The sequence below is a fragment of the Sphaeramia orbicularis genome, chromosome 19 (assembly GCF_902148855.1).
Source record: "Sphaeramia orbicularis chromosome 19, fSphaOr1.1, whole genome shotgun sequence".
Taxonomy (NCBI): domain Eukaryota; kingdom Metazoa; phylum Chordata; class Actinopteri; order Kurtiformes; family Apogonidae; genus Sphaeramia; species Sphaeramia orbicularis.
Window position 1 is genome coordinate 24,974,662 of NC_043975.1, and position 254,467 is coordinate 25,229,128.

General features: G+C 36.9%; 9 protein-coding genes across 41 annotated transcripts; 5 read left to right on the forward strand and 4 right to left on the reverse strand.

The window, feature by feature from the left end:
- Nucleotides 1–8,487: 8,487 nt before the first annotated feature.
- LOC115439715 (ankyrin-3-like) lies at nucleotides 8,488–165,884 on the forward strand. Of its 31 annotated transcripts, XM_030163659.1 has the most exons (51): nucleotides 45,482–46,318; nucleotides 81,842–81,943; nucleotides 83,120–83,218; nucleotides 84,359–84,457; nucleotides 85,847–85,945; nucleotides 92,714–92,899; nucleotides 93,332–93,355; nucleotides 95,621–95,719; nucleotides 96,545–96,643; nucleotides 98,130–98,228; nucleotides 98,373–98,570; nucleotides 102,429–102,527; nucleotides 102,733–102,831; nucleotides 103,500–103,598; nucleotides 104,639–104,836; nucleotides 105,834–105,932; nucleotides 106,267–106,365; nucleotides 108,554–108,751; nucleotides 109,296–109,394; nucleotides 109,933–110,031; nucleotides 110,233–110,331; nucleotides 110,669–110,764; nucleotides 112,563–112,635; nucleotides 113,122–113,181; nucleotides 116,288–116,323; nucleotides 122,600–122,723; nucleotides 124,996–125,007; nucleotides 126,945–127,032; nucleotides 127,849–127,893; nucleotides 128,280–128,386; nucleotides 129,492–129,524; nucleotides 131,039–131,263; nucleotides 133,958–134,112; nucleotides 134,283–134,494; nucleotides 134,664–134,871; nucleotides 135,030–135,126; nucleotides 135,237–135,465; nucleotides 135,778–135,903; nucleotides 137,362–137,484; nucleotides 137,983–138,009; nucleotides 138,633–138,714; nucleotides 139,954–146,130; nucleotides 149,298–149,372; nucleotides 150,636–150,767; nucleotides 151,156–151,299; nucleotides 156,596–157,295; nucleotides 157,676–157,874; nucleotides 160,623–160,706; nucleotides 162,167–162,403; nucleotides 162,811–162,877; nucleotides 164,351–165,884. In XM_030163659.1, the coding sequence occupies exons 1-50, from the start codon at nucleotides 46,205–46,207 to the stop codon at nucleotides 162,856–162,858; spliced, it is 12,360 nt and encodes a 4,119-aa protein (XP_030019519.1). In that variant the 5' UTR covers nucleotides 45,482–46,204; the 3' UTR covers nucleotides 162,859–162,877; nucleotides 164,351–165,884. The 31 variants fall into 31 exon arrangements, with proteins under 31 accessions (XP_030019526.1, XP_029977229.1, XP_029977230.1 ...); XM_030163666.1 differs by lacking the exons at nucleotides 45,482–46,318; nucleotides 124,996–125,007 and adding an exon at nucleotides 8,488–8,681 and having other exon boundaries at nucleotides 126,930–127,032; XM_030121369.1 differs by lacking the exon at nucleotides 124,996–125,007 and having other exon boundaries at nucleotides 45,479–46,318; nucleotides 126,930–127,032; nucleotides 157,214–157,295.
- On the reverse strand, nucleotides 62,134–66,964 carry LOC115439658 (microfibril-associated glycoprotein 4-like). Its single transcript, XM_030163526.1, has 5 exons — nucleotides 66,938–66,964; nucleotides 64,455–64,652; nucleotides 63,581–63,677; nucleotides 62,510–62,677; nucleotides 62,134–62,384 (listed from the first exon to the last, which is right to left on the reverse strand). The coding sequence occupies exons 1-5, from the start codon at nucleotides 66,962–66,964 to the stop codon at nucleotides 62,134–62,136; spliced, it is 741 nt and encodes a 246-aa protein (XP_030019386.1).
- Nucleotides 165,885–167,457: 1,573 nt separating the features above from the next.
- Nucleotides 167,458–172,939, reverse strand: LOC115409993 (zinc finger protein 345-like). 2 transcript variants are annotated; one of them, XM_030121377.1, is made up of 3 exons: nucleotides 172,706–172,939; nucleotides 169,737–169,913; nucleotides 167,458–169,566 (listed from the first exon to the last, which is right to left on the reverse strand). In XM_030121377.1, exons 1-3 carry the CDS (start codon nucleotides 172,854–172,856, stop codon nucleotides 167,975–167,977), a joined length of 1,920 nt encoding a protein of 639 aa, XP_029977237.1. In that variant the 5' UTR covers nucleotides 172,857–172,939; the 3' UTR covers nucleotides 167,458–167,974. The 2 variants fall into 2 exon arrangements, with proteins under 2 accessions (XP_029977237.1, XP_029977236.1); XM_030121376.1 differs by having other exon boundaries at nucleotides 167,458–169,569.
- A 6,174-nt stretch (nucleotides 172,940–179,113) lies between these two features.
- Nucleotides 179,114–181,289, reverse strand: g6pc1a.2 (glucose-6-phosphatase catalytic subunit 1a, tandem duplicate 2). Its single transcript, XM_030121838.1, has 5 exons — nucleotides 181,057–181,289; nucleotides 180,841–180,950; nucleotides 180,605–180,725; nucleotides 180,093–180,208; nucleotides 179,114–179,616 (listed from the first exon to the last, which is right to left on the reverse strand). Exons 1-5 carry the CDS (start codon nucleotides 181,287–181,289, stop codon nucleotides 179,114–179,116), a joined length of 1,083 nt encoding a protein of 360 aa, XP_029977698.1.
- Nucleotides 181,290–182,806: 1,517 nt separating this feature from the next.
- LOC115439396 (glucose-6-phosphatase-like) lies at nucleotides 182,807–187,645 on the forward strand. Its single transcript, XM_030163239.1, has 6 exons — nucleotides 182,807–183,024; nucleotides 183,123–183,232; nucleotides 183,591–183,690; nucleotides 183,771–183,886; nucleotides 184,735–185,145; nucleotides 187,641–187,645. Exons 1-6 carry the CDS (start codon nucleotides 182,807–182,809, stop codon nucleotides 187,643–187,645), a joined length of 960 nt encoding a protein of 319 aa, XP_030019099.1.
- A 421-nt stretch (nucleotides 187,646–188,066) lies between these two features.
- On the reverse strand, nucleotides 188,067–192,374 carry psme3 (proteasome activator subunit 3). Its single transcript, XM_030163135.1, has 10 exons — nucleotides 192,219–192,374; nucleotides 191,651–191,683; nucleotides 191,271–191,333; nucleotides 191,061–191,165; nucleotides 190,097–190,145; nucleotides 189,743–189,861; nucleotides 189,278–189,414; nucleotides 189,130–189,184; nucleotides 188,908–188,994; nucleotides 188,067–188,797 (listed from the first exon to the last, which is right to left on the reverse strand). The coding sequence occupies exons 1-10, from the start codon at nucleotides 192,258–192,260 to the stop codon at nucleotides 188,717–188,719; spliced, it is 771 nt and encodes a 256-aa protein (XP_030018995.1). The 5' UTR covers nucleotides 192,261–192,374; the 3' UTR covers nucleotides 188,067–188,716.
- Nucleotides 192,375–192,419: 45 nt separating this feature from the next.
- Nucleotides 192,420–204,460, forward strand: nbr1a (NBR1 autophagy cargo receptor a). The gene is made up of 23 exons (XM_030163240.1): nucleotides 192,420–192,639; nucleotides 192,985–193,047; nucleotides 193,145–193,163; nucleotides 193,508–193,530; nucleotides 193,674–193,856; nucleotides 193,970–194,047; nucleotides 194,139–194,362; nucleotides 194,621–194,740; nucleotides 195,016–195,315; nucleotides 195,654–195,813; nucleotides 196,202–196,450; nucleotides 196,901–197,020; nucleotides 197,252–197,327; nucleotides 197,565–197,675; nucleotides 197,797–197,982; nucleotides 198,093–198,241; nucleotides 198,351–198,381; nucleotides 198,468–198,622; nucleotides 199,112–199,530; nucleotides 199,806–199,891; nucleotides 200,552–200,639; nucleotides 200,963–201,062; nucleotides 202,765–204,460. The coding sequence occupies exons 1-23, from the start codon at nucleotides 192,538–192,540 to the stop codon at nucleotides 202,951–202,953; spliced, it is 3,231 nt and encodes a 1,076-aa protein (XP_030019100.1). The 5' UTR covers nucleotides 192,420–192,537; the 3' UTR covers nucleotides 202,954–204,460.
- A 2,148-nt stretch (nucleotides 204,461–206,608) lies between these two features.
- On the forward strand, nucleotides 206,609–217,818 carry tmem106a (transmembrane protein 106A). 2 transcript variants are annotated; one of them, XM_030163136.1, is made up of 8 exons: nucleotides 206,609–206,785; nucleotides 210,818–210,964; nucleotides 211,159–211,222; nucleotides 212,883–213,036; nucleotides 213,289–213,429; nucleotides 213,518–213,561; nucleotides 213,684–213,737; nucleotides 217,232–217,818. In XM_030163136.1, the coding sequence occupies exons 1-8, from the start codon at nucleotides 206,740–206,742 to the stop codon at nucleotides 217,338–217,340; spliced, it is 759 nt and encodes a 252-aa protein (XP_030018996.1). In that variant the 5' UTR covers nucleotides 206,609–206,739; the 3' UTR covers nucleotides 217,341–217,818. The 2 variants fall into 2 exon arrangements, with proteins under 2 accessions (XP_030018996.1, XP_030018998.1); XM_030163138.1 differs by having other exon boundaries at nucleotides 206,647–206,932.
- A 3,242-nt stretch (nucleotides 217,819–221,060) lies between these two features.
- On the forward strand, nucleotides 221,061–224,204 carry arl4d (ADP-ribosylation factor-like 4D). Its single transcript, XM_030121656.1, has 2 exons — nucleotides 221,061–221,192; nucleotides 222,759–224,204. The coding sequence occupies exon 2, from the start codon at nucleotides 222,897–222,899 to the stop codon at nucleotides 223,503–223,505; it is 609 nt and encodes a 202-aa protein (XP_029977516.1). The 5' UTR covers nucleotides 221,061–221,192; nucleotides 222,759–222,896; the 3' UTR covers nucleotides 223,506–224,204.
- The last annotated feature ends 30,263 nt before the right edge of the window (nucleotides 224,205–254,467 follow it).

Consider the following 254,467-nt stretch of genomic DNA (forward strand, 5'->3'; position numbering starts at 1 on the left):
GTTGTAAAGGAAGGCAAAGATGGGGCAAGACTGAATGAGCGAGGTGAATGTGGGGAAAACTAAAATGGAAAGAGTGATGAAAGGATTACAAGAAAGGTATGTGAGCAAAGAGAAAAAATGGAGAAGTGTTTCTGCTGGCATAGCATTGAAGCATTGATCTTATCAAGCAGGTATTTGAAAGAATAATGAGGACAAATAACAGACAACATAAATCTAGTTTTACAAATACTTTTTTACTTTCTTTTTCATAAAGTTTTAATTTCTTATGACTAAATAAGCCTAACTTATAAAATTGTTACTTATGATTCAAGTTCCCACAGAGTTCACTTAACACCACAGATGCTTATTTGTAACAGTATGAACAGTGTAAAAGTAAGACATGTTTGTTTCTTCTAAATTCAGTTTAGTCCGTTTCATGTGTGCTCTGTGGACAGTAGCTCATTAGCTCACATCAGCATCTATGTCACTACAAACCCATGGATAGTTAGGGCTTCTTTTTCTTTCTTGACACTGCAGCTTGTATCTCTGGCCTCAGTGCAGAACAGCAATTGACATGTTTCGTCACTCACACACATACCGCAATCCAATTTTTGGTTCAGCATTCAACATGTTTGCCTGGCAATATATGAGGTCAGACTAGTCTTTACTAATTAAATGTCTATAAAGCTTTGTTGTATTCACAGTAAAGGTGGCAAAAGTTCCAAAATCAACACAGATGTGAGCATATCCAAGCGCTCTTACCTTCAATCAAGGCTCATTACTCTTAGCTTCATACTATTCTGAAAGTATTTGTGTATTTGTTGTAGCGTCACAGTTGTTTGCAGTTAATTCTATGAGCTGTGACAAGGTTCGTGACTTTGCTTCAGGCTCCTCCTAACAAGTCTAACAGAACCACGGCATGACGCTAAAGCACAGAGACAGAGATTTTGAAACTGCGAAGGGAGGGTGTTGTTTTTGGAATTTACTTATTAAATGATCCAGTTCTGTGAATCAAACCGAAGTCATTGCCAGTTGCTTTGGCATCATTTACACTCAACCCATCTCTATAAAGGCCCTTTATCCTCTATCAAAGTTTGCCTTTTTACGAGCACTGATAATGGAGTGTTTGGTTTTGATAACACCAGCTCAGACAAGCAGACACAAGCCCATTGGTTGCATATACGATAAAGGCTTTTTGGTGTCACACAATTTGGTTACAACACAAACTTGCCTTGAGAGATAAGATAATTCATTTCTGGAGAATGGAACATTTATAAAACTTAGACAAGTGGGACGTAAATGTCATGCTCTTCTATGAGTCGGCATTAACCCATAAAGACCCAAACATTCACCGCTGACCAAAACCATTACTGATCTAATCTGTTTAATACCTGTTGATCCACTAAACATTTACATGATCAGTAAATTGAATATAAGAAAATACATGATTTTCCCTGAAAAAAAAGCAAAATACAGAGGATAACATTATGATAAATGGTGCTAAATCACTCAAAGATGGTTAAATAGAGAGAAATATTCATTCAGAAACTGGCACAAAAGTAGCACTGGGTCTTTATGGGTTAATGAAAGTATTATTTCAAGTAAGTGGCTCATATTATTAGCAGTATGCAGCCTTGAATGATTAATATACTAGCAAATTTGCAGAAAAAAGAAAAATGTAAATTGGTATAAGTTACCATATGTTACATACATAATTAATGGCTGCAATGTTATAACATTAGAAGACCTATATTATAATTTCAAAGCAACTTTAAATCTGTTGATATATGTTTTTGTTAAAAGTCCTATGAATATTTGAGCTTCTGGCAGACTGGATGTATTTTTGATGGTGTAATCATGCGTATGGCACTGCCAGTGAAAGTGGAAACAGGTCTGATATTGTGCAAGTCTCTGCTCTACTTGTCTATTGTGTGCTTTTGTGCATAAATTAAAATATGCATGGAATATTGTGACAGTGCAATAATTAGATTTTATAGCTTTAGTAAAAGGTTTGTATTCTCCTCACCAGAGGAGCTAAAGCCACTAACTGTACTTGCATATATCAGTTCATGTACACAAACCCGTCATTTATTTGTCAGATGTTTCTGAGGTCACAGTTCACACACCCCCGACAAGAACCAATCAGCAGTTACTGAATACTACTGTTTTGTCGGGTGAAAGTGTACACCTGAAAGTCTCATTCCAGTGAGGAATGTAACATGCAAATCTCATAGCACATGTCGCTCTTCTCTCTGATCCATCTCATCTTTCTTCACACACTGTATGAAATGCCACAAATCATATCGGGAATAATAAAAACACATCTCCTCTGCCCTAAGGCTCTCTCTAAATCCATCCCATATTTTCATAAAATTTCCATAATCATTTAAATACCTAGCTGATAGTTTGGTTCCATTAGCCACCCACTGGCACTTACTAAACCATATCTCTTGCTACCACCAGTTTTCTCTGTCCAATATAATTCAGGCTTATGGAGCACTTACAGTTATAAAGCCACTCCCATTCTCCAGTGGGCCAGTAATGGCTGCCTGAAAGGGAATAGTAGCTATAAAAGTATTGTGTTACCTCTGGGTGTGTGGATGTAATGTTTGGAGGCACTTTACCGTGTGTGTGTGTGTTTGTGTGTGTGTGTGGGGCTGTCGTATTGAATTTATGGTGTAAGAAGAGGAGACACATCAGAGAGACAGGGCTAGAGAAACAGAGGACAACAACACAGGGTTGATACGCACACACAAATTCAAGAAATGCTACAAAAAAGCAGGTATTAGCTAAACCAAATGTTGTATAAATATGTAGCTGAAAAGCTCAAATTAACCATCCATGTTTTACACTAATTTCTTAAGATTCACATATATGTTTTATCAGAATATTTTGAATGTTATGTTTATTATTAAAAACATACATAAAAGCAGTAGCAATTGGAAAAGTTACAAAAATGTATATGCCCTTAAGTATTCCATTGTAAGGATATTGTTTTATTCTTTCTTTCATTTGATTTCAAACAATTTTGATGAAAAACTAAAAAGGTAAAAAAAAACAAAAGAACAAATAGGTCAAACAAAAATCCAAAACAAACATAGTCATCAGCATTACATATATATCATTATATATGCATTTAGGGTAACGCTGAGTGATATGGTGAAAAAAAAATAATCCTGATTTTTGTCAGTATTATGGATGATTTTATAATTTTATCAAATGTTTTCTGGCTTCATGAACTGAAGATAACTTGATTCAGAAATACTCTATTATTATTATTAAACCTATAAACCATACTTGACTGAAGAAATTTATTCATAATTAATAGATTACAGGAAGTAAACAGGTTGATTTTTTTTTTTTTCCAGCATGAAAGGTCTCCACAGGAATAACCTCAATTTTGTGATTAAGGCATTTTTCAAAGATTTCAGAAAGCAAAACCTTGATTAATTGAATTAAGTTCATTATATTGAACTGGGCCTAAATATTCAAACATAGAAATTTAGAATTTGTAGTATGTCTATACATATTTTACATGCCAACATGCAACACATACTGAAATTGACTATATTGACTTAGCTGAAAATGCAGGAACACGCCACGTACTGCACACTAGGAGAAATGCCTTGCTCAAGGGCATTATCATCAACCAACAATTTCTCTACCAATCTGGGGAATCCAACCTGTGACTCTTTGGTCATAATCTTCTTTGGGCTTCTAAGCCATGCAGCCTCTATGTTTGAAAAAAGGTGTTAGAAGACATTATTGTTTTACCAACATTATCTATTTTTTTTTTCAAATTTATCTATCCATTTTCTTAAAAAAGAGCACTCAACTGTGTCAAACAAAAGCAACTGCGAACAAAAGCCAATCTGTAGGATTTTAGCAAATAAAAAGTCTCAAATCATATTATTTCAATATAGAACCTTTATGATCAACATCTTTTTATTGAAGTTTTCTGAATATAATACAAGTGCAGTGCTGAATGGTCCTTACAGAAATCTGAAGTAAGCTTGGGTTGTATATCAGTCGCAGCTAGCACCATAGGAAGAACAGAACAAAACAAAGCAAAACAGAGCAGAAAAACAAGCAAAACAGACTGTACATAAAATAATCCCTCCTCAGTCATTGCCAGTGCACTAGACATAATAAAGGATCACTATCACAACAGAAAACTGCACTAGGAGTAAGTACAAAGTGAGCAGCGTTGTTAAACTGCACTTAAACGTCAAGGATTTACAGGGTCTGGAATGTTTTTAGGAAGGGACCCCACACTTTCTGGAATTTCCCATTTGATTACTAAAGTGAGTATCTAATTATAAACAGCCATCAGACTGTACAACAGTTCACCGTGACCCTCCACCACCTCCATATCACATCATGTATATGTGCAATCACTATGTAAATATGTAAATATCTTTAAATTTTATACTTAAATTTTTATACTTTAAGAATATTTATTTCCTACCTGCCTTTCACTGGTGTGTGAAATATTGCTGCTGTATATTGTTAAATTTCCCCATGGTGGGATCAATAAAGTGTCATGTCATGTCATGTCATGTCATGTCATGTCATGTCATGTCATGTCATGTCATGTCATGTCATGTCATGTCATGTTATGTTATGTTATGTTATGTTATGTTATGTTATGTTATGTTATGTTATGTTATGTTATGTTATCTTATCTTATCTTATCTTATCTTATCTTATCTTATCTTATCTTATCTTATCTTATCTTATCTTATCTTATCTTATCTTATCTTATCTTATCTTATCTTTTATCCAGTCATTAGCAGGACATAATATCTTCCAACCATTGTGCATGAGTGGGAGGGAAACAATATAGATCCTTTTAAATATGATATTAAGGAGAATATAGGGAATTAGGGCAGTGTTTCTTATTCCACTAAAATGGTCACAAGATTCATGGTAGAAATTTAAATCCAATACTTTAGGACTGAATGAAGTAGGTGGTTGCTGTTGTTGTTGTCTTAATGTACTGTGGCCACCAGGTGTCAGTCTAGAGCTGTTAGATTAAGGAGGAAAGACCACAGAACTGGAAAAGTGGAAAGCTTGTCTCACCATTTAGAGTAAAATGAAACCTACATTTTGCAGCGATTAACTCCGCAAAGCCCAGGTGAATACAGTAGAGGATGCTTTTCCACACATCACTTTTCTTTCACAGGTAAGTATTAGATATACCTGTCAAACCCGAAGACAAAAGTCTGTGTATTTGTTTACCTAACTTCACAATGAGTGTGCGATAATGAAAAGCTCTCAAATCCTGCTGCTTCTCAATGGATGATACAGTTATAATTGTTTTGGGGGAACTGGCTCACACTGGCATAATCCACACATAATACACTCACACAGACACACTTTCACACATACAAAGACCTATAATCCACCGTGATCTCCCATCAGGGGGTTTTCTGTCTTTGTTAATTATTGATATAGATGAGGCAAAGGGAGGTGGGATGTTAGGGACTGTTGGGGGGGGAGCAGTGGGAATTTGATCATGTTTGGCTAATAGGAACATATCAACCCTTCAGTCCTTCTGCTGTCTTTGTCTGGTTCGTCTTTCTCCTCTTGTGTCGCCCACAAACTGGAACTTCTAGACTCATCTCTTGCTGTCATTCCTCTTTTACTTCATCTGAGAAAAAAACGGGAAGAGATCTGCATGATTGACAGGTCAGGCAGCTTGATGCCAGACTGAAGAGAGTGAATCCAGTGGGGAATTTCAAGTCAGAAAGGTTAATTAATAGGGATGTGTATTGGCAAGAATCTGGCGATATGATACAAATCACAATACTAGGATCACGATACAATATACTGCGATATATCATGATAGTGTTAAAAGGCAATTTTTTTTGTTTGTTTATTTTTAATTTTTAATTTTTTTTCATGTTTTTTTTTTTTTTTTTTTCTTTTCTCTCTAACTTGTCTTGTCTAGCATCGTAACAGTAGCAGAATAGTAGTCTGGCTGCCTATTGGTGCTGAACAAATTTGCTTTGCCAAGGGAAACTTCATGAAGTATATGAAGCGCCCCTTGATATTCTACTGTCTTTATTTTGAGTTTTGTTGAACCACATTTCGATGCCAGAGCTGACACGGGGGGGGTTGAAGGGGAGAGAGCAAGAAAGAAGACGGTGGCGAAGACCCTCACAAGAAAATATCAACAATACAAACAGTAACAACCATGATGATAATTATAATGCTAACCATAACTGTTTCTTTTTTAAAAATGATTATTTCTTGGAAGATTTGAGTTACACCAGAAATATGCACAAATGCTAAACACATTTTTATTTGATCACAACTGGATCTAATGCTATATCACAAAATGTTCCTGTGTTAAAACTTAAATTATGTTTTACAGACATTACAGATTAAGATTCTGCTCAAATGTTCATATTCTATTAGTTCATAACTAACATTATAACATTATTTTGTGCAATTCCTACAAAGGAGCTAACATCTGCCTCTCTCAGACAGTAAAAAGTGCTTTTAGGATGCTTCAAATAACCACTATTTAATAAAACGGTGTTAAATAATAATAAATGAAATATAAACAATAAAGAAAAACAAAAAACAAAAATTAACCTCTGCCATATATGCATTTGAATAAGTACCTAAAAATATCGATACAGTACTTTTTAATAACGATACGCTATTGTGAAATGAAATATCATGATATATTGCAGAATCGATATTTTCTAATACCGCTATTAATTAATCCATTCTTCCTACGGAAACACCTGGTACCATGGAATCAGTAACACATTTCCATTAACTCATTTTTAGGCTCATTTTGAAGTATTGCATGAAAGAATTTAATGCTCTACGGGAGGCCAAAATCATGGGTGAAAATGCCACAATTGGTCTCAACATAAATGAGACAAACATAGATGCATTGTTTCATGCTGCTTTGGAAAAGTGAAGCTAAAATACACCATTTGGGCAGAAATATTAAGACATGTCAGACCTACAGCTGGTCAGAGTTCCCATTCCCATTGATTACATGATATTTTAATCATATTGTCTTTCTATAATAATATATTATATTAATATGGAAATATGTGATATGAATAATATGATATGAATGCTTAGTAACTATCATCAGAAACATAAATCTATATTTCTTTCAAAGGTAATGGCTGATTTTTCTCTGTAAGTAAGAGGTAAAGAAACCATCCGGATACTTGTGGTTTGAAGTGATTGGTTATGGTCAGAATTGGACATTTTATTTTCAGAAATTTGTTCTAGAGGAAGAACAAACACTAATTATTATAATGATAAAAGCAATTAAACTTTTATTACAAGAAAGTAAATAGGAACAATGAAACATTTTGTAAGCGTAAATGAAAATTTAAACAAAATTAACCCAAAAGGTGAAAAAAAAAAAAAAAAATTCAATGCTATTTATTGCAGTATAAATTTCTGTTTTGAGGTTTGTTATGATCTTTTCATAGCTCAGCCTCCTGGTGGCAACAAAACACCTGAATTTAATGTGACCCTTGTGCCTTTGTAGATCCACTGTAATCTGTAAGGTTTAATGCACATGTGTAAATGATAAGATGAAGCATAATGTTGTTAAAAATTGCACTTATTTTTCTTAAGAAATTTCAGGTTCACATCTTTTTAAAGGATAGTTTATGGATGTAAACATTTTAACAATGTAATTTTACTTTTTCACTCTAAAACATAGTGAAAAGTTTGGACTTCTCATTATTTATAGGTAATGTTATTATTTTACTGGTTTGACCCACTTGAGATCACATAGGGCTGAATGTGGCCCCTGACCTAAAATGAGTTTGACACCTCTACTTCTGTTTATTACAGCCACGTCTAATGTTGCTTACAGCGCCACCATTAGGTGACACAGTGCAGCCCAGGTTATTTGCTCTATACTAGTTTGTTTTAATTTCATTTTTTGCAACATTCCACAAGTTTGTTTCAAATGTACTTGACAGATTAAGCAGTGATGCAAGAAGAACATTTTGCAGTTTTTCCACGACATCCTGCTAAACTCAATAAACTCATTGCTAGTTTTCATTGTAGTCTGGATCACACCCCTATTTTTTGGGTTTTCTTTTTGTTGTCAGTGTTTGCTTTCAGTCGGTCTCTCTCTCTCCCAACTCAACACACACACACACACACACACACACACACACAAACACACAAACAACTGCCGATGACCTGATATTGATTGCTATTAATACTCAAGCCCCTGTAGCTTGTTGCTGCTCTGCTCTCACTTGTGGAGTGTGTGGGCGGCAACCATAGCCATGGACAGGTAGAAATGAAGTGTGAGAGGAAGACGAAGATAAGAGAAACACAGAGGGAGGAAGAGAGACACAACCAGAATGTGTGTGTCTTCATCATCCCAGTCGGCCAGCCTTGTTGGCTCCTCTCTTCACAGTGTGTGTGTGTGTGTGTGTGTGTGTGTGAGTATGTGTGCGAGGTTTGACTGTGTGTAAAAGTGGGTGTGAGCAAGTAAGCGCGAGTTGGTCGCTGTGCACGTTGAGAGTGGCGGCCACTCCACTCCTCTCTGTTCATCCATGCTGGATTAAAACCCTTTTTGGACACACACACACAGCTGTTTGGGACTCACACACACACTCACAGCTGCTGCAATGAGCGAGGAGGTTAAAGAGAAGGCTACAGGGAAGTCAGCTCATCGCAAGAAGAAAGGGAAGAAGGTAAAAGAGAAATTAAGCCTGACTTGTAAACAACATGGTGTGGCTGCTTCAGTCGGAACAACAAAAGAAAATTCATTCTTAGTCATTCAGACAGTGGAGGAGGGCTTCAGGAGGTTTTGTTCTGTTTTATTTCTCACACACAAATTGAAGTATTTTATTCATAGATGTGTGATTGTATTTTTTATATTTATTTCATATTTTGTTCTATTACATTTGTGGATTTTGTCGAGACAGCAGCTCTTTTGTTGTGGTCGCTTTGTGCCTGTTTTTAATTGGTTATTTGATGACAGAGCATTTATCTCGCCATGGCAGGGACTCTATTTGTTTTTTTGCTCCTCAGTCATTAAAATAATTATCTGTGATGTGATGATGTTGCTGGGACACCTCCATGCATTGATGATTTATTGGAGCCTTGCTTTGACATGATGAATAGGACATTGTTGGAATGCAATGATATGTTTGTTCAAATCCATCAGAATTCATAGCCGTCATCCTTTTTTAATGAACGTACTTTTTGGGTTACTTTCAAGGTGAAATTTTCACCTAAAAGCATGTCTGCATAAAAAAACACCTGTTAGCCCACTGATATTGCAGAGATAAAGGATGAGGTTCAGAAATAGAAAATGAAAGATCAAGTTAGATTAAAGACAGGAAGGAATAAAAAAACATGTGTATATAAAAAACAAAGGGCACAGAAAAGAAATAAAGAAAAAAACTGAAAAAAAAAAAAAATTCATACCAAAATATAAGATACCACTGTTTTTAAAGCACAGGTTGTTGAATATTTTTTAGATGATATTTTCTGATATAATCAAGAAAAATCTACTATCTGCTGTGATAAATTGCCATTAACAGCTTGCATCCCTACGTCAAGAACGGACCAATCTGGCACCAAGATGTTAATGCAGGAAGTGCCTCTTCAGTTGCAATTCAGTGATTAAAATGACTTGAAATGCTTACTAAAGACTTTGGGATTTATAGTGCTACATTAGCTGACTGGCTGCTTAGGTGGAAAAGAAGTGCATGTATATATGTGTAAAAAAAAAAAAAAGTAACCTTTCAGGATTTTTTACTAGCCCTGAGTAAGAAATCACATATATTTAATCTACAGATGGCAGTTATCCAGTGTTGAAAAGTGCAATCTGATGTGTGTTTCTGTGCAGTGATATGCCTGTGTAGCATTTCTTTACAGAGCCCACTGCTGTTGAAAAATGCTGCTGGCTAAGCTTCTTTTTTCTATAAGGTTCTGCCTTATGTTAAGTCAGCTGTTCTTAGTAATTGTCTTCCTGCACATATACCGGAGACTACTTTATCTATGTAGAGTAACAGGTGCTTTTGTCTCTCCCAGTGGACAATAGAAAGAAATACACGCTGTTTACGGTCTTGTTTTTATTTTAGTAAAAATGCTGTGTCCTTTAGAAGGCGGATGATTTTCAGTGCGTCTGTCCCTGTATGTCGAGCTTGTCATATAATAGCCAAGATGAATGGTTTTAATTGTGTGTGGATGTGAACAGGGAAGCCAGAGAGGAAAGGAGGGAAGCTGAAGAGAAAGGACCAGAAAAGTAGAGGAGGAGTCAACAAGGGTGGAGAGGAAGAGATGGAAAAGCAAAAGGATCAGCTGAACAAAAGCAAAGGGAAGACGAAAATGTCAAGGAGGTGAGGAGCGGATGGAAAGAGAGGGAATGTGATGAGAAACTAGAAAGAGACAAAAAGAGAGTGTAGAGAGGAGACCTGAAACGATAACCTCACGACTCTGTGGTGAGGCAGCGTCTCGACTGATGAGGGATGACTTTTGTGTCGCTGTGATTCAGTGGTAAAGAGACAGTCAAGGAATAAGGGAATGAACGGGAGAGGAGGCTAAGGAAACAACAAGCTCCAGATTGATTGTACAGTTATAGCAAAAAAAAAAAAAAAAGGAACCCAGATGAGGATAAATAGTTTAAAGAGGATGAATATAACTGATTAAGAGGAAGAAGGAGTAGAATAAAAGCCAAGTAGAGAGATAAAGAGAACAGAAGCAGTTAGAGCGGAAAAAAGACCAGGGACATGTTTTACTGTGATGAGCTGGTGTTGTCTGGACTCCCAGGCTGTTACTAAGGACACATGGTGTCTGTGGTGATGGAGCCACGGAAAAACAGGAGCAGTGATGTGTATTCCCAGTTTACTGTAAGTGTATGAGTAATCCAAGGGACAATGGAATGGATGTGGGGGCTTTTAAGATGGGAATTCAACCAAGACAGTGAGCAGGTTAAATTCTGATTTATAGCAGTTAGAGGACCTGAGATAAAACCTGAACCAGTAAACAAAGAATGTCTAAACAGCAGTTAAATCCTTTGTGTTTATTCTGACTTCTTATTGTATTGCTTTTAAGAAGACCTGATCTGTGGAACAACAGTGGATTTTTTTCATATGCCATGTTTACTGTTTTTCTTTAAAGCACAGGTGTCAAACATGCGGCCCGGGGGCCAAAACTGGTCCTCCAAAGGGTCCAGTCTGGCCCTTGGGGTGAATTTGTGAAATGCAAAAATTACACAAAAATATTAACAGTCCTTTTAGTTCAGGTTCCACATTCAGACCAATTCAATCTCCAGTGGGTAGGACCAGTAAAATACTATCATAATAACATAAAAATACTCACAACTCCAAATTTTTCTCTTTGTAAATGTAAATATTTTCATGTATTTACACTAAAACAAAGTATGATTTCATAAAAAATGTGAATAACCTGAACAAATATGAACAACCTGACATTTCTTTAGAGAAATAAGTGTAATTTTAACAATATTCCGCCTGTTACTAAATGTTTTGTGTATGTGTATATACACTGTGATCTGTAAGTTATACTGTACATGTGTAAATGATAAACTTGAGGCAGAATATTGTTCAAATTACACTTATTTTTTCAGTTTTTTTCATGTTATTCACGTCTTTTGAAAGGATAGTTTGTAGATGTAAACCTTTACATAATGTAAATTTACTTTTTTTACCCTAAAACATAGCGAAAAGTTTGGAGTTGACATTATATATTATTGTTATTATTTTACTGGTTCAGCCCACTTCAGATCAAACTTAGCTGAATGTGGCCCCTGAACTGACATGAGTTTGACACCCCTGCTTTAAAGGCTCAGTATGGGTGCTTCGGTGAAACTGGTCCCTAATAACAGGACATGGGGGCTAAAAATTCAAACCAGATGTACACTAATGTTATGAAGCAAGGTTGGAAGCACTTTGGATCTATTTTAGAAATAAATATTTACTTAGATAAAAGAGAAACTATTTTTCAGATATAACACACTTTTATATTTTTTATATTTTTTTTCATACAAAAATCGGCATGTAACACAGTAAAAAGGACACGAAAATTACGTGTTACTGTTTTTTTTGAGTTTCTCTTTATCCTCTCACAGGTGGATTTTGGGAGTAGAACTAATTATGCAAGGCGGAGTGTTTCACAAAAATGACCGCTGTTGCAAAATCACTCACGATTTATTTGTGTTTAAATGGGCAGGTTCCGCATGTAACACAAGTGGACGCGATGGGTTACACGCAAAACCTGGAATGAGACTGCTGATTGATGAAAAACCCACATGTCTGGATTAGAAAAACCACTAGGATCCTCAAATTTAACACAGTGTCTTTATTTGTAGCAGTATATAAGACCATTTCAAGCCATTTGTTCCAGATCAAATGCACTGACACCTAGGTAGCTTTTCATGTCCCAATTTTGGTCTTATTTTTGGCCCCAATATTTTATTAAAAATTAATTAATTTTGGGATAGCTCAGAGCAAGAGTATCATTTTTTTGCATTTATCTGAGATCATCATTAGGTATATCCTGGGGGGAAATATGTCTACATTTCTCTTTTATCATTGGGTCTAAAAAGCTGGCAAAGTGCCAGATACCAAAATGAACCCAGTTTCATAGAAGCACCCATATGTAAAATTTAAAGGTTAGCTCACTTAATTATTTTTCATCTCTGCATTTTACCCTGCCTAATACATACACAACACCTATCATTAATATTAGCACTTTAGGAGCAGTGAGCTTCCACTGAAGGTGCTCAGGGACCAACTCCAAATCTTCATCAGTACTGTGGTCAAGGACACTGACAGGAGAATTAACACATGCATTACATAAAAAGATGAATGACAAAATAAATTATAGAAAATACTATGTAAAACTTACACATGGTTGTGTGGTTATGTTAAGTTTATGGATTCTGCTTTGTGTTAAGGTCTGATCCTTGTTGATGTTATATAACAGTTACTAGGACTAGATACCTGTATGTATGTATGATAACAGTATCCAGGTAGTAGAGGACTTAGGTCAGTTTTTCTACAAAAATCCTAATGGTCACTCCCAAGTTCACTTCAAGGCAACAGTCTGAAACACTGGCTGCATTTAGCTCAGAATTTGACTTGGTTAATGCCAACAGACTCCAACAGAAACTTGATGAAAGCGCACAAGCACATGTTAGGTACTAAACATTTAGCTATAGATGAAGCCTGAATGTCAGAACCCTACTAGAATGAATAAAGCATCTTATCTTATCTTATCTTATCTTATCTTATCTTATCTTATCTTATCTTATCTTATCTTATCTTATCTTATCTTATCTTATCTTATCTTATCTTATCTTATCTAAAACATTTCTACATTGATAACCCATGTACTTAAATTGTATTGGATTGTAATGAATTTTGGTCACCTTTTTCCTTACATTAACTTTTAATAATACTTGTTGCTATTTTATTAGAGTGAAATGACATAATATGAATAGCCATTATTACATGTAATGTGAATAACATTTAAGAGTCTTCATGTATGTATGATTTCCATCTGCTGTGGCTTGTCCTTTACCTGCTATCCTGCCTGGACCTTCCCTCTTGGACCAGTGGGCTTGGACAGTGTACTGATGTCAGAGATGTTGATATATATATATATTTTTTTTTGGCCATTTAAGTGACCTTCTCTGCAGTTGAATGTCTCCTGTCTGTAGTTTTTCAGATATCTCTTATATCATGGTGCTCTAATGGGTGATTTTTTTATCTTTATTTTGGGATTTTTGCCCCTTTTTGATAGACAGGAAATGGGGCCTCAGGCTGCTGTAATAAGGTTTTATGTCGTTTAAGAGAACCACTGCGATAGCTCAACATGGGTTTTTATTTTCTGCATTACAGTGAATGGCCATTGGAGGAATTGGCACCAGTTCTGAGTGATGGCGCGATATTGGTTTCTCTTAATATATCTGTGGTGATGATATATAAGTATCATAGGATGAGAGTACCTATGAAATGACTTGCTTAGCTCCGGCATATACAGTAGATAGTGGAATAAAATCACATAAAAACACTTTGATACTGACATTGATTTCATTGTAACTTTAAATACATTACCTCGTCTATATATTCAGCACCATGTTTTCTTCCGTTCTATCAATCCCATATGTAAGTAGAGGCTAGTGGTTTTGTTTTTGCTTCAAGTCTGTTGCCATCACAGAAATGTCAGGGAGGAGAAGTGAGTGAGAGAGAGTGTAGAGCTTAGCAGGTGTGTTAATGGATGTAACTATGACAACTAAAGACCCAGTGGGAAAGAGAGGATGTGAGAGAACCAGTTTGGAGCAGTGGAAGTTAGTCATCAGGTAGAACTGTACGGCTTTACACCAAATATCATCTCACTTCTGAGCTGAAACATTTATTGCTAACTTTAATGCATCTATGCCTGTGAACACTTTCTGTGTGACTGTTTCTGACATTGAGCTGGATGAACTCAAGTCTAGAAGGATGACAACAAATTGATATGGGCTGTCACACCCTAGAGTGAGTCTGAGTGTGTCCAATACACACATGCATCTGTATGCACACATATGCAGACACACACACGGTCTGGTATGCATTTTACATTTTTACTGTAACTCAAAGCCTGTCCGGTCGAGTCTTGAAGCTTTGGAAGGAAGCGGGAAGACAGCAGTAGCAGACCCTGTGAGGAAAACCAATGGAACCTAGCAAAAAATGCATTTATCCTCATAGTGTTGTGAAAAAAAACATCCACATTTAACCATCTGTTAACTTGTGTTGGTATTTTTCTTAAAATAGATGAAAATTTTACTGGACTTTCCTGCAGGTTAACATCTACCATATTTCACTACATATATTTCAAAGTAATCATGGTAAACAATATTTTATCAGTATCAAGTGTACATTTTAGTGGAGTAAAAGACCGGTACAAATATCTCTCTGGCTGCTAAAATGACAGCTCTTTTTTAATAAAATATCCCATCTGTTAGGGGGAGGTAAGCTGTAGATATATACATGGTGTTTTAGTGTTTTTGTACTGTTTTAGTAAGAGAAGTGGACTACTGCTTATGTAACATGACTGCCCACGTTCAGTCATTTTCATCCCACACCCTCTCCAATGTCAATACTGTCAATGCTTTCAATAGGCATGAAGTGGTAGCTCCAGCACTCTGGCAATCTGATTTAGCAATAGCAATGTATAAGACAATACTGAGAGGGTTTTTTCATCACTGCAGGTGAAAGTACTTGTGATGTATAATGTAATTCTTCACTACTACATTTTTGATTTGCTCTTAGTATAGACTGAATTAACAGAATTAAAACTCCTTCCAGACTAGAGTGTGTTTGTATGAAACATTTACCTCTACTAGGCTGAAAAGTTGGCTGTAAATGATGGCTATATGAAGAATGGCTATATTTTTGTGTGTCGGTATTAAAACATCCATTTCTTTCCCTTGCCCAAACTCTGTTTTCAACAGTAATGTGAGCTCAACTCCCCTTAAACCAGGGGTCTCAAACATGCGGCCCGGGGGCCAAATGCGGCCCACCAAAGGTTCCAATCTGGCCAGTGGGATGAATTTGCAAAGTGCAAAAAATCCACAGTCAAGGCTGTGGAACTCATTTTAGTTCAGGTTCCACATACAGACCAATATGATCTACAGTAAAATAACAGCATAATAACCTACAAAAAATAATGATTTCATATTTTCTTCTCGGTTTGATGTGAAAAAAAAAATTTAAAAAATTACATTATGTCTATAATTAATGACAACTTCAAATTTTTGTCTTTGTTTTGGTGCAAAAAATAACATTAAATTATGACAATATTTACATTTACAAACTATCCTGTAACAATAAAATGTGAATAACCTGAACAAATATGAACAACCTGAAATATCTAAAGAAAATTAAGCACAATTTTAACAATTTTCTGCCTGTTACTCAGTGTTTAGTGTCTTTGTAAATCCGATCCATAATACACATGTATAAATGATTAGTTGAGGCACAATATTGTTAAAATTGCACTTATTTTTCTTCAGAAATTTCAGTTTTTTCAGGTTATTCACATCTTTTTTGTTTGGATAGTTTATGAGAGTAAGTATTTTCATAGTTTAATGTTGTTTTTTTTGCACTAAAACAAAGACGAAAATTTGGAGTTGTCATTATTTATAGGTTATTCTGCTATTATTTTACTGGTACGGCCCACTGGAGATCAAATCGGACTGAACGTGGCCCCTGGAGGAAAATGAGTTTGAGACCCCTGCCTTAAACCATTTTGGTTTTGGTACTAGTACCATGCAGTTCAACTGCAGGTATCCTACTCCCTCACTGTGGCTGGTTGTCTTAGCAACACAATGTAAACTATTGTAATGATGTAGCTGCAGCTGGACTGAAGACAAGAGTGAAGCAACGATGAAAGACGATGTCACTTCAAACTGTATTTTACAATTTCTGACATAAAATGTTATATTAAGATTTTTCTTGGTAAGAATATAGCTATGGTCTGTTTATCAAGATAAGGTATACTTTAAAATTAGCTCCAATGGTTTTTGAGATTCCATACTAGTTTAGTTTGGTCACACATTGCGACATGATGGCTCATGTACTGATGTAGTGATGATGCGAATCTGTGATCTGCATGATTTTACGTCACTTTTAGTATCGCTGTGGTTCATTTGGAACCCTATTGCTCTCACAAAGTAGAAATACCAAAAAGCTGTGCTGAGTTGAGGCAAGTCAAGCTGTTACCATCTGTGAAAATGCAGCATTACTAATACCATTCATCAACTCTGTATTTACTATGTCAACAGCTGTGCAAAAAAGATGAAAATTTTAGAATTTTTCTCCTAAAAACTCCCCAAAAATTGGCTACTAGAAGTTGAGTTATATGTTTCTTATTTATGGTGTAGGAGGAGCTGATCCCAATTTTTTATTAGTAGAGGTTGAATGATAGTGGAGTTTTGAAGGCCTAAGCAAGAAGACAGTTTGGAGCACTTTGCCCGATTTATCTCTATTTGCACCCAGTATATATTTATAGCAAGAATTAAAATCCTGATGTAAAACTTGAAAATAACATAGAGTCCAACCCAAAATTCTGTTGAAATGTATTTAAACAATATATTTAATTAAACAATAACTTTTCAGCAATTCAAAAAAGGCTCTGCAAATGCAAATACAGTGTAGTTTTCTGAAGCTATAAAAAGTAAATTAAAAAAGAATCAGTGAAACCTGTGAACTTAACTGTATGTCTTGAAAATGTAGTCTTGATTAGTAGACCCAATTTAACTGCAGCAGTTTGCAGTGCAAGAAGCAGTAAAGGGTAATAGATACAAAAAAAATAACAATACCAGTGTAATAATCTTTGGTCTTATCATTAGGTTGATATCTGCTGAAACTCATCACCACTGTCTGTTACACATGACTCATGATTTTCTTGATTTTTAGTAAAAGAAGTACACTTTTAGTTTTACAGCTGATCGTATGTGGAGACTTCTCTGCCTCTGAAATACAAACTAGAAGTCACTACAACACTGCCTGATATAGAGTAGCTTCTTTAGTAAAATACTATAGGCCTCCATCCTGCTGACTGAATGTCTAATAAACTCTAGTGTCAAGAGGAGGTGCATCATTGCAGCAGAATTTTACAAAATAGTCAAACTAGAGGTTTATCTATAGGTCTGCAGGTGAGCCGTTCGCTTGTTAACACATCGTGGGTGGTTCCAGACAACATTGGCCACTTTGGCTTGAGTTTCCTCTTCTTGCAGAGGGTAGTGTTGGGTGGAGTCAGCCAGGTTACTCTATACCAGGGTGTAATCCCAGTTGGAATGCCTGGTGCACAGCATTTTGAGAGCATGGAGCTGGCTGCCCTCCGATATAGTTCATCATTCCTGTTTGACCGACATTGCCAGGAAAACCCGATAGCTGCACCGGCACCATTCAGAGCCATTGGTGGAGCTCAGCCAGGTTGTGCTGCGACTGCCTGTTGCTGCACCGTCGCTGAAAGCAGGAAGTGTCGGCTTCAAAGTTTAATGTTAACTGATGAGGTGCCCATTAGAAAATTCTGCTGGCGCTCTTTGAACCGCAGCAATGCTCTGATCAAGTCACAGTTTTATGGTGCAATATATCTTTGGTATGCAAACAGGTGCACTAACAGTTTGTAAACACTAGGGGGTACTCTAAGCACCAGGTGGCGGGGGTATTTACATATACAGGGTGTCCCATAACTCTCCATACATAGGAGACATAATACATATGGTTCTAACATGTATTTCTTTATATTTCTTCTTTATAGTTCTTCAGCAGTGGAGGACACGCATTGAAATGTGTTCCCGACAAAATGGCAGTCATATAGAGCGTATTATATAAATAAAAAGGGTTTATGTCAAGAAACGTTTATTTTTCCTATGTATGGAGACTTATGGGACACCCTGTAGTATTCTTAGGCTAATAACCAGGGTGATTAATGACTTCATTGAAAATTATGATTAACAATTTAATTAACCTTATTTCACTTCTATAGTACAAGCCTTGCAACACTTTAACACAGTACACACCTTTGGCACTGAAAACTAAAACAGATAAATCAAAATTATGTTTTTGGTCCTTTACTGTTGGTGTTTGGAAATAAGAATTAAGAAAAACATGTAAAAGTTTTCACATAAATAATAAATATACAATGTTTATCATTGATATCTCTGATAATGAGCAGGTACTGATAAAACTTAAGTGAAGAAGGGTGTGCAACAGGTTGATCTCCTTAAGCGAGTTAAAATGACAGAAAAGGATTTGAAATCATGATGAAATGTGACATTTCTTCTGGTTTCATCCAGCTGTTTTTGTACAGATGAACACAAACAATTGCTACGATTAAATGGAAATGCAAAATAGTTTAAGTTTTCTCCAATAAGTGTGATAACGTGATTATGTAATTATTGTGAAAAGCTTGATAATTTTTGACTTTTGAGTGGACTGCAGTTCTTGGTGGGAATAATCATATTTCTTGGCTTGTCTCGGATGCCATCTGAGCGGTCATAGGTAACCAAACAGCTTTTTGAAATATGATACTTTCCACTTACAGTACTATTTTGTCTGAGGAACAGGTGAAACTGAACAATGCAACAATGAATTACATGGTGGTTATGACAGCTGAGCCAGTCAGAGCTTTTGTAGCTGGGACTAAAGTTTGGAGACAATGGTCGCAGGGTACATAGACGTAGAGTTGGAAAACATCCCAGCTACAGTAGACCTAACATTAGTCACTTTTATTGACCACCTGCTGTTTAAGCTATATGTTTCGGCTCTTTCAGAACAGTAATATGATTATAAATTGTCTCTGGAGGCAGCATAAGTACATCTTTGCATGGACTATGCCACCTATGACACCATTTTTGTAAACGTATGAAGTATGCTGCAGCATGGAGCATCAAAGGATGTGACATGGTAGTGATAATAATGGAGTGGTAACAAAATGGCCATTCACTTTAAATGCCATACTACAATTCGGTACCCTTTCAAAAGATTAATAGTTAAGGACTCTTCTGTGTTGAATAGGTTATACACTAACATGAATAATACACATCAAAGGTCAAGAGCCTAATTCAAGCAGCCTACATTGTGAGCGTTTAGTTTGTAGCTTAGCCTGAATGCTCTTGAATCCAGTTTCACACAATAAAAAACACCAATGAATACAGTACAGCCATGGCTATATTTTCATTATTGCATACAGTAAGCATGCAACATCCTTGAAGCTGAACTGAGTAATCTTCACATTCATTCATCATGCTGTAATTTTCACCCCTCTGCTAGTTATTCCCTCCATACACATTTTAGCCAAATAAGCATACAATATAATTGAGCTGATGATATTCTTTGGGGTGAGAGTTCCTGCCAGCATGGTCCTTTAGAGCCAACATATTGTGTTTTTGCTGAGGCAGCCGTGGAGCAGAATGCTGCGCTTGGCTGTTGGCTCTATTTCTCACTTCACAGGAACAGGATGATGCCCTCGCTCTGTTAGCATGGCTTGTTCAATGTACAGGTCTTGCTCCCTCACACACAAACACACAAACAAAGCGGAGTTCATTGGACATGATATTGTAAGATGAATGGGTTCGGAGAGAGATGGTACAAGTTATTGGCCTCCGGTTGATATTTCACTTCCAATACACATTGCTGTGTTTGCTTTGCTCAGCAGTTGACTACAACCCAGGACTGCAGACCTCTTCTTACTCTAGGATTTCTGCTGTTCTCTACTAATTGGAAGTTCTAACAAATACAGAAATACTTTAACTTTATTTGGTGTTAGACAGTGATAGTTAGCAATTTCAGTCGAGAGGAAGGGGTTAAAGTTTCCACTTACAAAAAAGCAATGTGGCATTTTTATAGCCAGTTCCCATGGGTCATTTCAGTTTATTAAAAACAAACATAGTGCACCATTATTTCCCGCCCCTTTACTTTACGTTGGGGTTGGTGCGGGAGATATAAATGCAATAAATCCTTTGATCTAAGCAGGTTATCGCTGAGAGAAAGCTCCCTCTAGTATTCCTGTATATCAGTGACAATAGTGGAAAATGTGCACAAACAACACAGTGCTTGTGAATTAGCCTAATGCTAGAGCAACTGACTAAGCAACGGCAGTCTCAGAAGTGGGCTTGCTTTGCAGAAAAGCTGGCACGCTGTCAGTTATAGATCACTCTTCAGTATCTTCACTAGCAATACGGTAGCTCTTCTTAATTTCATTCATTTTCAGCTTAGTCTACAAGATTGCTACTCAACTAGATAGCTCAATCGAACTCCTGCAACACAAAAGCATCCTTATATAAATGACTTTTTACTGCTTAGAACTCCAAAACAGATATTAAACAGGGCAAGAAGAAGATCAAAGTATACTTTCACTGTAATAATGGAAAAGAGGGGGAAGGAAACATTTTATTTTTGACATGATTTTTCAACCTTACTCTTATATGAAGAGAACACAGCTATAAACATCCACCAATGGACAGATGCTGCAGCTGTTCACTAGATAAATTACATAATAGCAACTTTTAGTGTTTTCTGTAGATCAGGGGTGTCAAACTCATTTTAGTTCAGGGGCCACATTCAGCTAAATTAGATCTGAAGTGGGCCAAACCAGTAAAATAATAACATAATAATATAGAAATAATGTCAACTCCAAACTTTTCTCTATGTTTTAGAGCGAAAAAAGTAAATGTAAAAGGTTTACATCTGCAAACTATCTTTTCAAAAGATGTGAATAACTTGAACAAACTGAAAAAAAAAAAGTGTAAATTTGACAATATTATACGTCAGTTTATCATTTACACATGTACATTATAACTTACAGATCACAGTGGATCTACAAATACACAAAACATTTAATAACAGGCGGAATATTGTTAAAATTGCACTTACTTCTCTTAAGACATTTCATGTTGTTCATATTTGTTCAGGTTATTCACATTTTTTGCGAAATTGTACTTCGTTTTAGTGTAAATACATGAAAATATTTACACTTAAAAAGAGAAAAATTTGGAGTTGTCATTATTTATATGTTAATATGATAGTATTTTACTGGTCCTGCCCACTTGAGATTGAATTGGTCTGAATGTGGAACCTGAACTAAAAGGATTGTTCATATCTTTGTGTAATTTTTGCATTTCACAAATTCATCCCAAGGGCCGGACTGGACCCTTTGGCGGGCCGGATTTGGCTCCCGGGCCGCATGTTTAACACCTGTGCTGTAGACCAATAAGAATGAGTCAGACAAAGAGGTCTGAAGGTCAAATCGCCAAGATCTGAGTACGGGAATGAAGCTCAGATAAATTCTTAGTGAATGTGTCAGACGGGTAGTATGATTAGGGTAATGTGACCACGTAGTCATGGCAACAGGAGCTTGCAGAAGATGATGTAATCATATTAGGGAAAACATCTCTCTCTGTCTCTTTGTATTTGTCATTTTTATCATTGGCTCTTTCTCTCAAATTCATGCTTCTTCCTCCAAATCCTTCTTCCTTTTTCTTTCTTGCTTCATCATCTTTAAAGTAGATTGTGGTTTATTTACTTTGCCAGTGCAGTCAGAAGTGCATATAAAATAGCAGTGAGAATGGACAGAAATATACAGTATAAAGAGAAAAGGGTACTCAGAGAAGTAGTGACATCCCCCCATTTGAGAATTAACACACAGGATGGCTGAAAAAACACAGGAACAAATGACAGAATAGGACAGGAAGTTATGATGTGAGCAAAATGAGGAAAGACAGAAGGCAGAGGGGTTTTGTGGACTAGAACATTGAAAGTACTGGCAAGTCGCCTGCTGGAAAAACCCAAACTGTTCCTCACACACACTGAGATGCACGTCATCAACCTGCTTGTGTCTGTCTCACTGTAAACTGTCTGTGCTTGGGTCTAATTATTCCATGGCAAGTTGTACTTCCACTGTCATATCCATTGTGAGGGTGTAGGTAGCAAGCATGTGCATCTTCAGTCTTCATGATAAATGGAAACCAATTCAGTATTCATCCCCTCCAAAGGGCAACAACTGCAGTTGAAATTGAAGGCAAAGTGGAAATACATCTAAGTGTAATACCGCTGACGATCACTAGAAAGTGGCTTTAGAAAATGAAAATAGGGGTGTGTATTGGCAAGAATCTGGCAATACGATACAAATCACAATACTAGGGTCACGATACGATATATCACAATATATCATGATACTGTTAAAAAGGCAATTTTTTGTTTGTTTCTTTTTTTAAAAATGATTATTTCCTGGAAGAATTGAATTACAAGAAAAATATGCACAAATACATAACACATTTTTATTTGATAACACCAGGATCTAATGCTGTATCACAAAATGTTCCTGTGTTAAACTTAAATTATGTTTTATAGACATTTCAGTTTAAGATCCTGTTTAAATGTTCATATTCTATTGGTTCATAACTAACATTATAACATTATTTTTGTGCAATCCCAACAAAGGAACTAAGATCTGCCTCTCTCAGACAGTAAAAAGTGCTTTTAGGATGCTTCAAATAACCATTATTTAATAAAACAATGTTAAATAATAATAAATAAGATATGAACAATAAAGAAAAACAAAAAACAAAAATGAACCTCCACCATATTCGCATTTGAATAAATACCTAAAAATATCAATACAGTTCTTTTTAATATAATAATTTCTAACACCCCTAGTCTCCAGTTGAATTTCTCTTTTTTGTCCCTTTTCCACAGACGTTTTTAGGAACTTTTATTTCCAGGAATTTATTTACCTGGATACAAGGATTCCTGGTAATCTGTGTGGTTCGCTTTTCCACGGCGCCTCAAAGTTCTGTAAAATGTATTAAAATCAGGCTGATGATGCATGAGGAAGTCATAGAAGAAATGCACTACACCTCCAGTCCTGTAGGTGGCAGTAAAAGGAAGATGAAGGCCAAACAAGTATGATGATGCCATAAACAGTATTTGTATGTATTTGTACACAGTATGCCAGGGTGGCGGACACACAAGTTGTTTTGTTGTTCCTTGTGTTTTACCACATTGCAAATAAAACAGCATGATCTGCGTGGAAAAGACACAGCTGCACACTGGCTTAAACAAGTAGCATGAATGTTAGTGCAGAACGCCGCGAGTGTGCTTCATCAGTCAGTGTTCTTCAGTATACAGCCTCATCATTTAAGAATTGTGGAGAATCTGAAGTCCTAATCCCCTACAAGGTACTTGTTTTTTTTTTTAATTTGGGGGTTGAAGTTTTTTCCCTGGGTAATTTTGGTGGATGCACACTTAGGTTTTTCAAAATTCTGGGTGAATGATAAACGTTCCTATGATGGAAAAAAGGGCTTCTGAGGTCATTATTTATTTTCTTCTAGGAATTATTTATTTATTTATTATTTTTTATTATTTATATATTAAGTGTAATGGTCATCCTTTGTTAATTATTACTGCATTGTTAGCTTTGATTTGATTTAGTTTTTTTTCTTTTGTTTTTTTTTGTAACCTTCTGTTAATTGAATAAATTATAATATTTTTCCTGACAGCTCTACTTGCTGTTAAGAAGACCATCACAGCATTTTATTAAGTTAATGTTTCAGTAAGTTTATGTTACTTAATTAACATACCTGTCCTATTAGTTGTAGCGACATTAGCTATTGTTAGAATTTACTTGATTTTGTATTATAAGCCACTTTTACACAGAGATCTTGGGGAAAAAAAAGTGCGATGGTGATCCCCTTTTTTTCCACCATTGACTGATTTCCACAGCCAAGCCAAAGGAGTAACAGAGGTGAGACAGGCTGGACTTTTACACAGTGGACCTGTGTTCTAGAATCAAAGAGGCGGTGACGCAGCGCAGCGTATAGTACCTAAATGGAGACACTGGCATGGATACATGCCGAGGGTCCCGTGGCTTTGTGCCACAGGTGAAAATGGCACACAGCCGTGGCACCCCTGGCACGAAGCCGCCACTCCTGCAGAATCCATGCCAGTGCCTCCATATGCACCCACTGTCTCTCAGGCGTGGGGGTCGCCGTCATCAAAATGTCACACCTTGGTTGCGGAACAAGAGGTGTTCCTTTTACATAGCGTTCCGGAATCATGATTCCACCATTATCGCGGCTCTGTTACTACCCTCAGAGGCCTCACAAAGCCACGATAAAGGTGGGACCAAACGATCTTACCATTTCGTTTACACAGACGTCACTCCGGAATAAAGGTGAAATATTACCGTAACAGAAGTGCTGTGTAAAAGGGGCTATAGACCACCAGTGACCCTGCTATTTAGTGCTGATGTTGAAAATATCCAGCGATCATTCTCATCTCATTCTATTGGCAGCCTTTAATAAATGATTTGGCGGTCCATCTTTGAATAAATCCTCTGTTAAGAACATTCTAAGGTCAAACAGAAGACGCTAATGTTTACTTGGTAGACTTTGATTGACAGATCTGTATGACAGCTAGTCTGCTTGCCAAGTCAGACTTTGGGAGGTTCTTCATAGTCAGTAAAAACATTTTTTGTTCCTTAAAAACAATTTGACTCCCGTTGTGGTTAATAGGTTAGACTGACAAGACCCTAAAATGACTTTGTTATTCAAATGTCTAGCAAAGGCTTGAGCTTTACCTGACCCATGACACCTTAGGGTCCTACAGGTCTGGCCTGTTTGTCCTAATGTGGTCACTTTCAGCTCTAAAAAGCCAACATGGCAACAACCAAATCACATATTACTGGTTTCATAATGACAAAAACACTGAAAAACCAATGGGTGATGTCACCGTGGTTCTGTCCACCTCTTTTAGTCCACTCTGTCCACATTTCACCCTGTTTATCTCTGTCACTTATCCACACACACAGACACAGACACACACACACACACACACACACACACACACACTAGTTTGTTATGAAAAATCAGCACAAAAACAGCTAACACATACAATAAAAGAAATAATTTCATTACACAGTTCAAGCAATAAATGCAAACGCCACATATTTGAGACTGATATACTCTGAAGTCAAAATTTTACTCTTATGTGCCAACATATTTCACAGCTCTATTTTGTGTGTGTGTGTGTGACCTTGTGCAGCTCATGCGACCTTCACTCATTCCATTCGTTATCTTGTCGGCATGCACCACAAGATTTTATAATTCATAATTTAAACACAAATGAGTTGGATGCTGATGATTAGGAGGATAAGAGGGATGTTTGGCACCTGGAGCATCAATACTCAGTTCAGATTAACTGCTTCTTTTCGTCCTCCATCACACCCTCATGTTTCATCATATCAGGCACTAGCCGTCTCTTTTACCATTTCTCTCATCTCTATAATTCTTCTTTTCTTTCCATTACTCATATCAGTTTCTCTTTCCTTTTTTAACCTCCCAATATTTCTTTTCCTTCATCCATTACTCTCCCACTCCCCCCTCCCTTGCCAGTGGCCACATGCCTTCTACTTGATGTGTTGCCATGACAGCCTGCCAAGGTGTCATCTCTAGGGTCATTTGCATAGCTCTACTGAGCATGCCCACCAAAGTTAGGTCAGGATACCCGTCCTGAAGTGCCTCTGTCTTGTTGAGAAAATACATGGTGTAAGTGTGAATGCATGGATTACGACGAGCTATCACTAACTATAATAGAAAGGCCATGTCTAATTAACCTTTATAATGTCATAGAGGGTTACCATTCCACACGGATTAGAGTAGAGCTTGAAGAAAAACACGCCGACATCCATCCAAAGAGTGTGATGGATGGATTAGGATTTGTTCTCCAAAGAGGACAGCATGACAAAATACAAATCCACTCTTTTTAGATGATCTGTGTGGAAAATCTTTGAGGTTTACTCATAATGTCGGAGCACAGTGTCAACAGTGTTTTTCAGCATCAAACATTTATTGAATGTTGTGTCGGCTTGTAATAAGGCTTGTCATAAGGGAACCCCAAAGGAAGACTCTGAGATACGGACCCAGACGTTATAAAACATTCATGTTTCAGTGCCAGTGACAGGCATTATGGTTGTGGCTGGTCCGTTTGTCTCTATTCACTTCGTGCAAATGTGTTGCTGGAGCCAATTTATATTCATGACCTAAATTTGTGGTGTTATCTGTTTTGTGTGTGTTTTTTCCAATTTTTGATAATTGTGAAATTCTAGATTAAGAAATATCAGAAATTAAATAAAATATTAAACTGTACAAACGTCCCCTCCTTGGTCTTGATAAGGGTCATCTATGTAGCTGACAATTAGCTAAAGCTGGGTTTTTGTTTTTTTGTTTTTTCCATCAGAATGAGAGATGAGGAGTCACATGACTTCATATCACAGAATTTCACATTTCAGTGAGTTTACATCTGATTCTTTTGTGTTAATCAACTACAGAGTTTTTTTTTCCTATAAATTTTCCACAATTAACTGAATTTAAGGATCTGTGTTAGTGTTTTTTAAAGAAATTACTTTAATTATTCAGTTGGACTTAAAGTGAATATGATGGTGGTCAAAGTCACTGTGACTTAGGTTCAGACTGTGTTTTAATTTCATCGATTCTGATTACAGTGATTAATAAATAATACAATATCTGCTTACTAGTATTTATTAGATGCTCAAACAATTCAAGATTCAAAGCATTTATTGTCGTGTACAAGGAAGAAACGGGTTTCCCTGTATAATGAAAATTGTACTTTGCCGTCCACACTGAATGCCACAAGAGTTTAAGTTTTGGAACATCTGTGTAGTGCAGTGTAACAAAAAACACACAAAAAAGAACAAAAAGCTGGCATTTAAGAGTGGAGCGAGCAAACACATTCGCCACAGGGGGCGCCATCTTGTATAATGATGACTCCTGGAGGATTCTGTTGGGTTTCTATAAATTGACTTGAGAGTCTGGTTTCAACCAGCTCAATATGTAAAGTATCATGAGATAACTTTTGCTATGATTTGGCGCTATATACATAAAATTTGATTGACTGATTGAATTTAATGCAGTTAATACATGCATCTTTATTTATTCTGTATTTTATTAGTCAAGAACAGTGTTTCCCACACACAGGCTTAACTGAATTTCTCTTCAGTTTCAGTTTCACTGTGACGTTATGTTACTCAGGAGCTCAAGGGGAGGCTGTGACCATATTTTACAATAGAGTCACTGAATTGGCGACACTAATCTTAAACCCTATCTGAATGGGACTATTATAACCTGTGGACCTCTGGTTATTTGGAAATTTATCCCCTGTGTCTGATTTTTTACTCAAATTTACTGACATCATTCTCCAGATCTGATGTCAAGGCCAGGCTCACCACTTCACACAGAACTTTTAAAAAGCAGAAAATGTTCCCTAATATTACATGGTCACACATATCATCCATCTGATCATCTGATGAGAGATGTTACTTTTCTCAGCCATTTGATTTTCCCTTTCATTTACCATCTCCAGTCTGGCTGTGTAGTCCTTGACGAGGAAACAGGCTGAATAAATGAGCAGCTAAAAAAAATAACCTAAAGTATATCATAAGTTATACCAAATCATAGAGGTGTAATATTATCACATTATCTCTGTTTGCTCAAATGTGGTTAGGTTTAGGCCTTTAGTATAGATCCTCTGTGCTGCTGGAATGAACATGTGTCTGAAGCATCCACAGTTTAGATCAGATTCAGATCAGATTCAAATTTATGTGTCATTTCAGCATATAAAATACACAAAAAAACGAAACACCGTTCTCAGGTCCCAATTGTCAGCAGCCTTTAATAAAATACTTATAAAATACTGATAAAATAATAAAATACTGATTAAAAAAAAAACCCAAAAAACTATAAAAATACCCCCCCCCCCCCCCCTTAAAAAGTTACACATAAATAACTAAAATTTATTATTTCTGAAGTGCACAACAGTAAAGTGTTTAGCATTTGTAGCTTCTTTGCAGGAACATCCCACAACAAGCTCATTGATTTTGTTGATATTTAGCTGTTTGCATCATGTGACTGAACTCTCTGTCATTCCTCTAGAAATGATCACCAAGTAAAGACAGCATGTTGTGGCCTTGGAATAGTGTACTGGGATTGTGTGATCATGTGTACATTTTATTGCATCACTTCCCTACTTTTTACTGTGTGCTGAAATGGACATAAACGGGTAAGCTGGTTGATAGAGAGAAGACAGAACTAAGTTATTGTGGAGTTTCTTAGTAGAGAAAGTATTAGACAAAAAAATTGTATAAAATAATAAATACATGGCCTCTCAAAATTGTTAATCCAAAGTAATAGCTGTAGAGACATTTAGTTTAAATTGATATGAAAACAGAAGAAATGGAAAGGACACCAGTCAATAGAACCAATAGAAGAGTTAAATAAATGCAGTAAATTCATACAAACCTGTACTCATTTCATTAACCACAGTCCTGTATGTAACTTTCTATTCAGACTTTATTTAACATATTTTTAACTTTCTGTATTTTTGCAACATAATGAAGGATGGATGTATTTTAGTTCAGGATGAATAAAGAACAGTTAAAAACCACGCAAAGTGAGTCTTTCCTGATTCCTAAGGTGATCTATTTGCAGCAGTGGAAGGATGTGAAATGTGAAGGCGCGTGATGTGGTTTGATATGACCGGAGCACGGCGAAGGGATATTCTGCTCGGAGTTCTATTTGTGGCTCGTGTATCCGGTTGCCTAGGAGACAGCTGGCAGAGTGCCAGCAGGAGACCGAAGTTGACCTCAGACAGACAGACAGTTACAGATAAGTAAGTAACGAAATACCAGAACAGCCAGATGTAAACATTACAGGCAGACGGGTGGAGACAGGAAATAACCATACATCCTATTTTCTACTCAGTTTGGTTCTGTGATGATGTGGGATTGAACACAGATCATAGATGTCTCCATCCTCTCCTCCCTGACTGTAGTCTTACCCTAATTTACACCCGTTCACCTGCTGCTGTAAACCTGTGTTATACCTGCTCTCTCTTAACTCTGTGTCTGAGGTTTATTAAAAATGTCCTCAGTCGTCCACACTTATGAGCATCATAGATCATTTCGGCACATTTATCTCAAATTCACTTGTAGTCCTGCTGCCAGCCTCATCAGTCTCCATGGCGATAGTGTCCCGATCTTCACGTGCACCTTGTCGCTAGTTGTACATCCCTGTGATTGGTCCTGATGAGATTTAGGACCAATTAGAAAAGTTTGCAGATTATTCATTTGAGTTTGGCCAGTTAATGACAGATTTTCCTTTGAGATCTACTAATAAGGATGTATTTATTCTGCAGTTTTATGATGTAGCTGAAGTTAAATTATGAAAGCACTCTCGGTAAACATAACAACATTTGGACTTTAACCTGTCAAACAGATGACATTCTTTAGAGTTGTCTTAAAACCCATCATTAATATCACAGCACTATCATAATAATGACTTTATACGAGGTATTGTATGTAGTTTGCTTTTGTTGTCTGTAGAGTCCAACCTTTCCTAACCTTTTCCTAGTTTAATCTATTTTTTTCATAATTTTTTAAATTAGTTGTATTACTGTTATTTAGCCTAATAGTTAATTATCGTTAATTAGTTATTGATGTATTTTCTTTCTTTTTCTTTTTTTCATAGAATTGTTTTTATATCACTGTATTTCTTACCTTTGAACCCCTTTGTGTAAACTTGCTTTGGAAGGGTTTCAAATTAAAAGTAAAGACTGAAATCTTTAAAATAAGCTTCATTAGTCCCACAACACAAATTCCAACTATGAATTATAAACAAAATCTATATCATAATACTGGAAGGTCTCAGAACATCTGTGTGTATGAGATATTTTTAACTGGCCAATTTGGTACCTACAATTGAGGAATAGTCACATATCCACATTAAATATCTCAGCAAGTGGTTCAGTTGGTAGAGTGGGGCATCCAATGACCAAAGGGTCAGTGGTTTGAATCCTACTGTCCACATGTCGAAGTCTTTAGGCAAGACACTGAACCCTAAAATGACTGTGTGTGTGTGAACCAGTGAATGTGAGGCTTTGTAAAGCAATTTGGGCACCATGAAAAGCGCTATAAGTACCGACCATTTACCAAGTTGATAGGACCAATATTTCGGGACATATTAGTAATTTTGGAATACAGTAGCCTTACAATCACGTTGCGTTGCCCATGACGATTGACTGGAAGTGTACTACCACATCCCATGATGGGAAAAGAAGGTAAAAACAGGAATGATGCATCTACTAACTATATCTGTATGAAAATGACCCCTGGTTCCCCACGGGTCAACATGCTAGTATACTATAACGATCCAAAATAAGATGCTGTAGTATTGGATTACTGTTTCTAATGCGTTCATGCAGTTTCTAAGTAAAACTTAGATGTAGTTTCCATTCTTAAGTAAAACTTTTTTCCAACATTATGCATGTCTTATGAAAGTGTCTCTCAGTCAAAGGTCAGGTTTTGGGTCCAAATGCCATTATTCCATTTAACTATGACATTTGAGCTGGCTATAGGCTGCTGCAGTACTAATGGAGGATCGAGGCAGGGTAGATGTAAGGTGGATACCATTACAGCAGTCTACCCACATGAAATCAGCTGTACCGTTAATGGACATTTATCTTTTTTATGGACTGTCTGGGCCCGCCACACCCCAGCTCCCTTGTGTTAGCATATGATCTAATCTGCCTGACTACTGCTGCAGGTCAGGAGTCTGCAGCCATTGTTATGTGTTAAAATATAAGGGTGTATTACGTAGTTGAATGTAGCCTTATCGAGTTTACGTCCATTTACGGCGTACTGTGTCAGATATGTGGATCCAGTATTGGGTAAAAATAACAATGTGATGAAGACCTCACATACTAACAGATGTTATTACTCTTAAAGGTTCACTGTGTAAGATTAGGAGGATTAAGTTGCAGAAATGGAATTCTGTATTCCTAATTATGTCTTCAATAGTTAATAATCACAAAAAATAAGCCTTGTTGAGTTTATTTTAGATGTATAGAGGGAGTGAGTTGCCTTGATCATGAGTTGAGTGTAATATGTTGCAAAGAAGCTCAGAAAAGACTTCCTCTTGTCATTTTTTTTTTCTGTTTTATGGTGGGTGTCATCCGGCATCAGTGTGCATTACTGTCATCTGTGTTTGAGTGTGAGCTAGAGTTATATCCTTGACTAAACAACCCAGAGCAGATAAAAGAAACACTAGCTGTAAAGAGGGATTTTGGTGTTTTAGTGTCCACTGCAGGAGGAGGCTTCAACTTTGCATATAAAAAGTATAAATATAAAATGACCTATAGCACATCCTCAGTCACTTCATACCCAATATCACAATATAACACATTTTCTTAAATATTAGTGAACAGTTTATCATCAAATGGTCATGTTTTTTTGTTTTTTAAATATATACTTTAACCTGTTTTTTTTTTTTTTCGCTGATTTTTAGCTAACACCATTAAAAGAAAAAATAAAAAAATTTATATGCATCTCAAATATGGATATGTAAAATACAAAAACATAAATAGACAATTCTTTTCAGCTAAAACGTTAAGTAAAATAGACCTAAAATGTGAATTACAATAGAACTGTTTGAATAATTGAAGCTGGCAAATATTAATACAGCTGTAACATAATTAGAGGTCTATAAAATACCAAATGTAAACACTATAAACTGGGGCAGTAAAATGACACTCTCAATATGTAAAAATAAAATATAACAAGTAAACATAACACTGCCTCCATGTGTGTTGAACAATGCAAGGCGGTGTCCAAATGATGAGGAATATTGCTGTAAAGGGTGTTGTTTGCCTCACCATAAATAAGAGCATAATGTGAAGCATTGCCAAACACAAACATGCCTTTTATAATAAATGTTGTCTTTTTCCATCGTGCTCTCATACACTTTAACTGAAACTTTTGAAGTTTCTATGTTTTGGGTAAAGCTTTGATTCAGGCTCGTTTTCATTTTCAAAATATCAGATTGTTCAAAGACAGAGGGTAAGAGGTAGATTGCAGCCTTAAAGGGGTCATATTTTGCTAAACCCACTTTTATTAGTCTTTGGTACATTTATTTGTGTATTTGGACCCTAATAGTTCAAAAAGTTTGAATTTGGACCCTCCAGGTGCTGCAAAGTTATCTTTATATTAATGCCAGCAAAAATCAAGTAGATTTCTACAACCCCTTTTAATTCCTGTTTAATTTGTTGCGTCTATAACTAGTTACGTCACGACATTTGCACATATAAGGTTAAGACTTCTGATGAACATTTCTCTGAGTACGACGTAATTGTTTGTCAGAAGATATGTCCAAACTTGGAGCCGATTTCCTAAAATGTTCAGCTGTTGGTTGAACAGGACAGAGCAGCACAGCCAACAACCTGGAGGGGGTGGGGCGTGAAGTGGCTCATGTGCATTTAAAGGACCAGCGCTCAAAACAACCTTTCTGGTGTCATTACTCAGAAATAGGGTTGAAGATGGACCTGTGGAGTTGAATTAATGAGGAATTCAGACTGAAGCATAGCATTTACAGTTTATGTAGACCACAGGGAAATGTTTAAAATGTATAATTCCATTAAAAAAAAGAAGCAAAATCACTCCTTTAATGCCCTTTGAGTGTCCTAAAACGTACATGGAGACTGAAGTTAACCAAACAGGCTTATCTGCATGACTTTTTTTTCATCATTGTGTCAGATGTGTTATCCAAAGTTGTCTCTGCTATCTCAAAAATGTGATGTGTAAGAGAGAAGAAGCCAGACAGACCCAGGATACAGGACTGAACCGTGGAGTCAAGTCTATATATCTGCGGTTTACATAAGGCAAGTCTCTGTTCTCCTTGAAGATGGTCTAGATCTGGGATTCTTTTGCACTTTTTATGATTTTTTCCCAGGTGAAAGCAGTTATTGCTGTGAGGAAGTTCACACACACACACACACTGTATATCTAGTACCTGTCATCATGATTTCTCAGAGATGGCGATCAAGAACTGCATTTACGTCACATTTGAGGAGTTCACCTGACCTGACTTTTGAATGTACTCTGTATGGACAAATACATGGGGGCACATCATACCTATAGGACTTCCTATTCCTGTTAATTAAACATATTATCTTGATCTAAAAAAAAAAAAGCTCATATCAGTTGTCAATAATTATCAAAAAATGGCCAAATTAATATATATATTTTTAAGTCTACTTGCTCACATTTCATCTTGAGTGAAACTGGAATAAACTGGACAGTTAATTGTTATTTAAAATGATTTTTTCTGATCAGAGTGTGATAAATATTTCAGAAATCTAGAGAAATAAAACATTTAAAACTATTCTAATGGTAAAAATTGGGCAAAATTTACTATAACTTTAAAGCATTTTGTAAGCGTATATGAGAATGAAAACAAATAACCCTAAAGATGAAATTAAAAAAATGCTTACAATATAAAATTATGTTGTGACATTTGACATTAGCATTTTGTAGCCCACCCCCCGTTAGAAATGAAACACCAGAATTCAACCAATAGATCTGTTTATACAGTGTATTTGGTTTTTACAGTCATTGTGTATTTCTTTTCTTCTAAGACCTGTTTATACACTGATAATAGACACATCCATTCCACCCCAAGTAACTTCAAAGCTAAAAATGATGCATGAAATATGAATCCAAATCCTGAGTGTATTTTAAAGGTCAAGGATTAGAACTTCATTGTCAATTTAACAATAAAATGAGAAACAATTTAGCAGCATCTTCCTTCACAATAAAAAATACGAATAAAAATATCGTCCAAATCCAATAAAAACTGATTTGAATGTACATGTTCATGAACTGACACTGACGTAAACGTTTCTTTGCATGCATTCACAGCATACTTGACTTATTCAGCCTGGCGGGGATGATCTGAGGTGACGAGGATCTGCCATCTCTGATTGTCTTGGTGACAATAGGATGGCTACACTTGTTCACACTGCGATCAGCATGTGTGAGTGTGTCCTGCTCTTTGAGATAAGACCTTACTGTCAGCAGGTGAACTGGTGTTTTAACATGATAAGGAAAAGCAGGGAGGCATATTGGTCACAGACATTTTACAGAGTGGGTATATAAGGAATCCTAAAGATGAATAAAAGTAGAAACCATTGACTACTCATCATATCCAGTCTTGATTACTTTTAAACTTGCATGAAAGATGTTAGTAAGGTAGATGTGTTTCTTGTATTTTTAGTTTTCTTGATTTAACTGTGTTGCTTGGCAGTTTAGAAATAACTCAATCCACCTCCTTAGCATGAAGAGTATGTTAATATGATAATGTATTACTGTTCTATGCAGTTAATCTGTGCAAGACAGTAGAGTCTTGTGTTTATGATGTCCATTATCTTTAGCATTTACAAGAACAAAAAACAGTCTCTAATTAGTACATTATATATTGTTGACGTACTTAAGTTACAGTATTTCTGCTACTTATTACTCCTATGTCCCTAGTCACGAGGAAACATCATGTCGAGAGAACCTAATTGTAAATAATTTAATTTACCTCCTATTCACTTAGAATAATTGTGTGGAACATGATGCACAAGCAGATCAATAAAAGAGTAAATGAGCGGAATATCAATTATGTAATCATCCAAACAAAAAATAAAAACGTTTTAATGATGCTGCAGATGGATTGGAACGGAACCACAGGGGCAGAGTGATTCCACACAGTATCTAACTGTCACATCCCGACTGCATTATGCTCATATTCTCATGCTGATAATCTCACCCACTTGGTCCTCTGTGCAGCATGAAACATGTTAAAGATAGCGTCCAGAAGCTGTTTGATCCGGGCTCAGTGCATGCATTTTACATTTGTTTTACTGAAATAAAATGGCAAGTGTCCCTAATATCACATTACTTTATTAATCCCAGGAGGAAATTATGGAATGTATTATTATATAACGTAATGATTACAATTTGTTTTTTGTTCTTGTAAATGCTAAATATAATGGACGTCATATGGCAGGTGATTTCCAGTTTAATTAGATGTAGAACACAAATGATTCTGGATGTGAGGATCATTAGAAATGGTATATCAGTTGTGTTCACAGAAAAAAATATACCTGTAGAGAATTTCTTAGAAGAGATTTGTTTTAAAAGAGCATATTGCAAAAGTAGTTTACCTAGCTAATCCAGCCCTGGCATAATTGTAAAAGATCAGATATTTTTAAATAATACAAAAAAGTAAACATATTATGACAAAAATGTTATAGTAATGAACAAGAAAGTCAAAGTGAGGGAGACTACATTGTCATTCATTGTCGTTTAACTGTGACTTATTACATTTACAGATAAAGCACCCTCAGATCATTTAAAGCTTGAACCTTTCAATTTTTTTTCTTTTAACTGAAAAACACATAACACCATACCACATCATACACTTGCCTCCAAACAAAACTCCTCCTCTTGTTTTTTTACTTCAGACTATGTGATACTGCCTCCATGTGGTCAAAATGGAAACTACATCCAAAATAGAAACATACTTCCAAAACACACGGATGCACTCGTACACATGGAAACCCACATGTACAGCCACTATGTTTTGTATCTAACTCTAACTACAGATTTTCACACATTCTGCAAAAGCTCCTATTTATTAATATGTACCTGACCTGCAATCTGTGCAACTTAAATCAAAGTCAGCTTTATTGTCAGTGTTTGCCATATGTGCATCACATACAGAAAACTGAAAGTACAAGACTCTAAGGCCCCAAGGTGCAAAGTAAACATCGTAGAAAAAAAAAGAAAAATTGATTGGAATGGAATATTGCTATAACCCATGAATACTAAACACTACACTATATATATATATATATATATATATATATATATATATATATATATATATATATATATATATATATATATTTATAAACATAGACAGGGGGTTGAGGAGACCATAAATAGATGATAAAGGTGCTACAGTGAAGTTAAACAGATGAGGTATTGGTAATAGAAGTTATTGATTTAAAATTACTAGGGCTGTGTATTGGCAAGAATCTGGCAATACGATACAAATCACAATACTAGGATCACAATACGATATATCACGATATATCACGATACTGTTAAAAAAGCTATTTTTTGTATTGGTTTTGTTTCTTTTTTAAAAGATTATTTCCTGGAAGAATTGAATTACTATAGAAATATGCACAAATATTAAACACATTTTTATTTAATCCCAACAGGATCTAATGCTATATCACAAAATGTTCCTGTGTTCAAACTGAAATTCTGTTTTACAGACATTACAGTTTAAGATTCTGTTCAAATGTTCATATTCTATTAGTTCAGAACTAATATCAGAACATTATTTTAGTTCAATCCCAACAAAGGAACTAACATTATTTAATAAAACAGTGTTAAATAATAATAATAAATGAAATATAAACAAAAAAGAAAAACAAAAAAGTAAAATGAACCTCCACAATATCTGCATTTGAATAAATACCTAAAAATATTGATACAGTAATTTTTAATATCGATACAGTATTGCGAAATGAAATATCGCGATATATTGCAGAACCGATATTTTCTTACAGCCCTAAAAATTACATATGCAATATGTGCAATATGTAATATAGTGGAAAGTGGCTGGAACAGTCCCTGAGATCAGTGTGTGTGTGATGGTGGTGGTGGTGGGGGGGGGCAGTTTAGTGTGGATATCCTTATGAGGAGGGGTGGGGGTGGGGGTCACAGTCCAGGGTTTGAGTGTGTGAGGGGTAGAGGGGGGGCGCAGAACAGGGAGGGAGTTCAGCTTCCTACAGCCTGATGGATGAACCTGTCCTTCAGTCTGCTAGACCAGGTCTGGAGGCTCTGCAGTCTCCTCCCTGATGGCAGCAGACTGCAGAAGCTGTGAGACCTGTGGGAGGGGTCACTTGCGATGTGGAGGGAAGGGAGAGAAAGCCCTTGCATTCATAATACTGTGGGGATAAAATCCTGCATCAGTCTTCCCTTCCATGTTCTACATTAAGATGTGTCCAAGAAACATACATCAACTTCAGTAAAGTTAAAAAAAAAAAAAAAAAAAGTGTTATTTTACCACTAGAAGGAGCCAAACACCACAGGATTGTAAGACAAAGTTTTGCTCCCATATTCACATTAAGCCTTACATTAAAAAAACCCATCATAAATGGATTACTTATACCTTGAATTTTAATTACATAGAATCTGCAAGAATGTTGTTATGATGTTCAGGTTTGATTAAAAAACAGTTTTTGTGGCTGTTATGCTTTCATGTCAGATAAAATAGAACATGATATTGTGTGATGGTAGATGTTATATAACCTGAAAAACACACTGGCAGATTAATTAAGGATGAATCTAATTATTAATCGTTTATTTACTGATATCAGACAGTTACTTATAAATTATAAAAGGATCATCTGTGAAGGTATAGAACTGCTGCAGTATGAAACTTTTACATTTGAGATTTTTATTATTTTATTTTGGGAACTATAAGTTCTCAGCCTTCTCTGTTCACTCGTCATGTTTTGTGGGAGATGGACATGGATGATAAATACATCAGTATACTGAAGTTCCATTACCTTTTATACAATGGTGTTAGTTCATGGGCGACTGACCTGGAACATAAATGCCATATTCACACTAATGCAGATATTTTTCTAGATGGATATTTTTCGGTCCACATGACCTTCATTTTACAAAACTGTGTACTCTGTGGATATAATGGATGCAGGTGATGCAGAAGTTACAAACTTAAATGGCCTCAAGCTAGTGTGGGTTTGGGTTATTGAAGTTTATTCTTAATATTATATAGATTTTGCCACAGTACTTGTACATTTTCATTCAGGCCCACCTCCCAGATGGGACTGTGCTGACCTCAGTCAACCACAGGTAATCCATTCACTGGGATGATCTATAGTTAATGTTTGGTACATGCTCATTACACAGAACAACAGATAGGCTTGAGTTGGGAAATAATTTTTTAAAGGCAACCTAAAGCACCACTACATGTGGACAAGAAGCACATATGTAGCACAAGTATCTCTCAGAGAATTAGTTTAATTAATCTTTACATATGAGTTACATGGACATCTTGTAGGATTCTTTTATAGTGATGCACAGGTAGCAATCAGAGCTTCAAGTCCAGCCTGATGTTACTTTACATATAACAGAATGATACCAGTCTCTTTCACACAATAAGGCAGTGTTTTTCAACCTTGGGGTCACAATCCCATGTGAGGTCGCCTGGAATTCAAATAGGGTCGCCTGAAATTTCTAGTAATTAATAAAAAAATAAATAAAATTACTAATAAAAAATAGTTTTTAATGATTCAATATAAATTTCATTGTAATTAAAACACCACACACTTTTCCTAATAAAAATCAAATTAAAATAAAATGCAGGATATAATATCTGAGAGGGCATATCTTGACTGACCTGATCATGTGACCGCGTGCGTTATTACGTTTCAACCTGCCTGGGCACAGTCGCAGTCAGAAAACCGGCGCAAACAGAGAATGGAAAGATTTCTTCACCTGCTTGGCCCCGCTAAGACATCTCCAAGAGAAACTGAGAAGCAGACACCAAAAAGGTGCATTGTATACATTATATAGTCTAAAGGTCATCTAAAATTAAGGTTTATTTGCAACATAATATAAGAAAATATTACATGATCAAAAACAAATTAATTTGAGCAAAAAATGTCTACGTTTTGAATGTCTGGGGTCACCAGAAATTTATGATTTTAAAATGGGGTCACAAGCCAAAAAGGTTGGGAACCACTGCAGTAAGGCATTAATTTAACCCTAGTACTGGATCAGGTTTAGAGGTCTAGAGTCAGTATTGGAACTGAAAAAGCTGAATTGATGCGTGCTTATTCTCTTAAGGTGACAGTATGGGGAAGCAGAGGCGGACCTTCCATCCTGACTATGTAACAAAAGGAAACCTTCAATCTAACTCTAACCTATAATGCTATAAATCTACACTTTTTCTGCAATTCACCATATTTACCATTAGGTTATAAAAAACATATTGATACTTACCTCCGCCTGCAAAGCATAGGGTCAAATGAGTGCAAGCCTGCTCACCTGGTTTTATAGAAGTTTAGTGTTGAGTATACATTTTTTTTTATCCAAAGGGGAGGCAGTGGTGTTGTTTTTGGTTTAGTTTGTTTGTTTGTTAACACTCTAGCAGTACAACTATTGGTTGAATTCATACCAAATTGGGTTTATAGATTACCAGTGACCCAGAATAGATGTGATTACATTTTGAGAACAGTAGGTCAAAGTTAAAATTTTTTATGAATTTTTAAAATCTTTTTTCTTCTCCCATTTACTTATAATGGGCGACATTTCAAATGCTTATAAAAACATCAATTTTGTTTCAATTTACTTCAAACGTGGCACATATATAGAGGCAATTGATATGCTGACGTCACCACATGTATAGACATGATGACATCAGCTGGATCGATGCCAAAATAAGCTACAATATGTGCGAGGGGTGGGGTTTATTGCGCCTGTCACCACTTATTTTTGCATTAGTATCTATGCTTTGACTTCAGCAGAGAACCTGTAAGATGTAAAACACAGTTTTATAGAGCTGCAACCAATTAATCGACTAGGTGCTTGAAGTCAATGCAAAAAGTCCCGATTTGATTAATTGACTTGAATTGATTGAAGGGAGATATTCTATTGTAGTTTTCCTGAATTGAAGCTTCTTTGTGCGTCACAATAGGCGTCCGTGTGAAACACAACAGTGGAACCAATGTTTAACAGAAGAGAAATGAAGGAAACAAAGCTTTGATTCAGGAGAACTGTGGTTGAATGATTTTTTTGGATCACTTCGAGTCGATTAATTGGTTGCAGCTCTACAGCTTTGTACTTTTACAGAATGAGTAGTGTTGATGTCATTCAGAGACAATGGATTAAAGTCATTAAATGCCACTGTTGCTGCTTGGAACTTTACCCTGGTCTATGTTCTTAAAGCCACCTCCAGTCAAACTGACATGTGCATGTAAACAGATCCAGATAACACTCAGCTAGCATCAACCTCAGTCACTTTTCCTGTCAAACCTTATTCTTCTTACTCTTGCTTTCCACATCCTGTGTGATTCCTTTTTTCTCCTTCTATTGTATTTGCACTGCATATCTCTGCTGCGTTAGGGACACTGGATTTGTGCATGTAAAAGTATCAGATGTGTGATCTGTGTGTGATGGATCTGAAGTGTGCATCCATAGGTTTGGTCGTCATGGTTTTACAGCTTTAATTAGTAAGATTTGCATGTTAAGGTACAGATGTACTGTGTTGTTGTCAGTGAACTCCATTTCTCACAGCTACAGTGTGCAACTTTAGCTACCATTAGGAAATGAGTTTACAACTGTCAACAAATGACCGTAATAAAAACTTCATGCGAACACTCAGGCGTGCATGAGTCTTACATTGAACAGGTGGAGGTGACTTGGATGTCCATTACTGACCCACATATAAATCCTGTGTCACTACCTCTCTTCATCTCACGTTTCTTTGTCAGGCTGCTTTTACATTTCTGAACTGTGTAACATCTGAAATCACCTGCCGTTAATCCCAGTCTTAGGACATATGAAGGCTTTTAAGAGCTGGTACATCTAATTCATAAGCCTCGGTTACAGATGGAGATAATGAAGGATTAGTCCAATAAATCCTGTCTGAAGTCAGAAGATGATCTATTATGCTGTAATAAAGGCTTTTTTAGCTTTAGAAGTACAGTTAGTTGGAATTATCTGTTTTACAGGAGATCCACTCTAAATACTTTCCACTCTGTCGCTGTTTTGACATTTAATTAAATCAGTGGAGTTCACTCAAATATGGTGAATGACTGCTGAGCTGGAGCTGCGTTTTGTAGATGAGGCACTTCACATTTGAGATATAAAGGGATAACTGAAAAATTCTGTGAAATTTGTGTTGACTGTCATTGCCTATGCTGTTAAATTTATCCCCTCACTATAGTTTAATAATACTTTAATGATGCACATACACTAATGAAGAAGAAGAACCATTATTAGCATTTAATATTAAATATATAAAGTGAATTATATTTGGCATGTTACCTGATGTTGATAAAAACTCAATATGGCTATGACTTTGAAAGTATTCAAGTATACAAATGTCATATGAGGTATGGCTTGAGTCACAGGTGTCAAACATGTGGCCCGGGGACTAAATCTGGCCCGCCAAAGGTTCCATTCTGGCCCGCAGGATGAAAGAGCAAAAATTAACCTGAACAGTCAAGGTTGTTACAGTCATTTTGTTTCAGGTTCCACACACAGACCAATGTGATCTCAAGTAAAAAATAACACAATAACCCATAAATAATGACAACTACAAATTTTCTTTGTGAAAAATTATGTGGAAAAAAATTCAAGTGAAAAAAATAACATTACACTGTGAAACTATTTACATTTACAAAACTATTCTTTCACAACAAAATGCAAATAAATACATAAATAAAAACAAAGATGAACAACCCAAAATGTGCAATTTTAACAGTATTCTGCCTGTTACTAAATGTTTTGTGCATTTATGGATCCACTGTGATCTGTAGTTGTGTTAATAATAAGAGATGGAATATTGTAGAAATTGTTCAAATTTTAGTTCCAAACTCCAAAATTTTAGCAATATTCTGCCTGTTACCAAATGTTTATGTAACATTGTGTGTAATGTACATGTATAAATAATAAGTCGAGGTATGATTTTGTTAAAATTGCAAATTTTTCAAATGAAATTTCTGTTTTTTCAGGTTATTCGTATCTTTTTGTAAAATGTAAATATTTTCATAATTTAATTGGGGGTTTTTTGTACTAAAGCAAAAAGAAAAACTTGGATTTGTCATAATTTATAGGTTATTAAGTCATTATTTAACTGGTCTGGCCCGCTTGAGATCAAATTGGGCTAAATATGGCCCCTGAACCAAAATGAGTTTGACACCCCTGGCTTAAGTGTACAAAACCCATTACTAGCCTATAATATTCAGCAACAGTAAAACACAAAGTTAAAATAACCTGCTATGATGATAGTTGTTGTTGAACTCTCATTGAAATGAGGTGATGCCATTGAAAGAGCACCAGGTAAATGATGGAAAACATGAAATAAAGATTAAATATGTCATTTCTCTTAGTTTCACCCAATTATTTTGATTCAGGAGAATAGAGACACTTCTCATGATTATGTAAAATATTCATAATTATTACAAATAATTGTAATATAGACATTATGTATGTTTTTATTGTATAGAAATGCTACATTATTGATGTAGCAGTGCCTGTTTTCAACTTCTTTTTAATGCTTTCATGCATACTGGTCACTTCAGTGGACAGTTTTTCTACAGCTGTTCTCTTCATGGATTTAGTTGTTTTAGTTCCATATCAGCCAACACAGTGGACACTTATGCACCATCCCATACACTAACATTCATACCATTACTATAACTTCGCTGTTCTTCATAAACTTGATCTGCAGTAACATGTTTGAGTCTAAATCAATCACTTGTTATTGTTAATAGACTGTAATTAACCTTTTTTTTTAAACAATATGCCAAAAAAAAAAACCTTTTTATCTCCATGAAGTGAGTAATGACTACAATTAGAGTATATTAAAATGTGATAAAACATCAGATTAGCTACATTAAAAATATTTTCATTTCATAGTTTTCACACAGTATATCAGTAAATACGTTTCTTTGCTTCAAAAATTAAATGCATGGTGTCCAGCTGAGTGGACATTTTTGCAACTCCATGAAAAATAGGTTCATAAAAAATATTCCAATCACATTGTTTTTTTTTAATGCCTAGAGGAATAAAAACACCCAGGAAAAAAACAATCTTGATTAAGGCTGTCATAATTCATGCATGAAAGGGTTAAGATTTTACCATCCTGGATTTTACCATAGTGATTTTTTCTCAGTCTCCAACAAAGGAGCCAAACAAAGGAATACAACATCGTTATTAGTATCAGCTATGCGCCAGGTTATTTTAAATGTCAGCATCCAAATCTGTGAAATCTGTGGTCCCTGAACAGTTAGAAGTTTGAATAGTGATTATTTTCATTGATGATTGATCAGCTGATTACTTTGATTAAGTGATGAATCTTTTCAGCTGTAGATTGTCGAGAAATGGTTAAAAAAAAAAAAAAAGGTTTCTGAAAGCCCAAGGTGATTGTCAAAATGTCGTCAAATGCCTGATTCAGCCCACAGCCCAAGGATCATCAGTTAACTGTCACAGAGGAGGAGGAAACCAGAAAATATTCACATTTAAGAAGCTGTAGTCATGGATCAGAAAATCCCTTATTAAATAGTAAATAATAGTCGACAACAAGGCAAATAATTAGTTATTGTTGGAATAATTGTTGGAGGTCTAATGAAATTAAAACCGTTACTATAGTGTTTGAAGGCAGAAGGTAGTAGCATTTAAAGTATTCATTTTTTTTTGTTTGTATTAATTATCAGAGGAAAACTTCTAGAGCTAAAGATTTGGCTGAACATATACAAAGAGTACATATACTGCTTGATCACATTCCATGCAATGTCACTCGTAAACCCATCCTTGCTCAATCAAATACAAGACTTTTGACTATTGTCACCTCTTCAAAAAAATCCTAAAAACTAATTTATTTTTGGAGCTTCAGACAGATGAAACTAGAGGTAATGCTCATATCTGTACGTTGCTTTTTGTCTTCATTTTGACATCATCTCCACTCCTCTCCTCCTCTTTGTTATTGTCGATCGTGGGTAGGACCCCATCTTTCCATTTAGCCAATTACTGCTTTCTCTCATCCCAGATAGCCAATAGTAAGCCCAGACTGCTGTCACATGCCCGTGTCACAGGATGGAGTCCAAACCCCTCTCCTGTGTTGTTAATATTCAAAGGCTGCAGTCTACCGACATGAGCTCATCCCAAATACAACATGAGACATGAAAATATGAGGAGAAGCAAGCATAAATATAGCATCTGAATATACACATTTACTGTGAGCTGTATGTTATGGTGTTTTTGATATAAATAAACAGCATAAATATTATAATAGCATTTTTTGGGTCAACATTTATTTTAAGGAGGAAAAAGGGCATAATTTTAAGCTTCTCATTAACATATAGATGATGTGTACCATTGTTTGGGAGTAGCTAAATGCACCAAATTCTTGAGGAGACTCTCCCATAACTGAAGAAATCAGTTTGTCGTTAATTATATATTAGCACTTAAATAATTGATTGTTTAATGCACAGCAGCATGCATGTGCATGTATTGTAATTCAGGGGAACATACCAGTGGTTCTTGATATATAATATTTTTTACTTGCAGCAGTGTATGGGTGCTGTGTACAGTGCATCCATTCTGCTTCATTAACATTTTAGTCCAGAAAGACAAAAAATAAAAATGCATGCACAAATTTTATCTCACAAGTACTTCCCACATGTTAGTAATCAAGGGGATATGCATGATTTATTACACAAAAATGCTTGCAAAATCCTTACAAAAACAGTTATTTCTTAATTATATCCATGGAAATACTGGAAGACAGCATGTAGTACTCATGGTGCCAGGTGGGATGGGAATTAAAAATAGCCCTGGTCACACAAAAACAGAAGAAAAATCTGGTTTTGGTTTTCAGGTTTTACAGTATGTCATAGCAAAGCCCTGAGAAAGGGAGACAAAATAATGATGGTGGAGTGACAGAAGTTTTCTATAGGAGCATCATGGCTGTACACTTGTGCTCACTGTGCTGTGCTGCACGTTGAGTGTGTAAGTCATTATATGCACAAGTATCATCCTCTTTGTAAACTATGGTGCTCTTCCTCTCTCTTTGTCTCTCAGGCATAGCCAGCTGGTGGTAAGCAGAGGTATTCATCCATCCATACTCCCTCTTGCTTTTTTTGCTGTCCCAGCTGCTCCCTCTCTCTCTTGTCTTCTTACCTCTCTCTGTCTCAGTAGCCCCCACCCCTTTTTCTCACCCCCTCTCTCCCTCCCTCCCTCCTCCTCCTCCTCTCTCAGCCTCCTTTCCTCTGTCATTTCCCTCCTGTTCATATGTCCCGGTGAGACATCGCAGATATAGTGTGTGTGTGTGTGTGTGTCTGTGGGTGTATGTAGAGGATGGCTCAGAGCTCAGGTGCAAGCGAAGGGTTCACAGAACCAGTCAAACAGGCATCAGGACTGGTCTATTTTCCCAGACGACAGAGCACTTTTCTGGTCTAGGGGCTGGAGCTTGAGCCCCTTCTTGGACTTCAAACCCTGGAGCTCTATTAGTCTTCTTTTTTATATACATTCTTTCTTAGGAGAACATTTTTAATGACTATGGATCTTGCGAATGCTTGCAAGTTCAAAGCAACGTAAAGGAAATTCTGTGTTTTTGTATCTCATGATTGGTAATTATTTTGCACTCTGAGCTGTGAGCAGTGAAAGGAGCAGCTCTCAGAGGTGGATCTTGAGGAAGTTAAATCAGAGAAGCATGTCCTGCCTCACTCCTGCCCCAAGCTGGACCTTTGCATCTACTGTGAGTGGATAGCTACCAAGGGAGACGAAACAAGGGAGGGATCCTGAAGAAAGGAGAGGACCATCCTGATTACTCAGTCTCCAACACACCTGTGAGTGCCCCTTCTCTGACAAAGGCACTGCAGAGGACAGGAGGAATAAAAAGATAATTAGCAGCAGAGAAAATCAAAAGGCTAAGAGAAGACTTGGGGTCCACGCTTCATTCCTCCATTCATCCCTCTGTTCCTCCTTGTGTCCCGTTCCCACCTGTGAGGATTAATTGGACTGGAGCAGCATGGCGCATGCCGCCTCGCAGCTGAAGAAGAAGGCGGACGAGAACCTCAATGCTGCGGAGGAAGAGAAGGAGAAGAAGAAGGCGAGGAAGCGTGTCCGCGAAGTGAAGAAAAAGGTAGACAATGATGTGGAGGAAGAGGGGAAAGTAATGGAGGATTGAGAGGACAGGGCTGACTCAGGAGGGAGAAAGGGGGCTGAGACGCTCCGCTCCGGTAGCTGAGTCTAGGAGGTTTTCTTTTGTCATGATGCAGCCCCCCTCACACACACACACACACACACACACACACACACACACATACATGCATGTATATACACATGCAGCTGGGTTGAGGAGGGTCCCACTGGGAATTCTTAGGGGGCTGGAAAGTGAAAAGACAGAAAGATAGATGAGCTCAGAGCAATGAAATGAAAAAAAAAAAAAAAGATAACAGGATTCAGCTATAGAGGACAGATTGGTATTTTTGGCAGGAGTGTAGCTAATAATATGTCCTGTGTGAGTGTGTATTCATATGACAGTGATGTACACTTTCAGTACTGAGTTATTCAACATTTAAGAGGAATCCACTTATCTAACATAACTGTACTATATGCAAACGTGTCCAAAAAATCAATAATCATTTCTTTGTCTCTCACCATCAAACACACTTAGATTATATTTTTTTTTATTAAAAAAACAGAAAGAAAACTATTTTCTCACTGTCTAAGCTGTATCCGTCAAGATGTTATTTGTGCGTGACTTGTCCTCCATCACCCTGCTGCATTTCACCGGTAACTTCACTTTATGAGAGCATATTCTTTCTAATAACATCCTCATGCCGTATGTTCCATACACTTCCTCTGTTTATCGCCTACTGCTGAAAATAGAAAATAAGTCAGTATTAAAAGTTTAAATATAAAGAAGGGATGTAAAATTCAGGAAAGAAATATAGAAATGTGTCCTGGACCAGAGGCTTCAGCAGTCACACCCTGCAGTTAGGTGTGGGTTGTTTTTGTGTGTGTTGCTGAACATGCGTCATTGTGCAAGGACAAAGTTAAAGCACATACAAACATGCATGAGGTGATCAATCGGTGAGACTTTAAATCAATAACTATCACTGCTGTTGTGACATCATTATTTGGGAAAATGTCAACATAAGCTGAAGTCCAAATTGATATAAATGACAGTGTTTGATTAACTCTTGTGGGTGATTATTGGTGCAGAGACGGTGCATATGTTTACCATTTCTTCAGCTCATTTGTGTTTGCTTTTTATGTACATACTGACATGTGTGTGTTATGTGTGACCAGCCTGAGGGTATCATTACTCAAGGGTTAGCCACCTGTCACGTCAGATCAATAGCAGTGACCTCATTTAACATTAAGGTCAAAATAGATAGAGAGGTGACTTCTTGTGGTCACAGACAGTAAGGGCTGTTGCAAAAGTGCTGATATGTTCAGGGTGTACCCTTCCTTCACCCACTGGTAGATGGGATAGGTTCCCATGGATTAACTAGCTTGGAAAATGAATGAATGAATGAATAGTGATGACCAGTGAATTGTATTTTCATTGTCATCGTGATGTGACTATGCATTAACATTTAATATTGATGAAGATTAATTGATAACTTCAGTGACAAGTACAAGGCTAGTTATTATTTTTTATGCAAATCACATGAAGAATGCACCAAAGAGGGGATGTGCACTGACAAAAAAAACCCCAAACAAAACATAACGTACTAGACACTTTTAATACCCATCAGCCAAATATAGTGTAAGATTCTGCTGAAAGTTTCTGCCCTATAATTTAGATGAGATTGTCTTTGTGTGAAACTTATTACATACATATTTATATTTGAAAGTACTCCGATATTAGAACTGCACAAGGCACAAGGCCATTTGACCTTGAAAAAGTAGGTCAAGGTCATCTATTTTCAATAGGCTTCTGTTTCATGCCAAGATGCATCCACAATATAAATTTGGTGCAGATATTGCAATGCATTTTTCAGATAATGTGATTATCTCGTTGAATGGACAGACAGACAGACGGACAGACGACAAAACAATTACAACACCCCTTTGGCCATTTCAATATTTCAATATTACAGTCAGAAAACATACAAATCCACACATTCAAGTCACCTGCTGAGCTGGTTATTTGTTGACATTAGCTAAGTCCATGTTTAAGATCATGACTCTGTTGTCTACTTTCAATTTAATTCAGTTTTAAGGCTAATGACATTCATTTTGTCTTCTGTCAACGTAATTATACTTTTCTTTTTTCTTTTGTTCAGACAAGGTGTAGTTTTTAGATGTTAGCTGCTTGACAGAAAGACTGGAGTCACAGTCGAAACTATCAAGTGGGAAACATCTAAAAACTATACCTTGTCTGAACAAAAGAAAAAAGAAAAGTATAATTTCAATTTTATTTGTAGAGCCCTATACCACAACAAAGTTGCCTCCCAGGGCTTTAAAGAATTAGTTGGATATGAAAACAAACAACAGTTAATAAACAGTAGATGAAGGAAATTGATTAATGTCTGCTGTTCCTATGTAGATGGTCCTGATGCTAACCTATTCTTCAGTGACTAACATTACCTACTGATAACTGGTGGAGTTAATAAACGACAGTGTCTCAGGACAACACCGACTCCAACATAAACTTCCCCTCAGCACATGGGTGTACACTATGAGCATTTAACCAGTTGTGTAACGTCTGTCTCATACACTGACCAGTCAAAACGGGGTTGGCTTAGACTAACATTTGATCTATTATCAGAGTAGCACTACTGTTATTAATTTTGTCCAATATTTAAAAACATCCAATATGTTACTTTTTAAAATCCTGGCTTCCAAACACCATGAGCATGATAAGAAATAAAGGAGAGAGCTTCGACCTTGACACCACAAACCGAAATTTGAGCCTGTGCCATCAGTGATTCATGGTTTCCATATTAGGCAACAAGTGAGGGAAATGTGCGGTAGTACTATTGTAAGTGTTGGGTGACATCAGCAGTTTCTCTGTGTTTGTAGTGTAACGCTGTAAGGAGGGTATCAACTATCTTGGTCTCACTCAAGGTAAATCTATAACACTGTCTGCCCCGGGCCAATTCTTGGCACCACATTGCAAAAAAATATCCTCTCTCGTTACTTTCACCCACCAGATCATGGCACCTCATTTACTTTTATTTTCTTTCCCTGCTCTTACTTTACTTCTCTCCTCTCTCTCTCTCTGTCACTCTCATTTCTGTCTCCATATCTGGCTCGGCTTTTTACTCTTAGACAATGTCGATAAAGTAGATACTGTTAATTAAAGCGACAGTACAGATGTCATTGTGATGCCTTCTGAGCTCTCATCTTTAGTTAAGTAGCTCCATACCTTCACTCAGTGTACTAGGATGAGATGATTCAGAATGAGCTGACTGATACCAGACCCTCCCAACTGGCTCTCAAACTGATGTAATAAGGCATTCCGGCATATCCATTCAGTATTGTGTGTTTATGGTTCTTGCGGGAAGTCAAAAACAAAAGCCATGCATTACAAGCACCATCGAGACCGACTGTGAGCAGCTGCCATTAAAGCTATTAACTTTACGCTCCAAACAAACGTCTACGACTGAACAACATTCTTAGTGCTCCAAAAAGCAGAACAACATGCCATGCTTTTAAAGCACAGACTACAGGCATGCTTTTTACTGATTGGCTGGCTCGCTAGTAAACAGTGAGTGACTAAATTATTAAGAAACAGGAAGGTTTGGTATCAGTGATGGTGGTCTACAAAATTACTCGAGGAACAAAAGTTGTTTAAACGTAATATTAAACATAATTTAACACTATTCTCATATGATACTTGTCCTGTGGCTCATGTCATAATTTATTGAAGTTGTTTTTAACTATATTTACTTAATTTCTTTGTGATTATATTATCTTTCCTCTGCCAACCAAGTCTGGATATAAGTCTTCAAACTTTTACTGAGCAGATGATGTGAAGCTGTGCTCTCAAGAATTAATAATCACCTTTGGAAGAAGTTTTACCAATCCAATCAGAAACGCAGCGCTCATCTGTATATCAGTGTATCTGTCCAACACATCAAATGTATCTTTTTGACATTGGTATCAATGCAATTAGTCTTCAGTCATCCAGTCTCCAGTGTTTGGTATGTTGGTTCAACTTGAGCTCTTGGGTGAGTTCTTTGGATGTCGACCTTGACCTTCATTTTCTTTTTTTTTTTTTTTTTTTATACTTTATTTTTTATTTGTTTTATGAACAGACAACACAACACAGAAACTAGGCGTCACTGGTTGAACACAAAATATTTAAATGACAGACAGTAGTAGTTATGCATTGTTTTGTTTATAGTCCAGCCATTTTCTCCAGCGCTTTATGAAGATATGTTCCTTGAGCCGTAGGTAATAAGTCAATCTTTCCAAAGAGTAGATTTCCTCTATTATCTTGACCTTCATTTTCAAGGTCAAATCAGCGTTGATGCATCAAATTTGGACAGCAATGTTGACCTACATTCTTCAGGTCTCAGGGGTCAGTGCATGGTCGGGGATGGGGGTAAATAGGAGAAGCTAACACAGATGAGGTAAGGGGATAGTGATACTGGTAGGAGAGCAGGGAGCAACAGGGGTATAGGTGTCAGGCAGGAGTGGACGAGGGGTCATTACAACGTTCAGTGTTGGTTATTGTTTTTATTTTCTTGTCTTTGTGATTAGATGATTTTTTGGGTTTTTGAGTGAGACATGGATGCTGTCAGGACTCCAGAACGACCCTACAGCAGATGATTAACTTGCTCCAAATGTTAGAGGTAGCAAAGTTTAGTCCTGCTCAGCCCGTCCCACCTCCATTTAATGGCCTTGACCTCTGTGTTTTACTCAGGGACTGTCGTTTAACAGAGTGTGAGGCCAAACACCACACCGCTCTTTTGGCTTCTTTTCTAATATTTGTTCTGGGGACGAGTAGACAGGTTGTGGATTTGCCACCTGACACTGGGGTCAAATCCTGTGTTTATTCCTAGTCTTTTTTTATGCAGGTCAACTTTAGTCAAACAGTGAAGTCAAATCCTAAAGACAAGTCAACGCCATCATTAGAAAAGGACTGTCAGGTCAAATATTTGGTTGTGTAACCACTGTGTTGGTATTTTCTTCCACCGTTGCTTACTATTTTTTTTGTCAGGTCATTGGATGAGTGTTCCGTTGCTTTTGCAATTGCCTAAAAGGTTGTATCAGATCAGATTTTAAACTGATCTGGTCTTTACGGTCTGACCCTGTGTAGACTGTACATAATTAGTTTACAGAGACACAACAATGTCACCCATTAGTTTTTGAACTTCATCCAGGAGTTGTTGTTTTTTTTTTGGCTGCTGTCATGCTGGTTTTTTGGTGCCAGAAGTGGCCATATCTGGACAAAAGGGTTTTACTGCAGGAGAGTGAGGGGTAGTGTGTGAGCTGATGTTAAATATTAGTTTACTAGTACAGTTCAGTTCACATTTTTTTAAAATTTGCAAATCATTTAAAATACGTATGCAACTTGTATTTATAATTTACAGCAAGATATGATTTTGTAAAAGGGTAATCCCAGAAGCCATCCATAGCTTATGAATGGGGGCCCAAGACATTAAGCAAACAGTACAATTAATTATGAAGACAATCCCTATTTCTACCTAAGCTAAAACCTAACCCTTGCTTTAAAACAACCTTAAGGTAATTCTGTAAATACAGACAGCAAAGAATTTAGACAGGAACAACACATCAGCACGTCAGGCACATAAGGCAAAAATACAATGACACAGGCTTCAATTAAGCATATTTCAAAAGCACAGTATAATAGTTAACCTGAAATAAACATATGCATAAAAAATGTAACTTATTAATCAAAACTCCTGTTGTGATGTCAGTAAAAAATGTACTCTATAAACAAAATCTTTGAGTCTGATTGATCATGTGAGCAAGGCATCAGTCACACACACCTGTTAAGTTCTATACTGTAGATGTTAAAACCATCTATTTGCCATAAAATGGTATAAATAGAACAGTAATTTGATGAATGACCACAGAACAGAGGGTCCAAATAAAACACAAGGACAATATTGACTTTTTAAAGAGGTTAAATGTAAATCCATTGCAGACAGAGCATTTACGATTTAGAGTATAGCAGACATTAGTGGTATCATACTTCAAGATACTTCCAATTTGACTTCACTGGAGCTGCAGTCCTTGCAAAATTAATTAAAACAACTAAACACTGAAGCATCTAGCAAGGTTTTTTTTAATTGTTTAATTTTTGCTGACGATGTGATCATGATAATCATTTTATCACCCAGTCCTACTTGGAGGAAATCTTTTATTAAGAAATATTATATCAAATTCTGTGAACATGAAAACATAATTAGCATTTTCTTTCTTTTTTTTCTTTATATCATAGCTATCATATCTATCATAATTAGCCTTTGTAACATTGCTTTTGTCGTTACTTTTAGATGAAACATGAGCTTTGCTAAGTGATTGTCTAGACTCCACACTCCAGCTGACCTCTAACTCTGTCCTTTGTGTTACAGCACATATACAGACATTAAAACAGTGAGAGAAAAAAAAACAACAAAAAACAGGAAAATTAAATATCTTTTACCTGCTTCTCAAATGTGAAAACTTTTAATGTTATGTCTATGGATTTCACATTAATAACCTAATGTACATGTTACTTTAGAGGGGTTCTCATACCAGGGTGAGAAGGGATATAATGTAAGAAGGGTTGACTGCAGGACTGAGATGTCTGTTATTATACAGCAAGAGGAATTAACAAGGGGGATGGAAAGGCTGCTTCTTTTGAGGTTTATTTTTGGTCAGGACTGGATTCTGGCTTTTTTCATCTGCAGCCTCCTCCTTCTCCTCCTCCTCCTCTCTCCACTCTGCTCCCCCCGTCCTATCTTCCTTCATCTGTCGAACTCCCCTCATGACTGCCTCTCTGCATCTCAGCTGGCAGAAGGCTGCATTGTTCTGCCACACTTCTGCTACTGGGATTGTCAGAATTGGGGGGGGGTATATGCACATACGCACACATACACACATATAGGTCCCTTGTGACCAGCTATTGTGTCACATTAATCCCCTGACACTTATTTAAGCCAAGACTCACATTTGATGTCGGTTCATTCTCCTCGCTCTACAGCATCTCTCTTTGTCCCCCCAATTTACCAGACCATATATCATTAAGTACTATTTTTTTTTTTTCTTTACTTAATATTTCTTCTGTGTGAATTCATAAACAAGCCACAATTTGGTAGGTAGGGTTTAGATAAAGATAAGACTTTTAAAGCGGATAAACATGCAAACATCTTAAAAATAACCAAGAACATAATAGTATAAGAGGAAAGAGAGAGTGTTTTTTTTTTTTTTTTTTTAATGTCCATGCAGTATTAGTAAGACAGCTTTTATAGCAAATTGAAATTGCTGCTTTTTTTTTCTCAGTTTGCATCCAGGAATGATCATGAAATTGTAGTTGACTATATCCCTGCAAACAGTTCCAATCAATGTATGTATATTTTGCAGATAGTATAAGCCTAATAATACAGAAGCACCTTATACCATTGGATATGCAACACATTAAAAATTAAGTTCCTGTTTGCTTTTCCAGCTTTTTAAATGGAAATTGCACAGGGAAGATTTAACATAAATAATAAATATACTAAGACATTACTAACAATGACAGGCACCAATAGATGAAGATAAACAGTTTCTTTAATTCCATTAAATGCAGGAGCGATGGGACACAATGATGAGACATAATTAAAGGGGCAACAGAGGTTAGAGGGTGGAAATTTGGCATTTGTTTTAGTTTCATCTGTCTTGTTTTTTTTATCCAGGTGAATGGAAATGATTATCTCTACCATGCAAAATAACTGCAGTTATCTCTACAATACTGCAGTAATGTTATTGTGTTACAGTTCTTACTGGGCTATTTGCAATACATTGTTCACTGTGTTTCTGCATGAACTAAAGAAACATGGATATCCTTGTTTTCAGATTTCCAGATAAGTTGTAGTAGTAGTTTATTCGGTTGTTAAATACTTTAAACGACAAACAAAAACAGCATATCCATTGTTCCATATATAACGCGACCGAAAGGGTTTAGGCTGAAGTAAAGACTTATTTTGCCTAACCCTTTTTACAATTAACACAATGTTTCCACAAGAAAACAAACAAAAAAAAATAAATGTAATCATTGCTAAATATACAACAGAAGAGTATACATATTTCATTTTAATTCAGGTAAATCACATCCTTATTTCAACTACCGATATTAATCCTAATCTTTTAAACAAGTAATTTCTTTAGACAATGCTGAGCTCTATATTTTTGAAAAATAGCTAATTTGTACATCTTTTTAAAAGTTTTAATTGTTTTAGACTGTTTTAATCTATCTTCTAGGTCATAACATTTTAATGAGGTTTAGAAGTGTTTTAAATTTAAAACTAACTTTACGTCCTTGTAGCGGTCAACAGTTAATTGAAATACAATAGAATCTGTGCAGTATCCAAATAGACATCATTTTTTAATACAAGTAAAATGCGTGACAGCATACCACAAGTAAACCATTGCTGCAGAGATGCCTCGATTAGATCATTCTCCAGAAGTAAGGGGATATGATATGGGATGTGTTTTCTATAACAGTAATAGTAAGATTAATATAGTTATTGAAATTGCAAACTTGGTTAAGAAGCAGGTTAAATGAGCTGTGCTGTCCTTCTCTAACTTTGATTTAATTACTGCCTAAACATGAGTCAAGACTCAAAACTGTAGCTTTAAGGCACCAAATGAGAGTAATATCATGACAAAAATAAACTAGGGTCCAATTGTCTGGTAACCACTGTAACTTTAGTGGCATTATTAGTCTCACTATCACATTTTGATCTGATTTGCTCAGATATTGCTCCTATGGTAGAAATGAAACATATCATATTGTCCAACCCTGAGTTAACACACCTCATTACAAACTCCATCAAAAGTCCCATTCTTTTTATATTATATTCAATGAAAATGACTTTGTGATTACATACATAATGTCTGGTGGATTTAACAGATCACTGTGGACCATTATATTGCCTACAGTATTCTCATTTCTCATTTTTATTGTAGCTAGTGTGATCATTCAGTAAAGTAGAATAGAAATCATGCTGTTTCCCGTTAAATGTAATTTTTTCACTTTCATTTCCCTGCTTCTGCCCAATTCCTCCACTCTGCGAACTTCCTCTTTGTCCTTTGGTCTATTGTTGCAGGTGTAGTCTGCTTATTAGTGAGAATGAGTTGAAATACTTCAACCATTGTGCATTCTTCTTAGACTGTCAAAAAGTGACAAGTTAGAAAATGAGCTTGTTTGTGTCGCATTAAGATAATGTTTCATGAAGGTGAAGATAAATAGGCTTCATCCTAATACGTGTGAGCAGCCGCAACCTGGAGCTACATTCCAACACTAACAATCTGACAGCACTTTGCAAAGATGACAAAGTCAGAGATGAGTAACCTAACTGAGCAGAGAGCATTATGAATTATAGAATGGCTCCACGATAGAGCAGAAGAGGAAAGACCACTGGGGTAGAGAGAAGACAGAGAAGGTATGATGGGAAAAAAAAGCAAGGAAATAAAAGAGGTCGAGGAGTGACCAAAGGACTGTAGAGATAACATGTAGAGTATTTAAATGTTGTGTGTTTTATGCCACCCTTGCAGCAGCAGCAGCTTAAATGTATGTGTTATATGGTTGTAAAGAAAATGCAGGAACAGAGGGTTGGTGCGTTGCTTGCCAAGCGTCATTATTGGTGGATAGGAAAAACAAGGGGGGATGCTGAGGGGAGGTATTCCACATCACCCCGCATAACACACCCCCTAACAGGCTGCAATGAAGAGATACTGTAGGAGAAGTGGGGAAAAAAAACAAAGGCTGCATGATGAAATCAAATTAAAATGGAAAGGAATTAGAGATGGGAGATGGAGTTAGATCAAGGAGAGCGACTGACGAAGTGGGAGCGCTGACTTGTAATGCAGAGACGGGAGAGTGGGCTGAGAGAATGACAGAGAGGATGAGGATGTTGTTAGTTAGGCCTTTTATCCTGCCTTCCTCCGCTTCCCTGCAGCTCTGTTCTTCTTTCCTCTGCAGTGGAAGATCGACACTAAGAACTGGGACATTCACACACACACACACACACACACACACACACACACACGCGCGAACACACACATAATCAGCAGTCGTACGCTCACATCTCAGGAGGTTTAGCCTATGCTGCCTTCTCATTCCACTCAACACATTTTTTTTGTCACTTCTGCAGCCTGATAACTCTTTTGTATAGTGGTATAATAATGAAGTCATCACAGTGAATTATTACACTCATGTTAAAATGCTTTCACTGCATTAACAGCAAGGTTGTGATCTGTATTCACGATACCACTACAATCTTGGATCGTTATGATTACTGCAGCCTAGGTTGACTTTTTAAATTAAATCAAATTAAATTAAATTAAATTAAATTAAGATCCTCTATTATCAGTATATAGTACTTTTTTTTTTACCACACACTGAAATTCAACCTCTTCTTTTAACCCATCTCTAGAACATGTAGGAACACACTACACAGTAGGAGCAGCGGGCTTGCCGTAGCAGGCGCCTAGGGAGCAAATGGGGGGTTAAGTGCCTTGCTCAAGGGCACATCAGCCAACAATTTTTTCTGCCAGTCTGTGGAATCAAACTGGCAACCCCACTCTCCAGCCCTCTGGTCTATTGTCATCTCCTAACGTGATTGGCTGTTGTCCATTCTCACAATGGAGAGCTTGTAATGTGATTGGCTCTCGTCCATTCTCACAATGGAGAGCTCTTTCCACGATTGGACAAAAAGATAGGGGGGAAGACAGCCGAACCTAATCCAGGAGCGCCACGGCTGCCCCCCACTTGAAATCATAGCAGCAATTACCGGTAAATATCTGTGTTTTAAGTTATATATGTGGCTGTAAATGTCAAAGTGAGCATAAGAAATTACAGTCTTTAGTGTAAAAATTTGTTGTGAATACTTTCTTTTAAAATCAGTGGATTATACACAACTTAGACCCAAAAAGAGAATAAAAGGCCCAGCTTCAGTGTAACAAAACAAATAGGTTAGCAATTACTGAATAGATGAGTATCTTCTCATATTTTAAACAACCATTTCAGAGGACATATGGAAAAATGGAACTTTTCAGACTTTCAAAGGTCCATTTATTGTCCTGCATCAAGCAAAGAAAACAATTAATGAGATTACTGAAACTAATTAAATTGGGTTAAAAACTGCTCAGTGCATTATTAAAATAGGATAGTGGTGAATTATCATCTTTTAGGAAGAGATGTAGTCACCAAAGAATTTCTGAAATGATTCCGTTTAACGATCACTTAAAGATTTGGTGTAAGATTGTACAAAATCCATCTTCAAACTCAAAGCTGTGTTTAATAGTGAACACTGACCCTGTTTCAGAGTGATAGTTGCGTCAGGGTCGGAAGAGATGTGGATGAAGTGATTATCCATCATCGCCCATTTGTTTCTTCAGTCATTATTATTTACAATCCCTTTAAAAAACAAAATTAAATCAACACTTTTGAAAACATTATTAAATTGTAATTTGATTAAACAGTAGACTTTAAGGCATTTCAGTCAAGTTTTGTGTGGGATTTCGTTTTAAACTCGACAATTTTCAGTTTTACTCCAAATTTTCACCCTTTCCAAAACTCCATTATGACTGACTATTAGGCCCTGGTTAAACATGTTTAAGCACTGTTTAATTGTAAAATAAATACACGTGATGTGACTTACATTTCACAGTTGTACATTTGGTGATTTGGTGGTCAAAGTCATAAAGTCAGTGGTGTATCACATCCTTGATCCATGGCACAAGTCCAACACAGAGTCACGACATAGACAGGAAAAGTCTGTGAAGGTGTGAATGAAAAAGTGAAGACTTCCGCTAGAGCCTGCTGTGTTTTGAGGTGTAGCGGACATTTTGAAGGTGAACTTATGGCAGGAGTCCTGAATTTACAACCTGAGACTGTTACCCACAGAGCTTTAATGGGTACTTTGACTGGACACACTCTTTGTATGTTTTTAAGTGTGAAACTGGCTCATGATCTGCTGTGCAAGTTTAGGAAAATGTGTTTTAAAACATGAAGATTTTTTTTTTTGTCTATGACTATCCTGATCACCATCTATTTATATCTGTAAATTATATTCTCTTTTATCTATATACGTGCATTTGTTTTTTATCAGTGGTTTTCGTATTTTGAGATCCAGGTTGGGTTGGTATGGGGGTCGCCATTGGTTCTGGGGGGGGGGGGGGGGGTTTACTTTGTACGTCACAAAATCTTATATCATAAAATGTGAATTTCTTTATTTTTTTTTATTGTACTTCTGGAGATGCACAATGAAAATAAATTAAAAAACTGCTAAAAAAAAAAAAGATTTTTAATGAGCATTTTATACACAGTTAACTGAATACTAAAAAAAAATGTAATTTTTAGTTGCTCGATTAGGTAGCTGAACATTAAAAAATTAAGACACGACTGAAGGCTGGTGCCTATTGTAATAGCATCCCTCACACATTTTGCACCCTTCTCTTGAAAACGCAAAGCTTAAACGCATTGAAGCCTCATATCAGGAATTCTGTGGGCGTTGCACAACAGCAGTAAGCTTTTCAAAATCCTTCTCATGGAGCTCATTTCTGCTGCGTTTAGTCTGTTTCTTGTCAGTGACAGCTCCCTAAGACAACAGCGAGAGAAGAGATTTACCTACTTAAGGCAAGTCACTTATGCACTTCTGGGATTAAAGGGAAAACACCAGTAACCTACATTTTTACAGTATTTGTGAGATAAAGACTGGTTAGTTATCCCCACAAAAAAAGACCAGGAAACTCCACATAGAAGATGAATGAACAGGGTAGACTATTGAAATAGCAGCCTCAGCTCTGGGTCTGTGTGGATGCTAGAGGCCATGAGGGAGGAAATAGCTGTGCTGATGTTGTACATGCAACCAAAGTGCTATATTGATTTACAAAGCAATTCCTTAATTGCCTTTGGACTCTATGAGCTGTGACACTAAAGGCTGTGCTCATACAATAATAATCAACTTACCTTATTGTATTGTCTCTTAGATTTCCTCTTACTTTCCTCATCTGACTCTTTCGCCCCACAAATATGTGAACTTGAAATATTAAATATATCATATGTAAGGATAAAAGTGAAAAATGGTACAAAATCTGAATGCTATTCGACTGGTTCATAATATGATAAAATAAAAGGTGATGATATGTACATTTAGGGGCATTCAGGGACATTATGGTTGCTTGTATGCACCAACATACCCACTGCACATGCTTGGTGGTGCACTGTGTCCTGTGTGTCTTGGGCAGATGTTCATTTATTCATGACCAGTGTTCTGTGTTTGACAGGAGAGATTAAAAAAGGAGTGGTAGTTTCATGCCTGTCTTATTTATTGTAGTTTATATCAGACTTGATTAGGTATTTTGTTCAGTGTTTGGCTCTGAGATCATCATGGCATGTCGTCAGTCGTCTTTTCTTAAAGCATGAAAACACTGTGTAGATAGGATTGATGTCTGACTTTAAAGCTTTCTGTCCGTTTCCCTGCTTTCCCTTGGGCTTGTTGGTGTGTCCACTGCTTTTCACTCACCTTACACATACATATGCACATATACGCACAGAGCCTTACATCAGCACTATGTCAGTAATCCAGCAGCAGCGGATGGCCGGCGTCTACTACCGTCATCCAATGAGAAGAGAGCAGAATAGTTCTGCCAACCAACTGCAAGGAAATCTAATGAGTGACAGAGCTTGTAGCTGACAATGAAAAAGAGGTAAAGGGAGGGCTTCCTCATGCACCATGCATGTGTCTTATCACTGCTGCTGAAATGTGTTTTTTTAAAGGAGGCTGAGAATACAGATATTCCAGAACTACACCTAAAAAAAAAATAGTGCATTGTATAAAAAGATGATATTTGGAGACTCCTACTTCCAACTGCAATGACATCCTAAGGGAGGTGCAGAAAAGATGAGCTGACTGTGTGTTTATCCTCCTCCATCTGTATCTCAAGTGCTGTGAGAATACTGAGACTGCAGTAGCAAAGCAGCCAATCAGATCACAGAACCCAACAGCCAGACGGAGACGGGACAGCACACACTCACATGAAAACACACACAGGTTACCTTAATCTACCCTGTTTGTTTTCAGATACTCTTAAATTATACAATAGAAAATGCTACTGGTATTTTACTAAGAGGAAATAGACATTATTTATTTAACTGAAATTATCAGTGTGTTATTAATTACTGTAGTTTTACTGAAAAAACCCTTTACTGACATTAAAAACATTAGATTTCATTTGAGCACAGACATATCTTTTCATTTGTATTAAAAAAAAAACTGTCAGAGTGCTTCTTTTGGTGGATGCAGTACCTCACACAGACCACAAGGGACTGATGCAGGACCTGGAATTTACTGATGGGCATCCAGGCAAGCGAAAACCACTGCGTGTGTGCATTATGTCATTAGGATGTCCCGTTGCAGGTTCTAAATGTCCTAATATAGTAAAAAGGCTTAACAGTTGCTAAAACAGTAACCAGGTTGTTATGTCATTCCACATACAACTTGGTCAGCTCCATAGAATCAGTGCACACATAGTCATAGCTCAGATAACAACATCATTAGTATGCATGTTAGGGGGTACATGATGAGATGGAAGGAAAGCGCTCTGAGAATCGCATTTCAGAATATGGAATCAAAGACACAATGCTTTGTTGTGAACATTGACAATGATCTTTAGAAATCCACCGGTTTTAAACACCTGTCTTTCATCTGACATCTGTATGTTATTATGTATCTAAAAGCCCCTTATCGTGCTCCTCTATTCTGATAGGAAGGTACATGCTGATCGGAGTATTAGTGCATTTACTTTCAACACCAGAAGCTGTTTAAACATCCTACAGTGTCCCGTGAACCCAGTGCTTCACTGCAAATCCGGGAGATTCAGTTGCCATGGCAACTCCCTTTCTTTCTGCTGTTTCCTTCTCAGTCCCTTCACATGTGTCATAAAACACAAACGACGGATCATTAAACTGGGTTTTGTGTGTGTGTGTGTGTGTATGGTGAGTGGGGTGTATTTCATGATAACCTCCAACGTCAGCATCCTCCACACTTCCCTTGGTGGCAGATTCCTTTGCCTGCTCTTTATATGATCTTTGGAGTTATCAGTGAAGTGATTCAGATTGTAATTATATTGTCAATGATATGAGACACCTTCTTTTAAAAGCTAAAAGGATACATGAGAAAGCCACTGCCAGAGACGCACATTAATTAGTTTGTTCTTTAAGGCAAGGCAAGGCAAGTTTATTTGTATAGCACATTTCAGCAACAAGGCAGTTCAAGGTGCTTCACATAGGACATTGAAATACAATGACAGGGAAAAAGAAACACATTTAAAAAATTATAAAAGAAACATGTAAAAGGTGATTAAAAACAGCAAGTAAGAAAACAACACATAAAATCCAAAAATATAAAAACACACACATATTAAAGTAAGAGTTGCAGTGCAGAGTTTCGAAAGAGAATATAAAATTTAAGCAAAAAGCCTTTTAGTCAAAGGCAGCAGTGAACAGGTGAGTCTTTAACTTTGACTTAAAAGGACTCAGACTCTCAGCAGACCTGATATTTTCTGGCAGTTTGTTCCAGATATACGGAGCATAGAAACTGAATGCTGATTCTCCATGTTTAGTTCTGACTTTTGGAACGCAGAGCAGACCTGCACCAGACGACCTGAGTGGTCTGGATGGTTAATACTGGACTTTAGTGTTTATTACAAAGTTATTACAAGTTTATTATATAGAAACATTTATCGTAATTCTTACCATTATGATTAAAATGTTTTATTTTAGGAAGCTACTGGTCTGATTTTCATTACAATGGTTTTTAAAGAGTATTCAAGGCCTTTGAAAGAGTTCCACTGTGCACCAGCTGCACGTGATGAAGGTCCCCATGTGTAGATACCATTGGGATTAGCTTCTAAACATGCTGCATACCAGAACCCCCCATAGCACAGCATTGCACAGTTTGAGTCATGCTGATCTTGATCTCTGTCAATGGTGGTGAATTTTTGTCCATCGTGAAATTTTAGTGAGTCTCCTTACGGAATAATCAGGGAAAAAAATAATGTTAGTCAACAAAATACTAAAACAAACCAAAAACTTTAGTCCAAGTGGCTTTTTGACTTTTTTTGTAAATTGTTGATAAAGAAAAATATGTTATACCTGCTGCTCCTTTGACAAAATTTCCCAAGTTTAGCTGGTATCCATCGGTCTCTGATCCTACAGCAAAAGACGAATAATGCGCATAGACCCTCTGGCCCTCGAAGTCCTCCAGGTCTACCCTCAGCTCATAAGTCTTGGCCTGGGTCAGCAGGTGCATTGTCTCCAATCCTAAAAGATAAACCATGAGGCAACTGTCATTTTCTCAGAAAGTCCGGTTCGGTTGTGGTTTGAGTTACATGCAAGCACTACTTTACTAAGAAGCATTCATTTGGTGTTTTAAATCATTTTTATAGGTTTTATAGTTGCATTTCTAGAAATGTATAGTCTACCTGTTTTCATATGGTGTTCCACTTTTGAGACTTTGCACTCATCTAATGGTATAATTTAGAGTCAGCATAAACAAGCAAGCTTTTAATGATTAATTTTTGATTTGCTAGCTTGTGCAGTTGTTTTGTGTGGCTGTTTATGTATTTATTCGGTTTATTTATTACATTTTCAGTTTAAGGCCCACTTTCTAATGAAACAAGGTGATAGGATTGATCAGCTTTTCTCTTCTGCAAATTCTGCTCTCAAGTCCATCATTTCACATCTACCATTGTCAGTTAAAATTTTATTGTCTATTTACACATCCAGCCTTTATGAAGAAACATTTGTATTCATTTGGTATCATGTTTCTGGCCACATAATCCATATTAATCCAGTATTGATCTCCTTTTACCTCTGTTTTCGGTCATTCCCATTCCCATTTGAAACAGTTAACCAGATCTTTGTTAATTGTTATTGAATAGCAAACAGTGAGTGGTTTTAGATATTTTTACTACACATACCAACCTGTTGGGACCAAAAGGAACACTATAGGAGTGAGTATTAAACTGTAACATTGTAGGATGAAACACTCTTAAGTGTGGAGACTAAATATATTTAAATTAATCCCTATTGGTAGTCCCCTTTCATAAGAATGTCTGTAATAGCTGAAGTAATTAGGCAATATTAGCAATAGGGTAATTAGACTTGTGGAGATGCATCGATTTTAATATTATTTTTACAGTTATTAGCTATTGAATACCATACCCAGCCAGTACTCTCCAGCAGCACTGCCAAATCCATTTTTGTAGTGCTCCCACTTTCTGTAGAAGTTTACTGTGCCATCTTGTCTACGCTGAATTACCTTTGTTTGGAGGAAAGAAGGTGAGTAAACAGTGAAATCAAAATTAACAAGAACTTAGAACATAAGCAAATAAAATATTTGTAGACATTTTTGATAACTTTATCCATCCATCCATCCATCCATAATCATACTATATAATGCACGTTCTGTGTCTGATCGATCGATGTTGCAGCACAGGAGGGCGTCTGTATGGATTTTCTTCAGCCTTCACAGGTCCAATCGCTGCCAAACTCGCCAAATGAATAGAAACATTACCTGACTATCTACTAGGCACAATGTTATGTCCGTATTCAAATGTTGTGAGGTGTGCTGGGCGATTTTAGCCTGTCTCTACTTTGAATTCTTCATCCCTGCCGCTATACTCCATTTTCGGAAGTGGTTATTTTGCCATTCATGAAATTTCTACTGCTAGCAGACGTTGCTACAATGTGAAGGCTGCAGTTCACTACCGCTGTATGAATTTTATCATGCTTGACAGGCCAAACAAATACATGCTCTTCCCTTCATGGCTCACATGTTGGCTCAAATTATTACCAGCACAATGCATGATTAAATGGTAGTTTACAAATGGATAGCGGTGGCAGACAAGTTCTACTTATCATGGTATCGTACAATGGGACCACGGGTACAATGCTGCTAGTATTCTTAATGCATCATCATCAAGTTCAGGTGAATTCAGGATGTGCAGGTGAAAAGCAACAATATTCTCATCACCTGGTTAATCTTAACGTGGAGAATAACTCTTCATTCATTTGCCTGGTATCCTCTGTGTCTTACCGTCCACTTCTCTGCAGTGTTGTCGACATCATCTCTGCTCATGTCACAGTAAACCTGCACAGGAGAGGTGGGACCTGCTGGGTAGATGGTGTACACCCCGTCCTGGCCTGAGCCTGCTCTGTAGATGTCACTACAGTCTGTGGGAACAGAGGACTGATAAGCTGCTACTGGCAACAGCACCGCTAGCAGAACCCTGAACTGTAGTGAAGACAAAAAGAAAGCATTTCTGTCAATGATAAGAAATGTAAAGAATAGGTGTGTCTGTACAATGGATAGGCACTGATAGATGTTTTTTTTTTTTTTTCCTGTAGCTTACAGTCTTATCCAGAGCCATATGTTTGTGCTTGTTAGTAGTTGTCAGTGACCTCATGTACTGTCCTATTGCAATATTGACTGACAGTGAAAAAGAAGAGCATATGGAGGGAGTTCAGGGGTTGAGTGTTTAGCACAGGTTAACCTAAATTGAACAAGTGGAAGAACAGTCATAACGCTGCTCGGGATGCACTGTATTTAAAAGTCCAGTGTTCAAAGCCAGCTGTCAAATTATGATTTGCTTATTTTTAAACTTAAAGGAGTGATATTTTCTTTTTTTAAAATGGAATTATGCATTTTTAAACATTTCCCTGTGCTCTGCATTAACTGTAAATGCTATGCTTGGGTCTGAATTCTTCATTAATTAAACTCCACAGGTCCATCTTCAACCCTATTTCTGAGTAATGACACCAGAAAGGTCGTTTTGAGCGCTGGCCCTTTAAATGCACATGAGCCACTTCATGTCCCACCCCACCGTTCAACCAACAACTGAACATTTTCCGTTAGTCTGCCCCAGGGCAGCTCTGGCTACAAACGTACTTTACCACCACCAGAGTGTGAATGTGAGAGCGAATGAATTATGAATCAATAATGTAAAGTGCTTTGGGTGCCTAGAAAAGCACTATAGAAATCTAATCCATTTTTATTGTAGGTAAATGGCTCGAAGTTTGGACATATTTTCAGTATGGACTACAATTGCTACTGCTGACAAACAATTATGGCGTACTCAGAAATGTTCGTTGGAATTCTTGACCTTATATATGCAAATGTTGTGACGCAACTAGTTAGAGATGCAACAAATTAAGCAGGAATTAAAACGGGTTGTAGAAATCCACTTGATTTTTGCCAAAATGAATATAAACATAGCTTTGCCTCACCATGGAGGGTTCAAATTCAAACTTTTTGAACTATTAGGGTCCAAATACACAAATAAATGTTCCAAAGACTAATAAAAGTGGGTTTAGCAAAATATGACCCCTTTAAATTAGTGGTCTTGTCTTATAGGGTTACGTCTGGATTCCTATTATACTCATATAGACAGGCTTATGATGTTTTGTCTTTCAAAGAGAGCTGGGAAGGACGGCGTTTCTTTGTGGCCATTCATACTGTTGCACTTTCCATTGCTTGTTTGACTGTGAGGCTGCCTGACCCTTGAGAGGAACTGTTGGTACTCCAAATTTTGATGCAGGAGTTGCAAACTGCTATTTAGCTATGGTTCCCAAACAAATCATTTTATACTATGCCTGTTATTATTATCTTAAAGTCTTTTCTTCGCACCTCTAATTTGTACATCACAAAACAACCCCATTCACTCGCACATAAGCCAGGGCTGTCAAAATTATTCCATGATATCGCAGTTATTTGAGCTAACCACAATTATTTTGCATCACTGTGTTAGCTATCCCCATTCGTCTGTGTAAAAGATTATAAAATACATAAAAAAAATCTGACTGGCATTCATTTAATGATTATATCTCATTGCATGTCATCTGAACTATTAATTTCTTTCTTTTGCTTCTGATGAAAAAAACAAGCAATTTTTTTATTATTATGCTGTAATTTTAGTGGTGAGGCATGACCCATTTTCTTCTTCTTCATAATGTTATATCCCAAGGAAAACAATATAAACACAAGTTAAAACTATTACCACATCACATTCCAGGTGCTTAACACCCATTCTATTCTATTCTATTCTATTCTATTCTATTCTATTCTATTCTATTCTATTCTATTCTATTCTAATTTGGTTGTATTTCAGTAAAAAGCTTACCCAGTATATTGAAGCTAAAAGCCAAACAGAAGTGTGTTTTTAATTTCTGTCCCAGTATTTAGTTCCAAAAAACTTGCTCTTCTTTTTTGTCATTAGGTGTATTGTATGTGTCTAAATAACCTGTTATTAGCCTTATACTACAATAGTTGCATTAAATGTAGAGAAAAATACGTTATTCTTGAAAATTGCAATTAATTGTATAACAATTAATCATAAACTAAATATAACTTTTAATTACATACCATGATTATTTTACCAGCTTGTATTTTGATTGAAGTATTATGACGAAAATACAAAATTAATATCCTGAAAGGCAAGCAAAAGGATATTATTAGCATGAAGAATTTCTGTAAAGTTGAAACATTCTCAGTTTAAAGACAAATGGCTCTGTCAAACTTACCTGTATGAGAACCTTGACACTCCACATGGCTTCATAACTTAGACAGATCCTTTTATATTAGTGCATATTGCAACAGGCAGTGTTTTCCCTTTTGCAATAAGTAACATATTGTTTATGCCCATCTACCAGGTTTTTGTACTCTGTTTCTGTTTGTCTATCTGTCGCCCTCTGTAAACAGTCAGTGTTAGGACATCACAGTGCATATCAAAAGTGTGGGATCCCTTAGTCTTCATTGTTTTTCAGACACATGCATGTTCCAATTGTTAATGTACTACAAAATAGGAGTACATTGGAGTAAGCTGTATTTTGACCAAACAAATACAGAAATGTACAGATATTGGGATGAAAAGCTTAAAACTCTAACCCCTGAGACATTATTTCAGGTAAATGTGCTGCTGTGGATTTGCGTCTGTTTTAGTGTCATAAAACTGTGTTCCTTTTCTTCAGTGGTTTTGCTTTACTGTGTGTTTTAGGGTCAAAACAGGGTAGAATAACAGAAAAAGACAAAGAGAGGAATTGAACTTTTACAGGTTTTTACTAAATAAGGCACTCAGAAGGTACATCAGTTAGAGATTTAGGATGTTGAACATGAACTGTGAACTGGAACTTGGAATTTTGGCCCAGTAGTTTTTTGGGGGGGGCTCTTTTTTCCCCTAAATCAGTCCAGCTGTTTTTTGACACCTGATTGAACTCCAAAATGCAGTTACATGATCAAAACTCTGTAAAAGCACATTAAAAAAAATAATCGAAAATCACAACAACACTGCAAACAACAATAAAAATGAATAAAACAACAACGAAAGCAGTGTAAAAAAAAAAAGCCCAAACTGCCTATTTTTATAGCAAGTCAGTCTCATTATTCTGTGTTTTAAACCCCCCACCCCACCATGACACAGGCAGCGGGGGATGCACTGAGCATGCTCAGATGTCTATGGAAAGGACATGGTCTATTCTATCAGCACATTTTGAAATTTTTCCAAATGAGCAAACGGTTGACTTTTTAGTAATATTTAAAATAAATCATACATTCAAAACACTCACCACAGACGGCTCAGGGGTTAAAGGGTTAACATTCATTAAACTGTCACCTCAGGCAATGACACTAGATTTGGAATGACATACATGTAGCTGAAATTTCTGTGTAGTTGGACCATGCTAACTCATGTACAAGTGTATGTAGGTTAATATAAATAAATATTACAAATTCACTGGATAGTTAATCTCCAGATATATACATGAAATACCCAGGTCTTGTGTTAAACTTACCAGTTGTATTCTTGGCTAGTTGAATATTTCTTTCTGACCTTGCAGTCCAGTTCATCCCAAAGCAGTTCAGTAGAATTTAGGTCAGGTGACTGGACAGGCCTTTCCATGATAGATAACAATCCAGAAGACTGTTTTCACTGTAAATAACCAGTACAAAGCTCTGATGCATGTTTCAGGTCTTTGTCTAGTTGCATTTTGAGGTAACTGTTAAAGTATAGGATGGCAGCCATGTCTTTCACAGATGTATATTACTTCTGAATTATCAACTTGGTTTTGATTGTTTTTCATGCATTAGTGCACTCAGTCATGGTCTATAATGGTGCTTCTCAAACTTTTTACAGTGGAGTACCCCCTGAAATATACTTTTTTAGCCAAGTACCTCCAACTCTTACTTCAGCATTTTTGATTGAAAAAACTGAGGCAAAATTTGTTCCTGTGCCAAAGGTGTCTGTTTTTATTTTCAAAATGTTGCAAACAAACAACATATATTAAACTGTATTATATATTTTTAAAAAAAACAATTTTTTTTAAAGTAAATTTTGTGTGCAAAGTATAAACTGAAAAGTACCCTCTTTCATTGATAAGAAAAAAAGATAAATTGTCATTAATTAATAAATGAACCTTTCATCAACAAAAAAAAAATACTTAGCTACTTAAAGGAGCTCATTTGAATAATATAAAATGGAAATATTCTTAAAATGTTACCAAAGCTTAAACAAGAGGATTGACAATAAAACTATTATATGAATGTATTTATTTCAGTATTAATTCTCATTATTTATTTTGTATTCAGTACATGATGACTTATTTAATGTTTTTTTTGTTTGTTTGTTTGTTTGTTTGTTTGTTGTTTTTTTTTTTTTTATTTCAAGTACTCCTGGGCTTCTTCCAAGTACCCCTGGTAACCCCTGGTCTATAGTGTATTAAACATACATGTATATAATGAGTTAGCATGGTCTCTAAAGCTGTTGTAAACACAAAGTGGTTGGGTGGATTATGACATGGCTACATATATTTCATCCAGAATCTGGCTTAAGGTCATGGTTTGATAAAGATTAAATTTTTCATACCAGTATTTGTACATTTAAATATTTGTTTGGTTAAAATAAAATGATTTAGCTTGCTGCATAGAAACAATAGGAGCACATGTGTCTCTCAAAAATTATAGGAGTTTCTAAACTTTCAGCAAAAAACCTGCTTGATTCATTTAATACACTGTCTAATTGTAAACATTTGCCTCATGGGAATTCCCTGTACATGACACAGATCGAACTTTACTCCATGTTCATATGACTCCATTTGTTCTGTAACAAATCTCTCATCTTTAAACTGTACACAGCATAGTTTTTACCGACAGGCTGACTGAATTATTATCTACTGTATTTAATTTTCTACAGAAATAAATAATACAGTACAACATATTAAACCATTTGAGCATGCACGATAATGTCTTTTAACTCCTTTTTCTGAATGAATGAAAGTTGCATTGACTCACTTGTTGAGTATTGGTAAATGTATGTGTGTTATTGGCAGGACATTCCTGGTGCTGATCAGACTAAAATGGATTTAAGCTTGATTCCACCATTGTGATGCTGTTCACCAAATTAGCTCTAGATTGACTGATGGACTGTCTGATGTGGAACTGTCTCCTGTGTTTTAACTGGGCATACAATCACCCAGAGTTCTTGTTGTAACTTTTAAATGTACTTAAAGATTTTTGACCATCTAAGAAGCAGTTATAGCCACTAAAGTGTATAATACTAACTGACCAGCTTTGTTTAGGTAAATATATCTGCCTCTTTAATACTGAAGTCCTATTAATCTGTTTTCTGCTGATTAGTTTGCTCATACTTGTTCCTATTTTTGTATGTGTTTGTGAAACCTTGGCTTGTAGAATCAGCTAGGTGCCTCTTAAATGTAAAAAACATATATGATAGCTGAAAGCAAATACACTAAATATATTTCGCCATGGTTGAATATTAGGATGACATTATGACCTCACTGGAGTGAATGGGATTCTACATCATGAGACATATGAGACAGAATCCAAATATGGTGAAGAAATATAAGCCCATCTTTAGAGTAATGAAACCCCACTATGTTTGGTAAATTAGACATTATAGCATTGGGAAAAAAAATACGTTATTGACAATGAAAATAATTTGGACCTGAACCTCTCTGGAATGTAATCAATATGATGATGGTCACAAACTGCATACATTTTGTTCCAGAAGTGGCATAAAGCAGCAAACAACAATGTGACTGCAGGAGAATCATGATTGAACATCATGGTTACTCCACCAAATGTTTAATTCTTAAATTAATACATTAGTGTTGTTTTGTGCAAATGTATTTGAACTTCTTTCCTCTGCATTATTCAAAGTCTGATAACTCTGCAGTTTGGAGCAGTTGTAATTTCATAGGCCTGCATGTGATAACACTGTTCAGTGTTTCATGTTGTAACTGGTGATAAATAAACAAACTGACCTGATATTAAGAATCACATTAAACATTAGTTGTTTTTAGGATTGGTGAGGCTTCACCTGATCAGCCAAATATTTTATTATTATTATTATTATTATTAATAATAATAATAATAATAATAATAATAATAATAATAATACATCAGTTTTATATAGTGCTTTTCTAGGTACTCAAAGATGCTTTCAAAGATGAACAAAGACGTTTTCACACTGAGTATGAATGAATGGAACATGTAAATGAAATACTTTTCATATTTGAGGCAATCTTTACAATGTGCATATTACATCATCTTGAATTATCTTATAATAGCAATAAAAACATGATTTATGAAGCTTAAGTTATCTGCAATGTGGGAGAAACAAACAAGTAATGTACATTTTACTGAAACCTGTGTTAATATTAAAACTTATGACCAATTTCTTCATTCCTGTGAGCCTTTATTTTTTTCCCACAGGTGTATGTTGAGGCATTTCAGATAATAGATGACTTATTTTGCACTTTGTGTCTTCAATACCATATATGAAAACTTTTGGGGTTCATCCATAGATGGGGGTCTCATACTCTTTGGATAACTTTATGCATCTAGAAAGCAGTGTAATAGTGACTGTGAGCATGCCTACTCATACACTTGCTCACTCAGAGTAATGCATTGTGTCCTCTGATCCCTTGTTGTCCCAAGAGAAGGTTGGTTTGAGATTAACTTGCCGGAACTCTTCTGCTTCCCCCTCCTCCACCTCCTCCATGCTCTGGACTTTCTCACTGCAAGCCAGGTATTTTTAGCTGTGACATAATGCCCCTATCTCTCCCTCTCTCTCTCACTTTGTCTATATCTCTCTCTCTCTCTCCCTCTTTCACACACACACATACACACTTCTAAACACTGTTTAACCCTCTGTCTCCATCACCCTCCCTTTCCCACAGACTGTCCCACCCACTTTCCAGTCTCTCTCTCTCTCCCTCTCTCTCTCTCTCTCTCTCTCTCTCTCCGTACCCCCCTCGTCGTATCTTGCCCCCATCCCTCTCCCTAGCTTCCAGGCTAGGGCTAGCTGCTATAGTAATTGAGTGCTCAGGTTTCACACTGCAGACTGAGAAACATGGCAGTGGAGGAGGCAGCCGACTATTTGGCCGAAGTAAGTCTTATACATTACTGTAAAGTCATTGAGCTCACTGACTCTGAACAGACTAATCCTGTCCTGATACGGCACTGTAATGCTAACAAGACTGGTGATTTTATAGTCGTAGCTGAATGTTGCAGTGTTTACCATTTTAGAGATGGACCATTATCGAATGATGATGGGAGACTTAGACTGGGGGGTCGTGGATGGGACGGGTCGCAGTGGCAACTGTGCTGCACCACTCTGCTGCAGTGTACGTGTGCGGGTATGTGTGTGTAAACCTGTCTATCTCTTTGTATTCTAGACCACTTTATTAGGCTGTACATGTTCAATTCTTACTAAATAGACTTGTATGAACCTGTGCTCATGCAGTGTTGTGTTGATGCAGTTTTGTTTTGCACACTGGTGTGAATGGAGACACCTGACCTTGGATAGAGGCACATGCTCCATGTGTGTGATGTGTGTTTATACTGTTAAATCATAGATCACATTTGATAAAATGTTGTAAATATTAATAAAAGAAGAAGCTCGATATGTAAGGAAGTTCATTTTACCTTTTGCTCGCATCGACAGAGCCCTTCATGAGCCCTTGCTTTGGATAAGGTCTGCCTTAGTCTGGTGATATGTGATATACATTACAGTATGCAGTATGCTTTCTTAGGCGACAGGCACATTGTTGGCTTAATACAGAACCTTGTCATGAGGGAAAGGCAAGTAATAAAAGGCCTGATGAAGTTATCAAGTTGTGAAAATAATGACTGTGATGACTGTATGCTAAACAATAAACATAATTAGTTTACTGCAGTATTACCAGGAAGGAAAAGCATAAGATGGGTCCACATTCCATTTGACATTACTTGCATTATCTATGATGGAGTGCGTACAGTGTGTTACTTTACTTCCTTGCCTTCCTAAATTATGACTCCATGATTTATGTTAATTACATTACCCACATTTATGCACTTTATTTTGATATCAGCCACATTAACAGCAAAACTATGCATTTGCCACTGACTTGAAATATAGAAAATTGATTTTAATTGTAATCGGGGTGGATGGAAGGACCAGCAGGTGTTCCCAGGGACACTTCTAAAAACTAAATATGTGATATGAGAGATATATAATAATTGTTTGCCTGAAAATACCTTTCATTTCCTTTAAATATTACTTGTATTTCAGACAGACAGGCCAATATGAATCACTAATCCTCTCCTGTCCCTCAGTGACTGTCATTGGCTGCAGGACCCAGCTCCCATGTTGGAATGTGTGTAACTGTATGAGTGTAAAGCAGAGTGACTGTAGCATTCTTGACATGTCTCTCATGGATAAATAAAGTTACACCAGAATAACACGAACAAAACTCCAGCAGGAGTGCTGAACAACTTGCCACTGTACACAACTAAACTTCCACAAACTCATATTGTACTAAAGGCTGTGATTCAGTTACAGTTTTGACTTACAGATAATACCACAATGTGAAAACTCTGCAGTAATGCTGTTCATTTTGTCAGTAGCTAACAGGGTTCCCGCAGAGTCTTAAGAAGTCTTAGAAGTCTTGAATTTACAAATCTGCATTTAATACCTTTAAAAAGTCTTTCAAAGGTATTAAATTTGATATGGTAGGTCTTAAGTTACGTTGCCATAAACTTGTTTGCTATATTGTGTTTAAGTGTGTCTGTTAAATGTCCAAGCTGTAAAGAAAGTAATGTTAGTTACTAGTAACTCATTCCAACCTGACAATTTATATTGAAATTTGGAACCAATTATTGCTATCTTTGCAGAACATTCCGCCCAACACACTTGCAGCTGTTAGTCATGCAGCATTGCCCGAGAAAACCGACTTTGGGAACTTTAAGTGGAAAGTAAGCATGAGGAAGTGCAAGTTTAATAATGCCTGGTTGGAGAAAAGATCATTCTTGATCTGGTCAACACAAGTTTTTCTAAATTCTACAAATTTGTTCCAGTACGGCAATAAAATAGGCTGTGAAATGGGCTTTAACTTTCGATCTAAGTAGTCTTAAAAAGGACTTAAAAAGTCTTAAATTTAACTTAAAGAAACCTGTAGGAACCTTGAACAAAAGTCTTTTACAATGTATATACACTGTCTCGACATAAATCTTCATAAACATCAGGGTTGCATGGTTCAATGAAGAAGTCTCTTTGCAATTATTGTGGATTATGTTGTGATTTGTTGTTATGATATGAGTCCACTTGCTTTATCACAGACAACTGATGCTTCTGAAATATACTTTCCATAATGAAATACAGATTTAAAACTAATATTAAAAATAAAGGTAAAAAAAATTGAAAGAACAAAGAAGTGGTGAATAATTGATTTTTTTAACCCAGTGTTCAGTCTCACTAAATCCAAAATAACACCATACACACACTTTGTAGTGGCTTTGCAGCCTTTTTGTGATTATATAGTTGCACAGGTTAACATTGTGATTGCAACTATACATATTCATATATACATAATGTTTCCAACCACTGTAATTATTGCCATATCTCTAAATAATCCTGCCTACTTAAAATGCTAAAACCACCAAAGTTAATCATCAGTTTAATGATTCCTTGCACCACATTTTATTCTGAGCAAACACCACTCAGGTTTTAGAGAAAAGTGCAGTTCTCATTTCAAAAGACTTTATTGCGGCTTTGGATATGAAGAAACACTGTAAAGTTTACTGAAGGTCTTGCTTTTTAAATACGATTCTATGCATACAATGAAACTGCAATTGGAAATGTTAATTTGCAAATCAAAAATGGCATCCCACTAGGTTCAATTCTGCGGCCGTCCCATTGAATAGGTGTATTGCTTACTCTGGTTGGAATGTACAGTATACCCTTCATGCTGATGATGCTGTTTTGTAATGTAAAGATAATAGGGTACAATTTGCTGCAGTTTTGTTGATTTACAAGTTGCATTCAGTAATCTCAAACCAGTTCATAACACACATAAAATTATATTCAGGTTCCTTCCTTCCATGAGACAAAAATATTGATGATAATGATCTTGTCATCTCAATATATAGAATATTGAAAGAGTCATAGAGTGTCTTAGAATTTGAATAGGTGCATTGAGAAGCTAATGTCTGAAGATGTTAGCCAATGATTGAAAATTTATCAGCAGTGTTAGGAGAGTAAAGTTATGCAGATATCACAATTTGACCAAAAATATGATTCATAGTATTTATGCTATGAGCTTAATGATATATGGGCTGTATGGGCTCTTTTCTTACACACTGAATTGTTGACATTATTTTACAGGTGCTGGCCTTTGCCATGGAGATACAGAAATCAATCAATTACTCTTTAAAGTCTGTTTTATTTATGTGCTTTTATTTGGCTTTAGTGCAAATGAGGCCTTCCAGTCAGTAAAGGTTCAATCAAGGAAAGTAGACAGTTGACCATTTACAGAGACGGAAAACAATTCGTTTTGGAGATGGAATGATTTAAAAGCTCTTGTAATACAGATATACAATAACAACCTCCAAGAATCAGCACCAAAGGCTGTCTGATCACATGGTTTATAATGGCTTCACATGATAACACACAACATACACACAGGCAGCATATATGTAATCATATGTGTGCATTATCAGTTTACCTTATGGCGACAGGCTGGGCGTTACTGATACTTTGCTATTGACTTTTCTTTCAGCTGGCTCAGTACTTTATTGTTAAGACACTGCGAAGTCTTAGGATACTCTTAATTCACGACCATGGAAACATTATCTGATTCCTCTTCCTATGAGGGGAACATTTTAGTATGTTAATTTGGTTTATATCATGACACAAACACTTAACTTTCATGCTTTGTCATGGGTACATTTTCTTGTAGCTCAGTGTTGTACATGTAAAGTTAGCAGTGTCAGTTCATTATGCAGTGTTGTCCATAAGCTTGGGAAAATATCATTTTCAGAGACATTCCTTTTCTTTATTCCTGTTTATACACATAGGTGCTTCTATGAAACTGGGTACATTTTGGTACCTGGCACTTTGCCAGCTTTTCAGACCCAATAATAAAAGAGAAATTTAGACATATTTCCCCCCAGGATGTACCTAATGATGACCTCAGATAAATGCAAAAAAAATATACTCTTGCTCTGAGCCATCCCATAGCTGATTAATTTTTAATAAGATTTTGGGGCCAAAAATATGACCAAAATTGGGACAGGAAAAGCTACCTAGGTGTCAGTGCATTTTATCTAGAAAATCTGGCTTGAAATGGTCTTATATAGTGCTATAAATAAAGACAGTGTTAAATTTTTATGATTCTAGTGTTTTTTCTAATCCAGACATGCAGGTCTTTCATGAATCTCAGTCTCATTCCATGTTTTGTTTGTAACCCATCGTGCCCACTTGCAGAACCTGCCCAGTTAAATGCATATAAATTGCAAGTGATTTTGCAAAAGCGGTAATTTTTGTGAAACACTCTGCTTGTATAATTAGTTCGATTCCCAAAATGTACCTGTGAGAGAATAGAGATATTAAAAAAAAAAAGTTGTGTGTAATTTTCAAGTCCTTTTGACCGTGTAACATGCAGATTTTGTATTAAATATAATGTAAAATAATATAAAAATCTGAAAAATAGTTTCTCTTTTATCTCAGTAAATATTTATTTCTAAAATAGACCCAAAGTGCTTCCAAACTTGCTTCATAACATTAGTCTACATCTGGTTTGACTTTTTAGCCCCCATGTCCTGTTTTTAGGGACCAGTTTCATAGAGGCGCCCACATCTGTAATAACCTTTGACCAGGTGTAATAATTATATACTGAGTCCCAGGTACACTTTATCTATCAAGAAAGAAAGTCACATTGCCACAATAACTTCATGAGAAGAGGTAAAAACATTTTATTCCAACTTAATGGGCAACAGTGGTACATAATAACGAATACCGTATGCGTCCAAAGTAAGTGGTCTTTGGTTTTTTTTTACAGTGCAGTACATTGACATTGATGCCTTTGAAACTGTCTGTTAAAGTCAGATTTCAAAAGATTTGTTGTATGTGTTTCATACCCAGATCGATATAGTCATAGTACCTATACTTACATTTAATCTTTTTTTTTAATCATTTTATTTATTGCCTTTGTGTGTGTCAAGCTGCAGTTCAAACCAACTAAATGCAGTCAAAAATCTGCATATTCTCTTTGCACTTTCTGACATGACTCTTGGTTAGTTAGCAAGAGGTCAAAGGTTAATGGTGTTTGGCTTGTTCAGAATTACTCCATCCTGTGTAATATTTACCCTCCTCCATGGTGGTTTTGCTTTCTTGCAAATTTTCTGCTTACATCTGTGCATTTGCATCGTGCTGAGTGGAAGAACTGAACATCATCCACTTGATGAAAAATCCTATGTCATGAAATAACAAAATAAATGATAGAATTTATTCTGGAATCTCATGTATCGGCCTCAGTATGTTAATCTTAGTAACTGCAGTTGTTCTTACCTATGTAGCTTCTGTCTATCTTGGTCATCCAAAAATACGAAATATTATTGTTTTTAGATGCTAAATTGAACTTTTTACAGTGTACTGATCTGAATTTCCCTGATTATGAAGGAAAGTAAACAGAAGTGGAACCAAACTAACAGTGGAACATCGGAGGAAGACTCTTATCAGACATTCCTTCGCTGTATTGTGTTTGTGTTTACAGTGTGTGTGGGTGTTTGTTTGTGTGTAAAGTAAGCTTCCTCCTCCGTTTTCTTTCGTCAAAACAAAGATGAAAACAGACTGGCACATTTCAGTCCTCTACCTGATAATTTTCAACTCCAGGAAAATGTAAGAGGTTGACAAGACTGCAGTATGTTCTAACCAGACCTTTTCTCGAAGCTGTTAGAATCAGGTTCGCCAAAATGGAAATTCTTAGGTGGATTGATGCTCTCTGACAACACACTGTCACTAAATGTGTGTGTTTATGTGATATCATGGCCCCAGCCTGACATCCGCTAAGCCCCCCAGTTTTTGCCCCACAGAATGGCTGCTGACACCAAAAACACGCCCTATGTTTGTGCATGTGCGATGATGAACTCAGATAAGTTCTTTTCAGTGGATGGGAAATGAGCTCAGCGATCAGCATTAGCCAGTAATCTGTCTACAATAACAAACATTATGCTGCACTGAGCATGCCTGTAACACGATGTAATTCGTAACCTTTTCTTAAAAATACTGACAAAGCCGCATTTTGCGTCAAGCTTCGTCTTTGAGGAAAAACTAAAGCCAGATTAAGTTCACAACACATGCACCGTACTACTACCTGTATATATCCTGTTCGTTGTACATATCTCTCATCTGTAGTATAGAGTTAGCTTTTGTATATTCTTTCTGTATATTTTGTTTGTTTCAGAGTTCTAGCATTACTTAGTAATGCATCTGTATTAATATTTTATTCTGAAGCCCTTGCACAGTTCACTTTTTACCTCCACCGAGTGAAACAGCGGAGGTTATGTTTTCATCGGGGTTTGTCTGTCTGTCTTTTTGTTTGTTTGTTTGTTTGTTAGTTTGTTTGTCTGTCTGTCTGTTAGCAAGATAACTCAAAAAGTTATGGATGGATTTGGATGAAATTTTTAGGAAATGTTGATTCTGGCACAAGGAATAAATTCTTAAATTTTGGTGGTGATGGGGGTGGGGTTTGAAGAACTTTCAGGAAGCGTTGATACTGGCACAAGGAACAAATGATTAAATTTTGGTGGTGATTGGAGGGGGGGGGTGGATTTTGATGAAATTTTCAGGAAATGTTGATTCTGGCACAAGAAACACATGATTAAATTTTGGTGGTGATTGGAGGGGGGGACGGATTTTGAAAAAATTTTCAGGAAGGGTTGATACTGGCACAAGGAACAAATGATTAAATTTTGGTGGTGATTGGGGGGGGTGGATTTTGATGAAATTTTCAGGAAATGTTGATTGTGGCACGAGAAACACATTCTTAAATTTTGGTGGTGATGTGGGGGCAGATTTTGAAGAAATTTTCAGGAAGTGTTGATACTGGCACAAGGAACAAATGATTAAATTTTGGTGATGATTGGGGGAGGTGTGTATTTTGATGAAATTTTCAGGAAATATTGATTCTGGCACAAGACACAAATTATTAAATTTTGGTGGTGATGTGGGGGCAGATTTTGATGAAATTTTCAGGAAATATTGATTCTGGCACAAGAAACAAATGATTAAATTTTGGTGGTGATGGGGGGGGCTGATCTGCCTTGGCGGAGGTCTGCGCTCTCCGAGTGCTTTTCTAGTCTTAACACTGTGATCTATTCTATTCTATTCTATTCTATTCTATTCTATTCTATTCTAAGTTGTACTGCTACTGCCAAACCTGATGATAATGCGTCACATATACCATTATTATTGAACTTTATTTATTTGGAAGGTAGTTTTCTTTCATCCACAATCAGGTCAAAAATGCCCTAATACTCTGCACCACCCAACAAGCCAATGTGTAAAAACCTCCAAATAACCTGGATAAACCTTAACCTGCAGATAATATGAAAGGATCGTTGTGAATCAGTTGACATAGCATCACAACCATGCAGCTAATGTTGGTTTAATGGACCACTGACTGTCCAGCTTTGATATTAAGAATGAAAATAGATGCTTGTTTTTACCGTAGGATCCATTAACAGTGATGCGGGTAACTCTACCACTGCACCACAATCATGAAATCCAAGATACATCCTGACTGTTGGCTCCTTTGTTTGTATTTCACCTAGTTGTTTTCAACACTTTATCTCCCTGTGCACTGTCTCTAGTGTTAAAGCACCTCAACACTGCACTAATATACTCTTTCCTCATGTGTCTCTTTCAGTCTAAACAGTAAACACCCTGCATTCAGCTACGCCTACGCTTCGCCACACCCTTAAATCTTTGCATCCTTAAATTGGGAAAGACATGTATTAAGTTGTTTTTAAATGTAAATTGTTATGCTACTGGCCCTTCATGTTGAACATTTACGCCTTTTTCCTGAGAATAACAGTCAGGTGCACACCTTTCTGAATATGTGGTTTACCTAGCATTTAGTCTGTTACCCTGGCACTCCACTACTAGACCAGCCCTTAGATTAAAGTGGCTTGGACTTGCCCATGTACAACTATATAAAACAGGATTATAGTTTTTAGGGATAGAATATATTCATCATTGTAAAATCTTTTCTTTTGACTGTAGTAGAGAATTGTTGGGATTCCTGCTCTGGTAATAGAGACAGGACCTCTCACTGATTCTTTGTCCGTCCCATAACTGTATCTTTTCTAGATGTGTAACCCTCATACCCACAGCTCTTACCTGCTGTGAGGCAGAGGCCAGGTGGTGGGCCTCCTCACTTACTCCTGTCTCATTTCCTCTGGGATTTCCTGAGATGTGGTTTTCCGTACTGCCAGAGGCATCAGCAGTCATTTTTCTCTGATTAAAGGACCTGCTTGGCTCGCGTTATTAACCCTGACATCCGTTCATTGCTCCTGTTGGCAGGTTGTTATGTGACTTCTTAATCCAGTTCAGTGTCATCCAGCATAAAAAGAAACATGTTTTCAGGTTATTAGAGGTTAAATATGATCATCAGTTTTTATCATATATTTGGATGCTATAGCTCAATGCACAGATGTCACTATACAGTATCTGCATTGTATGAGCACTGGCACATCAGACAGAACTCTTTGGTTATAGGCATGGATGTGGCAGTGTTTCAGGTTGTGCATATTGAATGCAATAGAGTCATACCTTGTTTTCCTCTGACACATACTTAAAAGAAAATTTAATAAAATGGCCACTTCTCTGATCTCTCAGAGAAGTTGTCAACCAACGTTGTCCCATTTTTTCAGGTAGTAAAGTGCAAACCATAAGGGAATAATATCAAATAAGTAGCTTCTGAACCAAATTGTAAATGCTGCTTTAAAGCCTTAAGCTCTTCCTAACAAACATAACTACTGGGTGGGGAAGCAAAATTAACAATGAACATTTAGTTGTTTTTTCTCAGCAGGCACTACGTCAATTGTTTTGAAACCAAACATATATTGATGTCATAATCATACCTAACACTATTATCCTTATCTTTTCAGAAACTTTTGCCCATATGAGTAATCAGGAAAGCAAACATCAAAGAGTGTGTGATTTGCTGAATGCACTCGTCACACCAAAGGAGATTTCAAAAATAGCTGGAGTGTCCATAAAGACTGTTTATAATGTAAAGAAGAGAATGACTATGAGCAAAACTATTACGAGAAAGTCTGGAAGATACTATTAAAGAAGAATGGGAGAAGCTGTCACCCGAATATTTGAGGAACACTTGTGCAAGTTTCAGGAATCGTGTGAAGGCAGTTATTGAGAAAGAAGGAGGAAACATAGAATAAAAACATTTTCTATTATGTAAATTTTCTTGTGGCAAATAAATTCTCATGACTTTCAATAAACTAATTGGTCATACACTGTCTTTCAATCCCTGCCTCAAAATATTGTAAATTTTGCTTCCCCAACCTGTAGATCTAAATTGGCTGTTATTCCCAAGATGACCATCAGCAAGTCCAGTACCATACACAGTCCAAACTGCTCTTAAAACAGCATATGTAATGTTAAACTATAGTAGTTCATTAAAGGTTCATAAAGTCTTAAAAACTACCCACTTAAAATATTTGATTTTCATCCATTCATATATCTTGTAGTATAGCATTTTATTATACTTTTTCAGTGTTTTCTGAACAGTTGATTTAAATATTGTTGAAATGGTAATATGCCCAACTATAACACCTGAATCGCAGGAGCTTCCATTTTTTTTTGTGAAGAATGTGTCAAAACATCTTCAGCATCTGTCGTAATGCTAGAGAGAAAACCCCCTACAGTATAGACATGAATAATATTATCCAGATGAAAAGGAACATGCGTATTATGTGTTGATCAATTTTACTTTGTATTTGTTGAAAATGAAATGCAAAAAATGACCATTTGCAATATCTGTTAAATGTTTTTTGTACTCAAAGCTGCATTACTTCTAAAGCCAAGAAGTTAAGATGACCAACCTTCCTATTCTCTCTCTTTGTCTCTGCAGACGGATGTAAATGCCTGTTACCTCCGTGCAGCTCGTGCTGGGAATCTAGAAAAAGCTTTGGACTACCTGAAGAATGGAGTTGACATCAACATTTGCAATCAGGTAGGCCAACTAACTTTACCCTTATATTCTGATCAAGAAAAAGGCTAAAAGAGGTAGTGGGACTGAGCCTGATAATACTAGAGAAGTGCAGGAAAGAGGAACTTTTCATACAATTTTCATGTAAAAGTAGGATTCAGTCATAAATGGATTTTTTACTGAACATTTCAATGAACATTTTTTTCCACCTCTCCTCTCAATTAATCTCGACCACTTACTTTGTAACTGTGAAAATGGCTGGTTACTATTTATTTATTTTGATCACATTTTATCCCGATTTATTGATGGTGGTGTCTCATCTTTTATTGAAAATATTTTTAATCACATTGGCTTTTAATTCTTGCAATGTTGTTACATATTTTGGTATGGTTGTAGGGTTGTGCAATAGTTTTATTTATTTATCTATTGGTGGTGTATACTGTCCCATGCTTCAGTATACCATATCATAGTATGGTTGGTGTTATTTACTGCTGTCATGTGTAGGGGTGTAAGAAAATATTGGCTGTGCATTATATCGTGATATTTGATTTCATGATACTGTATTGATATTAAAAAGTACTGTATTGATATTTTTAGGTATTTATTCAAATGCGGACTTGACGAGGTTTGAGTTTTGTTTTTCTTTTCTGTTATACTTTGTTATTATTTAACACTGTTTTGTTAAATAATGGTTATTTCAAGCATCCTAAAAGCACTTTTTACTGTCTTAGAGACATGTTAGTGCTTTTGTTGGGATGGCACAAAAATAATGTTATGATGTTGGATAATTCAGGGACTGTCCACTAAGCATTCTATTCACAACTAATAGAATATGAACATTTGAGCAGGATTTTAAACTGTAATGAGTCTGAAACGTAATTTAAGTTTTTACAGAGCAAAGTTTTGTGATATAGCATTAGATCCTGTTCTGATCAAATAAAAATTTGTTTAGTGTTTGTGCATATTTCTGGTGTAATTAAAATTTTTCCAGGAAATAATCTTTTAAAAAAGAAACAAAAAATATCGCCTTGTTAACAGTATCATGATATATCGTGATATATTAGATTGTGATTCTAGTATTGTGATTTGTATTGTATCGCCATGTTCTTGCCAATACACACCCCTAGTCATGTGTCACGAATTTCCCCCCAGGGACAGTAAAGTATATCTTATCTTATTTCTTACTCTTTCTTGCTCCAGAATGGTCTGAATGCTCTCCATCTCGCCTCCAAAGAAGGCCATGTGGAAGTGGTGGCTGAGCTCATCAAACAGGGTGCCAATGTGGATGCAGCTACTAAGGTGTGTCCCACCCACAAGTCTCTCTCTCTCACACACACACACACACACATACAAATACTCATACAAATGCACAGTGTATGCATGAACACACACAAACATTGCTGCCTCAGCATTTTTCCAAAGTCACATTGCTCAAGTGACACTAAAGGAAATGAATGGTGAAGTGTGTTAGAAAGAAGGTAATTGACTGCCTAGTTTTCAGCTGAGTGTTTTTCAATGTTTACAATGTTAATATTTCATTTCTGGCAGGCTACTGAAGCAGTATTTAAATACGTGACTAGGATGAGACAAAGAAAAAACTTTGCAGAGTGGTAGGCCTTCTGCATTCCTAATTTTTTTTTAGCGTCACATGTTATGCTATGGAACCCAAAGACTCCACATAAAACACAGCTCTTCAGATTGAGGAATGAGGGGAATTAGATTTCTGAATGCTCCAGTGACGGCTAAATGACAACATGGCAACAGCTGCTGCTTTCTATAGTATTCATAGATCCAACAGGTGCTTCTATTAGAGGCCCATGTATGTGCTCCAGACTCTCACCAACACTAACTCAGTATGAAAATAATGGCAGGATCCCATATCACTTTGTTCTTTATTTCATGTCTGATGGCTTCCTTTTTGACCTTACCAGTCTTACCAGTGATTTTATTTTATTATTTTATTTTATAAATTCCATCACTGGTAACAACTGACAAGTTATTTTTATTTTTATTTTGTTTTATTTTATTTGATCTCATTTTATTTTATCTCATTTTATTTTATTTTTGTTTATTTTATTTTACTATGTTGTGGGTTTTGATGTTGCACATATATGGTGAGTAATATAGAAAGCTATTTTTGAATCTTTTTTTTTTTTCTTGAGTTCATGTAGACAGAAAAAATAATGGTTTCTGGTTCTATAATATTCTGTCTCTATTTCTGTATATTATTTCTTCTTTCTGTCCTTTGGATTTTAAACATGCACAACACCGCAGAAAGTATTATCAATAATTTAAAAGTGACTAAAACATCCACTGAATATATCAGTAAAGCATGACCTCAACAGATAAAAAAGGCACCACTGTCCCCTCATGTTGAGGAAAAATCTTCCCTACGTTCAGACCATAATAACTGATAAATGTTGGTATTTTCTGATACAGAAAGGAAACACAGCCCTCCACATAGCTTCCCTCGCCGGGCAGACAGATGTGGTGAAGGAGCTCGTCACCCACGGTGCCAACGTCAATGCACAATCTCAGGTGAAACACACAATCATTGTTCAGAATTAATTTTATTTTTTTATGAAATATAATATTTCAGGGGAATAAAAACATTTCTGTATGTATGTTGTTGCAGACAGATACATTTACAAGCATTGCATAGACTGTGTGGATGCGTGTGTGTGTTTTGAAGTGGGTGTGCGCTGTGTCAGCAGCTCTGCAGTGCTGCTGGCCCACATTCAATAGTCAGCACCCACACATGCACTCATTCACTCTCACCCTCACACACACACACACACACACACACACACACTGCTCTGGTCACCACAGCAACCACGATGATATCAACGTCAAAGCCTTGGCTGGAGGTCTCGGTGAAATATTGCTATTGATAAACAATCTCCCTTGGCGCTTTACTGAAACAATGTTTTGCAGGCAGAGTCAGGGTGTGATCATGGGATCTCTCTTTTATGTGATCATGAATGATTCATTTTCAAGCATAACTCAGGGAACAATTTGCTGAGGAAAGCAGATACCTTTGCAGGGAAAATCTATACCAAACAATGTACAACAACATGTATTTTTCTATATTGTTGTAAGCTACAAAAACCCAACAAATTTGGACTCTTCCTCAGTACTTTGAGCTGCATGATTCGCACACACACACACACACACGCACACACACACACACACACACACACACACACACACACACACACACACACACATACTAACTGTGTGTTCTTCTGACCACCAGGGATGCTGCTACTCCTACAAAATGCATTTCTGTGCATTATATAAGCCTTATTATCATTCCTAACCAAATAAAAAAAATAAAAATAAACCCACACGTACTAAGCTTTAACTTAAGAGGGAATTGTTTTTTGTAGCAACTGACTTTTAGAAGTTCATGTTGTCATGGTGATCTGTTTAGGCATATTTTTGGGTATTGCACCAAATGCACACATACTCAAACACACACAAAAAGAAAGGGTCTCTTCAACTTCTTCTCCAGAGCAGCTTTTATTCACGCTATTATCAGGTGTTTGGTATGTACAGAGGTGACAGTATGTACTACATGATAAGTCTGTCAGACTGGCTCTGTCCTATGTCGCTGTTGAAGAAAACATTATGACTGATCATGACTTTTTGCTTATGTGGTTAATTGCATCAAATGAGATTACATGACAAATCAATGTGCATTTACATTCATGGTTGAAAAATCCATTAGCATTAATACTGTCATAAAGTAGTCCCAATGGATTTATTGATTCACATATCGAACGTTACCTGCAGTGACCAACCCGAGACTTACTCGTATGATGTGGCTGTGTTCGTATCGTAGGTGCAATCGTAGGTGCTGCTCTGAATTTACATGTCATGTCTTTGTGAAATATTTTGTAATGTGTTCTTTGTCTTTCTTTGTAGAATGGCTTCACTCCGCTGTATATGGCAGCACAGGAGAACCATTTGGAAGTGGTGCAGTTCTTATTGGATAACGGCTCCAGTCAGAGCATCGCCACTGAGGTAAACAAACACACAGAGAAACGAACAGGTGTACACAGAACTGCATGTACGGCAAACACTTGTTTACACACTCGCAAGCCATATCAACATTTAATAGCTACTTGTCATCCCATACTAGCATCTGTTAGATCATTTAGTTCCCGTGTGATTATAGAATTACGACCACAAATGATAAATAAGTGCTCATCGCCTACCCTGGTGCAGGAACATCGTTTGGTAAGAAATACTGAAGGGTTATCATTTGTGTAGATTAATCTGATGACCAAATGGTGAAGAGTAGGATACAGAGTTAGAGGAAGAACTCTAGGGAGTGGCAGGGGTTGAACGGAGTGAGAGGGTGAAATGGCAGACACAGATCAATGTGTGTGTGTATGTGTGTGTGTGTGTGTGTGTGTGTGTGTGTGTGAGACAGTGTGTTCACTCAGAATGACCTTGGCTGTTTTCAGCTTCCTAGAGAGGGAGGAGCCAGTGAGCTCCCAGGAGTATGAAATCTATGCTGTGAGTGAGCATTACAATCCAAATGTGTCAGAGCAATTGATCATCTGTGGTAGTACTGACGATCAGCCAGGCACCAGCCCTGCAAGAGGAGTGACAAAAACATTACGCCTCTTCTTCAGTATCACACTTATGAAGATTATTACTAGAAACCAGTATTAGGTTTTTGTGCAGTGTCAGAAATTAAGGACTATTTATTCTTAAGATGTGTGACGTGACCAAAATCTTCAATATTCAAATATCGGCCACTTCATCGTTACGCAGTAGTTTTCTGTAAATTCAATAAATAAATTGAAAAAATATAAAAAGTGTTCATACAGGTGCTTGAAATCCTTGAAAATGCTTGAATTCAATTTTGTATTTTCAAGGTCTGAAAAGTTCTTGAATTTCAGTTTAAGTGCTTGCAATTATAACTCTGTGATTTATTTATTTATTTATTAAAATATTAACTCTGCCAGGTTAGATGCCAAGCCAAAGCTACTCAGAGAGGTGATACATTTTAAAAAACAAAACTTTGTCAAAAAATAAAATTAGTAGGTTGACTCCAGGTACATTTTTATCTTAATCTTTGTCTCAGTGTGAGTGTGCCTGATAAATACCAAGTGACTTCCCTTTTTTTGGATAAACGTTGTGTTCTCCTTAAATTTCTAAAGTTTTTGCTATTATGAAGCATAATTTTACATGTTTATAGCATAATGCAATGTACATCATTGTGATAAACAGAAAAAAAAAAAAATCACAGGTATATGTATTCCTCTAGATATGCATTTTACCCCAGCTCAAATAATGTACAAAGCTAAAAATAATCTATTACCAACATATATACAGAAATTATTCAGTATTCATGAGGGGGGTTATAATTTAAGGGGGGAAATTTACTTTAATATTCACTTAATACTTACAACTAGGACAAGTTTTTGTGTTTCAGTCAGTGGGGTGAGACTGTGGAACAGATTTAATATAGCGTTAATGCAATGTCCAAGCATGAACCAATTTAAAATGAGGTACAAAGACACAATTTTGAAGAGGTAGAGGTATGAGGGAGGTGTTGGGTGTCACTGGGGGTTATAAAGATGTACAAGTATGTGTATATGTATATGTATGTATTTTTATATATATCTGTGCCCGTATATGTATTTACATATGTATGTGTTATTGAATTACATGTTTATGTAAATTATATTATAGTTGTTTGTAATAATGTAAAGCCAGGAAACAAAATTATTTAACAGTATCAGGTATTAGAGTAAAGATATATTTAGAGTAGGAAGCTTATTATTGTTATTAATTATATGTGGTATAAAGGGTGGGAGTTTATAAGTTATACTTCATCTCACTCCTTTTTGAATATGTATCATGTCTTATGTTTAAATGTTTTGTTTGTTTATTTATTTTTCTTCTTTTTTTACATTCAGATTTGAAATAAATACATCAATCGATCAATTGATAAGGTGCTATGCTGGAAAAAATTGAAGATGACCCTTATAAGTGCTTGAAAAGTGCTTGAATTTGACCTTGAAAAATGTCTACGAACCCTGTGTAAAGTGACAGATACAGTGTGACTCATATATGCAACAAATAAATGGTACTTACTCATAATTGATTATTTTACTCCTTTTATTGAGATCCTTTATGCACATTTTCAAGTAAGCTTGTTATAAAATAGGACGCGTTTCAAGTTGAAATAATAGCAGCAAAATAAAAAAAAGCAGACTCACAACACAAATAAATAAAATACAACCTCCCAACAAAGTACTACCTGTATCCAAAAAGTCTCATTTAAATGGCAATATTTCCATAGAAAGGAGCAAAATGAACAACAGCTTAATATGAAACATTAGAAGGCTTTCAGTTGTGACACTATAAACAGTATTTTATTATAATGGCTCTACTCTCTCTACTGCTATTGAAATTAAATGATCTTGTAAAAGAACTAGCAGTCATTTTCCATTAACTTAATTCTATACAAAAGGCTTTTTTCATCTAACAAATATCAAAGTTCAGATATGTGAAATCTTTAAACGTAAAAAGCCTATAAAACAGTCAGCTTTGATTGATAGCAGACAGAACGGTATGAGCAGGAATATAAAACTTGCATGTGCTGAGCTTTCTAAATGACCAAGTTGAACACCATACATGAACCCAAACGTCAGTTCTGGATAAACCAAAACACAGTACAGCACATCTTTTTTCTACTTTATTCTCAGCTCTTCTTCCTTTCTTCTCATCTTACCGCTCATCTCCTTTATTTCTTCCCCTTTCTCATCTAACACACCACTCATCAGTCTTGTTTTTGTCTGCATCCCCACCCCTTCACCCTCCACATCTCACTCTTCACCCCCATTTCTTGCTCTGCTCCCTTCCACAGTCTCCTCCAGTGGGAGATGGAGTGAATTATTCATGTGGAGAAATATATATCCATTCATATGTCTGAAGTGAATACTGATGTTTAATAATTCATATTCAGCAATTTCAGCACAACATGGATATGCATCACAAACACCTTAGTTTCATTATCTTTTGCTGCTTTCCATCTTTTTTAATTGGGCATAATTTTTGAGGTAAAAGTGACATATTCATCTTTGTCCTGCCTGCAGCGTATTTTATCTAAGTATCTGGGGAAGACAACAAAACATACAGTCAAAAACACATCAGTATCACTGTATGACCTCAAATTGTCACACACATATAAATATAAAACCAAATGATAGAAAGGAAATGATAATATTTCTGTTAAATGTATTATTTTAGTCTCTGCACTGCAAAGTTGTGCTTTTTTAGTTCCCTTCAATTTGCTGTGTTGTCTCTCAAGGTATTTTTAGGACATTCAGCTGACTGAATGTCTTTCTTTCAATCCCTAATGACGCAGAAAAAACAAAAGGCTGGTGTTTTGGGAATGTTATGACTTTGCAAAATTAATAAAAACTGTCTAAATTTAACATGCTTTTATGTTTTAACCTGTGGGTGACGGTATGTTTGTGAATCCGTGTATCTGCAGACACCGGTATCAGATTAGTAATGTGCACTAGTGTGGGTCTGTTTTTGTTTGTGTAGACACTCTCGCCTGCACAGTTTCATTTGTGTGTATGTGTGTGTGTGTGTGTACTGGTGAGCTATGCAGCATCTCCACAGGGAGGTTCTGCTTTGATGTGTGGGTGTAGTGGTGTTTAGTTGGTTTTATCCAGACAGTCTGTGTCTTCTGTAAACACGCCTGTACGCACACACACACACACACACACACACAAACACACACACACACACACACACACATAGACAGAGATAACTCACTCCACACACATGATTTTCTTCCACTGGTGGGAAGTCACAATTCTTTGATGATTCATAGATAGTGCTACTACAAGCTAGTGCTCTCTCTCATATTTATCATAGTGCCTCTGTGTGTGCCTGTGTGTTTTTCTCTTGACATTTGTATGCAGTTTGCTTCCTCTTGGTTTGGGCTCATTTCCAGCAAAATGTCCTTTCGATTCGTCCCGAAGCAAGACACTTAACTCCTACTCGTCTGCACAAAATAGCCATAGACCATTAGCCAAAATGCTTAAATGGTCAGCTGATGATTAGAATTCATTGTGCTTGTTAGGATTATAGCAGCTGATGTTAGAAAACAGTGGAGAGCGCTAGAAAATGGACCTCATCATAAATTGTACCTTTGTGAGGTGCTAATGAGAGAAACTGCCAGTATACTGCACTTCTAATAAGGAGGGTGCATTACCATTATTCTGCACTGCTGCTGTCCCTGTTTCACTTTTATAAACAATGTATAAAATGTAGCTATTCTCAGAGGTATATCACCACAAGAGGTTCAGTTTCATGTAGGGATGTAACGATTACCGGTATAACGATAAACCGCGGTAAAATTGCAGACAGTGTTACCGTTTAAATTCTAATCATCATGATAACTGTTTGATTACTGCACTTTTCTGTAGAAAACGCCTATGTAAAGATATGCTTTTATGTCAAATATTTGAGTATAGTTTTAATTTATTACAATTTTAATTTTATATGCCTAATTATTTGGAACCAATATTCACTTTTAAAGTCTTTGAAAAAGTTTGTTAAGCATCTTTGTGTTATTTATGCAGTAAAGCATATACATTTTTCAAATCGGATTTTATATATTTTTTTGTGTTTTTTGTCCTTTTGTGTTTATATAGTATGTTAAAGTGAAAAAAATAATAGGCAGATGATATAAATGAAGTTGTGCTTAAAAAAAGATGCCAAACATGGGTATAGTAAACATTTGTTTATATAGTATATAAAGGCAAAATCAAAAGTACTGAAAAACGGACAAAATAGGCTCAGACCACTAAGGGTTAATATTTGAATGTTTCTGCCAACAGAAGGTACATTTTGCCTATTATTTTTTTTGTGGGTTTTTTTGTTTTTTTTAAATACAACTTGGTTAAATTATTTCAGTGTGTGTATGCGCACTTTTTGAACATTTTGAGCACAATTTCAACAATACCGTGATAATAATAATAACCGTGATAATTTTGGTCACAATAACCGTGATATGAAATTTTCATATCGTTACATCCCTAGTTTCATGAGAACAAATTGTCCCATAGGTGACTGCAGTCATTAAGTGTGGAAAAATGGGGATGTGTTTTAGTATTTAGCTTTAAAGTCGCAATAACAAGCCAACAAACCTTACAAGCCAACAAGCCTAAGCCTAACAAGCCAATAAGGAGTGTATGGTTAGTCGGTTCTGGTTCTGTTTACATGTCCTAGTCAGTCCATTGTGTCCTTGGGCAAGACACTTCACCCTCCTTGCCTCCAGTGCCACTCACACAGGTGTATGAATGTGTATGAATGTTTGGTGGTGGTCGGAGGGGCCGTAGGTGCGAATTGGCAGCCACGCTTCTGTCAGCCTTCCCCGGGGCAGCTGTGGCTACAGGTGTAGTTTAACACCACCAGAGGGGGAATGTGAGAGTGAATGAATAATGGGTCAGTAATGTAAAGCGCTTTGGGTGTCTAGAAAAGCGCTATATAAATCCAATCCATTATTATTATTATTACATGTGCACTGTCATGTGTCAATTACCTGTAACTTACGTTAATGTATGTGCTGAAGGTTTGTCGTGTGTGTGTGTGTATGTGTGTGTTACCAACAGTTTTTTTCTTTCTGCCACTTGTCAAAAATCAGTGAACAAATTTGGTCATGATAGCGTTCATGATAGCACCCTGTACATTAAGGGTAGGGTGAAAGATCTTGGAAGAACGATTCATGCAAGCTACATTTTGAAAATACACAATTCAAAAGTCCAAACCCCTCTCTTCAGACTTCCCCCCAAAATCACGTCTCCAGAGTACCGGAACACGCAATGCTTGTTACCGAGAGTACCCCCCCCCCCCATGATTCACTCCCCCCTCTGCGGATCCGTGCGTACCTCTGACTTCAGGTCTGTATATCAGTATATTAGATTAGAAGTTGGACTTTTCACTTTTTATTTTGATATGCGTTCTAAATAATCTCAGGCTAGTAAGAACAGCTGATTGCAGTGAGACTGATGTCAGGCTAGCAGCCCACTGTAGTTTGCTTTGAACGCTGTAATCTGTGCATTTCACTATTTTGTTTGTTGGCAGAACAGCCCCAGTTCATACCTAGCTGACTAACGTTACATTCCCTAGTGATTTATGTTAGTGACACTTTCCATCCTAATGTAGCTAATATAGCCAAGCTCTGGCTCTGGCTTCCTTTCCTGTACAAGTGTTCCAAGCCTCTGAGAACACGTGATTCATGCACGAAGAGGGCTTTATGTGGAGGAGGGACAAATGACAGTTGAGTTTGACAGACATATCACCGTTCAATCATTTTGATGAGCCGGTTAAAATGATTGGATGGTGTTTTTTCAGTCCTGTCCGTTCCACAGGTGACTACATTTGTTTATTTTCATGTTAGAGCATTTAATTAATTGGTTGCAATCGGGGTGTGAAGGGGATTTTAAGCAATATAGTAAAAAATGCTCCAGGAGAACATCTCCTACCCCGCCTTTGATTTCAAAACAGTCACCGGGAAAATTTGACATGAAAGTCTGAAAGTTGAGTTCCTCTACACCAGCTACACTTATATCTACAAGTAGTTCCAAACACCACATAAACTCCAACACAAACTTTATGTAAGCAGAAATGTAAAATTATATATTGTATATTTAACCTTTAAAGACCTAGAACTACAGCTCTGGTGACTTCCAGGTTAATTTTTCACCCGTGAATTCAGTGCTAAACTTTTTCTGCTGGTTTTCCCTCATTTAGGATGGGTTCACTCCTCTGGCGGTGGCGTTGCAGCAGGGCCACGACCAGGTGGTTTCCCTCCTTCTGGAAAATGACACCAAGGGGAAGGTCCGCCTCCCAGCGCTGCACATTGCTGCCCGGAAAGATGACACCAAGGCCGCCGCCCTCCTTCTCCAGAATGACCACAACGCTGATGTGGAGTCCAAGGTACCCACTGTGAACACACTTCCTGTCTGAAACTGTAGGTAGGACTACAGTGTATAGAACCTGCAGTCAGAGAGGAAGTCGTTTTCTGTAGTTTCTTCTGGTTTAGACACAGCACTGGTAAAAAAAACAAACAAAAAAAAAACAAAAAATCACTATTGTAATTGAAAGACGATGCAGATAAATGTATATATCGTAGTGTAACACAAATGACAGACAAAAGACTAGACAGAGTTGCACCATCCAGTTGTGTGGTTGTCGTTTCTTTACATTATCTCTGGCCACATTCACACATATCCATCCTACAGCTTGGTGCAACCATGGTGATGTTGTTGTAGTTGTTGTGGTGCACTAACCACCCCATTCTCCCTGTCCCTCCTCCTCTTTCTTCTCTCTCTGACCCGACCAATCCCTGTTTCCCTTTTTAATTTCTAGATGATGGTGAATAGAACAACAGAGGTATATGTCCTCTCCTCTCCTCTCCTCTCCTCTCCTCTCCTCTCCTCTCCTCTCCTCTCCTCTCCTCTCCTCTCCTCTCCTCTCCTCTCCTCTCCTCTCCTCTCCTCTCCTCTCCTCTCCTCTCCTCTCCTCTCCTCTCCTCTCCTCTCCCTCTCTCCTCTCCTCTCCTCTCCCTCTCCCTCTCCCTCTCCCTCTCCTCTCCTCTCTCCTCTTCATGGTCACCATTTCAAGCTAAAGCCTTCTGGCTGCTGGCATGAACTCTTAATGCTAGCATGAATGCTTTTGCTGCTGACAGCGCCTCACTCCTGTGCCTGTTTTTAAAGCCTGTCATCGCATTTTGACTTTGCTTTGTCTGTATTCATTGGCTTGCTGCTTTTTGACAGGACATATTTAAATTACTGGAAAATTTCTTTTAATTTAGAATTACCCAAGTAAAATTTAGAGACTGCCCTAGATCCTTTTTAAGTATTGTTGAAGTACTTGCATTAATCTCTTTTTACATAATAGATACTACAATGTAAAATCCTCATTTCCATCCCAAGCAGCCTGCATCAATCAAAGTAATTGAAATTTTAACTGGATTTTAAAAGGTTTTGATTGATGTGTGGCTTTAACATGCAGGCAGGATAATATTACAGACCTCCTGAGGGTTTATGCTCGTCCATGCCCTCCAATGGCAGATCTGATAGTGACCCACACTAGAGATTGGTTTTTGCTTTCTGGTTTAGCTGCGCTTTGAGCCTTACCACAGAAGGAAGAAGAAAAAAAGATATTAACATTAATTTTTCATTATCAAAGTGATTTTTTGGGTGATTTTGCCCAGAGAATCACTGATCTGATTGTGCACTTACTGTGAGTGCCACTTCATGCTTCGTTCATTCCACCAAAGCATCATCCCGTCGGCCTCTGGGACATTTGTGGCCTGTTAAAAAGAGAATGTATTCTGCTTCCTGGAGTCCTTTCTTGTGATGTGCACAATATTGGATTGTGAATGTGTATCATTGTATTTACTTTGACTTGCTTTGCTCAGTGCATGCCTCTACTTGGAGGCTAAAATTAAATTTTGCTGCAGATGAAACTGTCGATTAGAGATGATCAATGGTGCTGCTCAAGCGTAACATTCAGAACTTTAACATGCTAATCTGATTCATGTCATTGTTGCCACAAGCAAATAAGCTTGAGATTGTTGTGGCCTCCATTCAAGATAATGCTAATGACTATTATTGAGTGTTATATCAAACGTTCTCACTAGAATTCATATTATTGAAGCTGCTAGATTTGCTATTCCAGTGATTCTTAACTCATCTCACATTGAGACCCGCATTTCCCTGTACTTATTAACACATGACCCCTTTTTATAAAATTTAGACCAAGTAAATGTGTTTTTCTGAATGTCATAATGAGTTCTTTTTCAACAACATATTAATATTTTCAACAAATACATTCATTACTTCAGTGTTTCCTTTAATAAACTTGTGGAAGCTGTAATGATTCTAAATGACATAATCTGTGTGACCTCTTGGGGTTTGAATTCCTTGTTATCGTACATGTACGTGAATTTAGATGTAGACCACCGCCTTTCTATCAGATGTTGCAGGAACAACAACAGCCTTCTGCATGTCTGTTCAAAAAGTCTCTTCAGATAGCTAAGTTTATTGTCTATAGTAGCTTTGGTTTTTTTAAAATCTTCATTAATTTTCTTGTATTTTTACTACACACTTTGCAACCCATTCACAAGGAGTCTGAAAGCAGGCCCTAAAGCACATGACATGTAGATGCATGCTCACCTGCACGTCTGGTTTATAGACACCCTGTCAGATGAATGCACATCTCCGAAGATACAGTAGACACTAAGCTGGCTTTGAATTTTAAATGGTTGCCACTGATGGTTTTCATTTGACAGGCATACGTACACATGCAGCTTTTTGGTATATGCTGTAGTTACATGCACATGTGACCCAAACACCACTGAGCCAACTGCCTTATGACAATAAAAGTACAGGCATGTTTTTAAGAATAAAAATCAGCCACAACATTTTATTTGGTAAAGTTTAAAAGCATGTTTGACCCCTGGCTTAGCTTCAGTCTGCTGTGCACTGCCTTGCTTTTATCTCAGTGCTATATACTGTGCCAAGCTGCTACATAATGCCTTATCATGCTGTGCTTTTGGCTCATTACGGGACAATTTTTGCTCTTTTTCCTCTCTCTTACAATATTCTTTTTGTTTCTTCTTGTTTTCGTTTGTCCGTCTACTGTCCTCCTCAGAGTGGTTTTACTCCCCTCCATATTGCCGCACACTACGGTAACATCAATGTTGCAACACTCCTGCTTAATAGAGGGGCAGCTGTGGACTTCAAGGCAAGGGTAGGTACTCTACTTCAAAGCCCACACACACACACACTCCAACACACAGGCCATTTGAAGTGGGTACTGCTGCAAGCACTCACTCCATTAGTGGGCGGGACGATGTGCAGGAATGTGTGTGATAACTTGAGAGCTGGTGTGTATGTGTATGTGAATGTGTAGGAATGTAACACTAAGACATGTAGCTCTGCAGCTGTCCTTGTCACTCTGTTGGCCACCACACATATATGGGATTGCATTGTCTTTAATCATTGATATGGTTTAGTGCTAAAAAAACTAGTGTAAAAAACATCAAAGTAGAAAAATCATATTAGAATTGTGTCAAAATGGAATGAGATAACAATAATAAAGTAAAGAGTATGATTTTTAAAAAGATTTTATTCGCATTTCCTATAAAATCCGTCTTTATAAATGTTTATCAGTAAATAGAGTAGATGAACTTAGACAGTCAGAGAAAGGTAAAGGAGATCTACACTGTGCAGCTGGGGTTTCTGAGAAGAGTATGGGTGTTTCCCTCAAGAGGGGGACATTGAGCCATTTTTCTCTTCCACTGTCAAATAGAAACTTTAGCCCTGAAGTGAGTAAGCAATCTCCAGGCGAATGAAATGAATTTAAATGCTGCACACATGGATGAGGTGTCTGAAATGTCTAATCCAGTCTTTTCGTATGCAGAGTATTTAGTTTTGCTAGTAGTCTTTTTTTGGGGGGGATTAAAGTGTGTCTGGCTAAGTGCTTTGCTTTTTTTCTTACAAGTTAAACTGCCTTTTAAAATCTTATGTCTTTGTTTTACTATAGTCACTGTGATGCTCCTCTCTCTCTTCTCAGAATGACATAACGCCACTGCATGTAGCATCAAAACGTGGGAATAGCAACATGGTGCGACTGCTAGTGGAGAGAGGGGCCAAGATAGATGCACGGACCAAGGTACACGCATTACATGATGTGGCTTTTATGTGGACATATCAGTTAAAATCATAATATTGACACTTTCTGTACAGTCGTGGAAAAACTTATTAGACCACCCCTTGTTTTCTTCAATTTCTTGTTCATTTTAATGCCTGGTACAACTAAAGGTTCATTTGTTTGGACAAATATGATGATAACAACAAAAATAGCTCATAAGAGTTTAATTTCAGAGCTGATATCTAGCCATTTTCCATGTTTTCTTGATAATAACCAAAATCACTTCAGTTCTTAAATCAATAGCTATGGCATTGTACTGCCAAAAACAGTGTTTTTCGGCATTCCATGTTTTCTTTTCTGTCTGTTTTAGTCGCATAATACACACAGGAATTAGTATTTGATTGCATAACCATTGTTTTTGATGATTTTTGATGGTCTAATAATTTTTCCCACAACTGTATATCCATACTGTATTACCTTAATCACCTACAAATTCACCTCAGATTCTCAACACTCATTAACCTCCTAAGACCCAGCTATGGGTTTTCTGTCCACATTTGTGGACAAGAGTTTCACAACTTTATACAAAAAAAGAAAATAAAACTGTCCACCATAAAGGACAGTCCATAAAAATTTTAAAAACTGCATCTGAAAAAACTGTTGCATCATGATGTTTCTAATATAGGCACTTATTTAATAAAAAACAAAAAAAGCTTGTACTTTGCTGACATTTCCTGGGTTAGGGTTAACACGCATAAACATCATAGATAGTGTGAGTCCAGTTCTGTACAGGAGTGTGTAAATTATCTACATATTCTCCTCTCTGAAGATTTGGATTACAGATTCTCCTATGAAGTAGCTCACATACAGTAAATCTACACTCTTTGTCTACCTTCTATCATTAACATCCTACAGAAAAGATCATGATCAAGGAGAGTTAGGTGAATTCTTTCCTACCTCTTCTTGTTCCTCCTCTTCCTCTACATGCAGATCTTTTTAAGCTGTCTTATTTATCTATTGTGTGATAAATGTGTTTGAGTTGGTAAGGATATAGTGCCAGCACTTTATAAATGAGCACATAGTGCAGACCGTGAGAAATGAAGGGTATTTGTGTAGCGTCTCCACGTATTTGATTCATGTGTGAAACAAGGGAATAGTTTATAGTTCTAAAAAATGTGTCTATGTTTTGGTGGATGGCATTATAATTTGGTATGTTTAATTTGTAGGACCAGGGATAGTGTTTAAGTAATGGAGGAAAAACTGTAATGATAATAATCCATAATACAAAAGTAATACAAAAGTTATTGTTCTTAAAAAATGTAATGTTAGTTTTTCCAGTTCAGTCACAATATTAATAAGTTTCTTTCTCATTACTCCAAATTCTAAGATATTTTGTGACTTTGACAGTATTCATATAATTTAGTGGAAATGAATAGATTAGGATAACCAGTGTTTTTAGATGAACCTTGGGTCACTGATACCCACCCTGTACTCTTGGTGCTCTCAGGATGGTCTGACCCCACTCCACTGTGGTGCCAGGAGTGGTCATGAGCAGGTAGTGGAGATGCTGCTGGACAGAGGAGCTCCAATACTGTCAAAAACCAAGGTAACACCTTCAAAACTATTGTATGTGCTAGTGTTTTTAACCAATTATAAACTTATGCAAGAACACACCAGCAAAAACATGGCTCTGGGGACAAACACTACAAAGTCCATTTACTACAAAAACTTTCTCCCATATTCTTTCTAGAATGGTCTTTCACCCCTTCACATGGCAACACAAGGGGACCACCTTAACTGTGTCCAGCTGCTCCTGCATCATGAGGTGCCCGTAGATGACGTAACCAACGACTACCTGACGGCGTTGCATGTTGCTGCCCACTGCGGACATTACAAGGTTGCGAAGGTCATCGTGGACAAGAAAGCCAACCCCAATGCTAAAGCACTGGTATGGAGAAAGTGGAGGAGACGAGAATTGTCTGCAGAAAATAGACTCATTTCATGTTAAACTATATTGTTCAGTATATGAAATGGAATTGGTGGAGGTCACATATGGCTATAATTATTGGGGGTGCACTTGTTATTTTAACTAGTGTGGCTTGATGTATACTAAAAAACCCATTAGAAGTCGTATAAGCTGATTAGCTTTTCTAATATTAAACTGATTAACAGGACAATTTACAGCCAATAGTGCCATTATTTAATTCCAAAATGACATGGCTGTGATGGTAGTGTAGAGAGCATGTCATAGAAGGAGATCCTGTTGATTCAAGTATCACATTTTTGAGCACTAATTGCCAAGGCATATTATTCTTAATTTTTCTGAAGGTATGAAATGATTACACATTACTTGCTGATGCAATTTTTTTGTTTTTACCCTTAAAGGGGTCATATTTTGCTAAACCCACTTTTATTAGTCTTTGGTACATTTATTTGTGTATTTGGACCCTAATAGTTAAAAAAGTTTGAATATGAACCCTCCAGGTGCTGCAAAGATATCTTTATATTCATTTTGGCAAAAATTGAGATTTCTACAACTCGTTTAAATTCCTGCTTAATTTGTTATGTCTATAACTAGTTACATCACAACATTTGCACATACAGTATAAGGTCAAGACTTTTGACGAACATTTCTCCGAGTAGGACATCATTGTTTGTCAGCAGCAGCTGTAATGGTGTGTACGAAAACTGAACCCAGATGCAGAACCCAGAGACAGATGTAAAAGTTCAGTGTTTACTGGCCACTGAACACACTGACAGATCAATGAATAAGATAGTGAACAATATCTTGAAAACAATGGACGCTGTGTTCTTCTCCGGGTTAGGACTCCGGACTGAGGACGAAAACCCTCCATCCGGTTCGGCAGTACGTGTCGGTACCCCGACTAGGGAGAAGCAGAGGGAGGTCAGTGGCGGAAACAGGTCATACACGGGGAAGCAGTCAGACAGGCAACAGGACATAGGGATCAGGCTAGCTCACGTACCATATAGTCAGGCGAGGAGATCAAAAACCAGGAGGTCAGACTGAGGCAGACAAAACCAACAGGGAAAAGGCAGACAGGCAAAAACGAGATGGCAAACCGGGTCAAAAAACAGGTAGGCAGGCAGACAGACAGACAGACAGACAGACAGACAGACTGACTGGATCAAAACACTGGTAGGAACTTCACAAGGAAAATACTAACTGGCGACTGACCAGGGCAAAAGACAGGACTTAAATACACAGAAGGGAGGGAAGACAACGAGACGCAGGTGGAACAAATAAGGGCGGAGTCAGGTAATCAGGAGAAAGGTGAACACAATCAGGGAAAGGAAGTAAAGACACCAGACAAGACACACGAGGGAAACTTAACAAAATAAAACAGGAAATAACAGACAACATGAAAGACAGACAAAACCAGACTATTGTCTGGTGGCAGGTTTGACAGCAGCGGTTGTAGTCCATACTGAAAATATGTCCAAACTTCGAGCCGATTACCTGAAATGTTCAGTTGTTGGTTGAACAGGACACAGCAGCACAGCCAACAACCTGAAGGGGGTGGGGCATGAAGTGGCTCATTTGCATTTAAAGGGCCAGCGCTCAAAATTGCCTTTCTGGTGTCATTACTCATAAATAGGGTTGAAGATGGACCTGTGGAGTTTAATTAATGAAAAATTCAGACCCAAACATAACATTTACAGTTTATGTAGACTACAGGGAAATGTTTTAAAATTCGTAATTCCATTTAAAAATGCAAAATATCACTCCTTTAATTTCTTTTGGCTACTATTTCTTCTCAACCTTGCGTGGCTTCTTCTTGCATTTGTCCCTGGTCCTGAGGCCATTAATAGGAAGACTTCAGAGGCTTATTGTTCCAGAATAGGCTGGAGGCTCTCGTTTATATGTGACATTGTTTTTCACGTTCCATATGTTTTTATGTTCACCGTTAACACATGATGTTTCAATGGAAACAATAGCCCTCTAACCATACAGAATAAATGTAAACTCCTGGTCCATTTTGATCATGAACACAAGCATTTTGAATTGTTAAACCAGAATTCTGTGCTATGGTCGCCTACAGTTCATGACATCTTTTTTTAATTTCCTCCCTGGAATGTTCCTTCCTCCTACTGCATTTAGCTTGTGCACAGTAGAGTTCCACATGACTAAAAGCAGCTTTTGAAATTACGATGATACTGAAGTAATTTATTGAAACTCTTCTATTCTTCTGTGAACACCTCCATTTCTACTGCAAAACAAACTTCCTCCTGTGCATCTTCTTGGCATGTATTGTCATTAGGGGTGTGTTTTGGCAAAAATTTGGCAATACAATACAAATCACATTACTAGTATCACGATACAAAATATTACTATATATTATGATAGTGTTACAGAAGCAATTTTTTGTTTGTTTCTTTTTTTTAAATGATTATTTCCTTGAAGAATTGGATTACACCCGAAATATGCACAATTACTAAGCACATTTTTATTTGATCACAGTACAACATTTTCCTGTGTTAAAACTCAAATTATGTTTTACTGACATTACAGTTTAAGATCCTGCTCAAATGTTCATATTCTATTAGTTCATAATTAATATCATAACATTATTTTTGTGCAATCCCAACAAAGGAACTAACATCATTTAATAAAAGAGTGTTAAATAATAATAATAATAATAATAATAATAATAATAATGATAATGATGATGATGATGATGATGATGATGATAATAATAATAATAAATATAAATATGAATTTAAACAAAAAACAAAAACAAAAATGAACCTCCACAATATCTGCATTTGAATAAATACCTAAAAATTTTGATACAGTACTTTTTAATATCGATATAGTCTTGTGAAATGAAATATCGCGATATATTGCAGAACCAATATTTTCTTACACCCCTAATTGTCATCCTGCTTCCTGAAACACATGTAAAACCTATGTTATATTGTCTTAATTGCACCTGTGTCAATAGCAGACTACCAGCATCCTCATCAGGTCTACTCATTTACTGTGCCTCATAGGTGGAGGTCATTACTAAAACATCTGTGTTCATAAATGTGTGTATTTTTAGTAGATCGCCCACAGCCACTATCCCTAGTTTACCAAAATGTTCTCTGTCATCACTCCCTTTTCTTATTCATCTCACATTTTGTACATGACACAGAAAGAGTCATGTATGGAAAAAAGAATATGGAGCCCAGGACATAAACTGTAAAGTAAATGGCTGAAGTAAACAGAAAAGGAGATAAAATGAGACTTTATAGACTTAGCCACCGTCTTGACGTCAGATGGTCATGTCTTACTGTAATGGGAGAAGTCTGGGTGTGGTTAGAGCGCTGGGACTTTATAGCTAGAAAGCATGAAGAGAAAAAAAAAAAAAGACACAGAGAGGAAAATGAAGTCATAGGATTAAGCCAGAAACCTCAAAGGCAAGAAAGTAGAAGAAAGTGGGGGCAGAGTGTACTGTGTGTGTACGTGTTGGCCAGAGGAAAGTGAGTTCTAAAAAACATGATCTATCTATAAGTAGGATACGTATTTATTTATTTATTTATTTTTTTTGCTGCTCACTGTTGAGTCAATTATTTCCACACGTGCTTGTCTGGTTTGTAAGCAGAAGAGTCAAGACAAAGAATGAAAGAAGGGGGGCAAAGGGGAAAGAAGGATCCCCTTTCTTAGTGTATTTTCCATCCAGCGTTCCAGATTTGTGTTCCGCCAGCTCTGCAAGACCAACAAAGCAGCCCCACACACAATTTCTGGACTACTTTTCCACTTGCAAATGTACATATTTTTTGTATTTGTGTATTTCCTTTTTAGAATGGTTTCACTCCTCTGCACATTGCCTGTAAGAAGAACAGAGTCAAGGTGATGGAGCTACTATTAAAGCATGGAGCGTCAATACAGGCGGTCACTGAGGTAACTGTGTGTGTGTGTGTTTGTGTGGCATCAGTTTTGTTTTTTATTGTAATAATGGCTTGACTTGAATTATTTTGCAGTCTTACTATGTCTGAGTTTTTTCATAGTCTCTAAATAAGCAGTCATCAGTATTTTCATTATTAAAAATAGGATTATTATTATTGTCATTACTATAATTCTCTGCTTTGTCTCCCTCTCTCCTCAGTCTGGTCTAACCCCCATCCATGTTGCAGCATTCATGGGACATGAAAACATCGTCCACCAATTAATCAACCACGGGGCTTCACCTAACACAAGCAATGTGGTGAGTTCTAGAGTTGCACTTTTTTCTTTTTTAACCCCTGAAGTTAAAACATTGCTATTCATCATCTGTACAGTACTTTAAAGAGATAACTTAAGATGTACTGAGCGCATACAGACCGCTGCTTTAGATGACATCATTGTTTGTCTGCAACCTCCGATATCCCAATCGCTGAAACAGAGAAAACTTCCAGAATTCACAGAAAAAACATTCTGTAATGATATTATGTTAAAGGGAATTAGAATCTCTACTCACCGTGATAATTCATAACTGACTGGACAAAAAGTAAGAGATTAAAGGGAAAACAGTTTTGGTGGAAAATAATTCAGTCAGTAATGAGCAAATAGAGCAAAACAGAAAGAGGGAAGAGAAAAAAAAAAAAGGAGGGGAGAGGACTGCACAGTCAACTCTTCAACCCCAAAGTATTTAGTCGCCCACGCCGTGTCTGTGGCCAGGTTACCGTAGAAACAGAGCTTACGGGACGTCATTATGGTGAATTGGGTGGGGAAAGAAAGGGGGTCTCTTTCACTCTCTGGTCATTTTACATTAGAGGAGTGAATGAAAGAGTAGGAAGGTGAAGGAAGTGAGTTGTCTTCCAGTGTGTATTCACGAGACGGAGGAGTTCTCTGGAGTCACCTTCAATCCTTGTTGGTGTGTGTGTGTCTTCACAGAGAGGGGAGACAGCACTTCACATGGCTGCAAGGGCGGGACAGTCAAATGTGGTCCGATATCTGGTCCAGAATGGAGCACGAGTAGATGTCAAGGCAAAGGTAGACTCACAACTCATTCATAACACAACCACACAGACAAAACCATCACTGTTTTCCTGTTGTTATCTGAATGACCATAGGCTGTTTTAGAGCTGTGATTTTAGCCTCCATCTATATTAATACAGATATTTAGTAAACTTAACATTTTCCTGTCTGTTTGTATTTGTTTTTTATATCACTAACTCATGTGAAACTCATGTGTATCTGGAAAAATAGAACTGAGACTTTAAGAAATAATGACATGACATGTTAATTTTTACATGTTCATTCACACTTTGTGTTATTTACCAGCATCTCACACAACAGCAGTGAATATATTCCAATTTTCACAATTTTAGTTACCACTACCAAATAAAATATAAGATCATTAAATGGCCCATCATGAACATATTTATACATTGCACCAGACAAAAGAATGGAGAAGCTGTGAAAGCTGCGATTTTCAGAGTTAAAAAAGTAATTTTTGGGGTGGGGGGGTGTTTTGGACGATAATTAAAAAAAAAAAACATTACACAGGAGTGCTTAAAACATCTTGTTGCATCAGAAAATCAGGGCTAATGTGGTATTTGATATTAAGCCCCCCCCCCCCCCCCAAATATCAACATAGCTTTGCATTTGTGTTCCTCAGCCTAACATTAGTTGATCCAGTGCAGTTTGTTTTTTGTATTCTCATATCCTCCTGAGATCCAGGAAAGTAAAAGTTTGGGCTTTTTTACATTAAATAATTGCTTTGATTGGAAACACCGTGATGCTTCAGATACAATTTTATATGGAATGTCCTTGGCAGTGAACAATGATTTTTTTTTTTTTTTATGTAAAGCTGTGAAACTCTCGTCCCCTACAGAGGACAAAAATGCATTGCAGGAGATATTTATGGAGATATTTAGTAAAATTAAGGCTATGTGGGCACTGAAAGTTTTTTATTTTTTTTATAGAGGGGGGAAAACATCCATATTAACCTGGACTAGGACAAAAACAGACTTAACTTTTGTCCTGTCTGTACTTTTTAACATAAACATTTGCTTGACTGTCATCTCCAGGATGATCAGACCCCACTGCATATTGCGAGTCGCCTTGGTAAGCAAGACATTGTCCACCAGCTGCTGTCCAACGGAGCATGCCCAGATGCCACAACCAACTCTGGATACACACCTTTACACCTGGCGGCCAGGGAGGGACACAGAGATGTGGCAACTGCTCTGCTGGACCAAGGGGCTAGTCTGGGTATTACCACTAAGGTAAGTAAATGTGATACATGTGATTCTTCTAAGATCGCACTCACAATTCACATAAGTCTTTGCTTTGCAATTTTTCAAGCTCACTGAAGAACTTTGTACAATGTCCACACATCCTGTCATCATTATCTGTGTAGGCTATGTTTATACTCGACAGTGTTTGGTCTGCACATGGTCATGCATCTGATGTCACTGTCTTGGCATTTCAATGGGTCTATTTTACCTGAGGAAAGCTATTTTATTGCCACTACCATCATATGTATCATAACTCAAGAGCAACATTGTCTCCCTTTCTCCCCCTGCACTGCTACAGCCCATGTTTTCTCCCATGTGTTCTTTTATTTCTCCCTTTGTTTAATGGCTGGTGATAGTTTACTGATGCTCAGTGTAACTGGTCCAAAAGTGTGAACCATTATGACTCTTTAACAAAGAAAACACCCCTAACCCTTCAAGGTAAATCAGATACTAATAAGATTTTTAAACTATTTACTGTTTATTATGGATTTTTTGTTTTTTAAAACTGGTTATCACATTTTTAACACAGTTCTTATCCAGATTAGAGGCTTATGAGAGCGATGTGTGCTGGTAGTTTACACTGTTCTCATAAAGTCATAAAATCTTAAAAAAAATAAGAGACGAATGCACAGACTTTTAAACATTTTCGACAGGCTAAACAAATGCAAGTTCTTTACATGCAAACGCAGTCATAGTCACTTAAAGTTGGGTTTATATGTGGGTGTGTTGCCTCATTGCTAAAGAATCTAATCCAGCGCACACTTTTAATATAGTGTCTCCCCACCCCATACCTTGATTATGTTTCATCCCCCCTTAAAGCAGCACATAATTGCCTCCTGATGTGTTACATAATCCTAAAAACATCACACTAGTTTGTGATTGAACATGTGATTTTGTCGTGAATTGAATAAAACCATGAAAAAGGTAGAAAAAATTGCAGAAGTGAAATTTTATTCAATGCTCTTTTCTGTTGTTATATTTTCAGAAGGGTTTCACTCCTTTGCATGTGGCAGCAAAATACGGCAAAATCGAGGTGGCCAACCTGCTACTGCAGAAGGATGCTCAGACTGATGCTTCTGGAAAAGTAGGACATGCTTTCTGACTGCAGTATGCGTATCATTAGGCTCATAGCATAATGGCCTAAGTCATATTTTTGGCCAAATTGTGATATGTGCATAACTTTACTCTCCTAACGCTGCTGCTTCATTTTCCATCATTGGCTATGTCCTGAAAAAATATCACTAAGGCCATTATGCTGCAAAGCTAATGATATGTGAAAATAGCACTTAAAAACACACTGAAATGTTCTTGTGTGATCACAGCAGTGATGATGATGCTGGTATGTGCAATTCACACAAATCCACAGTACAGTACAGTATATCACCATGTAACAAAAGTGTGTGTATGTGTGTGTTCAGAGTGGACTAACTCCACTGCATGTGGCAGCACACTATGATAACCAGAAGGTGGCGCTACTTTTGCTCAACCAGGGAGCCTCACCGCATGCTTCAGCTAAGGTAAGAGGAAGTCGCAGATTTTGAAGGAGGTTAAATCATGCGTTAGCGTACCAAAAGCTCACTCTGTCTTTCTAAAAGTAGGCTGACCTAGTTTCAGTCACTCACATGCAATCAGACTACTCTATGAAAGATGGGCATGCTGTGAGATATGTTTCGGTTGGACGCTTGTCTCGCATCAGTAGCATCTATTTAGAAAGACTCCAGCAGTAGTGGAAGCAGTATTCAGATCCTTTACTTCAGCAGAGGTACTTATGCTAGTCTGTGAAAATACTATACAATAAGTAAAACTTCTGCTTACTTATAAGTAGTGCTGTCAAACAATTACTATTTTAAGCAGATTAATCATAGGGTTGCTGTGGATTAATTTTGATTAATCAAGATTAAAAATGAATATTTAATCTATATTAATCGCGTTTCATTTTGCATGACCAAACAGACTCAAGAAAGAAGGGAATATATATGCACTTAACATGTTTATTAAACACCTTCAACAGTTTCAACAAAACAGCTTGAAACAATAGTTTCATCTTGGGTTTTTTTTTACTCAAATTTCCATCCAGAGGGCCGACATGCCGTTTAGCATCTTCTATCTCTATGGGTTGCTTCTGCTGCCTGTCACTACCCAGCAACTGCCCATTTGCACATGCATGACGCTAACTCTACTTGGACAAACTGCCCGAAATGCGTTGGCAGAGATGTTTAGTGTCATTTTATGCTCCAGATGGGTTAATTGCGGTAAAATTTTTAATCAGATTAATAATGATGATGGATTAATCCACATTAATGCGTTAGTTTTGACAGCCCTACTTACAAGTAAAAACGTTAAAAGTAAAATGTACTGTATGAAAAGTCAACGTATTCACTGTGCAGTCAAATGGTTCCTGTCAGGATTTTAGTTCTATTTTTGTTGTTTTTGATTCACATTACTGCTACATTCACGTTTATGCTACATTTTCCTGTTTTAGTTTCAGGTTGAGCCCAGTTCATCTGCTTTTTATATCATTTTGTAGATGAATATACAGCAATGCAAAATATTCTATAAGATCATCGTATGTTTATAATGTTGTCGTCCTCAACTTTTCATGACCTCATAAAAACAGCCAGAGTTTACCTTAAGAAAACTCAGAACACCAACTCTTCAACTCAGAAAGGAACACTTAATGCTGCAGGAGCTAAAACTAGGGAGGGGAGGGGGGGCATATACTTTTGGTCTGCAGTTTTCTCCTCTGTCCAAATCAAAACCCTAAATATAAAAAAAGATGACCTAATTGATTCATGCTTCAGTGTTGGCCACTTTTCCAACCTCCTCTGTTGAGTCATAGAGTAATAATAATTACATATTTTATTCATAGAACCTTTCAGAACACTCAAGGACAACTTATAAGGCATAATTAAAGACAGCATTGAAGAATAGTAAATGAGTAAATATACAAAATGTAAGGCTAGAAAACGAGGCTGAGTAGAGTCATGGCAGGTATCAGTCATGTACTTTTTGCTCTAAAACATCTATAACCCCATATGGGAGATTTTCTACAGTTCAGAGAAGGAGAATAAACATGTTGCTCTATCTCAGACCATATGAATTACAATATACTGAAAGCAAATCATGGATTTTTTGCCCAGTGGCACCAAAAAACTATTCAGAACTGTACTTTTAATCCTTAAGTTTATGGCAAACGTTCAACAAAATCAGTATATTTAGAAAAAAGTGGCTTTCACAGGACAGGGAGTGAATAAAAACAATAATGTGAAAAGTAACTAAAGCTGTCAGATAAATTTAATGGAGTTAAAAGTATAATATTTGTCTGAGGTTGTATGAAGTAGCTTAAAATGGAAGTACAAGTACCTCAAATTTGTACTGACATTTCACTGATGGGTGCCAGTAATGTGTTTTTGGTAGCATATGGAATGACTCAAATGAATTCACACAAACTGTTTAATGTACTGCAAAAAAATTGAAAAAAAATAAAAAAGTACTGCAAATGTAATTCATTGCATTATCTGCCCAAATGAACAGCAGCAAAATGAGATGTGTTTTTGCTGACAGATGAGGTATAATAATATACAAATAAAGCTCATATCATACGTTTTATAATATTAAAGCTATTTTATAAAAAAAAAACCCAAAACAAAACAGGTTACATTAGTTTATTGACGACAAACCAGAGGCACTCTTCTCTCTCCACAGAACGGTTACACACCACTCCACATTGCAGCCAAGAAGAATCAGATGGAGATAGCCACCACATTACTGGAATACGGAGCCTCCACTAACACCGTTACACGCCAGGGAATCACTCCGTTACACCTCGCAGCACAGGAGGGTCATGTGGACATGGTGACACTGCTGCTGGCCCGAGACGCTCCTGTAAACATGGGCAATAAGGTAGAGGAGGGATTCTCAGAGTTTTCACAAGAGAAATTTGGTGTCTCGAGCCCCAAACTCTACATTTTTATTGCCTTATACACTGTGTCATTTTTATGTCATTTTCATCTTGATGCCTCTCATCTGCATTGACGTGGCTTTGTCGAGGTCAACATCCATAAGACATTTATCTGTTTTGATTAGGAAAATTAATAAAATGGCAAACCAGTAAAAACAGCTTCCCAACCTTAAGTTTGAGAACATTGTGACTGTTTGTTTGTCATGTACGCATGTGGTTGAAAAGATACTAATACTGACATGTTTGGGTTTTCCTTGTGTGAGGAGCATCAAAGTGCCTGTTATTTTTTTTTTTTTTTTTGCCTGTTGTTTCTTGTACAGTTCAGATAATGATGGTGTCTTGTATGGGTGTGCACCATCCGTCCTCTGGTGCTTCATCACAAAAAGGCAGAGGCCTGTCATCTTCTGCCTCTGGAATTATACCTGTCTGTCTCTCGTCTGTCTGTGTGTTGTGTATATTTAACTGTCTCTCTGTCTCCGTCCTCAGTCTGGTCTGACTCCTCTTCATCTGGCAGCCCAGGAGGATAAAGTCAACGTTGCTGAAGTTTTAGTCAACCAGGGAGCAATAATAGATCCGGAGACCAAGGTAATATGATTAGTTCCTTTTTTACTTGTGTAAATCATGAGAACGCAAACTTGTATATTTATATTTCACATTTAAAAGAGACAGGAGCAGTGAATTTTTAACTCATATTTTGACATACTGCATTGAAGGAAAATTAACTTTGATGTATGATTTTACACTTTATTTAGTTTAGTCTTTTTTTTCCTTTTTCAAAAACAATTTATTGCTCCTGATGGGAGATGGAAACACTGGCAATTAAGTCCTAAGACTGTTGAAAAAGAAAAAAAAGAATCTGCTTCAAGTGTTGCCATATATATTCACATAAATTCCCATAAAAACATTAATAATTTTTCAGTGATAAATAGCCAAGGTGCCCAGTTTTATGTGTTCTTTTTTCTTTTATGTTTCTAGTTTTCGACCTCTAATTCTTTCCTCTAATTGATTTCAGACGTGTAGTGTTTGGTTTATATCACCGCCTACTGATGTTGTTATGGTCAATTTGCAGGACTATTTCCAGTGGTAAATGTTTTTGTCACATTGTTTAAATGATTTTCAACAGTTGGGTTACACACCTCTCCATGTGGCCTGTCACTATGGCAACATAAAGATGGTAAACTTCTTGCTGAAAAACCAAGCTAAAGTCAACGCTAAAACCAAGGTAGGCATTTTTTATGTATTTATGTGGATCCTGAAAAGCACATTGAAGTATTATATTTTCATACAGTGGACATTAAATGTGTGTGTGTATATGTTGTGTATTGAATGCATTGTGTACCCTGTTTACTGCCTGGTGGGTTTGTTTTCTGAGTGTTTTTCCTTCCCCTCTGTGTATGTGTCTCTCTCTCTCTCTCCTCTGCAGAATGGTTACACTCCTCTCCATCAGGCTGCACAGCAGGGACACACACACATCATCAACTTGCTGCTACACCATGGAGCATCGCCTAATGAACTCACTGCTGTTAGTACACTCTTACTTTCAGCATGATGAAATGTGTTCTGTGTTAAACTTAACCATAACCTCTTTCTCCTGTTTCCCCAAAATACTACCATGCGTTTATAAATAACATGATATAACTAATGCTTTATGCGCAGTCAGGCATTTTAGGATGGAAAGTAAGACAAGCAACAAATAGAATGGAAAAAATAGAAAATATTCCCATAGTAATAGTAAACCCCAGCTTGGAGGATACCTAAAATTATCTTTGTAAAATAACATTTAACCTTGGCATTAATTACCTTCAACAGACTGTTATTCTCACATTATAAAACCTTGTACATTGTTTGTGTGTGTCCAGAATGGGAACAGTGCTCTGTCCATTGCCAGGAGGCTCGGCTACATCTCTGTAGTCGACACACTGAAGGTTGTAACAGAGGAGACTCTAACCACTCAGGTGAGTGTGAGTGCCTCTTCCACCCTTAAACACTCAGAACTATTTTTGTGGTGGCCTCTAAATGAATTTTTCTTAAGTGATTTATTACCATTTATAATGATATTATTTTCTGCATTTTCTATTTTTCAGTGAAAATCAGGTAGCTTCCTTAATTTACTGATCATGTAGATCAGGGGTGTCAAACTCATTTTGCTTCAGGGGCCATATTTAGCCCAATTTGATCTCAAGCAGGCAAGACCAGTACAATAATGACTTAATAACCTATAAATAATGACAAATCCAAGTTTGGTTTTTTTTGTTTTAGTACAAAAAAAACCCCAATTAAATTATGAAAATATTTACATTTTACAAAAAAGATGTGAATAACCTGAAAAAACAGAAAATTCATTTGAAACATTAGTGCAATTTTAACAATATTATGCCTTGACTTATTATTTCTACATGTACATTTACACACAGTGTTCCATAAACATTTAGTAACAGGCAGAATATTGTTAAAATTCTGGTGTTTGGAACTAAAATTTGAACAATTTCTCCAATATTCCATCTCTTATCATTAACACAACTACAGATCACAGTGGATCCATAAAGGTACAAAACAATTAGTAACAGGCAGAATATTGTTAAAACTGCACTTTTCGGGTTGTTCATCTTTGTTTATATTTTTGTATTTATTTGCATTTTATTGTGAAAGAATAGCTTTGTAAATGTAAATATTTTCACAGTGTAATCTTATTTTTTTCACTTACATTTTTTCCACATATTTTTTCACAAAGAAAATTTGCAGTTGTCATTAATTATGGGTTTATTGTGTTGTTATTTTTACTGGAGATCATATTGGTCTGTATGTGGAGCCTGAACCAAAAAGGATTTTGACAACCTTGACTGTTCAGGTTCATTTTTGCATTTTCATCCTGCGGGCCAAAATGGAACTTTTGGTGGGCCAAATTTGGCCCCTGGGCCACATGTTTGACACCTGTGATGTAGATGTTCATAAAAGCTTGGAGTGAATCCAAATGTCCAGATGAGTATATTTGTGATGTGTAATACTGTCACAAAATGGACAGAGTCTATTTTTGATGTGTATAACATTTTTGTATTTTGTGCAGGCTTTGTCAGAATTTATCTTTATGTATAAAATTTGTTAAGTTACTTTGGGGAGCTGACATGGGAATTTATGGTCAGTATAAAAAGAAAGGGTAAGGGGGCGGGAGTATATAAGTTGAGCTTCATCCCACTCCTTTTCAAATATATATATATACATATATATATATATATATATATATATATATATATATATATATATATATATATATATATATATATATAATATATTGTTTTTCCTCGTATTTGGTTTTAACTGTTGATAATCGAAATAAGAATAAGCAAACAAATAAAATGTCAGAGCAGAGAAAACTGAAGCAAAATCAGAAAAATATATCATTAACTGAACATAAACAAGTGTCTCCAACCACTGTCATTTGTTAAGTTACATGAATTTTATTGGGGAATTTTTTTGGTGAATGTTGCAGAAGATGATGGTGTTTCCATGTTGACTACAGAGCATTCAACATCCAAAAAAAGACACGTGATGCTACTGAAAAGCCAAGAAATGACATTTTATATGAATTATTTTAAATGTATTGATAGGATTAATAATTCAATACTTTTGTTCTTTGAGGTCTAAGGTGGTATAAGACCATTGCTACATCCCGCCTTATTATCTGACTGTCTTATTTAAAAGCATTAACATGCACTTGATAATAAACTGCTTCGGTCGTGTCTCTGTTTTTGCCAGACTGTGACAGAGAAGCACAAGATTAATGTTCCAGAGACAATGAATGAAGTGCTGGACATGTCTGATGATGAAGGTAAGGAATGCATTTATATTAGATTAGCGATGTTTAATCCTTGTAACTGAAACATATTTAAACTATTTTTCTAACATAACATGATTTCAGTCAAAAAGTCCCAGGAAGAACTGAAGTCAGGTTGAGTCACATTTGACATATGGTCTTAGCTCATGTGTTGGAATCGAATAAAGTCCCAGTACTGGTCCCTTGGTTGTCAAATTTTCCATTAGTTTTCATGGAAACGCAGTTATTTGGTTGTTGCTGCTGTGTAAACCTGAGTAATATAGGTGAAAAAAACCCAGTTTGTTTTTTTCATCATTCATTTATTTTGTTTTATTTCTTCATGTAAAATTTCAGTTATTATCAGAACTACTTATGTTTATTATTTAATATTTAGACAATTTAGTAATTTTCTAATCTTTTTCATTTAGTTGTGTATGTTATTATTTTCCATACTTTTGTTTTCTTTATTGTCTAACCCTTTCCTCCATCCCAATCACACAGTCCATAAAGCCAATATCCCTGAAATGATCACAGAGGACTATTTATCTGATGTGGATGAAGGTATTTTTTATTTATTTTTTTCATCATCATCTCTTTGCCTTGCCTCTTTCGTTACCTGTTTGCTTTTAACATTTTCAGTTGTGGTTTCTGTTTCATTTTTTTTCCAATATCACATGTATGGTTGTTTTTTTTTTTTTTTTTTAATTTCAAAAGCAGAATTGCAATTTACAAAACGCTTTCCATTTATGATCATATTGAAGTCACGACGTTGGTTATTTATGTGTTTTTTTCTACAGGGCTATGATTAGCTCTACTAACAAGAAGGCTTTAAAATAGCAGCTTTTTCTCTTTTGCATGTAAGCTACCTTATTTATGCTGTCACTTCCCTTTTTTCTGTACATATGTAGTGCATGATACTGTACTCGATCACTGCACTTGAGTGCTTAAAGCTGATGCCCTTGGATTCCTTCACATGGCTTTTGGTAAAGCCTACAGTATTTCCATGTATTGAAATGCAGGGTTTTTGCCTTTCTCCTGGTTGCTATGACAACTGTCTACATATGGCATTGTGGAGTGTGTGTAACAAATTTCTTTTCACTCGGTGGAGTAGACTGCACACACACTTGATCCTTTGTCTTCGGTGGCTTGTTAGTGACGCTTCCATTGTAGTTTCACACATTAGGACCAAAGCAAACACAGTGTCAGCTGCAGCGGTCTGTTGATGTATGTGTGTTCATATGAGTGTGTGTCTTCATGAGTGTGTGTGGGCATATTTACTTTGTGAATCTCTTTTGTGCTGGTTTCTACCATAGCCCAGCAGCAGCTGAATTTGAACTTTCCACTGAATGATACCAATAAAACAGAGAGAGAGACTAAAACTTTTTTTTCATAAATAGTTTGTTACATTTTCACTTGGCCTCACTGGAAAAAAAATGTGTATTTTTCTAATTTCACTGCAAAAATCTAAATCTTACCAAGTGTATTTTTCTCATTTCTAGTCAAAATATCTCGTCACACTTAAAATAAGACATAATCACCAAAACAGTAACTTTTCAGTGAGATATAAGAACTTATTTTTAGACAATAGATCTTGAATATTGTATTTCAAGAAATTTTACCAAGATAATTTTCACTCTTTCCATTGGCAGAGTTTTTTTTTTTCTTGAATTAAGCAAAAAAAAAAATCTTGAATTAAGCAAAAAATAAATAAATAAATAAATCTTGAAATAAGCAAAAAATAAATCTGCCAATGGAACACGTGAAAATTATCTTGGTAAGATTTCTTGAAGTAAGATTTTCAAGATCTGTTGTCTAAAAATAAGTTCTTATATCTCACTGAAAAGTTACTCTTTAGGTGATTATGTCTAATTTTAAGTGTGATGAGATATTTTGATGAGAAATGAGAAAAATACACTTAGTAAGATTTAGATTTTTGCAGAGCTTGTCTACCCTTCCCTTAGGTGTTCAGGTAAACCCTTAAAGACCTATAACTATGTTTGTGACACTATAAGTATATTTATTGTAATATTACACTGAACATTTTGCATTTTTCACTGTTGTCTGGTATTTTCTTATATTACTTTAATATTTACTGATCATGTAGATTTTCATAAAAACTCTAAAATAATTCAACGTTTTTTATATCAAAGTGAGAAAACATAAGAAAAAATGACTTTCAGCAAAATTTGTCATTATCTGTACATAAAAACAACCATCTACAACACAGGTGTCAAACATAAGGCCTGGGGGACCAAATCTGGCCCACCAAAGGTTCCATTCCGGCTCGCAGGATGAAAGTGCAAAAGTTAACCTGAACAGTCAAGGTTGTCAAAATCATTTTGGTTCAGGTTCCACATACAGACCAATGCGATCTCAAGTAAAAATAACAACACAGTAACCCATGAATAATGACAACTGCAAATTTTCTTTGTGAAAAATTATGGGGAAAAAATTTAAGTGAAAAAAAAAGATTACCCTGTGAAAATATTTACATTTATGAAAGTATTCTTTCACAATAAAATGCAAATAAATACATAAATAAAAACAAAGATGAACAACCCAAAACGTGCCATTTTAACAATATTCTGCCTGTTACTAAATGTTTTGTGCATTTATAGATCCACTATGATCTGTAGTTGTGTTAATAATAAGAGATGTAATATTGTAGAAATTGTTCAAATTTTAGTTCCGGACTCCAAAATTTTAACAATATTCTGCCTGTTACCAAATGTTTATGTAACATCGTGTGTAATGTACATGTATAAATAAGTCGAGGCATAACATTGTTAAAATTGCACCAATTTTTCTAATTAAATTTCTGTTTTTTCAGGTTATTCACATCTTTATTGTAAAATGTAAATATTTTCATAATTTAATTGGGGGGTTTTTTGTACTAAAGCAAAAAGAAAAACTTGGATTTGTCATTATTTATAGGTTATTAAGTCATTATTTTACTGGTCTTGCCCGCTTGAGATCAAATTGGGCTGAATATGGCCCCTGAACCAAAATGAGTTTGACACCCCTGGTCTACAACATGGGTTTTATTAGTGAATCAATCTTTCAGACAATGACAGTGTATCATGTTCACTACAGAGCCTCTGAACGTCCAAATATGACACATCTGTCACCTATGAAAATCTAAAAAAGTGCATTTTACCTCAGTTATTTCAATGTATTGGCAGGATTAGTGGTTCAGACGTTACTAAACATATTCGATCAGTAGATGCATTTGGTTGCCGGTAGCTGTTTAGGTCTTTGAGGGTTCAACAATCTGCACTGATGGTAAAGAATGGTAGGCTTTCATTTCCAGTAGTCACATGTTTGTTGCCCTCTGTATTTGTAAAATGTCAACAGCTCCCTTAAATCCCTGCAGCCTCAATATATCAGCAGCTTAGTATGTGTGCATATTATGAATATCACATAATAAGGTGTGTCGTAGTCTTTACTGGTCATAAGCCACAGCTGCTGTTGCCATTTATACAGCATATAAAACAATAGATCCAGTATAATACACCACAGATTATTATGTAAGATGTGCAAATACGCTGGGTGACGAATGATGCTTCTTTGAATGTTGAATGTCACAGTAAAGTTTTCACGCAGCATCACAGTCATAGTATAAAAATGATGTGAAAGGTGTTATTTTGCTTGTTTTATGTTTAAACAGAAATGGATGTTGGAAATATCTGCATCAGCTATTCCTGTAAGTCTGAAAAACACTGACCGACCTAAATAGAACTAACTCTAGTAACCAGTCTGAAGTGATACCGTCACACTAATGCACATTTGGATATTTATGCATGTGTATTCCTGTGCAAGTGTTGTTGTTTTGGTTGTAGAGCTTTTGTAGGGTTGCCACCTTCAGCTTCAGATCTAAATCTGTATGTGTAACCGGAGTCGCACAAATTCACACAACACATAAGCTCACATACCAGCTGAGCAGCACTAATGATTAACATCTCCAATAACACCATGATCTAAATCAGGGTGGTGCACAAACTCTTTGCAGCAGACATGTTTTTCTAGAGATATAGTCAATTGATATTTAGTGTGTGTATGTGCAAGATATGAAATCAGAAACACTTTAAAAGCAGTAGCAGTTGCAAGATCTTAAGTGCAATTTGATGCTGAGTATTTTACTTAACAAAACAATGATAATTTATGTTGTATTGTTTTAAGGTGGAGTTTCAAAACATGGCTTGTGTTGTCCTTGGTTTCTCATGCCTGGCTTTGGCTTTGGCATTTCATATTCTAAATATAGACGAACCTCCGATGAGGACACCAATTAAAGGGACACGTCATGTAATCTACTGTAAAAACAACTTCAATCAGACTTAATTTATAACGTGTCATGTTTATTTTAGTGATGCGTCTTACATTCAAGCTGTGCTACTATTTTATTAACGTACATAACTCGCGTAACTGCAAGAATAGATACATCCGATGTTGTGACTGTGCAGGAACAGACAGACGGAGCTGTTTTGGCTGACAGAAGTGGTGTAATGTTTTGGAAATCACTGCTGGATTTGTTGTAGGTTATTAAGAAAAACAAATGATTACACAACTTGTAGGAGGAACAGATGAGTAAGAAGAGAGAGAGAGATAAGCAGGAAGTGAGGAGAAGTTCAACAGAATGACAGTGAAGAATTTAGGCTGCTTAAAACATGGACTCGTACGCAAACAGAAAGACAGACAGAGCAATGAAATTCAACTACAATGCACAAGTTACTACACTCTGACATTCTATCTATCCTGCAAAGACCGCCCTACCAGAAACAAGCACTGTATTCATTTTCAGTTCAGTTTTAATTATGCAGCCGATATCATAATACATGACAATCTCAAGGCAATTCACACAACTTCAGGTCAAAGCCTTAAAAACTTATACAAAGAAACCCAACAAAACCTTCAGAGCTGGTCTTGTATTAAGCAAAATAAAATAAAATGTAATTTGTATTTATTACAGGAAATATATTGAACATAGAATTTACATTATTGAGTAGAGAAGTCATGCAGGTCGTCTCAGTTGACTGGTTAACAGTGTTGTCATGTCTACTACTAGTTATCACAATAAGTGTCAAGTTCACCATTATTTCAATTTTAAGGCAGAGTTTTGCTCCAGATTGAAATCTACACAAACCAAAGGGTTATTTGTGGGTTTGTAGCAAGAGTTTTGAAATCATTTTAGTTCAGGGGCTTCATATCCTCTTGAGACCCAGCAATGCATTTTTGTCCCATTTAGTGGACAAAAGTTTCACAGCTTTACTTTGAAAAAAAAATGTATCTGCAAAACTGTTGCATCATGCTGTTTCCAATCAAGGCAATTATTTAATGCAAAAAAGCCAAAACTTTTACCTTCCTGGGTGTCCGGAGGATATAGCCCAAACTGACCAGTAAAATGACAGTATAATAACTTATTAATAATGATAACTCCAATTTGTTGTCTTTGTTTTAGCAGAAAAAAGGAAAAATTACAGTATGAAAATGATTACATAATTTACAAACTATCCTTACACAAAAAATTCAAATAACCTGAACATCCATGAACAACCTGAAATTTCTTAAGAAAAATAACTGCAATTTTAACCGTATTATGCCTCAGCTTATCCTTTACACATGTGCATTGACTTACAGATCACAGGGGGGTCTACAAATGCACAAAACATTTAGTTAAAGACATGGAATGGAAAAATTTAACTTTAACTTAAGGATCAACGCAACTTGACTGTCAGTGTCTTCAGTGTAATCTTTGCACATTCATCCTATGGGCCAGATTGAACCCTTTGGAGGACCGGTTTTGGCCGCAGGCTGTATGTTTGACACCCCTGGATTATCGAATAGAGTGTGACAAGACATGCACATCCCGTTGTGAAAAATCTTGTTGGATAATTAGTGCAGCAGGAGGGTCAGTGTATCTTTTGGTAATTGGATTTTCTTTTCATTAACAAAAGAAAAACGAGTGGTTAATTGATTTTCATTTTAAAATAGACAAATATAAATTGAATTTCAAGGCGTTTTTATTTTTCAATGTCAAAACAAATGAACCAAATAAAAAAAAAAAACAGATTGAATTTCATTTTCTCTTTCTAATAACAAAAAACAAAGTTACTACCTGACAGAAATGGAAAAACGGACCAAAAACAGCTGTTGTTTTTTTTTTTTCATTTTCTACGACCGGATGTTGTCATTTTCAAGGAAAGAGCTTTAATGCCTAGGTCTCAAAGATTCTTACGAACAGTGGGTTTGTACGAATCTTCCAGTTCATACGAAATCTGGACATTGTAGACATTCTCCCTCCACAAATGTTTACGAACTCCAGATTTCATTCAAACTGGATGATTCGTACAAACTCATCATTCGTAAGAATGTTTGTCACCAAGGCACTGGCGCTCTTTCCTTGAAAATGACAACATCCGGTCGTAGAAAATGAAAAAAACGGTGGTTTTTGGTCCGTTTTTCCATTTCTGTCTGGTAGTAACTTTGCTTTTTGTTATTAGAAAGAGAAAATGAAAAGCAATCTGTTTTTTAAAATTTGGTTCATCTGTTTTGACACTGAAAAAGAAAAACACCTTGAAATTCAATTTTAATTTCTCTATTTTAAAATGAATATCAATTAACCACTAGTTTTTCTTTTGTTTCCTAAAAGAAAATCCAATTACCAAAAGATACACTGACCCAACAGAAGGACATGAAAAATCTGTACACTAATATAGCTCCCATGCTAGGGTTTATTTCAGCTGTGATGTTTCAGTGTGATGTCAAAGATGAAGCCATGGATTAATGTTTCAGCTTCAATGAGTTCTTTAACTCTAACTGATGCAGTGATGAGCTTCTCATTTGTGAAATAACCATCAGTTTGATAGAGAGCATAAAGACTAGACTGTGTTTCAGTGGAAAAAAAGTCATGTGGCCTGATGAGTCCAGATTGACCCTGTTCCAGAATGATGGGATGCATCAGGGTGAGAAGACAGGTGGATCAAGTGATTACCCATCATGCCTAGTGCTCATAGTACAAACATGACAGTGCAGTGTTATGATCTGGGGTTGATTCAGGTTGTCAGGTCTGGAGTCAGCAACATTATGCATCCAAAACTGAGGGAAATAGATAAATGTGGGATGTTTTTTAGCCAGGCTGTGTATATATACAGGATAATGGGATAGATGTAAGATTTAATAGAAGATCAGGATTTTAATCTCTTGCTGGGTCCAAAATATTTATGATCATTTATGATCTGAACAATAAAAATAACATCGCAGAACTATATATGTTTCTGGGAGTAAAGTTGAGTAAGATGCAGAATGAGCCAATATTAGAAAAACAGAAAATAAATGGTGATTTTAACTGAAAATGTACAGAAAGTAAATCCTAAGAAAGTATTATTATGATATAGTATGATAAGTTCAGATCAAGTGTCACAAAGTAGGAAACACTACACACACTATGATTCTTACATGGGATTGCTGTTCTCAGGTTATCGATGTCAGCCCACTAAAGGGTCCGATCTGGCCCATGGGATGAACTGTACAAACATTACACTGAAGACATTAACAGTCAAGGATGTCAAACTCATTTTAGTTCAGGGGTCACATACAGCCTAATACAATCTCAAGTGGGTCAGACCAGTCAAATAATATCACAGGAACCAATAAATAATGACAAAACCAAATTCTCAACTCCAAAATCTTATATTGTACCTGTGATCTGTAATGCAGATGTATAGATGATAATTTGATGCATAATATTATTGCACTTATTTTGCTGAAGAAATTACAAGTTGTTCAGGTTATTCACTTTTTTTCCCCCTGTTTTTGCAAAAGGACAGTTCGTAATTGGAACATTTTCATAATTTAATTTAGTAAAAAAAATTGGAGTTGTCATTATTTAGTAATAATAATAATAATAAATTTTATTTATAAGTGCCTTTCAGGACACACAAGGACACTGTACAGCAGAGGATAAAACAGACAATGCATCAAATACAAAGAAGGAAAAGGAAAAAAAAAATACAAAGAAGTAAACAAATAGATAAAAGAAACATTGCAATACACAGAAATGAGATTATAATGAAATTAATGTTATTATGTCGTATAAGTCTATATATAAGTATAAGTGCTTATATATAGTCCAACTGGTCCAGCCCAGTTGAGATTGAATTAGGCTGTATGTGGCCCTTGAATCAGAATGAGTTTGACACCCCTGATCTATATATTAGTTGGAAAAACAATTTTATTCCTCAGCTGGGACATTATGTAAACCACTGCCTTTGCTTGTTACTGGTTAGTCTAGTTCAAAATGAGCTGAATGTCATATTAATGTAAAGTCAGATGTATTCCCTTGAAAATGAATGACCCTTCTAATGAAAAAAAATGCTTGACAAGATCATTTTTCTTTTTCAGAAAAAAAATCAAGGGTTTTTAACTTTCTTGACATTTCTTTTGTACAATGTAGAGTCTATATATGCATTGTTTTGTAAGACAGTGAGGATAAATACATATTCCTATTAACAGTGCATAGGTAGAGGTAGATGGCAACTTCTTCTGGCAAGTCACACACCCACTTACTATTTCTGTCCTCCAGTGAGTACTAGGTGTCTGATCCAAATGTGACACACACATACACATGCACAGTGGATAATCCTAGAGCAGGGTGGGTAGGCGGGAGAAAGCTGATCTGTTTGTGTGAGCGCCGGGCTCTGAGAGAAAGATAGACAGTGTATGTAAGAGAGGGGGATTGAGAGAAAGGGAGAGGGACAGTATACGCATGAGCAGGAGGTAGGCAAAGAGAGGAGGATAGGGAGGGGAAGAAAGAGTTAGTGAAAGTCTATGAAAGAGAGGTTACAAGTCGAAGAAAGTGAGTTCAGGGCGATATCCTGCAAACTGGACGGCCGGCTGAATGAAGTGTTTTAAAGCAGGAGGTGAGTTTTGTGTCGCCTGGGAGGGGTTTGCCCTCAGTGGAGCTGAAACGAGTAGGGATCCCGGAGAATGGTTTGGAATGTCGCCAGATGGGGTCTGTAAAGTGTGCATGTAAAGGAGTGTGTGTGTGTGTGATAGTGAGAAAGTTTAGGGGGAGGGGTGCTGTAGAAGCAGCAGGGGATGAAGGGACAGGAGGGGGGTCTCCGGTGCTTTGTGATTGCTGGAATGCTTTCCTTTTCTTTCTCTTTCCCTCTTCGTCTCTCTGCCTGCATGCACTTGTTTCTCTCTCCCCTTCGTCTTTAACCCCTCCTCTCCTCCTCTTCTCTTTCAACTCTGCGGTCACCGGTTCATCAGTAGGCTAGGATCTACCTCTGATGGGAGTAACATGCGACTAACTGTTTTCCTGTTGGGCCTGTAACGTATGTTTGAACTCTTTAACTGTGCTTGAATTGTTACATACTGGGTTGGTTTGTTTTTGCAGTGTTGACTTTGGATATTTGTGCTGTGTGTTTTGCTTTGAACTGAAAGTTGTCCTGATAAACCTCTAGTTATAAAACCTTGCTCTAAACCTCAGCTTTACTTGACATAACAAACTGCTAGTATAGTTAGTTCTTTATTACGTATATTTATGTCACCAAGAAGGACATTTGTGCTGTATCCAAACTTTCCTGGCTATCAGTGACCTGTTTTCAGCTATGCTCACAGACAAAAGCTTTTAGTGACAGCAACACTTTTGTTTTTGTGTGTCTGTTTGCTGGACAAAAGCTGAACTGGAAAAGAGCCTCTGGCCAAAGGTTGCATTGATCAGTCTTTCTAAAAGAGCTGCATGGACGAAAAAAAGACAAAAAAAAAATCCAAATTTATGAAATTTCCATCTATAACTAGTCTGTGTCTCCTTAAAGCTGATATTTATAGGTGATAGTAGTTGTTTAATGTGCTTAAAGTGTTCTCACTCGTTGCAGACAGGAGAAAAGATACAGTAATGGTCACAAAACCACCTGTAGAGACAGAACCATGGATGTTTTCCTCCTCTAACACTCCTACTCTGTGTGTTTTGAAATGTTAGGTGATGATGCAATGACGGGGGACACAGACAAGTATCTGGCTCCTCAGGACCTGCGGGAGCTGGGTGATGATTCACTCCCTCAGGAGGGCTACATGGGCTTTAGCGTTGGTGCGCGGTCGCAAAGGTAAGCTGCACATCATACACCCCATTCTGAGCATTTATATCATTTATCATTATTCACATACTTTGGAGGAAGAAACACAGCAAAATTAAGAGCTGGAAAATGTCAAAGGAAAAAGTAGTTTGCATTCTGCACTATTAGGTAAGGACGTAACAATGCTTTACAGTGCAAAGAGACATTTCATCATGGTATTAAAACACAAAATTGCCATGGCTACAGTTTCTTGCAGTGCTCATAGAAGAACTGAAAGGCTAATGGAAATGTAAGTCACTGTACAATTCTGTATCCTACTGTTTTATTCAAGAAAGCAACCAAGAAGCAGTGTGTTCACAGTTTGCAGGAAATGTCTTCTGGTATACGATAGACGCTTGCACTCATTACAGCGGTGGTCTTGTTTGTATAGTGGAATGACATTTAGGTATATCACAAATACCTTTACTATTATAAGAATCTGTAAATGTATTGAACTGAGGTTTAAATATTTGCAAGTTTTTTTTCTTTCTTACACAGTTGAATTCCATGTTGTTTTAGCAAAAATAAATATCAAGGAAGAATAAGTGTCTAGTTTTTGATGAGGTTTAATAGCTTGAATCTATTAAATCATTTACTTCAGCTGTTATTAACATATTGTAAAGGTTCACAGTATTTAGACTTTCCATCTGCGTACAACGTGGGTGACGCATCCCCCCTGCCCCCCCCCCCCCGCTAAAGTCTGGTCGTCGGCTGTTGAACTTTAGCTCAGTAGAATGAACCGTGAAAATATTGACCCTTGTGCAACACACTGAAGAGGGCGGGGTTATTGAATATCTGAGGAGTGACATACATGAACACTGAGCCACAGGAAATTAGAACCATGTTCGATATCATGGCCTTGAGCGCTGGGTTAGATAAATACACATTGTGTTTAAATGTGTGTGTGTGTTTAGGCGAGGCTCGACAAATTGATGGTCTTTTGCGAGGAAGTGGATTATCTACAAAATTGATGTTTTAAAAAATTGAACTGAAAATGCTATCTTTTTTTTTTTTTCTGATACTTATACATGTTTTCATAAAGCACTCATAAATGCCTAATTGAACCTTAAAACAGACTACTTCTACATACAGGAAAGTTTTTTTCCATGCCTAATTAAAATTAATATTCCACTAATATTAATATTTCCCTTATATTTGTGTACTTGTAGCCATGTATTATAGATGTCCAACACATTATTTCAAAATATGGAAAAAAGTTGCCGGTGCTACTTTAGCCCAAGTCTTCTTCAATACAACAACACACTTCACTGATTCCTTTAATAATTTTTTTTAAAAGGTTGGTGTTCTCGTCTTTAAAAATAGGTGTGTTTCTGCTTTGGACCTCATACTGTACAGAGGTAACAGTAAACAGAGCTGTGCTAAAAATTCTACATGAGATGCATTTTTGAAATTTCCTATGTACATGTCCCAAGAATGGGAGATGTAAATAAAAAACAAATCTTAGTATAAACCACATGTAGGGAGAAACACTATATCGAACTGATGTGATGAATCAAGGTTTTGCATTCTGAAAATCATAAAAGATAAAGATAAATCAATATCAAGATCGTTCCTGTAGAGATATTTATTGCTCAACAAAAACCTGTTTGTTTCTTGCAATATGTTAAGTTTTAACAGTTTTTGTAAAAATAGAAAGTAAAACAGTATATTTTAATCATTTTTTGTCTTCAGTATATGTTGCTAGAAAACAATTAATGAAAATAAATCAATAGATTGTCCTTAACATTTAAAACAAATAAGATTAAATTTTTGGTCCAAATGGCTCAGCTCTACTTACATGTCTACATTAGTAAAACACGTATGTGTTCTTGACCTATATCACATTTGTAACATTGTCATACTTGCAATAATAGTGGAATATTACAATACATATAAATGATTCTAAATCCTTCCTCTTCGCTGCAGTAGAGGACATTGAATATGTCCATAGGGTCTAAACATTACTACAGGGCTAATGAGACTGCAAAAAAACCAAAGAGTTAATTCCTAACCCTTATTTTTTAACAGTAAATATTCTGTATATGACATCGTCTGAGTCAGTGTTTGGGTTTGGAAAATGTTTAATTTACCATAAGGTTCCTGCAGATTTTTAGGCAGCAAAACCTAGAGTTACTTAGAGAAGTAACTCCTGGAGAAACCGGCATCACCCTGCTCTGGCTTTTGTCCTCTCTGCATCTCTTTGTTCACTCCTCTATTTTTTCATGATCTTTTATTCTCTCCTCATGTCCGTTCTAAATGTTAGTCCCAAAGTCAGGTAAGGCTGAAGGCATGAAGGGCAGTCCTCACATCCCCCTCCTCACACCCCTCCCTCCCCTTCCCCACATCACCTCAGACCCCAGTTGCTTCAATATCATGACTTTGTGGTCCAGTGTAATCCATATCCATGCATTTGACTCACAACTAACATGATTTTGACTAGTTTTGATGTCATTAATGGTGCTGTATTAACATCAGGCATTCTGCTGTGTACTGTGGTTTAACTGTGATATTTATGTCTGATTGTTAGTTTTGGTTCTTTGCGTTGGAAGTGGCATTGGGTTCTTTGCTGTTGGTGTTTGTCAACTGTGGTTTTCTTTTATGCCTGGGTCTTTGTGGATTTGTCCTAAAAGTGGAGCTTTGCATTATTTTGGCTTTTTTGTGGAGAACTTCCTCCCTGAGCTTCCAGGGGCCTGAACTGATACGTCTGCATCAGTTTTGTGTCATAAACAATTCTACAAATGATTGATATTGTAGAATAGCCTTGCTGTACTTGGGTATCTGCATGCAGATACATGTGCAAATAGACGCAGGAAAGGCAGGAATAGGGTCAGATTTTGTTACATGTATAAGTACTGTATCTGTGCTTGGCGTTGCATTTCCATCACAGCGTTAGAGTTGTGTTTTTGCTATGTTGTACTGCAGAGCATTTTCTGAGTGCAGGCTCATTGCTTCACATCAGTAAGCTTGTGTAGCGCTACAGTAATTTTGGTTGAGATGTTGCAGGCAAACATTCATCACATGTCACTGCATAGGAATGCTCTTTATTTACCTCATAAAAGTCCCCCTCTACCAAAGTCTGCACACCCATCAAGACAATTTTACTGCATACAGTCAAAAGTCTAAATGGTCAAAAGACTTAATCTACAGATTACTATGAATTTATTGTGTGAAGTTAATTATGAGGCAAAATAAAAGCATGTTCATTTACTGTTTTTGTGTGCTTTTGGTGTCCATGACAAACTCTACTGCAAAGCAGTGTCTGCATGAAGACCAATACTAGCTTCAGTGTTGCCAGATGTAAATGTTTAAGTATTGCACCAGAAGCTTTTGTGTTTTGCATTTATTATATATATCCTACATAAATGCACGGCCTGTAAGTTGATGTCTTCAGTATAAAATACCTAAAGTTTCTAATTTGTAACTGATTTTACCAAAGGTTAAGAAGAACCCTCCTTAGCTGGAAAGATTATGTAAACATAGACATAGGATCCATATTTTGTTATCCTCATCTTGGTAAAGGAAAAAATTAAAAGTCTACATTAATTACAGTTAGAACTGCCAAATATCACAAAGTAATCAAATGATGACACATTTGGCATTATTGATCGTACATTGTGAGGAAAGTCATATTATTGTTTAAAATACACAAGTTTTGTACATCTGGCATCATTGACAAGCGTCATGTGCTGGTACTATGTCCGTTGTCTTGTAATAGTCTGCTAAACTGCTCCACTCAGGCTTTAAAGCCATTTGTCTTGTGTGCTGAACTCTGGTCATGTGTGAGGAGCAAAGTTACAAAGACTGAAGAGTCTAAAAAAGCTGGAATTTTTGAAGACAGAAACAGATTTTTTTTTTAAAGTTTTTGTACTTACCATCTGTTTTTTTTAAATACATTACCACAGTGCTGGGTAGTCAGAGGTAATACCTGTAACTTTAAGTATTTTCACGAGATGTGTATTGCAATCTTGCTAATTTTTCAGTGTGAAATTTCCAAGATGATTCTCTCTTGCCTTGTGGTTGTTGTTGTCACAGGTGGCATACAATCAGGTTCCTGGAAGCTGCATGCATTTAATGTGTTTGTGTTTGTTTTTCTGTTCATTTTCATACCCCTTATCCCCACCCCTCTCCTCCTCCTCCATCTCCATCAATGTGACTGTTGTCTTGGTAATCCATGACTGCTACGTCAACCACACCAAGCCTACGTTCCTTCAGTTCTGATAGGTCCAACACACTGAACCGGAGCTCTTTCACACGGGACAGCATGATGATAGAGGAGATGCTGGCCCCCAGCAAGGAGATGGTACGTACCTACTGGCCTTAGCTCTCTAGCACTCTCTGTTCTCCCTTTCCTCAGACTCCCCTTTTCTGCTATTGACTGTAATCCTCAGGTCACTGACTTCACTGGACCCAGTTTAGTCTCCAAATGTGCCAAGTTGTCTTGGTGCTGTGCCAAAAGTTAGGCTATTCACCAATCCTCTTACACCTGAGTTAGCACTGACATAAAGACGACCAATCCTGTTACATTTTACTGAAAGAGGAAATGAGATTAGTGATTAATGCTGCAATTTAAGAAGGATTACTGTGATGTCCCACTTCCTTTGGTGCCAAATGGCTCTTAAGGTTGAGTTGGAGTTCAGGTGTAGTACACGGACTCAAACACATGTGGCAACTCTTTTGATGGCTCTGCTAAATCTGCCACATTAGACTTTAAGGAAAAAAGCTCTGGAGAGTATTTCAATATTAAACAACTAAAAATTATAGTAGAAACAAATATGGGTCAAAGTTTTTGCATTAAAAATTATATGCTCATCAAATAAAGAAGGATCTAAGGTGCAGTCCTTTATACGCCACTGTTTTGTAGTTTAGCTGTAAGCCTGGTTTGCCTTCCAAAAAAGAATAGAATATGCCCAGAATTAGCAGCCCAATATGGTGAGAAATAATGAAATCTGAAGCAATGAGACCGCCTACATTTACAGGCCAAACAAGACCTTCTGTTGGCAGTGTGCCACTAGAGGGATTCCCCGTGTGGTATTTTGTAACATGGTTTTCGACAAGAACATGATTTCTGAATGTAAGAGCTGACAGATAACAGCTTGTCTCCTCTCATGCTGCCCAGGTGCTTTGTAAGGAAAAGTCTTTCATTGTAGAACATCACAATAAGGTAGATGTCAGCATTGTTTCATGTACACTTTCCGTCAATGCATGTGGGACACTTATTGTATTGTTCTTCTGTTGAGTTTCATGCCATGTTATTATGTGCAGACTGCATCAGGACATATATGCATTTATCACCTTTTTTTGTTTCATAGACATTGTCATCTTATTTTAAAATATTTTAATATTTCTTTGTGACCTCAGAATTTAAGACTTTACCATTATCATGGCTATGTTTTCCTCATACTTTACCTTTTATTTGGTCAAGTTAAGGCATGGCTTAATACTGTCATGTGTTTACCATCAAAAATTCAGATCACAAAAAAATATAAAAAGCAGACATGTGTTCACACAGTCTTGTGCACTTCAGTTACCTTGTTGTCGTCTCCACAGCATTTGGCGGTGGCTAAAGATGCTGACAACGACTCTCTGAGGAGATACAGCTGGACTGGAGACGCTCTGGATAATGTCAACCTGGTTTCCTCACCAATACACTCCGGGTAAGCGAGGATGAAAAGGATTATATGGGATATAACATCAAGGAATCATTTTTTTCCCCCCCACATACCTGTTATATACTGTGAATTATCTGTTTCTCATTTCCTTTCCCCTGGAGAAAACTGCTCTTACTTTCAGCAGTTTCTTTTCACGTTTCCCAACTGTGTGATCTTTTCCAATTGTAATCATAATTATGGTAAAAATTACACCTCCCTCATTTCCATAGTAGCATGGTAGCAATACAGTTAGAGAGATGAGACACATCTCAGCTTTTCTGATCGCTGATCTTAAAGGGGTCATATTTTGCTAAACCCACTTTTATTAGCCTTTGGTACATTTATTTGTGTATTTGGACCCTAATACTTGATGAAGTTTGAACTTGAACCCTCCAGGTGCTGCAAAGCTGGCTTTATATTCATTCCGGCAAAAATCGAGTGGATTTCTACAACCTGTTTTAATTCCTGCTTAATTTGCTATGTTTTATAACTAGTTAAGTCACGACATTTGCACATATAAGGTCAAGACTTCCGACGAACATTTCTACGAGTACGACATAATTGTTTGTCAGCAGCAGCGGTTGTAGTAAAAACTGAAAATATGTCCAAACTTCGAGCTGATTACCTAAAATGTTCAGCTGTTGGTTGTACTAACAAACACAAGCGGCTGAACAGGACAGAGCGCACAGCCAGCAATTTAAAGGGGGTGGAGTGTGAAGTGGCTCATTTGCATTTAAAGGGCCAGCGCTCAAAAAGACCTTTCTGGTGTCATTACTCAGAAATATTGTTGTAGATGGACCTGTGGAGTTGAATTAATGAAGAATTCAGACCCAAGCATGGCATTTACAGTTTATGTAGACCACAGGGAAATGTTTAAAAATGCATAATTCCATTTAAAAAAGCAAAATATGACTCCTTTAAGTGACTGACTGGTTGGTAACATCTTCTAGTGACAGCTTGGTATGTCGCTAGAAGATGTTATCAACTCTGACAAATGAGGGAGCTGTAATTTAAAAGGCTTCTTAATAATCATCTCCTCAGTGGTTGTTTCTATGACAAAGCTCCGTTGTTGACCTGTCACTCCTGCATTGCTTTGTCGTTCATCCTGCAGTTTTTCCTCTCCGCTCCCGCAGTACGACAGCAGGTGATTGACTGTGATTGGTTACCCTTGTTTTCACCACCATTATCGTGTTTTGTGTTGTTTTCTGTTTCTGGTGTAATCACAACCCCCTCCCGTTTGTTCATTCATAACATCGATTGCTCTTCTTACACATAAACTATGTTGACAGACATAAAGTGGTTTGGATCTTGGGCTTGTGAAGTGCTCCAAAGATTTGTTTGTGGTAATTGTTTTGGTTTTGGAGAACGTCTCAAACTCTGAGTCTCAAACTTATATGAATGAAGTTATGTGGCAAGATCTGAAAAGGACATGTGTTCTAGTTACACTTGGATGTGAAAATGCTGTGCATACTGTATTTTATCCTCTAACAAATTTTACTCTTTCAGTGAAAAAAAATTCAGGTGGCTTTCCTGTTAGTTTTATAGACTTTGTCGTAGTTGCATAGTTTTGCTCAAGGCATTATTCATACTTCTGCAGAAGTGCATACACATTCACATTTTTTTTCCCCACAGACTAACAAGACATCAGTCTCTAAATTGCATGAAGTGTGTGTTTGCGTGTGTGTGACTTATTTGAGTGAGTTATGTGAGTGTCTTTTTTTAAGTTAAAAGGGGTTACACATAGCGTTTTTCTAACATTGATAAATCACAGGTTACAATGGAGAATCCTGAGTTGGCAATTTCACTGTGTGATTTGCACATTTGCTCTTTTTTGTGACAGATTCACAGTCATGTATTCTAAAGATTATGGCATCTATGGGATCAAACAGCTGCCCCAATTAAGTGATTGTTTAATTCTAGACTATTAATCAATTACCAACCAAAAAACAAATGAACACTAATTTTGATAATCAATAATGAGCAGTTTGAGGGCAGTTTTTTTAGGCAGAAATGTAAAGTTTTTTTGTTATTTATCTGCCACTTACTGATGAAATGTTAGAAAAAAAAGTCTTTCAACCCTTCATCACATTATCTTTCGATGAACATAAATACAAATGCATACATCATCACCCAATATCAGCTGGTACCGATGTCTGGTCGTTATGATAGTGCATCCCAAACACTGAGTACTTTCTTACCTGACTTGGGTGATGTTACATCATTATTACAGTTGAAACATTCGTGGCCAACACAGAAATCTCCTTGACTTTCTGTCATTTGTTTTTTTTATTGATCTCTCCTCTCTTTTGCTCACACTTATTTTGTGTATGTTTTAAAGACCACAGCATGGGAAAGGACCTCACCTCTGCTTAATCTCCTCTCTCCATCAGTGCTGCTGTTGAACTTATATATATATATTTTTACACTTTATTCCACCTCTGTTCTGAACCCTCACTTTCCTCTTTACTGTATCTCTTTTCTCTGTATACTCCTCCTATCTCAACTGTGCTCTTTTTCTCTCTTTATTTATATCACTTTTTTTTTGACTGCCTGTGGCTTCTTTAATGTTTTGTCATTGGTCTGTTTGTCACTGTCTCCTTTCTATTTTTATCCCTTCCTTTTCTCTTCTTTTTTTTCTTGCTTTTCATCTTTCATCAGGTTCCTGGTTAGCTTCATGGTTGATGCCAGGGGCGGGTCCATGAGAGGAAGTCGTCATAACGGCATGCGCATCATCATCCCACCCCGGAAGTGCACGGCGCCCACTAGGATCACCTGCCGATTGGTCAAGAGGCACAAACTGGCATCGCCTCCTCCAATGGTGGAAGGAGAAGGCCTGGCCAGCCGACTGGTTGAGGTCGGTCCAGCGGGGGCTCAGTTCCTCGGGTAAGGCCTTATGATTATTTGTTTCCACTAATATTGTTATTGCTCAACTTGCTTTTTGTGCACTTCTGTTCAGTGACTTGACATCTCCTCCCCTCTGCTTCTTGCCATCATCATTTCCAACCATCGGCCTTTATGATTAAAAGTGTGAAAGTGTGCATGTTGTAGTAATATCACATGCAGGTTTAGGTGCAGGTCAAGAGTAACTTTTTGCACTATGCTTATGCTGCTGCAACTAGTCAGACTGTGTTTCACCTTTGTTAAGTAAAGCCAACATCAACAGATGATTAGAATAATGAACATACGGTACAAGAAAAAGTTTGTGAGCCCTTTAAAATTTCCTAGTTTTTGCATGAAAATGTGATCTGATCTGCATCCAAGTCCCAAGTACAGAGAAACACAAAGCAGCACAGTGAATGTTTAATAGCTTTGTTCAATAAAGACATGGAATATTCTATTTATACAGTATTAGGTAAAGAGCATTGTGTTTAACTATATTTCTGACAGATGCAAATCATATTACATTACATTACATGACTAATTCTTGTAGAAAACTAGCAAATTTCCAAGCATTCACATACTTTTTCTTGCCACTGTATATTTCAAGTGGATTTTAGGCTATGTCAAGAACACACACATGTCAAGCTCTTGATAACTTGTAAGCAAAATGAAAGATTTATATCTGCGTGGGTGATAAAAATTGTACTAGGTTTACAGAAATGACAACTTTCAGTATCAAAAACAGTGGCGTCCTGAGACATTTATAATACATTAGATATTTACATAATTTAAAGTTGTTATTATTTCATTGTAGATACTAGATATTAACACTGATAGAGATGAATATTTAATAAGTGTGATTTATGATGTTGTTTGAATACTTGAAGCAATACTCAGACAGCAGCAATGTTAAATAATGTTAGATTTCCAGCTGTTTCATCGATGCGTGCGTAGTTGTCATTACTAAAAATAAGATACAGGAATATTTTTATAACAAATATAGGTCTCAGTGTTGTGTGCTTTTACTGACTTTGCGAGTGTGTGTTTTGTGCCTCCCTGTGTGTATACTCGTGCGTGTGGTGTCATTATCTTGCGGACACAGTAAACTACATCTTCCCAGAAAGCTGCCAGCCCTTAATGAAGGCGAGAGCCTGGTTAGTCCAGTGCTACAGCTGGGACCCAGAGGAACTAGATTTGTTGGGTAGGAACCAAACCTAGCATCCCCCCTGCTCCTTCTCCTCCGTGTACCTCCCACCTCCTCAGGGAATCAACATGACTGAGGCTGACTCATGCTAATGAATATGATTATTTTACCCATCTCCGTTGACTTTTGTTAGGATAAAGTATTGCTGAAATATGTATGCCATGTAGTTTTGGGAAGAAGACAATCATGTTTATGCATACTCAGTACCTTTCGAGGGGAGGAAAAACTTTGTACTCAAAGAAGGTTTGTAGTTTTGTTCACAACAGCTAAGTGGATTATTTTCATATTTCCAACTTTAAAATTCTTCCTAAAACTACACAATTTGACTTAAAATCCATTCTGGTTTCCAGCCACTTTCATTTAGAGACCATCGTATTTTTATTTGACAGCTTTCAGGTGGCTTCTGAGGTCACTGAAAGTCGAGGTTTTATGGGCTGTCTGGACTGGACTGCGCTTGTTGGGCATGAGCCTATTCCTCCTGCAAGCATCATCCTGCTTCTCATGATCGTTGTTACTTTACTTCACCTTTAAGATTAATTTTATGTCATCCTTACAGTATTAAAAGTCTGTACTGTATATGATTTTTTTTTTTTTTTCTCAGGAAGCATTTGGTCTGGTTGTACTGATTTAAATGACATTAACTTGGAGCAGTGATGAGGATTTCTTGGTAAGGTGGACAGTAATAAATAAAGTAACATTAATATCTCAACAGTAAAACACCAGGGCATTTGTCATATGTTGGAGAGCATTTTTTCCCACTTTTTTAAATAACTTATCCTCTCCAAACATTATATTCTAATAAACAAATAAATTATTAAGGGATATTAATCCCTTTTAGTTTTTTTTAAGAATCTTTAAAGAACAATGTTGAATAAAAAAATCTTCTAATGCCTTTTCAATAGGGATTCCTCGTGTCCTGTTTTCTACTCTGTTTAGTTCTGTTCTAAAAGGGTCCTTAGCATTGGTAATACTCATCATCCTACTGTTTTGTGTTGCCATCATGCCTGTTGTTTCTAAGGGCTGTGCAGCTTTCTCCCCTCATCCATTATTCCATCATATCTGTCTTGACAAACCATGCCATGCATTCTGAATGTTGACTAAGGAGCAGCATGGTTGTTCACAGCTTTCATAAAAAGGCATCACTGTCACCTGCATAATCACGGATCATTATTCTGTGTATATTTTGACAGAGGTTCTCTGTTTTCTTTTTCATTGAAGCCCTTAGTGATGATAATTTTAATGTTCAATTTAAAAAATAAATTTTCTTAATGTTTTATTAGTTAGGCTCCTCTTGGGCAATTTATTTTAACAATTGGATTCAGGTAGAAAAGATCTGTTTATTTTTTTTACCAGTAGCTCAAAGAAAACTTACTCACTGATGTAAACAACTGGACATAATTGTCACAGTTTTACTTGTGGCATGAATGACATGAAATAACATATCATAATGCATTTATAATTTAACCATACCTTTGTAAAATACCCATTTGCAGACCTGTAATTGTGGAGATTCCTCATTTTGGCTCAATGCGAGGCCAGGAGAGGGAGCTGATCCTACTGCGCAGTGAGAATGGGGAAAACTGGAAAGAGCATTTATACGACTGTAAGACAGACGATCTCAATCAGCTTCTGAATGGGATGGATGAAGGTACGCAAAGCTTAACAAATGCAACTTTTGACAATTTTCTTTTAAAATGGAAAACAGGAAATTGGTTGTTTCAAGGTCTGAAAAATATGCTTTTGTTTGCTTGTTTTCCATTTAGATGTAATTGATGGGATACAAGATTTATCAATATGAATCTACTTTGCTCTTTTTAGAATTAGACAGTCCTGAGGAGCTGGAGAGGAAGCGAATCTGTCGGATCATCACCAAGGACTTTCCACAGTACTTTGCTGTTGTGTCTCGGATAAGGCAGGAGACTAATCAGATGGGACCAGAGGGTGGGACTTTGTGCAGCCAGAGCATCCCATTGGTCCAGGCATCTTTCCCCGAGGGGGCATTAACTAAGAAAATCAAGGTTGGACTGCAGGTAAGAATATGGGATGTTAATTTTTTTTCCATTTATCTTTCTATATTAATAGTTCTCTGGGATCATCTTTTCATTTATTAGTTACACTGGCATAGCCTGCGAGGAGAGTGTATTTAAAAAAAAAAAATTCACATAAACACATGATTCATCTTTGTGTCGTTCCTGAAAGGCTCAGCCAGTGCCTGATGAGACTGTGAAGAAAATCCTTGGTAACCGAGCAACCTTCAGTCCTATTGTCACCGTGGAGCCAAGAAGAAGGAAGTTTCACAAGCCGATCACCATGACAATCCCAGTCCCACCTCTCTCGGGAGAAGGTCTTACCAATGGCTACAAAGGAGACTGTACTCCCTGCCTTCGCCTTCTCTGTAGCATTACAGGTATATGTTTGTGTGGGTTTTTGTACTTTATGGTGGATATTATAAGATAACAGAATTTGGATTGATCTCCACTACTTCAACAGGCTGTTTGAGGGTTAGAACTAGCCTATTAAATACATAAATTCTCATATTACATATATTTTGACTTATACTTTTAGGTGGTACGTCGCCAGCACAGTGGGAGGATATCACAGGCACAACTCCTCTCACCTTTGTCAATGACTGCGTCTCCTTTACCACCAATGTTTCTGCCAGGTAAGACAATCTACATGCACTCAACCGTGATTCTAATCTTTGTGTTTTTGTTCGTTCCATTAATCACCATCCCTGGGGTGTTTCGTGACTGTAATTTGTCTCTCGTGCAGGTTCTGGTTAGCAGACTGCCACCAAATCCCAGAGACGGTGGGTTTGGCCACACAGCTGTACAGGGAGCTGATCTGTGTGCCCTACATGGCTAAGTTTGTGGTGTTCGCCAAGATGAACGACCCAGTGGAGTCCAGACTCAGGTGTTTCTGCATGACAGATGACAAAGTGGATAAGACCCTGGAGCAGCAGGAGAACTTTGAGGAAGTGGCCAGAAGCAAAGACATAGAGGTGCTTTCATAAATGCTCAGTCTGGTGTCAGTTCTGGTGAAAATAGTTTTGCATGTTTGAAAAGTAGTGGCAAATTGTGTTTTATTCATTATCATTTTACTCTTAACATTGTACACGGTTTCATAGTCTTCCAAAGATACCTTGTATTCAGAATCTGTATAAGTGATGTGCAAGGCATCATTAGCAGCGAGCTGGAAAAGCTTTCAGTACTGCCACTTCTACATCATATCATAATTCTTAAACATGCAGATTAATACGTGTCTACTTGTTTTATAAAAGTGTGTTTTCTTACCTGTTGATGTGCTCTTTCAGGTTCTAGAGGGAAGGCCAATCTACTTGGACTGCTATGGAAATTTGACTCCTTTGACCAAAGCGGGTCAGCAGTTAGTTCTCAACTTCTATGCCTTCAAGGAGAACCGTCTACCGTTCTGTGTCAAGGTATTTCAATGCACACTTTGTTTTCATTTCACTATTACTATTTTCCCATCACATGGAGTTATAATGTGGAGTGGGCAGATTGGGAATCACCACGTCATTAAGAATTCAGTGAAGTGAAGGCACAGCAAAAAGGGCACACAAGTGTAGTCATTATTATTAGGTTGTTGCAATGTAATGCTACGCCAGGACTGTAGATCTACCCCCTTGGTGCCCTCTTACACTTCAATACAATGACCTCATACCACAGGCTCTAACCTAGTTCACTCCCTAATGACTACATGTTATTGATCGACCCATTAACTGTCTGTTCTCTAATAAATCCCGTGGCATCATTTGACACTCAGGTCAACTGAGTGTCAAGTGATGATTTTTTTTTTTTTTTTTCTGTTTTATCTGCCTACTATGCTACATCTTGGCCAGGTCGTCATTGTAAATGAGAACTGGTTCTTACTTGACCTACCTGGTAAAATAAAGGTTAAATAAGAATAAATAAAAACTGGTTCAAATGTCATTGTCTGGTCCATAGATGACACCTTATTTACAGCTAAATTAATTAAAATAAAGGCTACAATGGCGAGGTGCCTCCGTTATAACACATGCAGTTATCATTTATAAAAGTTTTATTGGCAAACTATTTGTCTATAACACAGGTGTCAAACATGTATCCCGGGGGCCAAAACCGGCCCGCCAAAGGTTCCAATGTGGGATGAATTTGCAAAGTGCAAGTTAGGGCATCAAACTCTAAAATAATATCATAATAACCTACAAATAATGACAACACCATTTTTTTCTCTTTGATTTAGTGCAAAAAACATTAAATCATGAAAATGTTTACGTTAACAAACTATCCTTTAACAATAAAATGTGAATAACCTGAAAAAATATGAACAACCTGAAATGTCTACAGAAAATTCAGTGCAATTTTAATATTCTGCCTGTTACTAAATGTTTTGTGCCTTTGTAGATCTGATCAATAATGCATATGAATAAATGATAAGTTGAGGCATAATATTGATAAGATTGTACTTATATTTCTTAACAAATTTGATTTTTATCAGGTTATTCACATCCTTTTTGTTTGGATAGTTTGTAAATGTAAATATTGGCATAACTGAATGTCATTTTTTTTTTGCACTAAAACAATTTGGAGTTGTCATTATTTATCGGTTATTGCGCTATTATTTTACTGGTCCGGCCCACTTCAGATTAAATTGGGCTGAATGTGGCCCCCAGAAGAAAATGAGTTTGACACCCCTGGTCTATAATAATGTTTGTAAAAACAAAATACCTAAAATTTATTTGCCAAAAAGCTACTAAACCTTTAGGAAATATATACAGTTGCAAGGACACAAGAAGGGGGTTAAATTGCATGCTCAAATTGAAGCCCATTAGTAATAAGCACCTCTATGTTATAAATGCATGTAGTAAATGAAAGGATGTTTGGTTAACTTCCTGTAGGTCAGAGACCCCAGCCAAGAACCCTGTGGGCGTCTAACTTTCCTCAAAGAGTGTAAGACCATTAAAGGTTTTCCACAAACTGCTGTATGCAACCTGAACATCACCCTTCCAGCAGTGAAAAAGGTAAGGCAACTTGGATTCAGCACCATTCTGTTGTCACCTTCATAACCATACTCATGGTGAGGGTAGTTACAGCCCCCATCACACTGATAGATTTAAGACAGAGAAAGACTATGGCCAAACTGCCGCCACTGTGTCTTTTATCTGTTTAAAGCTTCTCTCTATGTATATTGGTTATCTATGCAGTGGATTCTTGTCATTGGCTGTTTCATTTCTATACTTAACGTTTTGATTTGGGCGACATGCTTTTGGCTGAGGGCCTTTGTGGCTGCCTTTTCGTGGCTTGACTTCATTTGCTGTTTTTGCTTCTGAGTGCTGGCGCTTTCTCCTTTTTGTTGGTGTTCGTTTGGTCTGTGTTTTTATTTTTCTTTTGCTCAGTTTGCTTAAGAGGCTTCGTGGAGCTTCTGTCAGTCACTCCTTTTTCACACCCTGATGTTTCTTTTCCCCCCTGCTTTCCATTATGTTACTCCCCCTGTTTCTGCAATGCATCTTGGGATCCAGGATATGGAATCAGATGCCGAGGATGAGGTAAACCACACCCTCCCCACCGTGTGCTGTCCTCTGCGCTAGATCTATAGCGGCCCTGCTCTGCTCATCATAGCCACATTCTTTCCGCTTCTATAAGAGCAATATAAGCTTTCCTTTTTTAAACGATCTATAGCTGCTCAATTTTGCATGATATTTGATCAGATATATTTTCTGTCCAAACCTTATCCTTTGCACTGTAGAGTATGTGAAGGAGGTGAAACATACTGTACATTGTTTTATGAGAATTTGAGAAAATTGGGATTCATTAACAAATCCTTAAGTTTTGTTAATAATGTGTTAAACTTTTAAGTATTTGTAATTTGAATAATTTAGCATCCTATCCAACTGTAGAGCATTTGCCTCAGTTGGAATAGAAGTATTTACTGTAAGCAATAGCAGCAGTGCTCAGTTACTCTCGTGAAGTGCAGTGAATACTCTTAACACGAGAATTTGCTGCTGTATTATTAAATGCCATAGGTTTTGTTTTTATGTCAATACTAACAATCTTTTGATAGAGATTTGCTTTAATTTGATACTAACATCCAAATGCTGTTAATGTGACAGCATACAATCTAGGATGACCTAGAACTGATAGGTGTTTGTGTTGTTTGCTATTGTTGCAGACTGAAAAGCCAGATCGACGTCATACCTTTGCATCCCTAGCCTTACGTAAGCGCTACAGCTATCTGGCCGAGCCTGCACTGAGTGAGTTTGACATTTTCACTAACAACCCCTTTGATAAATATAATAATGCTAAATTATCATGGAAAACTTAGTTTATTAACAATTTTAATTAACCTTTAAGTTGCGTGATCAGTATATGGATAGATGTGACATACTTAATGTAATGAATGCATATTTCTCACCCTACATAACATGCACTGTCCACATGCTTGTTTACAACATGGTACATATTTTTGCATGGGTCAATGAGTGGTTTATGTTTTGTGCTGTGCTTGCCCACATTGTGAGTTGTACTTCCTCTGGGTTTGTTTGGTTGATTTTCACTGCTGAATTTCTGAAGTTCAAATGCAGCAACATTAAATTTTTCTTTGACTTACCAACATTTGTAAAGGAACGTCAAAGTAAAATTTGATCTTTTTTTTTTCTTTAATATGCCATTTGTCCCCACAGACTTTCAAGCTCTTTTTGGCTTTGTGAAGATGTAGCAGTTTTTGCGGGACAAAATGCATGTTTGGAAGTCTTAAGTTCAGCTTTAGGTGTTTATTTTTTAGTTTTTTACACTCTTTGCTTGTCACAAATGTATTTCAATCTTGCATGAAAAATGGACTGAGACACCAGTTTTTGATATGCATTTTGTCAGATGTTTCGCTATTTTAAAATACAAGGTAAATGGAAATTTCTGCAGCCCATGGCTCTGTTGTATCATAGTGTCTAAATTGTCTTTGAGGCATTATAATTTTTGGACCAAACAGATAAAAGGCACTTAAAACAGCAGACATTAGACCAAGAATCCATGCTGGTTTTAGAACATCTGAAGTCCAAAGAGAGAAGTTGTTTTGTGTTACTCCTAGTGCATTTGTCTTGCCATTTTTCTGTTGTCAACTGTTAGCTGGTATCCATCATCTTTGCCATTGGAATTTACTTTCCTGCTGTATGTGCTTTTTCAGTTGATTCATTATGTTATTTTATTGCTGGTGTTGTTTAAGTCATACCCGTGGTCCTGACTCACACAGGAACATCTTCTTATAAGTTCTTCATTCACTGCTCAAAATATCTGATCTCAGCACTTCATAAAACTAATGCTATTCCTTCCTTGTACCAGGATTGTGTCACTGACCAACTCTTCCTCCTCTGGTCTTTTCTTCCTTCATATTTTTTTCCTCTTTTTTCTTACCCAACATAATTTTCTGTTTATCCACATTCTTTTGATTACTTTTACCATTTGTTCCTCATCATCATTTCTAAACAATTCATCTGAAGAAACAGCAGTTGAGCGAAGCACACCAGCAAGAACACTGCCTGCTGGTTACCCTCACAAACCTGTCTTTCCAACCAGACCTTACCCACCATGGTCGACTGCTCCTATTACCGTCCCTGGCCAAACAAGGCCAGTCGGACTGGGGGGTCCCATCAACTCTTCCACTTCACCGGCAGCCTCACCAGCTGGTTCTCCATTGAAATCTACCTGGCCCTTGCCCTCTACATCCCCTGCTTATCCAGCATCTATCAAAACCACCTTGGGAGCTCCGCCACCAGGACCCAATATGTCATCTCCAGTCAAATCCATTAGTGACTCAGTGTCCTCATCCCCTGTAAGGTCCTGCAGGACTATGGCTTCACCCATTAAAACTGTCGTTCAGCAGGGCCAGTACCCTGTCCAGGGGTCTGCTAGCCTTGTGTCTTCTGGAAGCCCCTCGAAACATGGCACAGATCCAGCATCTATAAAAAGCCTTGCTTCAGCATACACATCAAGGACTTCCCCACTTCACTCACTACCCAATGGGGTACCAGAACGACCAACAGCTCCTAGCTCTACTCCAGTATCGCCAAAGACCTCTTTCAACATGTACAACCTGCCTTTTAAAACAGCTCTGGGGTCCTCAACCGATACTGGAGCACCTACCCACTCTCCTGTTAAAAACATCTCCAGCATGTCTTCGATAAAAACCTCTGTCGACTCAACATTATCATCCCGAGGAGGAAGGTCGTCCCTCTCCTCTCTTTCCTCAGCTGGACAGACCACAATCGCTTCCTCAGAACTGTCCATGATGAATGGCTCAGTATCCCCAGTCAAATATCCTTCCTCCTCCTCCACACCCTCGTCCCCTTCTTCTCGTCTTCTCTCAGAGAGAAGTAGCAGCCTTCAGGAGAGGATTCAGGCCACCACGCAGGCAGCAACTTCTGGCGTCAGTGCAGCCATTAATGAAGCTATAGACTCGTACTCTGTTTCAGGCTACAGCACACTTAAATCACTGTCCTCCTCACGTAGATCTGCAACCGCAAGCTCGGCCTATGGTTCTTTCAGATCTGTAGTTCCCACAACCACCTCTGCAGTTTGTCCTAATAAAGTGACTGTACCTGTATATTCATTAGTAAATGTCATGCCAGAGACCCCTGCCAAACCTGGACCAGGGTCTCTCAAAATGGCATTGCCTGATACCTCCCGTGCCTCATCGTCATCTTCTTCTTTGTCTTCTTGCGTGACCACATCCAAAATAAATTCCCAAATGAAATCCCCTCCATTCATTACACCCCCCATTATCCACCCAACTGCTGCTTCCAATCAGGAAATACTAAAGGATGTAGCAGACATGAAAGAAGATTTAATGAGAATGACAGCAATCCTACAGACAGACACACAGACAGCAGCTAAAACGGTCCAAACGTCACATACTGGTACTCCCAGAGAGACAAAGTTAGAGGATGAGGAGCCATTTACTCTAGTGGAGAAAGTGAAGGAAGATTTAGTGAAAGTCAGTGAGATATTACAGAAAGATATATTGAGTGAGGGAAAAGAGAGAGCCTCAGAAGATGAATGGGAGGAGTTTTCCAAAGATGAAATTGAGGAGGCACAGAGAAGTGTCCTGTTAGAACATTATCCTCCTTTTGATGAAAGCAAACTCCTTCTGAAGCAGTCTATCTCCAGTAAAGACTTGGAGTTGGCTGAAGTAGTAGATTACTTAACAAATGACATTGGTGCTAGCTCGCTCTCCAAAATGGCAGAGTTGAAAAGTAGGTATGAAGAAGAGGTAAAAAGGGAGGGGGAAGAGAAACAGAAACGTGTTCTAAAACCATCGATGACAATACAAGAGCACAAACTCAAAATGCCACCACCAGTCTCAGGCATGCACACTTCTCCCTCAGAAAAGGACTTAAGTAAACTCGCTGAATCATATCAAGGGACAGAGACTACTTTGGAGTCACCTGAGGATCTGTCTCATGAACAGGATAAGAGTCCCCTGTCAGACAGTGGGTTTGAGACCAGGAGTGAAAAGACACCATCTGCACCTCAGAGTGCAGAAAGTACAGGGCCTAAGCCTTTATTCACAGACTCACCTATCCCTCCTTGCGTAACTGAAACTAGGACTGAAGTGGTCCACATTAGGAGCTATGAGCAGCCAGACGAACTATGTGAGCCTGTACTTGCAGAGGAAGCTGCACCTGCTATTCCAGCTATAGAGCCAGATGCAGCCTCTACCGGTACAGTCCAAACCTTACAGATGATGCTGCCAGAGGAAGACTCCATGATGAACAAAAGCATGTGTCTTAAAGAAGAAACCCATATTACCACTACTACTAGAATGGTCTATCACAAGCCCCAGTTGACCGATGGTGCAGAAATGCTAGAGGAAGCCATGTCAGTTAGAGATATCATGAAAGCATTTCAGTCAGGAAGAGACCCATCTAAAGAACTAGCAGGCCTTTTTGAACACAAAGCGAGCCAGGACTCTGTCAAAGGTGATGAACTGACTCCCAGATTTCTTGACAGAGATATAAAATCTAAACCCAAAGTTGAAAGGATAATTGAGGTTCATATAGAAAAGGCACACAGCACAGCAGAGCCAACTGAGGTTATAATCAGGGAAACAAAGAAACACCCTGAGCTATATGTCTATAAAGGAGAACGTGGAATTAAAGAACTCATTGATTATGATGAGGCTCAACAGGAAGAAGAGGAGCTTACTGCTGAGGAATCCTTGCCCTCCTTCTTGGAAACATCTCGGGTCAACACCCCAGTGTCACAGGAAGAGGACAGTCGACCAAACTCTGCCCAGTTAATAGCAGATGACTCATACAAAGCCCTGAAACTATTAAGTCAACATTCTATAGAATACTGCGATGATGAGTTGTCAGAGTTTAGAGGCGAGTCATATAGGTTTGCAGAAAAAATGCTACTCTCTGAGAAGCTTGATGCTTCATCAATGTCTCATTCTGACACAGAAGAACCAACAATTGACAAAAACCGCCGTATCAGTTCTGAGGAGAGTGGTAGCCGCAGTACAGAGCATGGAAGTCCCAAAAAGGAATTTATTTCTAAATCCTCAAAAGATGGGTCCCCTAAAGCAGGTAAATTCATGCACAGAGATGAAGCATCTCAATTTGACAAAGTGACAGTGCTTCATTACTCAACAGAGCAAGGTAGTCCTAAACATGCAGTGTGGATGCGATTCACAGAGGATAAACATGACAAGAGCAGGGAGAAGCTCCTCTATGAGGACAGGGTAGACCAAACAGTGAAGGAGGCAGAAGAAAAACTCAGTGAGGTTTCTCAGTTTTTCCGTGACAAAACAGAAAAGCTGAATGATGAACTGCAGTCCCCTGAGAAAAAGCCTATGAAAAAGGAGATGAAAGAACCAAGGTCTTGGCCAAGCTCAACTTGCAGTAGCCCTGAGAAGACACAGCAGAAACCTAAGACAGGAGTAGAGGGGTTAGGTAAAAGCAAGCTTAGAGAGCCTTCTGTCAGTAAGATGTTTAGCAGCCCCACAGCAACTGAGAAGAGGAGTTCTAGTTTACCAAGCAGTCCTCAGAAAAGTACACTGTCTCATATCTCTGATGATAAACAGCCAACTAAGACCAGTGAGTCTGCACCCTCTTCTCCATTGAAAACAACCTCCAAAGTCAGTGCTGTGAGGATGAAGTTTGAGTCTGCATCTCAGAAACAAACTAGTCCAACCAAAATCCCCCCACCTGTACAGCCAAAACCATCAATAAAAAAGCTACAAGAGAGTAAGCTCCCTGTTTATCAGTTTTTGGCAGGAAAAACATCAAAAACATCAGATGATGAAATGGCCCAAACTGTTGAAAAGGATGTTGAAAAGGATAAACCAACACCCAAGGAAAGTGGTAAAACTGCTTTAACACCATCAGTGTCTAAAGCCCCCAAGCATGCAGAAGACAGCCTAACAAACAATGTCTCAAAATCCTCTTTGCAAAGAAAGATTAGTGAAACTGAGATTGATAAAACTGATAAGGGAAAGCATAGTGGAACTCAGGAAAGCAAAGAAAGCAGTAAAGGTCAAAGACTTCCTGTAGATGACGGTAACAATGTTAAAAAATACCAACAAGCCATAAAATGTGAGACCACTTCTAAAGATGCAACAGCTGAGGGATCAAGAACAGACAATGGAGAGCTACTAAATAAAAACCTTAGAAAAAAGTCAGAGACTCAAATTCCTGTAAGAACAGCATCTCCTACATTAGACAATGACCTCACGAAGAAACAAACAATAACTAAACCTTCACAGATTCCTACATTATCGAAGACTAAAATACAAACAAGTATAGAAAAACCCCCAACAAAAACAGATCTAACGTTTGAAATTTTAGATAATGCCCCCAAAGATTCCAACTCCAATAACCTTCCTAGTCCCAGAGAGGTGCTAGAGAAGGTCATAGCTCCTCCCACAACTGTAACTACCAAAGAAAATTTTAAGGGCATCAAAACTTTACCTGTATATGTGGGTGTCCAGGTGGGCAGGCAGGCAGAGAGGGAAGCCAAGGGTACACTCTATACAGTAAAACAGAAATCAAACAATGGACTTAGTCCCATAAGCCCAGATGATGACACACTAGAACAGGTCTCTTTCATAGACAGCTCAGGGAAAAGCCCCCTTACACCAGAAACCCCCAGCTCTGAGGAGGTCAGCTATGACCTCACTTCACGGACCCCTGATGGCTTTATGGGATTTATGCCTGGGAAACCAAGCCCCATCATGGAAGTATCTGAGGAATCAGAGGAAGAAGAAAAAGTTTTCTCTTTTAAAGAGGCAGTACCAAAAACCAAAATTAGTGCCCCTGACACTCAAGCAGATCTTGCTAATGCCAATAAGCAAGAGACCAAAATGAATGATAATGAACAGAAATTAAATGGTCTCAAAGAGCAAGAAGCAATAGCAAGTGGTAAGAAGGATGAAACAACAGGACAGGAGCCACAAGAAACTTCAAAAGACAAAGGTATTGCATATATTGAGTTCCCCCCTCCTCCTCCTTTGGATTCAGCCTCAGAAACATCAGACGCAGAGAGGAAAGGTTCATGTGCATCTTCAGAGACGGAGACAGAAATGATGGAGGTGAACTTACAGGAAGAACATGATAAGCATCTGCTCACTGAGCCAATCATACGTATTCAGCCCCCCTCACCAGTTCCACCTGAGGCAGATGACAGTCAGTCAAATGCTGAAGAGGCAGAAGACGAAGAGGACGAGTCTATCTTCCAGCCAATCCCTTGTAAAAAATTCACTTTTAAAGTTCCTGAGGAGGAGGAGGAGGAGGAGAAGAAAAAGGAGAAGAGTTCTAAATCTAAAAAACATGATAAGAATGGAAACAGCAAAGAACTTAATGGTGGGACTAATGGCTCCAATGGTACAAATGGTTCCAAAGGTTCAAATGGCAAAGGAGAGGACTATGATTATGAACAGAATGGAAATGACCAGTCAATAACAGACTGTTCAATCGCCACAACAGCTGAATTTTCTCATGACACAGATGCAACAGAGATTGACTCATTAGATGGATATGAACTTCAGGATGAGGATGATGGCCTGTGTGAGCAGGCAGATTTAAGGCTATTTGGCCTCCCAGACAGCCGGAGAGATGTCTGGGCAACTGACTCCTTTAGGTCTACTGACCGCTCTTTCCCTCAGACCAAATTGGAGGTTATTGAAGAGGAGAAAACATCTGAGGAATATCAGAAAGATACTTTCAAAAAAGAAACTCCCTCGAATGGAGAAAAAGCTAATGGTACTAAAAAAGATGGGCAGGATGAAAAACCCTCCGATAAGGAGGGGTTTTCAGACACTTACTTTAGTTATAAATTAGAGGAGGAGTTTAATTCCACTTTTAAGACTGTTGCCACTAAAGGGTTGGACTTTGACCCTTGGCCCAGTAAAGGTGGAGAAGAAGAAGTTGTTGACATGGGAGGGACACGGGGGAGCAATGGTGAGCCTAAGCCATTTGGGCTGGCAGTTGATGACCAGTCTCAGGCCACAACACCAGACACTACCCCGGCCCGAACGCCAACGGATGATAGCACTCCGACAAGCGAGCCAAACCCATTCCCCTTCCATGAAGGGAAGATGTTTGAGATGACACGCAGTGGTGCGATTGACATGAGCAAGAGGGACATGGTGGAGGAGAGGCTCCAGTTTTTTCAGATTGGTGAGCATTACCATTTGGCGGGCAGGTACAGAGTCAGGGACTCAGAAATAGACACCGTAGAAATAGACACCTCCTCACAACAACCACACAAGGATCAGGTTGACACTCAGGATCCAACAGATATCCTCACAGTCCCACAAGTCTCTGTACAGACCACTACAGTACAACTAGAGATATCAAATGGGGCTGGTAGTTGCAGCACATGTAGAGACTTATCTTCCAACACTGAGCCCACATTTTCCACTTTTAGAACAGGATTCAAGTTTTCATTTGATAATACCTTTGATATTTCAAGTAGCAGTTCTAATTGTAGAACACCCTGCACCTTTGAACCTTCTAATTACATAACCTCAGGAACAAACGTGGAAAGTTCTTATTCTGCAGCCTCATGCTATTCAGATTATTCTATCCATAGCACATCAGGAACGAGAAGTTGTTTGAGTAGTAGACCATCAGGCATCATAAACTACTATTCACTCAATCCATCAGGTACATCAGAACATGGAAATCCTTTGGCTCAAGACAACACTTTCCAAAGCACAGACACTTTATCCACAGCTTCACTACAAAATACCAGTCCTAAGAAGGGGCTCAGCAAAAGTAGTAGCAGTATCCCAGATTCCCATTATCTGTGTTCAGATTTTATTCAGGGTGGCAGCGCTATGTTCAACTTGTCTTCTGTAGGACCTACACCACAGGAGGTCAGTAGAATAGAGGCATCCTTTAGCATGCTAGAGATGAACAGCATGGAAGATAGGGTCATTACTAATGTAGCAATAACAAACACTGGAGCCAAAGAGATCAGAAGCCAGTTATGCAAGTCCAGGTTACCGGTTAGGGTGCCTACTCACAAACTATGCACACAGAGTCCAACAGTAGGTAGAAAGAAAGCACAACAAAATGTCAATAAATTAGCAGAGAACAAACACACAATGTATATAGTCAAGAAAAGATTAGATCCTTTTGAGAATGCTTTTCCTAAAACAAGAATTCCAATAATGAAAGCAACAGCATGTTCACCTTGTTTACCTCCAGACCAGAAACAGGTTAGAATGAAATCTGTTTGTAAAGGTTTGAGTATTAACGCTACCAAAAGTAACCAGCTACAAAAAGGCAGATCTAACATCAAACACACATTTAGTATTCAGAAAACCAACACTAGAAATAGAAATGAGGTATTGAAAAAAAAGAGCAACATGCCAACAAATAATGTTAAAACAAAGCCTGTTAGTGCCCACATAGCAGCACAATTGGACCCAGCCACCCTCAAGGAAGGAAAGACACATTTAGAGGAAAAAACACTGCCCACTGAGGATGAAGAAAGCTGCAGCATGAGCACTACCAGGAACACTTCCCTGTCAGAGCCGTCTAGAGCATCTAGGAGCTCCTGTCCTTCACCCACCTCTACCCTCACCTCCACCAGCACCACTACATCAACACCATCTCCTAGAGATGTGAAAGCTGAGGTTGAGCAGGCCAACAGTGAAAGGATGAGAAGGAGCAGGAGGAAGAGTAGGCCGACACTTGGAGAAAAGGCGCAGAAGGAGGAAGGGAGTCAGGTTGATCAACCAATCACGGCTCCTGTCACGGAGAACGAGACTAGTTTGTAACCTCTTTCTAAACACTTGTTTATACGCTATAATCTCTCTATCTCAGATGCATGTAGCTGTTGTGGGTGCCCTGTGATGTGATGTATAAGTGTCGCTGTCACTTCTTCTGTCTTTCTTGTTATCAGTGTCATGTGCTGTCTCAGTAGGTCAGGGAGAGTACGTAGCAGACTTCTGTTCTGGAATCTAAGAATTGATGTCTCTAATTTTTTAGCCAGACAGACGTTTAGTGTCAAGGGTCTCGGTAAATGCACAACAAAAGAGAACCAGTTACCTTATTACAATAATCTTCAGTTAAAGACCTTTGTAACAGACTAGACTAGGCAGAGCAAGTGATGGCTTTACTGTGCAGGATAATGGATATATTATGAAACTAGTTTAAGCGTCAGTACTTTGAGCTACATTTAGAGTGGGTATGCATTGCTTTCTATAACTCTGGAGTATTACAGTGACATGTTTAGGTTCACCCCACACTTGAGATGACTTTGCAGCTCACCACACCACACCACACCACAGTACACCACTCAACCCACTCTAGAAATACAGTAATTGAGATGCAGAAATGAACACATGTGATGGGATATACAGTGCGGCCTTGTGTTTGTTTTGGTCTGTTTGCCTGAGTTGTAGAGATCATTTTGTGGTACTTTCTGGTCTTTGAAATCACTGTGAAAGCAATTCATCAGCTGAACTTGATAATCACAGAATGACAGCTGTAAAGTCGCTTCACAAAATGTTTTCTGGGGACTTGTATCTGAGCTGAGGTTCTCAGCAGCTGGATTACTTCTGATTTCAAGTTGAAGGAATGAATTGCTTCTATCAGTGGGAGGGAATGTTGCCTGATGGTAGAGCGTGTTGTTATTGATGTGATTACCAATATTGTTAGATTCTAAACTAATACTAATACTACTGAACATTTTAGTGTGAAAGTGTGTTTTTGTTTTTCCTTTTCTGGCCTCACACATCCTCATGTTTATGCTTATAGTTATTGTCATCTGCTGTGGTGCTCCCCAAAGTGCTAGCCTTAGTCTAATTACAACCTGTAAATATGGTATGGAAATCTCAGCTATTACAATACACTAGTGTCAAACGTTATTGCAACTCAGAGATGGGAGATAGACTATAACTTCTTGGTGTAGAACAAGTATTCATCTTAACTACACTGAGGATAGTTTGGCCACAAAAGCCATATTTCACAGGTTAGACCTGGGACAGTGAGCTAAAGTTAGTCTTTATTCTTGTTGAAGAGATGATTAACTGCAGACACTGTAGTGTTTAACATGAATATCACATCAGCAATGGCACAAGCTGCCAGAAAGAGGCAACGATTTCAATTTTAGCAGGTAGGAAATTCAGGTATTAGGTTTTATGGTCACTATAAATTTTATATGAGTGATTTAAAACAGACAAACTTTAAGTTCACAATCCCAATTTGTTTGAATAGAAGTAATTTTTGGGAACTACTATGCTTTGTTTTTCATTCATTTTGTGATCACTGTCATAAAATAACAAAATTTATCTTCTTTCTGTCACCGATTCCTGGCTCCCCTCATAACTCAGGCCCTCAGAGTCCCTGTGAGAGAACAGACCTCCGCATGGCAATAGTAGCTGACCACCTCGGACTCAGCTGGACTGGTGAGACCACACACATAAACTTCACTTTTTCACATAATACTGCACACTGAATGATTTAACATATGTCTACTTTGTTTATTGTGGCTATTGACAAGAACCAGAGACTGCAATAATCTTAAATTGGCTTCATCTCAGTTCTGAATTTAAGAACATACTGGAACACTTATGTTTCAAATACAACCCCCACCTTTTTAGTACATTTGTTTTTGACACCCACTTGTATGTGAATCATTTGTGCCCATACTAGATTTGTGTTACAGCATTTGTTGCCATCTGGTGGACATACTGTGTAAAGATGTTTTCTGTGCAGTACTGCAGTGGAATCTATCATCATCCATAATACTCACGTGATAATAAACAGCAACGTGAAAGAAGCCAAATAAAAATAATAATAATTTAAATGTTAATTTAATTTAAAAAGAGCTTTAATAGTGTTGCAGTATATTATAAATACGAGACTGTAAATAGTACTACTTATAAATGTGACTAATCCTTTAAAATGACTAAAATCATGTGGGCGTGTTTATGTTCTATATGTGATTGTGTGTTAAAGAGAAACAACCAGAGGAAATTACATTTGTGTTATGTTCTGGAACAATGATAAGGGTGTGGCCTCTGCAGTTCAGTCAGTCCAACCCTGACCACCTGCACTGCAGCACTGTCCCGACGCCTGCGTGCATGTGTTTGAGTGGGTGTCACCATGTGTCTGTATTAATGTGTGTGTGAGGACACTCTAATTTTGTGCGCATAGGCTTCCATTTGAAGTGTGCAGGGTGTGAGGAGTTGCAGTTATGTGCTTGTCCATCCTGCACTGACTGACTGAGTGTTCAGTGGAGGAAAGGAACCTAATTCATATTTAATGTGTGCTCCTGTTGCAGAGCTGCAGTCTGCTCGTAGATCTGCTGCACATTATGTTCTCATGGTTTGAATTTACAGCCCGTATGCTTGTCTGTACGAAAAGTGTTCCATTAAATGTTACCATAACAGGTTTAGACTGGGTTTGGCAGCTTGTGTTTGACAGTCATTAAGCAAATTAGCACAAACAAGTCTGAGAAAATAAATCACTTTAACAGTCGCTTTTCATTTCATAAATCCTCGTGTGTATTTTTAACATAGGAAGTCATTTTAGCAGTGTCTTCTGATTTTATTATCGCTGCAAACCTGGTATTTTATTCTTGAATATTTACATAATAGTGGCTTATATCTATTCTGATTATGGTTGATTTTTTTTTTATGTTCTTGTGGTGTTTGCTGCTGTTACAGAGCTGGCCAGGGAGCTGGATTTCTCTGTGGAGGAGATCAACTTCATCAGAGTGGAAAACCCTAATTCCCTGACAGCACAGAGCTTCATGCTCCTAAAGAAATGGGTGTACAGGGATGGTAAAAATGCCACAAGTAAGTAGCATTTGTGTTTTTCTTTTTTTGTTTTTTTTGTGAGTTATAATGTGTAGCAGAGTAATGGCTAGATACACTATAACCAAAAAGTTCAGGATATTTCTTTTTTGTAATTTTTTTTGGTCATTTTTGCCAATTGTAAATAAAACTACGTCTGGTCATTAAAAAAATGTGTTTCAATTCAATTCAGTTCACACACAAAAAAGTAAAAAGCACTGTGCAAAAATCCCAAATGAAAAAAATACCCCAAATTAAATTAAAAATATCCTTAAATTTTTGTTTGTAGTGTACTTTACTTGTTAAGTACAGCAAAGTGATGTGGTATCTCTACATGACATGATCATCTGATGTGTGTGAGTCTAATTACTACCTCTCTTCATCTCCCCAGCGGATGCTTTAACTGCGGTGCTGACTAAGATCAATCGGTTGGATATTGTGACTTTGCTGGAAGGGCCCATTTTTGACTACGGTAACATTTCAGGCACACGCTGCTTTGCCGATGATAACGCAGTATTCCCGGATCAGTCCGATGGTAAAGTGTAGCCCACCCTAGCTGAATTCTCAGTCTATCTCTCAGTCTATCCCTTCACCCTTCTCCACCTTCTCTCTGAGCCAGATAGTCAGACCTGAATGTGTAAACACCCAATGGGGCTTCAACTAGCGATGGAAATGAATTGGAAATGACTAAACGCTTCAACTGGTTCAGTGAGCCAATATTAGCGAACGGACCCACAGGTGAAAAGCGTCAGTCATCTGTATTAAGCGGTCATATCAGATAGCTTGTTAGCTCGTCAATGCAATTAATTACCCATTGTTCCATTAATGCAGGTGAAAGATTTCCAGGTGATTCTAAATAACAGCACATTATATCAAATATTTATGAATATTTCAATATCTTCCAAAAACTTTGATTATAACTGAATGAATTTGAAAGTCTGTACCATTTGGGGGGCATGAGACATTTTAGTATGTGTGACTGTTTTTGTAAAAGGTTAAAAAAGCATGAACTTCAGGCAAATGTAACATGCTAATGAATGGGTGTCTCTGTCCCATCTGATATTTGTGTTTATTAAGGTAATGTTTAAGGCATATTTTTCAGATGGGCGAGGGCACTTGTTCATAATTTGGTTCAATGATAGTTATGTTTATGTGTATGTAACTTTACAAGCTCAAAAGTCCAATTTATCGACACCCATCTTATCTTTGTTTTTCAGATTTTGTTTATTATAATATACATGAAAACATAATTATGTAACAACCAATTTACAACAGCAGCATGTTGCTTTAAGCAGTATGGCAAGCCTTTCTCTCTCTTTCTGCCTCTCTCTCTTCTCTTTAATGAAAATTAAATGTGGTACCTACTTGCATACTAAAAGACTCAATGGGGGCCATTTCAGAGCTTCAGTACACTTTATAATTTCATAGCCCTGCATTTTCAAACAACATTACTTAAAATATGGAGGTGCACCTTTTGTCCCTCAGGAATTATGTCAGTAGATTTATATGGCATCACATTGCACATGATTTAGAAGTATCTGGTATAAGTATAGCATTTTAAAGGAAATGTAAGGGTCCCAATCGAATTATATGCAGTAGATGAGTGTACACAATAACAAAAAATCTGAGGTGGGCCTTATTGTGCATCTGTCTGATTAGGTTTCTGAAAGTCATCTTAACACAAAGCTCATTTTTTTTAATTTAACAATGACGCAAAGATGACCTTTTGCAAAGATGATTTGGAGTGAAACCCATATTTGACAGATAAACGGATCACCAATATGCATGGCTATGGCTTTGTTGTCAGAGGCTGTTCGCTCTAATGTCATTGCACTCTTCAGATGGGTGGAGGTCTTTTCAACACATCCATGAGTGTTTCGGAGTGTCTGAGCGCACTTTGAGCAGACCATGCTCTCTTCCAGATGACACTCATAGAGGAGTTGAAAATGAAACACTTCTTTTAAAGTGTCTAACAGAGCTTGTGTGTCGCTGCTGTCAGCTGTACTGTACCTCTCATCTCCTGGGTTTCTTCAAGCCTCCGAGCCTCTACGCTCTACTGTAGCTTCTCCTGCTTTGAGACCAGCAGACTCCCTGCCTCCTCCTCCTCCTCCTCTCCTTGCTTCTAAGTGATTAACTCCTAAAGCAAATTCCCCTGTCATCACTAAGCACAACTAACCAGCTAATACCCAACAATGGCTTCCTTTTGTTAACTTCAGTAGTTTCCTTTACACAACAGCTTTTTCAGCTTCTGATCCCAGACCTGCAGACTGCACATATGTCCCTGCCAAGCTGTTAACCCTGACTGAGTAGAGTAAGAAATGAGAAATATAACAACTCCCCGTGTCAGCAAGGGCCACCCGCAGTTTGTTCTTGGAAGTCGTGCAGAACCCCAGCAAATTTAAGCCTTTTCTGCAAATGTTGCACTTCTCTCCTGCCTACCTCTGCACTGTAACGGATGGCACCTACAGTTCATTAGCTTTAGCATTCAGTAAAACCCGCCAAGTGACCTCTTCAACTCCCCTACTTTCCATCTACTCCCTTTAAGAAAATGTGGGACATATTTAATCCCGACTTCTCAAATCCCAAAAATGTGATTGAATGTTTTGGTTTTTTCTTTTCTTAAAGAAGCCAGTCTGAAAAACACATGGAGTATGCAGAATTTGCTGCTTGAAAATGTGTTACTGCTCATGTCTAAAAAAAGTTAAACATTTTTGCTTATCAATGGAGATAAGCAAATAATTACTAATTCTGATTTGGGTCATTCTGTACAAACTCATCCAGCCTTTTCAGGTCATGTCATGGATTTTCTCCAGAAAATATCATGTAAAATGAAATAATCAAGTAGTCAGCTAAGAAAAAAAATGAACAAAATAAGGGAATATTGCAAAAATCTTCAAGCAGTGTTATCATTTCTTCTAATTTTTAAGACATCTGTAATGAAGATTAATGCAAGTTCCAAAAAAGTCTAATAATTATTCTTACACAATCAAAACATCTTGGGTAAACTTTTTTTTTTTTTAATGCAAGACACTGTATCTTTCAAATATAATCAACACTGTATTAATACTACAAAAATATACTTTTATTTTAAGAAAGTGGTGAAAAACAATGAAAATGTGATTTCTGAAATCAGAGCTGAAAAAATCTGAAAAGGATCCTCAGGGTTTCTTTGTAATTCAATAGAAATTTCAAACTACTCCAGTGAAAAAAATGAACGATTCAAATACACATATTTGTGACAAAATTAAAGGTAAAAACTTAAATATTTGGGGTAGAACTTTAGGATTTTGCTCATGATTTTTAATTTTAGGGAATTCCATGAGGTTACCTGGGGAGACATGGGTGGATTAGTATGAAATGATCCACTTGCGATACTTTTGCTTCTGCAGCTTCTAAAATATTGAGCCTCCATCTTCTGTCATCTTGTCTGTGTGTTAACCTGTTCATTTTTACATGCTGTGCTCATGTTTTCATCCGAGTCTCGTCTAACAGTTGTTCTTGTGTATTCTTTGTCTTTCTTCTCTTGTGAACTGTGTAATTGCAATAGCTCCAAAACCTCTTAGGTCTCCTCCATTTCCCTTGTGCCCTCAAATGCCCTGTTCCGTCATCTCCCTACCCATACCCTCTCCTCCAGCCCGTTGCCTCCCTCATCCCTCCCCTCCCGTCACATCTTCACTCTCCTCATCTTCCCCTCCATTCTTTCAAAGCCACCTTGCCTTGTTCTCCCTTCCCTCCCCTCCTGCTGACCCCCCTCCCTCCTCTGCCTTTATCTTTCCATCCCCACCCTCCACGCCTCCCGTTTACATCCTACCTGTCGCTCCTGTTCTCCCTCACTTCTTCACTCTGCCTTACTCCCAGCCTTCCTCCCCTCGAAGCCCTTCAGTTTTGCCCTGCTCCTCCTTCTTTTTTCCTGCTCTTCCCTCTCCCCCCTCCATGCCTGCTGCCTCCTCTCCATCTCTTCCCTCACCTACTTCACAGTCACCCTCTTCTACTTGTGTTCTTTTTTCTCCTCCTTTACCCTCTGTAATGGGTCCTTCCCCCTCTCCTCCTCCTCCTATTTCTCTTCCCCTGCATCATTGCTCTCCTCCTCTTCCTCTTTCTCCCTCTCCTCCATCATCTCCTCTACCTCCTGGTGTCCCTCCTTACTTCAGACGGGATCACTCTGTTCCTGAGCTCTACATCTAGTTGCCTATTGTTTGTTCTCTGCCTCTTGAAATCAGCAAAACTAAGCTATTTGCGATATGCTTGTAAACTAATGCTTAAACTCCTGCCCGTAATCTTAAACTGACATAGTTATCACGCTAAAGTCAAGATTGTTTATATGTTTATCAAAGACTGTTCATTTTCTACTGATCCATATCTGCATTTTGAGGATTAACAGTACTACCAACAGTACCAACTGTTGTGGTTTAAATCATGATGAGGAAAAACTATGCAGATGGCATCAGCGTAACGGAATATATAGCATTTTGTCGTTTATAATCTGTCTTTCATTGCTTTGTTTCCATCTTCTTGTGATCTGATCATGTGTCTTATGTGTGTTTTTTGTAATACATACTGTATATGTAGGGCTGGTTCAGCAGTACTCAGTGTGCTGTCTAAAGAAGAAGAAGAATAGCTTGACATTTCAGGAATGATGCTTATTCACTTATGTGTTGCTTCAGAGAAAAACTGGTTAAAGACTGAAACCAGTTTGTATAGTTCCAGTAGAAGGTGACACAATCTGTATATCAGCACCTCTAAGACCCACTAATTATCACATAATGTGTGAAAACAAGTCAGAGTTTCACAGAGGGTTATGTACCACATTTTTACAAATTGTCGGCATGCATCTTGGCTATGAGAACTGTGTAATCTACTATAGGGAGTTCACAGTTTGTAGAGCTGAATGTATGATGAGATGTACTATGCACTATATAGATGGCTCAAATTGTCCTACAAAGCATTGTGAAAAGAAACTTAGATGTTGAACATAATCTTTTAAGTTTCTTTGGATCTTTGCAGACAACAGAAGTCAACAAAATTGAATGCACCAACATCAAGGTTGGGATGAAGAAGCTGCCTGAACATGTCTGCAGGGGCTTCTTTCATTTGGCCGTAAAAAAAAGCCACAATTTTTCAGCATTGCTTTTAATCAGTTCTCTTGTTTTACATAGCACCACCTGTTGTCTGCCTGTCAAAGGACTGCACATTGCCACTTTGCCACCTTTTGCTGCGATAAGTCAATAAAACAGGTGACAAAACAGGTGGCTGAAAGAAACTTTCAATGCTGAAAATTCAACAGTATTTTCCATCTGAAAATATTATTTTTAATTATGTATACTGTGCTTTTTGTTGTGCATAGATAAAGCAGTAGTTGTTTCCGGTTTATTTTGTGCACAAAGGTCAGTTAGACACAGCAGATTCTCACTAGAACCTGCTTTACTCCTCACTGCATCAAAACAAGAAAATGCCACTTTTTAGCAAAACTGCACAGGTTACAACATTTGTTTGAAAAGTCATAATGATAAGATATACTTAATTAAGTGTAAATAATAATATTCAAAAATAAATAATAATTATAAATTCAAATAAAGTATTAGCTATTATTTATGACACAATTTGAACTATACACTGGTAATAAGTGTATTCCTAAATGTCAACCTATTTAAACCCTATGTACCTTTGAGCAAATGCTACTTTTAGATAACACAAGTGATTTTTTGTATACAAGTTCATTTCTCATTCCATCACTTCCACCACTCTACCTCCCTCCTTTCCTCCCTTCTTGTATCTTTCCCTCCCTCTTCCTTCCCTCCTTCTCTAATCCTTTACTCCTGCCATCCACTCAGGATACCAGAATATAGATCTGGAGCTGCAAACCCCCACAGAGCTGAACTACGAGCCCCCTACCCCACTGCGCTCAGACGACTTCTTTAGCGAGGGCGATGCTAACTTAGACTCCCCTAGGTCCGCCCTTACTAGACCTAGTGACCTCTCTCTCACTCAGACCACCAGTACCTCCAGCAGCGAACCAGTCACGGTCATACCAGGCCTCGGATCTAGTGCCCCGGAGGTTACCCTCGCCGGGGCTGAAGAAATAGGTGAAGAAGCAGCAGGGGGGAGAAGAGAGATAAAGGTTTCTTATGAGTGTCCTGATAATGACAGAAGAGCAGTAGAGCAACAAGGAAAAGTGGCAGACGGGCACACTAAGGCCTTAGAGGAGGCAGGTCACAGTGATGCGAGTCAGGGAAGAAACCAAGTGATTACAGCCTCAGACGCCGAACACAGAAGTGGAGGGCAGCGAGAAGAAGAAGAAGAAGAGGAGGAGGAGATGACCCAGGAGAGGCTTCAGAGTCTGCTGGAGGATATAAAGCAGGAGGGAGGCTTGGAGGATGAGGAGATGACAGAAGAGAGAGTAAATGCCATTCTTGAACAAGTACGGCAAGCAGAGAAGGACATGTGTTCAGTTCCAGGCTGGCGAAGTGAGACATCCAGCACAGTGGTGGAGTCGGCAGCCCCTGGCCACAGCTCTGGTCCTGAGGAGGGCAGGTGGGATTTCAGTTTACTGTTTCACTACTGTTTTTTGATAAGAACATGTTTTTCTGAGACCCAGTTGGTAAAAGTTTTAGCTTTTTACATTAAATAATTGGAAACAGCATGATGCAAAACTTTTTTCAGATACGTTTTTTTATGGAATGTTCTTTGCAGTGTACATTTGTTTTTTGTTTTAAGTAAAGCTGTCCACTACAAAGGACAAAAAATAGATTACTGGGTCTCAGAAGGATATTTCACAAGAAAACATTTCAATTAAACTGTAAACAAGTCTTAAGTATTGTATGTATTTATGTATGATCTTCACTTATTCATATTGTATAACATAAGCCCTCACACCATCTTATTTCCTTCTGTTGTATATTTTATCGGTCCAGCCCTGACAGCCTAGCTGATTCATTGGAGCAGCCCCCGACCAAGACAGACAGACAGAATGGAGGCCACACTCATGCAGCCAGGAACGGAAAGGACGACACCAAGAGGAAGGGGTCTCAGGAGGACAGCAGCACAGCAGGACCGAGCAAAGGACGGGACGAGAAGGCGGAAAACGGAGACAGATCCCAGCACAAAGTCCAGGTGGGACTCTTGGATTAAAACTAACAACCCATGTTTGTTTTAGGGTCTATAGCAGCTCAATCTGACTTCAAACAGGCTGGACCAGTAAAATAACAGCATATTAAACTGTTAATAATGACTAATCCAAATTTTTCTCTTTGTTTTATTGCAAAAAAGGTAAAATTACATTATGAAAATGTTTACATTTACAAACTGCCCTTATGTGCAAATTGTGAATAACCATGAACAACCTGAAATTTCCTAAGAAAAACAAGTGAATTTTAACAGTAGATTTGCAAATGCACAAAATATGTGACAACAGGCATCTGGAACTGAAAAATATAACATTTAATGTCCTCCTGAGACCCAGGAAAGTAAGTGTTTTGGCATTTTTACGTTAAATAAATGTCTTGATTGGAAACGGCATAATGCAACAGGTTTTTTAGATACTTTTTTATGGAATGTCCTTTGCAGTGGACAGCATTTCAACTGTGAAACTCTTGTCTCCTATAAAGGACATAAAGTGCATTGCTGGGTCTCAAAAGGATAAATATTTTTCTATGTAATTTTCTACTAGGCCGGTTTTGGCATACTGTATGTTTGACACCCCTAAAAGTCTAGAACATCAGTCAGTACTTGTTTTACTTTGTATCCTAAGCCATGTTTCCACCTAATGTACCTGGAACGTCAGCCCTGGAACTCTGGTGCCAGCAGCTGAAAGGTTCCCTCAGTTTTCCACCATGTTCTTAAGACCCAAGAAGACGTGAAAAAGTGATTTATTTGGTCATTTATTTGGATTTGTGTCCTCAGTAAGGTCTGGCCATTATCTTCCGTCCATATGTCACATGCTTTCCTCGGTAACTCCATGGTAATCTGTCCAAGGAGAGTGGAAAAACTGAAAAGACAGCTGCAGATTGTTAAAAATGGTCAAATAAAACACTGCAAGTACAAACTAAACATAAATTTTCCATGCTTCAAGCCTTTAAAGTCCTGGCTCTGTCAAGATATAGGTACACCGCCATAAGCAGGGACATCTTTGTCAGTGGTAAAATAAAGTCCCAAGAACTGAATTTTGACCCTGGACCATGTGGTAAAAATGTACTGAGATTCTCTAAAAGTCCATGTGGTGGAAACACAGCCGTGCCAATTTATTTTTAACTATAAGTGACTCTCAAAAACAGAATAAATGTCTTCATGTAAACAATGTGGGTCATTAATGGCGAACTATCGGGCTGCCTTCATCAGGGCCATGTTAGAGCTGACGAGTCGGGCTCTGACGACGACGCCACAGTTACCACCACAGTGTATCGCAGACGGGTCATACTTAAGGTGTGTTAGATCAGCCTCCTGTGTGAACGGCCTGAGCCACTGCAGGCTCAGCATCAGAAGCTTTGTGCTAGTCTTTGGTGTGTGTGCAGTTACTGCTACCTGGTTGGTGGACTGCTGGTTTTTGCTTCCTGTTGCTATGAGACAAAATATTTAGAGCAGAATTTTTAATATTGGGTTTTCAGTAGAGTATTAGATGTGACCCATGTTTGATGAGTGGCAAACACAGCTGAGGACCTGTTTTCTTTATGACAACGTTTTGTGTTGATAACATGTACAATTAGTTGTATCTGAGTGTGCAAAATAAGTGATCTGTGCTACTGCAGGCTTGTGTTTTGATGTGTTGTGAGGCCATTTTAACATGTTTACTTTATCTGCATCAGCACGACTTTTGGTTGGCTTTGTGATTTTTTGTCAAACACTCTTTCCCTGCCAAAAGACAAAATAGGGGCTGTACTTTACAAAAGAAACCCTGTTGTTGCTATTTTTCCTTTCTGAAATTGGCAGCATCAATGACAGTTTAGACACAGCTCTGAATATATCAGATATATAGACCACTGGTTTTACTATTAAGTTTCAGAGGCTTCATGGTCATTTTTTGGCCAACTCAATACTAATGATTTAACTTGGAGTCCAGAATCCAGAATGAAATACAGTCACGGATAAAATTATTAGACCACCCCTTGTTTACTTCAGTTTCTTGTTCATTTTAATGCCTGGTATAACTAAAGGTACATTTGTTTGGACAAATATAATGATAACAATAAAAAATAATTTATAAGAGTTTAATTTCAGAGCTGATATCTATCCATTTTCCATGCTTTTCTTGATAATAACCAAAATCTCTTAAGTTCTTACATCAGTATCTATGGAATTGTACTGACAAAAACAGTGCTTTTAGGCATTCCATGTTTTCTTTTGTTTTAGTCACATGATACACACAGGAGTTAGTACTTGATTGGATAACCATTATTTTTTTTAATGACTTTTGATGGTCTAATAATTTTTTCCGCAACTGTATTTGGTGAAATAATGCACTGGTAGCTTTCACACACCTTGGCTCCACTAGTCTTTTAAACTGGTGAGTGTTTTATTTGAGCAGCTCTGCCTTGTGTGATGGCATGTGATCATCTGTTTTCATCTTGATATTGCTATTTTTCCAGAGCTGTGGGTCATTCATCTGAAAATAATCCTAATTTTGGATTTGATTTCAAGTCTCTATTTGTGTTTTGGCAGGAGAAATAATCCACTATGGCAGACAGGCTGAAAGATGTTTGGGAATGTTGTTGAATTTATTTGATTAATAGTTTATCAAACCCGTAAATTTCAAACCTGTGCCCTTAACGTTACATGCATCCCAGCCATCATTTACAAGCTGTCCCTCTCCGTCCTTCTGTCTTCCCTCCATCTACCACTCACCTGTCTTTAAACCGTCAACCCCAGGGCGAGGAGGCCAGAAACATTCCCGGAGAGTCGGTGACAGAGGAGCAGTTTACAGATGAAGACGGGAATCTGGTCACCAGAAAAGTAACCAAACCATCCCCTCATCACTCCACTTCCTGTTTCATCCTTACTCTACCTACACTATGCACTTTCACACTCACTAGCTGTATGCAAAATAGAAAGAACAGCAGGAAAACAATGTTACACCAGAACAATTTGGCTTAAACATAATGCTTCCAGGACTTGGCCTTATGCAGCAATATTCTCATAAATCATTCATGTTTTCATTCGTTTATATCCAAATCTACTTTTACTTAGGTGTGGTGAATAACAAATCACAGTGATCGTAACATGGAGGTGCATCTACTGTTATTAGCATAGCAGACACACAAGAGCAGATGTGTCATTTACATACAGTCCACCCTTGTTTTTTTCAATTTCTTGTTCATTTTAAAGCCTGGTACAACTAAAGATACATTTGTTTGGACAAATATAATGATAACAACAAAAATAGCTCATAACAGTTTAATTTCAGAGCTGATACCTAGCCATTTTCCATGTTTTCTTGATAATAACCAAAATCACTTCAGTTCTTACATCAATATCTATGGCATTGTACTACCAAAAACAGTGCTTTTAGACATTCCATGTTTTCTTTTCTGTCTGTTTTAGTCACATGATACACACAGGAGTTAGTACTCGATTGCATATCCATTGTTTTTGATGACTTTTGATGGTCTAATAATTTTTTATGCGACTGTATACTGCTGCACATGAACAAGAACTGGAGACATGACACTAAAATGGCTGGAGGATTAACTTTAGCAGGAATGAAATTAATGCACTGTTAAATATAAGCAATGTAAATGTGATTTCCAGAGCATAGAATAGAGTTTATTGTCACTGTGTGTACAATGAAATTAGCATTAGCATTAGTGCAAGTGTTGTTCTTCAAATATAAAACAACTAAGTGTGCTGGTAATTTTCACTTCCATATGAATAGAGCTAAAAATAAGAAAACACTGGTGGATCCCAGGGGTCAGTGGTGAATAACAAAGCAAAAACCAGCCATGAAATAAAAATAAGAGACTTTTTGTTTACTCCTTCCTGCATGAGGCCCACTATCTATCTTTAACATTAACAGACTAGAAGCACTCGGAGAGCGCAGACCTCCGCCAAGGCTGATCAGTGGCCCCCCCCACCCCTGATCACCACCAAAATTTAATCATTTCTTCCTTATCCCATTTCCAACAAACCCTGAAAATTTCATCCAAATCTGTCCATAACTTTTTGAGTTATGTTGCACACTAACGGACAGACAAACAAACAAACAGACAAACAAACAAACCCTGGCAAAAACATAACCGCCTTGGCGGAGGTAATTAACACACAAAAGCATACAGGTTATACCTCACACAACCTACATCACCCTCCTTTTCATTATTTCTGCCCACAAAACCCTCCCCTGCTTTCCCTCCCCTCTCCTCTCCTCTCCTCTCCTCTTTTTTTTTTTTTTTTTTTTTACATGCTTTTGCTCCTTACAGGTGATCAGAAAGGTGGTGCGTCGAGTGGTCAACTCAGAGGAATGGCGGGAAGGAGAAAGCGATACCGTTTCAGAGTCAATAGTTGGTGATGGTGGTGATGGTGGTGGTGTAGCAGTAGGTGGAGCAGACGCTGCTTCTGCTGCAGGAAAAGGATCCACAGGGGGAAAGGGAAAGAAGAGGGGGAAACGATCCCGGCAGGGCAACAAGGCAGAGGAGGCCCAGAGGGGGAAAACTGAGGTTGGAGTTGACTAGTGTGGAAAAACATACGCTGATCGTTTTGCTGTGCATCTGTAGTATTTAGTGGAACTTATACCAACAAAGTCAAAACCACATGTGGAAACTAACATAGGAAGATACATTTCCTTCTTTTAACTTGTAATTTTGCTAACACATCTTGTTTGCAAACGGAATTAGTACTAACACTTTTTCTCTTCTTAATCTCATCTTTCTTCCAGCATGTTGTCTGTTCTCTCATGACGAACATCTGCTGAACTGAAATGCGCTTCATTATATCACAGAAATTGGATTTCACAAAACATCACACTAATTATTTCTCCCTCTCTGTCCTCTTCCTTTGTCTTTTTCCACAACTCCCTCTCGATCAACCTTGTTTCCTTTCTCCGTGTCTCTCGCTCAACGCTTAGACTGGAGACAGTGCCAACAAAAAACAAGGGAAGAAGGGTCAGTCATAACAGTGGAGTTCTTAACCTGGTAAGAGCCATTATTCTCATGTTTGGCTGCAAGGTAAAGAATTCCTCATGGATGTGTGCATATATAAAATTAACATTGTAATAATGAAAAGGTTGCATATTTTGTAATTATGTAAGATATTATGTCTCCATGTAAAGTGATCTGCCAACACCTTACGACATATAGAAAATTAACATCAGTAAATGACGCGATGAGTGTTACCAAACATACAGATAATATGTCTGGTAATCAATTATTAAATTGAAGTATTTATACATTTACAATAAGTTAAAACTGTGTCAAGTTATAATTTCCTATTTGTGTTCTTATTAAACCAGGTATTAATTTATTAACTAGTTTAAAGAAGCTATTAACAGTTAATTTTTAGTCTACTCTTACAAATTCATCTAATACTTAAGATCATTGGTGCAGCTTTACAACAAAAAAATGTTGCATATGACGCAAAGATGATATAATGTGAAAATTACTAAAATGAACTGGTTCTAGCTACTACGGTGAAGATAAATTACTTCTGTTTTGTATAATTGACTGAATGTCTTTGGGTTTTGGTCTTTTGATCAGACAAAGGCAGTCTTGTATTTAAGTTTAATTAAAAAAAAAAAAAAAAACTACAATAGGAATCTTAACATTTGTTTTTATTCTCATAGAATAAATGATTGTCTAAAAAAAAATATAGCTGTAGCAACAGCTGCAACGAAGCTCTCTAGTCACGAAATTAAAAATTATAAATAAAAATATTAAATACAGCATGTTGCACCAGTCCAAGGGCCACCATTAGGTTTGCTGTTTTAGTAAAGTTATGACCACATATGCATTTCTCAGTCTCTGTATTAAAGCTGCATATGAAGTACATCACCAATTTTTCATCAAATCTGTAAAACCCGAGTGATACATTAAGTATCATGAATCCGTTAGTCTTTCTGTGATTACTAACGGATTCATGATACTTAGGCTGTCACTTGGGTTTTACAGATTTCATGAAAAATTGCTAACGTACTTCATACACGGCTTTAAAATACAACAAATATATATACAGCATTAAAAAACAACAGTTTCTGGGGAAAAAAATGCTTCAATAAACCAGTGTTTGGACTTAACATGTATCTAACTCTTTTGTTCGTACACTTTGAGATTTGATGTTTTACACCAGGTCTCATTCAACACATCAGATGTATCTTATAGTTACTTTGCCAAGAAAACGTAGGTCATATTAATATAGATTTTTGGCCATTTTTGTGTCTTTTTAATCCTATGCACGTATTTCCTGTATTTTCTCCTTGTATCTGAAAAAAAAGAGCCTGAGAAATAAATGTGTATTCTTATTATAATCCTATATAAAAACCTGGCAACCTAATACATTTACACAGGACTGTGTTTTTGGCAGAATATTAGCAACTCACTGATTGCTTTTAATATGTCGGGTCAGTATGTTAATGGAATTTTTGACAGCTTTCGTTCTCCTTTTCCATCCAGATCCACAGACGTCCACCTGTGACACCATGCATCCTGGGAGGAAAAACAAACTGGAACCCATGAACATATGGGAGCCTTGTCAATCAGCCAAAACGTGTCTGAAGCTTTCACTTTAAGCGCATGGTTTTCAGCAAGTCAAAGCAAAACAAGTTACTTTTATTTGATTTCGCATGAGCATGTCACCAAACTCACTTGTGGTTGGAACAGCGAACAGCACCAGAGCACACGCACAGACGTGAGCCGAACTTCATGTTTGAAGAATGAAAGGTGTCTGTGACCAAAGATGGCACAAACAGGAAAAACGCTAATTGCTGACAGACTTGTGAATCACTTTCTCTCAGACACTCGCCTTATATGGTATATTTTTCTTCTTGGACCCACAGTATTGGGGTGCACCATGTGGTTCTTTTTTTAAAAAAACAAATGAAATATAGTAAATGGGTGATTTTGTTGTACATAAATGACACTGTATAAAATGAAAAAAAAAAAAAAAATCAGTAGCTTCAGAGTTTATGCACTGATTTACATTGATGAAAGCTTTGCAGAGACAGTGCATTTGTATTGAGAGGTCAACACTAAGCAGTCTTGAGTGCGTGACCTCACATGCTCTTCCCAAATGAATAAATAGGAACAAAAGCTGTATGTAAATGAGAAAGGAATGAAAAAACCTGCTTGATTTAACAAAGGACATTTCTTGAAAGCCAATTGCTACTCCTCTGTCTGTGGAAATGTTTTTGTCTTCAGAGAACTAATATTTTGCTGCATGTGACGTCACTTTATTTTAATGCTTTCCTATTTTTCTCCTAATTCGAAGCACTGTACTACGATTAGAGAGGGTTTGCCGGTACTTATCTGTGTGAGCACTCATAATAACTCAACCATCTGTCATCTATAACTGTTTTTATTATTTTTTACAGAAACAAAACTCACCGCCGTGTACTCGCACTCCACACTTTTGAGATAGCAATGCTTCATACTTATGCTTCCAGAAGATACTTACCATTGCAGTTAATTCTACAAGCTGAGAAAGTCACCCATGAAAGACTGTGTCCCTGAATGTTACCTGCAGACTGCCATTTTGTTAGCTTCAAAATGCTAGCAGCCCTGTGTGCGATGGCGAATAACTGTCTGTAAGCTCATCCTGTCTGTGTACTACAAGTATTTAGGCTTTTAGGTCTGCCGTGGTTTTTAACAGGGAACGTTTTATTTTGATGGTTTGATAACTTTTATCTTTATTTAATTAGTTGTATTTACATGAGAACAGATAATCTCATTTTTAGCCCCATCACTCAAATCTAGATCTTTTTACTTAACAAATAAATCACATTAATCACAGTATTGATCACAACTGGTTAAAAATCTGATTTTCTGTTCTGTGTAATTTTTTTTTTTTTGTCTTTTTTCATACAACACCACCTAAAGCATCTGTTATTGATAATAAATCTGGTACCAACATGTATGAACAACCAACATAGCCTACACTGGATGATCAAAATAATTATTTAAGCAGAAAATAAATTGTGTTTAAACTGAACATCTGTGACTCTGTGTGGTTTGTCTCTGCTAAGCTTTTCACCATAATTGTTTGTCAGCAGCAGCGGTTGTAGTCCATACTGAAAACATGTCCAACCTTCGAGCCGATTACCTAAAATGTTCAGTTGTTGGTTGAACGGGACAGAGCAGCACAGTCAACAACCTGGAGGGGGCGGAGCCTGAAGTGGCTCATTTGCATTTAAAGGGCTAGCACTCAAAACCACCTTTCAGGTGTCATTACTCAGAAATAGGGTTGAAGATGGACCTGTGGAGTTGAATTAATAAAGAATTCAGACCCAAGCATAGCATTTACAGTTTATGTAGACCACAGGGAAATGTTTTAAAAAGCATAATTCTATTTAAAAAAGCAAAATATCACTCCTTTAAATGAGTTATTGGTTTCCAAATCAGCATCTTCACAATGACCAGTGAGTGTGTAAGCGGCAAAAATTTACTTAGAGGTCTTATTTATGTCTTTGTGCATAAGAAATCAATATAAGTGAATCCCCAAAGGAACTTTATGTTGGTAAATGCAAGTTATGCAAATTTACAGGATTTCAGTTCTGTTGCAACATGCTGATGGTCATATGAACTATGTTTTCAGGTCAAAAATGTCCAATTTCATCACAATTAATGCTATATTTTCATGTCACAAATGGCCAAGTTATATTTTAACTGAATTTACCTGAAAAACAAATATTCTATTGTTTTAGATTCCCTAAGTTTTCTTACAAGATTATATACTACATATCACGTTTTATTTTTACAGGTTGCAATATGGAGTATGGTGCTGATCCATCCTGCTTATGTTACACCAATACATACATTAAGAATGTCACACATCACTTTTTAAAGCAACAGTTTTCTAATAATAAGCATTTTTATAAAGAAATAACAATTCTACATTGTTATTTACTCTTTAGTATGATGATAAACTATACAATAAATAACTATGATACTAGTTCTTGCACAGGGATCATTTGTGGAAACGGTGACATGGCTGCCAAGCATCAGTATGATGGGATCTGTAACAACCATGTGACATCCGTCCACTGCCACATTTTGTGTTTTTGTGTCAGCTGTTATTGTTTTAGATCCACAATACTAACATTTATGAATAAGAGGATAATTAGCTATAGTAAGTATATAAGTTTATTACTAATAAAGTACTAGTACTGACCAGATCATCATGGGTAATGTCACGTCTGTCCGCTGTCACGTCCGTCCACCAGCAAAAGTTTTCACATACACGTGCTATTCAAAATCCAATATTTCTGAAAATAGAGCTTCCACTGTCAAATAATATCAGTAGTCTGTGCACAAATGTATTAGCATTATTTCAACACAGTTCTATGCATTTCTTACAACTTTTTTTTTTTGACAAAAATGGCCACTCATTTGACCCCCTAAGCAAATTTTAGCCGAAAGAGATAGTATTCTGCAAGCAAGTGATTATGAATGACGTTATTTCACTTTGCACAGCTACTTACCACAGTTTGCCAAAAAAATAAATACATACAAGTTCTACAGTCAGAAATAACAGGCTGTAAGATATTATCACCAGCAAGCCAGAGTAGTGTATTAAATAGGCTGTGTAATTTATTAATTTTAAAAATTGTAGCACACCATTGCAAATATCTGAAAATAACAGAAGTTGTCAATCAATATATAGTTATATATTTAGAGGTGAAATGTTAAATTGTATTGACAGAGTTTCATGTTCTCATGGGAAACTGAAGCCACTTCTCCACGCTTCCGCATTGAAACAGCTGCTGAATCACTTCCAGGTCACATCTGATCAGACTGGAAATTACATCTGTCAATCATGTATTTAACTTTATTACCTGAAGCAAAAATTAGGACGTCACTGGGTAGATTTTCTACAGCCTGAAAAGACATGGAAAGAGAGACAGACGGAGATGTCTCATGTCCTCTTAGACCACCTGAATTTCATTATCCTTAAAGGTAATAGTGGAATTTTTCCAAACGATGCTAGAAACTACAAGTGTTAAATATCCAACAGGGAACGTGACACTGCAGACAACTACTGGACAATTAGATGTAGCTCTTTTTCCTTTAGAAGTGTACATTTTAAAGTCTTGTCAGCTGTGTTGGTTGGTGCGTCTCACAGTGTCTTTTCAGGTCCTCTTTCCTCAAAAATCTTTTTCCACAGACGTTGCAACAGTGTGCCCGCTCCCCCTCGTGAGCTCCCATGTGTTTGGTCAGCGATCCACTCGCCGTGAAGCTTTTTCCACAGACATTACACAGATATGGCTTCTCTCCTGTATGGGACCTCATGTGGATTTTCAGCGCTCCACTCTTGTAAAATTTTTTGTCACATATATTGCAGTGATGCGTGGACTCTCCTGTGTGGATCATCATGTGTGTTTTCAGGGTCCCCCTCTGTCTGAATCCTTTGCCGCAGACGCTGCACAGGAACGGTTTCTCTCCGGTATGAATTCTCATATGAGCTGTCATATATTCTTTAAAACTAAAGCTCTGGCCACATACGCTGCAGACGTACGGCTTCTCCCCTGTGTGGACTCTCATGTGTCCCATCAAGTTACCATTCTGAGCAAATGCCTTTCCACAGATGGTGCAAATGTAAGGTTTCTCACCTGTGTGGGTTCTCATGTGCATCTCCAGCTGTTTATGTCCATCGAAGTGTTTTCCACAAACCTCGCAATCATTAGTCCTGATGTAGGTTTGCAAGTGAAGCCTCAAGCTCTCTTCGCTCTGAAAACGTTCTCCGCAAACTCCACAAACATCTGTATCTCTCTCATCTTCTTGCACATGTTTCAGAAAAGATGCCCGGTAGCAGAACGATCTGCCACACACTTTACAACTAAACTTCAGCTGGGGTACCATCTTACAGTCCTTGTTTTCAGGCCTCTCAGGTGAGTCTGATCCATCGATATCTGTTTTAGGTTGTGGTTTTTTGGCATCATCTTTATCACTGTCTGCATCATCGCTGTCCGTTTGCTTCCAGTCTTCCTCGCTATCATCTGCTTTATTCTCCGCTTCAGAGCAGTCGGCCTCGGACGGTTTGTCATCTGTGGCGGATCGATCCCTGCAGCTGTTCTCCTCGTTGTGGGTTTGTAAATGTACCTTCAAGCTTTCGTCAGACTCCAGGTGTTTTCCGCACACTCCGCAGAGACCAGTGCTGCGCTCATGTGTAAGCACATGTTTCAGAAAAGAACGTTTATATCGGAAAAACTTTCCACACACTCTGCAACAACTCTGTCTGGCACTTTGGCTCTCATTTGCTTTGGCAGATTTTCTTGTGTTCTCTTTCATATTTTTCCCAGCGACACCTTTTTGGAAAGACGTACCACACATTTTGCAACAACCTGGACCATGTCTCTTAAATGCTCTCCTCTTCTTGGATTTCTGATTTTCCTCCTTTAATTCTGGATCACTGTCATTATCATTATCATTATCATCACTGGCAGGTGCTCTGGAGTACTCTCTTGTCTCCATTTCCATCATTGTTAAAGTGCTCTTATCTGCTCTTTGCATTTGGTGAAGATGTGAAGGCTTACCATTGATAAACTCAAAGTCTGTTTCTGTTGAAGCATCTTTAATCTGAGGAAGATGGGAGGTTATCTGGACTCGCCTGGGACTCTTATTCTGCTGTTGAACCAGATTGTCGTCTTCACATTCAGACCTGAAGAGAAGGAATCCTTCTGAAAGGAAACCAATAAACAGCAGGAGATTGAAAAGTTATAAAGATTCACATTATTTATTACATTATTACATGAACAAATGGTGCCAACAGAGCACAAATATATTATTTTAACATAAAATAATTAAAAGGACTACTTGTATTACAGGTGTTATTTACTGTACACACCTCCTTTGTGTAAATCTGGCTCAGTACTCAGAGATGTGATGTCCAGTGGTTTGTCATGACAGTCGATCTTCTCTGCCTCATGTTCACCCATCATTAGCTCTAAGATCCTGAGTATCTCATCAGCAGCTACTGATAACCGCTTGTGCACTGCTGCCCTCTGCTGGTCAGGTGACATTTCTGTACCAATGAGAGACCGAAAGAGTTCAGTGAAACACACAAGTCTCAGTAATTCTGATGATGAAAAGCAATGCTGAAGATACTAATAAAAGTCATAAAATCTGAAATGACATTACACAAAAATAATTTTTGTTTTTTGTTGTTTTTTTAACCCATAAAGACACAAACATCCACCATCGAACAGAAGCATCCACTTATCTAAACTGTACATTCACTAATCCGATCAATAAATGTAAATAATTGGTGCAAAATGCAGTTTCTCATCTTTTCATGGTCATCAGATATGACCCATTTGGACGTTCAGAGGCTCCATAGTGAACATGGAAACACCATCATCTTCCACAACATTGATTCACCAGTAGAACCCATGGAGCTGGATCAATGACAGTGGATAGAAACACATGGTTTATGTTCAGTTAATAATATATTTTACTGAAAAAGGTTTTTTTTTTTTTTTTCTTCAGTTTTCTCTGTTCTGATATAATAACAGTTGAATTTGAAGGCTTTGGAGTGCCTCAGGGTTCTATTCTGGATCCTGTTTTCTTTGTATATGCTGCCCCTGGGTTCCATTTTTTGAAAGCACAACATCCAGTTCCCTTATTTTGCAGATAATGTACAAATTTACTTGCCCATTAAAGTAAATAATAAAGCCTCTGTACAGGTCCTATTGGACTATCTGCAGGATGTCATCCGTCATCTTCTGCAACATTGATTCACCAGTAAAACCCATGGAGGCTGATTAATGACAGTGAATGGACACAGTTGGTTTATGTTCAGTTAATGATATGTTTTACTGCAAAATGTAACTTTTTCTTCAGTTTTCTCTGTTTTGGTATAATATCCTTTGACTTTACTCTCAGCTTTTATGAAAACCTACATGATCAGTCAATTAAACATAGGAAAATAGATAAATTTCACTGGAAAAAATGCAAAGACTTTTATCATTTTGTAATAAGGTTGTAACAAGATGTTAAAATAAAAAATAAAATAAAATAAAAAGAGTGGCATTGAATATTTTCCAGATGCACTGTATATTGTATATTATTACATTCTACTTTCATTGAGTTAATTTTTTCATCTACATGTGATACATTTATTAATATCAAATATTCATTTTTATAAAAGACTTTAACCCACAGGAGTCAAACATGCGGCCCGGGGGCCAAATCCGGCCCACCAAAGGGTCCAGTCCGGCCCTTGGGATGAATTTGTGAAATGCAAAAATTACCCTAAAATATTAACAATCCTTTTAGTTCAGGTTCCACATTCAGAACAATTCAATCTCAAGTGGGCAGGACCAGTAAAATACTATCATAATAACATAAATAATGACAACTGCAAATTTTTCTCTTTATAAATGTAAATATTTTCATGTATTTACTCTAAAACAAAGTATAATTTCAAAAAAATGTGAATAACCTGAACAAATATGAACCTGAAATGTCTTAAGAAAAGTAAGCACAATTATAACAATTTTCTGTATGATATTAAATGTTTTGTGTGTTTGTAGATCCACTGTGATCTGTAAGTTATACTGTACATGTGTAAATGATAAACTGAGGCAGAATACTGTTAAAATTACACTTATTTTTTCAGTTTGTTCATGTTATTCACATCTTTTGAAAGGATAGTTTGTAGATGTAAACCTTTTCATAATGTAAATTTACTTTTTTTTGCTCTAAAACAGAGAAAAGTTTGGAGTTGACATTATTTATATATTATTATGTTATTATTTTACTGGTTCGGCCCACTTCAGATCAAATTTAGCTGAATGTGGCCCCTGAACTAACATGAGTTTGACACCCCTGCTTTAACCCATTATATACCAGGTTTTTGTCATGATGCCACCATATTTACAGATGAAAAACCAAAATATGAATTATTTCAACATATTACGTGCAAAGTTGTTTTTTTTTTTTTAATGTTGAATGAAGTTTATTAAATTCAGTTTATTGAAGTTTAACCCTTTCATGCACAGTGGTCACTACAGTGGACAGTTATTCTACAGCTGGTCTCTTGTATATTTATGGATTTTATTGTTTTACTTGCATATCAACCAACACAGTGGATACTTACGCACCATCCCATAATACACTGCAATTCATACCATTACTGTAACATTCCTGTTCTTGATAAACCTGATCTGCAGCAACATATTTGAGTGTAAATCATTTGCTAATTGTTATTAGACTGTAATTAACAGTTTTTTGTTTGTTTTTGGTTGGTTTTTTTTTACATTGTTGTGTTTTGTTGATTTTTGCATATTATTTGAGCGAGTAATAACTACTATTACAGTATGTTAAAATGTGAGAAAACAGCAGATTTATTTAATAGTTTTCACACAGTATCTCAGTAAATACATGTTTCTTTGTTTCAAAAATTAAACGCATGGTGTCCAGCTGAGTGGATATTTTTGTAACTCCATGAAAAATAGGTTCATAATTTTTTTTTTTTAATTTCAATCACATTTGGGTTTTTTTATACCTAAAGAGGAATAAAAACATTCAGGAAAAAATCTTGATTAAGGTTCTCATAATTCATGCATGAAAGGGTTAAATTAATTGAATTGAACTTTTGTTTGTGCATAGTGTATTTTAGACTTGCTGCAGGATCTGAGCTGGAAATAAAATAAAATAAAATAAAAACAGACATTATAAAGTTGATACCATATGCATGAACACTGACAAAATGTTCATAAAAGGAAGAACTAAATGTGCGTAAAACAGTCCCAAAGAGTCTAAACCTGTATAATACAGTGGTGCTTTGGGGGTAAATCACAGCAGAAGTCCAACCTGGTGTGTGCAGCCCTTCCTCCTCCTCCTCCTCCTCCTTCTCCTCCTCCTCTTCTATCTTTCTCCTCCTCTCCATTACTCTTAGAATCTCCTCCGCCGCTGCCGTCAGTCTCTCCTCGACAAGAGCCCTCAACATCTGCATCCTAGACATGACGCTCCGGACGCTTTTCTCCACTTTGGGAGCTTTTCCAAACTACAGCAGCTTCAGGAAAACAAACACCACCGCCATCACTGACAGATCCACCCACAGTACTTCCGCCTCTCTCCTTTTACTGTCTGGACTCGGTCAATATCACGCGTTCTGGCACCATGTCTCCCCCTGCTGGTCAGAAATGAAACAGGTTTTAAGCCAATAGACCACAAGTGTCAAACATGCGGCCCGGGGGCCAAATCTGGCCCGCCAAGGGGTTCAGTCCGGCCCTTGGGATGAATTTGTGAAATGCAAAAATTTCACTGAAGATATTAACAATCAAGGATGTTAAAATAATTTTAGGTCAATTCAATCTAAAGTGGGTCAGATCAGTAAAATACTATCTCAATTACCCATAAATTATGAAAACTGCAAATTTTTCTCTTTGTTTAAGTGAAAAAAAGTTACATTACACAAGAATATTTATATTTACAGACTGGCCTTTTACAAAAAAAAATGTGAATATCCGAAATGTCTTAAGAGAAGTATGTGGAATTTTAACAATATTCTGCCTGTTATTTAATGTTTTGTGTATTTGTAGATCCACTGTGATCTCTAACTTGTGATTCACATGTATAAATGATAAACTAAGGCATAATATTGTTAAAATTGCACTTATTTTACTTAAGAATTTTCAGGTTGCTTATATTTGTTCATTATGTTTGAGTACAATTCATAGATGTAAACATTTTCATTACAGAATTTAAATTTTTTCACTCAAAAGTTATTATTATCCTATTATTTATGTTATTTTACTGGTCTGGCCCACTTTTTATCATATCAGGTTGTATGTGGCCCCTGAACTAAAATGAGTTTGACACCCCTGCAATAGACAGTAATGTGCAGAAGTCATCATAACTACTGTATCCCTCAGTGTCATTACTAGCCCTCCGGTATCCCATCCAGCTAGGCCACAGGTGTCAAACATGCGGCCTGGGGGCCAAATCTGGCCCACCAAAGGGTCCAATCCGGCCCGCGGGATGGACTTGTGATAAGCAAAAATAACACTAAAGATATTAACAATCAATGGTGTCAAAATCATTTTAATTCAGGTTCCACATACAGACACATACAGTCCAATTGGATTTCAAGTGGGTCAGAACCAGTAAAATATTATCATAATAACCTATAAATAATGACAACCCCAAATTCTTTCTTTGTTTTTTTGGTGTAAAAAGTAAAATTTCATGAAAATGTTTACATTACCAAACTATACCTTTACAAAAAATCATGAATAATCTGAACAAATATGAACAAACAGAAATGTCTTAAGAAAAGTAAATGCAAATTTTACCAGTATTCTGCCTGTTATTAAAGGTTTTGTGCGATTGTAACGCACATGTGTAAATGATAAACTGATAAAATTGAGGCATAATATTAAAATTGCTCTCGTTTTTCTAAAGACGATTCAAATTGTTCATGTTATTCAGATTTTTAAGGAAACTTTATAGATCTAAACATGATCATAATATAATTTTACTTTTTTCATTATTATCATTTTACTGGTCCAACCCACTTGAGATCAAATTGGGGTGAATGTGGCCCCTTAACTGAAATGAGTTTGACACCCCTGAGATAGGCCCTTACTAAGCACCAAGTGTGCCTTTTTGGCACACTTGTGGAATAATGTCAAAAAAATTTTATACAGTTTGTTTTTAATTCTTTTACAATTTTTTTTCTATTTCATCAACTTGAGCTGTAAATAAAAATACCAAATACTCAATAACTGTCACATTTTTTAACCCTTTAAATGCAGTGTTTGTAATGTAAACAAACCATTTTTTTTTATGGAAAAAAACAAAAAAGAATTTTTTTTCAATATACTACATAAAAAGTAGATCACATATTATTTGATTTTTTCAGCCTGGCATATGTCAGTGATTAACTCCAACATTGGTTAATTTACATTATTATTTTGGCACTAGGTCAAATGTTCAAAAATACTAGCATCTGTCACCAAGTGTTGCATAAAATGCACACCTATAAATCAAACTATTAAATATTATATATTGATAATTTTTCTGCTCTAATTTTATGTTATTTTAGTAAAACAAGGTCAGCCCTAATCATACATATCAAATGGAAGAAATAGTGCGTTTTAGGCACACTTGGGAGACAGATGCTAGTCTTATAATTTTCTTTTGTTTACAATGTGCAAATTTTAGTTGGTAGCCAGAATTTTAAACATCATGCAAAAATGAACAACTTTTGAATTCTAACCTTATTTAAATTGTGAAAAATAATATGAAGTTTTTAACAGGAAGTGCAAAGTGTGCCTAAAAGGCACACCTGGATACCGGAGGGTTAAAATACAACAAAAAACTTGATTTTTAATACTATTTCTCTGTCAAATAAAAAAATCAATAAGAAAAAAAAAAAAACTATTCGTGCAGCTACAAGGGATATTACATCTTCTGTAAACGATATCCTAATTAATAACCTTTTGGCATACAAGAGACCTCTCATAAAGAAAAACACAGGAATCAAATCTGGAATGCTCTTTTCATTTATGATGTCAGCGCCCTGAGAAATCACAAACTTTATTTATATCCACCAATCATAGACACATTCAGTTTGACATTTTACACAGAACATATTACACTCCTAACAGATTAAACAAGAGGTGCCAGGCACAACAAACCCCGCCCGTCGCACATTCTTTTTCAACTTCACTGAAAACATTGAGTATACAGTACAAAAATTTGAACAAACAACAAGACGTCATAAGGGAAAAAGCATTTGAACATATAAGTTTAAGAAAATAATGCATAGATTTAAAAATACAAAGCATAATACACAAATAATAGTAAAAAAAAAAAAAAAAAAGTAAATAAATAAATAAAAATAACAAATCTGACAGATATAAATGAATAAATGTAACAGAGAGTTCAGACAATATTAAAGAATTGTTTATAAGTAGCCAAGGTTTTAGAGCTTTTTTTTTTTAAATTATAGATAAATTCTAAAGATTTAATATAATTTTCAAATTTCAATAGGAAGATTTTAAAATTTGGGTGTGTTTTAGTATATTTGTTTTTATGTACAAGGAATTTTCCAAATAAGATGAACAAATTTACAACAAATTCTAAATTGTGAATATCATGTTTAAGATATGTAATTACCCGCCCCTCGCACATATTGTTTTGGGATCGATCCAGATGATGTCATCATGTCTATGTATGTGCTGATGTCAGCATATCAATTGTCTCTATATATGTGCCAAGTTTGACGTAAATTGAAATAAAATTGATGTTTTTATAGACATTTGAAATTTCGCCCATTCTAAGTAAACGGGAGAAGATTTTTTTTTTTTTTAAATTCATAAAAACTTTGAACTTTGACCTACTCTTCCCAAAATGTAATCACATCTATTCTGGGTCACTGGTAATCTATAAACCAAATTTGGTATGAATTCAACCAATAGTTTTGCTGCTACAGAGTTAACAAACAAACAAACAAACAAACCGAACCAAAAACAATACCCCTTGCCTCCTCTTCAGAGGAAGGGGTAATAACCTTTTGGCATACAAGAGACCTACAAGAGAATAAGGAAAAAACAGGAATTAGATCTGGAATGCTCTTATGATTTATGATGATAACTCTCTGAGAAAAATCAAAAACTTTATTAATATCCAGCAGCCATAGACATATTCAGTTTATAATTTTACACAGAACATATTACACTCCCAACAGATATAAATGAAAGATATAAATTCAACAGGGGAGTTTCTGGTGTTAAAGTAAAGTACAAGTAAAATCCCTCCAGAATAAAAGTAGTAAAAATTTATCAAGTTTGAGTCACTAATAAAGGAAGAAATAAGTCAAAATGCTTGTTGGCTGTAGTTTCTAAGATACTACAGTCTCAGGTCAAAATGTGAAATTGTGGGAATTAATGAGAGAACGGGTTTTACCCAAAATGAATGTTTGTCTCTGAGCTAACAGATCTACTTCAAAACACTGTCTGCACATGATAATATATTGACTTTCAGGTTCTTTCTGGTGCAACATTTATAAATCTATTGGATTAATGTATATAAGTAATAGCAGCAGCTAACCAGCACTTTTGTCATTTGTTTTCCAATTCGTCTTATTAATGTATGTAAGATTTAGCACATTCTAGTGGACTTTTGGAAATTTGTTATCATGGTAAGGTCTGAAATTTCTAAAATTCATATTGATACTTGATGTCATCTCCAAGTATTTCATTCTTAAGAAGTGGAACTCTGACGAATGCCCTACAAGAGAATTCTAGATTAATAAACTTCTGTCTTACTGCACTCCTAAAGGAAAATACTCTATTCTTCCAGGGGACACCTGTAAACTTTGAGTGGATCTGGGCCCCCTTTAGAACACCTTAGCATTAATTGGCTGTTCTGATTGTTATTTTTTTATCCCTCAAAGACGGTCATTTTAGTTGAGCACTGGTACTGATCATTGATATAAAATAACTGATTGATTGACGACCATTCAGATACATTTAGTGTTGCAGTCACGTTTTACCATAAATGTGCAGTTGAGGTCAGACATCCACAAGTTCTACAGGTTTAACTCAATACGCACAAGGTCAGCACCTAAATCCATAAACCACCAAAGTTCGACTTTATTTTAGTATTGGTGATTTCATCCTCCATATCCAGGGGCCATGAAGTGCATTAATTGCACCATTGCATTTCTCAGATGTGACGTCCATTCTCAGTCTTCACAGCTTGTGTTTCCTTCAGAGAATATTGAGATATTTTAAATCTTCTGACCAGATGTATAATTTTGGTGCTTGGTATCATTCAATTCCATATCTCAGACACAGAATCTTACAAACAGTGAGTCAAATATTTCTTTTTAACTTCTCTTTTCAGCTCCACTTCAGTGTTTAATCGAAAAAAAATAGTGTTTGTGTCAATTCACAGTTTGACCACCTGTGTTCCGAGGCCTAACTTTGTCCATTGCGTATGTTTTTCTTTGTGGGTACTTATATCATGAATGCTCATGCCAACGTGCAGTGGACCTCACATGTCCATCAGTGTATACAGAGCCCAGACTTCGTGGAAGGGCTTTGAAAAGCATGTCAGTGGCACACACTGGTTTTTATTTACTCTGCTGTCATGCACTCATCATGCAAAACAAAATCACAAATATTGAATGTTCGTCTTGCACCATCACCTTCTGTGCACTGACTGACATGCAGACAGACTTATGACGTGTGGATCTATGTCATCACTGCACCTCGGGCGAAGAGGCCATGGCTTAATCATCACGAAGTTAATCATTAGAAGACTGAAACAAACATACTAATGCAATCTTGTATTCTGTCTATAGTTTGAAGGTATGCTAGACACAGAGATTAGCTTCTGGAATCTATTTTGCTCAATAGTAGAAAACTAAAAATGTGACTCACATCTCAGTCATAAAGATGAGTCATCAAACAGAAAAATGGAACTTCTCTTTACACTAAAACATGGTAGATTTCAATTTTTGTCGATATGTGTATGTTTAAATATCTATGCATTGAGTTTAGCTAATTTTGATGTTCTAAAAACTCAAACACAAATGAAAAATTCTATTATTCAACATACAATTTATATTTTTTTTCCATTATTAATATTCTTTTACAGGATGTGTAAATTATGCCTATTCTTATATATATTGGTGTCTATTATTGCTAAAGATATGAAAAGATACAAATTATGGATTATTAATCATAGCATCAGTGTGTTTGCTTTATTGTCAAACAGAACCGACTCATTAATGTCATTTGAAAACTTTTATTAAAAAATATTCAACACAATTTCAAAAATACCTTTTATGTGAACAAATAACATGTAAAAATACATCAATATTATACTTAAAACAAACGAGAAATGAGTCTGTTATTCTCTTAAAACACAGCAACTGTACTGTAAGCATACAGAATTATATCATAGAATAATAATATAATAGAATTATAGTTTGCGACATGCAAAAAAAGGTCTTTGTATGTGTTTCTACGTATCCTGGATAGTGCTTTCACTTTTTTCATATAGTGTTCATAACCAAGTTCACTGACCAAATGATGTGACACATGAGAAAATTCAATTCCCTTTGATTTCATAGTTTTTTCATGATGGTTTCATGATTCATTTGGTCAGAGAATGCAGTGAGCATCAGAGAAAAGTGTGTTTTATCTGAAAACACTGAAGTGCGCTCTAGTTTCATTAGTCTGTGCATTCACATGAGTGCTTTGCTCATAAACTTTTTTTGTTCTGCCAGCTCAGAGCTCCGTTCACACAGTATGGGATGATACTAACAGCGACCAAAGGCACCGTGGCGCTTTTACAGAAAGACAGCAGGTAGAAAAGGGCTGCAGTGTGCGTTGGCGGCTTGAAGGAGTCAAACAGGTGTAGGAGGATGAGAGAGCTAATAATGCACCCTGCTTTCACCAGTTTGCTGTTACTCTTCTTGGTCTCGGTGTACAGGGGTGAGTGCAGACCCAGGCCCAGGCCGAACAGGGTGCCCATGTTACGCAGGAGGCTGGCGAAGGGGGTGGTGTCCAGGTGCACCCATTCAGGCTTCACACACCATTTCTGAGCTTTCTCCAAGGTCCACAGCAGGTCCACGCCCAACGCTTTGAGCAGGACGTAGAAGCCGACGGCGAAGGAGGTCAAGAAGAGAGTGATGTAGAAGTACTTCTTCATGCTGGCACTGTAGATCCACTGTGTTCTGTTGAAGGCCTCAGCCACAATCATACCTAAAACCCATAGAAACATTCAAAATGTAATCACACATTTAAGTATTATCTAGTTTGGCTTCGTAACTAGGCTTGTCAATTATTACATCCGCCAAGGAGGTTATGTTTTCATCAGGGTTTGTCTGTTTGTCTGTTAGCAAGATAACTCTCAAAGTTCTGGATGAATTTGGATGAAATTTCTAGGAAATGTTGATACTGGCACAGGGAACAAACAATTACATTTTAGTGGTGATCGGGGGGGATGTTTTGTTTGTTTTTCTGTCTGTTAGCAAGATAACTCAAAAAGTTATGGAAGGATTTTGGTGACATTTTCAGGAAATGTTGATACTGGCACAAGGAACAAATGATTACATTTTGGTGGTGATCGTGGGGGGGGGGGGGGGGCATCTGCCTTGGCAGAGGTCTGCACTCTCCAAGTGCTTTTCTAGTTAACAATGAATTAAACAAAATTGTTAAATGTGCAGTTCATTACCCACCTGTGATAACACCAGCAATGACCTGGTGGGGAAAGTGAGCGGCAATGAAGACTCTGGAGAGACAGACACACACCTGGACTCCCCAAAACAGTGTCCACAGCACCGCCTTCAGATACCTGTCCAATGATAGACAATCATAATGTTGAGTTTGTTGGATGATAAAATATAAAGTTCATAGCAAAGCAAGGTAAGACCTGTGGAGATCATCAGCCTGGTCTTCGCAGGTTATGATCCAAAACAAGCAAGTAAACATTTGCAGCAATATACCAATTAGCACACTTATTTTTTTTTTTTTGCTTATCATGAGACTGTACGTCAAAACAACTTGGCTGAAATGCTTACTTTCTAACTTTTAGCCCTCAAAAGTCAATGATCAACCACTCACAGACCAGATAGGGCGTCTAATGCGATAAGCTTTAATGAGACACGAAGCCAAGATCAATATGGATAACAGGCTCAACGGAGATGTTTTTGCATTCTCTGTACAGTACAAGAGGAGCTCTCACACTCACCAGTCCTTGTTGGTGGATTTCTTGCTCCCGGGTCTTTTCTTGGTGATCATGATAGCAAGGATGGAGGTCACCAGGGTGTAGTAGACTCCAGCCGCTCCCATGGCATGGCCCGATGGACTGCCTGTAAAACAAAAACAAAATGGATGGATGTTATTATCAGATTCCAGTAGGTTTTGAGTTTCAAATGCTACGTGAATGAACAGCTCTACCAGTCTACATATGGAGACATTTCTCACCTGGTCCTGTCTCACAGGTCATGGGATACTGCTCGATGTGAGGTGGGATGGTGTTTGCATAATAAGCTGCATCGTGGACCCACCAGTAAGGCCTTTCCCCAAATAGAATCCTATAAAAACAATAGAAACATGAGGAGATTCATGATCTTTTTTTTTTTTTTTTAATTTTTACATTTTTTTTCTCCACACACTATGGGTTCAGTAAGCGCTACTTACCATTTGAACACCAAGTTTAGCCAGTCTCCAATCACAGCCACCCAGATGAGCTTAATGCCTACTGATGCCCGCAGGTGAAACCAAATTGGGAAGAAGATGAAGAAGGTGTTCCTGAGGTCCGCTGCCCATGACACCCAGAGGAACAGCCCCTGAGCATCCTGGTAGTTGGTTTGCAGGTAGTGGGTGGTGCTCACCCCAAAACCTTGCAAAGCATCCATGACGGCGTTAAGCATTTTCACACTAGCTCCCTTAGTGGGAATTCTCAGTCTAGTGATGTGTTAGTGAAAAAAAAAAGACTGTTGGTACCAGTGACACAGCCGGTTGTTTTTATACCAGAGGAACCCACAACCTGAACGCATGCTCAGGCTGACCTTTGGACCTTGCACATGTGTAATAAAACACAGAGAGTCAGGGGAGTTTGGGAGGCTTGTCACACAAACAAGTTGAAAAGATAGTGAGAAAACAGAACGTCAACTGATACCGTTGTCACTGAACATACGTAGTCTGTAGAGGAAGTCAACTGACCAATAGCCATGTTTCACACTTATGACCTAAAGTTGGGTCAATAACATACATCTATAGATATTGATACACCATCATTCATCCTTAAACAGCAAAAGTAATATAGTTTGATAGTTATTTATTTATATTTTTCAGTATTTCTGTGTTTCCTTTACTAATAACTAGCTAATTAGTATTATTAATCTCAAGCTTAAATCCACAGTAAAAGCAGTTCTCACCTTATTTTGACCTGATTTTGTTTTCACTCAATTTATAAACCCACTAATACTTTAACAGTTATATAATTACCGTCTTTGATGATTGGATAAAAATCTCATTGGTTAGAACGATGGAGTGTGCATTTGTAAGTTACATAAGGGGATCAATGATTAAATGATGGGTTCGGAACGAGTAGAAGTTGAGGAGATAGCTGTTGATAAAAGGTGCAGGTTAAAAATAGGTTACCACACAGTATTACAAATACATCCAGCACACATGTGAGCTCATATTCTGTCAGGAAGCATCTGAACTCTGCACCAATGGCTTCAGCATTTTGCACCTAAGAGTCCAAGCCTAAGGCAAGGCAAGGCAAGTTTATTTGTATAGCACATTTCATGTACAGGACAATTCAAAGTGCTTTACATAAAACTTAAAAGCATCACAGGAGAGGCATAAAAATACATTTAAGATGAAAGAAAGTTAAAATAGAAAAACATTAAAATTGAAATAGACATTAAAATCATCAGCAATAAAATGTGATTTTAATGTTCATTTAAAAGACATTATTTAAGAGTTTAAAGGAAAGCTGCAGTAAACATTAAGGTTTTCAGGCCTGATTTAAGTGTAAGAAGAATAACGAAGGCAAAACTTGAAACACTCCACATGACACAGAGGCTAAACTGAAAGCCAAGATTTCACATGCTCAAAGTCTTAAGAATATTATTATTTTTATTGATCAGAGAAAATTACATCCTAGAAATCTGTGCTTTCTGTAATGATGTATTTTAGCAGAGTTCAGGGGTGTAAAGGTTAAGGAACCTGCCTGCTCCATCCCAAAGGCAAACAAATTTGCTAGCCTTGAGTAAAGTCCAGTGGGGATCATACACAGACAGAACAGAGGGGACTGCCTGAGAGAATTTGGCAGTAAACTACTCAACAAAAAGGTGTAACAAACCCCAAGCTCAGACGGCAGTTGCATCCTAGATTCAGTGCATCACCCACGGGGACAGGCCTGGATTTTACACTAAACATGGATCTTCTCCAAAGCTGGGGGATTGAACTGGCAGTCCATTTGCAAACTAAATACAGCAGCTACGAGGGCTTGTTCAACTTGGCGTCCACAGTGGCAGATCTTCACACCACATTCTTCTGCTTATTCCCAATCTGGTTTCACCTGCGGAGGGACACAGCGCTCAGGTTGATCTGGGTGGCAGTCATTGGAGATTGGCTCAACCTGGTTCTAAAATGGTAACTTTTTGCAAGTAATGGTAACTTGAAGTCCAGTTTTACTATACTGACACTTGTGACACAAAAACAACATTTTTATTCTGAACTTTTCACGACAGGGTGCTCTTTGGAGAGAGACCATATTGGTGGGTTCATGAGACTCGATTCTATGGAGCAGAATCAGCTCCATCTCTGCGGCAGTTCCCCATCACATGTGAGACCGGACCAGGTACTTTTAACAGAAGCCTTTTAAGTTCCTTGATAGTATAACTTCATTACATATTTCTAGATTTGGCAAAGATGAATGGCTTGTATTGAATGAAAAGGATCTCCAGTGATAAACGGGTTATAAACTACAAGTACCTTTGGCCTTTTGTGTTGCTCTTGTAACCATGTAGAGGACCTCCATGTGTTTTGTTTGTACCAGTTCAGTGCAAAAACAACAACAAGAAACATACCATACTCTCAATTTTGTATTTTCCTTGTAATATTTATCACTACATGTCCTTTAGTGTGATGTGCCTACTATAAAATACAGCAGGCATACAGCAGTTGTGACCTATTATGTACAAACCTGGTCTTTGCAGGAAGCCCCTCAGGCCATGCTATGGGTGCTGCTGGAGTGTGGTACGTGATGGTAACAGCTTTACTCTCTTTGGCAACAGAGAAACAATGTCCTCCTTTACTGTACAGGTAATAATAACACAAGTGTCACATAAAAGTTATATTTTTGATGTAACTGTTGTTCAGTCGTCTGTCCCGGTCAGATTCTTGCAGGTAGGTCTGTGGATGCTCATGGGTGTGGTAGAGCTGTTAGTCTGCATGTCCAGAGTCTACATGGCGGCCCATTTCCCACACCAGGTCATTGCTGGAGTCATCACAGGTTAGTCCACTGAAATAACGCAAGGTTTTATCTAAGTATGTATGTTGTAATGAACAAAATGAGCCATAGGACACTGAAAAATGTATGTTTTCTGGAGATCTAAATCATGCCTCACTATATAGGGTGTACCAAAAAAAAATATATACATTTTGGAAAATTACCCCCAGTTCTGCATTTGATAATTTTTGGAATTTTCTTTTATGGACGCTGGTAGGAAGTGATTAGTGGATATTTATCCAAATTTACAGACCCAGGTTTTCATGCATGAGTGAGCAGGGGTAAAATGCGCAATCCAAGTTAAAACTGGTTTGCGTGAAGTAGCGGTGGGATTTAAATCCAATCAAAGGTCATGGAAGGGGACAATGGGCATCCATCTTGTTTTCCACAAAATTGCCAGGTTACAGCATTAACACTTTGGCCACCATGTCAATTTCATTTCTTTACCCATGGCAGCTGTTCCTACCTTTCAAAGTTAATTCAACTTGTTTAGGCCTGAAAATGTCACTGAGGACAGGCCAAGTTAGGGTTAGGGTTAGCTACTACTTTGCGCAAACCAGTTTTAACTTGGATGGTGCAATTTGCCCCTGCTCACTCATGCATGAAAACCTGGGTCTGATAATTTGGACAAATATCCACCAATCCCCTACCTACCAACGTCCATAAAAGAAAATTCCAAAAATTATCAAATGGGGAACTGGGGGTAATTTTTCAAAATGTATAGTTTTTTTTTAATACATCCTGTATTTATAAGTTCCAAGTAAGAGTTTGCCTCAGTAGCACATCTCATAATTGCTTCACCCACTGTATTGCACCTTGTGATGACCAACATTCTTGTGTGTGTTTATCAGGCATAATTGTCGCTGAGGTTGTTTCCCAGCAGAAGTGGATCTACAGCGCCAGTCTGACTAAGTACTGCTGCACTACCATCTTCTTGACCTCCTTCGCTGTCGGCTTTTACCTTCTGCTTAAGGCCATGGGTGTGGACCTGCTGTGGACCATGGAGAAAGCACAGAAGTGGTGTGTAAGGCCTGAGTGGGTCCATCTGGACTCTGCACCCTTTGCCAGCCTCCTGCGTAACATGGGCAGCCTGACCGGGCTGGGCCTGGGTCTGCACTCACCGCTCTACAAAGGCACCAAGAAGAGCACAAGTACCACTTTCAAAATGGGATGTATTACTGTCTCCTTATTCCTACTCCAGCTGTTGGATGGCTGGACATTTTCTTCTGAAAACCATAAGATTTTCTATTTCCTCTCTTTTGGTAAGAGTACAGTGGCACTTTTAATTCCAACCACATTGGTTCCTTGGGCTCTCTGTTGGCTTTTCAAGGGGGAAAAAAAAGATAAGAAACAGTGATTCAGGCTTCTTAGGGCTGAGAATGAATTATGAGTTATTTTTTCTTAGATTGTGTGCAAAACTTCTAGGATAATATCATTGCACTGCAAAAATCAAAATCTTACTAAGTGTATTTTTCTCATTTCTAGTCAAAATATCTCATCACACTTAAAATAAGACATAATCCCCTAAAGAGTAACTTTTCAGTGAGATATAACAACTTGTTTTTAGACAAAAGATCTTGAAAATCTTACTTCAAGAAATCTCACCAAGATCATTTTCATGTCTTCCATTGGCAGATATTTTTTTCTTGAATTAAGCAAAAAAAATCTTGAATTAAGCAAAACATCTGTCAATGGAACAAGTGAAAATTATCTTTGTGAGATTTCTTGAAATAAGATTTTCAAGATCTTTTGTCTTTGTCTTCATCTTTTTGTCCAAAAATAAGTTCTTACATCTCACTGAAAAGTTACACTTTGGGTGACTATGTCTTATTTTAAGTGTGATGAGATATTTTTGACTAGAAATGAAAAAAATACACTTGGTAAGATTTAGATTTTTTCCAGTGTGTTGTCAGCAGATCTGTTACATAAATCATTACCGGTTTATTTTGTCTGTATTTAGTCTTTTACTCTTGAAATTTTTTTTTATTCAGGACATCATTCTCTTTCTTTATAAAAAAGAGTGAATATTAGCTTTCTTCAAAAGTGTGGATTCTCAAAAATATCAAGATTTCCATACATTGGCAGTGAGCTCATTTGTAAGAAAAGGTGCTTTGCTTTTTTCCAGTTGAGAAACTACACAAAACAAAATGTGGTTTGGATTCTTAATAAAACAGTTTTGTATCTATTTGTTTTCTAAAGACTGGTGGTTATTTTAGAAGTCCCACCCTGCCATATCGTGTTTCTCAGAATGTCTCAGACTGATACTGATTAATTCTCTGGCAGGAACAACCATTAAATATTAACTAGAGCATGCTCCCTTCACTCGCCAGTCCCACATAGTGACACTGACTTTCACCACAGCCATAAGCTTTCAAGAGAGTGATGGAGGGTCAAGGGGCAGACTGCATTACAGACAACACGTGTGTCCCCTGAGTGTACATTGTTCAGGTAACCTATCATGAATGGTTGTATCGTGAACAGATCAGCAGAATTGTGGTCACTATCACAACGTAGTTCCTTTCCAACAATGCTAATTAGACTATAAACCTATTTGGCAAATGGTAGCAATTTAACACATCCTTAATCATGTCACCTACAGTCCTTGAAATAAGTAATGATGTAACATATTTAATTGTGATATATTTTTCTCACATCATCTGTTATTTAAAAACATAAAGGTGGTGAGACAGGGACAATGTCCACTTACTGTATGAACTAACATACAGTATGACCCTCCTGATGACATAATAAACGTGGCCGTGTGACATTTTCCAACAGCAAATCTCCCTTAAGTCTACCTTATCTCTAACTGGTCTGTTAACCCTTTTCCGGTGCTTATCTAATGAAAGTCATATAGGACACATATACATATACAGCTTTAAAAAATAATCAGAGCACTGTGACACAATAGTAAAAAATTAACATGTTACAGAAATGTAAAGAAATTGGGGTTTTCCTATGTGCAAATATAAGAAATCTACATGAAATGTTTGATAGGCAAATTTATCAAGAAATGCGCTCTGTTTCATTCATGACAACAAAAAGTCTGTTTTCTCAATAAGTAACATAGTATAAAAAACATCTGTTAAAAAAATAATGTAGAAAAAGTTATACTCTAATAGCTAAATATCAGAAGTTCATGTTGAAATGCTATTACATTGAATTTGTGCAGAAATCACATGTGGATGATTATTTCCAAAGCTGCACTACAAATTATTCAGTTCTTACCAAGATAAAAAAAAAACAACTTTGATTTAGAAGTATTAGATAATTCATCTTGTTTTAAGAGTTAATTTCTTATTTTATGTGGTCATACATCTGTAGACATACTTATTTCTAGATTTAACTGTCTTAATTCAAGAAAACTTGTCATGTGAATTTATCTTTCTACATGGACAGATATTTCACTTTTTTTTTTTTTTGAGTACCTTTTTGCTCAGATTTAGTGTTTATCTTGTTTCTAGACACCTGTTTTTTGCCATGTGCGTATGATCCTGCTCTAAATGGTTAAACTGCACTATGCATTTTAGTCACAGATCAGACAAAGCAGAACATTACACAAGTCTATGGGGTTTAATCTAGTTTACATATATGGCACAGCTTGTGCAGAGCTGTTGTTTTCCCAACCTAGTTTTTGGTTTCCATGTCTAATCTCTGTCTCATCAGAAAAACAACCTGACAGTCCAAGTTTGAGATAGAATGTCAGGTGTATGGTGACATGTCTGTAGTGTTCAATGTTATGCTATTGCTTGTTCAGTTTAACTGTGATGTAGCAATTACCAGAAACACCTCAAACAGAAGTGGTGGAATTGCTGTTAAGTATAATCAAATATTGTGTAATACTGTTGTACTTCATAGATTTACCAAAATATCAGATTTGTCTCTAGGAGATCGAACATTTGTTTTTATAAAAAATATTAATTAAAAAGCCATATATCTGTTTGCTGTGTCTGTCCACCAACTATTTAATTCACCATGTAACCTTTACCTCAGTATGTCTCATGTTCTACTATCTGGCAGCACAAAGTGTCCTCTGAAATTCCAAACAGATGCTAGATATGTGCAACAGTGACACCTACAGGCTAAAAAAAACAAACCTAGAATCTTTCAGGAGTATTTTGAGTATGTGCATAAAAAATAGCCAACTGTGGTGAAACAAACATCCCAAAAATCATTCAAAAACTCTTATCAAAAAACATTTTATTCAATAGTCAATGCCTTGTAACATAGGAGATACTTTGGTGACACTTTATATTCACGCAGACAATAAGCCTTGGTATTCATAGATAACTTCATTACTTAATCTCTATCATTAAAAGAAGAGCTTTGATATGTTAGACTGTAATTGACCATCATGACAGAAGTCTAATATCTTAAATAAAAAAACAAAATGAGTTTGTTTGTTTTTAAGCATTCACTGACGCAATGGGCTTGAAACACATGGGCACGCTCCTGAATTTCTCAAGAGCTATAGAAGAAGCCATATCACAAAAGATCTGAGGAGAAAATGTTTAATTAAAATTAAAAAATACATAGCGCATTTCCATTGTCTATGAACTATCTCTCTGTTTTCTGAGAGAATAATGATGTCTTCAAAAGGTTTAAAATAAGAAGATATTTTACAGATAAAAAAAAAAAAAAAAAACATGAATGTGTGTATAGTGTCCATCTATGACATCTATGTGTGTACTGGGCTGAGTTGATTGTACTGAAGGATGTGAACGTCTAGTAGTCGTCCTGTGGACCTGGACCAGGCTACTGCAGCTTGACAGACATGGCGGGGAGACGGGGGGCGGAGGATGAGAGGTGGAGGCTGTGACGGCTAGGTGAACATCAGTACAATGCGTCAGTATTACTGCTTCGAGGCCTCTTGATCTTCTCAATGTTCTTCAGAATCATGTCATGTAACGTTACCTTTGAACGAAAAACAAAGATGATACTGCAACTGTCACCAAGAGGAAAGATATTAAAAATACTTTTGTCATAATTTTATTATGCCGAGACAAATAGGGGCTACAACATACGTATTGATTTCTGAGCTCCGATACTATGATCTTCAGACTGATGTATTCCTTCTCGTCGATCTCTGTTACTGTGCGCCGATAATCCTCCTAGCAAAAAAGTTACAATGGATTAATTTTAAGTCTTTATTGAAAGTTAACAAGTAGCCCATTATATTAAACCATAACACTGGATTGTGGCCTGAAATTCTTAAATATTCAGAATATCTAGTCATATTTACTTACCACATGTGGATATTTTGCTATTTTAGAAACCAGCTTTGCTCTTGTGATGTAGTATCTAAAATAAAAATGAAAATGACAAAGTCTAATAAATGTCTGAAACCAACTTGTATGCGAAATCTCACGTAATGTGATGGGACTATCCACAAACCTTGATATCTGATCGAGGTAGGATGCCGCCTCCCCTTCGACTGTTCTGAGTTCAGCTACTGTCTCCTCCTGGATTGACACTCCAAAGTTGTTGCCGTCCTCTATTCTGGGGATGAGCAACTGAACCCACATTTTGACCTGCAGAAAAACAAACCAACCCTGAACTGAGATGTACTCATATTTACACAACAGTGTTACTTTCTGGGCAGAGTTTGTTCAGCACACTGAGTAGTCTGGCAACAGCCTGCATGCATGCAAAGGGGAGAGCAAAAGACTGCACTTGTTAATTAAATTACATGGAGATTCCTTGGAGAGGTTTTATCTAGATATGGTAAGTAGGATTAATTTGCTATCTACACAAGTAAAAACACAAATTCTCCAAATACTTTTTTAGACAAAAGTTTTCCCTCATGAATGTGTCTTCTACTTCTTCAATCTGCATTATTCCATAGTAAACCAGACTTACTGTGTTACATTTCTCTATGAGTGTCCTGATCTCTGGTTTGACTTTTTCAATAAGATCAACAAGGTTAGCGTTGCTCTTCATCATCCCACCAGGCATAACGAAGACCTTGGTACCAGTCACTAGATATGAAAGAAAGTTTAAACATGAGAAAGAATGTATGATTATGTACAGAAAGACTAACAAAACAAATATACTGTTACATTGCCATTTTAACACAGGAAAACCAGGATGACATTTTAATGACAGTGCATAGAGATTCCTATCTAGATAACATAGAATTATATGTTAAGAGCCATAGTAAACCCTGACTATAAAGGTAAGTCTATTTGACCCTTTTAATTGTCTTTTACTCACCCATGTCCTCTCCTCCTCCATCTTCTAGCTTTCTCTTTTTTGCATTTTGCTGTGAAAATAGAAAAAACATAATATGGAAACATTGTACAACACTACTTGTAATTAAAGGACGTTAAAAAATTGGAATACTCCAGTTTCTTCAAATATCAAGAACATAACATGTTGCACACTTCTAATACCCCTCAGCCAAATATTGTTATTATGCCATTGAAGACATGTCGCCATTTGACCTTGAAAAAGTAGGTCAAGGTAACTTGTATTCAATAGGCTTCTGGTCCATGCCAAGATACAGCCACAGTACGAATTTGGTGCAGATCTCTCAGGGCATTCTTCACATAATGCAACAATGTCGTTCAATGGACAGACAGATGGATGACAAAACGATTACAATACCCTTCGGGCCACAGTTGGCTGAGGGGTAAGAAAAAGGCAGAAAATTGAGTAACATGCATGACTTAAAGGATATATGTCATGAGTGTCATTGATAAAAATTCAGATCTTTCAGTTACCTCAGTCGCAAAGATCAAAACATGAACTCCAGCCTACATTTAACAACCATGCACAAGTAGTGCTACACCAGTTTCAATTGAATATTGACATTTATTTTAATACTGTTTACACCAATGACAAAGAGCAACACATAGAACTTAACAGGCAAACAAAAGATATTCATTCTACCATAACATGACCTGTTATTTGACTGTAATTAAAATTAGCCATTTGAAAGTTCATCTCACAGAGATATTGTTCAGCAGTGGCCATCTGAATCAGTGTAGGGAGGTGCAGTAGGCATAAAATGTGTTTTGGTAGGTTGACCAAAAAACAGCATTGAAATATGGCGCTGAGTCCCTGACAAACAAAATAGGAATGTTTCGGTTGAATGGTCTTCTTTAGTATGCCTGATAATAAATGTCTGTAGCTCTTTATCTGGAAGTGAAAAATACCATAATCAAAAACACCTTACCGCTTCTAGACCGTCATGCAGGTTTGGTAGCAAGATTGGGTCCGGCACCGTCAAGTTTATTTCTGAATGTATCTCCTTCAGTTCAGTGATGTTTATGATGGGGTCCTTAAAAAACAGTAATACCAACTTTACCATTCTGCTCTACAAACCTTTCCCTGTAATTATAACTATATGTAGACAGATGTGAAATTAGCTGAATCTGTTACTGACCTTAAGGAAGTGATCAAGTTCCAGTAACTTCTTTGGGAAAAAATTTGCCACTAGGTCCTCAGCCTGTTGGAAATTGAAGGTTCAAGATACCATTGTGGAATAGGTATATATCATTTAATCTTCCACTTTCCCCAATAGTGTCCTCTTAGTATTCAGCATAAAAAGTACAAGAAAAAAGAAAGATTCTTTTGGATTTTAGCTTGTACAGACACTCATCTCTAAGGATAGGACTGAAGTTTAATAGGACATTTACTAGCTGCTTAAAATGATACTTGTAATTAAGCGTCATTTACTAGATACAATGCATTATAATACAAGTCATCGTGTCCCAAACCCTCTCTGTAAGATCTGTGTGAAAATACTGTATGGCAGATACTCACTTCTGCGGTGATACGTTCCCTGAAAGCGTCAACCTGTAAAATAAAAATATGAAAACAAATGTCACAATGGTGAAAAGTAAAATGGACCATATGCAAAGCCTCTGGTGTGGTAACTTGTGCTTTTCTTCCTCAGCCAGTTAATATGCCAGATTTCTTTAGATTAGACTGCGATAAAAATAGTCTATCTTGTTAAACAAGTATTGGAGTGTCAGTAGAAGTGTTACACACTGTAAAATTAGAAAACGTGACGCCGGTAGGATGAGTTGCTAACAGGATAGCTAGGGCCTATAATTTAGCATGTGGTTTACCAGTTCGGTCCGTGTTGTTTATTCACACAGCGTTGGAAAGTTATCGTGTAAGTTTTCCCTTTCAGATATTACCGTTACGGTAATACGACATCTGCTGTTATATTTCACAGGCTTATTGTAGCAGGCGGGAAACTAGCCGGTTAGCCACCGCTAGCTGTTAGCCTGTTAGCAATGATATAAATGTGGCTAACATCCTAGCAAGCAAATGGCAACAACGCGAGATGTAACTTTAACGAGTATTCGCAAATGCGATGCCTTACCTTTGTTTTAATTTCATTGTCCACCTTGAGAAGTGAAGACATCTTATGTGATCAAATAGGTAAGGAGCGATTGTCCCAACAGCATTAAATTCAGTTGTAAACGTGTGGCTTATCAGTTGTCAGCCACACTTATGAGCTTAAAGATGACGAAGATAAAACGCGACAAGCTAACTCTTCTACTGCGCTTGCGCTAAACGTCACCGTATTTTTCTAGACGCAGCTGACGATGTAAACAAGAAAAGACAGTCGAGGGCAACAGGGATCAAACAGACCAGTGTCACCGCAAATGATAGCCATTAAATATTCTTAAAAGGTTGACATGGGGCTCCCTGTTACTATTAAAGTCAATTTCCGGGGGAATGTGAAGAGATTTCTTGCTCAAGATTTGGACAAATTGGAGTGGGAATCGGTGGAAGCCTGGGTAAGCTAGCAGACCGTGTTGGCTAAACGCTGGCGCAGTTTGGTGAAAAGCAGGCCCAGACATGGCCTAGACACGTAAACAATAGACGAGCTGAAGGACAGTCGATACTATTGCGACAAATGTGTATTTCACAAAAGGATTGTTTGTAAAGCAGCGCGACATGTAACGGGGGAAATAACATTTGCTCGTTTTGCTGTACTGTATTTGTACACCGCTTGCGCTAGAAGAATTTGTATCCGTACCATCGTTAGTATTGTCATAACACGTGTGGGAAAAAGTTCAGATTTAATGTAATGTTGAGTAATAACACGATAATGTAAATTGTGTGTTGGTCTTTGATTTCAGATAAAAGCGTCATTCGGGATCAACCACTTTCAAGTAAAATACTTCGACGAGGATAATGAGGAGGTAAGGCAGACTTCAGTGGTACTGAACTGTTTACCAAGCTTGCTGTGAAAAAGATTGTGGACTCATCCTGATCTTATTCTCTCTCTGTGTGTTTCAGATTTGCATAAACAGTCAAGGTGAGATATAAATGTCAGTAGTTGTCTGCTTGTAACAAACACTGTTGTAATAGTGAGTTTAGAGTGGAGTAAGTAACGTGATGCTACATGTTGTTAGTTAGGGGGACACCAAACTGATACCTTCAGATTGTAATACAACAGTCTTAACCTACCTTTAGTGGCTTTATTGTTAAGTATGAAAATAAAAAAACAAGTTCACACAATGAAGTGAATGCTGGGCATTTTTATTGTATTGAATGTAAGTATGAAAGTGATAGTTACATCACTGGTGAAATGGTTCTCATTAAATAAATGAAATTAAATTACCATGTTTCAATAAATATATATTTTGTTTGTTTTTTCAGATGAATATGAAGAAGCCATCAAGGTACAGAGGCACTAAAATAAATGAATAGAGTCTTTACAGCATGTAATTGAGGGCTGGGTTAAATTTTTACTTGTTGTAGTCATACCTTCCATAATATCTTTGTTACTTTGACATAGCTATGTGTGCTATGCTCTGCTATACAGAGTGCAGAGAAGCAGGGGAACCAGTTGCACATGAATGTGTATAAGATGAAAGGGCAGGCCTGTGGAGGCCCACTGAAGACTGAGGTGAAGGAACTGAAAGGAGATCTACGACCTGCTCCTCCTTATCCCTCGAGGGTCAAGACAGTGGACAAAGGCACTCAAGTCACCCCAGAACGAGAGGCTGTAAGGAGACCAATGACTCTGTCACTTTTTTTTTCATTTTGGTCAAATGCATTTCTTGCCCCAGTCTGATGGGTAGAGAGAAATTGAGCACTCCAACTTTTTGTTTCTGACAGGTCACAGTAAAAGACAGCAAGGGGAACAAACCAGAAGATGAGCCTCCTCCTGTGTGGTTTAGATCTTATATGGAAAAGGTAGCATTTAAAGATATTTTTAATGTTTTTAAAATCAGTGTAAATCATATAGAAAAGGGTTTCATTTATTATTTAATCTTCTTTTTATTAGTTTAAGGATGAGGTGGTGAAAGAAGTAGTGGAAAGGATGTGCAGTGACTTTTCTGGTCAGTGTTGTACACACAAGTCTTCTGATGGAGCCCCTGAGACCAATGGAGCAAGTGGAGGTGCCATGGGGCCTAGGCCAGGACCTTCCACCTCGAATGGATCCCTTGGCTACACCCCAAACTGCAGCAGCTGCAACAAACTCACCTCTGAAGGGGCTTACAAATGCAGGTAGGTGTCACCCTCCGACATATGAGACGGATGGCACTCAGTTATAAGTATGTTTTGGTTAAATACAAACAAATACTAAAGTATCTGATGCTACAGAAAAGAGAGCAGTGGCATTTTCAAATACAGTTAATTGCACATAAAGCGTCTGTCGAAAGTTAGAAAACGTATCTCATGAAGAATGAATGATGAACATCACCATTATTGATTAAAAAATGTCTTTATTTGTTTTTTCCTGTATTTTTGCTTTTCTCCTTCCAGTGTATGCCCGTCCTGCATCCTGTGTGAGATGTGCAGACATAGCCATGACCCCAGCCACAACCTCGTTAGAACCAAGACACCTCTCTCCATCCCTGAGCATGGAATGTCTGGAGAATTAAGGTAAACACACAGGATTATGATTAATTGGTACCTTTTCTCCTTAAACCTTTGAAACAACTGGATTTTGCTTAAATCAGTGCTTCCTCTTTTACATTAATGGAGGAAAGCACAAATAGCAATAGATGCAACACTTAATGAAGAGCAGAGTGAAAAAAGATATGTTTTAGCAGCTAGTTTCCTGCATTTTATAAGCTTTACGTTTGATTGTATTATTTCTGGGCAAATAAACTTTTGATAGTCAACAAATAGGTCTTCCTGATAACATTTCAAACCAGGTTCCCAAGGCGAGGAGACAGGACAGTGCGAAAGGCCGAGCGACAGCGCCTCAAAGCTGAAAGGAGGCAGCTAAGAGCCGAAGTGAAGGAAATCAAGAAGAAACTGAGACTGGAGAAGAGGGGGCTGCAGTGGAGTGGGCCCTCTACCTCAGGCAGAGCCAACCTGACAAACATGGCCTCCGCCTCCACCCAGGTCCCAGCCCTGCCCCCCACTGCTGCCTCAGAAACAGCCTCAGGTCCAGCCCCAGCCCAAGGTCCCATCCCTGCCCCGGTCCCTGATCCCCAGGCCTCCAGTCCAGAGTAAGCGCCAACTTGGAAGGGCGTCCGACAGTGCTGGGTACCTCAAACCCAGCATGGATGCAAAAAAGTCTTTTTTTTCCAAGAAAAGAAATCAAAATATGCCATCTTTGTTATCTAGTCTGTATGAGTGTATCGCTGGCTGATCTGGGGTGGTGGAAAATGTTGGAACTACCTCAATGTGAAAACTGCTGCTGCTGCTTCATAGATTTTCTAAGAAAAATGCTTTTGAGCTGCAAAAAATCTGGGGTCCTGCTTTTTTGATTCGTAGAGAACAAAAGAGATGGGTATTATAAGAAACCAGGGCTATTTTCAACAATGCTCTGTACACTTGAAACTAGGGGTCCTGGGGTCTCGCACACGTCCTTGGTGCCCACTATGGCTGCCTTGTTTCTGGATGAAAATCTGCCTGACGGCACCCGTCTGGAGCCTGGTACCAAGTTCATCAAATACTGGAAGATGAGGAACTCGGGCACTATCAGCTGGACCTCAGAGACTAAGGTACCCCTCCCACCCGTCGAGAGGACAGGCTCTACTCTCTCTTTGCCCTTCGCTTCACTTCCACTCTGCGTCCCCACTCAACTCATTTCCCACTTCTTAACTATGCCAAGTGCAGCCTTTAACATTAGCTAAGATTCTTTTACCAGCCTAATACAACTAAAGCCCTTTGTGTGTGAGCTGTCTATTATTTGAATTAAGTTGAATCATGGTTTCAGTTAAAAAAAATCACGTGTGCCATTGTTTGAATGTCTTTTTGTGTTTGCGTGGGCGTGTTCATCCCTTGAGCTCTTTCTTTGTTGTGTCACTTTGGTTGCATGCACTTGTCTCGGTTCTTTTTCGCATGTGTATTCCTATTTTGTGTTTTGTGTATGTGTGTGCGTGCACACAGCTAGTGTTCATGTGGGGAAACCTTGGCCTGGCGTCAGAAGAGAAGAGGGAGGTGCCAGTTCCCTTACTGCTGCCTGGACAAGTGGGTGTGGTCAGTGTGGCATTTGTCGCTCCTGTGATGGAGGGGACGTACACCTCCCACTGGCGGCTGGCGCACTGCGGGTGTCAGTTTGGCCCACGCGTCTGGTGCAGCATCGTGGTTGATCCTGGCAAAAGTCGCCATGTTCTTGGTCCACAGAACAAAAGACGGGCAAGTTTAATGTCCAGTTACACCTGTACACCTGCACTGAGAGCATAAATGTATACTTATAACTTACAATACTCATTCAGTTTATTTTGCTGCGAGTGAATGGTACATCTCTGCAGCTATTTGAAACTACAACTTTTGACACATTGGGGTCTAATTATTATTTCTCCTTAATTATATATGAATGTCTCTGTCAGCTTTCTTAGTTTTTAAATAACCAGTTGTGAATTCAAGGCAAAGCAAGTTAATAAATAACTATACTATTGTAGATGATTATATATTATATAGCTGTATATCACATAAATGATTTTTTTTCCTCAAGAAACTTTACAGTCTGTGCAATATACAACAGAATTTAATGTTGGAACATCCACAATTTTCATAATTAATGACAATACATGTGAGACGTTGTAGCTGTATTAATTGTGCTCTGATCTTGTGTGCATGACGCAGAAGAATGAGGTGAGGCCAGTGGAAAAGGAGAAGGAGGTGAGATCCAAGGACAACATCCTGTCTGTAGACATCAACCATGAAGACTACTACTTCCCTTCAGTCGACCTTCTCACTGCACAGGTGCACATTCAGAAACTCCAGCATTCAGTAACCAAAGCAGTGTTTTAGAACTACTTTGAGCTCATATTACTATTGTATTGTTTTGTGTACTCATTGCAGGGGTCAAGTAACAACATCAAACCACATTTTATGTAATAAAATAGGTTAAAGTTTTAGTAATAATGTGATTTTACAGATAGTGGCATTAAGGGTAAAATGTGATCATACTCTGTGTCTGCTCTTGTGCTTTAGGATCTACTATCTTTTGAGCTACTGGACATTAATATTGTGCAAGAGTTGGAGAAGGTACCCAACAATACTCCTGTTGGTAAGTAATATATCCTGCTTACTTTGTAAGTGATTACCTCTATTTTGTCTGTTTTTCCTTGTTACAGATACAGATGAATTTTATTCGCTACATGTTACTAGGCAGATGTTGATTATGACATTTCTTTGGGTTTTATAGGACAATAGATCATCTTTATTTCTTTCCTTATATACTTTTGTCTCTATTTATCTATGAATCTGTGTACGTATTTGTAAAATGGTCTTTCCATATCTCCAGACTTGACACCTTGTATATCCCCTCTGCCCCACGATATACCTGTGTTGGAAAAGGCAATTGCCTCACAAATAAAAGAAGACACTATGGTCACAGGGGTCAAAAAACTTTTTGGTAAGGTTAATGATGAATAAATGACAGATTATTTCCTCTTTACTAAAAACATGCTGGAACTTTTGAATAAAGACATTGATACAAATAACTAACTGTCAGAGTTGTGTTGTATTTTGTCAAGGAGTGAAATCAAAGCACCAGAAAGAGGTGTTAGAATCTGGGAACCAGGAGGAAGACAGGGAAGAGGAGATCAGCGGAGCCCAGTTTCTCTGTGAAACGGTGATCCGCTCCCTCACCTTGGAGGAGGCACCTGATCACAGACCAGTGCGCAGAGTTCAACACAGCTATAGTAGCCACAAACCACAAGGTGAGATGTTCTCCGGACCAGAACAGGAAATAACAAAGCTACTGCATGTATGTGTTTTCACTCGTATAGATACTCGGTCCTCATTGTTTTCCCCTATAAAAAAATTTCAGTTATTTCCAGAGGCCCCAGCTTTTGCATTGAACGATCAGTTGAAGTTGAAAAGACAGCTAAAGTAATGAAGGGATCACTCCCACTAGAGTTGAGAGCTTGGCTCCATCCTTCAACACAGCTGTCAAACCAAAGGAGAACACAGGACCAGGTAAGAAAAAAACTGACTGAATGAATGAAGATGTCCTGGTTTAACTTTTGTCCTAGTGCTGGATGATAAAGTAAAATGTTTTAGTTAATTTTTTTTTATGTATTTCCAGTCATTTTATTGCCCAAGGCTAATTTCTTGTTGTAGTATTGTCACTGTCAAAGAGTTTATATAATTGCATCTATCAAGTCTCACTTGTCATTCTTGTATTTTTTTTTTCACTTTAAAGTTCTTGTGCCAGAAGCAGAGAATGAAAATGTGCATATCGGTGCTCATGACAGTAATGAGGAGGAAGGTGTTGTCGTCTTAAATGACATGGAAAAGATGAAGGATGCTGAAGAAGAGAAAGAGGAGCAGGGAATCAGAGGAGAAGACTGGGATGAGGTAAGGGCAAGATTAAAGAAGACTTTTATCACAGATGCTCTGACATCAGCTGTGTGTCCATAAAACTGTAGAGCAAATTTGGAAATGTTACAAAAAATGAAAATGCAAATGAAGCACCTTTCATCAACTGGTTTGGAGCAAACAAATTCAGTTGCTTTGTGACACTTGGATGTAATAAATAGAGATAGAAGAAGACAGGTCAGGAATTGAATTAACCAACTGTTCACCATAAATCACAATGAAGAAACAAGCTAAACTAATTACCATAGTTTTTCTATTAGTGAAGCAAATGTGACTGGAAACAGGTCCTACTGCTTCTTCTAAAGAACTGGAAACAGGTCCTACTGCTTCTTCTATAAAACTGGAAACAGCTGATCAGTCATGTGTTTTCCGTCTTTTCTAATATAGTACTTTAACATGCACGCTACATTGATGTAAACATGAATATTCCAACACAAAAAGGATCACACTTTGCCTCCTATCTCTCAGGTCAGCAGCCAGACCTCCTCTGTCTCCTCTTGTGACGATTACATCATCGTCCTCCCAGACTGCTTTGACACCAGCCGGCCTCTGGGGGAGTCCATGTACAGCTCTGCCATGTCACAGCCCGATAGCATCAGAGCTGTGACCTCAGCCGGGCCAGACATACAGCAGGAAAAGGAAGAAGATACCAACTCTAAGCTGGACACAGTGGCATCGCTAACAGAGAGGCAGGAATCAATAGAAACAGTCACTGCTGAATCCTCTGAGAACGTGTGGTCATCCTCCGGCCCTGCCATCCACAGCAGTGTCAACCAAATGCTGTGTGCCTCCCAAACCCTGGATGCTGTGACTCTGACGCCTGAAGTGGTCCCACCACCGCTGCTCCCCGACCCACTGCTGCCTCCACCGACCCTTTACTCACCAAGGTTAGATGGAGTTTGGTGCTAAATATGTAGAAATCTATTGCATAAGATAAACTGTAGTAATGATCTAAATAGGTCTTGAAAATTTGTTCCAGGCACTTTCTTCTTTTTCTTTTGTAAACATACATATGATGGTTCTCTGTTGTTTGTAATGGTTAAAAAAGTAATGAAAAAGAAATCAGGGGAAAAATAAGAGTTATTTTCCAAAGCTTTTTAAAATAGATTAATTTAAACCCAGTATGCAACTAAGTATTTATTCTGTTCTGATTGATTTTCAGGTCAGAGGCACTGTATTTGGCTGAAGATCCCAGTCCTCCAGCTTGTGAGCCTTATGAGCCACATCAACCAAGGGTCCACCTAAATGGTGAGTTTGACTCTGATTTTTCTCAAAAAGGCAAGTTATTGTTGTTCACTGCATTCGGACTGAGTGACGTGACCAAAATCACTCTTCAGCTTTATATAAAATGACCACATTATCTGTTTCTTATTACAATTTGAGTTACCTATTCAACAAATAAAAAATATTTCACATTCATATTTGATTATTTTTCTCCCAAACAATGTTCACTCTCTGTTCGTGTTGCCTTCATGTAAATTTCCTGTTTGCATTTGTGACATGGTAGAAAACAGCATTTACAGAAAACCAAAAATATAACCTTAAAGAGTGATTTGTGATATAATACAGTAAAACAATAACAGACCATGAAATCATACATGTTTTGATTGACAGGTGATACATGTTATCATATCACAAAGCCCTACACTGTAGTATCACTGTAGAAACAGGTACAACTGACACATAATATTATATATGAGTGAACATGTGCTGTAGCAGTTTGGAATGTTGACAATTTGTTGGCTCAGTTGAGGACAAAAAAGAAAAAGAGTTTGACCCTTAGTTGAAACAACGGAAGTAAACTTGCAAAGAAGCTTTAAAAATGTGTTGCTTCAGCAGAATTTTCTGTTCCTACTCTAATAGTGTGCATGTTTGTGTGTGTTATTTCCTTTTTTATCTGCTCTGCAGTATCATCTGGTTTGTCACGATCAGCAGGCTCAGCATCCAGTGCCTTTGAGACATATAACCCCAGACCCAGCAACGCTTTGCTGCCAAGGTGCAATACAACAAAGTAAACATTGATATGCATTGCTCAAATGCTTTTAAGTGCTCCTAACAATAAGGACTGTCCAGTTTAGTTGCCCCTTTTTGTAAGCTGTATTTATATCTGGCTTCACCAACTTATTGCAGCAGATGATCTAATATTTGTGATGTCATGATGCCTGTTTAATGCATTGTTGTCAGCTGTTTCCTGCATTATTGAGCATTAATATCTTTGTGTCGTTTGTAAAAATAGGTTTAAAACAAGGTTAGCTAAAGTAAATTACTGCATGTGATGCTGTAAAACAAACCAGCTTTCTTTCTTTATCTCTGTAACAGGGGCCAAGGAGGCATCACAGAGGGACTTGTCAAAGGAGCACTATCTGTGGCCGCATCAGCTTATAAGGCTCTTTTCACTGGACCAAACTGTACCATACAGGTAAATCATGCATCCACTATTTTATAAACATGTAGTTGACACAGCATAGGCACTGTTCACTCCTGCTACTAACATACATTTTTGTTATCTGATCACAGTTTGACAGCTCTTAAGTATGTCTGTTCATACCTGCAGTTAGATTGTATGTCCACATGTGTCATGAGTGGCGATTTGTAATCAGAGCTCACCTTCTTATTCTACATGTAAATAGAAAAGCTCTTCCTCAGGCTTTCATTTCCTGCAGGCATTATGGGAGCAGTGGAAACTGTCCATTTTAACAGGGTGGTTTTGTAATATTTGTCAGCAAATGCATCACAAATAAAGAAGCTGTCAGAGGAGTGAATGAAAGATGATGAATGAAAGGAATGAATGTGTTGCTGCATTTTTTATTTTTTATTTTTGGCAACAGCTTGGTAGAAAGAAATGACTTGGAGGCGACCGGCACCTTTCAAGATGGAGTGTTTTCTTGCATGTTAATAACACTAAAGCTTACATTGTAGATCAATCATTATAGCTTAAAGATGCACAATGGAAGATTAAAAGCTTAGGTGACATTTGTGTTGGAGACAGTAGTTTGTTGACATTAACTGACTTAATTTTGAACATAAAGACTGTCTCATTTGCCTAAACCCAGCAACAGATTTCTACAGAGACGTTTCAGGTTGGGTTTTCTACAGTATCCTAACACTGGGTTTCTTTTGTTCTCTGTACTTATGTAGTTAACGCTCACATGGTAGAGTCCATCCCATAGTCACCTGGGTTCGATTCCCAGCCCAAATCTAACCACCTCTAATAAAGTTGTAAATATATATCTAAAAAGTAAAAGGCATAGTGTCTGACTCCCAGGACAAAATGACTTTTAACACAAACTTTACAAACATGCAAGTATATAATATATAGTATAGTATGTATTAATCAGTGTCACTCACACTGGTGTATGAATGCGTGTGGATGTTTGGTGGTGGTTGGAGGGACCGTTTGGAGCAAATTGGCAGCCACACTTCCGTCAGCCTGCCCCAGGGCAGCTGTGGCTGCAAATGTAGTTTACCACCACCAGAGTGTGAATGTTAGAGCGAATGAATAATGGATCAACAACGTAAAGCACTTTGGGTGCCTTGAAAAGCCCTATAGAAATCTAATCCATTATTATTAGTATTATTTATATATAATCTTACATACTGAACCTTTAAATGCCAACTTTGACCATTCCATTTGTTGTACTGGTTCTCTTCAATCACATGCTTTAGTGATGATTACATATTCAGCTGTGAACTGTGAATATTCTGTGTTTTTACTTGAAGAAAAGTGGCGGAGCATCGTTCTGGAGCACTCAGGCAGTGTTCTATCTTCAAGTGACTCATGTAATGTATGAGAGTGATAGTGTTATTAAGGTTTGATGACTTATAATAAGACATTTAGATTAAGTTATTTAAAAAACAGTTGGAGATGCCAAGTTTAAATTGTGAGACTGAATCATTGCGTTGCTTCATCGTTTGGCGTCATGTAAATGATGGAACACAGTCTGGTCATGTGTCATCACTGTAGCAGTTGCATCATCACACCAGCTGTCTTGGAATACCACATATACACAAACTTTTCTCTCTTTCTCTCTTTTCATTTAACTTACGCTCATCTCAATATCTGATCTGACCTTTGTCCTGCTGTTTCTCCTTCTGCTTCTTGCCGTGTTCCTGTCATGCAGCGAGGCATCGACCCAGCCACCAGGCAGGACCCTTCCATGATGGCGATGCTGCTCGAGATGGGTTTCAGAGACCAGCGGCTCAACCAGCGTCTGCTGAAGAAGCACGGCTACAGCCTCCTGCACACGGTCAACGAACTGGTGCAGATGGCCGAGGACCGGCAGAACGAAGCCGTCGACACTCACCACTGAGGGAGGGAAGGCTGGCATAAGGTCTTTAAAAGCTGTTCATAGGGCAAAACATCCAAACATCACTTAAAGAGAATATTTAGATGACGTCTCTCACCCTTTTAAATGTTTGGATGTTTTTGATTAAAGCAACTTAAAAGAAAACCTATTTATGATTCCTAAACACTGAGATTTTTTCAAAGGGCGGGGAGGTTTATTTAGACAAAGACAAATGAAGTTTAGTCACACAGTGGCACAAAAATGAAAGAATTATTTAAAGGACACTGTTTATGAATGATAAAGGAGCATCTATCTATGTGCGGCTCCTCCTGACTTTGTCGTTAATTTAGCAACAGCATATTGATGAAACTAAATATATAGAGACTTGTAGAGTTTTGTGATCTTGATCAAGCTCGATCTAGGTCAAGGTAGTAGTAGGCCTTTGCCGTATAACTTGTTTACCTCGGCCATAGAGCTTTATGTGTCGAACAAAACAAGAAGGTGGCTTATTTTTGACTGGACTAAAGTGTGTATTACAGCTTTTCATCTTAGTGTTCGTATGGCTATCGTAGCTGCTTCTTCTGGCTCTGAAGAAAAAAAAAAAAGCAGTCAGCATCGTCTTTGACAGGAGCTTAGCTAGATTCTCGTCACAAATGAACCAGTGAAGAAGATAATTGTTGAATGTTATCATTGCAAAAGACTGCTCTCATGTAAGGGGACGCTACTGGGGCTTTCGGGGGTTTTCTGGTTGTTAAGGGCAGTACAGTAGTAGAAGCAACAAATGGATATATAAGACTTTTCTCAAATATTGTAGTGAAATCTGCCTAAACAATGCAATCTTTTTCTGTATCAGAGTACTGTTATTTTAGACGTTGACATGTGGAATGTATACAAAACAGTCCAAACGGATCACTGTTTAGACACAGATGTTTTCTACTGCTTTTTAGAAGACACCTGCATGACAGGTAGAGGCTTAGAGATGAGTCGTGTTCTCGTGGTTTTAGCACAGTCACAGTGGAAAATGTCTGCTTTGCGTCATCATCCGTTCACACCCTGCCTGCATTTTCACACACTCTTATACATTGTCCATCTGAAACCAAGTAATTTAGCACTCATCCAACTGAGATGTCTCCCAACAGCACATTCCTCAATTTTAATGGAACCAAGTGTGTTCTTTTTTTGTTTTGTTTTTTTTTGGTTTGCCTTGACGAAAGATGATCAATAGTTTACTGAGTTACAAGGTGATTTTCACGTTGTGTTGTGAGTGTGCCGATTAAGTTAACGTATGCCTCTGTTATGAATCACTTTTCCTGTATGTTTGTGTGATTCTGTTTGCTTTAAATTTATGGTTGTTGAGATTCTGAACCATATCTTTTTCTGTTGATTATTCTTACCTATCCATGTTTTAAAAAAAATCATCTCTAGAGAAAATACTGAATATATCTACTATGCTTGTCAATTTATTCTGCCAGAGTGTAAACATTAAAAATACCCTTCTGCTGTCAAATGGCCAATAAACTATTTGCACATCTCTCTGTCTCTGTTAATATCAGAAACCAGGATGTTTATGGTCATTAAAAACCTGGAAACATGGGACTAACAGATGATTTTACAAGGGATTTTAACTTTGTACAAATATATGTTTATATTGAGCAGATAAAGTAGGTTCAGGCTGTTCCTGATGTTTAAAAGTCCAAAGTTAAATGGGCTTAAACTGTCCTAATGTGGCATTTACTGACATATTTTGTCAAATTTAATCATAATCAACTTGTAACAATACTATAAAACCAAACCAATAAATGTCATAAGCACTAATTCAAAGAGGAAGCAAAAATGTGAATGAATTAATTTACTTTGTCCCTTTTTTACAGGTATGGATTGGGGGGGGGGGGGGGTGTCGTTTTTTAATTGCATATGTAATTGCATATGTGCATATTTAATTGCAAAAGTTTCAATTTACAGAAATTGTTCTCACTGCCTGTTAGGTTATTTTTATGAGGGGATTGTGATGACAGTGAACATTTCAGTATTATAATAATAATTATAATAATAATAATGATGATAATTGTATGACCAAAAAATAACAGGTCATTAATATAGAATCAACAACTATTATTATTATTATTTTATTATTATTATAGTTAGTAGTAGTAGTAGTAGTAATAGTCTTATCAATACTAATAATAATAGTAGTAATAATAATAGTTATAGCCTCCTGAGGCCCAGCAATGCATTTTTGTCCTCTGTAGGAGGCAAGAGTTTCACAGCTTTACTTAGAAAAAAAAAAACCTGTCCACTGCAAAGGACATTCCATAAAAAAATAAAATAATAAAAGAAAACTGTATCTGGAAAAACTGTTGCATTATGCTTTTTCAAATCAAGACAATTATTTAACCCTTTCATGCATAGTGGTCACTCTAGTGGACAGCTGTTGTCCTGTACATTCATGGGTTTTGTTGTTTAAGTTGCATATCAGCCAACACAGTGGACACTAAACGCCTCATCCCATACAGTACAATTCATACTGTTGCTGTAACTATTCTGTTCTTGATAAACCTGATCTGCAGTGACATGTTTTAGTGTAAATCAACAAACAAAACAGGGTTTTTTTTTGCATATTATCTCCATTGAGTGAAAAATAACTAGTATAAGAGTATCTTGAAATGTGGGAAAACATCTGATTAGCAGCACAAAAATGTTTTTATTGGATAGTTTTCCATATCACTTTCTGATATTAAGTTTTGAATACGTGTTTCTTTGCTTAAAAAAAATCAAAAGCATGGTGTCCGGCTGAGTGGACATTTTCGTAACTCCTTAAAAAAATAAAATAAAAAACTGGATTGTATTGTTTTTTTATGCCTAAAGAGGAATAAAAACACTCAGGAAAAATATCTTGACTAAGGTTCTCATAGTTCATGCATGAAAGGGTTAATGTAAAAAAGACAAAACATTTAGTTTCTTGGGTCTCAGGAGGATATGACCAAAAAATTACTATAACTATTTTCATTATTATTATTAGTATAATAATAATAATAATAATAATAATAATAATAATAATAGTTGATATTTAGTCTTATGTGTCACCTGGATGAATCAGAGAACCACATTATAGAAGCTCTAGTTAGCCCCCTGAAAAGCTGCTTACCTCTAAACTGAGACAGCATTGGTGCAATAGTTTGTATATTTTATAATGTGTTTAATTTTTTTTTTTTTTTTTTTAAATTTTTTTTTCTGTATGTTGTGTGCTTATGGTTTATGGACCTGTGTCTGCAATAAAGTTTATTATTATTATTATTATTATTATTATTATTATTATTATTATTAATTATTATTATTATTATTATTATTATTATTATTATTATTATTAATAATAATAATAATAATAATAATAATAATAATAATAATAATAATGTTACAAATAATAATTTTTATGCTGTATTTGAAGGTGTTTTGCAAAATACATTATCACACAATATAAAAGCAACAACAGCAAATTGTAGACAAGCTAAAATGCAATAATAATACAAAATGTCAACACTTTCAGGATGTTGATGTTGAAATATGTTCTTACAGTAATGAAATACAATGATTTCTCATAGAAATTATGCAAGTAAACGTTGCAAAAAGTTTGTGAAAGTATGTGTTACTCATCAGTGTCAGTTCCAGTGAATGTGTGGATGTACTGACTATTGTGCACGTTTACCTGCTGTCCAGTCCAGACATGAGTGTTAGTGCTGTGGTGTTTGTGGAGCCATGACAGACAGAGGAGTTAATGAAGAACAGACCATGTGATGTGTCAGAGGCAGACGCATGACCGACCTGTCGCACCTCTACCAGGAAGTCCACCTCCCACTCGGTTTGTTTTTGTCAAGACATGAAGTCGTTTTGGGGGGAAATATCCACGCAGATTCACGCTTTATACCAAATGTTTTAAGACACACGGGTGTAGCAGGTCTGTGGGTGTGGATGGTTTTAATGTAGGAGCTGGAAGGCGACTTATGAGGTAAGAAGAGCATCCGCTGTTGTGGTCCACTTCCACGGGTGTCAGATCCACTCAGCGCCCGTGGATCACTCTTACTTACTCAGTTAACCCAAGAAAAGGAATAGACACTTTACTTTACTCATCTAATATTCTCTAAAACTACTGAAAATCCGATCAGCTGTCTTTTACTCACAGAAATATGTGCAGACATTTAATCAAATACATGAATTTACTTCTGTTTATGGAGGTGTTTTTAGATGAAATGTGATTATCTGCGTCTTTACTCACAGAAATATGTACATTTTATAGATTAAAAAAAAAAAAAAACCAAAAAAACAGAATTTGCTTCTGTTTGTGGTGTTTTCAGCTGAAAGTAGCTCATCTGTCTGTTTTTTACAGAAATATGTGGCTACATATTATTGAAAGATATTTAGTTAAATATGTGAATGTATTGAAATTTGATTATCTGCATCTTTACTCACAGAAATACATTTAATAGAAGCACATTTAGTTAAATTCATGAATACACTTCTATTTATGGTGTTTTACAGCTGAAAATGGGATCAGCTGCCTTCTACTCAAAAATATATGGAGACATTTAATCAAATACTTGAATTTACTCCAGTTTATGAAGGTGTTTTCAGCAGAAATGTGATTATCTGCCTCTTTACTCATAGAAATATGTACATTTTATAGAAAGAATTTTTATTAAATACAAGACTTTGTTTTCAGCTGGAAGTGGCTCAGCTGCCTATCTCTCAGAAATATGTACATATTAATGAAGGTATTTAGTTAAATACATGAATATACTCCTGTTTATTCAGCTGAAATTTGATTATCTGCACCTTTACTCACATAAAAATATATTTTATAGAAGCAAATGTAGTTAAATACATGAATGTACTCCTGTTTATGGTGTTTTACAGCTGAAAATGGGATCAACTGCCTTCTACTCACAGAGATATAGAAACATTTAATCAAATTCATGAATTTACTCCCGTTTATGAAGGTATTTTAAGCTGAAATTTGATTATCTGCATCTTTACTCAAAGAAATATGTACATTTTACAGATTAAAAAAATACAAGAATTTCCATCTATTTATGTTGTTTTCAGCTGAAAGTGGCTCAACTGTGTTTCTCACAAAAATATGTATACATTATTGAATATATTTAGTTAAATACATGAATTTATTCCTGTTTATGGAGGTGTTTTCAGCTGAAATTTGATCATCTGCCTCTTTACTCATAGAAATATGTACATTTTAAAGAAAGACTTTTTTTTATTAAATACAAGAATTTGCGTCTGTTTATGTTGTTTTCAGTTGAAAGTGGCTCAACTGCATGTTTCTCACAAAAATATATATACATTATTGAATATATTTCGTTAAATACATGCATTTACTCCGGTTTATGGAGGTGTTTTCAGCTGAAATTTGATTATCTGCATCTTTACTCATAGAAATATGTACATTTTATAGAAGCAAATGTAGTTAAATACATGAATGTACTCCTGTTTATGAGGTTTTACAGCTGAAAATGGGATCAACTGCCTTCTGCTCACATAAATATATACAGACATTTAATCAAATGCATGAATATACTCCTGTTTATGGGGGTGTTTTCAGCTGAAATTTTATTATCTGCCTCTTTAGATAGATAGATAGATAGATAGATAGATAGATAGATAGATAGATAGATAGATAGATAGATAGATAGATAGATAGATAGATAGATAGATAGATAGATAGATAGATAGATAGATAGATGTGCTTTATTCATCTCAAAGTGGGAACTTACAGTGTAGCAGCAGCATGACACATTCAATAACAATATAATACCACAGCAAATACGAGTAAACAGAAATATAACAGTACAGCAAACACTATAAATCAGAAGTATAAAAAGATCTGGGTAGAATCTGGATAATAACTGTAATGTACTGAAATAGAACTGTAAGGTGCAAAACAAGTTGAAATATTCCAGTCAGGAGTGTGCAAAATTTACTCAGAAATATGTACATTTTTTAGAAAGACATTTTTTATTGAATACAAGAATTTGCTTCTGTTTAGGGTGTTTGTAGCTGAAAGTGGTTCAACTGCCTGTTTCTCACAGAAATTTGTATTCATTATTGAAAGATATTTAGTTAAATACATGAATTTATTCCTGTTTATGGAGGTGTTTTCAGCTGAAATTTGATCATCTGCCTCTTTACTCATAGAAATATGTACATTTTAAAGAAAGACTTTTTTTTATTAAATACAAGAATTTGCGTCTGTTTATGTTGTTTTCAGTTGAAAGTGGCTCAACTGCATGTTTCTCACAAAAATATATATACATTATTGAATATATTTCGTTAAATACATGCATTTACTCCGGTTTATGGAGGTGTTTTCAGCTGAAATTTGATTATCTGCATCTTTACTCATAGAAATATGTACATTTTATAGAAGCAAATGTAGTTAAATACATGAATGTACTCCTGTTTATGAGGTTTTACAGCTGAAAATGGGATCAACTGCCTTCTGCTCACATAAATATATACAGACATTTAATCAAATGCATGAATATACTCCTGTTTATGGGGGTGTTTTCAGCTGAAATTTTATTATCTGCCTCTTTAGATAGATAGATAGATAGATAGATAGATAGATAGATAGATAGATAGATAGATAGATAGATAGATAGATAGATAGATAGATAGATAGATAGATAGATAGATAGATAGATAGATAGATAGATAGATAGATGTGCTTTATTCATCTCAAAGTGGGAACTTACAGTGTAGCAGCAGCATGACACATTCAATAACAATATAATACCACAGCAAATACGAGTAAACAGAAATATAACAGTACAGCAAACACTATAAATCAGAAGTATAAAAAGATCTGGGTAGAATCTGGATAATAACTGTAATGTACTGAAATAGAACTGTAAGGTGCAAAACAAGTTGAAATATTCCAGTCAGGAGTGTGCAAAATTTACTCAGAAATATGTACATTTTTTAGAAAGACATTTTTTATTGAATACAAGAATTTGCTTCTGTTTAGGGTGTTTGTAGCTGAAAGTGGTTCAACTGCCTGTTTCTCACAGAAATTTGTATTCATTATTGAAAGATATTTAGTTAAATACATGAATTTACCCCTGTTTATTCAGCTGACATTTGATTTCTGCATCTTTACTCACAGAAATACATTTTATAGAAGCAAATGTAGTTAAATACACGAATCGACTTTTGTTTACGGTGTTTTACAGCTGAAAATGCCATCAACTGCCTTCTACTCACAGAAATATACAGACATTTAATCAAATGCATGTATTTATTTGGTGCTGAGTATGACAAATCTATACAACGTTAAAAAAAAAAAAAAGTTTTGTTAAAATCGACTGAAGCATCTTTTTAGTGTTGATAACAATGTGAACAAATATAACCCTAAAGATGAAATAAAAAACGTTGATTTCAATGATACTAATGGCAATATAATGTGTCCCAATAGTTTTGTCCATGTAGTGATTATTTAGGTAATAGTCAGAGTTATATTTAAGACTGACAAACCTTTTTAGTGCTGCTTTTACATATGTTATTGTAAGAAATGTAACTATTCAAGACCATAATAACGATAATGATATTGTGGTTATTTTCTGTTACATCCTCGTCGTGCATTGAGCATTTGAAGGTTTACAAAAAAAGGCTGGTAGCATAAATTTACTGAACATTCCTCCTGATCTGAAAGGACTCTCAAGAGGAAGTCAAGAGGGAGTGAAATGCATTTCTGTGGAACTCATTCAGCATAAAGTCCTCAGCTGTTGGTCCAAGTGAAACTAAAGGAGTGTCTGATTGATTAGCAAAGAGCTCCAGGAATTCAAATCCAAACATTTTAAGCCTTCTCTCCTTTTTCTGCCAGATATGGTCCTACAGGGGAACTCCGGTCTGACAAAAGCAGTGGAAAAAGTGAGAACCCTGACACAGTTTCCTCCACTGTATGGTACCATGAATGAAAGTGCTGCAGACACCTGCCCCACATGTCGTGGGACCGGCCGAATCCCAAGAGGTTTGTCATCAAGAAAAATCTCTCAAAACTACTGTGACTTCTTTATTTTTCTTGTGTGGGAATTCACCCTAGCAGACTTCCCTGTTCCTCAAACACCACTCCTCAGTCATAAATAACTTAGAACAGTTTTTCTGATCTTGTTTCATTTCATGTTCTGCATTATAGGAACTAACTTGTTTTTTTTTTTTCTTCAGACCATGAAGACCAGCTGGTTGCTGTAATTCCTTGTAATGATAAAAGGCTGAAACCAAATCGCACGTAAGGGATAAATGCAAGTCTGTATGTGCAGCATTTTATCAAATATTTGTAGAGTTTGCATGTAGTTAAAAATGATTACATGTGAAATAGCTTTTTATTAAATACAATTTAGTGTACTGTATATGTACTGTAAAGGTTTTCAGACACCCATAAAACTTCACACAATCTCAAATATTATCATGAAATATTTGCAAAACAATTTTGTGTTTCAAAATGTGTGGCTACATCAAAAAACACAAACAAATGCAATGTTTTTTGGTTAATCGTTAACAAGAAAAACTAACAAAACTACATTCTTGACAGTTTCAGCATGTCCTGCCCTAGATGTGTTTTATTATGTTGCTTGTTTGGAGAATGGCACAATACTTGGAAGAGTTCAATGACTTAACCCTTTATAGGGTTCTCACAGAAATACTCTGAGATTCAAAATTTCAACCTTAGTGTGTCATTGGAGGACGCAACAAGACTTTTTTAGCTTTTATGACATTTTTCAAATTTTTTTATTGTTATGTAGGAAATCAAGGTCAATGAAGTTGCCATATTTGGTTCCTTGCCCATATGTGAAAAAAAAAAACATCCAAGAAATATATGTAAAAAATACAACAAAACCACACGTAAGGTGAAAGGAACATGTATTATTTTAGAACATTAGAAGAACTTAACTGCTGATCCAGACCCCTGTCCACATCCACATTATCCCTTTGAACATCATTCCTTACATTAGTACCAGTACTTCATGGTACCTAACAAAGCAGGTACACTCACTGTTCATGCAGAGGTGGACCTTACAGACCCTGTAGACCACATTGGACCTGAGATTGTGGCCTCATTGTCCTCACTGGAACTGTTGCTATCACTGTCTTGTAATGTATGCAGAAATTACCAAAAATAGTCACTTGCTCGATAAAGGTTTAAGAGTGATTCTTAATGCAATACATCACAAATGCACGGAGTGTCCAAAAACATTTTTCCACCATTGTATATGCCTTATTTTCATACTATTATGTGTGAATTATATTTTTCATATTGCATGTTAATTACTTTATAGAGGTCGACTGATATGGGTATTCTAAGGCTGATGCTGATTTTTTAAAAATTTGGTCAGCCGATGGCAGATATCTGCAGCTGATTTATGAGGCCCATATTTAAGGCCGATTTTTTTTTTTTTTTTTTTTAAAGCACATTGACTGTAAAATACAATTGAAACACTCAGATAATTAAGATTTTTATGCAGGAATATAAATTAAATTATTAATACACATACACATAATACGCTTTTAACATTTATTGAACTTTGAGTGCTGCCCACACAGGTGCCTGATCAAATATAACATTTTTACTACTGATCAAGTATTAGCTTTAAAAAAAAAAAAATTAAGGCTGATGGCTGATACTGAAAAAAAAATCAATATATCGGCCTGATATATCAGTCTTCCTCTATTTTTTTACACTTGTTTCTGTGCCCATCTATTTTTTACTTTTTTGCTTTTCTTATCTTCTACTTCTTACCACTTTTACAGCTAATATTGTTCTTTTTCGCTGCTGTAACATTTGTGGTAACAAGAATTATCTCATCTTTTTTACACAGAAATGCCCTTCAGTTTATGATCCAACACATGATATAACCCAAACAATTTTGTGTGTTTCTTTTGCCTTTTAGGAAACTCTACGTGTGTATATCCATAGCCGTTTGTCTCTTGCTTTGCTGTTTGATCCTCTTCTTCCTGTTCCCCCGGAGTGTCACTCTGACGCCGGTTTCCGTGCTGTCAGTCATGGTTCACTTCACTGACGATAGTGTCGATATGGAAGTCACTGTAAGTAACAGTATATGCACAATAGTTGAAACATGTGCAGACCTGAGCCGTCAGCAAGTGTGAAACTGTAATGTGATGTTAATGCAATGTCACAAAGACGCGAGTCAAAGCGCTAAATATAAAACAACCATCAAAATAGAATTCACATGACACCTCGTAGATTGCCACTGCAAAGGCCAAAGTCCTGTAAGACGTTTAATGACAGAAAGGCCTGTTTGTTTTCACCTGATATTCTGTGTTTCACATTTTTAGAATCTTATCAACATCACCAACGAGAACTACGTGCCTGTTCAGATCGTAGAGCTCGACATTCAGAGTCTGTTCACTAACCTCGTTGCGGGTAACACCAAAATAACAAATATGTCTTCCATCCAGTCCCGATCACAGAGACTTGTGAGTGTGTAACATGGTTAAGTTTACAAAAAATGCTGCTGTTGTCATGAAAATAATCCTTAATCTCTCTTTTTTGAATTATCTACAGTATAAAGTGCAAACTGACCTGACGATTGTCGACAAAGGCTTAAAGTAAGTTTGATGAAACCTAAAATCTCCATTAAAAGAGCGCAGAAAATTATAACAATTATGACAAGACTACGTTTTTTTTTCTGAATTCAGTACATTATCTGCTTTATCTTCTTTTTTTTTAGTGCTCATTGCAAGGCGAGCTCTGTCCAGGTTCACAATTTACTTCTGGTGCTGCAGTGAGTATCAACAAGTCTATATCAGTTAATCTACAAATCAGCGGAAAAGGCAGTTGCTCATATCTCACATCAGCACATTGACTTATAAACCACAGCCACAGAACAGGATGTTCTCAGAGTTTCAATCTCAAATGTTCATTTAACTTAAGAGTTAACTTAACTGGTGTTATTTTTGTGGCGACTTCCAAATTAATTCCAGTTATTGATCACCATTTATTGTGAATATTGGGTATTTTCCCAAAATTTAATTGACAGATCATGTAGATGTTCATAAAAGCTCAAAGTAAATTCAGAGGTTATCATATAAACACAGAGAAAACTGACAACTAGTTATAGACGTAACAAATTAAGAAGGGATTAAAACAGGTTGTAGAAATCCACTCGATTCCACTCGAAATAAATATAAAGATAGCTTTGCAGCACCTGGAGGGTTGAAATTCAAACTTTTGGAACTATTAAAGTCCCCAAATACACAAATAAATGTACCAAAGACTAATAAAAGTGGCTTTAGGAAAATATGACCCCTTTAACCCTTTCATGCACAGTGGTCACTCCAGTGGACAGTTCTTCTCCAGCTTTTCTCTTGTATATTCATGGGTTTTGTTGTTTTAGTTCCATATCAGCCAACACAGTGGACACTTATGCATCATCCCATACACTGACATTCAGACCATTACTATAACTTTACTGTTCTAGATAAACCTGATCTGCACTAACATGTTTCAGCGTTAATCAATTGTTATTTGTTAGAATTTTTTTTTTTTTTTTGCATATGATCTCCATGAAAATAGTAATAACTAGCATTAGAATATGTTAAAATGTGAGAAAATATCAGATTTTATTTTATTCCATTGTTTTCATATCACTCTCTGATATTGGGTTTTAAACATGTGTCTTTGTTTCAAAAATTAAATGCATGGACATTTTTGTAACTATGAAAAAAAAAAAAACTTGATCGCATTGTTTTTTTCATGCCTATGGGAGGAATAAAAACACTCAAGAAAAAAATCTTAACTAAGGTTCTCATAATTAATGCATGAAAGGGTTAAATATTTGAGAAAAATTAATTTGGGAACTGACACAAAAGTACAGTGGCCAACAAGGGCCAAACACATTACAATGACCCAATGCGTCTCAGTTAAGTGAAAACAGCTGCAAATTCACAAACTCAAACACAGTCTAAACGGGGTACAAAAAGAGGAACGTGACGCAAATTAAAAACTGCGCTGCAAAAAACAAAAACAAATGCATAATCATCAAATGCTCTGCAAGTAAAGAAACAATGCAAACCAAGAAAACACTTGCCAATGAAAAATGCTGCATAACCAGTCACTACAACAGAAGTGCTCCAAACCTAAAGGGGCAGCGTTTCTAGACAACAGACTAGGGTCAAATAGAATCAAATAAAAGTCACATTACCGCACTACGCCGTAACTTCAATTTGTTCCCACAGTAGTTTGAAACACTGTTAGTCAGCTGTTCTCGGTCTTTCTCTCCATCCTGTGTGCTTCTGCATTGAGCTGTTCTACTGGCAGCGCCCCCTACAGGTTTGGAGCACTTGCATTGTGGTGACTGGTTATGCAGTGTTTTTTTGTTTGCAGATGTTTTCTTGGTTTGAATCGTTTTGTGCTTTGCATCGTTTCTCTACGTGCAGAACATTTGATGATTATGCATGTGTTTTTGTGTCTTGCGGTGCATTTTTTCATTTGCACCACCTCAGTTAGACTTGTGTTTGAGTTTGAGAATTTGCATCGTCAAATGACTGACACAGTCTATCATGCTTCTCTGAGGTTTATTACTAATTCTAAAACCATGACACATCATTGTGAGTTGTATTCCAGAGTGGGCTGGCCTGCCCTGTCCACTAGGAGGCTGGAACACTGGTACACCTTCATTTATAAGGCCATACTTGGGCTACTGCCTTCCTACAGGGGTTGGACAAAATAATGGAAACACCTTAAAAAATCAACAAAATATAATTTAATATGGTGTAGGTCCGCCTTTTGCAGCAATTACAGCCTCAATTCTCCGAGGTATTGATTCATACAACTTGTGAATTGTTTCCAAAGGAATTTTAAGCCATTCTTCAGTTAGAATACCCTCCAACTCTTTTAGAGACGATGGCGGTGGGAATCGACGTCTTACTTGAATCTCTAAAACTGACCATAAATGCTCAATAATGTTGAGGTCTGGGGACTGTGCCGGCCATACGAGATGCTCAACTTCATTAGAATGTTCCTCATGCCATTCTTTAACAATTCTAGCTGTATGGATTGGGGCATTATCATCTTGAGGTGAAGGTGTTTCCATTATTTTGTCCAACCCCTGTATATCTGTAGTTTCATAACAAGAAGAAGTGTTGATTCTTATTGTCTGCGGCCCAATGAGCATTTGTTCCTCTTTGTGCCATTCGCCCGTACAGACCTGGGTAAAAGGGCATTTGTGTACTCTGCTCCGTCCACATGGAATATATTGCTAAAAGACTGGAAACTGTCTGAATTGATCTCCCTGAATGCTTTTAAATCCAAACTCAAAGTGCTGGAGAACAACTCAATGACTTACACGTGTTTTTCATAGGTTGAACTGTCCTGTAAATTATTGTATGTTGTAACTGTATGAGGTAACTGTATGTTGTAACTATGTGTTGTGTTTCATGTTGTCTCTTGGCCAGGACTCCCTTGAAAAAGAGGTTCTTAATCTCAATGGGATCTTTTTGCTGGTTAAATAAAGGTTAAATAAATAAATTAAAAAAAAAATAGTTTCTGTACTTGCAGCTGTTTTCTCTAACTGAGACGCATTGGGCCGTTGCAGTATGTTTGGCCCTTGTCGGCCACTGTACAAAAGTGGCGCTGGGCCTTTATGGGTTAAAATATGCATTATATAATCAAGAGCTTTTTCAAAGCATCTGAAGTGTCAGACATGTCAAGTGTCTTAAGGCGGACTAGGTTCAACCAGGGAGCAGCTACTGAACCCTAGAAAAGTCAGCATTTCCTCCGCTCATCTTGGTTCATCCATACAGCTGCAGGTTATTCATTTACATTTACTGCATGTCATGTCAGTTCAATAGATTAACTTATTTCTTATGTTGTAATAGTACAGGATGAGACCCAAAAGCAGAGAAATGACTGGACACAAACAGGTTAAAGTTGACGAGCAAAATCAGAAACAGAATCCAAAATGCAGGCAGAAGTAAAAACGGAAACAGGACAAAATCAAACACCAACTCTGCAAAATAAAACAGGAAACAGAGAAAAAAAACTTCAAAATAAAAACTCAGAACTATATTGGCCACAGCGTAGTTTCCTGTTTTCAAGCTGCACACGATACCTATCATGCAGATTTATTTCAGATGTAGTAGTTGTGCATCTCATGTCGTTGTTGTGAGCAATAACATCTACGTTTCACAAACTGGGCTGTAATTCAACAGCAGAAACCAACTTTCATTCTTCTGTGTTACTCTTTTTTACTCTCATTTTTTTTGTCCTCTTTTCCAGAATGACGCTGAATCTTTCCTACCTGTCGCACACAGAGCGTCTGTCTTTTGACATCTATGAGTATATTGACTGTGGCACCAACACAACTGTTCCACATCCTGTGACATGATGAAATTAAAAAAAAAAACAAAAACAAAAAAAAAAACACCCATGTGGGAGGGAGTGTGAAAAAATGAATATTCTGTGTGATTCATACCTTAATCTCCTCTGCATGGATAATGTGAATTTGAGCTACTGTGAAAATGTATCTTACCCTTTTCTTTATGTTGTTTTATCATGATTTAAGATCTTAATCTGTCACTACAATGGTTATAATTTCACTGAAATCAAGGCTACTTCATACATGCTTTTCACAAATGTTTTACCTGTAAATCCATATTACACTTATGTAAAAATGTATTAAATACGCAAAATTTTATGCATACATTATGTGAAGACCGTTACATGTTCCCTACATTTAAACATGTCACTTAAATTCAGAGTAATTGTTTTTGTACAGGATGAATATTGTGTGAACAAAAAACTCTAATGTCTGAAAATATTTTTTTTTGCATTTGCACTTTAATAAATAGCAGCATTTGAGTCAAGTTTATGCATCTTTATGATTGTCTTTCCATTATTTTGGACTCCCATTTTTAGTTAGCCTATTATCCTCACAGTCTATGCGCAGTATTGTGTACACATCCCATAATGAATAAATTTATCTTTAATAAATAAGTTAGCCTATGTTGTAAGTATAATAGCATTATATAAATAATGTATGACAGCTCCAGGAATACAATTTGTTGTTGTATCTCACTTTCACTTCACTATTTCACTTTCTGATGGCGGTTTCTAGAGCTAGAACAGTTGGGGAAGACTGTGTTTCAATATGCTGCCTCCCCTGCATGGAATGTCCTGCAAAACAACCTAAATCTATCTGAACTTGTTACCATAGGTGAATTTAAAGCTATTTTAAAAGAGCGTGAAATCAATGAGCTTGGTCAATGTAACTTTTTAAACATTTACAAATGATTGTTTTGTCACTATCAATTGCAAGTTTTGTATTATGTGTTGATTATGTCTTGTCTTGTCATAAACTGTTATGCTGCTTTTCTTGGCCAGGTCACTCTTGAAAAAGAGATCTGCAATCTCAGTGAGGCTTTTTTACCGGGTTAAATAAAGGATACATATTTCACTTAAACTTCTACCAGAGGGCGCAAAACTATGCATCAGTTTTACACATATAGAATGTACAAATGAAGCAAACAATTTAGTAAAATACATTATTGTAACTGCAAAGTACAAAGACCCTAGAGATGCATGAGACAGGGTTGGATGGAAACAGGTGATTTTCTGTGGTGATCCCGAAAGGAAACAACCAGAAGTGGTAGTAATAGTAGTAGTGGTGGTATTATTATTATTATTTTTTATTTTTATTTTATTTTTTTTACCGCTTGGCAGAAAATGCATGTGTAATTAACTTTTTTCAGTGGCCCAAACCCATGTAGGTGCATCAGTTCCAGGGTTTAGGTTTGTGCCTAATGGTTCCCTGGGATGCTTATCTGGGACTGATCTGTCAGGATCATCTGCATTTTTTTTTTTTTTTATTACTACAAAACAATCCAAAATGTCTGCTGTGAAAGTATGTATTTAATTATTTTTTACATTACATTACATTGCATTTAGCAGACGCTTTTATCCAAAGTGACTTCCAAAAGAGAGGATCAAATCAATCACCGGTGCTGAAGTACAATATGCAAATCATTATCAAGTGCAAAAAAACTGGGTGAAATGCAATTGTAGCAAACATGAGGACAGAACAAAAAAAAAAAAAAAAAAGGATTTGTTTAAGGAGAGAAGTTACAAGCTCTTTAAAAACAACACAGTTGGCCAAAGTGCTATACACAGACATAAAAACTATTAAAACACATAAAATAATGAATAAAAACAATAAAAGTAATTATAAATTAGGACAATAAAAGCCAACCTCTCACAGTGAGTTAAAAACCAAAAAAATAAATAAAAAGCTTCGAGAGGATTTAAAAATGGAAAAAATAGAAATTGAGTCGGCCTACCTGATGTGCAAAGGTAGTTCATTCCACAGTTTGGGGGCAGCGACTGAAAAGAAAAACAACAGTGTGAAATATATGTATTTTTTAGTAGATAGCAAAAAAAAAAAAAAAACGTGACAAAAGTACTTATTTTACACTTATGTACATGTACTATTGTATGCAATTGTTGTAGAGGTTCATTAATATGCACTGTCCCTTTTTTTTCTCTCTGTTCTGCCCAGTTTACTCAGTTCTGGTTGTAGTTATTGTTACTATTATAATTATCACCATGGTTGTTACTGTTTGTATTGTTGATATTTTCTTGTGAGGGTCTTGGCCACCTTCTTCTCTCTAGCCCCCCCCACCCCCCATGTCAGGTCCGGCATCGAAATGTGGTTCAACAAAACTCATAATAAAGTCAGTAGAATATCAAGGGGAGCTTCATATATACTTTATGAAGTAACCTTTGGCAAAGCAAATTTGTTCAGCACCAAAAGGTAGCCAGAATACCATTCTGCTGTTAGGATGCTGGACAAGACAAGTTATTAAAAAAAAAAAAAAAGAAAAAAGAAAAGCACTGTCCCTAACAAACAAATAAATAATTTTGTTAGAAGGTTAACCCTCCGGTATCCAGGTGTGCTTTTTAGACACACTTTGCACTTTGTTTTGAAAAGTTTTATATTATTTTTCACAGTTTATATAAGGTTAGAATTCAAAAGTTGTTCATTTTTGCATGATCTTTAAAATTCTGGCCACCAACTAAAATGTGCACATTGTAAACAAAAGAAAATTACAAGACTAGCATCTGTCTCCCAAGTGTGCCTAAAACGCACTATTTCTTCCATTTGATATGTATGATTAGAGCTGACCTTGATTTACAAAAATAAGATTAATTAGTGCAGAAAAATCAATCAATGTATCATATTTAATAGTTTGAATAGCCTTTTTGGCACACTTGGTGACAGATGCTAGTATTTTTGAACATTTGACCTAGTGCCAAAAATAATAATGCAAATTAACCAGTGTTGGAGTTAATCATTGACATATGCCAGGCTGCAAAAATCAAATAATATGTGATCCACTTTTTATGTAGTATATTGAAAAAAATACATTTTTGTGTTTTTTGCATCCAAAAAAATGGTTTGTTTACAATACAAACACGGCATTTTTAAAGGGTTAAAAAAATGTGACAGTTATTGAGTATTTGGTATTTTTATTTATGACTCAAGTTGATGAGATAGAAAAAAGTGTAAAAGAATTAAAAACAAACTTTATGAAAATTTTTTGACATTGCCTTTTTGGCACACTTGTGCTTAGTAAGGGCCTAGCTGGAAGGGATACCGGAGGGTTAAGTAGTAAGTAGGATTTATTAATTTAAATTTGACAGTGCGCTTACCTCAGGTTCCATGTAAGGAACGTTTGGAAAACAAAACAAATTAAAAAAAAACAAAACAAAACAAAAACATACATGAGTCTATAAAGAGAATGGACACACGGTGGCGACAGTGCTTTACAGACATGCATGAAGTAGAAGCTGCAGAGTTCATATCTGTCACAAATTATATGATTGTTTACATAAAAAGATAACATTTTTAAATGCATGGGGAAGATTACAGATCTAAACTGCTAAATCAGATATTCTGCAGGTATGACAACAGCCAAGTAAAGACATGTTCAGTGGGAAGTGTTTTTCACCGCAGCCTGTGTAGTTTCAGTCGTCCGCCAGTAGGGGGCGTGGAAAAGCAGCCCAGGTGACCGTGACGTCACTGTGCCTTTAGGTGCTGTGGGTTCAGACTCGGCTGATCCATCAGTGCTGCTGCAGGCGAGCAGAGGCGGATCAGACCAACGGGACGGACATCAGTTGTTGACAAGTTAACTATGGATGTTTTTATTGCATGTGGATGATGCATTCGCTGCACAATTAGAAGGTAAGCGCCTTTTCCCCCAAAATGCACATAGCAAAGAGCTATTTCTCTTTTTCTGAGTGTTTTTTTTTTAATATGCTGACTTCTTGTAGCTAGTGTCTATGTTAATAGTGTGTTTTACTTTAGTTAAAGCCTTAAAGTTAATGTTGAAGGTGTATTTGTGCGCCTAAATTTGAGCGTCATATTAAAAACAAGCAATTTCAAACTACGCATACTGATGATCATATTCTGCAGAGGGAGAAGCAATCCTAAGTACTGAAATTGTCATAAATTATAACATGAAACAGATAGATTTTATATGCAAAATTATTCTTATACTTAAGTGCATTGGGTATGTTTTTGGAAAATATTTACTCTGTGTGAAAAATGATAAAAATCCTGGAAACCTGCAATGGCTGTATTCTGTCCAAGGGCAGCTGCTTCTGCACAGTTTGATGGGTATCAGCATGTCAACAACAACGGGATTAGTGCTGCAGCAGCAATCCACATAGACAGTTGGCAGAGTCAGTGTACCAGAGAATACCCCACATATGAACCATTGCGTTGAAATGAATCTGCCTTAAGACAAGCCTTTCAGGTTTAGTAGTCCTAAGAGGATTAACACAGGCAAATAGGAAACTAGATAACTTCAGCCACCCAATTAACTAGTGAGGTTTATAATGGGTCACGTTTTTTACATATGCACTGAAATCAGACATAGAAGTGATGGAAGCACCCATATAATCTGTCTGGGGACAAGCTGGTGTAAAGCATTTAACTTCTGTTTCAGCTTTAACCCATAAAGACCCAGTGCTACTTTTGGTAGCAGCTTCAAAATGTTTTTTTTCCCTCTATATTTGACTTTTCTTAAGTGATTGATCACCATTTATTATATTATCCTCTGCATTTTGTATTTTCTTCAGTGAAAATCAGGTATTTTCCTGTATGTAATTCACCGATTATGTAGATGTTCATAAAAGTTCAGATTATAGTTGAGGGGTGTTACATCAAAAATAAAGAAAACTGAAGAAAAAGTGACTTTTCCAAGAAAACAGATCACCAAATGATCATAAAAGCAAGTGTTCATCCACTGTCATTTATTTAACTCTATGGGTTTTACTGGTGAATCAATGTTGTAGAAGATGAAGGTGTTTCCATGGTAACTACAGAGCCTCTGAACGTCCAAATGGGCCATATCTGATGACCATGAAAAGATGATAAACTGTATTTTACACCAATTATTTACATGTAGTGATAGGATTAGTGGATCAATAGGTATTAAACATTGTAGATTAGTAGATGGTTTTGGTCACCAGTGGATGTTTGGGTCTTTATGGGTTAAACAAAACTGTAAATCCTCTAAATTATGAGTGGGATCCAACTGCATCAAGCATTCAGATGGAACTGTTTGCTTTTAATAGTGATCCTCACTGTACTGATGTTTTCTAGTTTTATCAGTTGTGAATTTCCCTTTTGTATTCTATAGATTAGAAGTGAATTTGCACTTAAAACAGCTGACATTCATTCTTTAAAAGCCTATTGTCTTCGCCTTACATGTGAACTGAGTCTGTGTGTTTGTGTTTTGATTAGGCCTCCAGACCAGCACCATCTGAGCCAGCGTGCCTCTGAGCAACAGGAGCAAATGCCAAAGTGCTGAGCAAATAAGGAAATAATTAGGAATCTGTCACCTCATCTCACCTAAGTGGGTGTGAATTGTTGGCAGGAGTCATGGGGAACCAGCTGACTGATATCGCTCCCAACACGCCGTCATTCTTGCCAAACTTTCAGTCTCTGCACGTTGTGGTCATCGGCCTTGACTCGGCGGGCAAAACCTCCCTGCTCTACAGACTCAAACTGAAGGAGTTTGTGAAAACGATTCCCACCAAGGGCTTCAACACAGAGAAAATCAAGGTAGCCGTGGGGGCGTCTCGAGGCATTACCTTTCAGGTGTGGGACGTGGGCGGCCAGGAAAAGCTGCGTCCCCTGTGGAAGTCTTATACTCGGCGGACGGATGGGATTGTGTTTGTGGTGGACTCTACTGAGCTGGAGCGCATGGAGGAGGCCAAAGTGGAGCTGCATAAAATCACCCGCACCTCAGAAAATCAGGGCGTCCCTGTGCTGATCCTGGCCAACAAACAGGACCTGGATTCAGCGCTGTCTGTAACTGAGGTGGAGAAGCTGCTGTCTGTTCATGAACTTAGCATGTACACCCTTCATCATGTACAGAGCTGCAGCGCTGTGGACGGTCAGGGACTCCAGCTGGGCTTGGAGAAACTGTATGAGATGATCCTGAAGAGAAAGAAAATGGTCAAGCACAACAAAAATAGAAGGAGATGAACTTCCTACTTGCACCCATTGGAGATCACCTTAGGACATTTCTTCACTGTTGACACACTTCCAAACTTAATAGTCTCTTTAACGACAGAACAATTTGTGCCAACAAAGCTAAACCTGGCCTCAGGGTCAGGAAAATGGATTTGGCCATAATAGTTGATGCAGTATTGAAAACAACACAGTGTTTTGCAATCGTGCAGCAGCCACTTTAAAGTAATAGTTATGGATCTAAAGGAAAGGTTAATAGCAATTAGTGTTCACTAAGTGCTTTTCCTTCGCTTGTTTCAAGGAACACTTTTAACAGCACTAACAAGTCATTTACCAGTTAGGACTTGGTGTTTGCTGAAGAAAAATATTTACTACAGACTAAAATCTTTTTATATTCCTTCACAAGATTCTACAGATCCTGACCTAATGAATACCTTTTCTTTCTCTCCTTGTATGGATGTTATCAGACCAATCAATATTTATTCCACATTTTTTTGTGTTTGTGTTGAACCGAATGATTTACTGTCACTGATATGAAATGTAGAAGTGATGAAAGAAGTGATTTTAATATTTGCCACTGAACAGTAATTCTGAGTACATTCCTGTCACAGCCACTGAGTTCAACTTCCAGCTATAATAACAAAAATGTTTATATAAATTGTACATTTTGTAACACTGAAAACTGAATAAAATATTACACTGTACAGAAAATGATTATCTTTGTAGTTAATGGTGCTGAATCAAGAAATTTAACATTCCTTTTGGTAGAATCAGTGGTAACACTTTACAATAAGGATCCCTTAATTGACATTAGTTAGTACATTATTAAGCATTAATTAACTCTTTAATAATATATTAACAATCATTATTATGTATTACTCAGCTTTAGGTAACATATTAGTAACAGAATCAACTTATGTGTAACAAATAAGGTTTGAGTTTTGCAGCCAAGTTGTGACCCCTCCTCCTATTCAAGGCTGATGAGTGTGTCTGAGGTACTCTGTCTTCCCTCCCCCTTGTTACCCACCCCCACATAGACCAAAGCAATTCATTTATTTTGATTCCCACCTTCTAGTCTGCCAGCTGCTAACAGCGTAATGGCATCAATTATCGGTGAGGAGGTTAAAAGGTGAGATGGTGCAGCTCTGTATGGAGCAGGGCAGAGCCACATGTGGCCATGTTTTCAACACGTTTCATCCACAGGTACAGAATATATATAAAAGGAAATTCGAAATTATATATTAAGTAATTTTTGGATATAAACCTGAGACTTTAGTTGATATGGGATTGTAATACTATTTAACATTCTATTATTTCATGCTTACTTACATTCTGACCAGAAACTGTTAAAGCTGAAAAATAACAGCTCTCATTACATGTTTTCTAATCCACTTGCTTATGTATTAACCATTCAGCTGTGACCTCAAAAATGATATCAATAAACCACCCAATCTATATTGCATGCATTGTTGAACTAAATGCATATATGTGCTCTTGGTGTGTATTTATCCTGCATGACATGACACAAAAGCTTGTTATTATACTTAATCTGATGTCACGGTAGGCGTATTTGTATAAAAATATTTAAGTATGACAGCACATAGAGCCACACAACATGCGCCTTTACTCGTGTGACCTATCTGTCCATGTTCTTCATGATTAACAGTGAGCTCATTAAAAGTTTCCAGTTTCAAGGATGTCTTGTGCGGCATCATCTTGACACAGCAGCTGGTTCCTGAATAAATTTGCATTGCGATGTGTGTTTTGAACAGCTGAGACACTCTGCAGGCATGTGGAAGCATCGATCAGATAACAAACTAACACACATTCTCTTGATTTGATTTTTTCGACTAGAGAGACGAAACCTTGCACATTTAGAAATCTGCCACCAACGTTGTGCTTTCGGTATACTTCACACTTGACTGACTTGCTGAAATGAAGCCTTGATTCCTCCAACTGGGATAGAAACCTGCGGGAGCTGCATTCACGTTCTCCTTTTTGCCCTTTTGTCATATGTTTCTGACGCGTGCTAACTCTCTTGTTACCTGTTCACATGCGTAATGGTGGCAGACAAGAAACATGCGAGGGAGGGAAGCCATATGGATTAAGTGTCAGGGATTAGATGGAGGAATCACGTAAACCCCAGTGGTGAATCCCTGGAATTCTGTGTTATAAATCTAATACAGGCTTACCCCAGAGCTGATATCACTTAGTCAACGAGGGGAAGTAAACGACAATGTTTTGTTTCTCTTCTTCTTAAGAATACAAAGCAAAGACTGCTTAAAATAAAAAAATAAAAAAACACCTGAATGTTAATACAAGACTCCAGTTGCTTTATAGCCTCACTGCTGAAAAGCAACAGGACTCTGGGCACAAATCCAAGCCTCTTAACACGTCCAACTGGGCCTAGACATAATTTTCTATCACCATGGAAACCTGAAGGCTGCAGTCACTAAAGGGTGACCTGTAAGGCCGTTGGTGGGGGTCAGATTGCTTTTGTGGTTGGGTGTCCAATCCATTTGAGGTTACTGAGGGGGCAGGGAGATTAGAAAAGAAGCTCCGATCAATACTAGAATCCTGAGATCACCACCTCTCTTTAATTGTCTCTGTATTCTCTTCTTTCTCCTGTTATCCTTTTCCTATTGTTTTTACTTGCTTTGTTTACTTGTTTTTGTCGGTATCAATGTCAGCTGCTTTAAAAAAAAAAATCTCACATTACATACTTTTGTGTAATTTTTTTTGGAATTTGACCTTGTTTGTGTTGCTGCATGCAGGGGGGTGGTTCTGCAACGATAAAGCCAGTCGGTCATAACAGGCAGGGTGCAGTGTGAAGATCCTGAAGGTTCAAACAGGACAGTGTTTGTGGGAAGGAGAGATTAGGAGCTTCAGCTTTTCTCCATGAAAGGTCATAAACCTGCCACTTGGCCTTCATTTAAAGCCAAGCCCATAGAATTGAATGGAGGGGAAGGGATTGTAAGGAAAAAAGCTTGAGTTTGCCTCTATGTGTAGTCTTTCACCCCCAGGGTTATAAGTGATGAGAAAGAACAAAGGCAGAGGCCATATTTCTTAGATGTGAAAAGGACAGTTTCACAGTGGGTGGAGCTCATGTGATTAAGTAGAGACGAGTGTTTGTATTAAAGTGACCCCACACCACTGCATATGGATCTAATTATATACTCATCTTTTATTATTAGGTTACAGACAGTCATAATCATTTTTACTTGAATGAAGAATATTGCTTCAGGGGGCAGGGAGCATTTATTCATATTCATAAATACACATATTCTCCACAGACCCATAGTCAAGAATGATTCATTGCTCAAGGGAACGATGAGGAAATTACGGGCCACATATTTGCTGTGATTTAAAGTTTATGGCCAAACTTTGCCAAACATTTCACTTGCTCAGCTGCAGGGGGGATATAAATATGACTTCACCGATGATTTCATGCTTCACCCTTCCACATAGTCTCAAAGGGACGGATTTAATAACTTTTCAAGAACAGCTTCTTTTTGTGTCGATGCAAAGGTTTTATGATGTAATGCATAATGGTGTCATTCATAAACATGTTTTTGGATTACCATGGCTATGAAAGTAAATCACTACATTCAAATTTAGGAATCAGAAATGTTTTGTGTTTCCTGAGCAGGACCAGCACATACATACAGGGTGGGGAAGCAAAATTTACAATGAGCATTTAGTTGTTTTTTCTCAGCAGGCACTACGTCAATTGTTTTGAAACCAAACATATATTGATGTCATAATCATACCTAACACTATTATCCATACCTTTTCAGAAACTTTTGCCCATATGAGTAATCAGGAAAGCAAACGTCAAAGAGTGTGTGATTTGCTGAATGCACTCGTCACACCAAAGGAGATTTCAAAAATAGTTGGAGTGTCCATAAAGACTGTTTATAATGGAAAGAAGAGAATGACTATGAGCAAAACTATTACGAGAAAGTCTGGAAGATGCTATTAAAGAAGAATGGGAGAAGTTGTCACCCGAATATTTGAGGAACACTTGTGCAAGTTTCAGGAAACGTGTGAAGGCAGTTATTGAGAAAGAAGGAGGACACATAGAATAAAAACATTTTCTATTATGTCAATTTTCTTGTGGCAAATAAATTCTCATGACTTTCAATAAACTAACTGGTCATACACTGTCTTTCAATCCCTGCCTCAAAATATTGTAAATTTTGCTTCCCCACCCTGTACATATATATATATATATATATATATATATATATATATATATATATATATATATATATATATATATATATATATATATATATATATATATATATAAATGGCCCACAAGTGGTTATGATATATTTATAACTACTACTAATTCTACAACTAATAACTTTATTTCAATAGATCCTTTCAAAACCAAAATTACAAGCTGTTTTACAAAATAATATACAAAATACAATTCGGGTGCAAATATAGTGATCACAGAAATAACAAGAAAAGCACTCGGACCTCCAAGACAGATCTGCCCCTCCCCCCGATCACCACCAAAATGTAATCATTCTTCCTTGTATCAACATGTCCTGAAAATTTCACGAAAATCCGTCCATAACTTTTTCAGTTATCTTGCTAACGAACAAACAAACACGCACGCACGCAAACACACAAAGCAAAGTGATCACAATACCACCTGGTGGAGGTAATAAACAAACTCAAAATGCTGTTACAAAAAAAAAAAAAAAAAAAAAAAAAGATTTTCAGCAAGAGACATAAAAAATCCTAGAGCTGCATGAAAACATTTGAGCGGACATCATAACATATTATATAAATGTTAGTCTACAGGTATGTTTCACAGCTTTTTAAACTGCACTGATTCAGGTGATCTGATACTAAAATTGGAGTTTGTTCCTCAGTGTTGAAGCAAAAAAAATAAAAGCCTGTTTTAAACCTGGAACATATAATTTCCACATTTTATCAGTTGTTGTGAGGGGAATGGTGACCCCAGAACATGTAAGGAATTAAAACTGAACAATAAAATCCAGTGTTTGTGATGTCTAGTAGCCACATTACCAGTTTTAGACAGGTTAGTGCTGCCCCATTTAAACAAATGCATAATAGTCTAGTCACTAGTCTAGTCTATTTGACCCTAATTTGGAGGCAGTTAATCAAGCGACTGTTGTGAGATGCTTTAATATGTACTACCAACTCCCACAGATGCACTCCCTCGGTCTACCCCTAATCGCACTTCGGGATTACCCAGAAACCCAGCTGGCACATGTCAGCTTGCAGGGTTTACTTGAGTGGTGCCCAGTGGCCATTAAACTCCATCTCTCATTAATCCAGACTGTTACAGCCACTTAGAAGCAGACAGACTTCTGAGCTGCTCCTCCACCCAGACTACAATTGGTTGGATGTGCTACATGGACATCTGAGCTGTTTACTTGTGTCACACTGCCAGTGGAGGTTTCTGGGAATGTGCTGACTCAGAAAATACTCTGTGTCTTGGTATCTAGAAATAAAATGTTTAGCTGCAGTTGTATGTGTGCTATGTGTGAAGATGATGAGGAGGGTTTTGGGGTTTTTATGTTGTTTTATGTTTTATGTTGTTAGCTTACCGGCTGACAGGCCGTAAGCTATTGTCGTCATGTGGCATCCGTTGTTGTCGTCTGTTATCGTCGTCGTCATCTGTTGTCGTCTGTTGTCGTCGTCGTCTGTCGTCCGTTACAAAAATTTCAATCGTCTTCTTCTCCGAAACTACAATTCTGATTGACTTCAAACTTGGTATACAGCTTCTTTATGATGATGTCAACAAAAGTTAGTGAAATTATTTGGATCCAGATCTGATCCTGGAATTGGTGCAACTTTGAAAAATTTCCCCATTGTAAGAGATAGGAAGTGGATCTTTGCAATAACTCAGTAAATATAAATGATATCCAGTGTAAATTTCTACAGTCCAGCCCTGATGGGGAGATGACCAAAACATAACGGCCACATGCTGATCAGGATCTTCTTCTGGATCCGGGAACTTACGGAAAATTTAACATGGGCTCTTATGGGGAAAAAATTTCACTCGTCTTTTTCTCCCAAACTACAGTTCTGATTGACTTCATACTTGGTATACAGCTTCTTTATGATGATGTCCGCACAAGGTATTGCAAATATTTCAATCCAGATCTGATCCAGCACCAGATTTGGTGCGACTTTGAAAAATTTTCCCATTATAAGAGATAGGTAGTGGATTGATCCAATAAATCAGTTAGTATCAATGATATCAAGTTGGAATTTGAATTTTTTACAGATCTGATTGGAATATGACCAAAACATGGGCTATTTCTGTAATAGAATAAACACACATAAGTGGGTGATAATAAATGGCATCCAGATACATTTCCCAATGATTTTAATTTGGCCGGTAAGCTACAGAGCCACTGGTCCTATTTTTTTTATGTATGCTATGGAATACGTTGCATTCTAAAAGCAATTATTTCTTGTGCAAGTAATACAGTACAACTGATAATATATTGAAGTTCATTTTTTCCAAGAGACAAATTAATAAGGACGATATGTGCTGTTAACCCCACAAACCTAATAACTCCCACAAACATAATAAACTGCAAATGTATAAAAATGTCAGCTTTTAATGTAATAACCCCACAAATGTAATAACAGTCACCTACCACAAACATAATACCTCATTTTCCCACAGTGTGCTCCTACCCTCTCCATTATAATCATAATCATAGCCAGACATTTTATTTATATGGTTCAAATAATAGGCTTATATTATATGTAATGAGAATAAATAATATCCAGTTCATACTGAAGCTTTTATAATAAAATCTTTATAACATTTTTCCCCATTCTGTTTTGTTCCTCCACTTGTATTTGTAATTAAACACCTATTAATCTGGAATTAGTACCATGTGGTATAACTGCAACATTTGATCATTCTAAAAAGGCAAGTATCCAAAGGACAAGAAGGAAATATTCATGCATGCATTACTTAAATGTATGTGATGTACTAATTTATTACAGTTATGGGAAGTTATTACAATTTTGGAAATTGAAGATTTTTACCATCCCACAAATGTAATAAATTCCCACAAAAGTAATAATTATCATGTTTGTGGGAAATTAGGTATTACGTTTGTAGTAGCCAAGTGTTACTACGTTTGTGGGAAAGTTATTACATTTGTGGGATTATTACGTTAAAAACTGCAGATGTTTTATTACATTTGCAGTTTATTACATTTATGGGGTGAACATGCGCCCATACACAAGATTAGAGCCACGGCTAATTTCCATCTTTAGTCCCTAAATATAACAACATAGTTCACGTAAAACAGTACAGTTAGCATCTGTTTCAGAAATTCAAAGTCAGTCTTCGTGTCTGTCCTTGACTATGGTGATGCTCTGTATTTCAGTGCTGTTACATTAACAATCCAACAGTTAAGTTATATGGAGAGAGAGCTTTGCATTTTTATTTGTACTCGTCATTGTTCTGTATCACAGAGTTGGACAGACTTGCTTATGGTCAAAAAGAAATTGGCATCCCATTTTATTAATGCATCATGTTCTATTGCTTAAACTGGCACACTGCTTGTCATTGTTTTTGATTGACTCCCTCATTCATGCACGAACATTGACAGAACAGGTTTCAAGTATAGCTGTACCTTTTAAATGCAATGAGTCTGAGATCTTACATTTTTATCATCTTATGTTTTTCATGATTCTGTTTTTTTTCTTTTACTTTTTTCTTTTTTGTTCTCACATCTCTCCTGTAAAGGAGATTAATCCAACGAGACTGCCAGGTTAACCCTTTCATGCATGAATTATAAGAACGTTAGTCTAGATTTTTTTCCTGAGTGTTTTTAATTCCTCTTTAGGCATGAAAAAACAATGAAATTGAATTTTTTTATTGAACCAATTTTTTTTATGAAGTTTGATTTGTTTCTTTCCTGCTTTAACTAAAAAAATATTCAATTAAAAAAAGTGTTTGAATGAGAAAAATAAATAAATATATCTATATATATATATCTATATATATATATCTATATATATATATCTATATATATATATATATATATATATATATATATATATATATATATATATATGTATGTATGTATATATGCATATATGTATATATTTACGATCCAAAAAATTTTATTTGAACACTTTTTTTCTTTGATTGCAAAGGTTTTTTTTTCTTAAAGTTTTTTTTTTTTTTTTATTGAAATTTTTGTTTTTTTTTTAATTGAAAAAAAAAAATTTTTTTTTTTTTTGGTTAAAGCAATAAAGAAACAAATCTACCTACATAATTTTTTCGTGGAGTTCCAAAAATGTCCAATCCACTGGACACCATGTGTTCAATTTTTGAAACAAAGAATGCAATATCAGAAAGTGATATACTGTGTGAAAACTATAAAATCAAAATATTTTTAATGCAGCTAATCTTTGTTTTCTCATATTTTCTCATATTCCCAATTTTTATTAGCAATGATTTTTACACTCAAACATGTCACTGCAGATCAGGTTTATCAAGAACAGCAAAGTAACAGTGATGGTGTGAATGTCAGAGTATGGGATGGTGCATGAGCATACACTGTATTGGCTGATACGGAACTAAAACAACAAAACCCATGAATATACAAGAGAACAGCTGTAGAATAGCTGTCCACTGTAGTGACCACTATGCATGAAACGGTTAAATGATGATGAACACTACAAATTTGAAGTTTTCAGTGTTTAGCTACAGTATATGCCATACAACATAGCTGCGGCTGAAGAAGCTGAGTCAGTTCTGAGGACAGACATACTCCATTTCTGAACCCACATTACGCCTCTCTCTCCAGATGGATTTTGCTGACACCGCATCCTGCCTGAAACATCCAAGATCATAGCTGCATCAGTTTTAGCACTGAGTGTGTGCTTGTGTGTGTCAAATGTGAGGCTCCTTTGCCCTGGCTCTCCCCTGGGTGCTGGACCAGCTGTAATGACTGGTGTTATGGTTTTGTTCTGCCTTGTTGAGATAACCAGCACACGTGGCAGTGAGAATACACGTGAGCTGTGAAGCTCTTGGCAAAATAAAACATGACCACGGCTGTTAGTGTTTATAAGATTTTCCAACCGGCTTTTATGATAGCATGCAGTGATCACATGACAGTTCTGTCTCCACATATGTCATGCAAGGCTTATCTGCAATACTTACATTATTCTCTCTGATCTCTTCATAAGATCATTGTTTTTTTTTTTGTTTTTGTTGACATTTAAGGAGGGAGTTTTAATTATATTTCTGATCAATGTTTGCTCATGAAGATTTATTTCTGACTTTCTACTTAGTTTAACAATATCTCCAGTAGGACAGAGGCCAGCCTCTTCTCTCATTATGTGTGTCAGGTGGACTGAAAACTGTGCTGTGCAGAGAACAGCCTATACACTTGACTAAGGTTGTGCAGAGGAATCCATGCGGATCAGATCTGGTATTTGGGGCCTGGTTGCCTAAATGAGGCTCCCATAGTGGCCTTTTTGTTCACCCCTGCCATGCTTAGGTCTTTCACAAGCCATCACAGCATTGCTTTGTTGCGTGCTCATGGTATTCTATCAAAGATTTTACTGTTTGAGGGGCTAAAGCTGGCCAGAAACCCAGGTCATCAGTGTAAACCTGGGGACTTTGGATGATACTGGACAAGAACTGCGCTATTAAAGTTTTGCTGGGGTTCAGCTGTAAAATACCAACTCTAACCCTGACCCAGCATCACAATTTCACCTTCTATCCCTTAGTGGCAATTACTGAAAAGGACAACCCAAACATCAGTGCAATTGTGACATCCTGTCCATTTCTACAAGGACGCGGTCACTCAAAGCTATGTCAGCCAAGAATTAACACATAAAGACCCAGTGTTAACAAAATATTTTTTTCTCTATATTTGACTTTTATTAAGTGATTTATCACTATTTATTACATTATCCTCTGTATTTTGCATTTGTTTACTGAACATTGGATATTTTCCTATGTTTAATTTCCTGATCATAAAATCTCAGATTAAAGTTGAGAGCTGGAGTGTTGTAGTATCTTCTACAACACTGATTTTAGCCTATGTCCAAATGGGTCATGTCTCATGACCATGAAAAGATGACAAATTGCATTTTACACCAATTATTTACATGTATTGATAGAATTAGTGATTCAGAAGTTATTAACCATTTTAGATCAGTAGATGGTTTTGGTTGTCGGTGGCTGTTTTGGGTCTTTATGGGTTAAATTATTTTGTCATGAATGAAGAGCAGCTGGCCAGGAAGTGACCAACACAGTTTCATTTGTGCAAGTTTGGCTTCAACTGATTTGATGTGTACTTTATCCTGAACTTGGCACCATAGTTTATTTATTTTTGGCAATCCTAAAGAAAAATTTCTCCAAAATATGCTTAAACGTACATTGTATAAAACTGAAAACAGAACACATTTTCCAGCTGTCATCTCACACATCATCTACAGCACCTTCAGAGCTGACCTGACTGTTGTCAGGTGACAGAAAACCCTCCTACCTTACCTTAATCCTTTTAGACAGGTCTAAATCTGGGAGTGTTGCCAGGAATCACTCCTGGAATGGCACCAGGTCACAAATAGCCTTAACTTCAGTCTAGACAGGAGAGCTAATAGATGGTAACACCCTGCTAGGCACAGACCCATGCTCTGCCACATGATTAAGAAATCGCCAGTGAAAGGGTCAAATGGGGGAAGTTTCTTACTTTATTATTTTGAGTTGTTGTTTATTGATGAAAACACAATAATATTCACAGATGGTGCAATATTGTTTGTTATCCTTGTTTGTTATCCTTTCCCCCTGTACTGTTTTCACAGGGTGCAATATGGAGAAATGCAAGGAGTTGGTATACTCCTCCTTTGTCACACTAGATTAAGCATGCAGCTTTATTTATTTATTTTTAATGACACTGGAGTGTACACTTGAAACTACCATGCACCAAAGGAAGGAAATGAGGGGGCGTACGATTGCATTTTCCTTTGTCTGTTGCCTGATACACCCCCACTGTCATTACTATTATAGGAGAGAAGAAGGAGAGAAGTAAATGGAAAGCCATTGCGTGAATGCTTTTTGGAATATCTCCCATGGCACACATTTAAATCACCCCCAAATGGTGCATCCAATGATCTGTAACTGTGCGGAGGTGATTGACTTAAACAGCATCCGCCTTCCCTCTTTCATTAGGAACTTATTAAACCTGAATGGAAACTCTGAGGGTACAGTGGTGAAAAAAAATGCCCCAGGCTTCAGTTGAATATGACTAAATATCCTGTCATTCTGTCAAGGGCACACTGCAATTTTAAGGAAATGCAGAGGATTTGAGCAACGAAATGACTCTTGCATTTAGTTGCACACTGTATTAAGGCACATAGACAGCAATTTGCCTTTCCATTCATTATTCTCCAACTGTGTTTTATCTGACTTAAGTCATTCATGCTGAGATTTAGAATGGACCAGCTGTGTGAGAAACAGTAGGTGGTTAGCAGGATATCTCTTAGATTGTTTTGAAAGTGAATAACATTCTCATCCAGATCTACTTTTGCTACTGCTTATTTAAACAGTAAGAACTTTAGATGCAGAGAAGGCCAAAAGCGAATCTTTTCTCCTCTGTCAGCTGCACCATGGATATTACTGCGTAGGTCAGCGGGTGTCGTGGGACAACCGCTGAAAAGGTGAAGGAGAATGACAGAGAAAGAGTGTATCACGTTCCCGTTGTGTTGCCTGGTGGTTTGTGCACAGGGCAGAGATGACAGGCAGAGGCCAGCAATGACACACAGTGCATATGCTCTCCTGACAGCTTCAGATACTGCAATGCAGAGCGCAACAAGGAGATGAAGAGGGGGAGGATGCATTCACAGGTGCATGCCGACTCCAGTATCTTCCATTCTGAGGTGTAAAATTACTATTATTAGACAATCTCACACTGACATGATTGAATAGATATTAAGAATGCATGAATAGTTCCCACTTTATTTTCTCCCACTGGTGAGAAAGTGCACTTACAGAGCTCGGTTAGTCTTGATAATAATGTATGTGACAGTGTGATGATTATGATAGTGAGGCAAAGATATGTATTTTTTAATGTATTTGCAGGTGACTTATGTGCTCGAAGAAATAGGGCTATGTATTTTTGCAAACAGTAAAGCCTCATGGGAACTGACCTTCCAGTACACAACTCTCTAATAGGATTAGTGACATAACCTGACACTGTTTTTTTTTAACGCCCTCTTTTTACTCCATTTCACTCAACCGACTCACCAATTTATTTTTGCTTTTATTTCATCTGATTGTTTTAATCACCAATACTTTTGTTTTTATCACAATTAAAAGAAAAGCTGCAAATCTCACAATGGAAAATTTAAATATTGGTCAATAATGTTACAAAATCAGCAAGCTTTCTTTTAGAGCCTGTATCTGCAGCATGTACTCTGTAACAAAACTAATGCCTTTGCTGACTAAATTCAAGTTACTATATTGTCCAATAGCAATACAGCTGTTTGCTTGAGAGTCCCACGGCTTGTAACATGCCCTCAGGCAGGAGTCAGAGCCAGTCAGGGAACACAAGTCAGACTCTGCACTCAGTAACAAACATTGCGCACATGTTTTATCCCAGAAGTAGGTTGCTTCCTCTAATCTGCCCAGTAACAGTTATGAAGCGTGCATATGTATGTTTGTGTGTGTGCATGGGTTTGGATGAGTGCAAGCATGCATAAGTGTGCATGTTTGCATGTGCAGCCAACAGTGAGTGGGCTGTGGGGAATGGAGGAGGAGAAAGAGGAGGAGGAGGAGGAGGAGGAGGCCAGTGGTAAAAGCTTCAACAAAAGCTAAAGATAGCACGATGCTTGCAGGCACTCACTGAAGCTTAGCTTTCTCTGTCAAGGTTAGACACACACATACACATACAAGAGGGACAGCAGGAGAGGCCTGATAGTGCCTGAGAGGCCCACTCAGAACAGCTTACAGTTAGTCATCGAATTCTCTATTTAACAATACACACAAACTCAAAGCAGTGTGGTCAAAAGTGCACTTGTCATTTATATAGGTGAGAAAGATATTCCACTGTATGTAGTGGTGTATATATCTGTGATGCTGTCTCCTCTCACCCTCCGTTCTTCTCATGAACTGGGTTGTGAAGTAATGAACTAAAAATGTAGCTATTGTACAAGTCCCAAGAAGAAATGGCTATAACTTAGAAAATAAATAAATAAATAAAAGTGCGAATTCATAAAGAATGCGAGGATTTTTATCATTCTCTGGTAGTTCAAATACATTCATATTTATTATAGCAATTCAAGTTGTACTTTTTTGTATTTTTTTTGTGTTGTTAACTGGGAAACTTGGGAAATTTTGAGCCATGAAAAGAAAATAAACTATTGCTTCTCTCTAGTAACTGAACCGACTTTTTGTCATATTGTCTTTTAATGTGACACCACCACTCACTTGACCATGTCCCTGACTCTTTTGGTTGTTTTTACAGTCTAGATGTTGCACAGCTGAGAAGTACTAGTACAAGCCAGTGCAAGTGAAATATTATTCCTTCACTGATTTAGCCACATTCGCATTTTAAAGTAATTTTTAATGATTTGAAAACTGAACATCAATAGCACTTGAAATACTATAAATTTCACAGTAAACTCGACTGAATAGCATTTTTTAGCTAACGTGATTTCTATGTTGATTTATAATTTTATTTTATCCATAGCAGTTTGGAGTAATAGCTGTTCATTTAAACATCACTCCAATTTTGACCATTTTTAAACCAAGTATTTAGTCTGAGTAAACTAAAACATAACTACAAGTCACACTAGACTTGAAAGAACCATGAGAAGATTCAGAGCCATGAGATGACACTTTGGTGTCTGTGTATATATAGGATTTAAATTTTTATTATCTTGATTTCCTTGAACTGCAGGTCAGTCCCCTTTCTGTCAGTAAAAGCTCTCTGAGTAGATACTGATAGGTTACATTTGGCAAAGTGATCCTCCTAAACATGAGCATTAGGTGGCTAATTAAACAGAAGTTACAACAGCAGCAACACGTTGATTTAGTTCCTTCCAACTACTTGTCAATATGTCTCTGGAACTTCAGCCGGCTTGCTAATAGAATGGGTCTAAAGATAGAAGTGAACTGATGGACACTGTCCAAAAGACTGCTAATCACAGCCATGAGATTAGTCACACAGGGCAGCTATGACCGCAGAATGAAGCAGTTAGTGGATTTATTCCAATGAATGGATGAATATGACAAGTTCATATGCAATACTGATGTAATCCTGGTAGCCATAACAACTGCCTTTAAATACTCCTATATACTGTATGTTGATGCTAAATTTCACTATAACCATGACATACTTTTGTCTGAGGGCTGGTTAATGATGGTGCAGGAGGTAAGCAAAAATCATTTCTCAGAGTCCTCAGTCCCCAGAGCCTTAATAATATGACTCTGTGAATAATAGTAATATTAGAAAAAATATATTTAAGGTATGAAGTGTAAAAGTGATTACTGTGTAATAAAATGGTCCCTGTCAGTGTTTTATATGTGCATAGCATGCATACACTTTATATGTTATGTTTTACTTTTATACATCTTTATGGATGAGCTCATTCAGACTATTTCACATACCATGGGTTAAGTTATTCTACAGAAATGCATTAAGCAACTTTCATTAGACTTTCCATTAGTGCTGATTATGGTACACACTCACTGTGTCTAGGCTACGCAACAGTCACACAGTGTCACAATAAATGTCACTATTTATTCATTTATGTCAGAGTTACATTGATTTTTAGCCAGTATCTTATATTGATGATCATTCATTCATTCATTCATTCATTCATCTGAACCTGCTTTATTCAGGGGGGTGCTGGAGCCTATCCTATCTACCTATGGGCGAAGGCGGGGTACACCCTGGACGAGTCACCAGTTTATCGCAGGGCTGACATATAGAGACACACAACCAATCACTCTCACATTCACACCTATGGGCAATCAATTTTTTTTTAGCCTGGCCAATGAACCTATCAGTGCATGTGTTTGCATGTGTTTGGATGGTGCAAACATATGAGACATCCTTTAGGCAGGAATCATACTAGGTTTCAAACGTAACATCATACTCTCATACATGCACAATCATACTCTATCACACACTACTATACTCTCTCATACATACTATTATACTCTCACACACATATTATTATACTGTCTCACACAGAGTACTATACTCTCTCACACACACACTACTATACTCTCACACACTGTCACACATAGACTATTATACTCTTGCATACATATTATTATACTCTATCACACACTCTACCATACTCTCACACACACTAGTATACTCTCACACATATATTATTATACTGTCTCACACAGAGTACTATACTCACACACACACACACACACACACACACACACACACACACACACAAGTATACTCCCTCACACACACAGCTATACTCTCACACACACACTATTATACTCACACACACACACATACCCACACACACACACACACACACACACACACACACACACACACACACACACTATTATACTCTGTCACACACTAATATACCCTTTTAAACTCCACACAGTCACTGGTTAGAATCGACTCCAGGACCTTCTTGCTGTGAGGCGACAGTGCTATCCACTACACCACCGTATCGCCCCAACAATCAATCAACCAATCAAATTTTTTATGTATATTGTGCCACATCATAACAAAAGTTATCTCATGACACTTTACATTTATAGCTGGTCTAAACCAGACTCTTAATTGGAGAGTCAGAGCACAGCATAAAGGTTCATCCAGAAATTTGCCAGTTTGATAAAGCAACAATAAAAACCTCCATGTGTTAAATCAGGCCCAGGTGGAGAGTTTTTTTTTTTTTTTCAATAATAGAAATTTACAAGAGGGTGGTTGACAAATTCTATACATAGTGAACATACCTCTGATGCAACAAACACACAGACCAACAGGTGACGTATATAGTGGCTGTGGGTTGCAGTTTAAAAACAGGTCATGTAGTTGTGGATTTACGTCTCTATATAATCAGATTACCAAGGGTCTACTGTTCGATTTGAAAACAATCCAGTTATTGTGATATAACGTCATCTGAGGAGGTTACATAATTTGATAGTACTCAGTAGTAAAGCTTTTCAGTCACAAACACATTTAAACGCCAATGTTGAGACTTAGGTAACAAGACTTAAAGAGTGTTTGTAACCTCCTGTGTATTGATTATATAGGCTATACATCTAAGCTTCTCACAATGACCTGCAGATTAGCGGAATCAGCAATGTGCTCTGATTCCCCTCCATACTTCATCTATGTTTTACCACTGTTGGCTCAGACAAACAGCAGCCTTGTCTTCACATCCTCAGGCACTTTTCCTGAGGGTCAATATTTGATTCCCTCCAAACAAAGATTACCTACAACAACACCGAGCTGCTGTGGTTATCACATTATCATGCTGTGGTTGAGATAACACTAAGCCTAATCAGGTTTGACAAAAAGGCCATTGTAATTGAAACACAAACCTAGTGGCTGTAAATTATCGTTGCAGAAAATGGCAGAAATCCTTTTCTCGACAAGGTTAAGGGTTTTGTGGCGTAAAGAGAGTACAAATGTTTACTGTGGAGAGCAGAATGTTATCAGTTTCACCAGATGTCAGCGGGTTAAGTACTGAGCAGAGCTTTAATCTCTCTAAATTCTTAGGTTTAATCATAGTAAAACCTTATTTTTAGTGAATGCAGTAGGTTAGAGAGGGAGAAGAATCAAGTTATAGTTGAGGAGAAGCTGTGCTGAAGCTGCGGTCTGTTAGGATATCAGCCTTACTAAATAATACATCCATGTGCCTTGATTTATAATATTAATAATTTAGTTGATTGGAGAGAGGGGTAGCTGCTCAGAAAAGAGTAATATCACTTTTTTTTATTTACTGTGAGTCTAACGATTTTAGAAATTGTAGCTGTATAGCTTTTCCAATACCGATACACACACATGCACACGGTCACAGATTACTTCTGTACATCTGTAGGCTACTTTAAATCACTTCTGTCGACAGAGCCTAGTACAATAAATGACTGGACCATATATCAGAGAGAGTTGGTATTTAAATGACCAGCTGAAAGGATGCAACACTATCGAGATATTGGAGCCAAATAAGCAGGTGTCTTCTGGTAACTCAAAGCTCTTGGGTTCATGATGCTATGTAAGTTAAATAAGTAAACAGGAATACAACTCTGGAGTGGATTCATACTTAGACATGCGCAGAATTATATTAGCATTGTCACTTTAACCCATAAAGACCCGATGTGACTTTTCTGACAGTTCGCAAATTATTTTTTCTTTATATTTGCCCTTTCTTGAGTGATTTATCCCAGTTTATTGTAATATTATTCTCTTTATTTAGCATTTTTTCAGTAAAAATTTGGTATTTTTCTATATTTAATTTACTGATCATGTAGATGGTTATAACATCTCAGAGTAAATTCAAAGATTATTATATCAGAAACAGAGAAAATGGAGGATTAAGTGACTTTTTCAGCAAAATATATCATTAACTGAACACAAACGAAGTGTCTCCATCCACTGTCATTTATTAAACTCCATGGGTTTTACTGGTGAATCAATGTTGTAGAAGATGATGGTGTTTCCACAATAACTACGGAGCCTCTGAACGTCCAAATGGGTCATATCTGATGACCATGAAAAGGTGAATAACTGTATTTTAAACCAATTATTTACATGTACTGATAGGATTAGTGGATCAAAAGATATTAAACATTTTAGATCAGTACATAGTTCTGGACAATCATGGATGTCTGGGTCTTTATGGGTTAAGCATTGAAATCTGCAACGATTGCCCTTTGTGTTCAAAATGTACAGTAGAATAGATGTGAGATACTGAAGAAAGGAATCCAACAGCTCAACATAAAGAGTGTAGTCATGTGCCTCATGAGACAAAAACTTGATTCTTCTCATAAAGATACAATAAAAAAAAACCAACATTTATTGTTGTTCTTTGTTAATTTTCTAAAGCTATTCTGAGAGCACATGTCTCCACCAAGGCTGTACAGTCTCTTTCTCACCATGTTAGAAATAAATAAATAAATAAAAAATACATGATCAACCTTTTTTTGCTGGATTTGCTCTAACATAGGTTTGTTTTTTGGTCCATATTCTAGCCCATTTCAAGAAAGGTCACACTGCAGTTTCTAATCCTGAGCAAATCCTGCACTAACTCATGTTTTGGGAAAATCTTATTAGATTTACACACTAGCTCATCATAGAAAAGCTGAAATCCTAAACTAGGGGTCAGAAACCTTTCAATCTAAAACACCACGAGACATTTTTTAACCCATAAAGCCCCAGACATCCACCATCAAACAAAACCATCTACTGACCTAAACTGTTTAATACCTGTTGATCCACTAATCCTATAAATACATGCAAATAACTGGAATAAAATGTAGTTTGTCATTTTTCATGGTCATCAGATATGACCCATTTGGACGTTCAGAGGCTCTGTAGTTACCATGGAAACACTGTCATCTTCTACAAAATTGATTCACCAGTAAAACCCATGGAGTTTGATAAATTACAGTGAATGGAGACACTTGGTTTGTGTTCAATTAATGAGATATTTTACTGAAAAAGTCACTTCTTGTTCAGTTTTCTGTTTCTAATGTAATAATCCTCAACTTTAATCTGTTTTATGAACATCTACATAGTCAGTGAACTATAGAAAAATACATGATTTTCACTGAAAGAATGCAAAATACATATGGAAACATTATAATAAATAGAGATGAATCCCTTAAGAAAGGTTAAATAAAGAGAAAAATTTATTTGGGAAGTGCCATAAAAGTAGCACTGAGGTAAACTGAGTTTGTACGTAGCATATGAAACATATTTTGGTTGATGAAATGTGAAATAAATGTTTTTTTTATTCTGTGTATAAACAGCACACTTTTACATTTTCATAATGTAAGAACAGCACTAGAGCTACAATAAAGTAAATGTCCCTTTTATTATTTTTCTATAGGATTGGCATTTATCCCATCGTAGTACATACACAAGGAGCTGTGGGCTGCCACTGACGGTGCCTGGGGATAAACTTCAGATCTATGCCAGTACCTATGCCAGTCAGGAGAATTACCCTAGCATATGTTATTGGTGGTGGGAAAAAAAGAGGACCTGGTGTAAGCCCACAAGGTAGAGAGAGAACACCACAGCACCACTGTACTTACTGCAAAAATCAAAATCTTACCAAGTGTATTTTTTTCATTTCTAGTCAAAATATCTCATCACACTTAAAATAAGACATAATCACCTAAAGAGTAACTTTTGAGTGAGATATAAGACCTTATTTTTAAATAATATATCTTGAAAATCTTATTTCAAGAAATCTTACCAAGATAATTTTCACTTGTTCCATTGGCAGAGTTTTTTTTTTTTTTGCTTAATTCAAGATTTTTTTTTTTTTTTTGCTCAATTCAAGCAAAAAAAAAAAAAAAAAAAAAAAAAAATCTGCCAATGGAACAAGTGAAAATTATCTTGGCAAGATTTCTTGAAATAAGATTTTCAAGATCTATTGTCAAAAAATAAGTTCTTATAGCTCACTCAGATTTACTCTTTAAGAGATTATGTCTTATTTTAAGTGTGATGTGATATTACAACTAGAAATAAGAAAAATTCACTTGGTAAGATTTTAATTTTTGCAGTGCTGCCCCCAGAAATGAACAAAAACAGTTCAAATCTTAAAATATAATCCTCATACATTTCTATTTGTTGCTTGTGTTTTTGGACAAACCATGGCAAGTCACTGGAGAGAGGTTTAAGAGCCACATATGGGCCAGGAGCTACAGGACGATTTAATCTATTTATTTTTTTGCTTGTTTTTCAGCTTGTTTAACCATTGAGAGAAAAATTGTTAAACCTCACAGACACACATCTAAAATGAGCAGATAGTCCGTATTGAAAATGACCTTCACTGAAAGAGAAACAGAGGTCAGAGGGCTCCTGCTTGCTTTCAACTGTGAGACTAGTATGGACACAGATTGACCACCCAGAATTCATAGGGTGGTCAGTAAGTTCAGACTCATCACTATAGTCTTTGACAGATACATTGAGACAAGATAAAAAAAAAAAATTGGGCATTTTCTCTTTAAATTGTGTTTTGTTTTTTGTATTTTTTTTTGCTGTGTCTCAAAGCATCAATATTTGCAGCAGTCAGATAAAAAAGTGTAATCAAGGTATCGCCATTAAGGCAGATGGTTGTATCTATCACGCACCACAATAGTTATACCCCCACATCTTCTATTGTTACGTATTCTCGGACATAAGACAAATAACTTTCTAGTGACAAGTTACAAAAGCCTTTGGATGAAGCCGGACCAGGCTGTGGTCAGCGTGTATAAAAGGACCTCAGATTGATTGAGACGCACTGATTCCAGTATGAAAAGAGCTCACGGCTAAAAGGCACCACGTGCAGATATGCATTACAATGGAGTGAGCATGTAGAGAGGCAGCTCTAAATGAAAGAGTACAGCACATGCAGAGACCATCTGGGTAATTTAGTAAAAGGCTTCTGCTGAATAGCAAACTTACACTGTGAAGACCTTTCAGGCATTAAGACAGGGCTGTTCATTTTATTCTATGACCCTATTAACCCATAAAGACCCAAACCTCAACAGCTGACCAAAAGCATCCATTGATCTAAACCGTTTAATCCCTGTTGATCCACTAATCCTATCAATACATGTAAATAATTGGTGTAAACTACAGTTTTTCATCTTTTCATGGTCATCAGATACGACCTATTTGGACGTTCAGAGGCTCCGTAGTTGCCGTGGAAACACTGTCATCTTCTACAACATTGATGAACCAGTAAAATCCATAAAGTTGCATCAATGACAGTGGGTGGAAATGCTTGTTTTATGTTTATTACCTCCACCAGGAGGTATTGTGATCACTTTGCTTTGTGTGTTTGTTTGTTTGCCTGTTTGTTTGTTAGCAACTTCACAGAAAAACTATCACAACCATCTTTACCAAATTTTACCCACAGATAGGCCTAGACCCTGGGACAAAACCATTAAATTTTGGGCCAAGTAGGCCAAAGTTCAAGGTCACAGCAAGGTCACAAAATCTCAAATTTTCTTATCTCTCATCATTGAGCAATTTTCGAAAATTCATAAAAAATTCTGAACGACTCGGATTAGCCTCCAATTTGATACACCCGTAGCTTCTAACAATATCTTGTATCTGGCACAAAATTGTCCACATCCACTGTGAAATGTGGACTCTGTGGACATTTCAATTTAACATTGAAAATCCCATTTACGACACATTTTTCATTATAACTCAACAAATATTGACTGGAATTTAATATAATTTCACATACACATGACTGGTACCAAGCTTCAACTTTTTCTGCTGTATGGAACAACCTTGAAACTGTTTAATTTAAAAAGAAATAGTCGATCCACACATGCACACCATTCAGGGTGCTTGGCGGAGGTTTGCGTTCTCTGAACACTTGGTTATTCATATATTTTACTGAAAAAGTCACTTTTTCTGCAGTTTTCTCTGTTTTGATATATTAACCCTCAACCTTAATCTGAGCTTTTATGAACATCTACACAGGAAAAATTATTGAGCATTTTCTCCAGAGTCAAAAGTATTTTCCTCAGAAAGAAATATATACTGAGTAAATTTGCCTCTAAATTGAGTTTGGAGAGCTCTACCCAAAGAGAAACTTTTACTTTTTTTTTAGAGAGGGACCAAATGTTATCTGAGTAGAGTACAATTTTCTTCAATTTGAGTAAATTTTACACAGGCAAATTTCCAGTGTACATGGTCAGTGAATTAAATATGGGAAAGTACCTGATTTATACTGATAAAATACAATATACAGAGGATAATATTATAAATAAATGGTGATAAATCACTTAAGACAGGTTAGATATAGAGAAAATTTCATTTGGGAACTGACATAAAAGTAATTCTGGGCCTTGATGGGTTAAGCTTGAGAATTTTATATACAAAAACAATTCTAAGTTTATTGGACTTTACTAAACCTCTAAGAATCACACATAGTGGCTAAAGGATATTTATTTTTGAAGGGTGTACATTTCCAGCAGGGATACCCTCTCAGTTGTAATATATTAGAAGGATTAAACACTTGCTGGATGTTCCACCCACATATTTTGAAAAAAAAAAAAGTAGCACTTGAGTTAGAAGCTCACAGATGCACCCACATACTGTAAGCAGGGAGACTTTCCAATATAAATATGCATCAGATGTGTTGATGGTGGACCCCTATTCAATCCGCCCTGCTAGAATTCCAGAAGATGATGCAAAACAAGATCATATTCCCTTTCTTTGTTGCTTTGACCTACACTTGTATCCATTTTATAGACATGTTTGTGCGGAGAAACTCTCATTTAATAGTGGAAATATATTTTAAAATCCTCAAAATACTAATATTGGATTAGGTATGAGGTGTAATAAAAGTTTTGGCTGTTGCGTTCAGTTTCTATAAAATGTAACTTGTAAATGCCTCATTAAAAGTGTCATGTTTTGGTAGGACTCAGATGTTGTTACTCTAATCAGCCAGTCACACGCTCCATGTGGCTTTTTTCGTATTATGATAACAAAGCTGATATCAGGTGCTGGTCACAACGTGTTCACTTTAAATCCGATTTAAGCGTGCAGTGTGGACTCTACTGCTTACTCACTGATAACTGGCTTGAAAATGGACTCAGGTGGTCCTAGTCCAATTAAATGGTCATGCAGCATCAGGATGCAGAATGAGAAGAGGGAAACTGTCAATAAAAATGCTACTAAATCAATGTTAAGTCCTGACTAATCTCAGCCAGATGGGGCATATAGTAGACGTCTCCTATAATTTATCTACTCTGCATTTTTATGTTACATTATTGCTGCGATGCCTGCTGCTGTTCATTATTTTTTGAAAGGCAATAAAAAGCGACTGGCGCTATATTCTAAAGCAAATTCTCACAGCTGTTGAAAATAAAAATTCAAAGCAAATGCATTTTGAAGGTGGTTCAGTAGTTCAGTGAATGCAATTGTCGCAAAGGGGCTAAAGACATATTTGTGTATTAAATGTTAGAATAAAAAATAGCTTTGTAAATGACTTTAATCAATTTTTTCAGGTCATTAAGGACTATGTGTTACAAAATCTTCCAATGAGATTAGGATAAAAAATTTAAAGAAGGGTCTTTAAAAATAAGTTGTATATTACATTGTGCTAAACTGAACCAATGTCATGTTTTGTTAATTTATTATCAAAAAGGGTGTGAGTTTGTCTAAGGTAGACACACACACACTCACACACATGTGCACAACAGAGATTTCTTTTCATAAAATCTGTGGTTGCCATGGCATTATACCGCATCTTCTTAAATTGCCATGGAAACACAAAAATGATGGCTGGCACAAGGCTTTAAGTATGAAATGGGTCAAGAGCATCCAAGTCAAGACAAGTCAAATAATGGGTCTTAATGGGACCAAATGCAGCTCCAGATTAATCCCACTGGGCTGACACAGATCCACTTTTAATCAGGGACACAGTCGTTCATTTTATACAAAATAAGATATTAATCATTTTTAAACTGATGATCTGGCAGTCTGTAAAAGACGGACCAGTTCTAAATCATCGATACACTTTAAAAACCTCAAACTCAAAGTTCCCAACTAAAGGGATGATGGAAAAGTGCTGTAACTGAAGAAGATTTTATTGTACATCAGACAAATACAAACTTATATTATATCACAATTTGGTATTTGGAGGATTTAAGGAATATCAAATGAATTTAAAGTGAAAACAAAATGTCATGCAGTTTTGGTGTCAGTCTTGTTTTCGATAGCTCTGTCCCTCCATCTAGTGGTACATATGAGGTACTGTTGGGTTTGCTGATTCACCAGCTCAGGGGGTCAGTCCATTATCATCAAATACACCAAACAAACCCACAAAGTATTTCCATTAAGAGGTGTAGGAAGCATGTGGAAAGCAGTGGATAATTTATGTCTTTTCTTTTTTTCTACTTACAGTTTCACTCAATATTTACACTTCTTGAACAGTATATGAATGTTCTTGGTGTTTTGTTTTTTTTTTTTCATATTCCCAGTACAATCAGCTGGTGTCAAATGTTGTCTATTTCTTCATTTTTCAGTCAAAGTTAATTATGCGCTAGTGAGAAAAGTTCCACCACCTTTAGTTTTGATTAAAGAACACATTTGCTGTAGTCTTATTTATTCCATACAATGTTATAGAATGTCACAATAAATGTCATGTTTATTCCTGTAAAGACTTAATTTTAGGCAAAGAAAAGAAAGGCCAGACCCCCAATTTAATGTGTTTCCCTTAATGATCAAACCAAACCTACACCTTTGCTTCAATTCACAGTATCTATAGACAGAAGTCCATTGTATATATTCACTTTACTATCACCAACAATCATTTAATTTAGCATTTATTTATTATTATTTTATTCTGTTTTTATATTCATTCATTTCATCTGTTGAGGGGACATTAGAAGTTAAAAATACTTTCCCTTAATAAGTGTCAATGACTTGTACTGACATCTAGTGGCGGATAAAGTTAATACATCTATTTCCCAGATTTGTTTGTGAATTTCTAATTGATTACAGAAAGAAAATATTTATGTTTCAAACAAACAAACAAACAACAAATAAACAAACTAACAAGAATAAATAAGATGGAATGAAAAATAATTCTTTAAAGGGGCTGGAAATGCAGATTATAGTTATTCGTTTGTCATATTTTGTTGGTGTTAGAAAATAATTTTAGAAATTTTAACAGGTTTAAATGCAACTCACACACACTATGCACATATGTGAAGATTTTTTTTTAAAGTAAGGACGCATGTGATCTATTATCTAACTATAAAAACACAGATAAAAAACTATGAATATAAAAGATGTGATGGAAAGATACGTTACTTCCATTTCTTATTCTGACCACTTGTTGTTTGCCTCAATAACAGTTAAGCTCCAGAATACAGTTATAGTAATACCCAGATTTCCAAACTTTAAAGAAATGACATTGTGTGTGTTGATTGCATAAATAGCCCGTTGTGTTTGCCTATCAAATGCCATAAGGCTTGATTTATGGGATCTTACGAGCGGTCCTTGAAGGCATCATGCTGTTTCCTGGTGCCGTTCGTGCTGGAGGGTGTCACTCCTGTCCTCCTCCGGTCCCGCTCCCGTCTCCGGAGTGTCTGCTGCCGGTGGGGTGTGTCTGCTGGAGATAGCAGCTGTGAAAAGGAGCGTCAAGTAGGGCAGAAACTACCAGAGGAATACAGGAAATTGTAGGAGCTGGCTTTGAAAATAAAACCCATGCAATTCTCTATACCAGGGGTGTCAAACTCATTTTAGTTCAGGGGCCATATTCAGCTAAATTTGATCTGCAGTGGGCCAGACCAGAAAAATAATAACATAATAACCTATAAATAATGACAACTCCAAATTTTTGTCTTTGTTTTAGTGTAAAAAACAAAAAAACAAAAACAAAAACAAAAAAAAACCCAACACATTAAATTATGAAAATACTTACTTTTATAACAAATCCAAAAATAAAAATAAAAACTGAAAAAACTGAAATTTAAATTTAAAAAACGTGAGAAAATTCCATGCAATTTTAACAATATTATTCGTCAACTTATCATTTCTCCATGTGCTTTATGGATCAGATCTATAAAGACACTAAATACTGAGCAACAGGCAGAAAAATTATTCGAATTGTGCTTAATTTTCTTTTGACATTTCAGGCTGTTCTTATTTGTTCAGGTGATTCACATTTTCGTGTTACAGGATAGTTTGTAAATGTACATATTTTCATAATTTAATGTTATTTTTTGTGCTAAAACAAAGGGAAAAAATTAAGTTGTTAATTCTAGATTTTTTTGGGCTTAATTGAAGATTTTTTTTTACTTAATAATAATAATAATAATAATAATAATAATAATAATAATAATAATAATAATTTATTTGTAAAGCGCTTTCAATCAAAGTGCTGTACAGATATAAAATCAATCACAATAAAACATAAAAACTAAAAACATTAACACAGTAAAAACAAATCAAGACATATAACACAGAGTAAATAAGTGGGTCTTGAGCTTTGCTTTAAAAACATCCACAGAGCATGCCTGCCTTAATTGAAGTTTTTTGTTTTTTTGGCTTAATTGAAGATTTTTTTTAACATAATTGAAGATTTTTTTTTTTTTTTTTTTTTCTTAATTGAAGATTTTTTTTTTTTTTTTTTTTTAATTAATTGACGATTTTTTTTTGGCTTAATTCAAGATTTTTTTAAACTTGATTGAAGTTTTTTTTTTTTTTTTTTTGCTTAATTCAAGATTTTTTTTTTTTTATTAATTGAAGATTTTTTTTTTTTTTCTTTGGCTTAATTGAAGATTTTTTTTGCCAAATTTGACATTTTTTTGGCTTAATTGAAGATTTTTTTTTACTTAACTGAAGATTTTTTTTGGCTTAATTGAAGATTTTTTTTACTTAATTGAAGAAGTTTTTTGGCTTAATTCAAGATTTTTTCCTTAATTCAAGCTAATTTTTCTTTTTTTTGCTTAATTCAATTCAGGACTGTGGAATTTTTGCACTTGGCAAAAACATCCCAGGGGCCGAAATAGACCCTTTGGCGGGCCGCATTTGGCCCCTGGGCCACATGTTTGACACCCCTGCTCTAGACAATCGTCTACATCAGGGGTGTTAAACTCATTTTAGTTCAGAGCCCACTTTCACCCCGATATGATCTGAAGTAGGCTGAACCAGTAAAATAATAACAGTGAAAAAGTAAAATTACATTATGATAATGTTTACATCTACAACGTTTCATAAGAATTCTGAATAACATGAACAACTTGAAATGTTTAAGAAAAACAAGTGCAATTTTAACACTATTCTGCCTTAGTTTATCAGTTTATCATTTATACATGTGCATTACAACTTACATTACAATTACAAATACACCAAACATATAGTGCCAGGTATAATATCGGTAAAATTGCATTTATTTCTCTTAAGACATTTCAGGTTGTTCATAGTTGTTCAGATTATTCACATTTTTTGTAAAAGTATAGTTTGTCAATATAAACATTTTCATGTAATTTTACTTTTTTTCACTAAAACAAAGATAAAATCTGCACTTGTCATTATTTATGAGTTATTTTGATACTATTTTACTGATCTGACCCAACTGAGATCTGTATGTAGAACCTGAATTAAAATGATTTTTACACCATTGATTGGTAATATCTTCAGTGTAATTGTTGCATTCCACTAATACATCCTGTGGGCTGGATTTGGCCCCCGGGCCGCGTGTTTGACACCTGTGATCTACATCCACTCTAACACTCTGATCATTAACCCATAAAGACCCAAACAGCCACCATCTACCAAAATCATTTACTGATATAAAGTGTTTAATCGCTGTTGATCCACTAATCCATGTAAATAATTGGTGTAGATGTAGTTTGTTATCTTTTTATGCTCATCAGATATGACCCAGTTGGACGTTCAGAGGCTCCATAGTGAACGTTGAAACGCTGTCATCTTCTACAGGTGATTCACCAGTAAAACCCATGGAATTGGAATAATGACAGTGGATGGACACACTTAGTTTATGTTCAGTTAAGGTTAGATTTTGCTGAAAAGTCACTTTTTTCTTCAGTTTTCTCGATTTTTGATTTAGTAATCCTCAGCATTACTCTGAGCTTTTGTGAACATCTACCTGATTAGTAAATTAAATGTAGAAGAATACCTGATTTTCACTGAAAAAAACACAAAATACGGAGGATAATATTACAATAAATGGTGATAAGTCACTTAAATGTAAATGTCACACTGGGTCCTTATGGGTTAAATGATTCCTAGAGTTATCATATTATTAATCATATCATATCATATAAACAGCATAATCTGAGGAGCTTTATCATATCATAACAGGAGTCAGGATTATGAGAAATTAGATAAACACACTTGGATTTCTCCCCAATACCCTGATGTCTTTCTGCATGTATAAGTTAATCTGATTTATTTAGTTATTTTGTATTTGTGCATGTGTTAACAATTATTTAAAAACTGTAGAAAATGGAAGTGATGTAGTTAAAGTGCATGTAAACATATCAGATCTGATCTTAACAATTTTCTGATAACTCCCAGTTATTGGGTTTTTACATGTGAACGGGCTCAGTATCAAAATTCTGCTTCAAGAAGTCAAACCATAAAACCTGAATGTACAAAAAGGAAATAAAAAATGTATGTTGTCATGAGTTAATTAAATGCATATGAAGTCTCTAACTTTATATTTCATGTTGTAAAAATAATCTATAAGGCATTTGTGCACATCTTTGCAGTAAGTTAGTTATTATATTGTGTTTTTTGTTGTTTTGTTTATCATTTGCTGACTCATTTTGGTCAGTCCTCTTTTTTTTTTTTTTTTTTTTTTTTTTTTGGACAAGAATCAGACTATTTATCTTATTAGTGTGTCTTCAACAATTTCAGCTTGTGAGCCAAAAGAGCAAATTTAGAAAATGTAGAAAAATATATAACTTCTATAACTATTCTATAGTTTTATACCATAATTCTGTTCCAGTGGCACCTTTTTATGGGTTGGGTTATATTAAACAGGAAGTGAACATTTAGTCCTTGAAGTTGCTGAATTGGAAGCAGTAAAATAAGCATTCTCCACCTGAATGACTTTGACAGGGGCCTAATTCTGATGGTAGATGACATGGTCAAAACATCTCTGCAGATCTGGAGATCTCTTTCTGGAAATCACAGTTTGGCCCCAATTAAAGTTGCTCAGATCCTTATGTCAGCCATTATGTTGTTTCCAATATCAACTTTGAGTTTCTGCCTAACTTATCCACCTTTTGAGAGGTGCTATTGGAACAAAATAATAAACAATATCACTGTTTCACTGCTCAGTGGTCATGAGGTTATGGCTGATCTGTATATTTTAGTGACTCTCTTACTGTTAAAATGAAGTTGAAATACTGCACTCTGCTGCCCCTGTACATGTGAGGACAAGTCTACAAACAATGTACCTAAAAGGGAATGCTTTTCTCGGTCAAAGTCAAAGTCAGCATTAACCACTGTAGACCAGGAACACCCAATAAGACCTGCAGTTGTAGAGATGCTCTGACCCAGTCATCACCGTTACATTATGGCCCTTGTTAAAGTCACTTAGTTCCTGCTTCCAACACATCAGCTTCAAGGACTAAATGTTCACTTTTTGTCCAATATATCCAATCCAGTGAAAGGTACCATAATGAAATAATCAATATTATTAGCATTTCTCCTATCAGGGAACACAATGTTACGGTTGGTTTGTATATATATGAAAAGGTAGCCAATAGTTGTACACAAATATACTACACTCTTGACTTTATGTAGCCCATGTTTGATTGTTTGGAGTGTGGAAGAATATCTGGTCATGTAGACTGTAATAAAGTGCAGAGTATTAATCCTGAGTATGGGATGGAAGTTTGTTTCTACAATTTTTATTTAACCCATAAAAACCCAAACATCCATCACCGACCAAAACCATCAACTGATGTAAACTGTTTAGTACCTGTTGATTCAATAATCCTATCAGTACATGTAAATACTTGGTGTAAAATGCAGTTTGTCATCTTTTCATGGTCATCAGGTATGACCCATTTGGATGTTCAGAGGCTCCATAGTGAATGTGGAAACACCGTCATCTTCTACAAAATTAATTCACCAGTAAAACCCATGGAGCCGGATCAATGACAGTGGATGGAGATACTTGGTTTATGTTCAGTTAATGATATACTTTGATTTAAAAAAAAATCTCTTTTTGTTCATTTGTCTTTGTTTTTAACCCTTTCATGCATGAATTGTGAGAACCTTTGTCAAGTTTTTTTTCTTCAGTGTTTTTATTCCTCCTTAGGCAAAAAAAAACAATGCAATCGAGTTCTTTTTTCTATGAGGTTACAAAAATATCCATGCATTTAATTTTTGAAGTAAAGAAACATGTGTTTAAAACCCAATATCAGAAAGTGGTATGAAAACAATGAAATAAAAACATTTTTAATGCTGCTAATTTGATGTCTTCTCACATTTTAACATATTCTAATGCTAGTAATTTCTCACTTCATGGAGAAAATATGCAAAAAAAAAAAACTTCTTGTCTAACAAATAACAATTGATTTACACTTAAACATGTTAGTGTAGATCAGGTTTATCAAGAACAGCAAAGTCACAGTAATGGTCTGAATGTCAGTCTATGGGATGGAGCGTAAGTGTTCGCTGTGTTGGCTGATATGGAACTAAAACAACAAAACCCATGAATATACAAGAGAACAGCTGGAGAAGAACTGTCCACTGGAGTGACCTATGCATGAAAGGGTTAATATAATAACCCTCAACTTTAATCTGAGCTTTTATGAACCACTACATGATCATGATTAGTGAATTAAACATACAGGGGTTGGACAAAATAATGGAAACACCTTAAAAAATCAACAAAATATAATTTAATATGGTGTAGGTCCGCCTTTTGCGGCAATTACAGCCTCAATTCTCCGAGGCATTGATTCATACAACTTGTGAATTGTTTCCAAAGGAATTTTAAGCCATTCTTCAGTTAGAATACCGTCCAACTCTTTTAGAGACGATGGCGGTGGAAATCGACGTCTTACTTGAATCTCTAAAACTGACCATAAATGCTCAATGATGTTGAGGTCTGGGGACTGTGCCGGCCATACGAGATGCTCAACTTCATTAGAATGTTCCTCATGCCATTCTTTAACAATTCTAGCTGTATGGATTGGGGCATTATCATCTTGAGGTGAAGGTGTTTCCATTATGTTGTCCAACCCCTGTAGGAAAAGGCATGATTTTAACTGGAAAAAAGTATAA

Coding starts and splice junctions, on each gene's coding strand:
- arl4d (XM_030121656.1), top strand. CDS start 222,897: ATGGGGAACCAGCTGACTGATATCGCTCCCAACACGCCGTCATTCTTG.
- psme3 (XM_030163135.1), bottom strand. CDS start 192,260: ATGTCTTCACTTCTCAAGGTGGACAATGAAATTAAAACAAAG. Junction 191,334..191,650: donor GGGAACGTATCACCGCAGAA/GTGAGTATCTGC, acceptor AATTTCCAACAG/GCTGAGGACCTAGTGGCAAA. Junction 189,185..189,277: donor TACCTCGATCAGATATCAAG/GTTTGTGGATAG, acceptor TTTTTATTTTAG/ATACTACATCACAAGAGCAA.
- tmem106a (XM_030163136.1), top strand. CDS start 206,740: ATGACCGACCTGTCGCACCTCTACCAGGAAGTCCACCTCCCACTCG. Junction 213,037..213,288: donor GTGTCGATATGGAAGTCACT/GTAAGTAACAGT, acceptor TCACATTTTTAG/AATCTTATCAACATCACCAA. Junction 213,738..217,231: donor AATTTACTTCTGGTGCTGCA/GTGAGTATCAAC, acceptor CCTCTTTTCCAG/AATGACGCTGAATCTTTCCT.
- LOC115409993 (XM_030121376.1), bottom strand. CDS start 172,856: ATGTCTAGGATGCAGATGTTGAGGGCTCTTGTCGAGGAGAGACTGACG. Junction 169,914..172,705: donor GGAAGGGCTGCACACACCAG/GTTGGACTTCTG, acceptor TCATTGGTACAG/AAATGTCACCTGACCAGCAG. Junction 169,570..169,736: donor GCCAGATTTACACAAAGGAG/GTGTGTACAGTA, acceptor GTTTCCTTTCAG/AAGGATTCCTTCTCTTCAGG.
- nbr1a (XM_030163240.1), top strand. CDS start 192,538: ATGGGGCTCCCTGTTACTATTAAAGTCAATTTCCGGGGGAATGTGAAG. Junction 193,857..193,969: donor TCACCCCAGAACGAGAGGCT/GTAAGGAGACCA, acceptor TGTTTCTGACAG/GTCACAGTAAAAGACAGCAA. Junction 198,623..199,111: donor GAGGAGAAGACTGGGATGAG/GTAAGGGCAAGA, acceptor CCTATCTCTCAG/GTCAGCAGCCAGACCTCCTC.
- g6pc1a.2 (XM_030121838.1), bottom strand. CDS start 181,289: ATGCTTAACGCCGTCATGGATGCTTTGCAAGGTTTTGGGGTGAGCACC. Junction 180,951..181,056: donor CTAAACTTGGTGTTCAAATG/GTAAGTAGCGCT, acceptor TTGTTTTTATAG/GATTCTATTTGGGGAAAGGC. Junction 179,617..180,092: donor CATTGCTGGTGTTATCACAG/GTGGGTAATGAA, acceptor TATGGGTTTTAG/GTATGATTGTGGCTGAGGCC.
- LOC115439396 (XM_030163239.1), top strand. CDS start 182,807: ATGGATCTTCTCCAAAGCTGGGGGATTGAACTGGCAGTCCATTTGCAA. Junction 183,025..183,122: donor CTCAACCTGGTTCTAAAATG/GTAACTTTTTGC, acceptor TTTTCACGACAG/GGTGCTCTTTGGAGAGAGAC. Junction 183,233..183,590: donor CACATGTGAGACCGGACCAG/GTACTTTTAACA, acceptor TGGTCTTTGCAG/GAAGCCCCTCAGGCCATGCT.
- LOC115439658 (XM_030163526.1), bottom strand. CDS start 66,964: ATGTGGAGTGTCAAGGTTCTCATACAG. Junction 64,653..66,937: donor GTGTCAAGGTTCTCATACAG/GTAAGTTTGACA, acceptor TCTTCACTACAG/TTCAGGGTTCTGCTAGCGGT. Junction 62,678..63,580: donor TGCTGGAGAGTACTGGCTGG/GTATGGTATTCA, acceptor TTTATCTTTTAG/GATTGGAGACAATGCACCTG.
- LOC115439715 (XM_030163658.1), top strand. CDS start 46,205: ATGGCGCATGCCGCCTCGCAGCTGAAGAAGAAGGCGGACGAGAACCTC. Junction 95,720..96,544: donor CTGTGGACTTCAAGGCAAGG/GTAGGTACTCTA, acceptor CTCTCTTCTCAG/AATGACATAACGCCACTGCA. Junction 109,395..109,932: donor TAATAGATCCGGAGACCAAG/GTAATATGATTA, acceptor GATTTTCAACAG/TTGGGTTACACACCTCTCCA.